Here is a 288,358-nt window from a genome sequence, read left to right on the forward strand (position 1 = left end):
ACTGTAGAGGGCAGAACAAGGTCAGAACTTCTTCAAAGCTCCATTCCCAGAGAACTGTCACCATATGATGTTTGGTGGTTCCCTGGAAGATCCCATTCACAAGGCTGTCTTTATTTGACCTGATTCAGAGCTCACTCAGGGTGAACAGCTTTTTGCCCACAGCTATGTGCTGAAGACAAATACAGCACAAATACAGGCACCTACGTAACACCCTGGATGCCTGAGGCAGTACATAATAGTTGGGGTAAACAAAAGGCTTGTTAACAAAAAAGCTCAAACTGAAAAGCTGGGAATGAGATGTCCACAGGGGTCTTTGAAAAGCTCTGACATATTACTGGGAAGGCCACTTGCATGCATAGAGCTATGAACGTGCCCAGTGCTACTCAAATGTTCAAGGAAAATCTGAGGCAGTCCTGTGCTTTTACTTCTGGCTAACCTTGAGGTTCTAGTCAAGCAGGAAGTGAAAATTAAGGCAGAGTTGTCAACTACTTGATTGAGTGTTGAAGGTGTGACCCAACACATACACAGAGCCTCATAGCAAAGACTGCAAGACACACTAAAGACTTCCATGGTAACGCACAATAAAGAATACAGGCTTCACAGAACTAGTTCAGGAAAGTCATTAAACGAACAAATGACAAAACAACAACAAGCAACAGCAACAACAAAAAGCCCTGGAGGAGAGAATCTGATTGCCAGAGTTGTCACATTAAATTATTTTATTATATTATTTAAAATATTAAAATAAAATATTAAAATAAAATAATTATATTATTTAAAGTACTTTTCAAAAAGAAAATATGAGACAAGCAAAGAAACAAGGAACTATGGACCATACACAGGACAAAAAGCAGTCAATAGAAACTAACCCGGAGGAAGTTTAGACATTGAACTTATTAGCTAAAAACTTTAAATTGGCTATTTGAAATATGTTCAAAGAAACAAGGGAATCTATATCTAAATAACTATATAAAATTATGAGAATAATATCTTACCAAATAGAGAATATGAATAAAGAGGTAGAAATTATAAAAAAGAAGTAAATAGTAATTCTGCATTTGAAAAGTACAAAAAATGAAATTAAGAATTCACTAGAGTGGCTCAATAGAAGATTTGAGTTGGCAGGGGAAAAAAATCCGTGAACTTGAATTTAGGTCAGCTGAGATTATCCAGTTTGAGCAACAATAAAGGAAAAAGAATTAAGAACAATGAACATAATCTCAGAGATCTGTTGAATACTGTTATGGGTTGAATTCAGTTTCCCAAAAGATATGTTGAAGTTCTAACCTCCGCTATCTGTCGAGGTTACCCTAAAATAGGGTCTTTGCTGATGTAATCAAGTTAAGGTCTAATGACTTGAGTTCATTAGAGTAGACCCTAATCCAATATGACTGTTGTCCTTACAAGGAAGAGAATTTTGGTCAAAAAGGCAGACACCTATAGAAGGAAGACAATGTAGATAAAAAGAAAACAGCCATATGATGACAGAGAGAGAGATTAAAGTGATCTATCAAGAAGACAGGCATGCCCAGGATTGCCATTGAACACCAGAAGCTAGAAGAAATGAGGAAAAATTATTTCCAAGATCATTCAGAGACAATAAGGCCCAGCCCACACTTTGGTTTAGAACTTCTAGCCTCCAAAAAATGTGAATGAGTAAGTTTCTGCTGTTTTCAGCCATCTTAGTTTGTAGTTTTTGATATTTTTTACAGTAATCTTAGAAAACTAATACAGACACCATAAAGTGTGACAACATGTACAAAAGGAGTCTCAAAAGGAGAAGATAGAAAGGAACAAAAAGAATATTTGTTGAAATAATGGCTAAAAATTCCCAAATTTGATGAAAACATTAATCTACATGTTCAAGAAACTCAATGAACTCCAAGGATAAACTCAAGGACGTCCACACCTAGAAATGTCATAATCAAATCATTCGAAGAAAAAGACAAAGAGAGAATCTTGAAAGCAGCAAGAATGGCATGACTTATCACAGACAACATATTCTCAATAAGATTAATGGCTGATCTCATCAGAATTCATGGAGGCCAGAAGGCGGTGAGTGGAATAGTATATTGAAAGTACTGAAAGAAGACTGTCAGCCAAGAACTTTATATCCAGCGCTACTGGCCTTCAAAAATGAAGGAGAAATTAAGACATTTCCAGATTTAAAAAAAAAAAAAAATGGGAAGAATTTCTCACTAGTGGTCCTGCCCTACAAGAAATACTGAAGAGAATCCTTTAGGCTGAAATGAAGAAATACCAGAGAGTAAGTAACTCACATCCACAAGATAATATAAACAGCACCAATAAAGGTAACCACGTTAAAGATGGTATAAATGCATTTTTTGTAACTCTTTTTCTCCTATCTGATTGAAAAGACAACTGCATAAAGTAATAGTTATAAATCTATGCTGATGGGCATTTTAATTGTATTGGGATTTAATTATTATGCTGATAACAGCACAAAGGAGGGGTGAGTGAATAGAGCAATATAGGAGCAAAGTTTTTGTGTACTATTGAAATTAACTTGGTATTAAGCCAAACTATATATTAAATATTTCAATTAAAAGGAAGAGACTTAAAGAGTGGACAAAAGCATTTTAATTTTTTTTCTTTTTCTTTTCTTTCTACTGGCTGGTCAGTACAGGGATCTGAACCCTTAATCTTGGTGTTATAACATCGTTCTCTAACCAACTGAGCCCCTAAGTGTGTTTCTTTTATGAGCACTAAACAGGTTCTGAAGAATGACCAGCGATAGAAATTCTGATCACCAGCTTCAACATTGAAACAAATGTCCAGCAGCTACACCTGACTATTTAGAAGGACAATGATCATTCAGATGCTAAAAATTGTAGCATGTTAATTAACCATTCCTAATTCAGGTGAAATTTGATGACACAGAAATTTCACATGCATTACCTTCTTGTGTAACATTACCAAGCAAGAAGTTCTTTCATCCCCTTCTTCAGTAAATCCGGCTGAAGTAGGGTTACTGAAGTAGTAACTCAACACAAACTAAAAAGTAGTAACCCAGACACAAACTTACCTGAAATGAAGATAACATTACCAATCACAACTCTAATTTACACTGCCTCCCATAATCATGTGAACAACATTAACTTGCCTACTCCCTGCGTTCATCTCCAGGTTGAATTATTTCAGCTCCACCTTTTGGTAGCATGCAAGAGATCCAAGTCCCCTGTATATGAGGTCACTACACAGAAAGCAGGTTAATGGGTTTTGGAAATACTGGTTTCAGGCTTTTCTGTCCTGCTGAATTTTCTTTTTAACTTTCTAGAGAAGCTTTAAGTTAGCCTTACACAATTTTTTGGGCCAGCACATCCTTGTCAGAGATAAGCTAGATTTGTAAAATGCCAAATATCTATTTGATCCAATGACATTTTGGTATTAGAATAAAACATGAAAATTGCCATTTTGATATGGTAAAATATCAAAACTTAGTACTTCCATTCAGTAAAGCTCATTTAACTTTGTATGACAAATTGATATCCTGTTCTCTTCAAACTTTTTTTTTTTGGTGGCTAGCTGGCATGAGGATCTGAACCCTTGACCTTGGTGTGACCAGCACCACACTCTCCCAAGTGAGCTAACTGGCCAGCCCTCACATGTGTTTTTTTTTTTTAGTGAATCCTCACGGCCTCCACTAAGTGAAAAACATAAAAACATAAAAAGATAAAAAGATATTTATACATTTTAATGTCACACTCAATATCAAGGTTTGCTTTGTCTCACAATGCAAGGCTTAGTAAAGGCCAGACACTGGATAGGAGTTTTCCTCGGTTTGGGATAAGCTACTTGCACTCATGATAAAGCCTTCTAGCTTCAACCAATTTTCACTTATTCGCCAAATTTTATCTAAGGCAGTGAACTCCACTATCTATTGAAAAAACACCTGAATCTAATCTAGTTTGAATCTAATCAGGGCAAAGAATTTTAGGCCATAAAGATAATCTTCAAGATCTAAAAAAACAAAAATTAAAAAAAAAAATCTGGCAGCACATAAAAATACAATACTATAAAGACAAAAATAAAAAAGAAAAGAAAAAACCCAACACTGTAAACAACTAGGGATCATTTAAGGAATGTAAGAAAATTTCAATAGTGTAAAGTTATTAATAAAATGAAGAGAAATTATATATCATTATTTTAATACATGTCAAAAAGGTAATTTATTAATCTTCATAGCTATTTGTCATAGAAACGGGGTGAAGTATGAATGCAAAGAAAGTTCTTTAAAATAACGAACAGTATATATCAGAAAATCATCAGCAAACATCACACTAAAATTTGAAACACTATTGAAGTAGCACCAAGATACAGATGTGTTTCTTATCATGGACATTATTCAAAAGTTTGCTGGCTGGTCTAGGCAACGAAAAAAAGAAAAAAAAAAAGAAGAAGTAATAAATATGGTAAAGAAAGAGACCAAATCATTCTTTACATTTACATATGATATGGAGTCAAAAGAAGCAAATAAAAACCTATTTAAAATTGGTAAGCTATTACCGGATACAAAAAAATACAAAAAATCTTTTCTTTTTTTATCATCAGCACAATAATCTATTGGAAAATATAAATTTGCAACCACAACCTTCAGTATTTAGAAAAAAACCCAATATTTAAAACCCAAGTGAAGAAAATTACTGAAGGATGTAAAAGATTTAAATATTTGTAGAGATGTTAGGTGTACTTGTAAGAGAATTCTGATTTTGTGTAAACGTATTTTTAAATCTATAGATTTAATGTAATTTCAATAAATACATCTCAAAATTATTTTTATTATTAGGGGTGTGTGGCAAATTCATACTAAATATTTATGGAAAGATAAGTGTGAAAACAGCCAAGAAAACAAAGCACAGAAGGCTCACTTCTCTGTCAATACTTACCGTAAAGCTACAGGAATGAATACAAAGGTGAAAAGAACGACCTGAGGAAAACCTGTATATGTGAAGGAACTGATTATCTGATAAAAGGGGCTTTTATAATTATTGGAAAAAGGGTGAAACGCTTAATGAACCAGAGTCTTAAACTGAGACCCATGGATGGGCTTACAAAGTTTCATAAAACCCCTGATACCTTATGCAAAACTTTACATGAGTGATGCATTTTTCTTGGGAGAGTTTTAAATGGTCTTAGAATCAGCTTGTCAATCTTAAAACAAAAACAAACAAACAAACAAACAAACCCCAAAACTTGCTTGGATTTTGATTGGGATTCTTTGAATCTATACTCCAGTTTGGAGACAACTTTCATCTTAATGGTCTTCCAGGCCATTTATTTGTGTCTTCTTTAATTTCTCTCAATAATCGTAATAGCATTGTGTACATATTTTGCATTCTACAAAATTCAAAGCCATTTATGGTAAAAATTCTCAGGACACTAGCATTGGAAGGATACTTCCTCAACATGGTGGAGAAAATCTAAAAAACGTCTAAAGCTAACATCACACTTAATGGTGAAACACTGGATGGCTCTACCTCTAAGATGCAGAACGAAGTCAGGATGTCCCCTCTCCTTACTACTGTTCAGTGTCGTACTGATGGTCCTGGTCAATAAAATAAGGAAAGAAACAGGAAAAAAGGGCATATGGATTCAAAAGGAAGAAGCTAAATTGTCTCTATTTGTAGATGACAATCTTATATAGAGAAAATCCTAAAGGCTCTAAACAAGGCTACTATTAGAACTAATAAGTGACTTCAGCAAGATTGCAGGGTACAAGATTAAGAAAGAAATCAATTGTATTTCTATGTATACTAAACACAAACCACTTGGGCCGAGCCCGTGGCGCACTCGGTAGAGTGCTGCGCTGGGAGCGCAGCGATGCTCCCGCCGCGGGTTCGGATCCTATATAGGAATGACCCGTGCACTCACTGGCTGAGTGCCGGTCACGAAAAAACGACAAAAAAAAAAAAAAAAAAAAAAAAAAAAAAACCACAAACCACTTGAAATTGACATTTAAAAATACTATTTACAAAAGTATCAAAAACCATTAAAGAGTTGGGATAAACCTAACAATACATGTGCAAACTTTTCTGAGGAATAATTTGCTTCCAATAAACTGCACCCATTTAAAGTGTACAATTTAGTGACTTTTGATAGTTTTATATGCCCATAAAACAATCACCACAATTAAAACATAAAATAGTCTCTCTCTCAGAAGATTCCTCATGCTTCTTTTTGGACCTTCTCTCCCTTCACCACCAACCTCTGATCTGCTTTTTTAGAACATTTACATTTAATGTGATTATCAATATAGTTGGGTTAAATATGACATCCTGCTATTTGTTTCATCTGCTCCTGATTCTTTCTTTCCTCTTTTTCCTGCTTAATTTTGGATTTACTGAGTAACTTATCTCACTCAGTAATTTATCTTACTAAGAAATTTATCTATTTCTATTTTTAATTTTTTGAAGAACCCCCATGCTGTTTTCCATAATGGCTGTACCAATTTACACTCCCACCAACAGTGTACAAGAGTTTCCTTTCCTTCACACCCTCACCAACACTTATCTTGTTGGGTTTTTAAAATATGTAATATCCATCCTAATAGGTGTGAGGTGATTTCTCACTGTGGTTTTCATTTGTGTTTCCCTGACTAGTGACGTTGAGCATCTTTTCATATACTTGTTGGTCATTTTTATGTCTTCTTTGGAAAAATGTCTCTTCAGGCCCTTTGCCCATTTTTAAATTGGATTATTTATGTTTTTTTTCTATTGAGTTTTTTTTTTTTCCTGAGTTCCTTATATTTTTGATTAACTCCTTTCTTTGTTTGGATTTACTAACAGGGTACTGGCCTTAAAAAATGAGTTTGGAAGTATTCTCTATACTTCTATTTTTTTTTTTTTAAAGATGATTGCTAAGGGGATATCAACTCTTGACTTGGTGTTGTCAGCACCACTCTCTCCCAAGTGAGCCACCGGCTGGCCCTTCTACTTCTATTTTTCAGAAGAGTGTGCAAATATTTTCTCCCAATCTGTAGGGTGCCTTTTTATTTTGTTAGTTATTTCCTTTGCTGTGCAGAAGCTTTTTAGTCTGATGAAGTTCCACTTCTTTATATTTGCTTTTGTGCCTGAGCTTTTGGTATGATATCCAAAAAAATCATTGCCAAAGCCATTGTCAAGGAACGTTTCCCCTATGTGTTCTTCTAGGATTTTTACAGTTTCGAGTCTTATGTTTAAGTGTTTAATTCATTTTAAATTGATTTTTGTATATGGTGGAAGATAAGGGTCCAATTTCAATCTCTTGCAAGTGGATATCCAGTTTTCCCAGCACCATTTCTTGAAAAAACTGTCTTTTCATCATCAATGGTCATGGCATCCTTGTGAAAAACCATTTGACCATACAAATGAGAGTTTATTTCTGGACTTTCTACTCTGTTCCATTAGTCTATATGTCTGTTTTTATGCCAGTACTATGCTGTTTTGATTATTATAGCTCAATAATAGAAGTTGAAATCAGAAAGTATGATGCCTCTAACTTCGTTCTTCTTTCTCAAGATTGCTTTAGTTATTTAAGGTCTTTAATGATTCCATACAAATTTTAGAGGTTTTTTTCTATTTCTGTGAAAAATGTCATTGGAATTTTTATAGGAAGTGCTTTGAATCTGTATATTGGATAATACAGACATTTTAACAATATTAACTCTTCCAACCCATAAACATGGGATATCTTTCCATTTATTTGTGTCTTCTCCAATTTCTTTCACCAGTGTTTTACAGTGTTCAGTGTACAGATCTTTCACCACACTGGTGGACTTTATTCCTAAGTATTTTAATCTTTTAGATGTTATTGCAAATGAGATTACTTTCTTGATTTCATTTTCAGATAGATCATTGTTGGTGTAAAAAAACACAACTGATCTTTTTGTGTATGTTGATTTTGCATTCTGCAACTGAATTAGTTCTAAGTTTTTTGGGGTTTTTAAAAAAATTTTTATAGTCTTTAGGGTTTTCTACAGAATAATTTTACTTCTTCCTTTCTGATGTGGATGCCTTTCATTTATTTATTTTTTTGTCTGATTGTTCTTCCTAGTGCTTCCAGTACTCTGTCGAATAGAACTGGCGAGAGTGAGCATCTTTGCCTTGTTTGGGATCTTAGAGGAAAACTTTCTATTTTTCCCCTTTGATTATGATGTTTGCTGTGAGCTTTTCATAAATGGCTTTATTGTGTCAAGGAAGTTTCCTTGTATACCTATTTTGTTGAGAGTCTTTATCATGAAAAGATGTTGAACTTTGTTAAATGCTTTTTCTGTATCTATTGGGATGACCATTGTGAATTTTATCTTTCATTCTGTTAATGTGGTATACCACACTGATTGATTTACATGTATTAAAACAACCTTGCATCTCAGGAACAAATCCTACTTGGTCATGGTGCATAATCTTTTTGATGTGTTTTAAAATTTAGTTTCCTAGTATTTTATTGAGGATTTCTGCATCTGTGTTCACCACAGATATTGGCCTGTAGTGTTCTGTTCTTGTGGTTTCTTTGTTTGGATTTACTAACAGGGTGCTGGCCTCATAAAATGAGTTTGGAAGTATTCCCTCTACTTCTATTTTTTAGAAGAGTTTAAAAGGATTAGTAATAATTATTCTTTGACTGTCTAGTAGAATCCAGCCATGAAAACCATCTGGTCCTGGGCTTTTTTGTTGTTGGCAGGGTTTTGGTTGCTACTTCAGTCACCTTGTGATTAGTCTGTTCAGGCTTTCTGTTTCTTCGAGATTCTGTCTTGCCAGGTTGTATGTTTCTGGGAATTTATCCATTTCTTCTAAGTTATCCAAGTTTGTGGCATATAATTGTTCATAATAGTCTCTTATGATCTTTTTTATTTCTGAAGCATCCACTGTAATGTCTCCTCTTTAGTTTCTGATTTTATTTTAGTCTTCTCTCTTTTTTCTTAGTCTAGCTAAGGATTTTTAAATTTTATTTTTTCAAAACCCAACAATTTTGTTGATTGTTACTATAGTTTTTCTATTCTCTATTTATTTCAGCACTGATCTTGATTATTTCTTTCCTTCTGCTAACTTTGGTTTAGTTTTTTTTTTTTTCCCTAATTCCCTGAGGTGTAAAGCTAAGTTGTTTGAAATCTTTCTTCTTTTTCTAATGCATGCATTTATAGCTATAAACTTCCCCTTAGTACTGCCTTTGCAGTATCCCAAAAGTTTTAGTAAGTTGTGTTTTCATTTGTCTCAAGAGTTTCAAAATTCCTTTTTTGGTTTCCTCTTTGACTCTGTTTATTCAAGAGTGTGTTATTTCATTCCCATGTATTGGTGAATTTTCCCATTTTCTGGCTGTTCATTTTACTTTTATTCCATTGTGGTAGGAAAAGATACCTGGTATGATTTTGATCTTCTTAAATTCGTTAAGATTTATTTTGTGACCTATTATGTGATCTACCCTGAAGAATGTTCCATGTGTGCCTGCAAATGTGTATTCTGCTTTTGATTTAAAAGTTCTATATATCTGTCAGGTCCATTTGGTCTATAGTGTTGTTCAAGTCCACTGTTTCTTTATTGATTTTCTGTCTAGATGTTCTAACCATCATTGAAAGTGGGGTATTGAAGTATTCTACTATCATTGTATTGCTGTCAATTTCTTTCTACAGATCTTCAATATTTGTTTTATATACTAAGGTGCTCTGATGTTGGGTGAATATATGACTGTTATATCTTCCTATTGAATCGACCCTTTTATTTTTGTGTAATGACCTTCTTTGTCTCTAAAGAGGTTTTTACTTAAAGTATACTTTGTTTGATGTAAGTATAGCTACTTCTGCTTTGTTTTGGTTGGTATTGCATGGAATATCTTTTTCCATCTCTTTACTTTCAGCCCATGTGTGTCCTTGGATCAAAAGGTTTCTTGTAGACAGCATACAGTTGGATCTTTGTTTTTAAAGTCTACTCAGCCACTTTTTATTTGGGGAGTTTAGTCTATTTATATTTTAAATAATTATTGACCTAGGGAAGGATTTACTGCTGCCATTTTGTTAACTGCTTTCTGTTTGTTTTGTAGTTTTTCTAATCCTCTTTTTTTCCCCTTGGTGTCTTCCTTTGTGTGTGTGTGTGTGTTTGTACTGATAGATTTTGATTCTTTCTCCTTTTCTTTCATGTAACTTCTATAGGTATTTTCCTTGTTACAAATAGGTTTACATAAAATATCTTATAACAGTCTATATTAAGGTAATAACAACTTTATTTGCATACAAGAACTTTCCACTTTTTCCTCACCTCCCCCCCACACCATATGCTATTGATGTCCTAATTTACATCTGTTAATATTAGATATCCAGTAACATAATTTAGTTATTAACACAATTTAGTTATTTTTAATACTTTTCTTTTAACTTTTATAGCAGAATTAAAAACAATTTACCTTCCACCTTTGCAGTAATATAGTATTTTTGTATATATATTTTACAGACATATAATTATATATAAAAATATTATATATTTCAAATTTTATAGTATTCTATTTTGTCTGTATGTTTACACTTACCAACATGTTTCCTACTGTATTATGCTCTTTTTTTCAGTTTTTTCTTTTATTGTGGTAACATACACATAACATAAAATTTACCATCTTAACTTACTTAATGTTAAGTATATAGTTCAATGTTATTAAATACATTCATAATGTTGTGGAACCATCATTACCATTCATCTCCAGAACTCTTTTTGTCTTGTAAAACTGAAACTCTGTACCCATTAAACAAAACTCCCCATTGCCTCCTTTTCTAGCCCCTGATAATCACCATTCCACTTTCTCTCTCTCTGATTTTGACTACTCTAAGCACCTTATATAAGTGGAATCATTGAGTATTTGTCTTTTTGTGTCTGGCTTATTCCACTTGGTATAATGTCGTCAAGGTTCACCCATGTTGCAGCATGTATCAGAATTTCCTTCATTTTTTAAGGCTGAATAATACTCCACTGTATGTACATATCACATTTTGTTCATCCATTGATGGGCGCTTGGGTTGCTTCCATCTTTTGGCTATTGCAAATAATGTTGCTATAAACATGGGTGTATACATATCTCTTCATGTCCCTGCTTTCAATTCTTTTGGGTATATACCCAGAAATGGAATTGCTAGATCATACAGCAATTTGAGGAAATACCAAACTGTTTTCCATAGTAGCTGCACCATTTTATATTTCCACCAATTTTCCACAAGGTTTCCAATTTTTCCATATCCTCACCAACCCATGTTATTTTTCTGTTTGTTTCGATAATAGCCATCTTAAAGGTTTTGAAGTAGTATCCTCATTGTGGTTTTTATTTCTATTTTCCTAATGATTAGTGATGTTGAGCATCTTATCATGTGCTTATCATCCCTCCTAGTTTATGTTATTGCCACAGACTGTATGTCTTTATGTATTGTAGGCCCACTAACATAGATTCATAATTATTGACATTTTATGCATTTATCTATTATATCTTATAGAAAAAAAGAAATGTACTAAACCAAAAGTATATACCATACCAAAGCATACCAAAAGTACAATGCTGGCTTTTTACTTACCTGTGTAGTTTCCTCTACCAGTGTTATTTTTTTCTTAGGGCTTCAAGTTTCTGCCTAGTGTCCTTTCATTTCAGTATGACCCTTTAGCATTTCTTTTATGATAGGCCTACTGGTAACAGACTCTCTCAGCTTCTCTTTATTTGTAAATGTCTTAATTTCTCCTTCAGTCCTGAAGTCTATTTTTGACAGATATGATTCTTGGTTGATAGTTTACTTTCTTTCAGAACATTAAATATGGCATCTTGTGGCTTTCATTGTTTCCAGTAGAAATCTGCTATTAATCTTGTTGAAGTTTCCTTATTACCCGATGAATCTCCTCTTTCTTGCTGCTTTCAAAATCTTTTGGCCAGTACAGGGATCAAACCCTGGACCCTGGTGTTACCAGCACTGTGCTCTAACAAACTGATCTAACTGGTCAGCTCTGCTTTCAAAATTCTTCATCTTTGGGTTTTGGTAGTTTGGTTATAGTGTATCTCAGGGTTTGTCTCTTAAGAGTTTATCCTGCTTTGAGTTCACTGAGCTTTTTGAACATGTGCATACCTTTCTCTCCTCTGATTTGGGAAATTTTCAGCCTTCATTTTTTCAAATATATTTTCTCCCCACTTTCTTCTTCTAGAACTCCAATTATTTAACTGGAAAAACACAATTTTCACTCTTCAGAGATTGCTGAATATTATCTTCCTTGCTAAGGGCTACAACCATTTGTTTGAATTTTCCACAATGTTTTTGTGAAGTGTGTATTCCCATTGTGTGTGGTTTCTGAAGTTTTTGTTCCATATGTCTATGGACAGCCAATGACATGACGACAGTTTCCTTAAATGTCTGACTCCCAAGAGAGGGTAAAAAAGCAAGAACTGTTTCTTAATCCACTGGAAGGGGCTTCAGCCCATGGGGGTTGAAACAATGAATGCCAGCCTCTGTTCCAGCACCTTAGTGATCAAAATCAGCAATCGTCAGTAGGAACCCACAACCCCAATATTTGGGAGATAAAGTTCTTATTACATACTCTGGCTCCAGAAAGCCACACTGGGAACATGGGCAGCTGTCCCCATAGCTGTCTGCCACAGGGATGGGGGATGGTAGCCACTATCATGTGAAAGCCTGAAATTTGCCAACATTTACCAGACTCTTCAAACTTTCTTTGGGATGCTGCAAGTGTTCCATGTAGGACCCAGAGTTTCAAAATAGTAACTCCAGTTTCTGCAAGCTAAATAGTTGTTTCAATGGAAGGATGAAGTCCTGAAATTTCCTACTCTGTCATCTTCTATGACATCACTCCCACAAGCCTCAATTTAGTTCTTTTTAAAAAGAAATACTTCATTACTGTCATTATTTTCTTGCTTTCCTCTACATCCATGGGCATATGGATGCCACTTAATATGTGTATTGTCATTTTTTCTGATTACATCATCTTTGTCATTTGAGTCTGTTTCAATTAAATGATTTTTCTCCTGCACATGGGTCATATTTCCCTGCTTCCTCCTATGTATCATGATTTTTGTGTGGCTGCTGGACAGACGATTAATTTTATGTTGTTGACTGGTATTTTCAAATGGACTTTATTTGGCAGGCAGAGTAACTTGTGTATTAGCTTGACCATTTTGCGGTTTAAATTCTTTTAGAATGAGTCTAGAGTAACCTTTACACCAGGACTTCTTTAGACTCACTTCTAAGGTTTGGCCCTTCTTGGGTCTCTACTGAACACACTGTATTTTCAAAGAGGTCTCTCCATGCTGCCTGAAGGAACTTAAATTATTCCTAGCCCTGTGGCCATCTCTGGGAATATTCATCTTACATCTTGGTAATGGTCTTACCTCAGAAGTATTTCTTGTCTGGCCTCCCGGGTTTACACCATATAAAAGATTGATATACAGTCTAAAACTCAAGGTGACTCCTATGTAAATTTCTTGAAATCTTCTCTGTAGTTTCCTCCTCTCTGGAACTTTGTCCCATGCCTTCTAACAGCCCTAATCCCCCCAAATTCTGATCTGTCTCCCCAGCTAGCATGATTACCAGACCTGTTTGGGTTTCGTACTCTTGCACCAGTCTGTAAATTATCTCCACACAGAAAACCTGGTTTATGGTAAGGTTCATGTCACTTATTCCTCTCCCCTCAGGGATTGTAGTCTTGTTTTACTTTCGTCCAATACTGTAAAAGTTGTTCCCCATATTTGGTCCAATTTTCTAGTTGTTTACACTGGAAGGATGATTCTGGATCCAGTTACCTCCTCATGGTCAGAAGCATAATTCCAAATAGCTTTTTTGTTTGTTTAAATAGAGCAAGTTGCAAAAACACAAAGGACCTAAAAAAGCAATTCACCGAAGTAAAAATGTGCACGGCCAATAAATACATTTAAAGATATATTCAACACCTGCCCTCCATATAAAAGAAAACATAAAAACATACAGAATGCTATGTAAAGGAGGACTGGGGAGTGGTGCATTAAAAAGCCAAGGAATGCCTAGGCTAGCAGAAGTTAGGAAGGAGACATGGAATTGATCTTTCCCTGGCACCCTCAGGAGGATGGCCTGCTGATACCTTGGACTTCTGTACTCCAAGGTGTGAGCTGTGAGACAATAAATTCCTGTACACCAAGGTCTGACTTGTGAGACAATAAATTGCTGTTGCAAGCCATCCAGTTTGTGGCACTTTGTTGTGGTAACCCTAGGAAATTAATACATGACAGGATGGTGAAGGTAGTAATGAACTGAGAAGAAAGAGGGAACTTTCTAGAGTAATGGTAATGTTCTTTAATACTTATTTAGGAGTTTGAATTACACAAATAAACCTATTTGTTAAAACTTACTGAATGGAAGACTTAACAATTGCTTATTTTACTGGTGAAAATTTTATGTCAAAAAAAGAGACGTAATTATTGGATACCAGTTAATGACACACATGATGAATTGTTTAGTGAAGTGTTCTGATGTTCAAATTATTTTGAAATGCATAAAAAAAAGGGGTTAGGAAGATGGTGATAGAGTTTGGATGTGTTATTCCCCCTAAACTCATGTGGAAATCTGATCCCCAATGTGACAGTGTTGGAAACTGATTGAGTCATGGGGGTGGATCTCTCATGAATGGATTCATGCTCTCCCTGGGGGAGGAGGGGTAGTGAGTGAGTTCTCGCTCTATTATTCCCATGAGAGCTGGTTGTTTAAAAGATCCTGACACCTCCTCTTTCTCTCTTGCTTCCTCTCACCATGTGATCTGTTTGTACCAGCCACTGCCCGCCGCTTTCCACCATGAGTAGAAGTGGCCTGATGCCTGTGCCAGATGCAGCTGTCCCAGAATCGTAAGCCAAATAAACCTCTGTTCTTTATAATTTACCCAGCCTCAGGTATTCTGGTATAGCAACACAAAATGGACTAATTTAGATCGACAAATATGTAATAAAGTAAAAATAGCAGGATGTTAATCGTAGAAACTAGGGAGTGAATATACAAATGTTCACAGTTTCTTTCAACTTTTCTCTATGTTTGAACATTTTCAAAATACAGTGTTGGGGTGAAAATCTATATACAGTTGACCTATATGTACAAGCATGAATGAATAGGAAACATACAAAGTAGTGTTAACTGTACACAGACTTCAAGAGCAAAAATTAAAAAACTGTCTACTTGTCTATCAACAGAGGAATTGTTACATAAATTACAGTAGAAGCTCACACATATCTGATGGGATCAGAACTAGTACTTGGTTAGTTAAATGAAAAATCATTCAAAGGAGGAATGAAAAGTTACATGCATTTTGTTTTAGTCTAAGAGATATAAATGTATATTTACTTGTGATTCTTTTTATGTAGGACGAAGTCTTTTTTCTTTGAGTTTGAGCCTGATTATAATCCTAGTCTTTTTTGCAAAAAAAAGAGACCACAAATGCATCATCTATTTTTCTGGTCAGTCTCTCATAATTGTTTTTTTTTTTTTTTTTTTTTGTCGTTTTTTCGTGACCGTCACTCAGCCAGTGAGTGCACCGGTCAGTCCTATATAGGATCCGAACCCGCGGCGGGAGCGTCGCTGCGCTCCCAGCGCAGCACTCTACCAAGTGCGCCACGGGCTCGGCCCTCTCATAATTGTTTTGCTCATACTTATTTTTACTAAATTAAAAAAGTTAATCCTTAACATTTTAATAACTTACCTTTATAGGGCTCTTGCAAAAGTCTAACCTTTCATGTCACTCTCATTTCATATATAATTAATTAAATGATATAAAGATACATTTGCATATATATGATAGCACATAAACACAACTAATTTAATAAGCTTACAGCTTAACAGGTGGAACTAGAAGAGCTCCAGCATAATTGAGAGCAGTCACCCAAGGCAAGGGGAGATCAACAGTAGAAAGCAGAGGCTGGTTCCAAGGTAGTGAGTTATCTCAATTGATGGTTCACTGTCAGTTACACATCGAACCGTTTTCTACTTTTTTCTCTCCCCCTTTACTGCACTTGACTAGTCTTTCAAAAAAAGAGAGAGAGCGAGCAGAGTGCCAGTCTACTGAATAGATTATTTAGATGGTGATTAAGGTGATTAAGAAAGCTTCAGTCACAGATGGAATGTTATTAGGAATTAGAGTAAAGCATTTTCAGGTATTCCCCAAACTCAAAAATCATTAAGATTGATACATTTGTTTATACAAGTATTAAAAACGTTTTCATATTCCTCCCCCAGCCCCTAAAAAGAATAAAAGATAAATAATACTCTAAGAAAAAAGGTTTTGCTATATATGACTGACAAATGACTAGTTTCTTTAATTTTTAACATCTCTTGATTAAATATTAAACAAACATATAAAAATGAGCAAAGGGTATCAATATATCATTTAGAGAAAAAGAAATACAAAAGACCAATAAAAATATGAAAAGCTACTTAACCTTACAGAAGAAATGAATGTCAAAATATTTCATCTATGAGATGAGCAAAGTAAATCGTTTGATAACAGTTCTAATGTGGGGAAACACATTCTCATTGTTTTGGTTGAAGCATAAACTGGTATAATTTACTCTGAAAACAATTAGACAATATATATTAATATCTAAAAATGAAGGAGCCCTATGACCTAGCAATCATACTGCTAGAAATTTACCCTATGCATATACCTGCAATGATTAACACAAATATTTGTATAAGGATGTTCACTGCAGCATTGTTTGCACAGCATAAATTGGAAACAATCTAAGTGTCCATAAAAATATTAAATTATGGTATATCCACATGATGGAGTATTAGAGGCAGTGATTAAAAAGAATGAGGTAGACCTGAATATGCTGATATGGAGATATTCCAAGATGAAAAAGCAAACTGCAGAATATTTTATACTATCCTGTAGGCATTAACAAAATGTGTATGTATACACAAATGCATGTACACATTTTTTTTCCCAGAAGAAAATACAAGGTATTGAACAGAGGTTGCCATTGGCTTGAGGGGGTTTTGCTTAGGAGTGGGGGAGGGGGCAGAGGCTGTCACAATTCATTTTGGACCTTCCTGATACTGTTAGAATTTTTATTATCATGTACGTAAGAACAGAGGCATGCATAATCATAAATGTTTACTTTTGCCTTCCTGCTTAATTTATTACCTTCTAAATATTTTCTTTCAGATGAAAAACGGCATACTTGACTATACTTGAGAAAGACGTGATGCAAGCTGATTTCAGACACAGAAAGAGAAGCTCTTTATTTTGATTGACAAGGTCTTACATCAGGATTACCGGAATAGAGGGGCTGGTGCTGGGAGAAGAGAGGAGTCAAGCAGTAGCCACAATGAAGGAGAAGCTTTCTCGTCATTCTTTAATCTTCTAAATCTCTTTAGTTCCCTATTCACCCCCTTCCCTCAAATACAGCCACTATGTGAGCCAGTAATTCTAGAAATAAATTTCATGCTTAGCATTCTCCCCATCCCTTCTAACTGATCAATCCATTAATGAATATAACCATTGTTAGAAAAGCTCAACAACAGTAAAACCCCCAAATAATCTTGAAAACACCTATACTTTAGATTACTAAAGCATATCTTTATTTTACAATTGAACGTTAAGAGTCACAGCTAGAGTTTTTTTTCACGTTTGTACCTGAACAACTATTTCTCAATCAAAATGAAATATGGCCAACAAAATAAATGTGTAATAGCATTTCATATAATATAAATCATTCTTTAAACAGTTTTGATGCAAACAGCACTTTTATCCTTTTTGCTGTTAGTATTTGTAGATTTTTTTAAACATAAATTAATGCAAGAATTCTAATTTTTCAGTGAAGTTAAGACAAATACACAAGGCCTTTCAAGCACACAGTAAGCTACAGTGACATAGTGATTTGAAATTTTCCAGTGTTGAACAAATTCAAGCTTACACATATTAAATAAACCTTTAGCTTCTTTGCCTCTTAACTATGAGAACAAACTATATGGGAAGAGATATTTTTTGTGAAATGGGGCAGGGGGAATTAGTCTAAAAAATTAAGAGGCTAATTCCATTTTGCCACTAGTTCACTGGATTCAAACATGAAATGGCCACAAAAATGTAAAATTATATTTTAATTAGGAAATAAACTAGACTTTTAACTAAGTGACGTTCCCCTTTCATATTTACATATAGCACCTGTTACAAGAAAAAAAAAGTCCCAAATCATCCTCTACACAGAAGAAATTATTTTAAAAACTACTTAAAAATATAATTGATGAGTATATAGTAAACTATCAGTCCTAAAATTAAGCCTACACTGTAGAAAATAAGGACTAGCTTTTCTTATTTGAAAAGATTACAACAAAGATTATAACTGCAATGTCCTGATGCTGAAGAACACTGGGTTGGACAGTTTTAATTTTTTTAAGCAGATATAGTCAACTGGCAGAAAATGAAAACAGCTTAATGTAAACAGTTGTGGCCTCCTAAATCCTGCCCCTGGACATGTATATAAAGTGTCAGGACTTTTGCCCTCTTAACTTTACTTGTGGTGCAGTATCTAAACAAAACAAATGGATTTCCAAGTTTTCATATAATGTACAAAAAATGCAAAGCAGACAGGATTATAGTAAACCAAGCTTGGTTGCTCACTCAGAGTCCAGTAACACAGTCAACTAGGTAGTCTTTATTATACTAAATAAATTACAGAAAAGTGGCAAAACTAAGATTACACAAGTTACCTCTTAAATATCAAATAAACTATCAGGAGATCATTGTAAAGCATTTAAACTTGGATCCAATCTAATGAACTCTAATTTTTTCCATATTTACAAAATTACTAGTATAGATTTTATTTTTAAATGTATAAATTAAAATTCAGTAGTCAGCATGAAATAAAGTGCTATTTGAAATTCAAGAGATCAATTTTAGCACTGAAATTTGTCCTACTCTACAGACTACAAGAATGAATGAATAATCTTGCCACCTCATTGAAAGATGGGAAAAGACTGGTGCCAGAGAATCCCAGAGTTGGGTTGAGATTTTCTCGCCCAGGAAGGCAAATAAGTGGAACGCTAAAATTCAGCTGTAGAAACTAAATAACTTCATTTAATAAAAGGCAAAATGGGCTCAGTTGTGACTAGAGAGGATGTGTGGAAACCACAAATCAGCACCTACTTGGGTCTAAGGGTGTGAGTAGGGCTATCTCCTCCTTTATGGCTTCCTGGTAATAATTTTATTTAGCAATAGGACATTTAGTTTAAGTTTATCACCAGTAATATTTGCTAAATTTTAGAAACTTCTGGGGTTGAGAGAGCCTGATACTAATGTTACAGCTGTGGCAAAAGTTAACAAAGGAAGATATCACCTTTTAGTTGCTTGGGGTATTTATTTTACAATGAGTCAAATTAATGATTTTTTAAAAGTTGGAGGTTTGGAAGTAAGAATCAAAATAATGAAGTCCCCATTGAGTCACTCACCTTAATGAGTGATAACTAATAAATACTATCTTTTAAAGAAGCTGTTGAACAAATTAATTGTGCTTACAGAAGTTTAAATGTAGGTTTTTTGTTCAGCTGAATTAATAAGCCTTTAAGTATATAAGACAGCACTGCTACAAGTCAGAGTTGGGTCCAGTGGAAACTGAGAATAAAAAAGGCAAAACCATTTATTGGGTAAGGGGCCTCTGCATATATTTACTGCAGTGAATCTTAGGCACAGTTTTCTGGTTTGACCAAAGCAACACTCTTACAATGATGTCCTTCACTTGTGACTGCCACAGTGACAAAGCCTGGGGACTTTCCTCCATGGTAAACACATGCAGCAGCAAGTTTACCCTCATACACAAACACCCTTCCACACTCCAGAGGTCCAGAATTCAATTATTTTATACTTAAAAACAGTATGTGTGAAATTTCTGGAAAATTTCTATTCTAGAGCCAAAGCAAAATGAAAAGAGTGTACATATTTGAAATATGGTTCAATAATGATTGCTCTTGTTCATAATGAAAATTACATTTTTTCTTCTAAACCTGCATTTCATATAATGAAGTGTAATACTCTTCCCTTTCTTCTTTTCAATCCCTTGCAAACTTTAAAAAAAAAACAAACAAATAGGATGTCTTTAGAATCAAGTCATAATTCTAATAACATCTGAAAGATACATTCATTTTCTTTACAGCATGAAAGACATACAAATATCATTTTATCCCTTTTAAACAATGAAATTAAAGAAGTTAATGGTTTCAACCTTGTGTCCATAGAAAAATATTTTCTGTATAATTTACACAACAATAGGAAAGTTCTACAGTGTTTAAATGAAACTTTTATGAGCTTAAACAAGGCTTTCAAACATTTTCATTTGTGCACTGGAAATTTTAAAAGGTTTCAGGAAGTGAAACCTTTTGAAATTTCCCCTAAAATTGTAGTCTTTAACTTGCAACATTGCTAATACCTGTCACTTTGCAAAGTTTTAAAAAAATTGGTTTACTTTATGTACTAAACCATGTCCAAACAACCCCAGCAGATAGTACTTCTGGTTGCCCATTTAGCTTGGATTACTAAAATAAAAATAACAATGACTACAGCAGTAGAAAAACATACAAATAAATAGCAGCAAATTTATATATGGAAACAAATAACTATTTGATGTCTACCCACAACAAATTCACCAAGATTGTAAAAAAAAAAAAGTCTGACTTCTGGCAGAAATAAGGATTGCTGTTTGTTTTTGATAACATTGAAAGACTTATTGTAGTAATTGCTACTAAGAATGAATGTCTATATATAATAAAAACATTGTTGATAATAGCTGCATACATGGTAAAATAGGATGAACCAAAACCATACAATTTAGAGATTTATTTCTTGAGCTCTTGATAAAATTGCTAAAATTATCTATTAGCCATTAGCCCTCAAAAATGTTTTAGGATTACGTAAATTCCTTTGTATCTATCTAATTCTCTAAGAATTTTATAAAATAGTTCTTTCAACTCATATTGTGATCATACTGAGACACCAATAAATCCTTGGCAACAGATCAGTAATTCTGATATTTGATAAATTAATCCAGTTGGTTTTAACAACACAGCTATTTCACTTAGAGAAAGCACCACAAAAAATGGTTCCAGCAATTGTAGTTGGACAGCTGAAGCAAATGTGGGAAGTAAGCAATATTAATACAAAGTATTTATTTTTCGGACATGGCAGCTTAGTAAAGCAGGCTGTGGCATAATTTATCTGTGTTTTGTCATATTATTGCGATGTTTATTCTAACAAATATTTACTATCATGCATTTACTACAAGTGACTTAAATGCACATTCACCTGAACTATAAAATTACTACAAAATAAAAGAGCTTGTAAACATATCCCACATGTGGTATAAATAATTTTTATGAATTCAAAACTACTTTGGCAATCTTACCATAAGAATATTTTGAATATTCAAAATACAGATATTAAACAGAATATTGTTAGAAATTCACATTTCCTTCTCTCTTCCTGATAAGATTATAAAACAAGTAAAGCTTTTAGTCTATTACATGTTCACATTATTTTGCTCATTTTAAGTGGACATAAATTTTAAATCTTATTTCTATGTTTTAAGCGCTTTTAAAAATTAGTCTTCTAATTGCAGTCCAGAATGTTTTTATACTGCATGTGTATCAGCCTAAATACTTTACAAAAGCTTATGTTCTGTCAGGGAAGCATGACTAGCAAACTGAGTCGGGGTCCTATTGGGATCACTTTTTAAAGTCTACTTATTTTTTAACTTAAGTGACACTTTCTAAGGTTGCTATAGTAATTAAGTGAAAACACTGCCTGAGTATGCTTCTTGAGCTGAAATAGACTAAAATTCACAAGAATTTCTGATGTTCGTATAAGTTATAATTTCCTGAAGTTCCAGCATAATATACAAAACATTAGATTGACAATTAGAAAACTTAAAGATTGCAGAAGACCAGACTCTGCTAGATCAATTACTGTTGCCGGACCTCTGTTTCCCTGCCTATGATAATTAGGGAAGTGGATACTGGATAAATCTTTCAAGTTCCTTTCAGCTCTCAAGTTAAGGTACTTCTAGTGGAGACAAGAGATTTTTGCTCAAATACCTGATTAGACCTGATCAGGCCTGCCAACAGAGGATAAATAACCCTGTAGTTAAAATAATCCTTCCTCCCTGTTTGTGGGCATTAGCCTTTGTAAGATACAAACATAAATAAATGCACTAAAGTGTGTGTGTGTGTGTGTATATATATATATTAGTACTTGAATCCTTGAAGCAACTGTTTTAATGGCTTCACATACATCTCTATATGTTTGAACTCAGTTTTCATATAATAAATGTTCTCTTAACTCTTTATCAAAATGATCAACTGTTTATTCCCTCCCCCCGCCCACCACTTGTCCTAGCAGGCCATACAAAAGAAATTATTTCTTAGCTGTTTGCTCTGCTTTGATTTCTAATGGATGTGTTAGTTTAACAAATACAACTAATTCTTGTGAATGTAAAGTCTATTCCAAAATATTCCTCATCCTATCTACACAGTGCTGACACAAATCAGATACTCAATAAAATATTTGAAATGAACACAGAAAAACCATCCTAAATCAGAAAGGGAAGGTTTCCACAAATACTTCCTAGCATTTACAAAAGCCCTTTGAGTCACCAATATTAATTTCCATTTGTCAGACTAAAAGACAAAATTGCTTTTTTGAGGGGTGGCTAGAGGAGCAAAAGAGTAGCTTAGGATATAAGAAATTCGGCATTTTTATCACACAATGTTATACTGACATGGATGGAGTCTAGAAATACTTGGTGTATGGAAGCTAGGATTATTTCTAGAAACCTATTTAGATTGACAAACAGGTTAAAAAATTCTTAGGTGTAATGAGTAAAGTCTTATCTGTTAGGTAAACAGGGAAGCATAATTAACATATTCATTTTAAGAAATTGTGAAGAACCATTTATTTTAAATTTAAGTAAGATCCAAATAAATATGCTCTTAAAAAGAGATCTTTTCTGTACATAAAAATACTGACAGAGATTAGCTCCCAGATGAAAAATTCATATATGAGAAATTTAAATGTAATTCTAAATTTCTAATGTGTTGTCATTTAAAGACAGGCATTAATGATTTAAAAAGACAGCAGTGCTCATTGCCAACACATTATTAGAGTTAACCTCAAAAGTAAATAAAGCCCTAAATGAAAGAACATGCCAACCATGACATTTGTCTACAAAATTTATGTCTACACAACTGTATCTTTTTGTCTATGGTTGTCATATTCTGTCCATACAGTTAAAACAAGCAGATTTTATTTTTTAATTCAGGTAAAAAACAACTGCCAAAACAGTTATTTAATATGTAGACCCCAACATGATTTTATTTTCCACTCTTTATCATGATGTCATATAGCAGCCTAAATTACATTTATCTGTTGGTAGAGAATGGAATGTTCAAATAAGACCATAGTTAATTTATACTGTACAGTCGTGACTGTAAAATCAGGAAATAGATAAGAGAATTTCTCTTTGACATAAAGGTTATGTTTACTTCTCTCTAAAAAAAACTTAAAATCTTTTAATATGATAATTGATTTGGTATCTTGCCTATCAATGTTTAGGACCTTAACTTCCTTAAATTTATTATTATGGATTTGAATATTTGAGATGACATAATTTAGATTATAATAAAGATTTTATTTGTTTACTTTTGGTGGCTGGCTGGTATTGGGATCCAAACCCATGACCTTGGTATTATAAGGCTGTGCTCTAACCAACTGAGATAACTGGCCAGCCCATAACAAAGATTTTAAAATGTACATTTTCCCTTCATACTAAATGGCATTCCAAAATATCTACCATTTGACTCTAAACTTTATCAACACTAAACAGCAATATTCAGAAACCATTAGGAAATAAATCTTTTTTAACCACAATCCATATAAAATAATTGTGTAAAATAACATTTGAATAGATGAGCAAATTTTCACTTATATTAAACTGGACAATTTTAAAGTTCTACCTATCTATAGACTTAAAAACAAAAAAACCTGAAGAGGAAATATATACACCCTTAATGGGAATCAGATCCTCCACCAGGCTGTACAATCCAAACTTTCCTTATTAACATGCTTATAACTTAATTAGTATTATAAACTGGGGTAATTTAATTATACATAAAAATGACAAGATAACCCTATTTAAGTTACTGAGGAATTATATTTAGAAATAAGTCAATAATGTTTCATTCCTTGTTTGAAGAATCCCAACCAACAGACCAGGGTGAACAAAGCTTGCTATGAACTGAAATGAGTGCTGAAGAGTAATAATTTAGTTATGAGTAGGAACAAGTCACAATTAATTGCTCTTACTTTAGCTTACAGTATTAATATGCTTAACTTTAATGTGCATGTTAGACACCACTTCTCAAGGAATAAAATAAATATAACATTTGGAGAATAAAGCATCTTTTTAAGTTGAGCTGCTAAACTGTAACCCCTGTTCCTCAGTAAAGGAATGTGCAGATTTTGAACAATTCCATAGCAGCAGAGCACGCACTCAGTAAAACACAAATTATCTTTGCTTCTTATGGCAAAATACAAGTATTGAGTAAGAAACAGAATTTCCTTACCCTTCTTTGACTGCATAACTCTCAATATAAGCTGTGTTTTAAAGTATGAACTTATTTAAAATGCATAAAAATGTAAGAATGTACAGTATACATACATACCTCCTAGTGGGGTCAAATGAGTGCCTTTTCATTAGACATACAAAGATGTCTCAAGGCACTTAAGGGGTTAAGACACAAAGCATGCATTCCTTTACATCAAGTATGTGAAATCACACGATTTGGAATAAGCCAACCTTATCATAAATATAAGTTACATTATTAAATCCAAGAAAATTTGTAGATTCATAGGTATTTATACTTTCTATAAGATGCTGGTAAATGGACAATGTGCAGCATTTCCTGGGAACAGCAAATTTCACCTTTCTTCTTCTGAACAGCAGATGTCTACAGGGGGTGTTTAGGGAAAGATGTGCTGCATCCATAGGCAGTGTATTGGCTAATATTGAGAATGATATTGCTAAAATTTTAAAAATAAAATCTGGTAATCAGTATAGTAAGTACATGAACCGCTGGAAAAGATCAGAGCTGACTCCTGATGTTTACTTCTTTTTGCTTTCAAGATACAGGTGTATAACAGAGATGATGAGCCTAGTTTATGGCAATTCTACCAAAAGGGGATTGCATGGCACCACCACAGAATTTCATAAATTACCCTGAACACACTGAGTTATTCACTATCTGTTCGGAGCAAAGCATGAAAAAATCTTCCAATACATGAGTTATAGATTTTGAAAGAGTGATATTTTTTTTTTTTAAACATAAAGTGCAACAGTGCTGAAGTTTTCAAAGTTTTTTTGAGTTCTTCATTTTTTTGTTAGATGCCATTTCCTGCGAGCAGTATTATGGCACAGTGAATATAATGGAAAGCAGTTTTCCAATGTATATCTCAGACCTTTTCCTTTCTTATTTATTTGATGATGTTGTTAAGGGTTTAACAAAGCCTTCTTCATAAACTTTCAGAATAGCTTCACACACAAATCTGTATTGACTCTGCAAAATATAAAAAACAGAATAGATTAGAAAAACCAGAAAACAAATGAACAAACAAACAAAAAAAATGACAAACATCTCACCTGGTTTGCTTATAAAAGAAATTCAAAGTAAAACTGCGCTGAGACACCGTTTTTCACCAATACACTGGCAAAAATAAAAAATGTGTGGCAGCATATTTTGTTGGCAAAACTCACTCATACATTGCTGGTAGGAATGTTAAATACTGCAATGCCTAGGAAGGGGAATTTGGCAGCATCTAACAAAATTACATTAATTTTCCTTTTGACCCAGCAATCCCACTTCTAGGAATCTATCCAAAAGACAAACTAGAAAAAGAAATTGAAAACACATTTCACAAATGAGGCTACTAATTTCCTGATTATTTACAATCATAAAAAAGGTAGAAACAATCCAAACTGCAGTCAGTAAGAATGAGCAATCTATGATACATGCTCACAATGGAATACTATCTAGTTGGGGGAAAAAGGAATAAAAGTGTATAGACTACTTTCGGATAATCCCAGGATGTTTTATAAAGTATAAAAAGCAAGGTAGTTAAAAATGTGTACAATATATTATCTTTATAAAAGAAAGGGGGGAAATACTAATGTCTATCTCAGTATATGTTAAAATAAAAAGCAAGGGAAGGATAAATCATTAAAAAATGGTTTCCTATAAAAAATGAAGAGAAAAGGTAGGAGGAGAGGAATAGAAACTAGATTTCATTAAATATACCTTCCTTCTTTTATAGATTTTACTTTGGAACCATGTAAATATAGCATATAATTACAAAATCAATTTCAAAAATCCCTAAAAATTGAAAATATCATGAAACAGATCAATGTATATATATATAGTTGATGGCATAATCACAGAGGGGAGCTATTTCAAGGGACTTTAAAAAGAGTAATTTGAGTGTATGAATATATCTCTTATAGGATATATCTGAAGGGCAAAAAGAACTGTGGAAAAATTGAAAATTCTTTCAGTAGCCATACTATTTATGGTGGTAGTGTTAGTGCTTTTATTCTGAAACTGTTATTTTGCAATGTAGGATTAAACAAATGAGTACTTGTGATATTCTAAGTCTTTCATTGCTGATATTGTAAAGAACCTGTAATCTTGTTAAAGAAGAAAGGAGATAAATATGTAAGATAAAAGAAGATAAGTAAAAACACTGTGGTCCTGAATTTATATTGGAAGAATCAACAGTAACTCATGATAAATGTATTTTCTTAGCTCTGGCAATTGAACATTTCTAGAAACAAATACTAACCCAACAGCAATAAAAACCCTTAGTGCTCAGATGGTGGTACCTAAAATCATTTCTCAGGAAAAAGAACCAGGACTTCTTGGAGAAACTACCGTTTCCAAATATGGGGCATGAAATGTACAAGCTAGACGTGTACAAGGAAGCTATTGAAGGTACTAGGACCTTATCAAAAGGACTCAGGAGCCAAGCATAATATACTCGCACTGGCCAAAAATAGGACTATTTGGGCATCATTAAGAAAAATAACTACAATGGGTTGAAACACATCAAATATGTTTAAATCCATGAATTCAAAATAATACTAAAACAAAAGTAAAATGTCACCAGTGGAGAAGCTAGTGAACCAACTCATTATACTGAAAACTTATAAATAAAGGAAAAAAGTCAAGTGTTTATCTTGCCTTTCCTATACACACCACACCACTGGTTAAGCAAACAGCATATGAGAAGTTTCTCTTTAAAGAAGTATCCCAGTCAATAAATGAAGACGGGATGATAGAATTAGAATATCATCATTCTGCAAATCCAATGAATTAATGACCCAAGCACTCTAACATCACAACAAAGGATCAGACATTATATGACTCTTGAAGAAAGAACACATCACCTAAGCTGATCAAATCTACAGATCCACTTACCACTCTTAGGAAATATAGATACTACCACCAAGAGGATGTAAATTAGCAAAATCCAGACTGTGTACAAGCAACCTGGTTTGTTCATCAAATAAATTGCAAGAAAAAAGACAAGAGATGGAAGAGGAAGCTTCTTTAGATTAAAAGAGATTTAGGAAACATATAAACCAATCAAGATGTGTAGACCATATACGAATCCTGATTTTAAACAAACTGTGAAAACAAAAACAAAATACAGACCTAAATAAACAGAAAGACAATCCTGTGTTCATAGTTTCAAAGATGTAATATCATTAATATGGCAATATTCCTAAATTGATCTACAGTCAACACAATCCCTACCAAAATTCTGGCTGCCTTCTTTAAAGGAAGGGCAAACTGATTCTAAAATTCAGATGGAAATGCAAGGGGTCTGGTCCCAAACAGCTAAAATAATCTTGAAAAAGAAGACCAGAGTTGGTGATTCACATTTCCTCACTTTAAATTTTGCAACAAAGCTACAGTAATCAAGACAGTATGGTACTAGCATAGGAATAGACATTGAAAGTCCAGAAATAAGCCCTTATATTTGTGGTAAACTGACTTTATAAGGGCCCTGAGATAATTCATAGGGAAAGAATAGTTCCTTTCAACAAATGGGGCTGGGATACTGGATATCCACATGCAAAAGAGTAAAGGTGGAACCCTATCTCAAACCATATATAAAAATTAACTCAAAATAGATCACAGTCCTAAATGTAAGAGCTAAAACTATAAAACTTGTACAAGAACACAGAGGAGTAAATCTTTGTGACCTTGGGTTAGGCAATAATTTCTTATATGACACCAGAAACATAAAAAATAAAGAAAAAACAGATAAACTTGACTCCAGCAAAATTAAGAACTTTAGTGCTTCAGATGATATAATCAAGAAAATAAAAAGACAGAATGGAAGAAAATATTTGCATATCATAGATCTAATAAAGGTCTTATATCCACAAAACATAAAGAACCCTTAAAACTCAACAATAAAATGACAACCCAATTAAAAAATGGGCAAAAATTTGAAGAGACAATTCTCCAAAGAAGATAGAGAAATAAAGAGCCAATTATCACCTGAAAATATGCTTGATATCATTAGTTATTAGGGAAATGTAAATGAAATTCACAGTGTGACATCACTTCATATCCAGAAGGATGGCTAAAATAAAAAAGACAATAGCAAGTGTTGAGAATGATGTGGAGAAAATGGAACCCTTATACACTGCTAGTACAATTGCAAAATGGTGCAGCCACTTTGGAAAACGTCTGGCAGTTCCTCAAAAGGTTGAACATAGAATTATCACAATACCAGCAACTACACTCCTACATTATACCCAAGACAAATGAAAACGTGTTCACACAAAAACGTACACGCAAATGGTCATGGAAGCATTACTCATTAATAGCCAAAAAATGGAAATAACCCAAATGTCCATCAACAAATGAATGGATGAATAAAATGTGGTACATCCACACCATAAAATATTATTCAGCAATAAAAAGAAATGAAGTACTAGTACATACTATAGTATAAATAAACCTTTAAATATTATGCTAATTAAAACAAGCCAAATGAAAAAGACCAAATTGTATGATTCCATTCATATGAAATGTCCAGAATAAACAAATCTATGGAGACAAAGTAGATTAGTGGCTGCCTAGGCTGGGGGTTGGGGAGAGATTAGGGAGGGTATGAGGGAAAATGGAAATAACTGTTAATGAATGTGGGACTTCTTTCTGGGGTGATGAAAATATTCTAAAATTAGGTAGTGATGGTTGTGAACCTCCGTGATACACTAAAAACCACTAAACTGTACACTTTAAAATGGTGAATATTATGGTATGTGAATTATATTTCAATATTGTTCTAAAATAAAAAGACAATCTTATGAAATTGTCTTTCATAAAAGAGAGTGGAAATTTGAATACGGGCTACCTGATAATATTAAGGAATTATTGTTAATTACATTTAGGTGTGATAATGGCCTAAAAGGAAGAACAATCTTCATCTTTTGAAGATATACAAATATGGCAAATGTTGGGTCTGAGTACTAGCATGATATTCATTACATTATAATGTCTACTTTTCTGTATATTTGAAATTTTCTGTAATTAAAAGCTAAAGGGCTGGCCAGTTAGCTTACTTGGTTACAGCATGGTGCTGATAACACCAAGGTCAATGGTTCAGATCTCTGTACTGGCCAGTCACCAAAAAAGAAAAAAGCTAAAAAAAAAAAATGGCGGGCACTTACTAGATCACATAGGTCAATTTGCTTCAAGTAAATGTATTGCCACTGACAATATCAACATTTCACAATAAATTAATACAAAAAATAATCTTAACACTAATTCTAAAATTCCATGATTCCTCTTTTGATTCCTGGAGCATAATTAAGAGTCAGCAGAGAATACAATAAATAAGTAGCCTAATTTCTATGATTTTTTTTGTTACTGTAATTTTTTTTTTTTTTTTTTAAAGATGACCGGTAAGGGGATCTTAACCCTTGACTTGGTGTTGTCAGCATCACGCTCTCGCAAGTGAGCTAACCACCCATCCCTATATAGGGATCCAAACCTGTGGCCTTGGTGGTATCAGCACCACACTCTCCCAAGTGAGCCATGGGCCGGCCCCTTTGTTATTGTAATTTTTAATTTAAAAAGTCTACTCTTAAAATGTTCTGAAAAGTTTAAGAATAAAGAGATATCTCAAGGTATACTCTGAATAAATCACTTAACAAAGGCAGCCATGATAGGGAGGAAGTAATTTTTTTTTTTTTTTTTTTTAAAGAAAGTTAATTTCACTACAGCTGTTTCACAAAAAGCAAGATCTCCAGGTCAGAGGTACTATCATTTTTAGCATTACACTTGACTAAATAATACAAAGCAGGTGTTATTATTATTTGTACAAATAATACAAATATTATACAAATAATAACAATACCTGTTTAAGCACTCAAGATTTAACATGCTAGGCAATTTGCATGTTGGTAAAACTTTTTCTGTGAAAGGCCAGGTATTAAATACTTTAGAATTTGCAGGCCATATGGTATCTGTGGCAACTGTTTTTTGTTTTGGTGGCTGGCCTGTATGGGGATCCGAACCCTTGACCTTGGTGATACAAAGCTGCATTCTGACCAACTGAGCTAACTGGCCAGTCCTCTATTGCAACTTAACTCTTGTTAAGAAGTATGAAACCAGCCACAGGCAATCCATAAACAAATGAGCAAGGCTGTGTTCTACTAAAACTTTATTTACAAAAATGAACGGCAGGCCAGATTTGGCTGGGAAGTAGTTTGCTGACTCCTGTGCTAAGGGTTATTAGCTCCTGACAAGGAATTAAAAAGAGAAAAATACGATTTAGAATACACATTGATAACAAAAATCATCACATTGAGAATACACACTTGTACATGAAGTACAGTACTTACAGGTGTTTGGATCATCATGGCTCGCTGATCTCTCATTGTTCTCACAATGTCTAGTGGATAAACTGGTTGATTGCATTCAATGAGACACATGGCTGTTTCCATAGTAATAAGAACTCCAGTTCTTCCAATTCCAGCACTAAAAGAGACAAATATGGGCAAGGTCTTACTGACACTATTCTGTTAAATTTCTTGTGGTTTTTGTGCAGAAAATTAAAGTATTGAAGTGTAATACAAAAGAACAATATTATAAAAGTAGCAAGTCAACTACAGAATATTTTGAAAGTAGAAAAAAAGGCACTCTTAACAGATTCATTTAATATAGATTAAATGGATTATATTCCTCAACCCCCACCATTGTTAGTAGGAAAAATATTATTTTAAAAGAGTTACATTTCAGGGTTTAAAATCTAAACAAGGTATAGAAGTTTATTGAAACACCCCCCCTTTAAAATGCAAAATAATAGTACTATAATAAATCATTAAGAAATACACAAAAGACAATAATATTTTACACTCTTAAATCAGTTTAAACAAAATTTAATTTTAATTAAACTTTACCACTGAGCCAGTCAAGAACAATTCTTTGAAGTATAATCTGTGCGTATGAATGAAATAGCTATCAGGGACCAGGGATATTAAATGGCCGAATGTGTTTTGCCATTCTTGCCATTTGCCTCTCAATATTTGGGCTACAATACGTCTGGATAATTTAAAAAATCTACTCTTAAAATGTTCTGAAAAGTTTAAGGATAAAGAGATATCTCAATATATCCACTGAATAAATCAGTTAACAAACGTGGCCATGATAGGGAGGGAATAATTTCTGTCTCCTAATCTCAGTGTCAATGGCGGTGAAGGTTGGAGTCATGGTATTTGGCTCTTAGAGGGTAGAAGGGGACCTGGGTTTGAAAGGAAGGAAGGTAGCCTGCCTCTGTTCACCTAGAGCTCTTGGAAGTGGTATATCCCATAATGGCATTTGGTAGGGCCTTTCCGAGAGAGCTGACAGTACTCAATGAATGTCCTAAAAGCGGCCACAGGCAAGGAAAGAGTACCTCGCTGGGAGGGAGGGAATCTAAATCTTAGGCTGCAACCTAATACTTATGCTATGTTCTGTATGTGTCCTCCAAAATTCTTATGTTGAAACATAATAGCCAATGTGATAGTATTAAGAGGTGATTAAGTCGCAAGGGCAGAGCCCTCATGGATGGGATTAGGGTTCTTATACAAGGACTTGAGGGAGTGGGTTCACCCCTTCTGTTCCTTCCAACACTTCTGCCATGTGAGGACACAGCATTTGCCTCCTATGGGGGATACAACAACAAGGCAACATCTTGGAAGCAGAGAGCAGCCCTTACCAGACACTGAACCTTGACCTTGAACTTCCAACTCCAAAACTCATAAATCTCTGTTCTTTATAGGTTACCCAGTCCCAAATATTTTGTTATAGTGCACAAATGGACTAAGACAACCTACAATATTGTATTTTTTTTTTTTTTTTTATTAAAAAGATGACTGGTAAGGGGATCTTAACCCTTGACTTGGTGCCGTCAGCACCACGCTCTCCCAAGTGAGCCAACTGGCCATCTCTATATAGGGATCCAAACCCGCGGCCCTGGTGTTATCAGCACCATATTCTCCCAAGTGAGCCACGGGCTGGCCCTACAATATTGTATTTCATCAAATCTAAGCTACCATTAATTGTAAAACACATTCCAATTTCAAACATGCTAAAATATGAAAAGGATGAGCTTCTAAGAATCAGTATAATAGGTATTACTATCTCTTTACAGATAAAGTTTCTGCCAATTATATGTTAGAACATATCCTTTGCCTTCTATCTTCACAGCACAGCTTTGAGTTCTAATGACCATAGTGACAATTATAAGGACAAAATAAAATAGTATTCCCTCTTAAAAATGACATATCTAGTCAGCTATTCATTCACAAAAGACAGGAAACAGTATACCTGCAATGAACAACAATAGGTTCCTCCTTGCCAGCTCTCTTATTTCGTACATGACAAACAAAATCCAGAAAGTCACTTGAATCATCAGGGACTCCATGGTCAGGCCAAGCTATGTACTGGATCTGAGTGACTTGGCGACTCTCATTTTTCTAAGTACAAGAGACAAATTATGCACCTTGAGTCAGGAATTATCTTTAAATTATCAATAAATTTTCATGTCATTTTAATTTTAGAAGGAAAGCAAAAGAAACTATTCCCCTCCCCCCCAAAAAGTAATGTGTAAACTCACTAAAACCCAAAATTTCAACCCAAAGACATCATTTTATAGTGACAGTTGTATCCATTTAACTACTGGCTACTTGTATTACTACTTTTTTAATAACTCAATTTCTGTATTTTCTTTTTTTTTAAAAGTATTTTTAAGATGATAATCAGGTAAACAGGTAGAAACAAATTAAGATTCAGAGAAAACACTTAAAGAAACTTAAAGAATTGTTAGGTGAGCAAAAATAAGGTAAAAAACATTTTCTCTGAACAAAATTGAGTTAATGCTAACACAACACAGATGAAATTATACAAATTAGAAAAATAAAATCTCACCACAAATGTAGATTATAAACTGGAGATCATAAAAACACAAAGTCAAATCAGGGATTACTTCTTTTTTTGGAGCCAATGATTGGTATAATGAAGAGAGTAACAGCATTGGATTTAGATACATCTTGGTTCAAATCTTGACTCTGCCAGATATGGCATTTAATATTTCAGAGCCTCATTTCCTTCAACTGAAAAATGAAGTAACATCTACATCTCAAAGGGACAGTCTTATGTTGAAAAAATTCCATGAGAGGACCTGTAAATCACCCAATCAGCTACTTGGCACCATATGCTCAATAACAGGTAGCTACAGTCCATTCAATACTATGAAATCTGGTTACTGCCATTTACGTTAAAGGGAGCTTCCAGAAAAGACCATAAAAGTAAAAAGTAATCAAGATTTGGGGTAGTGTCTGTATGTCCATCATTTGTCTATCCATGTGTGTATTTATTTATGGTAGCAAATTTGTTTTCCCAATTATATTTGGCTCAAACTTTAGAAACTAATTTGTATCTCAGCATAGTTTTGAGGTACTCAGAGTGTGTAAAGAAAAGTCATTACAGTATATAAAACTGCCATGGAAAATCTACAGGTGGAGTATAATAAAGAGACTATGCTGAAGATATTGTTTTATATAAACATACACAGGCTTTCTTCCATTACCTATTTGAGAAAATGAAGAACTATCTTATTGGCTTGGCCTGTTACATTAGAACTAACAGTATATGCCCCCAAACCCTAAATTCATTCTGATGGACTCTCTAGGCTGTAAGATTTAGAAATCTAATTCTAATTTTTACTTCCTCTAACTTTAGCTTCATTCAATGCCAGATTCCTTTTCTATAAATTAGCACAACTTCTGGCTCCTTCCCTTTTGGTCAATAAGACTCTGTCTCACTGGTCTCCTTTAAGCACACTCTTGGGATAGAAGTATAGTTCCCATTTCTAAAGGCTTAACCACTGATGACAGAGTGGGCCTTCATACTTCGTGCTGTTTGCTCTTCTCTAGCAGTTATTTCCTTCTTCTTTTAGTCTTCTTCAAAGCCAAAGGTGACTGGCATGGGAATATCTAGATGCAGGCACTGAAACTGAGGTTTATTGTCTCTAGCAACCTGACAGATTGGCAGCATGGTGCCCTATGCACACATCTTCCAATTGGGGTACCGAGCCATCATTTATTAAGCAGTTTCCATTTCTGGCTTTCTGCCTTTGAATTTGGAAGCCAAGGGGAGTGACCCGGGCAGAACTAAGAAAAGCTAGCAATTAAAAATCTATAATCAGTCTGCTGTCAGAAAGTCCAGCCTATGACCTTTTCTTCCTTAATACTTAGAGGACTGTGAAGTTGCTCTCCTGTATTCTTTTAAAAAAGGGAAATAATTTCATAGCTTTCAATCTTGTTTTTCTATTTCCACAGACACACCCAAATATTTCACTGATATTACTTTGATCAAGAATTTTTTATAATTAAACACAGCCTTGGTACAATTGTTATGAGTAGGCAAAGTAGTAATAATAGTATTATTTACCAAACTCTTTTTTCACTGACCATTCATCTTTAGGTGTAGAAACTGGAAATACACTTATTAGTCGATAGCAGTATACTCTTAATAAAACTCCAAAATATCCCATTGAAACAGACAAATAGTTCAGTAATTTTTATATTTCCTAGTAACCAGTATTCAGACTAAAAATATCTTCAGCTTTCAAATTCTTCACCGTGAACAAAACATTTCTAATGAATAGATATTCTGCTTTCCTACCTCTTGGTTAAATAGCGTCATCTTTCTGAAGATATAGGCAGTGTTTCCTTCTTCTGAGTGACAGGTGACTTGATAGCATCCATAGGATGAACTTCCTGTGGGTTCTGGCCAATACTGGTGACATTTAACCTGACACCAACAGAAATAAATAAATAAAATTATACACATATAAAAGCCAAGTTTTCCAATTTTTAAAATGTTTTAATTTTTTTTTTTTTTTAAAGATGACTGGTAAGGGGATCTTAACCCTTGGCTTGGTGTTGTCAGCACCAAGCTCAGCCAGTGAGCTAACCGGCCATCCCTATATAGGATCCGAACTCATGGCCTTGGTGTTATCAGTACCGCACTCTCTTGAGTGAGCCATGGGCGAGCCCCAAAATGTTTTAATTTTTAAGAACTTTCAAACTTAGAGAATAACTTAATAAACTCTCATATACTTTTCAGCTAGGTCTGCCAATTATTAACATTTTTTCATTGTCACTTTTTTCCTTTGTAATAATATGTAATCTGTTTAGTTATATTTTGATACTGCAAATATCCTGACTAAATTTTAAAGATTTTTTAACTGCTTTAATGTCATGTAATTCATATACCATATAACACACCCATTTAAAGTATACAGTTGTTTTTAGTATATTCACAGAGCTGCACAACCATCATCACAATCACTTCTAGAACATTTTCACTATACTGAAAAGAAACTCATTAATAATCACTATGACTCTCCTCTATCCTATCACTCTTCTCCCAACCCAGACCTTGGCAACCACTAATCTACTTTCTGTCCCTAAGGACTTGCCTATTCTGAAAATTTCATATAAGTAAAATCATACAACATGTGGTCTTTTTTGACTGACTTCTTTCACTTAGCATAATGTTTTGCAGGTTCATCCATGTGGGGGCATGTATCAGTATTTCATTCCCTTTTATTGACAAATAATATTCAACTGTATGAATGTAACACACTTTATTTGGTACATATGGGTTGTTCCTTTTTTTCTATTATGAATAATGCTGCTACAAATTTTTGTGTGGGCATATGTTTTTAACTCTCTTGGGTATACCTAGGAATGAAATTGCTGAGTTATTATGGTAACCGAGTTAAATGGTTACTACGTTTAACCATTTAAGGAACTGCTAGACAGTTTTCCAAAGCAGCTGCACTAAGTTCATAAATCCACCAGCAGTATTTTCTCCACATTATCACCAACACTTGTTATTATCCGTCCTTTCTGTTTTAGCCATTCTAATGGATATGAAAAGGTATGTCATTGTACTTTTGATTTGCAGTTCCCTGATAATTAATGATGTTGAGCATTTTTTCATGTGCTTATCAGCTATTTGTATATCTTCCTTGAGAGCTGTCTATTCAAATCCTTTGCCCATTTTTTTAACTGGGTTAATTGTCATTTTATTGTTGAGTTGTAAGAATTCTTTATGTACTCTACATAAAAGCTTCTTATCAGATCAGCGGTGTACTTTGGAAAAAGCCCAAGCAATGTGTGAATTCAACTGTGACTTACTCTGCCACGTTCAACTTGTGTGGTCAACATTACAACCATGGAGGAGCCTTGTTCCCAAGTCATCTGCCAAAAATCTGTACAAGTGTGTGGTAATGGCCCTTGACAAGCAATGTACTGATTTATAATGCTGGAAGAAGGAATTTCCATCTAAAAAAAAGAACATAAAATCTTTTACATTAATTACTTTAAACTATGATCAGGAATATAAAAAACATCCACTAACTGTTAAATTGAATGAAACTAATCCCAATACACTGCAGTCAATAAAACAAATCTTTATCAATAATTTCTTTTTTTTGGCAGCTGGCTGGTACAGGGATCAAATCCTGGCCCTTGGTGTTATCAGCACCATGCTCTAACCAGCTGAGCTAACCAGCCTGCCTACAATTTCTTAATTTTATCTTGGCAATGTCACATATTTATCTTTTAATTAGTAGAGCCTGGCCAGTCAGCTTAGTTGGCTACAGTGTAGTGTTATAAAACCAAGGTCAACAGTTTGGATCCCCATATTGGTCAGGTGCCAAACAAAAACAAAAACAAAAACAAAAACAAAAACAAAAACAAAAAACCCAAACAACCCAATTAGTAGAAACAGAAATTTAAATATTTTCCACAGCCCGGTGGTGACCACCGAGCCACTGCAGGAAGCTCCCTGGGCTCTCCCAAGATGGGGTAGTAGGGGGCTGAGGGCTTTTCCACACCCCTCTGACGTCTGCACCCTGCCCAGCAATGATCAAGCCACTGCTGGAAGCTCCCTGGTCTCCCTTGTGGGAATGCGGGGGGGCGGTGCCACAGTCCTCAATCCCACCCCTCCTCCTCCCTCCTTCTTCTATCCCATTTCTTTCTCTTTTCCCTTCTTCACCTCCCTCCCAACTGCTTCACAACAACATCCTAGAATGTAAAAGATAATATTAATAAAATTTCATTTTCTTTAAAAAAAAAAAAATTTTTTTCCCCAAAACATAATTATGGCTTTAAGTACAGTTCACAGAGAATCATGTCTCAGAGACAGAGACAGTAAAAAAAAAAATTCTGCCACTTGTTTTAGCTTGGATTTTACATATAAAATAACTTTAAAAGATATTAGAAGAATATTTTAAATTCATTATTTTCAGAAAGAAGTGAGATATTTGGGGAAGATGAGTCATCATCCTATTATATTTTGAGACTGAATTAAAAAAAAAATGATACATGCACACGGCAAATAAAATAACAAAGGGTGAATACAGAGAGAAGTCTCCCTCCTATCCCAGCCTCTAGTTTACACCCAGGAGGGCAATCTTTTTTCCTAGTTTCTAATATACCCTTTCAGAGCTATTTTAAACACAATGCAGAAATACCCACATAAAACATCTTCCCACTTTTCTATAACACTGTTTAAAAAATGGTATAATGTTCCGCATCTTATTTCTTTTCTTCACTTTATCTTTAAGATCATGACAGATTAGCACATAAAATTTCATTCTTTTTAATGGCTTTACTGTATAAATATACCATAATTTATTTAATACGCATTTAAGTTACTGCTAATTTATTTGCTTCTAGCAACAAGGCTGAACTGAACACTTTTGTAAACCTAACATTTTTGTGCAAATGTAGAAATATATTTGTATAGGCAACAGAAAGGAATGAGAATGCTGGATTAAAGCGTATGTGCATTTAAAATTTTGATTGATAGTGCCAAATTGCTCACCAGAAAGACTCTACCTATTAATACTTCTGCCAATAATATATGAGGAATGTCTATTCTCCTATCCTCTCATTAATATATCCATAATACCTTGTCCACAATTCTAAAACTTCCAAATCTCTGAAATGCAAGTTTTTTTGTTTTTTATTTTTGGTAAACTTGACCTGACCTGGGCTCATTTGATAGCAAAATCTGATCTGATGACCTAAGACTATTTATACTCTTTATCAGTCCCACTTAGTAGGAATATCTGTAGTTTGCTACCGACTACCAATATATTCATTGCAAGTGCTGGCTGGTTAGCTCAGTTGGTTAAAGTGTGGTGTTGTAATATCAAGGTCAAAGATATGGATCCCTGTACGGGCAGCCACCAAGGGAAAAAAAAAAAAAACTGATTATAGGGTACTTGTCCTATAGCCAGCAGGGGATGTTACTTATTATAGTACATGGTATATACACTGAATAATCTTTCAAAAACCCCAAAATTATGAATCCCAAAGCATACTTGACCCCCAAGGTTTCAGATAATACCACATACAAGTCTATATCCTTTATCTGGTATTATCAAATGTTTTGATCTTTTAATCTCAGAGGTGAAAAATACTAATCCCCTGCAGTTTTGATTTGTGCTTCTCTTTTTTGTCCTTATCAGAGGTACATACTAAAAGTAGCCAATCCTAGTCATCGATTCTATATTTGTGAATTCAACTACTTGCTATAATTTATTTGTAACCCCTAAACAGCTGCAGGGCTTTCCTGTAGACAGGCTCAGAACATTCATCCAATGTACACATTTCCAGCTAAGGTCAAATAAGACACTTTGTGTCTACTTCTTTTAGCTTTCATACTGTAAGCAAGTGGCCTTTTTGCATACTATGTAGTGCCACGCTTTTCACAGTTTTGTGTTTTTTGATGGTGATTTTGCTGTTTAAAATGGCATGCAAGTGTAGTGCTGAAGTGCTGTCCAGTGTTCCTAAGTACAAGAAGACTGTGATATGCCTCATGAAGAAAATATATGTGTTAGGTAAGCTTCCTTCAGGCATGAGTACAGTGCTGCTGGCTGTGAGTTCAATGTTAATCAATCAACAATATATATTAAATAAAGTGTCTTTAAACAGAAACAAGGTTATGTATTGATCAACTGATAAAAATGTGACTAGGGGATTGTGGGAACATGATCCTGTATTTTCCTTAGAAGCAACAATTCAGTACTAATTTATTTGCTAATTCAGTGCTCATGAAGAGGAACATAACCTCAAATAACGAGAATTGACTGTATTTACAAATAAAGTGATATATTTGGGTTTAAAAAATAATTTTTTGGGGGGTGGGTAGTGCTTAGATGAAATAAGACTGGCCATTTCTTGATATCTCTTGAAGCTTGGTAAGAGTACACTGGGGACTTTTCACATTGTTCTCTTTGCTTTTCTATAGATTTGGAAATGGCCATAAAATTTAAAATGCCGGGCCGACCCCATGGCGCAGTCGGGAGAGTGCAGCGCTGGGAGCGCAGCAGTGCTCCCGCCGCAGGTTTGGATCCTATATAAGGATGGCCGGTGCGCTCACTGGCTGAGCGCGGTGCGGCCGGTCACAAAAATGACAAAAAAATAAATAAATAAAAATAAATAAATAAAAAAATTTAAATGCCATTTGCATTTCCTTTTCTATGAATTGTCTTCGCATGTCCTTAGTCCATTATTTTCATTGACTGTCTTTATTTTTCTTATTCATTTATATTCAATTTTCAATCTTTGTATATTGAAGAAATAAGACTCTACTAATATTTTTAAAATTCAGTTTGTCATTTGATTTTAGTACATTTTAAGCATGCCAAAAATTAAAAATTTTACATTGTCAAATTCATCAATCTTTATAGCTTAGACATGTCTCTCAGCTTAGGAAAATCCTTCCCCTTTCTGGGATTTTAAGTAATTCTCACATATTTTCTTCAAGTACTTTCATGATTCCACTTTTTACATTTATATTTTGATATATTTAGAATATATGTTGACATCAAAAGCGAGTAGGTAAAGTATTTATAGATGAATGGTATCATTTACAGATCTGCTTCAAAACAATCTGAATGTGTGGGGGTATAGGTAAAACAAGACTGGCCATGAGTTGACAACTGCTGAAGCTAAGTGATGTGTATATTCATTTTACTTTTTGCTCTAATTTTGTACATTTGAAGTTTTCTATATTACAAAGTTAAGTAGTGTTCCTTTTTTCTCCTGGATGAGGGAAAACTAATCCTCCTTACAATGATATATTCTAGACAGATGACCCAACCCACTCACTGGGTAATCTGTTTTATTATCTCTAATAATTTAAAAATCCACCTCTAACATAAACAAAATTCCAGTATTTATTTCAGTTTGTTTCTGGATTGCATTATTCCACTTCTGTATCTGTACATCACATGCTAGTATCAAACTTTTCTTTCATATTGCTTTGATAATATTTCTCAATATGTGAAAGTTTTAATAGTCTATCAGGGTCAGGCTTTTAACAAAAAAGAATCTCAAAGTTTATAGTGGCTCCTATTTATTCCAAATGACAAGTGAGTAATAAAAATAAACTTACATTTATATAGTTTGCATTGATGTAGTCTTCATTACCTTTTAAAATGACCCGTGTAGCATCATCTGAAAAAATTGAAAAGAAACAATGTTTTAATAAAGTTATGTTAAAAAGATTAAACTTAACAGATATGGTAGATACTTACAAGGCGAAATATCTCTGTATCTATTTTTGGAAATGTTCTGAGGTAATTTGGCACAAGACATTGTCATTCCAGGTTTTTTCCGATATAGTTGCTAGAAAAAAAAAAAGTACGAGTCCAACAAGCCATCAATAATTTGTTTTGTTTTTCCGATTTGTTTCTATACTAACAGGAAACAGGTTTTTTTCTTTGAATACCTCAGCTGTACAGTGATGTACCTTAGGCTAGTAGAGTACTGAACCAGATTTGCAAAGCTGCATTCTTTAGTTTCTGACACAAATTATACATATTTTGGAAAAAGGTAAAAACAAGTGAAAACAATTTTGCTTACAGCAGAAGTACCTGAAGTTCTGAATAGCAAATCTGCAGAAAACATTTAGCTTTCATTTAGTTTGGAGATGTTTACAGAATATAAACTAAGAATTTAAAAAAAAGAAAAAAAAAAAAAAACCTGTCATATGCCCTAAATGTTTTATAGTTACAACACTTATCTAAGACGGCACTGACTGGGCTGTCTGTTAGCTCAGCTGGTCAGAGCACAGTGCTGATAACACCAAGGTCAAGAGTTCAGATCCCCATCCTTGCCAGCTGCTCCCACCCCCTGCAAAAAATATGACTGTGCTGACAAAAATTAGAAAGTTTAAATATCACAAGATATAAACTTCAAATATGTTATTTTCTTCAACTTAAGATTTTTAAGTCTGCAATAGCCTATCCTCATCTGCTCCCTTTCATAAAAACGGCTATTTAATTATAAGAAAAAATTTAGTTTGATGACATATGTATAAGATTTCCTTATCCCTCTTTTTCAAACAGTCACCTATTTATATATATAACCATAGCTAGTATTTGGGGAGCAATTTTATTTTGTTTTTTTAAAGGTTATATATCAATTTTATTTATTTATTTATTTAGGTGGCTGGCTGGTACAGAGAACCAAACCCTTGACCATGGTGTTACAAGGCTGTGCTCTAACCAACTGAGCTAGGCCAGCCCTGCGAGGCAATTTTAAAAACTTGCATCTTAGGACTCTTGTTATGTCAAAATTTTTCAGAATGCCATTTTAGTTTATAAATTACAATGAATAGTAAATAAGGCAGTTAAGAAACCATGAAACTAATTAGAAAATACAGGCACACACTTCTTCTACACAATGACATTACTTACATCAAATTGTGTCAGGACTGTTCCAGTGATAAGCCCCTCAGCTAGCTGGATCATTGATTCCCGCAGGGAATGGTCATCCTGATGAACATTATCTAGTGGGGCTTTCTCAGGAATGTACTGGAAGTCTGGTTCATTTTCCAGCTTTTCTTCCACTACATCATACACAGCTAAAATAAAACGGAACACAGCCATGAAAATCATTAAAATTCATTAAAACTCACGATAGAAACTTGCCAGATAGGCTCTTTAATTTTGTGTCAGAAAAGTAATTAATTTATGAAGAATTATACCCTATCTGAGTTTGATGCCATTGTGTGGGGACACAGAGTGGCTATGGAGTGAAAGGGTTTTGCTGTACCTTTGGGGGAAAGAAGGGTTCTTGGTCTATGGTTGAATGTCTATAACCTGAAGACACATTGAGAAAAAGAGGAGCTGCTAAGAAGCAGCTCTGAATAGCCCTGCCCTTAATCTGTGGGAACTAGGACAAGAGTACAAATAGAGGCCTATATACCATATGTCTAAATATAAAAAGTTACAAACAAATTAAACAGAATGCTAAACAAAATATACTCTATCCTCTTTCCTTGACATATCTACAAAATAAACTGGAAGACCAGATTTCAAATGAGAATTCTAAGCCAGAATTCATGATCATGGTAGCATGAGGACAGTCAGACCCTAGATCTTAGTCCTGTAGTCCATCCTACTTCTTTTCCCACTCTCAGTTATATTTTTCAACATGGGGGCCTATAAACATACACGTAAACATCCAAGCCCGCATGTAAGCTCTGGCTACATAACTTCCTCTGCAAACTGCTGCCCTTCAGCCACCCTGCTGCACTAGGAGAATGGACCTGTGAATAATGCCTAATGCCCACAAAAGCCTAGGAAGTGGGTTCAGGGCTATTTGGACAGAAACTGAGGGTTAAGAAAAGTGGTCTAGAAAAGGAAGGGAGGTTATAGGTAATGGACTGGCATGGCCCCTCAGTCCTGCAAAATCCTGACTCCACTGGGAAGGGACATGGTTGAATGAGAGCCAGAGCAAGGCCTTCTGAAATATGAAGCCAAGGTAGGCATCTTTTTCTCTTGCTCCTTCTCAGGTATGCATGCATTTTTAAAGGGAATTTTTTTTTTTTTAAATGAGGAAGACAAACTTCAGAGGAAACTGAAAAAGAAGAGCAGAGTGAGGTATGTTTGTATAAAGGATATAAAGAACATATAACTGTATCTTCAAGAGTATTTTATGACCCATCAAATTAAGGCATCAATATTATCTAACAACAAAAATTAATTGATCTGACGAAGAGCAGTATGAAAACACAGTAATACAGCACTGTCCAACAGAACTTTTTGTGATGATGAAAATGTTCCAATATGGAATCTACTAACTAAATATTCCAATATGAAATACTTGAAATGTGGCTAATGCAATTAAGGAAACAAAATTTTCATATAAATTAATTAAAATTTAAGAGTTGGCTGGTTAGCTCAGTTGGTTACAGCACAGCCTTATAACATCAGGGTCACAGGTTCAGATCCCGGTACAGGACAGATGCAAAAAAAAAAAAAAAAAATTAAATTTAAATAGCCACATGTGACTAGTGGTTACAAACCAAACAGAGCAATTCTAATGCCTCATGGTTCAAAAACAGTGGGGGATTTCTCTAATCACTGCTAAGGGACTGCAGGTGGGTGTGTAAAGAGAGGAAAGCTCTCAACAGATTTATATGGCCATTTAAACAAGATCCAAATTCCCCACTGCTTCCAGATGCAGGGGATGCCACAACCTTCTGTGAGGGGTAGGAAGGAAGGACTCTTGGGGAGATCTCCGTATGCCCTTCCAATTCCTGAGTAATATCAGTGGGAGTAAAAAGCCTAGGATTTTGTCACTCAGACAGGAAGAGTCCTATGGTTCCACATCCAGAATCTGAGGTTGAGGCTACATCAGGGGCCATTTGTGCATAGACATCACTGCCATGGTGTGGGTGGGGAACTGGAGGTGGGTGTACTCATTTCTGGACAGGGTTTCCAGAGCCAGAGAAAGATTTAGAAGTGGAAGGACCTGAGGGCTCTTTTTGGCCACTTGTGGGCTGCACACGCCCTTTGTTTTTTGGGATTAAGCTCTTGTTCTTGCTCTTAAACACTTTGCCGAGATCCAGCTTGTTCACAAAGGAGTCTGTCTGTTCCATGAGCAGGTTTGTGTTGTAAGTGATGGTTTATACATGCAGAACCATCGCCTGGCCTGTGGGGTAATGCTATAGCGGGTGAAGGCATACTGCCCCTTGGGCAGGCCCAGATGGGTGACAAGCAGACGGCAATGGGTGGTAAAGGCATCTGTGAGAAAATGCCAGTATAACACTCTGTCCAGGAACCAGATCTCAGTGTCTTGTGCTAATGCTGCTTTCCCACCTTTGTAGACAAGGCAAACAAAGCTTCCCATTCCCACTGGAGGAATCCAGCTCAAATATTACACTGCAAGTCAAAGTGAGGCTTCTCTGGTGGGTTCTCACTGGCTTTATGTGTATCGTCCTTCAGGTCTGCCAGAGTTGGTACATTAGGAAGTGAATACATGGCAGACTGGTTGAGCTGAGTCAGTTTTGAGATACTCTTAATTACCATACTGCCTACTGGAATGATGTGCTCATCTAGCTTCATACTCTGTCATGTGGAACCTGTTGATCATCAGGTAAAAGTTCTTCACATCTGCAGCCTTATAACATCAGGGACAAGGGTTTGGATCCCTGTACTGGCCAGCCGCCAAAAGAATGTTTTCACATCCTCAGGCATCACAGAGTCATTTTTCTGTTCCCACAAAGAAATCATATGACGTTCAGCAGTTATCTTTTCTACGATGGTATCACCTCTGTCACTCTAGGGGAAGATACCAGGCTGCATGCAGGTGATGCCCAGGGTCAGCTTCTCCAGGTGTGGTGGGGGTGACGTCTCATCCATGGCTCCCATCACCCATTTTGAGAGTAGCTGCGAGAGCAATGTGGGCCAGAGGAGGGCTGGACCCCATCTGGATCACAGCTGGACCCTGCCTGAGTGCTTCGGCCAAGTTCATGGAATGCCTGGAGCTGTAGTTCTTAGTGCCTGAGGGCACGGCGGGATCCGTTTGGAAGGTCTGGGCTAGTCCGACAGTAGCAGCTCCATGAGGCACTTGTTCCTGCAGCCCCAGCTGGCGTGCCACACCACACCTCCCAGACACACAGCCTTCCCTCTGCCCTGAACCCTTTGCCCGGCTGGGGCCAGCTGAGTAAGCCGAGAAAAATACATTTCTGACATGAAGAATGAAAAGACAAAAAGGTATGACTACATTTTGCCAAGAAGGATTAAGAATTAAAGGGGAAAAGATCAGAAAAAGAAAAGTATATTCTTGGAAAAGCAATTTATAATTTTAATTATATGTTATTTAAATAAAAATGAACATGATAGACCCACACTGAAATTGAATAAAGATCATGGTCCAGATTTTGACTATAAAACAATGTTAGAAAGATCTTTTGCAAGATGTAGGCCCTAGGAGGCTTCTTTTCCTAATTTAAAGTATAAATGAGGCAATTTGAAATTGCAAAAAGGCTACGTCTTTGCCGTCATATGGACTTCTGTTCATATTCTGGCTCTGTACCAGTCATGAATCTATGAGCAGGTAACCAATGTCTTGGTGCCAAAGTGTCTTCAACTATAAAATGGTGATAATTCATCTATCTTATTGGATGGCTGTGAGGATTAAATAAGAATATACAAAAGAGCCTAGGTGCTTTGAATAACTATTAGATATTATTAAAGTTTTTTATATCTATTAACAAGAGAAAATAGATAAATAAAACAGAATATTATTCTTGGTATAAAATTTAAGTAGCTTTATGTGACAGAAAATGCTTAGTAATGAATCACTTAAGTATCAGGTCTAAATGAACAAGTTCCTTGAAAAGTCAAAATAGAATGTTCTGCTGAAGTCCTTTTAATCTTCCTAGAAAGCCATTTTTAGACCATGAAAGGAGAAGTACACAAAGTACAGAAGATAAAATAAAAATGCCTGTTTGCACCTAAAGGTTAAAAAAGGGTTACTTATTTCTTTACTAATAAAAAGATTATTTATTAAAAAAAAAAGAAAACTTCCTGCAAAATTTTGCAGGATTGGGTGATAAGTCGAATTCTAATTACATTCTACTTTCCTATGGTGCATATTCAACAAGTAGTATCATGGCATTAACCAATAATTACTCTGTGGCTAAAACTATGATTAATAAAACTGTTCAGAACAAAGTCTAAAGAATATCTCTAATGCTGGGACAGAGGCAAATAGGAATTTTCCCTTAGAGGAGATTGATAGAGTGCTGAGAGTACTTGAAATAATGTCATATCAACACTGGATGAAGGCTCTGGGACTGTTAAACTGGATAAAGAGAGAGTAGGGTTTCTGGTAAATATTAGCTATTGTCAAAAAACTGAAGGAAGAGGGATTGAACTTATTCTGCATAGCACAAAGTGATAGAATTAGGAACAAAAGGACTGAAGAAAGATGGATTTTTAGTTCAATTAATAGTTCAAGCCATCCAAAAGAGGAATGTTCTGCTTCAGGAGCCATCAAGTGTTCCACATAGGTAGGATGTTCTTGAGGTTGTGGTAGAGGAAACTCAAGCACAATTAGCTAAAGAGCTAAAGCTTACAGTGTTTAAGGTTTCTCCAAACTTGGGACTCTGTGACTATGAATTAATAAGTAAGCTGTCCAGAGCAGAGGATGACATGAGTAGGAAAGTGGACATCATCAATTGAAAACAGGATTTAACAGTATAGACAAATTTTTTTTAAAAACTGCTTTATCTATAGCTTGTTATGGAGTTTTCTAAAAGTAGAACAGAGTTCCAAATTTACTCATTCTTTCGACAAGCATTTATTGAGTACTTGCTACTACTACTAGAGCAATTGGGGGAAGAGTAAGGCCATTTTAGCTAGAGTAGTCAGAAGAGAAAGCCTTTCTGAGGATGACTTTTAAGCAGAGATCTGAATGAAGTGAGAATACAAGTCATATCAAAATTTGGAAGAGTGTATTAGGCAGAGGGAACAGCAAAGACACAAACCCTAAAGAAGATTAGACTGTAACATTTGAGGAACAGCAAGAAAGCCAATATAGAATAGAGGAAAGTGAGCAAGGCTGAGTAGGAGGAGAGGGGGCCAAACATTTGGATTTTATTCTAACTAGGAATGGAAGCCATTGTACTTTGAGCAGGAAACTGACATGACTTATGTTTTAAAAAGCACACTCTGGCTGCTGCGTGCAGTACTAAATTATGACAAATATCTGGTGCTACATAGAGTACTTACCATTAGGTCGAACTAGAAGCACAAGTTCCCCAGAATGTCTCTCACAGCTAGCTTTAATAAACAGGACAACCTGATCATGGGTATGTTCTGCAATGTCCCGACCATTGATCAGTACAACTTGGTCCCCTTCATTCAATCGAGGGACACAGAGATCAGCCTGTAATGTAATGCAGACAAGCTCTCAGATTTACATGTGGTTTTCTCAAATTAAAGCACAGGAATTTATTTTTATAGACTCTATAGCAGTAAAACTACATATAGAAAAGCATTTATCCATTCATTCATCTATTTGAAAAAAAGCAGAAATCTAGCTTTCCCATGGATATACTATTTTTTTTCCTTCTTCAGTCAACTTTTTTTCCTGATGACCTATTATGTTCTTAGACATACAGATAAGGACTGACAATTTCAAGGTGCATACATACAGGCAGCCCTCGATTTGCACTGTCTGCATACATACAAACCTCAGTTACCATGGTTTAGTTAAATAACATCAGTCCCCCAACAACATGGTTCAAATTTTAGTCACCATGATGTATGAACTGTGAATAACTGCATAAATCACAAACTTTGTGGCTAGCTCTTCAGTCTTAAAATCACTACATAAATAACAGACACACATCATGATCACTGACCAATCACATCACTTCTTTTGAAGTCTGTTGGTGATTTGACAATGCACATCTGTTACTCAGTTCATGCACAGACAACAAAGCATGTAGTTGTGCTGCCTCCTTGTCTCCCAGTAATAAACCCATATAAAAATGGATAATCTAAAGAGGTAACTGACCAAAAAAGGTGAAAGTGTAGCAAAGAAACAATGAGTGATTGGGGCCGAGCCCGTGGCGCACTCGGTAGGGTGCTGCGCTGGGAGCGCAGTGACGCTCCTGCCACGGGTTCGGATCCTATATAGGAATGACCAGTGCACTCACTGGCTGAGTGCCAGTCACGAAAAAAAAAAAAAAAAAAAAAAGGGCCGAGCCCGTGGTGCACTTGGTAGAGTGCAGCGCTGGGAGCGCTGCGGCGCTGGGAGCGCTGCGACGCTCCCGCCGCGGGTTCGGATCCTATATAGAATTGGCCGGTGCACTCACTGGCTGAGTGCCGGTCACGAAAAGGCCAAAAAAAAAAAAAAAGAAAAAAGAAACAATGAGTGATTAATGTTATAAGTAAAATTCAAATTGAACATAAATAGAGTTAGAGAAAAAACAGGCAACCACAAAAATTTTGACTACTGCATTTGTGAACTCTAGATATGCACCCAAAGGAACTCTTGATAGTTCACGACATTGAAAGTTCTAAGGACAAAATGGATCCAAACTCAGCAAGGATTATGACAATTTACCAAGGTAAGAAAAGATGTTCACACTATATCATAAGTTACATGACAACTGCCTGTACAAAAAAATAAAACATGTTAATTCTCAATGCTTCTACTGTTTTAAATTACAGGATGCTAAATCAAATTAGCTTTACTATTTTTTCATTTCTATATACCTTTATAAGAGACAGTAAGAAAGATTTTAATGTTTTGACAAAAAGATATAAAGGTCAAAGAAACAACTGTAATTTTTCCCATTGATCATCAAGATTACTGTACAATTTCATCTTGCATGGTCATTTTTACAGTCTGTGTAAAGTGAGAAAGAACTGCCTGTACTTTACCCAGAAAACAAACCAGGAATTAAGGTAAAAGACACAAGAGAAATATAAATATGAACAGTGTGTTCTGGGAACACAGCAATGAAAACACATGAGTGTCAAGTTTGAAGAATGATAGGCCAAGTAGAGAAGGAAATGATGGAGCTGAATCTTACAAAAAAGGGAACTTCCTATAGCAAAGGAAGAAATGAAAGCACAACTACTCAAATTCATTTTAAACACAAAGTCAATAAAATCCAACAAGGTGTTGTCATTAGTGGAAAGAGTACTAGCCTACAAGCCAAATGCTTCCTCTACTGCTTCGAAAATGTGTGATCGTAGACACCTGAAGCTAAAAATGGAGCAGATATTTACTCTTACTATTTCATAGAGTTGTTGTGAAAATAAAAATAATTTAATCCAAAGCTTTAAAATATGGAATATTCAAATTTAATTTGTTCATTCTCTCTAGTTGCTTTCTTCTCTATTTCTGTAGTGAAGTCAATGACAGACATTCATATACTCCCTTTTTGCCTTAGCAGTGTGATGCTTTTGTGCACCAATTTGGTTCAAAGTTTTTGTAAATGTCTTTGAGATTCCTGAAGTGTGGTGAACTGGGAGCTAATGGTACTGGGAGATATGTAATGGGCCACGGCAGAAAAAGCAATCCTCTCACATTACTTTGTAGATAGTGTAGTTGGCCAGAAAAGAGGAGGTGGTCTATGTGTTAAAAAGGACAGTTATGAGTCTTTCTTACTGTATCCATCATCACTAAGGGAACTCTCTCATACTTAACCTGCCTTTGTCAGATGTGTTATAGAATTTTTTATTTGCATTTCATTATGATCTGGGAAGTCTAGATAAACTGTATGTTAAAATGAATTTTGTTGGAGCAAAAGCTATTGGTTAAAAGATAATCAGACAGGAAGAAAAATATGACTTTAATTGGGAATTATTGGGCCGAGCCCGTGGCGCACTCGGAAGAGTGTGGCGCTGGGAGCGCAGCGACGCTCCCACCGCGGGTTCGGATCCTATATAGGAATGGCCGGTGCGCTCACTGGCTGAGTGCCGGTCACGAAAAAGACAAAAAAAAAAAAAAAAAAAAAAATTGGGAATTATTTTATCCATTTCAGAAGGTACCCAATATAAAAAGTGACAAAAAATATTAGAAACCCTATCCCTCTCCCCCAATCATCTAAAATGTGGTTTCCAACTGAAAGACTGTAGTGATCACTAAATTAATAACATAAAAATGATAAATTCCTATTGCTTTACTTTGTTCTAATTCCTGAAAGCGGAATCATCAGGTGAAGAGATATATAATTGGTTAAAAAAAGTTTTAGTTTAAATTTTTGTTTTTAGCGGTTATAAAATCACAGTTTAAAGAGTTGACTAGGTCTGTAAGATTGTTAAGAAACTATTTGTCTTCCTCTCTACCATCTCCCTGTCTCTAGAGGCAAGTTCTTTCAACATTTCAGCTACATCCTTTTGTATTTACCTCTGTATCTCTAAATAACACCTCTCTTTTGTATTTCTTCACTATTTTAGACATTATCTATTAGCTTTCTACATCACAGATGAGAATTTGGGAATCTTTCATCTCCTCATCTGCAGTCCCAAACACATACATATTTCACATTAAATACATATTAAATAGATAATTTTGGATTATCTTCCCCATCTTTGTCCCCATCCTTTACATGCATAGTTTGTCTCCAGGAGTTATTTTATACATAATTTCTCTGGTCCCATGTTTCACCACAATTAATTTTTTCAAACAAGGACATGTGATCCAAGTTGGATCTATTAAGCGTTTAATTCCCAGGAGTTTATAATTTAGACTGAGGTTTAGTCACTCTGAGATTACTGAGTTGGTAATATATAAATCTGGAACTTATTAGTAATCATATCCTACCCATATGGACCAAGGATTAGAATAGTGGTAGGTAGCTATACAATTTCTATTTAGTGGAGATTTAGGAGTCACAATCTGATTTGAGTTGAGTGTGTGGTAGTGATGTTACAGCACTTGGCTTGAAGCTGCTACCAAATGCACTCTTTTTATTTAGACTGTATGTTTATCTGGAGTGGCTCAAGAGATGAAGCTGCATTAGTGCACAAACTGATTTGTCCTGAAAGAGAAGATTGAAATAATCACATAAAAACAAATAGAGATGAAAAGTGGTCTTGATGGTTTTTAAAGTTCCTTCCAGAGGTCTGACTGCATTCCTGCCATTGGGTTTTGTGCGACACCTGATACATTTTGTGTTTATGCTTATGCTTATGCCAGGAGTATTCCATGAGTACCCAGTTATTTGCAACCAACAAGGTCCTTAAAAACCAGAACCAAAACCACATATCACAATATCCTTGTTCAATCTCAACTGTGATTTTCAAGCCAATTTTGAGGTTACTGCAAAGCACCAAAAAAAAGCATAGCTGGCCTCTTTCTCTCAAGCTGCTGATTCATATCTTTCCTAGGACAGAGATACTTAAATAATAAAGGACACTTGAAGATCATTTAGGTAAGAAAAATGAAATTAAGCAGAGTAGGTAACAATATAAATGGAAATTTGAAAGCAATATTTGTTACACATAAGAGCAATAAAGTTAATGTACCCAGAATTAATTAAAAATTGTCCTATGGTGAGCAGAAAGTTCATGATTGTTGAAGCTGAATGATGACTAACAGGGGATTCCTCATAATGGGTACATACAATGTTTTCTTTATTTATGGACTGGCCAGTTAGTTCAGTTGGTTGAGTGTGGTGTTTTAAAACCAAGGTCAAGGGTTCAGATCCCCAGACTGGCCAGTTGCCAAAAAAAAAAAAAAAAAAAAAATTTTCTGTGTTTTTGTTCAGAATATTCATAATAAAGTTTAAAAAATTATCTTTATTGTATTTCCATTTAAAGTAAATGTTTTAAAGAGAAAGGCAAATGTAATGTACTTAAACTATTCTAAATAAAAAACTAAGAAAACTAACAGAACTACAGAACCATCCCTCTATGTTTTTTTGTTTTGTTTTGTTTGTTTGTTTTTTTATTTTTTTGTCTTTTTTTCGTGACCGGCACTCAGCCAGTGAGCGCACCGGCCATTCCTATATAGGATCCGAACCCGCGGTGGGAGCGTCGCTGCGCTCCCAGCGCCACACTCTTCCGAGTGTGCCACGGGCTCGGCCCTGTTTGTTTTTTAAAAGATGACCAGTAAGGGGATCTTGACCCTTAACTTGGTGTTGTCAGCACCACGCTCTCCCAAGTGAGCCATGGGCCGAACCTTATGTTTTGTATTTTTAAGGGGGTTATTTTGATAGAATCTGATAACACTTTTAAAGTATTGAAAAATCATAAATATCTTCTTTATAAAAACAAGGACTTTAAAAACTCTTAGAGACAGGAACAAATAAAAACTAACTTCTCAGCAATTTAAGAGATTTAGCCAACAACATTTGATACTTGATAAATCAAAAGAAATGATTAAATTTCTTCTCTTATTTAAACTAATAAAAAATCACTGACCGGTGCACTCACTGGCTGAGTGCCGGTCACGAAAAAAAAAAAAAAAACGACAAAAAAAAAAAAAAAAATAAAATAAACTAATAAAAAGTAATAAATAGGGCCGAGCCTGTGGCGCACTCGGGAGAGTGCGGTGCTGGGAGCGCAGCGATGCTCCCGCCTGCGGGTTCGGATCTTATATAGGAATGGCCGGTGCACTCACAATGGCTGAGTGCCGGTCCCGAAAAAGACAAAAAAAAAAAAGAAAGTAATGAATACATATTCTTGAGAACAGGATTTATTTGAAAAATTTAGATAACTCACAGGTGTTCCTGGTGCTACTCGGGATACGATTACAGGCATCTTCTGATCATATCCTCCCTTAAAAAGAGAGCAAGTCAAATATTACTCAAATATTACAAAAATAAGAACATCTTAATTTAAAAACTGAGTACAACATAAATTCTTGATTACCTTTACATTGAATCCAAACCTTCCATTTTCATCCGGTTTCATTCTGATTAGAACAAGATTATCATGTGGTATACCACCATTAGGCTTAAAAAGACAAAAATAACTTGTAATTTTCTTCATTTATAATTTGACCTTCAGATATGCATGAAGCATGCATTTTGTATGCTTATATTATCTACAGTATAAAAAGAATCACAATTCTAATAAAAATGCTAGTTCAGGAAAGTAAATTTCGTTGACTAACAGCTTGCAGTTACCCAAATTAGATATTATTCTCTCATGCCTTCTTGTCAGTACATGCTAGACTAAAAGTGCCAGGAACAACAGGGGCCATGTCTGTACTTATTAACCGCTATAGCTCTGGACCTGGCTCAAAGCTTGATGCCTAGCAAATGCTCATACACGGTACATGAATTCAAATGATACTTCTCTACTTGATATATGCGGTTTTTAAAAATGTCTTTATTGAGATATGATACCTACTGAAAGTGTATAATTCAATAATTTTTACTCTAGTCACAGAGTTGTAAAAAGATCACTGCTGTCTAATTTAAAAATATTTTCATCAGTGCCAAAAGAAATCTTGTATGCATTAGCAGTCACTCACCATTCTTCTACCTTCTAGTCTCCAAAGCACCAGTCAGCTACTTATCTACTTTCTGTCTCTACAGATCTGACTATTCTGGACATTTCACATACATGGAATCATTCAACACATGGCTATTTGTTACTAGCCTTCACTTAGTAATTCTATGCCTGCTCTTTGAAGGGAAGCATTTGGATAATTCTTATTTATATTTCAAGACGCATATCAGAGATGATCTCTTCTAATTAGTTACTCTTATATACTCTGTGAATTACCTATATCATTTCTAACAATAGAACTTTTCGTACTGCCCTCAAATTATCTTCCTACTTACTCTAGATCCCATCCTTTCTTCCATACTCAAGGACATTGCCAGCAATTCTGTACTCTAGTGCAGTATCTGTTTTCCCATCCTTCTGGGAAACACTCTCATTTCTCCCTTTTTAAAAAAGGAGTTCTCTTTAGATTTCACTTCATCATCCAGCTACTGTCCCATTTCTCTCCTTCCTCTTGGTGCTACACTTCTTGAAAGAGTTGTCCATATTTGCTATCTCTATTTCCTCTAATTCCATCTTCCTAGAGTCAAGTTTGTATCCCCACTACTCCACCAAAACGATTCTAATTAAGGACACCAAAGATTTTCACACTGCTAAATCCAGTGTTCAATTCTGTCTTCATCTTTTTCACCTGACTTACCAGTAGCATTTGACAAAGTTGGTCACACTCTCTTTCTTCACCCCAGCCAGTTGCCTAATTTTCCTTCTATCTTTCTGCATTTATCTTCTCAGTTTCTTTTGCTGGTTTCTTTCACCTCCCTCGTGTTTACCATTTGGAGGACCAAAGGCTCAGTTTCTGCAACCTCTACACAACTTCCTTTGTGATTTTTACTGTCTTGTGTGTGTGTTTTTTTTTTTTTGCGGCTGGCCGGTATGGGGATCTGAACTATTGACCTTGGTGCTACCAACACCAGGCTCTAACTCAGTGAGTGAACAGACCAGCCTTCTGTCTCATGGTTTTAAATACCATCAACATGCCATCAACTCAGTGTTATAACTGCAGCTCAGACCTCTACAGAATCACGTCTCCAACTGTTTTCACCTGCAAATGGATTCCTAATAGGCACCTCAAATTTAACATGTTCCAAACTGAGCTCCTAATATTCTACCCATACCTGGGCCATCTGTAGCCTTTCATATCTCAGTAAATGTCAACTTTATCCTTCTAGTTGCTTAGGCTGAAAACACTGGAGTTAATCCTTGATTTCTCCCTTTCTCTAGTACTCCACATCTGTCCATAAGCATATCACGTTAGTTCTACTTTAAAAATATATTCAGAATACAATTATATCTAATTCCTTCCACTGCCATCACCTTGGACAAACTACCATTACTTGCTTGGAATACTGCAATATCTCAACCAGTATCTCTACTTCTGCCCTGCTTTCAATCTATTTTAAACACAATAGCCAGAGTGATTCTGTTACAACTTAAGTGAGATCATGTTACTTCTCTTCTCAGATATGTCCATTTGCTTTCTATTTCACTCAGGGTTAAAAGATAAAATCCTTACAATGGAAGGCTTTTAGGATCTGGCTTTCTCCTTTACCTATCTCATCCACATTTGCACATTTTCCTCTAGCCACATTGATTCTCAAGGTGTTCCCTGACTATATCAGTCACAGTCCTGTCTTTGTACCTGCTATTCCCTTAGCTTACCTGCTCTTCTACTACGTATCTACATAGCTTATCACTAAGTTTATCCCTAGATCACAGTATTTAAAATTGCAACACTACTCCTGAAATTCCTAGTCCCCTTCCTGCTTTATTTTTCCTCCTTAGCATTTACACTAATACGCTATATATTTAAATTATTTACCATATTTACTATTTGTCTCCTCCTTATCCCCAGAACACAAGTCCCTTGAAGGCATGCATTTTTTTCTTTTCTATTTTATTCAGTTATATCCCCAGAGCCTATAACAATGCATGGCACATACAGGTATTGAATAATTTTTGAAGGAAAAAACAAACTAGATTGTACATTATGTAACAGCAGGGACCATGTCTTATATATCTTTGTATTCTCACTACCACCAAAGTGCCTAGCACACAGCATAAGTTTAATAACTATGAATCAATGAATGAATGCATGAATGAATGATATATAAGAACCACCACACAGCTAGCACCAGAGTTGTCATTCATTTTTGGCAAGAATTCTGATCTCTTTTTGATGTATCCATGGTAGTGGAGCAACAAGTGTGGGAGAATAGAATGGTGTTCTCTTGATTTCAATTCTAGATAATGTGAGGAGACTGTGGGTGAAGAAAGGAGAGGGCAATGAGTATAGTGGCCACTAGAGACTTCTGGCACTACATGTCAATCAATACTTGCTGTGGACCGTCCCTTCTCTGCATATTATTTCTTTCTCTTATTTCCCTTTAAGTTTCCTGAAACACACCCATATTTCTGTCTTCAGGAACTTCTTCAGGAGCAAAGTGTATCCTTAAAATTTACTGACAATCTCACTTCCGGTTTATTTACATCTACTTGAGAGAGCAATGAAAAATTCATAAACCAGGAGATTCTAACAACTTATCATTTTGTTGTAGTAAAAGAATGTTCTTTAAGGCAAAAGCACTAAAATAATTCTTAAATTATTTTGTAGAACAGAGAATGGTCATACAGTCCAAGAACATGCACTTAATTTCAAAAGGTTGATGAAAATGATAAAGAGTCTGTGCTAATAAGGAATTATATAGTAAAGTTAGTGGTAGTACAGGTATGTTTTGCCAAACTGAAATTAACATAAATTTGTCAAGAACTTAACTTCTAGAGCAATAAGAATTTTATAAATGATGACAAAATGGAACTCCACAACTGAGTTACACCATGGCACAGTTCATGACCACTAATATGATAAAAAAGAGAAAGTACTGTAATATAATTTACAACTAAAACATGCCACAGTGCAAAAGAAATTTCATTTAGGATTAAAAAAATTCAAGGAAAAGTGAGAATATTTGAAGAAGCTACTTACAGTAGGTTTTTCAGGGGAAGATGGAACATCAAATGTTTCACTAATATGGTTTTCCAGATCTTGCTGAGAATGTGAAGAATGAATTTGAGTCCAACTGTTTTTCTTAGACTGTTTGGGTGGTAAAGCTGGAGGTTGTCCATCTCCAGGGGTCTCCCTGGAGACAAGAAAAAAGAAAAATAATAAATATTTTGGAAATTGTCTTATAGAATTGTTTTCTTAAAAGTTAGGGTCAGATATTTAAAATGCCTTATAGGAGACAGGCTTTAAATACCATATTTATTTGCAAGTGCCATTTTTTAATGAAAACTTTCTTAACTTGGAAGTAGTAAATCTAATTTCCTACTTTATCAAATCTGTAAACACTTATATATTTGTTAATTTGCTCTAACAATGTACACATCTTTCTAAAAAATTTTTTTAAGTGGAGTCATGGGTAGTCACGGAATAAGGCAGATAAGGAGAACTCAGAATTGAAAACTGAGCTGTTCAACAGATAAAACACCTGGTACAGTCTAATGAACTTAAGTGACTGACCTACTCTATGTAGAAATAAAACATGATTCATGAGAGCAATGAACTCACTGATGTGACAAGGATTAAAAATCTGAGTGTTGAGATCATCACTGAAGAGACAACACTGTAGGAGACATTGTCAGAGTATATGACGTAAGGTGAAAAAGCAAAAGTCCAATCAGGAATTGATTAAAAGAGCTAAGTATGATAGGGGAAACTTCAAGTTAGAAACTGTAGCTTTTAAGAACAAGCATAATATGTGTAACAACATTAATTGTGAGTTTTCCACAAAGGCCAGAAGAGGGAACCAATGGTTCAACTTATGTCCTAGGAAGCATACATACATGGAAGTTGTGCAGTTTGTGAGAAAGTGAGAGAATAGGCAAGGGGAGGAAAATGGTTCTTGATAAGAGCTGTGACCATTATTGAGGTTACTATCTATCTCTGAGATGGCAGGAAGTCCTATGGAGAGGTCCTCTGGGGAAATAAAAGAATTACTGTCTCACTGCCTAAGGACAGGTAAGAGAGCTGCTGCATCAAGCCACATGTCTGCTGCTGTGGTATTCGGGCACAGATTTCACATAGTATCTACTCTTTTGTTGACTGACAACAGATATCTAGCACCCAAGCTGTAAGGTCCTGAGAAAGTAGAACTGTGTTAGATATATTATTGTTTAAAATATTCTTCATACCTCCGCCTTTTCCCAGACATCACACTTGGCCATATGACTTGCTTTGGCCAATGAAATGTAGGTAGAAAGTGGTTATGTGTCACTTTTGAAAGAAAGCTTTAAGAAAGAGCTCATGATTCATTATGCTTCTTTTTTTCCTTTGCCATAGACTAGCCAAATCCCAAACAGGGACTGTTGTCAGTCTGGGCCCTGGAACGAAGACAATGTGTAACAGAGCCACAGTTGACCCATGCTGTACGTATAATGTGAGGAAAAAATAACCTTGTTGTAAGTCACTGAAAGGCTCATTTGATATTGCAGCATAAGTTAGCCCAAGATAACTGATATACAGATCACTGCCAGAGTGATCTTTGGACACACATGTTCTCATTTGGTAGAGGAGGTGTGAACTTATTTAGAAGCTGGCTGCTAGATACCTGGTAGATATGGGTACTGAAGCTGAAAACACGATTAGTGTCAAGGAAGTCAGTTGGGATTAATAAATGATGTGATTGTATGGTCCTCCATGGAAATTTCTCCTAAGAGAGAATAGAGTCCTCCTGAAATTTTATAATCTGGTATAAAATATAACCACTACATAAGCAAGTAATGACCACTCAGCCTAGACATTGGTGTACTTCAGGACATGAATGCTCTAAATTCTGACAAGTCTATAACGACTGCATCAGAGCACACACCCTCTTTTTCAGCAAAAACTTCATTGAGATCTGCCTTAAGGGCCAGGGATTCCCCAAATAGTAGTTTTTATGCTACTTTAAACTGCCAAGAACCAAAACCTCTAAGGACCAATACATTCAAGTGTTGCTGGTTCACAGAAATGTTTCCATGAACTAGAATAAAACATGTTCCTCAAACATGGCCTACTACATGGGATTAGAGCAGATAAAGATGGATGTCCCTAGGCAGAACCTCACAGACGTGACATTCTAAAAAGCAGTTGATAAAGTCTCCAAAAGTTTACAAAAAACAGAGGTCACCGGAATCCACACATATTAATCAACAGGTCTCATGCTTTACTTAGGCCTAATTGTAACCCTTAAGGCAAGTTGATTAGAATTTTTTTTTCTGATTTTTCATAGTTATCATACCCAGAAAGCATTCAGCCTCAAAACTAACGACCTGTGGGAAAAGGTATACAGTTGAGATCAGATGGGAGTAGTTAGCAACTTTCCTTATTCTTGGTCCAACTAACAGTCTTAATATAGTGCTGAGTTTATAGCAGGACAAACTCAAGCCTGATCTGCAGTGGAATATCTAAATGAGCCAAAATTAGTGTGTATGAGCATAACAGTGGTAATCCTCAGTTACATGAAAAGGACAGCACTGATGTTACAGAACAATTTAGTAAAACTGCTGAATCTCCATTTTTGGAGTTAGCGCTTAGGCACATATAGTCAAAAAAGCTCAGAAGTCATTTTTATTGTGTACTTTGGATTAGAAATAATTGTGCTAGAACAGTGGTTGTAAATTTATGGCTTGTGGGCCAATTTTGGCCAACACACATTTGGACCATTCACTGTTTATAAAAACAATGTGAGTTAACTGACTACACTTAAAAAATTACATACAAATCTGGATTTTCAGAAAGAATAATCTGGAAACTCTGGAAAGAATACGCCTGCAATACCAGTTGTCAAACACCAGATAAAGACAAGTGGCAGCTGATGCCTTTATATAAGGCATGGGCACTTCAACTCACATAAATCCCCACCCAGTGTTACTTGCCAGACTCCAGTGAGTATTTGAGTATAACCTCTTCTTAAATTTTCAAAACAGACAGGAAGACAAAGATAGGAAGAAAGCCCACATATATAAGCTTGGGTTGGGATTTAAGCCAAATTCTAAAGAAAAGGTAAGAAGAATGGAGTTTAGGCTGAGACACAGTATAGGACAGTAAAACTTTATTTATTTATTTATTTATTTTTTTTTTTTTAAATTTTATTTTGTCGATATACATTGTAGCTGATTAATGCTCCCCATCACCAAAACCTCCCTCCCTTCTCCCTCCCCCCTCCCCCCCAACAATGTCCTTTCTGTTTGCTTGTTGTATCAACTTCAAATAATTGTTGTTGTTATATCTTCTTCCCCCCCCCCCCCCGGTTTGTGTGTGTGTGTGAATTTATATATTAATTTTTAGCTCCCTCCAATAAGTGAGAACATGTGGTATTTCTCTTTCTGTGCCTGACTTGTTTCACTTAATATAATTCTCTCAAGGTCCATCCATGTTGTTGCAAATGGCAGTATTTCATTCGTTTTTATAGCTGAGTAGTATTCCATTGTGTAGATGTACCACATTTTCCGTATCCACTCATCTGATGATGGGCATTTGGGCTGGTTCCAACTCTTGGCTATTGTAAAGAGTGCTGCGATGAACATTGGGGAACAGGTATACCTTCGACTTGATGATTTCCATTCCTCTGGGTATATTCCCAACAGTGGGATGGCTGGGTCGTATGGTAGATCTATTTGCAATTGTTTAAGGAACCTCCATACCATTTTCCATAGAGGCTGCACCATTTTGCAGTCCCACCAACAATGTATGAGAGTTCCTTTTTCTCCGCAGCCTCGCCAGCATTTATCGTTCATAGTCTTTTAGATTTTAGCCATCCTAACTGGGGTTAGATGGTATCTCAATGTGGTTTTGATTTGCATTTCCCGGATGCTGAGTGATGTTGAGCATTTTTTCATATGTCTGTTGGCCATTTGGATATCTTCCTTAGAGAAATGCCTACTTAGCTCTTTTGCCCATTTTTTAATTGGGTTGCTTGTTTTCTTCTTGTAAAGTTGTTTGAGTTCCTTATATATTCTGGATATTAATCCTTTGTCAGATGTATATTTTGCAAATATTTTCTCCCACTCTGTTGGTTGTCTTTTAACTCTTTTAATTGTTTCTTTTGCTGTGCAGAAGCTTTTTAGTTTGATATAATCCCATTTGTTTATTTTTCCTTTGGTTGCCCGTGCTTTTGGGGTCGTAGACAGTAAAACTTTAGATTTCAGGACAGGGGCTACCTACCTTCTCATTGTCTTATGTAACTTGCTTGTTGAAGTAACTTCTCAAAGAGTGCCACACAGGCTCTCCAGATGCCTGGTTACTCTAGGAAGTTAGGTTGGCCTGAGCAGCTCTTACAATCTAATTATGTGCTCTCTCAGTAATCCCAGTAACTGTTTCCCCCTTCTATGCTTCCAAACTCTACACACCCACAAACACACACACACATCTTTAAAAGTAATCAAGAATGTCAAAACAAACTCCTGAAATTCATATATTGGGCAAAGGTTATCAATTATGTTTTTAAAGACACACTCCAAAAATATTAACTCAATTTATTTTAACAAATAGCTTCCTCCTTTATGTCTAATGTAGAACTATCATATGCAATCAAATACTTAAAACAATTATCTAGGAAGTTGACTTTCATAGGTAAACCATGCATTATAATTAGAAGTTATAAAACATTAAAAATAATGTAATGAAATAGATCAATTCTTAAAAAAGATACTATGAGGGGTCTTCAAAAAGTTCATGGAAAGATTCATACTATCTTTTAATTCTATTTTCCATGAACTTTTGAAGTACACTTATATTTCCAGAAACACACACACACACACACACACACACACAAATCTGCAAAGTATAACAGAATATACTTGAGAGAATAACCAGGCAGCATAATAAAACACAGCAGAAATAATTATAGGAAAGAATCTATAATTTAAAGAGAAGGCCAGCATCTACTAACAAGTAGTTTAGAAGGGACTAGGGAAATAAAAACCAAAGAAAGAAGTAGGAACCAGGGCTGTGGCTGGAGACTAACAAATAGAAGCAATCATCTGGTTTAAAAATGGGAGATGGAAAAGATCTGTCATATGAACAGTTAGAAAGAAATGAAATCCTTAAGAGATTATTTTAGTTACTTACAAAAAAGAAAAACGAGCAAGATAAACCTTGAAAACTGTGAATTAAAAAAAAAAAAATGTTAAAGGCCAAATTGTACACACATACCCATCAAAGAAGCATAAAGTTTATTCTAATTTCAGACTAGAAAACAAAAACTATATCCTTGGTAGACACTAATACAAACTTGCCAAGAATGAGAGTTCTTTTTAAAACTCCTGTTTTCTAAGATACACGCCAGGAGATCATGTCTCATTTAACTACAATCACTAAGGTCATTCTAATCGTCACTAGACATTTAATCTGACTTATATTACACCAGACACAGATAAAATTCTGATTCAAAATTCAGTCTTCCTGACATTTTGACTAACTTATACTGATATTAAGAGTATTTCAAAGTAAACACCACTTCAAACTGATTACTAATTAATGCTCAAGGCAATTTAGAAAATGAACATTAACCTCTTGGGGATATGATTAATATATATGAAGGTACTTCAAAAAATCCATTAAAAAACTGTTAGGATGGCCTTGGCCACGCCCTGCCGACACGTGCAACCAGCCTAGCAATGACCACTGACCACTGAGCTGCTGCAGGAAGTGCCCTGGGCTCTCCCAAGCTGGGGCGGTATGGGGCCGAGGCCCTTGGCCACACACCTCCAACACCTGCAACCAGCCCAGCAATGACCACTGAGCTGCAACAAGGGCCCCGTATTCTCAAGCTGGGGTGGTGTGGGGTGAGTGCTTTTGCCACAGCCCCCTAACATCTGCGCCCAACCTGGCAATGACCAAGCCACCGCTAAAAGCCCCTTGGTCTCCCCTGTGGGAATGAAGGGGGTGCCACAGGCCTCATTCCCGCCCCTCCTCCTTCCTCATTCTTCAATCCCATTTCCTTCCCCTCTCCCCTCTCCTCCCAACTGCTCTGCAACATCATAGAATGTAAAAAAAATAATACTAATTTAAAAAAAACCCAGAATTAAAAGATAATACACATCTTTCCATGAACTTTTTGAAGAACTCCAGTGAGATCAGAATTGATGATATCATATTATTTTATCAGTAGGAATCTATTCCAGAATAAGGCTCTCAGACCAGAGATTCCTGGTTTCGACCAAACTCAAAGTCCCTGACTTTGACCTTAGCTCCCAAATGCAAATAACAGAGATGCTGCTTAGAGATGGATTGCAGCTATAGCAGCCCAGGGACCTACAATTAGTCCTGCTCTCACAAATACAGCTTCTAATATGGTGCATCCTCTGAATCCCTGTGGCTTGATATATCCTTCTATCCATACTTTCTTTGGTTCTTTTATTTCTTTGTCCTAGAACAATCTGGTATTTTCAGGATTCATTAATATATTGCTAGACCTGATCAACACTAGAAGAGAAATTAAGTAAAGCTGAATTTGTAGATGGAAGTCACCAGTGCCAGTAGATGAGAGGGTCAGAGGAAAGGCAAAGCTTTGAAGACTAAGCAAAAGGAATTGACCAAATACAGACAAAGCTGTGGGGATAAGACTAGAACGGGATAGTCTAGGAAAGAATGGCTCAGGGAAATGAATTTAACCCTTGAGGATATGAAGTATGCATAGAGTGTCTTGTGGATTAGGGACCTAAAAATAAAGTTGAGAATTCAGAGAATTCCTGACTATGTTCAACCAGGCACCCATACATCAAACATGCAGCTGAATAAATTATTGATAACATATTAAAAGCTGTCAGTATATATATATCCCCCCAAAATTAATGGAAAAAAGCTATATAATTTTTACATGCTTAGAGCAACCCTACTAGGCAGATACTATTATCACTTAGTTTTTAACAGGTGAGGAAATTATAGAGACAAAATAACTCATCAAAGGTCACATAATTAGAAGTGGTGGAACCAAGTTTTAAACCTAGTCTGAATCCAGAGCTTGTGTACTTACCACTCTGTTAAATAGTTGCAACTCAAAGAAAATAACTGCAAAAAGCAGGAGAAAAGTTATTTTAAATCAGAGGTCTCTAAACTTTTTGTAGCAGTGGAATCTTTTCTTCAAATGAAATGTTTCTCAGAAGCCAACTTACGGGATAGATAAAACCTAAGCACCTCTCCTTCCTGCCAGTATCTAGGCCTCAACAGAACTCCTAGGACTTATCAGAGAATATCCTGAATATGACTATTTTAAATCACCCCATTTTGATTATAAATGGTAATACTGCTATATTTTAAGTTCTAATAGAAATGACACATTTTAATAAACAGAAAGCAAGATCAGTAAAGATCAGGGCTTAAATATAGTAAACATGGATGTATTTATTGCATTTATTTATTTTTTTGATGACTAGCTGGTAAGTGGACCCCAGCCCTTGACTTTGGTGTTACCAGCAACTGTGCTATAACCAAGTGAGCCAACTGGCCAGCCCCATACTTACATAAATTAATAACATTTTTAATTTAATGGTTTTAATATATCTAAAACCACTAATTTGTCTAAAATGTTTGGGAGGGAGGGACAGCACCAGGGCTCAAAACATATACTGTATAAAATTTAGCCACATAAAAAATTTTATTTGCAAAGTGCCACCTGTGTTAACTTTTGGATGCTAAGAAAAAAGGGAGATGGGAAAATAATTCTAAAAGTATTCCAAATGCCCAACTTTCATATTAGACTTTTTCCCCACAAATAACAGACTTAATTTAAACTTTGACATTTTGGAAAATGTTAAGTGGAAAGCAAATAATGAAAACATTATGTTTAAGTGTACTTTGCTGGTAAGAGAGCAACACACTGTCACACGGTAGCAAAAGATTTGTTAGAACTGTCAATCAAGAACTGGGGAAAAAATTTCCTGACTTATATCAGTCCAGTAAACTTAAAATTTCCTCACGAATACTTCAACAGTAGCAGGAAAGTAGCATATTTTTCAGTCAAAGCAGTTCCCTGTTGCTTGCCTTTAGCAATTTGTATCCCAATAAAAAGTAAAAATAAAAATTTAACCACCCAATTCACATGCTCTGTAATTATTTTTGTAGAAACACCTGGGCTTCCCTGTCATGTATTAGTAGGAATATATTAGTATTTGTGATGTGAATTTATTACAACAAACATCTTTTAAGTATTTTAAAATTAATTCAGGGATACTGTTTATGTCATAAAATCACAAGCTAATAAAACAGTCTAATTTTTCTGTGGAGCATTTAAGGAAAAGAAGAAAATGGTAGACTATGGTCTCTGTTATCCCTAACTATAAATGATAACTTTATTTTAAACAGTATGAACACTCTGTATTCACTTCAAAAACAGAGAACTGGTGAGATGATTTTATCAATTAAAAAAAAAAGAATATATGAAAGACCTTAAAAAAAAGAGATCTATTCCACTATATGTTGAAATGCTCTGTGCTTAATCCAACATATTGTTTGAATTCTTTTCGCATTTGGCCAATGGTAAAACTAAACTCTATGGATTCCAAGCTGCAAAATATTTCTCTAAATTGCAAACTAAAAAACAAAAAAAACCCAAAAAAACCCCAGTCTTATCTGCAGTATAAAGTTCTCCTGGCTGGTTCACATAGGGAAGGCCTGAGTTTTTATTCTGTATATACGAACAAGTGCTGTGAATATGGCTTTCTCATCTATAAGATGGGTATTAGACATCTTTCCTACTTCATTGAGTTCTCCTGAATAGCAGTGAGATAATTTGTGTAAAAGCTGAGTGTAAGCAACTAATGTAAGTTATCATCATTAGGTCACCATTAAGCTTATCTTTTCAGAACTCTCATTTTTCAACTGGGTGAACTTCACCTGCAGTGTTATAGATTCAAAACTGAATACAAACACATACGCTTTATAAAATACATGTCCAAGGAGAAAGCTCCAAGCATTTTAAATTCTTGTGGTTGTGGGTGCTGCAGATTAGATGCCCTCCCAACTTCATTGAAGCTTAAATCCGCACTGTCACTGTTGGGGGTGGGAAATCCTATTATGGTAATTGAAAGATGAGGCCTTGAAGAGGTGATTAGATTGTAGGACCATGCTACAGTGCATGGATTAATAATGGTGGCCACGGGCATGGTTTGGAGGGCTTAACAAGAGAGTGAATGAGGAGGTTAGTTTCTCATTCCTGGGTCACTGTCACTACCACCAAGACCCTCACTAGATGTGTTCCCTGCACTGTGGACTTCCCAGTCTCCAAAACCACAAGCAATAAATTTCATTTTCTTTATAAATTACCCAGTTCCAAGTATTTTGTTACAAGCAACAGAAATGGACTAATACAGAAAGAGAGGAAGCAAAAACTCCTCATGATCCCAATCTACCCAGAACTTGCTTTTCCACTTCAGGTCAGGAAAGCAAAGCAAATGTATTTTGAAGGGGCAAGCAGTTTTTGCGGTCTGTGAATCTATAAAATTTACATGGGGAAACATTCAATTGTGTGTGTTTGTGTGTCTTTCTTTTAAAAAGTGCCCTTTAAGCTTCCGGTCAAGATGGCAGAATAGACAGTCCCTAGCAACACTCTCTCCCACACATCAACCAATTTACAACTATCAAAAAGCAGCAACAGCCAAGCTGGGGCCACTAGAGCTTAGGGGAAGAGGAGGAGAGGCCTACGGAGTGCATGAAGGCAGGAGAAGCCATGATGAGAGAAAGAAAGGATCACTCCCACCATTTCGAGCCTGGGCTGCTTCAAGGCTAGAGCAGGTGAACATATGGAGCAAGAGCTGGCAAAAGCTGCAGCTGTGCCCTTTGTATGAAGTTGATTGGAGGTGGCAGAGGAGACGAGGGCCTTAGCGGCCCCCAGGCCAGTAAGACCACTAACAGAGTTCTCATGGACCCACATAGGAGGAGCCCCAGACAACTCAAAAAAGGAGCTACTCAGATGCTGGTTAGTCACTGCAATGGATGAGTGCATGGCCCATCCCATGGGAAATGTTTGGACTACAGGCAGTGGGGGAGATGGTCTCACAGGGGGCACAGCATGGACAGCTGATCTGCCCTCAAATCAGCACAGGCCCATTCAGTGGAGACTGGTCAGGAATATAGAACTAAAAGGGGTGCAGTTTTCTGTAAAGACTCAGGCCCAGACTGAGCTTCCATACAACCCAGGTGTATCAGACCTCAGAAAATGCAAAAGTGATTATAACGTCAAAAATTAAATCCTGAACTACACAAAAAGCCTTCACCAGGGACTCAGTAGCAAAGAAGAAGTTTAGCTCAACCACAGGATTCAAGTGCTGGTACCTGCAGCAAGTTCCCTCATTTTAGAAGTAAGCAAAGGACAACAAATTAGTTCCAGTGCAGAGTTTAAGTGGTGGGAACAGTGAATAATCCAACACAGAACCGAAAGAAAAAACAAAATATTCACAGATCAGAGAAAAAGTTTGATATTAACCTTAAAGGTCTAACACCACCAAAGAACGCCTGTAAAACCTAGAAGGACTGGAAATCCCCTGGGCTCCCAAGCTGGGGAGGGCGGAGGGCCACAGGCCTCAGCCACAACCCCCCGACAACCACATCCAGCCCAACAACGACTACCAGGCCACTGGTGGAAGTGCCCTGGGCTCCCAGCGGGTGCAGTAGGAGGGCCAAGGGCCTTAGCCATGCCCCCTATGACATCCACAACCAGCCCAGCGACGACTAACAAGCTGCTGCAGGAAGCACCCCAGGCTTCTAAGCCAGGGTGGTGAGGGCCAAGGGACTCAGTCATGTCCCCCAGACATCCACAACCAGCCCAGTGGTGACCACTGAGCAGCCCCAGGAAGCACCTGAGCTGAGGCAGTGGTGGGGGGGCCAAGCAACCAGCCCAGCGATGACCACCAACCCACTACTGGTAGTGCCCTGGGCTCCCAAGTTGGGGTGGTGGGGGGCCGACAGCCTCAGCCACAACTCTCTGATATCTACATCCAGCCCAGCAATGACTGAGCCACCACCAGAAGCCCCCTGGTGTCCCTGCTGGAATGAGGGGGGTGCCATGCGCCTCGACCATGCCCCCCCTTCCTCCTCCTCCCATCTTATTTTCCTCCCCCTTCTGATCTCCCCTTCCCCCCAAATGCTCTGCAAGAACATCTTAGAATTAAAAAAATATATATATTAATAAAAATAAATAAATGCCCTTCAAAAAACATTAAGATAATGTGGTTAAACCTCAGGAGTTATACTGTTTTGTTTTGTAATAGTTATTTAGGCTTTTGAAATTCCTCCATATGGTTCATTTTTATGTGATCAGAGTGTGATTTTTAAATTAAACCAATTCATATATTTCAATCATGTCCTTAGTTACAATACTTTTTAAAGTTTCAGAATTAGAAAATACATGATTATCAAAAATAAACTAAAAAGTTTAGAATTATAATTTTTAAAGTAATAAAATATATTAAATTATCATCAATCCTATCTCTTGCCTATTTATTCCCCATAGGTGCCACTGTTCAGTGTGTATCTGTCCTACTCTTCAATTCTTTATAATGTATATTATAAAGACACAATCAAATGTTGCTCCAAGATATACATTATCAAGGCTAAACTTCTACCTGTCTTGATAGCTTACCCAGTCTTTCTTGGCTGGCCCTACAAGGACAACCATGGCTCACATATCTGGTCATGTTTTCCCAGAGTACTTATAACTGCTTTGCTGACCAATCCATCTCTCTTTCATCCATCACTCTCAAATACATCCTTTCTTTAACTCTGAATACATTCACTATATCTTATATCCCTTTCTCTTCGACAATTAATGAATTGTCTTACCTATCTTCTAAGTAGTTTACTTTTTTCCCAATTCTCTAGCCATGTTTTTACTTGCATATGAGTTGTGTGTATTACATAAGCCAATAAATTGAGATATTGCATATTAATATAAGTGTGAAGATTCTGCACTAAACTGATGGAGTATAAATACTGAATGAAAAAGCTGAATTTATGTATCAATCAATATGTAATATGAGGTAAGAAGAGATTTTAGAAATCATGTGTGCATGCTTTCTATGACTTGTTTTCAGTGTGAGGTCATCTTACTCAGTTCTCCCTTGTTATTTAATTTTCCCAACACGGTCTATTCATCCTTATGGATCCCTTCCTCAAAAAATATTAAGAAAGCTCTACCTCTTACTACCCTATACTCTCAGACAACAGTACTAAATTATCTGCAGGAATATTTAAGTGTATGCACTAAAAATTGAAGAACAGTTTGAGTCAACAAAATACATAGTGGCTGGGTTGGTGGGGGAGAGCCAACAAGAACTCTCAGGGACAAATAAGCACATTTACAAATATATAAATTTTTAAAAATTGCATAAGTAACATCTTGTATAAAATATCCTAACTTCTCTGATTATTTCAAATGAAGAAATTTGGGGTATCTGAAAATACATTATCAAGAAGTAAAATGAAAAGAGGCCTTACGGTGATGATTCCAGAATGATGCTATTAGCTTGTGTTGATGATGGAGATCTCTGATTCACAAATACTTCACTTGGGGAAGTGTGAACCACATGGTCTACCAAATGACCAACTGACGATGGTCGTAACCGGGTTCCCTCTTGTGTGAATGCAGAATTTCGACTAAATGAAGACAGAAAAAACTGAATGAAAATATGCTTTAATTCAATTTTGCCCATTTTCTTAATTATATGACCACATCAGAATGTGAGTGTGTGTTTTGAAGACTAACCATGTGGACTAAGTCTCTGATAAAGACAGTATGATGGAAACAAAAAAGAACACAGAATGAGAAGTCAGAGATATGAGCTGTAGTCAACAATCTGCCACGAGGATTTTACCCATTCAGTCATCTATTATCTTTAACTACTTTAATGTTTCAAGGTTTTAGTCACTATAATTTCGTCTTATTCAGCATTTATAAAAAAAAAAGAAGTTAGAATAATTTAAAAATATCTTCTAGTATGAATTATTTTTTAATCCTTGTAAATGTTTTCATTTATGAAACTTTAAGTCCTAAAAGTAAATAATGAATGCCATATTTCGATCTTTATAAGTCACATAAATTATTAGTCATTACAATTATTAATTACAGTAGTAATATTTGAGCATATATTTTGTGCTAGACATTGTTCTAAGCAATTTAAATATATCACTTCATTTAAGTCTCATAACAATATTATAAGATGCTATTATTATAAATATAATTTTGTAGATGGGGAAAATGAGAGAGATTTATTAACTTGCACAAGATTCAAAGTACAGTGATTCCAATGTTCATGCTTTTCACCATCACACTGTACTCTCTCTTTAGAACCAAAAAAAAAAAAACCTTTTTCAGATGATATCTAGAATTGTTTCATTAACCTGAAAACTTAATCACAGCTACTGTTAATTAATTATTTGAATCATCTGGTTTAAATTTTGTGTTTCTATATTTCACTATAATTATAATTACTTAGTAGTGCTGGTAACAAATGGAGAAATGGCTGACTGCAAAAGGGTGCAGAAAAAGAAGGTTCTGAATTTTCTTCAAATAAGCTGGTGAGCCACTAAATATATGCAATATTTTATTAAAAAAAAAAAAGATTAAGCAATCTGCAATTAGCAAGACAGAAACTACTGAGTCCATTTTTTCTACAAGCAAAGAAGACACCTAGGTATTAAAGTTCTGTTAACCAAACTGTTTATGTACATATTGTACTTCCAATATGGTAGAAATTTATTCTTTGACAACACCCATCAGCGACGTAACTTTTAGAATTTAGTGCAAATTTATTCAACATTCCTGTGCATAAAATATTTCCAAAGGAAGACTTCTTCAAACATTAATTTCCATACTAAAATTAAAAGAACCTTTTGGGTTAACAAAGCATGTTAATATGCCGACACACTTTTGTTTACCATTATCTTAATTACATACATATATGAGTATTACATATAACACATTTGATAATATTATAAAATTAAGATAATCAAAATCTTTGGCTAGTATAAATTTATTATCTTCACCCAAACAGCTTTTGTGAGAAATGCTACACTGAAGGACATACACAATAAGTGCTGAATCACACAGTGCTTCTTAGGACAGATATAGCTAAGCTTGTTGGGGCTGGTGTTAAAAAGTGGTAGAGCTATGGTTGGAGTGGGGGTTTAAGTAACAGAATCACAATCACCTGGAAAGTATGTTCAAATAATATATGTTCCCCTAGAAATTCTGTTGGTAATCCACATGGAAAAAGATTATGTCAACAACAACCATATGAGAGATGGTTAGATAACAGATCTCGATTTATTGGCTAGGGACCCTTACTGTGAAAGTCAATTGTTGAGGAAAGTGAGGGTCTTTATTCAACGCTCTACTCTCTTATTCCCCAAGGCTATTCCATGACACTTCTACAATGAGCAGCAGGCAAAGAGGGAATAATGCTGCTCTGGAGCAAAAGAAAAAAAAAAAATCAGGTTTGATCAAAAGCGTAAAATTTTTACATATTTTGATCTTCAGGTAATGGAAATATATAACCAATAATTTAGAAATTAGCAAAATGAACACTTAATGTTGGTCAGTACTTACTGATTAGGAGTTCCAGGTGGAGACCGTGATGGGAGGCTTTGTGTTTCTAACCTGTCATCAGATGCTGAATTTCTGCTTACTATTTCCCAATCCATTAATTTCCTTACCAAGGGCTTACTTGGGGACCTGCAGAAAAAATTTCAATAATATGCAAAAAGATTTATTTTTATATCCCAAACTATGAATAAAATCTTAGAATTTGTTTTAATAGATCATATATAGATGAGTCAACATAAACAGTTTACTTATAAAAAATTAATGCATTTAGAGGTTATTTACCAAATAATTTCCTAAGAAAGTACATTTGCTTTATATGAAGAAGGAAGGAAAGACAGGCTAGAAAGAGTAGGATAGAGAAAAAAAGAGAAGAAACAGGAAAAGGAAGGAGAAAGGGAAAAAATGAGGCAACAGTTTGCTACCAAACGTTTTTTCAGATGTTATAAATATTATAGACATTGCCTATTTCTATTCCAGAGTATCTGAAACTCTAGCTTATCTTGGGATGAATTAAACAATTCCTAGCGTATTATCTTCTGAATGTCTTTAAATCTAAATCCTGATCCTCTGCCTCAGCAAAGACAGGACAAAAATGATAATTATACATGTAACATTTTATTTATAATTTTTTCTTTTTTACATATAGTAGGCCATTGAATTCTTTTTTTCTTTTCTTTTTACAGAAACATTTTGGAAGGTTAAAAATTCTACCTTGTGGCGTAGAATGGAAGGATGTACACTTTATTACCTATCTATATATTGTCACCTATCACATTGATAAAGATGAGAACTAAACAATCTTTTAAGAAAAAGATGTTGATATTGATTTATGCAGTTCAAAAGATATCATCTATTCGGAGATCAGAAGTCCTTACAATTTTAAGAATGTTAACGAGTCTTTTTATATGCAAATTGAGACACTGGCCAAAATTCACTGAACATATATGACATCTATTTAAATGCCTAGTTTTCTGACATGCAGAATTAATATGGAGGCTAATACAATGAATTAAACTACTTATATAAAATATATCATCTTATAAACAATAGTTTTGTACTTCAATAATAAATTCACTGAAGCACATAAAAATTATGTACATTCCTTTCCATTACATTTCAATGAAAAACAAAACAGATGCTGTTATGCTACTTCAAAAACCAGATCATAAAAATTTGGATAGAAACATCTATTTGTGCAAAATAAAAAACCAAGACTATTTCAGTTACAGTTCATTGGACTCATAGGACTTCATTATGAATTTGGATTTACTTACACATTTTCCAGTCATAAAAAAGAACTGCACTTAGCACTGTGTTTACTTTTTAGCTTATCAGGATTTTTTAAAAGTTGGCCATCATTTTTTCCCTCTCATCATGTACTAAGTATGCACTTTTGTATGGGCAAAAAAAATTATCTAGCAAGGCACAAAGCAAAAGTAATATTAAGTTATCCAATTACGTTGAAACAATGAGATCATTACGAATCAAAATTCTAATGTTATTAAGTTTGCAATTGCACTGTCAGCCTAGAATTTCCTTTCCAATATCTTAAACATGTAAAAAGAAATTGACTGGACTAAAAAGCATGGTAACACTGACCAAAGAGTACTCAATAAACTGTTATGTACATAGTAGGGAGCATTAAAATAATGATGAGTAGAGACACTGAATCCTTCCATTAGACAAATCACTAAAGTTTCTTTATCTAAACATCTAAACTGACTAATACCTACGATCCTCAGGTCCCTCTCTGCCTCCTGAATTTTATGGTTTACTAGTACCTAAATTTTCATTACAACATTTTAGCTTATTAATTTTACTAAACTATAAATAACTTAATTATGAATCTAAACCACCCAAGTGTCCTATCATTTCAGGAATTCATATCACAGCCAAACCCTTTTTGGTTTGGCCTAATGGCATCTCCTTAACTTAAAAACTAAAAGAGATGTAATGTTATCAGTTAAAAAAAAAGACACTGACTCAGATTTCAAAGTAAGCATGAACATTTCCCATTATCAGGAGACTAAATTACAGGGATTTTTTTTTTTAACTTGAAGACAACTCAGGATACCATTAGTCCAACACCCTCATACAGTATTGTAAATATTCTTATCAGTCACAACCAAGTGAAAAGAAAGTATATTATCTCATGCATTTGGTTTTAAAAATAAAGATTATTAACTTATTTAAGCTCTTCTATTAATGTTAATTCTTAATATTAATAAACTATTCTTTCCTCATATATTAGACTGTAAAATGTAAGCTACAAGAGAATTTAATAACTATAGTCAGGAGAACTACCTTCATTTTCTGAGAGAGGGAAAAAGTCATTTGAAGGAAAAAAAAATCCAGCATACTTACCTAGTATAAAGCGTGAGAAGACTTTACTGTTAATGGACTAAACATGGTTGAAAATGCTATAAATTTAAAACTAAATTTCAGGTATTTTATTTTATTAACAGTTTTAACCTCAGAGACCCACCCCCTCAAGCTTGCTGTCTATGTTTCCTGTTGAGCGTGGAAATTTCAGAGAAAAAAATACCACACTGCATCACTGTGTTTGCTATGTGGTAAACTTATTTTCTGACCATGGCACCTTATTTTTCTGTTGTATGAGAACACTGTTTTGCTCTCTTCTTTGATATATATGGCAACTGAAAAAGTGTGAAAGCAATTCAAAGAGTCAATTATTAGAAAAAGAAAAAATAATAACATTTAATTACTGCTAAAACAAATCTTATCATATAAAAAGTTTAAGCAGACACCTTTTCTATTTATACTGCCAACTAAGATTCCAAGAAAGACAAAAACTCTAGAATTTTCTAATAATTTAAAAATTAACTTAATAATTGTTAAAGACATTAAGTGAATTTTGATAGACAAGCATCAGGTCATCATGAAAAGATTCTGATATATTGGCAAAACAATCCCAGAAAAGCTTTAGTCTTTTGGAGACAGAGGGATCATTAAAACAGCTCAGTACTATTAAAACCTTGTCCCAGCTGATGACTCATTATTTCAAGGAGGACTCATAGAATTCCAACAAAACAAAGGAACAGGAGAGTTATTTCAGGCTTATCTTATTAGAATTTTAGCTCTACTATTCATTGAATAATGCATTTTTAAAAAATAAAATAACCTGTTAACTTCGTATTTTAATAATGGATACAAAACATACAATTAAGATGCAGGTATAACTCTGCATATTTCTAAAATCAGAAATGATAAAAACATTAAAACATAATGCTTCTAAAGAAACCATTTGAATGTAATATTAACCTTAATATATAAATACGCTTATTATTTGGTACTCATATTGGGACATCATACTACAGTACAACTAGTAATCAAATCACATGTTCTATATTTTTTATAAATATCAAGCAAAGAAAAAAGTTAAGCTTATTGTTAGTAAAGGAATAAAAAAGGTATAAGGATATTGTTATGGTATAGTCATAACACTAAAAATCAGAAAAATATTTTGATTTTAACAAGTACTGAAAATGAGTGTTGCAAATAAGTTATAGTACTAAGAACTAGAACAAATACATTCTAAATTAAAACAACAAAGTTGACAGGAAGTAAACTATTTCTTAATACCAATTGAAAGAAAAACAATTTCATATTAACATTTTACTGTACATTTCATAGTTGTATAGGGCTTTAGTACTTTTTCTTCTTCTTTTTTCTTTTAGAACTTTCTAACTGGAAATTATGGTATCTAAGACTGTATAAGGAAGGATTTTGGATAATTTCAATAGTCACATCTACTGGGGTAGGGATCTCTGTGTTCTCACTTTCTTTTTTCTCTCTTTCAAAATACAAGTAACCAAGTCACTAATGTGGTACCAAGATTTATATTTAATAGAGAAAAAGACATTTCCCTTAGAAATCTAAAATTAAGATAAAATAAATGGATTTCAAAGCTTTTTTGAACAAATGCTGAAATAATTTCATCATTCAAATTTAAGTAAACTTATCACAGCAAAATCTATAGCCCTGACTAGCTGAATCCTTCCCACATCAAGGCATTTTCATTGACTGTTTTCCTGTTTGGGGTGTATTATTCATTGACAAATCAGGATGAAGGTAACCCCAGAATGAAGGGAAAAAAAATGCATGTAAAATTTATACATTTATTTGTTGGCAGATGGCCGGTAAGTAAATTTTATTATTCAAATACACTAAAAACATGTTTCAATAATATTTTGTTTCAAATGTCCTTACTTCAAGGATCTCATAGCATTATTTCAGGAAACATTACTGCGATAGCCTCAGATAGTCTTAGCAATAATAACTACTCTGGAGGCAGTGACATGGCAGGGTAGAGGGAGGAATCCTAAATTTAAATCTACAGTTTATGATAAAAAGAATTTAACTGTTTAAAGTTTTATTGCCATTATAAATGAGCAGATTTTTCAACATCAAAGAAAATACGCATAACATGTTAAGTGATAAAATCAAGCAACAAAAAGTATGAAACAACTTTGAAACTAATATACACATACATATAAGTATCTCTGTGAGTATATGCACAGGAAAATCTTGAATAGTAAATACCAAAAAATACTTTAAATGATTGTTTCGGGATGAGAGTTTTCCTTACGTTATTTGACTCTGTTGGCATTTTAAAAGACAAGGAGATATTACTTAACATTGCTAGAAAAAAAGAGCAATTTTCACTTTTGGAGGGAAGAAAAACAGAAACACAAACTCCTTTGACTCAGAAACACAAAGTAGGAAGGTCTTTTGAATAAAGACCAAGAGCAAAATTTAAACAAAGTAAAACCAAAAGCAAAATTCTCTAGTTCTCTTTATTAAAACTTTTGTCTCCAGAAGTAGATGCCAAGCACATAACTCTTTAATTGAAGGACTTACACTCCCTAAGTCATTTTCACTGAAAACCAACTGTCTCTAACACACCTCTATTCAATTGATCAACTTCTGCTAGTTCTACCTACAAAATGTTTCTCAAATTTGTTCCTTATTCTCCATTCCATCACCAATGTTTTAGTTCAGGCCTTTATCATCGTCACTTGGATTAATGCAATTAACCATCTAATTGGTCTCTGGATACCCAGCCTTTACATACTAATCCATTCTCTATTTTTGCTTATAAACTATTTTCTAAAATATAAATCTGATCATGTAGTTTCACGTGTTAAAAAGCAAACTGACTACAACAGACCCTAAAATAATGAAGCCAATAAATGGCATACAAACAAAAAAGCAACTTATCTGTTTCTTAACAGTATGATTTAAATAAATATGGAAATGTGTTGGTTAACATATGACATGTGATTTTATTTCCCAAAAATGTTTAAAAAAAGGACACCAAACTCCCAGCAAAATGTTATATTGATAATATAATACTGGATTCAGCCTATTCAGAGCTACGATGCTTGGTATATGATTAATGCTCACATTTTAAAAAAGAATCAATAAACTAGACAAACTAGTTTATCACTCCCTCAACGTAATTTATTATTTAACTAAAAAAGGATCATGTGATAATTCTGTAATCATATTTAGAAAATGGATTTTTAGTAATTTTAATCCTTTTAAAAAAATTTAGACACTGAAACAGAATTGGCTTACCTTGCAAATACCCTGTCTTTATTTGCCTTTTCTTTGCCATACTGAACTGACTGGACTTCAGTTCTCCCACTGAAATACACAAATATACACAATAGAATCTTAAAGAGAACACAAGATAAAGTGACAATACACAACATGATTATACTACAATTTCATAAGAGACAAGACATTTCTAGCAGAGAAAAGGAAGCAGAGAATAAGGAAAGACTGGACTATATTCTAGTTATACTTGGACAGATGAAAGTTAATTATAGTTCTTTCAATAACGAACAAAGATATGTTCCACAGACACTTCAGTTTTGGATACTTAACTCTGAGAGTGAGTATAAGAGAAATAATTTTGTGTGATAAGAATTCCTTCTGTTATGCCCTGGAAAGGCACTCTCTCCAGAGGCAGAGATAGGTTGCCATGCCCCCACTCAACCCCTCCAGCCCCACCTGAGATTCAGCTACTGTCTCCTCCACTACTCTAATGAAGGAGCTGAAACATGGGGCCAAACTGGGCAGACTTGCCCGTTGCAGCGAGGAGGAGGCCTGTTAGTGGGAGAGGGTTTGGATTCGTGTTGAGGATAAATTGCTCTCTTTGGGCAAGCTTTTCTCCACCCCCCCCCCTTTATTTTGTGGTGCTGGCCAGTATAGGGCTACACTCTAACCAACTGAGCTAACCGGCCAGCCATAGCTTTTCTTCCTTGTCTACTGCTAGTGATCACAGACATGAAGACTAGTTACATCCTTAACTCCCGCCATGTCCAGACACAGCGTAACTCTACATTTTTGTATACAGATAGGAACATTATATATTTTTGTATATAAGGACAAAAATATGGTGGGGAATGGACATTATGGGATCTGTTTTGAAGCTCATTTGTCTGGTAAGCACAAAGTTTATACATGGGAACTGATATTCCTCCGTCGTACACTAGTATGTTCAGACTAACTTTGCTAAAAGCTTGGTTCTCAGAGAATTTATTACTTGAGGCATCCCACTGCTTAAGTGTGAATGAACATAAATTTCTAGCATAACAAATAAAACCATTTACAAATGTAGACATTTAATGAATATAAAAGCTACTAAATATAGGTTTCCAAAGTTAAGCAAGCAATTTTAAGACCATCTTCCATAGACAACTATAAATAAATGTGAACTGAATGGCATGCTTGTGAAGTTTTAATGGAAAAATGAGAAACATTACCATAATTTTTTAATGTCTATAAGTTGAAGTTTCCTAAGAAAATATATTTTCTCCAAGAAGGAGCTAACAAATTAAGGTTCACCACTGTTTGCATTTCCACATTAGAATGATTTTAATCCCCTGGATATATTGAACAGAGATAAGAATATACGTATGAGGAGGCTGGTGGGCAAAGTAATAAATCTCTGATATTCCCAGTTCTATTTCTCAGTCAAAATAATATTTCAACATTCTAAGAATGACAATAGTTCCAGTATTCCCAACCACTGTTTATTATGAGGGGGAAAAAAGTTTATTTAGTGCATACCCATTAGGGATAGGACTGTGTCCAGCTTAACATTTGTCATACTGCCATGTCTACCTCATTTACAAAGCTATTAATCATTTTGATGACTAAAAAGTACCTTGGATATGTTTTTTAAGTTCTTAAGGACTACAAGCACAAAACTTAATCAATGTTAACTTAATGTGAACTGAACTGTCATAGGTGCCAATCATATCTTGTGCCCTGCTATGTTTTGCAGGGAGCTGCGAGTCAACAAACTCCATTTCCTAGATTCCTTTGCCACTTGGCTTTCTGTTAGTTTCTGCTTTTAGAAGGCACTGGTGGGACATCAGAAAGTGGAGAAAGGAAGAGCAGGAAACTGGCAGATGCTGACAGTTGCTTTAACAGTCATGGAGATAGGGCATAGTGAGAAACAGCATCTTGCAGTTTCCATCTCTGATTAAAGCAGCCCTTCTCTGATAGATCCACAATTGACTGTGATAGTGGCTCTAACACTGTAGTAGCAGGTCTAGGCTTGTCAGCTCCAGCCCAGAAGTGACACAAGCTTCTGATCCGTAAGCATTACCTCTTCTTCTGTTTGCTTCTCCATAACCTTTTTTTCTCCCTTTTGCTTTCCCAGCCTTTCCAACATCTTTGCAACCAATTCCCTCAATTAAATTGCTTTTGTTTGAAAAGTCAAAAGGGCTTTCTGTTTCCCTGACAGAACCCTGACTGATACATTAATTTTCCAATGAAGAAGATTCAAATGGGACATTATTACACAAAAGTCTGGATTAACAAGTTGAATTTCATAATAAAGAGGTGGCAATTTAGAAAGTTAATGGCAGAAAGGTTCATATTTTATATTGTTCATAACACAAGGGTACTCCAAAATGTTTGTGGGAAAATGGAATTAAAAGATAGTAGCAATCTTTCCACGAACTTTTTTGAAAATAATGATTCAAATACTTCTCCCCATTAGTCACTTGTTTCCTTTAAAAAAAAAAATTATTTATTTTACTTTGTCAAAGTTTATATCAGATTTATCCTATTCTGTAGTCATAATTCTCACAGTTGTCAAGGACTAGTTCCATATTTAAAGAATTAAATCTTCATTCTCAGTGCTTTTACCAGGATTCTTCTTGAGTTATTTTATCTTTTTGTTGGCTTAAACTTACTATTAAATTGATGTTTTTTAAGAAGAGTTCAGAGATGTTATATTCCCTGAGGTTTTGCATATTGGATAATGTCTGTTGACTTTAGACTTGAACAGTAACCTGGCTAAGTTTAATATTTTTCGGTCAGGTTTTCTTTAGGACTTGCTAGAGGGTAGCCCACAACCTATATAAGTCTGAAGAAAAGTTTTATTTGGCACACACATCACTTAAAAATATTTAATCCACATTGGTAAACCACTAGTAAGACTGATCAGGCAAAAAACAAAGACGACCCAAGTTACCAATATCAGGAATGAGAGAAGTGACATTGCCACAAATTTTGGAGATACTAAAAAGATAATGGTGTATATTATAAACTTCATACCAATAAGTTTAACAACTCACATAAAATAGATAAATTCATTGAAAGACACAAACTACCAAAATTTGCCCAGGAAGACAGAAAAAACCTGAACTGCATTATCTATTAAAGAATTTGAATGTGTTGTTCAAAACCTCCTACAAATAACAAATTCCTTCCTCCAATGGATTAATTGGTAAGTTCTATTAAATGTTTAAAAGTGAAATAATACCATTACTATTCAAACTCTTCCAGAAAATTGAAATTTCCCAACTCATTCAATGAGGCTAGTATTACTCTGACACCAAAACCTGAAAATGATATTATAAGAAAACTACAGAGCAATATCCTTCATGAGCATACATGCAAAACCTCTAAACAAAATCTTAGCAAATATAAAAAATATATATATTTGATACACAAAAATATATTTTATACAATATATAAAAAGGATATCATGACCAGGTGGAGTTTATCCCAGAAATGGAATTTATCCCAGGTTGGTTTAACACTTTAAACTCAATGTAATTCATCATATTAACAAAGTAAAAAGAAAAACCATACAATCATCTCAATAGCTGCAGAGAAAGCACTGGACAAAAACCAATATCCAATCCTAATAAAAACTTCTAGCAAATGAGAAATAGAGGGAACTTCCTCAACATGCATGGTATAGGGCATCTAAGAAAAGCCTATGACCAACGTCATACTTAATAGTGAAAGACTGCATGCTTTCCCCTTAAATGAGGAACAAGACAAGGATGTCTGCTCTCACCACTTGTATTTGACAGTGTACTGGAGGCTCTAGCTGGAGCAAAAAGGAAAGAAAAAGATATAAAAAAGCATTAGATCAGAAAGAGAAAAGTAAAACTGTCTTTACCCTCCAGGTAGAAAATCTGTTAGAAGCTATAAAAAAAGCTCCTAGAATAAGAGAGTTTAGCAAAGTTTCAGGAAATAAGATCAATATTAAAAAATTGATTGCATTTCTATGTAATGGTAATGAATAATCTGAAATTAAAATTTAAAAATACCATTTGTAGTACAATCAAAAAATATGAAATACTAGGGCTGACCAGCCAGCTGCCAATAAATAAATAGGTAGATAGATACACACATACATAGAAGAGCAAAGGTGCAGGACTAACACTACTGAACTTTAAGACATATTTTAAAGTTCAAATAGGACCAAAGAAATATGGACAACTCATTTTCAACAAACGTATGAAGAAACCAGTGGTTATCCATATGCAAAAAATTGAACTCCAGTCCATACTTCACACGCTGTGCAAAAATTTCATCCAAATGGATCCTGTGACCTTGGATTAGGCAAAGATTTCTTAAACACATCAACGAAAGGAAGACCCATAAAAGAACAAATTGGTAAAGTGAATTTCATCAAAATTCAAAACTTGTGCTCTTTGGAAGATACTGGTAAATAATGAAAAGATAATGGCAAGCACTAATGAGGATGTGATGGAGCTGGAATTCTCATATATTGCTGGTGAGTAATAAATGGTACAACTTCTTCGAAAATACATTTGGCAAACTTTTCTCACAAAGCTCAACATACATCTACCATATGATATGGCCATTCTTCTCCCAGGTATTTACCAAAGAAAAATTAAAACAAATGTCTATATAAAGACTTCCACATGGAGGTTCATAGCAGATTTATTTATAATAGCCTAAACCCAGAAACAACCCAAATATAGGAAACAACCCACTTGGTATCTATCATCAAATGAATGAATAAACAAATTATGGTATATCTATATAATGGAATACTCTACCATAAAAAGAAATGAACTATCAGTACAATATGTATGAATCTCAAAATAATTATGCCAAGTAAAAGTGGCCAGACTAAAAAGAATACAGTACTTCATGTATGTTTCAATTTATATAAAATCCTAGAAAATGAAAACCAATTTTATAGAGACAGAGAGCAGAACAGTGATTGTCTGAGGATGAACAGTGGGAGAAAGGGGTTACAGAGAGGCATGAGGGAGCTTTTTGGGGTGATAAATATGCTTGCTATTTTGATTGTGGTGATGGATGCATGGAAGCATCAAATTTTAAACTTTAAATGTGGTAGTTTATTGTATGTCAATTATACCTCAATGAAGTTGTTAAAAATTTTTATTCAACTTTGAAAAATGTACAGATTCCATTTAATAGTACATAATCTCAGTTCTGTTTAAAACATGTAAAATCTGCCTATATGAGGTCAATCTTCCTCCCATGGGCAATAATCCTGAATGGCAGGTATTGCTCCCTTCACAACCAATTTTTTTTCTTTTAATCAGACTGTTCTTGAGCTTGCTTTTATTAATATCTATGATAGAATTTTACTTTTGTTTCAGTGATGATTTTCTCACAAACTGGTTTTTCTTCAAGTGTTTTTTGTATTTGTAGTCATCATGTTTAGATTTTGTTTGACGTGGTATGGTTTGAGTAACTTCCTTGATTTTTTACTCATCTGAGACCTGTGTGAATTATAAAGGCTGGTTACTACATTCTATTCATTTCTCTGTAGCCTAAATGAAATGGGGTGTGTGTGTGTGTGTTTGTGTCATATGTGCAAGAACAAAGGGAAGGAAAAAAGGGTTCTACTAGAGGGTAAAGGTAATCCTTGTATAACTGCCTGGTGGTCAGTTAGGAATTTGGAATTACATTTATTGATGGAATGCCCTTAGGGTTTGTACTGTTCACGCATTTCACTAGAGCCTTAGAATTTTCTTCTGTTACGGCTGAGATTTAGTATCAGTAAGAAAGGCTGTTTGTTTTTAACTTGACTTTCATCACTGATCTGATACTGTCTCCCTGTTCATTTACCTTTAAATTTGTAAGTACCTACTGTCACCTTTTCTCAGTACTGTTTTTAGGAAGGTGAGAAAGAAGTTAAACATGACATCAAGCCACTTAGGAATCTACTGTGCCTTTTTTTGGTCAAAATTTTCCCAATTCTTTTTAATTGCTACTACTTAACTTTTGTGCTACTTTTCACTTTTTCTTGGGATGAGGGGGCATGTGTTTTTAATGATATATCCTGTACTAAGCTTTACACTGTTTTGTTTACTGAGATTACAAATTGGGCATTTATAAATGTTTGAGGTTTACAATATAAATATTTTCTGGGCAAATATAAGCATTTTTCTTATGAACATATGAATTAATCTAACACTTAATGGTCAAGGATTTTATTTATTGAAGATGGAAAACCTCATTTTGTGAAGCAGAAGCAAACAAAAATATTTGTTTTACTAGAAGATCATGTATAACTTTTTCTACAAGATACTTACCAGGTTCGACTTGAAAACTAACTTTCATAGGACTTTTAAGAATTTCATCAGTAAAACTAACCAGAGCTTCCTCAAATTTAGTTATCCCCCCAAGAATGTTACTTTCAGGAAAAAATAAAAGCTGTAAGAATAAATAAGACGATTTTAGGAAAATGGATCAGCGGTTACTGTTTAATGACTAAATCTTTTTTTTTTTTTCTTTCTGCGGCTTGGCCAGCAGGGATCCAAGCTGTTGACCTTGGTGTTATAATACCACTCTAACCAAGTGAGCTAATCGGGCAGCACTAAACATGATTTTGCCTAGTGGCTGTTTTAAACTCTTTACAACCAAGGGTTTGACAAGTCAAAACTATGCAAAATCTTTTTTTTTTTTTTTTTTAATCAAAAACCAATTGATTATACAGGGTTTATTTCAGAACTCTCAATTCTATCCCATTGATCTGTACATCTCTCTTTATGCCAGTATCACACAGTCTTGATTACTACAGCTTTGTAGTAAGTTTTTTTGTTTGTTTGTTTGGTTTTTTGTGTGTGTGTCGTTTTCGTGACCGGTACTCAGCCAGTGAGTGCACCGGTCATTCCTATATAGGATCCGAACCCGCGGCGGGAGCGTCGCCGCGCTCCCAGCGCCACACGCTACCGAGTGCGCCACGGGCTCGGCCCAAAAACTATGCAAAATCTTGATTAAAAACACAAGTCCAAAGTAATTGCATACTCATGCAGAAGACACTGTGTACTTTTCTCTTTTTTTTGGTGCTGGCCGGTAGGGGGATTTGAACCCATGACCTTAGTGTTATAATGCTGCGCTCTAATCAACTGACACCTTGGTTTCTACAAATAAAATAAATGTGTCTTAGAATAAAGAAAAATTTTCATGTAAATATTTAATAAATACACAATGAAAATTACAATGTATCTAAGTTGTAAATAAGTAAATGTGATAAATTTATTTTAGAAAATAATGACCTGGAATATAGTCAACAGAATGAATCTCTTGAACCTGGTGTACATCACAAAAATCTATAACTTTTTACTGATATAGATAGAGAGGCTGTTTCCATGTGGATTTTGATTCAGTAGGTGTGTATGAATAATAAAGATTCTATGGCTCCATAAACTAAAACTTTATTTTAAAGAGAGGGAAAAATCCTGCAAAAAAGCCTTAATACAGAAGCAATACTTACCAGTACCGGTATTTTGAACCTAATGTAAAATAATGTGCAAAAAAATTCTTTTGAGGTGGAAGTGGTCTGTCCAAACGGAAGAATGTGTGATGTTCTACACATGCTTTCCACAAATTTTTACATGCTCTGTAATTCACCATATTAAATCCCAATAATGTTTCTCTAGATTCATGCTGTAATAAATGACAAAATATAGAAAACAGCAGAAAATATCAGAATATATTGCTTCATTTAACATACTTTTGACAGATAAATTATTTTAGCCTTGTAAACACTAATCCCTCTAGTTCTTTTTTGCTTATCCAATAAAAAGGTAGTAAAATAAATGAAAAGATTTGTAAAATGTGGACCTCATTCAGTAATATTACAATTTTTAGAAATTGTTACCTTAGATCATAGTTAAAAATAAGTTTAAAAATTTGATACATGGCTGTTTTCAAAACTTATTAGCTATGATTCTGTTTCAAAATATAATTCTAGCCTATGAATTAAACTTTAGGATATATTGTACCTAATAAAATATCTCTAATTTTGTAAATCTGTCTAGATTATAAATAAATAAGAATATTCAGCACCTCTAAACAGTATTATAAAATTCAAAATTTAAACTAATTAGCACTAGAATAATTTCTTCAACTTTCTGGAAAAGTTTTTCAAGAAATTACTAGATAATTTCATTGAAGTAAACCATATATAGCAAAGTGCATATCCTGTAAGTGTACAACTTTATTTTCACACAATGAATGCAAACATTTAACCTCTATTCAGATCAAGAAACTGATCATTAGTACCACACCTCACAAGTAACCTTTGTCTCCCCTTTCTTCCAGATTACCTCCCCAAAGGTAGTCTGACTTTTATCACCATGCTTGTTTTGGAACTTTACTGTATATGCATGGAATCACACGTGTCTTTAGGTCTGGCTTCTTTTATTCAACATTATGTTTCTGATATCCATCCATATAGTTGTAAAGTAGTAATCCAGTTATTTTCATTTTCATAGTATTCTACTGTAATGAATACATAATTTACTTATCTACTTTACTGTAGATAGATATTTAATGTTTCCAGCTTGGGATATAAGAATAATGCTGGTATTCATATTCCTGTATGTTGTCTGGTGTACCAATATGTGCATTTCTGTTGTTGAGTCATAAGATATGCATATGTTAGGCTTTAGTAGATAATGCCCAACTGTTGTCCAAAATGGTTAGATAAATATACACCTACTCCCACCTCTGAAGTGTATGTTCCACATACTCACCAACCACTGGTTTATCAGTCTTTTTCCTTTAACTGTTCTGGTAGGTATGTAGAGAGCTGTGGATTGATTTAATTGTTTCACCCAAAGTCCATATATTAGAAGCTTAATTCCCACTGTAACTCTTGAGGGTGGGAAATCCTATTATGGTAACTTAAAGGTGGAGTCTTGACAAGGTGATTAAATTGATGCTTTAATGGTAGTCATGAGTGTGGTTCTGAGGGCTTTAAAAGGAGAGCACACGAGGAGCTTTTTCTCTCTGCTCCGCCATTTTCTGCCATGTGAGACCCCTGCACTTCTGTAAAGCTACCACCAATAAGACTCTCACCAGATATGTTCCCTGGCCTTTGGACTGCCCAGCCCCTGAAACAGTAAGCAATACATTTCATTTCCTTATAACTTACCCAGTTCCAGATATTTTGTTATAAGCAACAGAAATGGACTAATATAGAAAACTGGTAACAGAGAATTTGTTGATTATAACAAATACTTGAAAATATGGAAGTGGCTTTGGAACTGGGTGTTGAGGAGAGGCTGGAAGAATTTGAAGCAGGCTAGAAAAAGCCTAGATGCTGGTGGGAGTTTAGAAGACAAGAAAACCTGGGAAAGTTTGGAACTTCTTAGAGACCAGTTAAATGGTGCTGAGCAAAATGTTGATAGAAAAATGGACAGGAAAGGCCATTCTGAGAAGATATCGGATGTAAATGATCAGGGACTTATTGGAAATTGGGGCAAAGATCACCATTGCTGTGAATTGGCAAGGAACTTGGCTGCATTCTTTTCATGCCAAAAGTTTTATGGAATGTGGAACTTAAAGGTGCTGAACCAGGGTACTTACTGGGCAGAAGAAATTTCTAAGCAGAACATCAAGGAAGCTGCATGGCTACTTGCAACAGCCTACGCTGAGTTATGGCAGCAAAGGCATGACAGAAAGCCAGAATTTAAAAGGGAAGCAGAATGCAAAGATTTGGAAAACTTGCAGCCTAGCCATGTGGTACAGAAGCAAAGAGCATTTTCAGGAGAAAAACGCAATGATGCTAAGAGGATCAGAACAAAAGAAAGGGATTATGAAGAGAAGGAGAAAAAGGCCATCAAGGCATTGCAGAAAGCTCTGGGGCCACCTCTTCCACTGCAAGCCCATAGGACTAGGGAGACAGAATGGTCTCAGGGAACAAGACTGAGGCGCCCTACATAGGCTCACTGCCCAGGGCCAGGGACTTCCTATTACGTTTCATTTATCTATCTATTTATTTATCTTTCCTCATATCAATACCATGCTACCTCAATTACTAAAGCCATCTCATGAAGCTGCTTCCAGCACCAGCATCCCAGCTACTTTGGCTGCCCCAGTCATGGCTAAATTGGCCCCAGGTGTGGCTGGACCCATAGCTTTGGAGATTATAAGCCGAAAGTGTTGGTGGCGTCCATGTGATGTCAGGTCTGCAGATTCACAGAATGCCACAGCTGTAAAGGCTTTGGAGAATTTCAAAGGATGTATGGAAAAGTCTAGGGGCCCCTGAAGAGATCTGTCACAGGGATGGAGTCACCACAGACAGCCTTCTCTAGAGCAATGCCAAGTGGAAAAGATAGGTCAAAGTTGCAGCAGAAAAACTTCACCAGTGCCATGCCTAGGGGAGCCATGAGTGCAGGACTGCCATAGAGACCCCAGAATTATAGAGCTACCAGCATGCAATGCCAGCCTGCAAGAGCCAAAGCAACACCTGCAACAAGGAAAGTCATAGGAGCAGAGCCGGCGGAGGACTTGGGGACCCAACCCCCACACCAGTGTGCAGAGGACATCAAACGTGGAGTCAAGGTACATGATTCACCAGCTTTGAGATTTAATGCCTGCCCTGCTGGGCTTCGGACTTGTTTGGCACCTGCTACCCCTTTCATTTTGCCTATTTCTCCCTTTTGGAATGGGAATATGTACCCTATGCTTGTCCCAGCACTCTATCTTGGGAGTAGATAACTTATATTGATTTCACTGATGGGACTTTGAACTTTGGGCTTTTGAGTTGAATCAAGTTAAGACTTTGAAAATTAAATGAATGTATTTACATGTGAAAAGGCATGAGTTTTGGGGGCTAGGGACAGAATGTAGTGGATTGAACTATGTCCCCCCAAAACTCATTGAAGCTTGAATTGTGTTCCCCAAGTTTTATGTATTGAAAACTTAGCCCCCACTGAGACTGTCAATTTAATCACCTCTTCAAGGCCCCACCTTTCAATGACCATAATAGGATTTCCCACCTTCAACATTTACGGTAGGAATTAAGCCTCTAATATATGGACTTTGGGGGACACAATTCAATCAGTCCACACAGTATTCTGCCCCTGGCTCCCAGAGTTCATGTCTTTCTCACAGGTGAATACATTCATTCCACCCCCAAAGTCCTGTATGTGAAATCAAAACAAGTTATCTACTTCCAAGATACAATGGTGGGACAAACATAGAGGACGTAATGCTGTTCAAAAAGGGAGAAATAGGCGAAAAGAAAGGGGTAGCAGGTCCCAAACAAGTCCGAAACCCAGCAGGGCAGGCATTAAATCTCAAAGCTGGTGAATCATGTACCTTGATTCCATGTTCGATGTCCTCTACATGCTGGTGTGGAGGTTGGGTCTCAAGTCCTCAGGCAGCTCTGCTTCTATGGCTTTTATGGCCTCAGGTGATGCTTCAGCTCTCCCAGGCTGGTGTTCCACTCTGGTAGTTCCACAGTTCTGGGGTCTCCATGGAGGTCCCGCTCTCATGGCTCCACTAAGCATGGCACTGTTGGGGTATTTCTGCTGAAACTCTGACCCCACGTGTCCACTCAGCATTGCCCTAGTGGAGGCCGTCTGTGATGACTCTGCCCCCACGATAGATCTCTTCCTGGGCCCCCAGTCTTTTCCATTTATCCTTTGAAATTGGGGTGGAGGTTCCCAAATCTTCTCAGCTCTGATATTCTGCGAGCCAGTAGACCTCACACCGCATGGATGTTGCCAAGGCTTCCAGCTTGAATTTTCCAAAGCTGCACATCCAGCCACACCTGGGGTCAATTTACCCACAGCTGGAGCAGTGTAAGCAGCTGGAGCAGCCTAAGCAGCTGGGGTGCTGGTGCTGGAAGCAGCTTCCTCAGGTGGCCCTGAGCAGCAAGCCCATGGAGGGTGTCTTGGGCCTGTTCCCCAAGACTATTCTGTCTCCCTAGGCCTTTGGGCCTGAAATGGAAGGATTGGCCTCAGAGGCTTCTGCAATGCCTTCAGGGAGTTTTCCCCCTTCTCTTCATAATCCCTTTCCTTTGTGTTAATCTTCTTAGTACCACTGAATTTTCCTTCTGAAAATGCTCTCTGCTTCTCTACCACATGGCCAGGCTGCAAACTTTCCAAATCTTTACACTCGGCTTCCCTTTTAAATTCCAGCTTTATGTCATGCCTTTGCCGCCATAACTCAGCATACGCTGTTGCAAGTAGCCATGCAGCTTCCTTAATGCTTTGCTGCTTAGAAATTTCTTCTGCCAGATACTCTGGTTCACAACTCTTAAGTTCCAACTTCCACAAAGTACTAGGGCATGGACACAATGCAGCCAAATTCCTTGCCAGTTCACAGTAAGGGTGATCTTTGCCCCAGTTTCCAATAAACTTCTTATTTCTACCTGAGACCTCCTTAGAATGGTCTTTATAGTCCATATTTCTATCAGTATTCTGCTTACCAGCATGTAACCAGTCTCTAAGACATTCCAAACGTTCCCTCATCTTTTTGTCTTCTTCTGGGTCCTTCAAACTCCTCCAACCTCTCCTTGATAGCCAGTTCCAAAGCTGTTTCCACATTTTCAAGTATCTGTTATAAGCAACACCTCACTTTTGGTACCAATTTTCTGTATTAGTCCATTTTTGTTGCTTATAACAAAATACCTCAAAGTGGGTAATTTATAAAGAAAACAAAATTTATCAAACTGAGTGATTTATAAAGAAAAACGACATTTATTGCTTACAGTTTCTGAGGGGATGAGAAGTCCAAAGTCCATCTGGTGGTAGAAACAGTGAACCAGAGGTCTCATTTTGCAAGACAGTGGAAGTAGAGAGAGCAGAGAGAAAGGCAGACTTTCCTCTTCTTTTAAAGCCCTCACAACCACACCCTGACCACCATTTTAATCCATTCACTACTACATGGTCCTACAATCCAACCACCTTTTCAAGGCCCCACTTTTTGATGACCATAACAAGATTCCCCATCCTTTTAACAGTCTCAGTGGGGGCTAAGTTTCCAATATATAAAACTTGGGGAACACAATTCAAGCTTCAATGAGTTTTGGGGGGACATAATTCAATCCACTACAGTTGCATATACAACCAAGGACTTTGTGTGTGTGTGTGTGTGTGTGTGTGTGTGTATTATATACATATTTTGTGACACTCCACTTTCTTAATGATGTCTTTTGATGAATAGAGTTGCTAATTTTAAAACAGTCCAAATTATCAATCTTTTCTTTTAAGGTTAAGGTTTCCTTCTATGTCCTGTTAAAGAAATCTTTGCCCATCAAAAGGTCATGAAGATATCATCCATGACTAAATCACAGTAAAATGTCCATGTATAAATAATGAACTATCATGTTAGAAGGTAATATGCTTAAAAAATTGCTTCTTTATCGCCAGAAAATTAATTCTTAATTATGGATACCAGTTGTTTTATATGCACTAACATACATGCAGTGTACCTGTTGTTACATACACCATAAACAATATGCAAAATGACAGAGAATGTCTCACAGTGAGTATGAGGCAGTAATGCTTCTCAGTGTCAGCAACATATAAGATGCATATATATTTCCCCTTTATTGATACCTCGCATACTTTTCAAAAAGTCTGTATGTGATTTTGACATTATACCAATTACATATGGAATATAACAAAAATTTTTCCCACACAATTTGTAAACAATGGACACAAAATATTGTACTGAGAGATAAGTACATTCTATGAAGTTTGGATAGGAAAAACAAAGAAATGTTTTAGAGAAAAAACATTAATAAGGATACTGTTTTTAATCAATTGTTAGTTGACTTTGGTTGCTGTTATTACTTGCAGGTAAACACATTCCTAACTGGTACAGTATCTTAGAGAATGAGTGTGAGTATGAAATGATATGAAGACAGTTGATATATTACCAGGCACATAAGTTTTCCATTAATGTTAAATATTATAACTATTATCATTATTACTAATAACACTAGTACTATGATAGGAGGCAAATTAGAAAAATTGAATTCTACAGTGCCATCTACAATTATTTAAAGTAAAATACTTTATTTGTTCTCTAGTTTCCAGATAAGATTAATTATATCTAAACATTTATTCAAAATGTACAAAAATGTCCTATTAGCAGCATTAGAAATAATATCTCCAACTTGTAAATAGTAAAATTTTCCACTAACAGAAGAATGAATAACTAATTTAAGATATATTAATTCAGTGGAATACACACACAAATGTTATAAACTAAGTGCTGATGTCAGAGGTGTGCTAATGCCAGAGTAGTGCTGAAATAAGTATAGTGCTGATGTCAGAATAGTGGTGATTTCAGAGTTGTGCCATTGTCAGAACAGAGCTGATTTCTGAATATTTCTGATCAGAATGTTGATGACTTCATATGTTGCTATATGCAGCAACATGGATGAACCTCACAAAGAGAAAGAAGGCAGACATAAAAGAAAATATACTGTATGATTTCATTTTTTAAAACTCAAAAATAACCAAACTAATTCAATGTAATACAAATGAGAATAATGTTTACCTTTTGGGAGGGTTACTGACTGAAAGTGGGCATCAGCTCCATTAGTAACATCAGCTACTGGGGTGCTAATGCTATTCTACAAATTTACCTATGAGGTGCTGATATGAATACGTTCACTTTATCAAGGTGTATATTTTATTTTGTGAACATAATAGATAAACTATAGTCACTTACTAGATCAATATTCTCTGATAAAATGCAGTTGAGTCAAATACAATTTAAGGTTTCAACTACATTTTACATAGCCATCTTGACATGTGCATTAATTTGCCAAGATTTTGAAGAAATAACGTAAATCAAAGTACAAAGTTAGTTTAATTTGATGAAACAGATAAAATTATTTATAAGATGAAATTGTTTCCATGTACTTTCCATGACAACTCAATTTGTACATAATATATAAAACGGCTATTACCACTCCAACAGAGGGAGGACAAGTGTTGCAAGTTTATGAAATAGGAACCAAACTAAACAAACAGCTCCCCTAAAGTGAAATGAGGTTTATATGAAAGGAAGTCCTGTAAATTTAGTAGAAAAAAGAAAAAGGATACCTAAAATGCTTGGTTATTACCCTCATCAATGAACCTTGGAGACTGATAATGAACAATTGAGGTCAGTTTCTAAGTTCAAGTAGCAGCAGAATGGATGTCTAGAAGAACTTTAAATCTGAACCACAGACACATTGGAGAAACAAGTACACCTTGTCATGAAAAGTGAATTGATTACCTGCGTAGGCAGTTATCAAAAGTATAAATTGCACTTTCACTTGTATTTAATAGAAAAGTTCTTTCATGAATGATTAGGGATTTCTTTAAAAACTTCATTTACATCAATAATTATTAGACCAATACTCACCAATTCTTTTCTAAGTTGAATAAAAAACTGTTTGCACTTAAAAGATATTTTTACTATCTTCAACCTGGACAAAAGAGAATAATTGGAGTATTTAAAATATTAAATATCGAGGGTTCAGATCCCCATACTGGCTAGCTGCCAAAAAAAACACAAAAAACATTAAGTTAAATAAAGATCAAAACATTAATGAAGAAAATAATTACAAAATAATCTTTTAAGTGTGTATTTAGTAACACCTAACCATTTTATCATATATACATATACACAGTACACAAAGAATATAAAGTTTTTGGTGCTTCACGGAAAAATAATTACAAACTATGTGCTCAGTTGAAGAAAATTTTGTTAGAATACCTACTGCAAACCATACCTTTCTCAATTCTAAATCTACAGAAATATTTAATAATGCATGTCACAAATTAAAATTTCAAGAAATATCAATAACATAGCTATTTACTCTTAAAACTATAAGCAATACTTGAGAAAAAAATATAAAATTTCAGTTTTACACCATGGCCCTAAAACCATTTTTTAACTCTAAAAAGCATACTTTTTAAATTTTACTTTTCTACATTGACTTTCCTATAATATGCAACCCATATAATGCTATCAGAGTTCTCAAAGCTTTAATAGTATGATGAATACGAGGCAAATCAATTTTTCTCCATACTATACCCATGTAATAAGTTAACACCTAGATTTTTTTTTTAACTTTAAGATCTAAGGGTCATGAGGCCAAAGAGATTTGATTTTACTTGGTAAAACTTGCCATGGGATCCTGTCCTAATCTTCTAAGTAAATATTGGCATGGTAATTCTAAGTTTTTAAAAATTTTTAAATTTTTAAAAATTATTATTATTATTTTTTTTACATTCTATGATGTTGCAGAGCAGTTGGGAGTGAGAGGGAGAGGGGAAAGGTAGAAGGAAATGTGATGGAAGAAGGAGGGGCGGGATTGAGGTCTGTGGCACCCCTCACATTCCCACAGGGGAGAGCAGGAGGCTTCCAGCAGTGGTCTGGTCATTGCTGGGCTGGGTGCAGATATCAGGGTGCTGTGGCAAAAGCCCCTGCCCACCATCCCAGCTCGGGAACCCAGGGCCCTTCTTGCGCGGCTTTGGTGGTTGTCATTCGGCTGGTTGTACATGTTGGTGGGGCATGGCTGAGGCCCAAGGCCCCCCACTGTGCCAACTTGGAAGAGCCTGGGGCACTTCCTGCGGCAGATCAGTGGTCATCAGTGGGCTGGTTGCGTGTGTCAGGGGGGTGTGGCCGAGACCCTCAGCCCCCCACTACCCTGGCTCAGGACAGCCTGGGGTGCTTCCTCCAGCAGCTCGGTGGTCGTCTCTGGGCTGATAGCAGGTGTGGGGGGGCACGGCCAAGGCCCTTAACCCCCTACTGCCCCGGCTCGGGCAGTGGTTGTCACCGGGCAGGTCACAGGTGTCGGGAGGGACGTGGCCAAGGCCCCCTACTGCCCTTGCTTGGGAGAGCCCAGGGCCCTTCTTGCAGTGGCTTGGTGGTCATTGCTGGGGTGGTTGCGCTTGTCGAGAGAGTGTGGTTGAGGCCCAAGGCCCCCATTCTCAGGACTGGCTGTGGGTGTCGGGGTCATGGCCCTTCCCCCTTTCTGGCTTGGTAGCCCAGGGGACTTCCAGTCCTTCTAGGTGTTATAGGTATTCTTTGGTGAAATGAGACCTTTATTAGTTAATATCAGACTAGGTCTCTGGTTGTGGGTACTTTTTTCTTTCAGCTCTGTGTTGGATTATTTGCTGTTCCCACCACTTAAACTCTGCGCTGCAACTAATCTGTTGTCCTTTGTTTGCTCCTAATGGTTATAAAGTATTTTGGGGGGGTAATGACAATGATTCAAAATTAGATAACAGTGATGTTGCACTCTGTAAATATACTAAAAACCCTTGAATTGTACACTGTAATAGGTGAATTTATGGTATATAAATTACACTAATAAAGTTGTTTAAAAAATCCAGTTTAATAATCTATGCCTTTCAAATTGAAGGTTCCACATATTTACAATTTTAGTAATAAATGACATATTTGGGTTTACCTAATTTGCCATTTGTCCAAATAATCATTTTCTATTGCTTTAGTGGTTACCCTTGACATTGAGTATTTATTTTCCTCCCTTATTTTTAATCATCTTCTTATGTATAATTGACATGCAACAAATTACACATGTTAAAGTGTACAATTTATTAAGCTTGACTTATCAAACGATCATCACAATCAACATAGTGAACATATCTATCACTCCTAAATGATTCCTCCTGCCACTCTATAATCTGGCTCTAGAACCCCACAACACCAACCCTCCCCCAACCCAGGTAATGACTGAGCAACTTTTTGTCACTATAGATTAGTTTGCATTTTCTAGAATTTATATAGATGGAACCACACAATACATATGCTTCTTCACCTGTCTTCTTTGATTCAGCTTAACTACTTATAAGAGATTCATCCACATTGTTGTATTTTTCACTATTTTTTTTCTCTCTCTTGCTGAGGAGTATTCCATTCTATGGATATACCACAATATGAATGGATATATCCACCATGATATATCCATGGATATATCACCTCATGATGGATGTTTTAAGTTGTTTCTAGTTTTAAACTATTACCTATAAAGCCACTATGAACGTTTGTGTGCAAGTCTTTATACAGACATTTGATTTAATTTATCTTGGTTAAACACTAGGAGTAAAATGGCTAGGTCACATGGTAGGTATATGTTTAACTTGGTAAGAAACTACAAAGATTCTCAAACTGGTTGGAGCACTGTACTTATTAATATAGTCATTCTATCTTCTTATGCTTACTATTTGCATGATTTCTCATCCCTTCATTTTCAGCCAATTTACATATGCACCCTTACATGCAAATAAAACACTTTTTCTTCTTTCTTTCCAATCTATTTCCCTTATATTTCTTTTTCCTGTCTTAAAACATTGGTTAGAACCTCCTGTACAAAGCTGAAGAGAAGTGAGAGTAAGCGTATTTGTTCCTGTTCTGTTCCTGACCTTACATAAAAAGCATTGATACCCTCACCATTTTTTATAACGTTAGCAGTAGATTATCTGTAGATGCTCTTAATAAGAATGGGAAAGTATCTTTTTATTTAGAGTTAACTAAGTTTTTATTTTTTATCATGAATAAATGTTCAATTTTGTCAAATCCTTTTACTGTATCTACTGAAATGATCATGTTTTTCTTCTATTATAATAATAAGTTTAATTATACTGATTGATTTTCAGATGTTAAAGCAACCTTATATTCCTGGAATAACTGCCACTTGGTCATGATGAATTATCATTTTTATATAAGGGGTCTTCAAGAAGTTCATAGAAGGATTTGTATTATCTTTTGATTCCATCTTTCCATGAACTTTTTGAGGTACCCTCATATTGTTGAATTCAATTTGCTAAAGTTTTGGTAAGAATTTTTGTATCTCTTTTTGCATCTATTTCTTTCTCACGAGTAACTATAGTTCTCTTTTTGTGTAAGGTCTTAGTCTAGTTTTAGAATGAGGGCAATAATTAGTTACAATGTGTTCTTCCTTTATTTTCTAAACGAGCTTATATAGGATTGGTATTACTTCTACCTTAAATGTTTGATAGAATGCACAAGTGAAGCAATCTGGACCTGGAATTCTAATGATAAGAAGGTTCTGAACTACAAATTCTATTTTTTAAACCTATACAGGACTACTAATGTCTTTTATTTCTTCTCAGGACACTCCTCTTTATTTCTGTCTTTCAAGGAATTTGCCCATTTAATCTATATTGTAGAATTTATTCATGATATTCAAGTATACAAGTGTACATAAATTTATTTTATTATGTTTTTAATGTGTACAGGATCTGTAGTGATGCACCACCTTTCACTCCTGATATTGGCTGTCTTCTCTCAATCAGTGCAGCTACAAACTTTTATTAACTTTTCTCTATTTTGCGTTCATTTTATATTTCATTGATTTTCTTCCTTCTATTACTTTGGGTTCAAACTGTTCTTATTTTTCTAATTTCTTAAGAAGGGAACTTGAGATAATTGATTTTTAGATTTTTTTCCCCTAATATAAACATTTGAAGCTATAAAATTCTCTCAAAACACTACTTCAGCTGCATCCCCTAAATTTTGATGTTGTATTTTTCATTTTTGTTCTGTTAAAAATATTTTCTACTTTGCCCTGTGGTTTTTTTTTTTTTTTCTTTCACCAATGGTTTATTTAGAAGTGTTCTTTAATTAACAAATACTTGGAGTTATGTTATTGATAACACATTTTCTTTAATTAACAAATATTCTAGTTGTTATTGATTTCTAACTTAATTTCATTGTGGTTGTATAGTATACTTTGCATGAGTTGACTCTTTCAAAAATTTATTGAGGCTTGTTTTATGGCTCAGCATATGGCCTCCCCTAATAAATAAGCCACATGCACTTGAATCTACTGTTTGTGTACTATTCTATAAATACCAAAAAGTCACGATAGTTAATAGTGTTAAAACATTTCAGCTGACTTTTAAAATTGTCAACTTTTTCTATTGATTGCTGAGAAAGGTGCTCAAATCTCCAACTAAGATTGTGCAATTGTCTATATCTCTTTTATTTTTTGCTTCATGTATTTTGAAGGTCTGTTGTTTGGTATATACATATAACTGTTTTTTTTTTTTTTTCCCTGGTTTATGAGCCATACTTTCCTTTTTCTTAGAATGCCTTGTAATTTTTTTGTTGGAAACTGAACATTTTATATATTATAGTAACTCTGAGTACTGGTACCCCGACCCCCTATTCTTATTTACTTTTTTGTTCAGTGACTGGCTGGATTATTTTAATAAACTCCATTCCTCCCCTCTACTCCCTGTCCCCAGTGTTAAGCTTTGGATGTTCTTTCAGGGAGGCACACACAGCTTTGGCTATGCCCACAGCAATCCTGGATGACAGTAGTAACAGTCACCACATTCTACCCATAACCACACCCAGCTGTTAAACTCCCATAATTTCCAAAAGATTGCTTTATTGATTTCCACAGTGCCCTGGGGCACAAAGTCCTTTAGAAACTAAATCAACCAAATTGTGGCTCCTTTAAAAAAAAAAATTGCTGAGGGAGGTCTTTGATATTTGTTCTGATCCTAGGAGGGCCCCTCCCTGTTGTCTGATTCTCTAGTCTCTCACACTGGTGTGCCTACAGTCTTTATATTTTGTATACCAGTCCTTTTCAGATTTTTCTTTTTTGTGGTTGGCTGGTATAGGGGATCCAAACCCTTGACCTTGGTGTAATAACACCATGCTCTAACCAACTGAGCTAACAGGCCAGCCCCAGATTTCTGTTTTTCAAGTATTTTCTGCCAGTCTGTGGCTTTCCATTCATTTTTTTTAACAGTGTCTTTTGCACAAACCAGAAGTTTTTAATTCTACTGAAGTCTAATTTAGCAACATTTTCTTCCATAAATCATGCCTTTGATATTGTATCTAAAAAGTAATTGCTAAACAGAAAGTTATTTGGATTTTTTTCCTGTTATCTTCTAGAAGTTTTGCATTTAGATCTATGATCCATTTTGAGTTAATTTTTGTGAAAAATGTAAAGTTTGTGTCTTGATTCAATTTTTCTGCATGTGGATATCCAGTTGTTCTAGCCCCATTTGTTGAAAAGACTAGCCTTTCTCGATTGAATTGACTTTTCTCTTTTGTCAGATTAGTTAAATATATTGCAGGGATCTATTTCTGAGCTCTCTATTTCTGTTCCACCGATATTTTCTATTCTTTGCCAAAACCATACTTTTTAGATCACTGTAGTTTTGTAGTAATTCCTGAAATCAGGTAATATCAGTCCCTTGACTTTGTTCTTCTTCAGTATTGTACTGGCTATTCTGAGTCTCTGCCTTTTCACATAAACTTCAAAATCAGTTTGGCAACTGTTAGTGAGAGTGGATGGACATCCTTGCCTTGTTACTGATCTTAATGGGAAATCATCTAGATTCTCATCACTAATTATGATGCTAGCTGTATGTGGATAGATGTACTTCATCAAGTTCAGAAATTCTCCTCTACTCCTAGTTTGCTCAGAGTTTTCACTGTGGATGGGTGTTGGATTTTGTTAAATATTTTTGCTACATCAACTGGTACGATCTTATGATTTTTCTTCTTTAGCCTGTTGACATGATCAATTCTATTAATTGATTTTTGAATATTGTACCAGCATTGCATACCTGAAGTAAATTTAACTTGGCCATGGTCCACAATTCTTTTTATACATTGGTAAATTAGATTTGCTAATATTTATTGAGGATTTTACATCTATATTCATAACAGATATTGGTCTGTCATTTTTTCTTATGTAACAACTTGTTTGCTTTTAGTATTAGGGTAAAGCTTGCCCCATACTTTGAGTAAGGAAGTGTTCCCTCTGCTTCTATTTTCTGGAGGAAATTAGAAAGAACTGGTATCATTCCTTCCTTAAATATTTGGTAGAATTCACTAGTGAAACCATCTGGGACTGGAGCTTTCTGCTTTGAAAGTCCCTTAATTGTTGCTTCAATTTCATTAATAGATATAGGCCTATTCAGATGATTTATTTCTCCTTATGTGAGTTCTGGTAGATTATTTCTTTCAGGGAATTTGTCTATTTCATCTAACTTATCATATGTGTGGGCACAGAGTTGTTCATAGTATCCCTTTACTACCCATTTAATGTCCCTGGAATCAGAAATGATAGTCTTTCATTTCTGTTATTAGTAATTTGTATCTTCTCACTTTTGTTCTTGGTTAGGCTGGCTAAAGCTTTATCAATTTTATTCATATTTTCAAAGAATCATTTTATTGGTTTTGTTGACTTAGCATTTCCTGTTTTCAATTTCATTAATTTCTGCTGTAGATTTTACATCTTTTCTTTTGCTTCCTTTGTATTTAATTCAGTCTTCTTTTTCTATGTCCCTAAGAGAAGCTTAGATTATTAATTTTACACCTTTCTTCTTTTCTAATATATTCATTCAATGCTATAAATTTCTTTGTAAGAACTTCTTTTCCTGCATCCCACAAATTTTGATATTGTTTCATCTAGTTCAAATTATTTTTAAATTTCTCTTTAGAATTTTCCTTTGACCTGTGTATTATTCAGAACATTGTTTAACCTCCAAATATTTAGGAATTTTCAAGTTATTTTTCTGTTATTGATTTCTAAATTAATTCTATTGTAATCTCCAAACAAATTTTGTATGATTTCTATTCTTTTAAAAATTTTAAGGTGTGTTTTATGGCCCAGAATGTGCTCTATTTTGATGAATGTTCCATGTAAACTTAAGATGAATGTGTATTCTAGTATTGTCTGTAAATGCCAATTCGATAAGACTGATTCATGGTGCTGTTCAATTCAAGTATATCTTTATTGTTTGTCTAACTGCTGGATCTGCCAATTACTGAGAGAAGAAAGTGGAAGTCTCTACAATAGTAAATTTGTCCATTTTTCCTAGTAGTTCTATCAGTTTTTGCCTCATACAATTTGATGCTTGATTGCTTTTGTTTTCTGTGCTGGCCAGGAAGAGGATCCAAACCCTTGACCTTGGTGTTTGATGCTCTATTGTTAGGTATATACACAGTAAAAATTGTTATGACCACCCTTAATCATATGTGGTGCCCCTCTTTATCCCTGATAATTTTCCTAGCTCTAAAGTCTGCCTTTTCTCAAATAAATATAACCATTTCAACTTTCCCTTGATTAATTACTGTTAGCACAGTCTTTCTCCATACATTTACTTTTAATCTACCTGTGTCTTTATATTTATAGTCGGTTTATGGAGAAAACATATATTTGGGTCTTACTTTTTATCTGTTCTGATAGACTGTCTTTTATTTGGAATATTTGGACCATTCACCTATAAAGTGATTAGTGACATAGGTGAATTAATATGTATCATATATGTAACTTTTCGATTTGTTTCTCTTTGTTCTTTGTCTTCCACTCTTTTTCTGACTTCTGTGGTTTTAACTGAACATTTTATATGATTCCATTTTCTATTCTCTTGGTAGATCAACTGTACTTCTTAAAAAATTATTTTTAGTGGTTGCTCTAGAATTTGCAATATACATTCGCACCTAATCTAACCCACTTTCAAATCACACTATCCTATTTCATGGGTACTGCATGCACCGTATAATATAATCTCCAATTCTTCCCCCCCATCCCTTTGAACATTGTGGTCATTCATTTTATTTATCCAATATATTGTTGCTATTATTATTTCAAACAAACTGTTATCTGTTAGGTCAATTAAAAATTTTTTTAAAGTTTTTATTTTAACCTACACTTATTCTTTCTGTCTTTATGTAGATTCAGATTTCTATTTTATATTATTTTCCTTTTCTCTTCATAATTTCTTTTAACATTTCTTACAAGTCAGGTCTGCTGACAACAAATTCCCTTAATTTTTGTTTGTCTGAGGAAGTCTTTTTTTTTTTTTTGGCGGCTGGTGGCAAGGGGGTCTGAACCCTTTACCTTGGAGTTATCAATGCCATGCTCTAACCAAACAAGTGAACTAACTGTTATAACAAGTTATAACACCATCCTCTAACCAACTGAGGTATCTTTCACTTTTGAAGGATAACTTTATTAGATACAAAGTTCTAGGTTGGTGAATTTTTTTTCTTTCAACATTTAAAAATATTTCATTCCATCATCTTCTAGCCTGCATGGTTTCTGAAGAGAAGTCCAGTATAAATCCTATCCTTGTGCCTCTGCAGGGAAGGTGTTTTTTACATTTTATTTCTTTCAAGATTCCATCTTTGATTTTCTGCAGTGTGAATATGATATGCGTAGTTGTAGCTTTTTCTGGTTTTTAACCTGGTTGTTGTTCCGTGAACTTCCTGAATTTGTAGTTTGATGGCTATCAGTAATTTTGGAAAATTATCAGCCACTATTTCTTTAAATATTTCTTAGGTTCATTTCTCTCTTTATTCTCCTTCTGGTATTCCCATTACATGACATAAATATTCCTTTTTAAAAATTATTTTTTCTCTTTGCCTTTCAATTTGGTAAGTTTCTATCGACCAGTCTTCAAGCTCACTGACTCTTGGCTGTGCACTATCTACTGATGAGACTATCAATGCCATTATTCATTTCTGTTGCAATATGTTTTTGATTTCTAGCATTACTGTTTGATCCTTTTGTAGGGTTTCCATCTATGCTTACATCACACATCTGTATTAGTTTTCTGTCACTGATAACAGAATATCTGAAACTGGGTAATTTATAAAGCAATGAAAAATTTTCTTGCAGTTTTGGAAGTCCAATGTCCAGGGAACATATCTGGTGAGGGACTTCTTCCTGGTGAGGATTCTCTACACAGTCCCATGGTGACCTAGGTTTTCACATGGAAGGGTGTATTTATTTTTTTACATGCTCATGTCCTCTCTTTATAAAGCCACCAGTCCACACCCATGATAATCCATTAAACCATTAACCCATTACTCCATGAATGGATTAATCCACTCATGAGAGCATAGTTCTCAAGATCTAATCACCTCTTAAAGGTCCCATCTTTCAAATACCATATTGGGGACTAAGTTCCAACATGACCCTGGGGGGACATTACAACCACAGCACTATCTGTTTTGCATGTTGTATAGTTTTTCCATTGGAGCCCTTAGCATATTAATCAGTCCTATTATGATAATTCCAAAATTGCTGCCATATCTGTCTGGTTCTGATGCTTGCTTTATTTCTTCAAATTGTATTTTTTGCCTTCCAGTATGCCTTGTAATTTTTTGTTGAATTCTAGACAGGATATACTGGGTAAAAGGAAATGGGGTAAATATGGCTTTGGTATAAGAATTTATATTTGCCTGACAAAGTGTGAAGTTATATTTACTATTTGTTGTAAACAAACTGTCCATGTCAGAGGTTACAATTTCCTCTAGTATCCTTTTTTTTGTCTCCCCTGTTGTCTTACAGTTTATCTAGAGGCTCCTTAAATAGTCTGAGCCTTGAAGTTATTTTGGTTGTATTTTCCTATTATTATATAGGAGCCCTGTTGATGTGGCAGCAAGGCGTGGGGTGGGAGGAATGATTCCTTAATCCTATGATTAGGTATCACTGTTTTAGTGGTCTATGCCCCTTAGCTATGACCTTCAGTGCTTCTAAGTTCACCTTTTCCTTAGGTGAGACAGGAGGGTCTGAATTGGGTATTTCCCTTCTCCCATTTTGGTTAGGCTTTGATACACCTCATGTTGGTTAGGTGCTGGTAAAATGGTTTTCCCTAAGGCAAGCCTTTGCTAAGAACAGAAAGCTCTAAGCATCCCTCAAATGCTTACCTTTCCCTTCCTGACAAAGCATGAGTGGGTCTTTCTCCCATCTTCATTCTGAGAATCTGGTGGGTGGGGCAGCTGGTGGTAAAACTCATGAAAGCTTGGGGGCTTTCCTAAGGCTGAGCCCGCAGAAGTTTTTCTCTCTCAATCTAGTCCAAGCTCAGTATTCAGCAATTAGTGATTACTCTTTAAGAATTTCTCTCAGTTCCTGGCTCTAGCAGCAGTTTCTAATCCTGATCATTCTCTGTATTCATCTCTCTCTCCAGTTTTCAAATAAGCAGTTTGCCCAGTGTCCTCAGTTCTCTGAGGAATTTAAGAAGAGTTATTGATTTTCTGCTTTTTTCTAATTGTGAGTATAAGAGTGACAACGTCCAAGCTTTACATGTCAAAATGGGAACTGGAACTCTCTCATCCCCTTTTCATTGTCTTAAAGATGTCTTTTGATGTACATTAATTTTGATGAAGTATGTCTATTTTATAGAGTCCAAGTATCTTCAGATTCACCATCCAATGTTTTTTAAAATATGTACTTGAGCTGGATAATTTACAGATAACCATACATGGAAAGATATGAGGGAGCATATTTATTATATGGTATGGTACTCTTTCTACATGTAGCTCTAATTTTGAGAGAAAAGGTAAATGAAAAACCTGTGCTCTGGAATCAAAAGACCTGGGTTTAAAGATCTGCTTCATACTTATCAGTTACCTAGCATTAGGTCACTCAATTTGTCTTGTGTTTCTCCTTCCTTATTTGTAAAAACAATGCTAATAATATCAGACTTGCAGGGTTCTAAGCTACAAATACAATGCATTAAAATTCGTGATCCATTTTTTTTACTATCAATTCTACAACTTCCACTTTTATTCTAAACTCTTCATTCATGCAGAAATTTGGCAATCCCACCATTTAATTTTTGGCCTGAATATCTTATTTTAATTATTAATGAGTTAAAAGTAGCTGAAATGTACATGATACCACATTATGACTGTAATCATTATCAGTTCACATAAAGTGATTTTGTTTTTCTTTTTTTCCTTTTTAAAGATGACCAGGAAGGGGATCTTGACCCTTGATTTGGTGTTGTCAGCACCACGCTCACCCAATGAGCTAATCAGCCATCCCTACATGGGATCCGAACCCATGGCCTTGGTGTTATCAGCACCACACTCTCCAGAGTGAGCCACGGGCCAGCCCACACATAAAGTGATTTTTATGGTTTCCCAAAGTAGACAAAAAGTACTTTGCTAAAATATAAATTTAAAGGCAATGGCAATTCTATGAACACTAATTTGAATAAAGGAATAAAGGTGATGAGGTTGATATGGTTTTTATCCACATACAGTACTTAGAAGAAGTATGTTGCCTTTGTGAAAATAAGTCCATACTTTAAGAACTAAAATAAACCACATATTTGATGATTATCAAAAAATCTATTGATTTTCCTTGGCCTTACATCATGGCTACCTGTGACCTATTTACAAATATTTTCCTAATGTTGTAGTATAAATTGCTATGAGTAGTTAGGACCAGAAGAAATCCTTATGTTCGATGATAGATTAAGTAGGTTTAGCAACTTTAAATCCCATGTATTTAGTTTAATTCTTGAAAATAAAAATTTTAAATGCATACTGCATGTTATTTTCCAATCAATACCTTAGACACTCACATCTTTTTTCTTTTAGTAACCTGATTTGTATAAGAACTTCGAAATAATGTATTCTATTTGTCAATATTGAATGAGCTCCAAGCATATTCATCTATGGATACCAACTCATTGCAATACAGAATGTGTTAAGATTGGTCACAATCTGAATTCAACTTCTCTTTCAAGCAACATCTTCCTAAATTCTTGTTTCCTTGTTTCTCCCATCAATCAAAGCAATCAAAGGAGAAAGCAAACCAAATATCCCATCATTTTATGAACTTGCCATGTTCTTTCTTACAATTAGTACTCTGCAAATGCTTGGTACTTCTATCTTGAACGCCCTGGTCCTTCACAAACTGCCCCATTCTACTTTTTCCTTTCAACAGAGGAAATTTCTATTCAACTTTAAAAAACCACCTTAAATACTCTCTAGAGAGATTGTATCCTTTTTTGTTTCCACAGCAATTTGTCAGTAAATCTTCTAGAATCCTTATTTTATAATAATAATAAAGCCAAAAAATATACATTGTAGAATTTTTAAAATACAGAAAATTTTAATTATCACTGCACTGCTATTTTAACCCACATCATCTGAAAATAATTTGTTTGATTTTGACACTTATATTAAATATAAATTAAAATAAAATTAACTATTTAAAATTTTTTCCTTTATTAAAGTCAGAAATGTCTTAAAATTGGAAATACACATTCACCATTACAAAAATTCACAATGATAATCTTCTCTGAAGGATTTAGTTACAAAATTTTCTTATTGTGCTTTATAATAATTTTTTGTGTTACATCTGTACTTATAGGCAGAGACCATGTCTTCAATTGTTTTATATTCTCCAATGAATATACCACAATTTGAATTGTATAGGAAAGTTAAAAGATGTGAGATGAAACATTAAATGATCTTTAGTTTTACCAGCTTTACAGATAAATAATTTACATATATAATAAAATTTACCAATTTTAGGTGAACAATTCAATGAGTTTTGACAAATGTATTTAGTTGTGTAACCACCACCCACAATAATCATCATATATTTTCATCATCCCAAAAAGTTCCTTTGGTGTCCCTGTGTAGTTAATGGTCTCCTCCCATTTTCAGGCTATGGGAACCAATTACCTTTTGTCTCTATAATTTGTATTTTCTACAAAACCATATAAATAGAAACAAACAGTATATGTAGTCTTTAGTGCCTGATCTTACACTCAGTATAATGCTTTAAGGGTAGGATCACCCATATACTTTATTATATCAATAACTCACTTTTCAATGTTGAGTGGAATTCCATTCTGTGAATATACCATAATTTTTTTATCCTTTCTATTGATAGACATTTGAATTTGTTTTGTGTTACTATGAATATTAGAGTACACATCTTTATATGAACTTCGGTTTTCTGGGTAAATATCTAAGACTAGAATTGCTATATTAAATGGTAAATCCATGTTAAACTTTAAAGAAACTTGCCAAACTCTTTCCTAAAGGTGGTGTATGAGATTTCTAGGTGGCCCACTTCCTTGCCATCACTTAGTATTATTTTTTTAAATGGAGCTATTCTACTTGGTGTAGACAAATAGCTTGCTGTATTTTTAATGGGATTTTCATCAATGACAGAAAATCTTTTCACGTGCTTATTTACCATTTGTATATTTGTATATTTCATGTGCTTATTTGCCATTTGTATATTTTCTTTGGTGGAAGTGTCTGTTAAAATATTCTTTTTAATCAGTTTAACTTCTTATTCTTTATGTACACTAGATTCAAGTCCTTTATCAGATATAAATTTTAAAAAAGACTGTATCTTGCCTATTAAGAGTGATTTTTGAAGAACTTTTTATAATATTTTTTTAAATTTTGGCAGCTGGCCAGTGCAGGGATCTGAACCCTTGATCTTTGTGTTATAACAACACTGTGCTCTAACCAACTGAGATAACCAGCCAGCCCTGAAGAACTTAATTTTGATGAAGGCCTTTTTGTAAATTCTTTATTGTACAGTTCACATTTTTGTGATCTATCTAGGAAATTTATCTTGATTTTTTTAGTAAAATTTTTTTGGCTTTTAAAAATATCTGCTTCTGTTAACTATTACATTTTGGCTAACGTGTTGTTCAAGTGACTAATTACAAAAATCTATTAAATAAAGATCACATATATTGAAAAATCAGGACCAAATCTTTTAGGAAGTATAAAAAAGAAATAGATGAATATATTTCTTTTGTATTTATTTCTTCCCCAAAAGAAAATCACTGTATTAAAAAAACAAACAAGGGCCGGCCTGTGGTTCACTCGGGAGAGTGCGGTGCTAATAACACCAAGGCCATGGGTTAGGATCCCTACATAGGGATGGCCGGTTCGTGAGCGTGGTCCTGACAACACTAAGACAAGGGTTAAGATCCCCTTGCCAGTCATCTTTAAAAACAAAACAAAACAAAAAAACCCCCCCAAAACCCCCAAATACATCAAACACACACACACAAAATGGTAGATATACATGAAGTATGATCAAAGTGATCACTTACAATTTTCAAGTTATCCCCTTAAAAGGAAGTGGAACATACCATCTTTCCTTTTTCCTATTCTAGAATAAAGTGATGGTAGTGAGCTATCCTGGACAATGAGGACAAGGACAACATTTTAGGGATAGGAAAACAATAAGACAAAAAATAACATTAGTTTTAAATCCCATGGATTGTCTTTTCATTCTGTTGATTGTTTCCTTTGCTCTGCAGAAGCTCTTTAGTTTGATATAATCACATTTGTTTATATTTTCTTTCGGTGCCCATGCTTTTGGGGTCTCATTCATAAAGTTTTTGCCCAGTTCTGCATGCTAAAGTGTTTCCCCTATTTTCTTCTAGGGGTTTTATAGTTTCAGGTCTTATTTTTAAATCTTTAATCCATTTTGAGTTGATGGTATATGGAGAGAGGTATGGGTCTAGTTTCATTCTTCTATATATGGATACCTAGTTTTCCCAGCCCCATTTATTGAAAAGGCCGTCCTTTCCCCAATGTATGTCTTGGTGCCTTTGTCAAAGATCGATTTGCTGTAAGTATGTGGATTGATTTCTGGGTTCTCTGTTCTTTTCCAATGTTCCATGTGTCTGTTTTTATGCCAGTACCATGCTGTTTTGGTTACTATAGTTTTGAAGTATAATTTGAAGTCAGGTAGTGTAAAGCCTCCAGCTTTATTTTTTTTACTCAGGATTGCTTTGGTATTCAGGGTCTTTTGTTGTTTCATATGAATATTAGGATTGTTATTTCTATTTCTGTGAAGAATGTCATTGGTATTTTGATGGAGATTGCATTGAATCTGTAGATTGCTTTGGGTAGCATGGACATAAAAGACAACCTACAGAATGGGAGAAAATATTTGCAAACTATGCATCTGACAAGGAATTAATATCCAAAATATACAAGGAACTCAAACAACAGTAAAAAAAAAAACAACCTATTTAAAAACTTGGCAAAGAAGCTGAATAGACAGTTCTCAAAAGACATACAAATGGCCAACAGGTACATGAAAAAATGCTCAATATCACTAATCGTCAGGGAAATGCAAATCAAAACCACATTGAGACACCATCTCACCCCAATTAGACTGCTATTATCAAAAAGACAGAGAATGACAAATCCTGGCAAGTATGTGGAAACGGGAGAATGCTTCTACACAGTCGTCAATTAGTATAGCTTTTATGGAAAACAGTATGGAGGTTTCCCAAACAACTACAGATAGATCTACTATACGATCCAGTAATCCCACTACTGGGTATATACCCAAAGGAATGGACATCATCATGTCGAAGGGAAACCTGGACTCCTGTATTTATCAAAACTCTATTTACAATAGCCAAGATATGGATGGATGGAAGGAGAGAAGGAGAGAAGGGGAGAGAGAGAGAGAGAGAGAGAGAGAGAGAGAGAGAGAGAGAGAGAACGAACAAACACAATAATATGGTGTAGCTTCAGAAGGAGAGAATAGAACTGTGGTTATCAGAGGGGGCAGGAGTGAGAGGGTATTTAGGGAGAAATTGGTTAATGGACACAAAGAAAGAATACATTCTGTAATGACTGATATGCCAACTGTCCTGATTTGATCATCACATACTGTACACAAATATTGATAGTCAACTTTGTACCCCACAACTATGTACAATCAATTATGTTTCAATAAAAATAAATAAATAAATAAACAAACCCCATGGATCCACCATATTTTCTTGTAAGAATTTAAATTACTGTAACATTGGGTCTTTGTTGCAGTAGCCTTGCCTATGATAGCAGCTAATAAACTAGCATTCCACTGAATGCATTTAAGTGACATGCTATACAAAGGTACTTCAAAAAGTTCATGGAAAAATGAAATTAAAGGATAATACAAATCTTTCCATGAACTGCTTGAAGACCCCTTGTACTTACAGCACTTAGCATGGTAGAAGACACTGTAAACATTTTAATATTATTACTATAGTACATATTTAGAGATTCTCTAAGAGAAAAATTCGTAAGTAATAAACTTTTTAATAAGCAATTTTGAAATTAAAAATTATTTTGGTATCTTCTGGTAGGTTCCAAGTAAGTGGGATAAAGCATTTGTTGTATCACATGAGTAAATTGACATCATTAAAAGATGAACAGTCACTTTCTTTAATATAAATTATTATATTTGGTAATATCGTGGTAAAAGCAAAAGTACTGATGAAAGTTCTTACCATGGAAAGGTATTCATTCGTACTCTATTCTTATAAATGAGAATTCCTCCTGACATCACTCCAATCATAATTTCATTGTTACTTTGATCCTTCAAAAAAATAAAATAAAAACATGACAAATCTAAAATAATAGGCTTTAATTGTTAGACAGATATTTTAAAAACAGGATTTTTTTTTTAACACAACATTTCATTTTTAAAGGTAGCACAGAATTATGTATTTACAACCCAAATGGTAACTGTTGGCTCATAAAAATAAAGGACAAACTTCAAACCAAACATAAATGTTGCATTATAAAAATTCAATTATCTAAAGCAAAAACAATGTCAGGATTTCCCATAATTTATGTCTGGGGCTGATTCTTTGGGGTAGAAAGCTAGAATCCAGAAATTAAAAGTTCTTTTCCTTTTGCAGAATGATGAGTTAGTATCCATCCTTCCATTTCGAAAACTATCAAGATCCAATTACTGAGTAAATATGGTGCTAGGTTTGCAAAAATGAATAAAACACGGAGGAGTTCCGAGTTTGGTGAAGGGAAACATGTAATAAAACTATTTACAATACAATGAAAAATCCTATAACTAACATAATGCATTAGAAACATCATGAGGGTATAGAATGAAGATCAATTCTTGGAGAGTTTGGAGGACCCCAGAGAAGAAAATGTGAATTGTGTGTCAAAAATGAGGGAGAGTTTTCATACTAGCTGACCCAATTTGAACAGTTAACCTGCATTCCTGAGAGAATAAAGAGAATTAAAGCACATTTTTAAGATGCTAATCAACCTTGAAACAGTTTTGCTTCTTTACTTGAAACACTATAGGCAACCTAATATAGCAAGCATGCTTTTTACCTTTTATCATTGTTTAGTTCAGAAGATAGAACTAATTAATAAAAACATAAACAAGATTTTTTTTTTGACCAGTAAGGGGATTGCAACCCTTGGCACCACGCTCAGCCAGTGAGCACACAGGCCATCCCCACATAGGATCCGAACCCACGGCCTTGGTGCTACCAGCACCGCACTCTCCCGAGTAAGCCACGGGGCTGGCCCTAAACAAGATTTTATAATTGTCTCCCTAGAACAAATCTTTTAAAATGTAGTTTCAATAATTACAAATGAAATAAAATCTTATTAAATCCATATGTCAGGTAGGATAATACACAAGTGGTCAAATGCAACAGTGTATGAAGGTACTTCAAAAAGTTCATGGAAAAATGTGATTAAAAGACAATGTGAATCTTTCTATAAACTTTTTGAAGAACCCTCGTATATGAATTTGTCTGCCTGCTCTCTTTTGTTTGGCAATAACCAGCACTACTATACACTATTATTATGTCATTTTTTAAAGGACATTAATTAAAAGTTTGGATCAAGATGGTAGACTAAGCCTAAAAGATGGAAGACAAAGTATAGGCTGCTATCACAACCTTATAAAACATCAGAGAAAATATGTGAAAAGAGAAAGAATCTGTAATACTTGAAAACAATCTACAACACTTGAAGAAATTTTATCAATGGACCAGACATTTTGAGGAATCCTTAAAGACAAAGTGGGTAAGATCAGATTTACAGAGATAGCAATTAAAAGAAACCCCACAGCCTAAACTATGAACAAAAGAGACTGCTCTATGTGGAGGAAGAAACAGAAACAAAGTCAACAGATACAAGTTCAGAGATGATGGATAAAAGAAATAAATAAAGGGGGTTCTAGCTGGTCTCCCGGCCAAAAAAAAAAGAAAAAAGGAAATTAAGAGGGCCCTCAAACTACTGTCAGGATGATCAGGTAGGGAGCAGCTAAGGCAATTAGTTCCTACCAATCTCACAGTCCTACTCTGACTGGACAGGGCTATAGCAAATAGAAGTGTGTGCAGCCTGTAAAATAGCAACAGTGGATACTAGGGACAGGGAATTAGAATGAGTGATCCCCAGAAGGGACTGATGGAGAACCCCAAACTGAAACAGGCAAACTATAGATAGGCACACTGTACCTGGCTACATATTCTATCCCTCCTCCACCATCACTACGGCAGGCTACAGTAAAGAAAACAGCATCCACAAGTAAGTGAACTAGGAATCACAAATACAAAAGGAAGTACACAACCAAGGATCACCAAGCATTTGATCAGAACTATTATTATTACCGAAAGAGATATACCAAACTCAGCAAACAGATAAATCAATCAAGATGCTATGTTGGTAGAAAAACAAACATGTTTAGAGATATGTAGGGACTCAAGTTCTTAAAATTATAGATATCTAGACTGATGTAACAGTTCTCAAGGTGGTGTCAGAGGTGAGCAAGATAAAACAATAGAGTATTATGTCTTTGCTGTGGATTAAATGCCCCCCCCCAATTCACTGAAGCTTGACCCTCACTGTAACAGTGTTAAGAGGACGGGAAATCTGTTTATAGTATTTCAAAGGCGGGGCCTTAAAGAGGTGATTAAATTGCCAGGACTATGCTCTTGTCAATGGATAAATCCATTCATGGAGTAATGGGTTAATGGTTTACTGGGTAACAATGGATATAAACTGGTGTCTTTACAAGGTGAGCACATGAAAGAGCTCTTGCTTATGCTATTCTTGGCATGTGATACCCTGGTTGCCATGGGGAGCCTGTAGAGAGTTCTCACCAAGAAGCCCCTCATCAGATGTGCCCCCTGGACCACGGACTTCCCAGCCTCCCAAACTGTAAGAAATAAATTTAATTTCTTCATAAATTACCCAGTTTCAAGTATTGTTACAAGCAACAAAAAACAGACTAATACAGTCCTTCATGGACTCAAATGCTAATAATTCCAATGTCTACAAAAATGTACTTTAACCACCTTAATTTAAAATACCTTACTTTGTTTTTCTTCATATAACTTATTACTATCCAATATTATACTATAAATTTACTTGTGTACTGTTTTTTTCCCATCTTCTTCACCCATCTACCTAAGTAACAGTAAGTACAGCATTTGTTTTGTCAACTGTTGGGTTCTTAGGTGTAGAACAGTACTCATTTATTGAATGAATGGCTGTCTATCATCTGTATGAAAATGTCTTACCTGTTTAGCTTGGCATCACAGGCCTTTAAACAACCATCCCACTCCATTTTATCTCCTTCATCTAAATAGTAAAAATCTTCTACTCTACTTAGACTTGTTTCATGATGTACTCTGTGTACCCATAATTCCATGTACTTTATTTTAATGGAATTTTAATTTTTATTTAAGCTTATAAAAAATATAGCTAGAAATATGTTCCTGAACTCTAAAAGCATTTTTGACTGACTTAACCACAAATATGTCCTTGCAAAATTCACCACCTGCCCAGGTTCAAAATCTGCCTATTTCCCAATGGAATCTACCATTGGTGTTCTATTTAGCAAATATATATCTGAGTGAAGAAGTGATTGATATTCAAGGGCACCGAGGTGTGGGGGCAGCTGGCTTGGGCAGACTTAGATACTGTCCATGGCTTTGAACTCGCTGAGGGCCTGCACGGGATTCATGTGCTTCTCCTGAGATGCTCGTTTAATCTTGGTCTGTTTCTCCTGTTTCTCTCCCTTCATCAAGGGCTTTTGTCCGGCACCTTCTTCTTCCAGGACACGGCAGGAAGGTTGAGGGAAGCCATGCCCAGAGGCTTTTGGTATTCAGCGGAGGCTACGTAGGACGCCTTCACTGTTGATGGAGTTTGGATGTGTTGTCCCCTCCAAAACTCATGTGGAAATTTGATCCCCAATGTGGCGGTATTGGAAACTGATTGAGTCATAGGGGTGGATCTCTCATGAATGGATTAATGCTCTGGGGGGGAGTAATGAGTGAGTTCTCGCTCTATTAGCTCCAGCAAGAGCTTGTTTTTATAGGACCCTGGCACCTCCTCTCTCTCTCTCTTGCTTCCTCTCTCGCCATGTGATCTGCTCGTACCCGCCAGCTGCCTGCCGCTTTTCCACCATGAGTGGAAGCAGCCTGAGGCCCGTGCCATATGCAGCTGTCCCAGAATCGTAAGCCAGATAAACCTCTTTGCCTTATAAATTATTCAGTTCTGTTACAGCAACACAAAATGGACTAAAACAACTGTGCACCACGGTGTTCAAGTTTTTGGCTCCCTGGATCAGGGACATGGCGCTGTCCACCCCGGAGACAACGAGCTCTCCACCCAGGTTCTGTACCTCAACCTTGACTTTGCTGCAGATGTCGAGCTGGTGGCAGTAGGGGGCAAAGTGCTGCAGGTAGGCCAGCAGGTCCTGCTTCCAGGCCGACTCTGGGCAACAGTCTGCAATGGTACAGCCAAGCTTATCCATCCCGGATCCTGCCTCAGCAATTTTCCTGGCAGCACTGATCATATCTGATGTATTTTTTAGCGGTCCTTTACTTCAAGTGAAGTCAGTCATCTCCACCATAATCATGCACATGTGCTTCGCCAGCATGATGATGTTATTGCCACTATCATCCCTCTTGGACACTTCAGAATCCAGCTTGCTCTTTTCTTCCTGAAAGCTGGCCACCTATTCTGCAATCTTCGTTTTTTGCTCCTAGGGAGGCTGAGCCATCATCTCCTGGGCACTCTGGCTGGCTATCAGCTGATCACCTTCAGTCTCAACACTTGTCCTACTTAGACATTGAATTCTTCCATCTCAAAGCCAGAGTCATCCAACTCCTCAGGGGTCCTTATCATCAACACTGCTTTCCTGATGTACTGGATGCTATTGTGCACCAGGTAGGAAGCACTGATAAATTTGTTCTCATCCATGGACTGGACCGGGTCTGAGCTGAGGGATTCCACAGCCACTTCTACTTGCTAAGTAAAACGTGACATAACTGTTGGAGAGCAGCTTGGTGGCTTCTAGAACCTCCTCTGTGTAGACTCCTGGCTTATAGTTGTCCATCTCTGAGGTGACTACGTGAATGACCTGGGCTGCCCGGCCTCATACTACACCAGCTGTGCAGTCCAGCCCATCCACATCCTTCTCTTGGACAGCAATGACATATTTGTTCACATCTTCCAAAATGTGATTCTCTGAGACAGCCAAGAAGTCATTAATGGAAGTAATGTCATCGACAGCATCTGTGAGAACACAGACTTGTTTTTCCCACTGTTCTTTAAGAAGATCCATGTTCTCTTGGGCCAGTTTCCTCTGTGGTTTTGCTGCTAAAGCCAATGCAGCATTGATAACCTGAGGACAGAGGGCTTCTAACTGACTTACAAACATTCAAAGAAGCTTTATGCTTTCTTCATTGTTTCAGAAAGAATGCTGAACCACACCCAACTGGACCCAAGGCGAGGGCCCTGACCAAACTATTCTATTTTCCCAACACACTGCTATAAAAGTTTCTAAATGCTTACACTTTATTTATTTAATACTTTCTGTGTTTATCTTGTCACAGACCAATAACAAACAGTTCATGGATCAACACCAATATACTTTGAGCATCAATAAACCATGATAACATTTCACATTCCTCTGCAGAGTTTAGTCCTCAATTAAGTATTTCTTAATTGATTTCTGATAGTAATATTATGCTTATGCTTAGCCAGTCACACTACTTGAGAATAAGTTTGATATAGTCTCAGACTATAAAGACTTGTGATGAGTTTTAACTACACAGTTACCTTTGGAACTAAGATTAAATAATTACAAGGGAGACATTATAATACGCAGCAACTACATAATTTAACAATGTAAATTCAGAGCAACCATAAAAAATGAGAAGAAAATATTTTTAAAAACATTTTAAAAAATTTAATTGTTTCAGTAACCACCGATGTGGTAATATTAAAGTAATTGTTTTAATCGTAATGTTGAAACAGAGTAAGGCTAGGCCTTTGAAGCAAACTGACTCCATTTACTCTGTAGAGGACACTGTTACTTTTCCACTCCTCAGTCATGAGACCCCCAGGGCAAATGATTACCCCACAGCCAGCTGTGATAAAAGAGAATGAGATAGGAGAAGAAACAGATATTCACTGAGTTGCAAAACCCCTCCCCAAGGCTTGTTTACTGTAACTGTAAAAATTAAGTTACAGATTAACTTTAAGGCCCTTTTAGGAATTCCTGCGTGGCACAAAGCTTCAAGGTGACTGCTACAATGAGCTTCCTGGGGTGACAATGATGAACACCACCGCCATCTTGGACCTACTGAGCATGCACCCATGATGCAACCAGGTAGAACAGAATGGACCACCTCCAGTGATGCTGGCCTGTACCTCTTTACTCTGTCCCCTATAAAAGACCCTGAACAGCTCCCCTTGGGGGGCTAGCTTTACTGTAGCTACCCTCCTTATGCATAAGTCTATCTCCTCTTTTATCTGCCTCTTTTGCTTTACTGCTGGGTACATGACTTTGGAATCCAAGAACCTAATTTAATCAGTGGTGAAAACTGGAAAGCTTTTGGGCACGAGAGAAGACTCCAGCTGCAAGAGGCAAGTGGCCACTGGGACTATTTTGCTCCCATGTCTCTGCTGCTGGTAAGTCTCTCCTGGAGTCCCCGGCCTAGATTTTGACAAGGCAATGCTTTATTCTCCTTCTACTCTCCTTTTTCTCCCCTTTTCTTCCTCTTTAAAAGTGACTGCATGACAACTACAGCTTAAACTCCTCTCGACCTGTGAGAAGCATGACCTCTGGCGGGCAATGGCTTGCCCTGACAGGTAACTAGCAGACATGGGAAGGCCAGTCCTATACCATGAAGATCTTGCTTGAGCAGGTTCCCCGACAGGGAATTCATGAGAGTGACGGAGATTCACTCCCACACCACGCAGTGACTGGAAGTCCAGAAGCCACTAAAATTCTCTTTACTTTTCTCTGATTTTTTGAGCTCTTTCCTGCTGTTTTGGTTGGACTGTATCCGCTACTATGTAGGTGCACCCTGGAGGGCTTCTGGCTATGCTTTTTTTCTCTGATTTAAATCTAGTTGGTACTTTTCTTCTTTGTGCCAACAACAGTGGGGACAATTGCTTTTATCAATTACTGTGTCAGTGAAATAGGTTGGCCCTGCAGATTGGGACTAGGATAAACTGGACCCTACTGCTCCTCTTTTCTCTTTGTTTGCTTGGTTAGACATTTAGTTGAGTACAGATAATCTGAATAAAACTTCCAATCCTCGCATCAACTTTTGGACTTTCAAGTCGTTTGTTTAGTGTGAGAGCAAGCCGAGCCTGGTCTGCTGGTAACAATGTGGGATAAAGTAAATGAATAATTATGGGATATGTGAATTCCAGAAACCCTTGAGTTCTCTAAGAACCAAAATACTCTGTGTATCTCAATATAGATATGTACAAATATAGATCCTACTCTGTACACTTAGAAACAATGAACAATCAACCCAATAGAAATAAGAATCTTTAGCACACAGACTGAGATTCTAAAATATCATTTTCCATTAAAGGAAATCAGCAATTCTTGGAGAAATGGCTGACTGTTTAATCTACAAGTTCATATTCATTATCTTGAAAATGAGATAGGGTGACCCCCACTTTCATAACATATGCAATTCACTTCTGTGAAACTGCTTGCTGTGTGACAAGGTAGATTGATTAAGTTTAAATAGTGTTTGAATTGCTTAAAAAATGTTGTTTGAAAATCCCCCTCAGCTCTTCAGCCCCTTGATAGAAGTTAAAAGCAAAATATTAGCCTGCACTTAGAGAAGTTTGAATTTTGTTTGCTGTTCCCCACCCAAGCTGCCCCTGAGTGATTAACTGGCTTGTTTCAGCTTCCGTTACCAGCTTCCGCTGGGCCTCCCCAAACCCCCTCCTCATGTCAGGAGGGGATGTGTGTCTGTGTATGACTATATGATAACTATAAGTGTGTGACTATTTGATAATTTTAACTTTGTGACTAATGTAAAAATGTGCCTTTTAAAAAATCTCTAAACTTCAAGTCAGGGCTACTCTCTTCTGAGACTTTCTTGGAGAGATAGTCGCCGGCCAATAAAGACCCCCTTTTAAATTCTCAATTGGATATTCTGGTTCCTTTTCCGTGTGGCAGCCTCACAACATTTGGAGGCCCCGGTGAGTTTTCCTGTTGCTCACTTAAAGGAATAAGAAAAACCAATGCTCCAGATGAGGAGCAACGCAATGAGCCTCCCTGGGGGAGCTCCCCTCCCGGGGTAAGGGTTAATCTCGCTGCGGATTAAATTTTTCAATTGGCATTGGGGTTTTTGTTGACTTACTGCTTTGTGTCCTGGCCAGTATTCTGCGTCGTGGACCTCCGGAGGTAAGCTTAGTAGGATTGTGTGAGAGATAGGATTGGTAAGCTTGGTAGGCTTAAAAGCTTATGTGAGAGGTAAGCTTTGTAAGCTTTTGAGATCTCACGTGGTGTGGTAACAGAGCTCTGATGTAGGACTGTGTGGAAGGCTGGACGCGGCATGAACTTCCCAAGTCCAGGGACCCCCGAGATGTCGCCTTGGTCCCAGTAATGGTTTAGAGTACAAGTGTTGAATGTGGCCACTGTCTCTGTCTTTTGTGTATTGCCGGTTGAGTGTATGTCACTAACTGTGGGTAAGACTTCTCCCAATAGGTCTAGGAGATAATCTCAATCCAGCATTTCCTTACCCTTCGTTGTCTCCCGTTTGCCTTTACAGGACATGTTAAGTGTCTACCACTCTGTGTCTCTGACCTTTATTGTGTTGCTCATCTTAACACTAACTATAGGATTAGTGTCTGTAGCCCCAAAGGATTGCACCAATGTAGAAAAGTTTTTCTTAGCACTCCTGTACCTTCTATCTGTATGGTGTTTCCTAGCACTTTTGTTGAGCCAGTACTCCTTTTAGATCGAGGCACCCTGCTCTAGGAGTAAAGATATTTTGTGTGCTGATCAGTAAAATGGGCAAGAGCAACCCCTTTACAGGAGAAAACAAATAGGCAGAAAGAGAAAATTCTGGTTGCTAAACCCATCCCTCCAACAGGTTCTGCCACGCTGCCTGCACCTGCTGTCCTGCAGGCAACTTCCAAAGATCTCATCGACCTCTCCCCCCACCTCCCGTTTCTTCCAGCGTGCCTCCACCCCATCACCTCTCTCCTGACTCCACTGAACTTTTTAGCCCTCCTCATACTTGGAGTGGCACCACTTACCTGCTTGACTCTGCCCCCACCTTTTCTAGTCTTTCACCTGCACCACTGCTCCTCCTGCACCAAGCCCCCCTCCCACCAGGAACCCTGCAGGACCAGGCACCATTCATGGTGTACGTCCCGTTCTCTACTAGTGACCTATGTAACTGGAAAAATCAAAATTCCTCTTTTTCTGAGAAACCCCAAGATCTCATGTCCCTCTTGGAGACTGTGTTCTTTACCCATCAGCCCACCTGGGATGACTGTCAACTCCTCCAGACCCTCTTCACTTCAGAGGAACGTGAGCACATCCGCCGGGAGGCTCCAAAGACCATCATTGGTGTAGATGGCTGAACCTCTGATGACCCAGTTTGCCTTGACCATGTGTTTCCCCTTAGTCGACCCAGTTGGGACCCCAACACAGACCAAGATAAGGAGGCTCTCGTTCAGTATCGCCAGATTCTCCTTAGAGGGCTCTGTGCTGCTGCCCGGAGGCCCACAAATCTTTCAAAGGTGAGCGAAACAATCCAAGAGCTAAATGAGTCCCCTGCCGCTTTTCTGGAATGCCTCATGGAAGCTTATAGGGTCTACACTCCTGTGGACCCCGAGGTTCCAGAAAACAGGTGGGCGATTAACATTGCCTTGGTCACCCAGTCAGCCCCAGACATTAAAAAAGAAACTTCAGAGACAGGAAGGATTTGAAGGGAAATTGCTATCTGAGCTAGTTAAAATAGCTCAAAGGGTATATAATGCCAGAGATAGCCCAGAAGAGAGACAAGCAAAGAAGGAAGTTCGTGAGTCTTTGGGAGCTGTAGGTTATTGCTGCCTCTGGATATCTGGGTTTGCTGAAATAGCCAAGCCCCTATACCCTAGTACAGGGGGAAAACATACTTCCCTACTGTAGACTAAGGTTGAGCAAAAGGCTTTTGATAATCTGAAACAAGTGCTCATCACAGCACCTGCCCTAGCCCTGCCAGATGTAAATAAGCCCTTCACCCTGTTTGTCGCTGAAAAACAAGGCATAGCCAAAGGAGTGCTCACCCAGGCCCTAGGGCCATGGAAGAGGCCTGTGGCCTATCTCTCCAAAAGGCTAGACTATGTGGCAGCCGGATGGCCCACTTGTCTCTGTGCCATAGCGGCAGCTACCCTGCTAGTGAAGGAGGCTGACAAGCTGATATTCAATAGGGCAGGATATAAGCCTGGTGGCACCTCACTTGGTGCTAACTCTTTTAAAGAGCACTCCTGAGCGCTGGCTCGCCAAGGCCTGCATCACTCAATATCAAGCCTTGCTCTTGGATCAACCTTGAATAAAGTTTCTTAAGACTACAGCTTTGAATCCAACAACTCTCCTCCCGGATAATGACCCAGAGGAGCCTCTCCGTGACTGCCTTGAAACCATAGAAACCCTCCAAGGACTCCGACCTGACCTCACAGATGTGCCCTGGATGGAACCTGATGAGGTGATGCTCACAGACGGAAGCAGCTTCATCGCCGACAGGGTCAGGTATGCCAGGGCAGCTGTAGTGACGCTGGAATGGGTCATTTGGGCACAAGCTCTAGACCAAGGCACTTCTGCTTAAAAAGCTGAACTTATAGCCTTAACACAGGCTTTAATACATGGAAAAGACAAAACTGTCAATATATATACTGACAGTAAATATGCCTTTGCTACAGCCCATGTACAAGGGGCTCTTTAAAAGAAAAGAGGATTAATGACATCAGGAGAAAAGGACATTTAAAAAAAAAAAAAAAACAAGGAAGAAATTTTGGCTGTCCTGGAAGCTATCTGGTATCCTAAAAAGGTAGCCATCATACATTGCTGAGGACACCAAAAAGGTGACTCAATTGAAGCCCAAGGAAATGCCCTTGCTGATCAAGCAGCAAAGGAAGCCACATTAAAACTAGTGGGGTCAACAAAGTCCATGGTGGTCATACTGGCACCACAATTGCCACCAGCCCCACACTATACAAAAGAAGAAATCATTCATGCAAAGGCACTGGGCACCTCAGATAATGATGCAGGATGGAAAGTTTTGCCAGATCAAAGGATCTACCTACCCAAAGCTCTAAGTAGACTATTAATAAAACAGCTTCACCAGGGGACACACCTTGGAGCAACTAAGCTAATGGAATTGTTGCAGAAAAATTATGTTCATAATTTGGATAAACCAACAAAAGACTTTGTGAGACACTGTGAGGCCTGCACCCAAATAAACCCAGGACAAAAATCTGAGGTACCTGCACAAACCAGAGCATGAGGATCCAGTCCCAGAGAACATTGGGAAATTGACTTCACTGAGGTAAAACCTGGACAATATGGGTATACAGCTATCTCTTGGTATTTGTAGACACCTTTTCGAGTTGGGTAGAGGCTTTTCCTACAAAGTCTGAAACTGCTCAGATAACACTTAAAAATTTATTAAAGGAGATTGTTCCCAGATTTGGCCTGCCTATATCCTCGGGGTCTGACAATGGTCTGGCTTTTACAGCCCAAATTTCTCAATTATTAACAAAAGCATTAAAGATAGATTGGAAGTTACACTATATTTATAGGTCACAGAGTTCAGGACAGGTAGAACAGATAAATAGAACCTTAAAAGAAACTCTTACTAAACTAAAACTAGAGACTGGTGAAAACTGGGTGAGTCTCCTTCCTTTTGCCCTAGTAAGGGCCAGATGTACCCCCCATGTAAAAAAAAAATCACTCTTTATGAAATAATGTTTGGAAGGCCCTCCCCCTTTGGTACCATGTCTCAGGGATCAAAAACTTGCTGAAATCACTAATCACACTTATTTCAGTCTCTCCAAGCCCTTCAACAGGTGCTGGGCCAAATTCATCATTTGGTTTGAGAAGCCCACCTGCTCACGAAAAACCTGATGCCACATTCGCACCAGCCAGGCGACCTCATCTAGGTTGCAGGAAAGAGCTATTGGATACATCACACCCAACTCAAATGGGCCTCCAAACCGGACTCATCAGACCTAGAATGACTCCAGGAAAAATGGACAGTCCAGCACTCACCAGAAGACCTGCTAAAGATAAGACTCTTTCGCTTGCCCCCTTGATTGTATTAATTGTCTTTCACTATGTAATGCCTGTATTGGGGAACCCATATCAGCCTAGAAATTATACTTGGGAGTTAAGGGCTACTAACATGGGAAAACAAAATCTTCAAAAATTTAGCCACCAAATAAATATAAACCTAGGGAAATTAAAAAAAATCTGTCAATAAACTAAAAAAATCCCTAAACTCTTTAGCCAAGGTGGTCCTACAAAACAGGTGAGGTCTAGACTTGCTCTTCCTTAAAGAAGGGGGATTATGTGTAACCCTCAGCGAAGCTTGCTGTTTCTATACCAACCATTCAGGTGTCATTAGGAACAGCCTTGCCTTAGTCAAAAAATACATTAAAAAGTCATATAATAACAACAAAAATGGGTATAAAAGCTTCTTCTTTTGGTCTCCTTGGTTAACGACTTTAATAACAGCAGTTTCAGGCCCTCTAGTCCTTTTCCTCCTCCTAGTCACTATTGGACCTTGCCTGGTTTCCTGCCTCATTAGTTACATCTGAGAATGGGTATAGTCAATTAAGCTCCTTGTCCTACATACCAGGTATAATAAATTAAGTACTGAAGAATCAATGATTTGATTCCTTCCTAAAGAGGAGTTGGAAATGAGATAGGGTGACCCCCACTTTCATAACATATGCAATTCACTTCTGTGAAACTGCTTGCTGTATGACAAGGTAGATTAAGTTTAAATTGTGTTTGAATTGCTTAAAAAATGTTATTGTTTAAAAATCCCCCTCAGCTCTTTAGCCCCCTTAATAGAAGTTAAAAGCTACATATTAGCCTGATGTAGAGAAGTTTGAATTTTGTTTGCTGTTCCCCACCCAAGTTGCCCCTGAGCGATTAACTGGCTTGTTTCAGCTTCTGTTATCAGCTTGCGCTAGGCCTCCCCAAACCCCCTCCTCACACGAAGAGGGTATGTGTGTATGTGAGTGACTATTTGATAACTACAAATGTGTGACTATTTGATAATTTTAACTGTGTGTCTAATGTAAAAATGTGCCTTTTAAAAAACCCTCTGAACTTCAAGTCAGGGCTGCTCTCTTCTGAGACTTTCTTGGAGATACAGTCGCTGGCTGGCCAATAAAGACCCCCTTTTAAATTCTCAATTCAGTATTCTGCTTCCTTTTCCATGCAGCAGCCTCACAGGTTAAAATAAAAGTAAAGGATCAAAACATATTTTCCATCCTATTCCTGTACAAACTATAACACTGGGTAACCAAATAATAAAAGAAGGGAAGTGACTCCTTATAATATTCTTCCAATGAATAAATAAAACCAAAAAGATAGAATTAGGAAATCTTTATTTTACAGCCTCCAACAAATTAATGGATCTAAGCACTAAGCATAAATGGTGCTAGTGTGAAAAAACCCAGCAAAAACCAAGCATTATGCACCTCCTGAAAAAAAGAACATAATAAAGAGCATCTTTACTTATAAATCTTTATTTTTAAATCTGATCACGCCTCTGAATCAAGCTGCCAATCTGCAGGAAATACAAAGCAGCAGAACATGTTAATTGCATCATGAATATGTGATCAGCAAAATCCAGACTATAAGAAACTACAGGCGAAATGGCCCAGTTCTTTAACAGGTAAATTTTAAGGAAGAATAAAGAAAGCGGGGATAACCTATAGATTAAAGGGATTTAAAATATCTAGGTAAGAAACAAAAAAACAACAAAACAGCAAGACCAAGGTATTGTATGAAGGAAGGCACACTTACGTGATAAAAACCATAAAAAAACCTCAGCTATGTAGGAAGGAGCTGTTGCTAGGAGAGAGCATCTGGAGTAGCTAGCAAAATTCTACTGCTTGCCCTGGGTGGTAGTTACAAGGCATGTTCACCTTACAATAATTCACTAAGAGATACATACCTATATCTGTGTTTTATTTCACAATAGCAGGTTTAAAAATAGCAATATAAAAAGGATGAGATTTAGGATGAACATGAACAGATGTTCTAATATTTTCTACCCATACCTAATTGTTTATTTCACTTTCCCCTATGAGGTACAGACCCCCTCCCTTTCTTTCCACTGGAGAATACTACTTTATACACAAATTAATTACCTAAGGCTACTTAAATATCCTGACCGCTCTACTGTCACATGATAAGAGTAGCATAAACTTGAACCCACTAAATTTTATGGTAGTGGGGATAGGAACAACATTAATTTTAAGTGGTATAGAATAGCTGTTAAAATAATTTTCTTAATTATTTGTAATTATAAAATAATTTCAAAACAATACACAAATATCATGTAAGAAGTCAAAGATGACCCTTCACTTTCCCCACCTCTCTTTCCATCACTCCCAGAGATAACCACTTATTAACACTTTGGTGTACATTCTTTTATATCTTTGTTTATACAAAAACTTTAATACCTCTAAAAATATTTTGAAGGATAGTTTCAGAAATGAGATAAAAAGTGATCAAAGATTATATTTCTATTAATATTTGCCCTCCAAAAGGTTTATACCAATTTATATTTCAATAATGTATCAGAGTGTCCACTTTCTCACACTCTGACCAGTAATGGATATTTTTAATCTTTTGAATTTTTGCTTATCTGAAAAAATTGGTATCTCATTGTTCACTGTTATATTTTAGATTATTAGGGACAAAAAACAATTACATAATATTCTCCTGTGAAATGTTTATTACAACCATTTTCCTATATTTCTAATTTCAAGATTTAAACAATTATTTCTTTGTGGGAAGTCTTTATAAAATATGAATTTTAAAAATTTTTCTGTAATATATATATTTTTTTACGGCTGGCTGCTACAGAGAACTGAACCCTTGACACTGGTGTTATAACACTGCACTCTAACCAACTGAGCTAATCAGCCAGCCCTGTAGTATATGTTGAAATTATTTTCTCTTTTACCTTTTAGCTTTATTTTCTTTTCCCATGTATCATTAGTTTAAATTTTTCATATCTGTATATTTTTAATGTAGTTAGGCATAAAGGCATTAGGCTTATACATTCACTAACTACTAAAAAAAAATGTTTGTGGGGGCTGTTCAGTTAGTTCAGTTGGTTAGAGCATGGTGCTGATAACACCAAGGTCCAGGGTTTGATCCCCGTACTGGCTAGCTGCTAAAAAAAAAAAAAAAAAAGTGTGCCTTACATAGACCTACGAAAACAAATTACTCAGTGAAAATGAAACAAGTAATGATGCTTTCATAAAGATGCTAGATAAAAAATAAAATAATGCTATACCTACATAGGTCATGATGAGTGAAAGCACACAGCAGAATTATGGAAAATCATTGTGTGATTTGAATACTCTAGGGTTACATTTATGAAGTCATTCTGACAGAAGAGATTCTTTTCTCTGTTCCAAGAGATTATATTTTAAATTATTTGATTATTCTAGCCAATCTGTCAAAAAGTCTTCAAATACATGCAGGTTAAAAATGAGGATTTGGAAAGGAGCTATATAAACTGGTTGTTAAATACAGAAATAGGTATCATATGGGCAAGATATTTAACTTTGCTATGTCATTTTCATCATCTGTAAAGTGGAAACAATAATACTCCTATCTCCCAGGGCTGTAATAAAGCCCTAGGAAGGGTATCCAGCACTTAGTAAATGCTATACAGGTGTTTTCTGTTATTATTGTGTCCTGTACAGCAAAACCCTTCAAAATTATTCTCCTTGCTGTCTTTTTTGAATACTCACTAATTAGCCTCTGGCCATCACTACACCTTCAAAACTGCTCTTAAATCAGAGGGGACTTCTACTTTCCTAATTCAGTTCTCTGTCCTCATTTTACTTGAACTATAAGCATCATCTGATGTAGTAGACCACTTGTGATTCACTTGGCTTCAAAGGCACACACATTTGTGTCTTTCTATCAGAGAAAGGATTTCTTTCTATCTAAATGACTGTTCCTTCTTAGTCTTCCTTTGTAGTTCTGCCTCATCTCTCCAACTTCTAAACTTAAGTCTTCCAGCTTTGAGGGCCTCTTTTGTTCAATATCTACTAGATTTGCTCTCTCAATGCTCTCATCTGATGGTTTTAAATATTATCTATAAGATGACAATCCCCAAATGTGATCTCTAGTCCAGACCTTTCCTCTGAACTCCAGGTCCATATACTGAATTGCCCACCCTCCTCATTTGTATTTGTAAGTCATCTCAAATTTAATATGTCCCAAGACTAATTCTTAACCCACCCTCCTAACCTGCTTCTGTCTGGTCTTCTCCAACTTAGTGAAAATTCAGGCCCAAAACTTTGTAATCATTCCTGAATCCTTTTCCTCTCACACCCCACAGCCAGTACATACGTGAAAGCGGTCACTTCCACATTCAAAATAGTATATTCAGAATCTATTACTTTTCACCACTCCACTGCTACAATCACTATTATCTCTCACCTGGGTAAGATCACTGATACAGTCTCTTAATGGGTCTCTTCCCTTAGTGTCTTATGGTATACTCTCAAAACAGTAGCTATTGTTATTTTTTAAAGATTTAAATTACAACATGTTTTTTATCTCCTCTAAACTCTCTAATGGCCTTGCTTAGAACAAACAGCCAAAGTTCTTAAAATGTCTTAGCCCTGGACTGCTTTGACCTCATCTCCTGATACTCTCCTTTCCTTGTTCACACTACACGAGTTATGGTGGTCTCTTTCCTGTTACTTGAACTGCTACATGCACTATTTCATGGCCTTTCATTGCTGTCTTCTGCTCAGAATGAGCATGCCCCCAGATGTTTACATGGCTCCTTCAGGTCTGTTTACCTTCTCAGTGAGGCCTTCCCTTACATCCCAGTGTTGGTTGTCTCAGTTCTCTTTCTCAGCTTAATTTTTCTCCATAGCATCTATCAGTATCTGCCATATTACCTATCTAATTAATCCTTTAAAAGATTGGAGTACAATATGCACATTGTTAAAAAGCACAAATCTTAAATGTCCAACTCAAAATTTTACACACATGCGCACACACACTTATATAAACTTCTATATAACCATGACAAACCAATATATAGAACATTTTCAAAAACTCAGAAGGCTCCCTCATGAGCCTCCCAGCTAGTAACACTCCTCTAGTGAGACTATTCTGACTTATATCCACGTAAATTGGTATTTTGCCTATTACTGGACTTTACTTTCATGGAATCACACGCTATGTATTCTGATATACTCAAAATTGCTTGTTTATAGTCTGATCTTGCCCACCAGAATATAAGCTTCAAGTGTGTTGGATTTTATCTACTTTACTCACTGCTGTATCCACGATGTCTATTAATGGGACTTGGAACACAGTAGGTGCTCAATAAATATTCATTGAATGAATGAATAATTGAAATAGCATCAGTAAGCTTTCCTTTTCTTGAAATTTTGAAGGGTAAAAGTTATCTTTCAGTAGAATTATCTTCATCACTATTACAAATACCTATGGAAATAAGATATTCACAATTAAGCCTAAAACTTGTTAGAATGGTTTTAGGGTTAATTTAGAACATTATATACCTACCTAAAAATCTAAAGCCAAGTATTCTGTGATTACATTTACATTTAGATAACTAGGAAACAAAGTTTCATAGGCAAACGCAGTTAATATTATACAAACCTTCTTATATAAGAGAGAACAAATTTGAGGATCCACAGAACTTAAATCTCTCATAGCTCCATTATGTTCTTGTATTCTATTTTTGCAATATAATAAAGTCACTGACTGACTTATTTTCTAGTAAAGATGAGAGTTACTCTAGTAAAGAAGATAGTGAGCCATCAAACCATTCATTTAACAAATAAGATACTTTAATCAGGCCAGCAATTACTCCTGAGATAATGCCTTTTCCCTTTTAAGAGATTGGAAATTCTTTACAAAAAATTAAATTTAGCTCCCATAATGTTCCTTGGTATTAACTTAATATCTTCAAAATATTTTATATCTTTCAGATTACTTTGACATCCATTATTTTAATAGATTTTAACGACAAACTTAGACGTAACTAATTGTCCTTCTTTCTTGGTGAGTGTTCTCAGAACAAAGTAAAGAGAGTGTTGGTTAGAAACAATGAAATATTTGACCCATAGTTTATTTAGAAACATATTTCTTAATGTCTAAATATTTAGAGGATTTGTAAAGTTATCTTTTTGTTATTGTTTTTAGTTTAACTGCACTGTGGTCAGAAATTATATTCTGTTTTAGCTCGGTTGGTTAGAGCACAATGTTATGACACCCAGGTCAAGGGTTTGGATCCCCATATTGGCCAGCCACCAAAAAAAAAAAAAAAAAAAAAAAAATTATATTCTGTGTGTTTGAAAAGAATGTGTAATCTGAAGTTGTTAGGTATACTTTTAGTATTCTATATAGATCAACTAAGTCAAACTTGTTGACTGTACAAGGGTACTTCAAAAAGTTCATGAAAAGATTTGCATTATCTTTCAATTCCACTTTTCCACAAACTTTCTGGGGTACCCTCACATTGTTAAAATCTTCTATATCTTGCTGATTTTCTGACTACCTGTTCTATCTGTGTATTAGAATCTACTACTTTCTTTTGCTTTTTGAAAGACATTGTTAATAGAATAAAAGGGAACACTAAAGACTGGGATAAAATAATTGCAAATCACGTATCCAACAAAAAACTTGTGTCTATAATATATAAAGAGCTCTCAAAACTCAACAGTGAATAAAGGAACAACCAAATTAAAAATAGGCAAAACAGAGAATAATCAAAGAAGATATGACACTCAACAATACCAGTCATTAGGGAAATGCTATGACAAAATAAAACACACCTATTAAAAAAGCTTAAAAAGAAACAAAAGTGACAATAACATGTGCTGGAAAGAATGTGGAACAATTGGAGCTTGCCAACATCAGTGGTACAACAAAGTCTGGCAGTTTTGCATAAAGTTAAACATACACTTACCATATGACCCAGCAATCCCATTCTGGGGGATTTATCCTAGGGAATAAAAACTTCAATTCACACAAAAACCTGTGCATGAATGTTTGTAGTAGCGTTATTAATTAAACAACAACAAACCACCACTACAAAACTGGAAAAAACTCAGATGTCCTTCAAAGGATAAGTGGATAAGCAAACCATGGTACATCCACACAATGGAAAACTACTTAGCAATAAAAAGAAATGAACTACTGAAACAAAGAATAACTTGGATAAATCTCCAATGCATTGTTGTAAGTGAAAGAAGCCCATCTGAAAAGGTTACATTCTATAGAATTCCATTTATAAGACATTTTGGAAAACAGAAAACCACAGCATCAGAGAATAGATTGATGGTTGCCAGGAATTACGGGTGAGGGGAAGGTTTGACTACCAAGATGCAGCGTAAGCATGGGTTTTTTGAGGTGATGACATTGCTCTGTATTCTGACTGTGGTAGTGTTTACATGAATCCACACCTGTGTTAAAACTCACAGAACTGAACACCATATTCCTCTGCTCCCACCCCATGAAAATTTTTTTTCCTTTCTTTTTTATCTTGAAGTTGCCACTCATTTTTTACCTTTCTACAATTCCCTATTCCCTTATCGTATAATCTTTTAGCCATACTAAATGTTTTCATTTTTTCAAACATGCCACATTCTTAATTTCAGGTTTTCATTCATGCTGACAGCTCTATGGTAAAAATCATTCTCTTGGCTAATTCTTGTTCATTCTTCTGGCTTCGGTAATATATCATTTCTTCTAAGAAACTTTCCCTACCCTACCTTCTGTTCCTAGAAGTTCCTGCCATATGATCCCATAGCATTCTGCACTTTTCCCTTCATATCCTCACATATTTAATCGTTGATATATGTTCCATTTCTTTCTTCTCCACTATCCTGTGAGCTCCATGAGGGCAGGGATAATTAATGTTTTGTTCACTAAGTAATCCTTGGTGCCAATGGTGTGCAAGGCACATAAGAGATCCACCACAATGAATGCTCTAACACTTATTTGTTATCAACCTATACTCTGAGGGAAGAGATAAAATATCATACCTTGCTTTTCAAAATAAAATATTATTCAGATACACTTTTGCTTTTGATATTCAATTAAAACTTAAGTTTTCTTTTTGTATCCTTCCTCATCTACCTTTTGTCTTTTTGTTCTTGATGCTACAAAATTTCCCTTCATGTTCACTGCACATTTGCACATTCTCTTCTCAGTATCCACATACAAGAAAAACACCCTTCCTTGGTCTTTCTTTTTTTTTTTTACAAAATATGTTTCTAAATAACTTTGACCATTTAAAACTTATTTAAAATTTAAATTCCTTTAATCTGGTACTCTACATTTAGGGCTTTCTGAAAAATAGTTTTATAATCTAATAATTTAAACAAACAAACAAAAAAAACTACCTTAAATCAACAAATAACAATATGGTTAATTATGTATGAGATCTATACTTGCCATTTAAATAAAAAAAGAAAGTCTAATACTCTGTATTTCATTGACAGCAATTCCTTCAGATATAACTGAAAATTGCTAAAAACTAAAATGACTGATTTTGGTGGTCTTTTTATTTATTTTTATTTATTTATTTATTTTTTTGGGTCATTTTCGTGACCGGCACTCAGCCAGTGAGTGCACCGGTCATTCCTATATAGGATCCAAACCCGTGGCGGGAGCGTCGCCGCGCTCCCAGCGCCACTCTACCAAGCGCGGCGCGGGCTCGGCCCGGTCTTTTTATTTTTAACCATAGTTTAATTCACATATTTAAAGTCCCATCAGTTTTAAACTTTATTATAATAAAAACCAAAATCTATGCACAAATACTGACCACTATGTTACATTTGGAAGAATCGTGTTCAAAAGTAATAGGCTCAAAATAGGAAAGTAGAATAAAAGGACATATTTTAAAGAAAGCAAAAAGTTCAAAAGAGACTTACCCATACATTTAAAATGAAATCAGACAAACTTATTTCCAAGCCACAAACACTCAGAATTACAATATATGAACACTTGAGAAAAGCAAGTCATTAGTTTTTCAAAAAGACTGACATAGCTTTGTGAAAAAAGCATTAAAGCTCCTTTCCCAGAACATGGTCAGGTGAGGCCCTAAGGGATAAAACCATTAAAAGTAATAGAATTTTGAGTACCTAAACAACTGTCTGTTTATCATTGTGTGTCTGTGTATTAAAATAAGTTCAAAACAATTAGATAAGAAAAATCTTCGCTCTTAAATCCCTTTCAGACCTATATCCTGATTAGGCTCAACAATCTGTCCCAAGAGAATATAAACCCTATCTCCAACTCAATGATTATCTGTAACTCCACTTTTTACTGGTTATGGAGAATAACTGTAGTCCAGATACTTATAAAGAATATAACCTCTTCATAAAGAAATCATGAGAAGAAATATAGGTGAAGAGGCACACAAATAGGAGGGTACTTCAAAAAGTTTGTGAAAAAGTAGAATTAAAAGATAATATGGATCATTCCATGAACTTTTTGAAGTACCCTCATATGCTTATGGCAAGAGGGTAACAGTCTTCTGAAGGCAGCAAAGTTTGACACAAGGAAAAAGAAGTTATAGAGTATTATACAGGAAAAGCCAGTGATTATAAATTTCATTTTAATAAAGGGATGGAGGGAGATAAAAGTAAAATATATATTAATATGCTTCATTTTGTATTTTACATATAAAAATTTATAATGATGAAACTAAACGACAAAAATAAAATAAGTGCAGTAATACAGGCCTCAGTAACATGAGAACATTTTTTAAAATCATGATTACCATGAAAGTATAGAAAAAACTACTTCCCCTATAACTTAACCTTTATTTTGTAAAATAATACTCTAAAGATACAATCTCTTAAGGTCTGTAAAAATTATTTTTATCACATAAAACACCACCTTGAAGAAAAATAACATGAAGAATCTACTTTAACTATCCTTTTCATCAGGTATTAAATGTCAAATTATTATGAAAATGCTTATATGCAGAGAAAATTTTCAGTGTGATTATGTTGGCAGCAATCACAAGTTGTTCCATTTGTTACCTAATACTATCAAGGTATTAAAAAAATTTTATACTGAGAAATGGAGCCTAACTCCATAACATCAAAATAAGTTTTCTTCACTTACCCTTGCATAGTGGAATTCAACTCCATAGAGTTCTAAGGTACGTGCTGTGTTTAGGTAATTAAATTCTGCTTCTGCAGGAGATAAGCCTCTGTAAAGACAGCATTAGGTTAAAAATTAGATCAATCACAACTACAGTCAAATTAGAAAAAGGCTGTTTATCTGGAAAAATTTGGGCAATTTCATTCAATTGTCTACAAAACACCTTGCAGAACTGCTCCTCTTAGTTCTGCATACTAACATCTAACTTATCTCGAGGACATGTGCTCGGTAACCCAAATTATTATTTTCTGAAATATTTTCTTATTTTCCAGAAATACAAGAATACAGCAAGTTTTAAAAGTCCCTAATTATTCTTATAACTTTAACAAAGCCACTCACTTATAGATATAACTTTAAAGCAGTATTTGTCAAAATTTGGTTCACATACAATATTTGCATTTAAATCACACAGGGTGCTTTTGAAACACGCAGATTCTAAGGCAACCTACAGAGCAGTGCTTCTGAGTGTGGTGAACAGACAGGTGTTGATTCACAAGTACAGAAATTGAGAGTGTCAGAGACTTTTATAGCAATCTGGAAGAGTAATTTTATGTCCATTGAATCTAACAGTAAAAAAATGAGATGTGTTTTTTTATGCCTTTATTTCTCCGTTATTTCTCTGTTATTTTCATTTTCATTATATTTTTCAAAATATATTATAAATAATATGACAGATTAGAAAAACTGGTTTCAGAAATACTGTTCTATACAGTGTGATGAAGAAGGGATGATGTCCAAACTGTTTATATTTAACAAGTATCCCAAGTGATTCTTATGAACACAAGTTTGAAAACCACTGCTCTAAATGCAGATTTAAAAATAGGTTTACTATTTCATATACAGTTCGAACAACCTTAGTTATTTGATAGTATCAGACTACAGCAGAGCAAAAACAGCAAATTACAAAAGCAAAGATATCAACCTTTCATTCACTAATAATACTAGAAAAAGTAGCCAACAGCCTGCCAATGCATGATCATAACAAATGTGACTCAAAAAAAGCAGATATACTTCCCTTTTCTACAAAATTCCATTAAGTTAACTACTACTCCCCCCAGTTAAATTGTATGATTCTATATTTTTCTTTGTTTAAAGATGTGATGAATCAGTTCTTTAAAACAAATAGAAATATACAATAAACACCTTGTTAAATGTACAAACTTTTTCCTTGTAGAAGAGACATTTCATTATCAGTAAATTTTTAAAAGCTGGTTTATCTTCAAACCCTTCATTCAGATATGCTACATGCAGAACTTTCATCATAAATGGGATTTACTTTTGGACCAAAATAGTCCTCTTACCACATTAAGCCAGTCTATTAAAATTCTCAGTCATTAGTCTCTTTCAGATCAGGGGTCAGCAAACTTTTTACTGGAATGGGCTAGACAGTAAATATTTTAGGCTTTCAGACCACATGGTCTCTGTGGCAACTACTTAACTCTGCCATTGTCTGAAAGCACCCACAGACAACATATAAACAAGTGAGGTATCTGTGTTCTGATAAGTGTTTACACGGATACTGAATTTCATAAAATTTCAAATGCCACATGTTCTTCTGAATTTTTCAACCATTTTAAACATATGAACCATTGTGAGCCCATGGGCCATACAAAAATAGGAAGTGAGCTGTAATCTGCTATCCTATTTTAGATACATGGTCCATGACCTTACCGAATGAAAGTAAGTTTTCTTAATAATAAGAGCCAATATTTCTTCAGTGCCTAACATGTGCTAGGCACAATTCTGGAAGCTTTGTGTATTAAAACTTACAGTAATTCCACAGATAGATAATTTTATTATCCTGAATTTACATATAAGGAAACAGAGAAGCAAAGACATAAAGCAAAGCAGTCTCACCAGAATTTCAAACAAGGCAGTCTGGCTCTTTGGTTCAGACTCTCAGCCAATATGCAATACTGCCTTAATTCCTCCATGAGTATTCTAAACTGCATGTTAAAGCAGAACTGAATTCTCAACTGATAAACAATATTACTTTCTATTCAAAGCAACAAATCCCTTCTTGAAAAAAATTATGTCACAGAAAATTAGACTCGAAAAATCAAAGTTGAATATTGTTATGAATGAAAAAAGTGCTACTCATTTTAAAGAAATACTTTTTATTAATTTAGTATTACACGAAGTTCCTTTTCTTCTCTTGGCTCATTACCAAACAGAATTGACTCCTTTCATATACTTAAAAACTGAGAAAGAATTCCTAAGTACAGTTGTCTGTATATTGTGAATATATTATTAATATTCTAAATTCCTTCTTAAATAACTGACTTTATGTAACAGTAAATACATTTCTACACACAGCTTTATGGTTCTTAGCAGAAGCGAAAAAAAGCCTCATATATTCTATGAAATAAGCAATGATTATTTTTAATTTTGATCACCTGCATTTTTTTACAATAGTCATATTATTTTACATAATAGTAACTGTTCTATATTAAGTAATTACAATAATCAAATTAGAAACAATTTGAAACATTTCTCTAGAAAGAATGCCACTAAGAAGTTTACCAAATAAGTAGAAAACTAAATAAATCCTTACATGTGTTGCTGATGTAATTTTGCAATTTCTTTTTCAAAATCTTGAGGTTGATTAGGAATGAAAGAATAATCTGAGAGGTAGCCTGGCAAGTTCTCCAACTGATTGTAGTCTCCAAGTTCAGCTAATAATTGAAGGAAAATATTCACACTTTAATAAACAAAATATTCAATTATTATAGCCAAATTGGCAATGTCATTAATTCCATTATATATTTCTTGTAGTAAAATATTTATACATTTCTAAACAAGTTGTAACAATTCACTTAACATTCTTCCAGGGCTCAAATGATTTCTAACAAATTTTTTTCAAAACTCCAAGTAACTGCTAACTAACTGGATGTTTCATAACATTTCCTCTGCAGTCACTATTTTCTGTACAGTAACATGTCTAAAGAACTCCCACATTAAGGCAATGTGCTATCAACACAGACCACAAAATCTTACGCTATTTGACCTAAAAGTGGGCTGATACTTACACTGGACAGCAAATGAAGCTAAAAGGGCAGCAGTACTATAAGGACAGGGCAATCTAATAAAACAAAACAAAATACATAACCCAAGGTTAAACATAATAATTTTAAAACTGCTGTAATTTATGTTATACTATTCGCACTTGAAGTTTCTATGTGACTTAACTGCAACTGTTAAGAAATGAACTTATCTGATGAATGAAATTTATATTACATGTAAATGTTTCCGATAATTTTTTGCAATGATCACGAAATACTTAAGTAATACAGAAAAGTATTTTTAAAGTCCATTACAAAAAATTTAAAATAGCCCACCTTCCAGTCAGAATGTCTTGTTTAATTTGCAAAAAATACTGGTACCTTAAAAAAAAGAAAAAAGACATAGCATTTACTGAAATGATAACAATTTTGGGCCTAAGAAACTATATGCTTATATTAATAAAACTAAAGTATTTAAATATTTGCTTTTATAATCTATATATTTGTACATGTAAAGATACTTTTAAAATAAGCTTTCATAAATTCACAAATTCAAATCTTTAAAATTTTTTAACATATGAAATTCTGTTCTTTGAATGTCCTGTTTCCACTAGCTTCCATTATAAAACTCATCAAGATTTTTAAGAGTTACAGGACCAGGGGAGAAGATTAGGGCCGTATGCAGAAAGTAGGACTGGGAAGCGTATAATACTTGGTAAGAAACATGGGAAAGCTGACAGTAGCAATGCACTAGAGTCCAATTAAAGAAAATTATTCTTTCTGTTGAGATAGGAAACCAGATGCAAGGACAGGCCTATGTGTTGATCATTTTAGTATTAGGCAGCAGGAAGCTGCTCACTGTAGAAAAACACCTATTTACCTCCAATTGAGTTAAGAAAGGTCTCTTTGATCAGAAAAAAAAATAAAATAAAAAGTTCCTTTCCCTCGTATTGCTCTACCATTATTAGAACTGTCAAGTACCTGATTTCCTTTAAAACCAACAAAAACATACATATCCTCTAACAAGACTGCTGAAGTTGCTTACAATATGGCATTGTACTTCTGTTCCTAGTATAAGCCTTCACTCACAGATTTATCAATGCTTAGGAAAAGTCACCTGTGCTGTATGTTGGCAGAAGACCAAATTTTGTGGTTTTAAATATTTAAACGGGAAATAAGACTTTTATTTCACCCAACTAAAAAAATATACCTATTCCAGGAGTCAAAAGTCATTAAGATTCCAGTTTGGCTGATTAAAGTCATTAAAAAGCTCCATGACAATATTCAAATTACCAATGAATGTAACTAAGGTTTTCAGAGAATCAGATATTCACTATAAAAAAACAAACAAAAAACCAAACTCAACAAAACCAAAAAAAAAAAAAAAAACCCACCAAAACCCTCCTCAAACCTCCAAAACCTGATACAAATGTCCTGGCTTCATATATTAATGAAGTATATAGAGGCTAGCCCGTGGCTCACTTGGGAGAGTGTGGTCAGTCATCTTTTTTTTTTTTTAAAGAAAAAAAAAGTGTGTGTGTGTGTGTGTGTGTGTGTGTGTGTGTGTGTGTGTGTGTGTGTGTGTGTGTGTGTGTGTGTGTGTGTGTGTGTGTGTGTGTGTGTGTGTGTGTGTGTGTGTGTGTGTGTGTGTGTGTGTGTGTGTGTGTGTGTGTGTGTGTGTGTGTGTGTGTGTGTGTGTGTGTGTGTGTGTGTGTGTGTGTGTTGCTAATAATGAAATATATAAACTCCCAGTGAGGCTTAATGCATTATTGCAATATTATAAATATTACCTACTTAATCCAAGATAGTGTATTTTAATTAGGCCTACTTGTTTTCAAAATTAGAAGTTAAAGGTTCCTGGTGGGAAAGAATCTTATTACAGTTTGGATTTAAAGGTCATGAATATATTTGACGTAATATAAATCCTACACAAATAATACCAATACTTGCCCAATTTTACTTACATACTCATTTAACCAAGAAGTAAGGATTGTTAGAGTAGAAACCAGAATTCAAGTCCTAAACTGAACTAGCCTGTGATCTTGGGCAAATTACTTAAAATATGGCTGAGCCTTACTTTCTACATTTGTAAAGTGGATGTAATATCACTTGCCTGGTATATGCATCTCAGGAACTGAAAAAATCTAATTCTAATGATGTTAGCACCTCCTAATACTAAATTATGTCTAACCTGATGGAAGCTCTTTGACTCCATTCTTTTCTTCCACTAATTCAAAATGGAATCTCAAGGTAAGAAGGTACAGTAGATTTCCTGTTTTGTGGAGTCTAATCTAGTCCTGAAAATTTAGCAGCTGTGGCTGAGGATGTCTTGTTATTGATCATGACCATATTATTAAGGCTACCCAAGCATTAAAGTTTTAAAAGAATATTTCCTAACCATGGCTACTTATTAGAATCATTTAGGGAGCTGGTACATGCGATACTCAGATCCTATTAAATCGGAATATTCCAGGGGTGTGACCAAGGTTTAAAGCTCCTCCAAGAGATTCTAATTTGTATTCAGGGTAGAGAATCATTGATGTACACTACAGTAATGAAATAAAAACTAGCTATTTACCCCATTTTTACCAAACAGCATCAGTTACAAGATTCCATAAAACTCCAGTATAAAGGGTTTTTGAAATAAAGCATTATTTCTGATGAAAACAAAGATAATCTTCTACACTGATGGATTGAGCACAAGTTAATTCCTCCATTACTATTAAACTTGATTTCACTTTCTTCTACTTTAGGAAGTTATTTTGACTTAATTATCAGTGACACATTTTTTCCTTGATTATGCATTCAACACAGGCTATAAAAGAATCGACACATTCAAACTCCATTCAGAAATTCAAAGACTATGCTTCGAGTGAAGTAAATTATGAACATGGCTATAATTGATACTATTTTAATTGCTTACATTAACAAAGTTTTTCATAAACATTAAACACACTAGAAATCTAATTTTAAATTACTGGCATTTTAATTACAAATATTTCTTACACATTTTAAAATCTGATTATAGAAAACATATACTACAGAATAATTTTTTACTTGATTTCAAGTTATCACATGTACCAGGAAATAATAAAATGCATTTAAATTGCTTTATAATTCATAATTTTCATTAGTTCAGAGCAATTTCCTTGCAGTTCATGCAAAATTAGGGAAAGTTTTATTAGACTGATAATTTAAGATAAAAAATCTTGTTATTTTAATTATTCAACAACACCTGACTGATTAAGGGTTACAATATTAAACTAAAGTGTATTCACATAACACCACTTTGCTTTTCAAGATAAATTAGTTTGGGTTCTATTATTAATTGCAAACATTAGGACTGCCTAATCCAGGGTGTATATTATAAATATATATTATAATTTCCCATTCTAAAACCAGTAATATTCAGCCCCCCCACGCCCTACCCCAACAAACACACAGAAAAGGACTCTCAAGAATATCAATCTAATTTTTCTGACTTGGTCTACTATTAAAAATGCTATTTTTACAAACACTGCAGCTGCAGCTAACTAAATATCTTTAATTTATTCTTTTGTTTCTCCACTTCAACATAATATTCTAAATGATAACCACTAAACTGAAGTCTAACATCCTGTCTATAGGTAGCTTTAGGTATGGACTTTTTATTTGGCACCTGTCTTTTGGAGTAATTCTGAATACAGCTGCTGACCTATACTATAAGAGAATTTTACACAAGATATAATATACTAATTTTTTCTTCTTCTTTTTTTTTAAGTAATTGCTAATTCTATCTTTCAAGCAACACACAGAGTTATCTTTTTGATTGTTAAATAATGACAGTTACCACGCTGTCAGTTATTTCTCTTTATTTCTACCTTAAACATTTCACCTAACATTAAACATTTCACCTAACATTCAAGAATATTAACAAAATGCTCATCTGGATCATTCTTGTGTACACTTTTTCAAGCAGAAGTGACAACAAAATTAGTAACAAAAACTCAGACTTAAAATGGGCAGTAAAGTGGGCATAAAGGCCTGAACATGGTAATGTACCCCCTGCAACATCCTTTATAAAGTCCATTATACTTTCTTTAGAACCAAAGATTAAAAATATGAAGGGGAAAAAAGGTACCTATTGACGTTATTTCTGCACATGATAATAAATGCTATGTTCTTCTCAATGAAATAAATACGTAGAATATGGTTTCACTAAAAATAAAATAAGTAAATAAACCAGGGAAAATTCGCACTATGCAGCATCCCTTGGATACAATTTCAGCATTATCTGATTATCTCAATTACAGCAGTGCTTCTTAACTACTGTTCACAAGTAGAAAAATGCAATATTTATATGGCTCAGGAGACTGCTTAAGACTAGACAGGGCAGCCCTGAGGTTCTAATCCCCTAAAGCCCTCCCAGTCACCCAAAAGGGGAGGAAATAGTTACCATGGAACATCTACAACTTATTCTGTGCACTAGTTGGGAAGCTCAGAATTACAGCATGGTCACGGAGTACCCAAGGAGAACTGGTTCCAGGACCTCCCTCGGATACCAAAATCAGCAGATGCTGAAGTCTGATATAAAATGGCATGTAACCAATGCACAACCGCCCATATAATTTAAATCATCTCTAGAGTACTTATAATACCTCATACAATGTAAATTGTATGTAAATAGTTGTACTGTTAAGAAATAATGACAAGAAAAATGTCTTTACATGTTCAGTACAGATGCATTTAAAAAAATGAATCCATGGATGTAGAACCCATGGATATGGAGGGCCAACTGTAATGTATGTATTTTTGCCTAATTAATTTCATAATAGAGTTTTGACAACATTTTCAAGAAAAATATGCTCCATAAACCCACCTTGTATATTCTTCTTGTAACTTGTTGGGGTCACTTACAAAAAATTTGACTCTGAAGTTCAAACTGTAAGGAGATCCTCCTAGAAGTAATAAAAGCAGTTCTAATTAATCAGATTATATTAACTGCTTATCTTTATAAAGCATACTTGTAAAACATCAAGTAAATATGTATGCTCACTCTTTAGCTGCTTCCTTATTGGTTTGTTTGGATCCAGCCACCTCTGAAAAATAAATAAATAAGACTGATTTATTTTTTCCTTGAGGAACTAATATAACGATTCTTGCAGATCTGTTCCATCTGAAGATCAATGCTAAAACATGCATTTCTGAAAAGGCCTAGGTAGAAAAAAATCATTAAATTATAGGCAATATTGTTCATATAAAATATAACAAAATTATGCTATATATTACTGAATGCATTGTGGTAGCTTTAAGATTTTGACTTGAATTTCCCATCAAGTTATATGAGCACTTCAAAAAATTAATGGAAGGATTCTTTTCTTTCTTTCTACAAACTCTTTGAAATACCCTTGTGCAATGTGTAATTGCTGTTTTGAAAGTAAATATGCTCAATAATTACAGCAATCTGAAGTGATTTCTGTTAATTCAACTATATTTTATAACAGTCTCACAAGTTTTTCAAATTCTCTTCACATTTCATTAAAAAAAGGCTGGGCTATAATTTAAGCTCTCATTCAGACAAAATTTTAACTACAGAACTTGAAAATCAATTCTTAAGAGAAATTTTATAACTTCTACCCTATTCTTTAAAAAATAAACCCCCTCCCCACTCCCCTCAAAACCTTGTCAATTCTTAAGAGATAATGTCTACTTCTGGGAAGGACTGCTTTTTCACGTGTGAGAATTTTAAGCACCCTCCATACTGCTGAATGCCGGGTAGGCTCTATTTCTGGAAAATTATAAGTGAATTCAGAAAATATTTCAACTGCCAACATGTTTCAGTTAAAAAAAAAAATTAAAGAACCCAAAGTGAGGTACTAGATGTGGTGGTACATTCAAAGTAATACACAAATATAAGCTTATGTACCATTATTTTTAGCCCTAACTCCTACCACCTAAGTTTGATTCCACACAGAACACATAGATTTTTATAACAAATGCTTGAGAGTAGTCCATGAATCTTTCCTCTCCATTACTGACAACATCCAATACACCAAATCCAGCTGATTCTACCTTCAAACTATGCCTAGAATGTATTCATCTACTCTGCTACCATCCTTATCTCTGGTCCAGGCTTTGGCCACAGCTTCTTAAATGCTCTCCCAGTTTTTTTCTTACCATCTCTCTCTTCATCTTCCATCAGAAGCTAAAGTAGTCTTTTAAACATAAACCTGATAATGTCACTCCATTGTTTAACACCTTGATAACTTCTCAGTGCAAGGCCCAAATTCTTTACTATGGCTTGAATGGTCCCTTCTTACCTCTTCCACCTTGACTTACTAAGTTGAAGCCATAATGGCCTCTTTTCTGTTTCTCAAAGCTGTGATCTTAGGGAATCTCAATTTCAAGCTTCCCTTTCAGAGAATGTCCCTTAACCTAGTTTTCCTATGGCTAGCTCCTCTTCATTACCTTTAAGTCTCAGTTTAACTTCTACCTTCTCAGAAAGGCCTTTATTGACTACCCTACCAAAAGTATACCACACGGCTCTCATTTACTCAGTTTTTTTCTATAAACAAGCAAGGAACATTAAATTCTTCATAATATTTTCTCAATTATAGTATGTTTAACCTTTTTATTGCCTGTCTCCTTCATTAGATTATAAACTCCATGAGGTCAGGGATAAACCTGTTTTACTCAATACTGGATAGTCAGCACCTAGCACGGAGCTTGGCATAAAAAATGTATTAAAAATATTTATTTAAGGACTGACTAAACTTGCTAAATGACTCAACAGTTGGGGGTGGGGAGTATCTGTTCCTTTGTCAATACCTGGTTTTCAGCTCTATTTAACACATTTGTTTCCCCTATTTTTCCACCCATTAATTCATCTTCCCACCCAACTATTAGTCTAGTGATTTTGTTCTTCATATTTTCTAATTAAAATCATGAATTACATTCACTTTAATGACTGTCTAAAATCAAAATCTGGCACCAATTAATCGATCCAAAGCCTGCCTTCCTCATTCAGTTCCCCTTCAAAATATTCTGATATAAGAAATACAAACACATTTACATACACAAATAGATATGTGAAGCTGACAGCATAAAAGAAGTGCAATGGTAGGCACTGAGAAACTTAATAGTCCACATCAGTGATGTCAGTGAAACAGGACTTACGTTCTTGGCTTAAGCAATGAAAATGGAGCAATGCTATATAACAAGCACTACTGGATAGTAATGATGGCATTCATAGTAAAAATCTATCATTAAGTTGAAAGAAAAACAAACTAGGAAAAAAGATAACATATAAAGGAGTTCTATATACCAATTAGAAAAAGACCAACACTAATAGAAAAATAGGCAGTGGATAAGAATAGAAGTCTACAGTTAAGGAAATATAGACGGCAATGAAGTATATGAAAAGAGATTCGATATTTATTATAATTAGAGATATACAAAAGTAACCTACATTAGGTTATTATTTTTCAACAATAACATTGGCAAAGACTAAAACCTTTGATGACATACCACAATAGCAAGAATGAGAAAAAAGGCACCCTCATACATAGCTTGTGAGAGCATAAATTGCACCATCTCAGTGGAGGACAGTTTGGCAGTATATATCAAAATATAAAATGCATATGCCCATAGACCCAGCATTATTTTTTACATAGCATTTTTTATTGAGATATATTTTACACACCACAAAACTCACCATCTAAAAATATATGATTCAGTGTACTTTAGTATATTTACTATGTTGTACCATCATCACCACTAATTCCAGAATATTTCCATCATCCCCAAAAGAAATCCTGTACCTATTAGCAGTCAGTCTCAATGCTCCCCTCCCCATATCCCTTGCCAACTACTAAGATACCTGTGTCTCTGGATTTGCTGATTTTGGACATTTCATATGAATGGAATCATATAATACATGGCCTTTTGTGTTTGTTTTCACTTAGTATAATGTTTTCAAGGTTCATCCATGTTGTAGCATTTACTAGTATTTCATTCCTTCTTATGACTGACATTTGTTTTGTTTCTACCATTTGGTTATTATGAATAATACTGCTATGAACATTCATGTACAAGTTTTTGTGTAAACATGTTTTTAATTCTCTTGTGTATATGCTTAGGAGTGGTACTGTTGGATCTTTGTAACTATTTAATTTTGAGGCTCTACCAAGTTTATATCCATAGTGACTGTATCTTTTCATACCCCCACGGTTAATGTATTAGGGTTCCAATTTCTTAACCTCCTCATTAACACTAGCTTTTAAAAATTACAGCCACTCTAATGAGTATGCAGTGGTATATCATTCCATTTACTGCTGAATAATATTCCATTATATACCAGTTTCTCATTCTTTTCCCTTGGAAGAACTCCTTGTTTATTCTACACACTGATTAATTTCAGCAAACTTTTTTATCTACATAAATGTAGTAATGAAATTTCCCATGTGCCTTAATATAAGCTCAATTTCTAGTCATAGATATTTGGGGAAAAATGTAGACTTTGTGACTGATTAAATGTGATAGTTGTGTTATTAAAATATTATATATGCTTGTATTATTTTTATTTGCTGCATTCAATAATGTTCAAAGCATTAAATCTTCCATGGCATCTACTCTATCCTAACTAATGAGCTTTTTTTATTGTAACAATTATATTTTTAGATTCCAAAATCTTTCATTGTTTCCTTTGCATGGATGCAATATCCTGTAATTGTGCCAATGTAAATTATGGAGTCCTTTTCTTTTGTTTATATTAATATTTATTGAGCACTTACTATGTTCCAAGCACTGTGCTATGCAATTTACATGTAAACACTGATGTCATCTCCTTATTAACCACAAGATTGGCACTATTATTTCTATCTTTACAGACTGCTCTGTTTCCGCCAGTGTAAAATCTTTGTTTTGCTCACTTGGGTGCATCTCTTTCATAGTATTAACTTTCTCAAATGTTGAAGTCTATTTTGTTGAGTAGTACAAAAATATGTAATTCTCCGTAAGACTGTTTGTAAATATTTTATATGTCTGCCTGCTTGTAAAGAGACAGGATACACAGCTAGACTCCAAGAGTTGGTGAGGGATAGACAGACAGTGCTGCCAGTAGGTTTTGACAGTCACCTGGGTAAAGGGGCTTTCCTCATTCAAGTGGGTGTTACCCGCCAACTGGGGTCACTGGCTTACTTCTCTAATTCAACCAGCCACACTTGGTGGTAGACACTGCTAATTGCTCACCACATGGCCCACAAGTAGGAACTGGGTTGACCCAGCTGGCTGTGTGTATAGCAGTACATCTCCTCCCAAACAATCCCATTAGTCTCGACAAGTTCCCTCCCTGCTCATCACTGAATTTGGCACACCCCTGGAATCATTCTATTATTTAGAATGATAGAATTATTATTATATTAGTGTGGCAAATCACTTCATTTCACACTATCTTGATTTTCTCATCTATAAAATGATGATAATATATACTTCATAGTGCCATAGGCTTAAACTTGATAATAAAATTATAATACTTAGGGCACAGCAAGTATTTAACATATGTTAGCAATGTATACTCAGTTTGCCATCTTGCTAAAGAGCATTTACATCTGCTTTTTAAAATAAGATGCTTAAATATTTTTTAAAGACATTAAGTACAAGATTTCAAGATGGTTCTGTAAACTCGCCTTTGAAACGATCCATGAAACAATGATAGATACACATATAAGGTAAATGAAACAAGAAATTTAGAGAGTTAGGGAACCAGAAGCAGGATAGGTTCCTGAAACTGGATGGCAAGGATAGTCTTTCCTCTGCTTACTGGTGAAAAGAGGCTGTTGCTGCATAGGGCTTATAGGAGCTGCATGCTAGAGAAACTCTTATTAACCTATGTGTTCTTAGATGTAAAGTGAGTCTGATGTTGACTATATAATTGGATCCTGTTATTTTGTTTGTTTGTTTTCCCCTTTCTGCCAATCTATGTCTTTTGACTGGGGAATTTAATCCACTTGGATTTAAATGACTGACAGGGAAGCAACATGTTTTTGGGATTTGCTGTTTGTTTTCTTGTGTCATAGCTCTTTTGCCCTCAATGAAAATGGAGCAATGCTATATAACAAGCACTACTGGATAGTAATGATGGCATTCATAGTAAAAATCTATCATTAAGTTGAAAGAAAAACAAACTAGGAAAAAAGATAACATATAAAGGAGTTCTATATACCAATTAGAAAAAGACCAACACTAATAGAAAAATAGGCAGTGGATAAGAATAGAAGTCTACAGTTAAGGAAATATAGATAAGATGCCTTCCTTTATGTTCAGCTGATTTTTGTCGTGATACATTTTGATTCCCTTATTTCCTTTTATGTATTTTCTATAGATATTGTTTATATTCCTTTTTGTTACCATGGGGATTACATATAGCATCCTAAAGCTATGACAATCCATATTAATTTCATTATATTATTCCAACTTCCATTGCATATAAAACTCTACTCTTTAACAGCTCTATCCCCCACTCTATTACAGATGCCAAAAATTACATCATTAAATACTGTGTATGCTTTAACATAGATTTCATAACTGTTCGGTATGCATTTGTCTTTTAAATCTTGTAGAAAATAAAAAGTTACAAACCAAAATTACAGTAACATTTTCATAACTGTTCATGTATTTACTTTTACTGGAGAGCTTTATATTTTTGTACGGCTTTGACTTACTGTCTAACATCTTTTCACTTCATCTTAAAGCACTACCTCTAGCATTTGTTTTAGGGCAGGTCTAGTGGTAATGAACTCCCTCAGGTTTTATCTGTCTGAGAAAATCTTAATTTCTCTGTCATTTTTGAAGGACTATTTTTCCAGATATAGAATTTTCAGTTGACAGTGTTTTTCTTTCAGCACTGCCTTCTGGCCTTCAAGGTTTCCACTAAGAAATCTGCTGATTATTTTACTGAGGATCCCTTGTACATGACAAGTTATTTTTCTCTTGCTGCCTTCAAGATTCTCTTTGTCTTTCAACAGTTGTTATCCTAGTTAGAGTTTGGTGAGCTTCTTGTATTTGTACATCCATATTGATCCTCAAATTTGGGAAGTTTTTGGTCATTATTTCTTCAAATAATCTCTCTGTCCCTTCTTTCCTCCTTCTGGAACCCACATAATGTGTACATTGATCTGCTTGATGGTGTCCTATAGATAATTTAGGCCCTGTTCACTTATTTCATTCTTTTCTCTGTTCAATCCTCAAAGTTGATCATTTCAAATGACCTGCCTTCAAGCTGTCTCTTTCTTCTGCTTGTTTGAATCTGCTGTTGAAACCCTCTCTAGTGAATTTTTCACTTGTTATTGTATTTTTCAGCTCTAGAATTTTCTGTTCAATTTTCTATACATTTGTGTTTATATTCCAAATATCTCTGTTGATATTCACATTTAGTCAACAAATTGTTTCCTTGATTTCCTTCATTTTTTTTGTCTGTACTTTCCTTTAGATTTTTGAGCATACTGAAGACAGTTGTTTAAGCATATTTAAGCCTGATGCATGTGTTTCTTCAAGGGCTGTTTCTGGAGATTTTTGTTCCTTTGAATGGGCCATGTTTCCTTATTATTTGTATTCCTTGTGATATTTTGTTGAAAATTGGGCATCTGAAAAAAAGGGCCACATCTCATAGTTTTTGTAGACTGGTATGAAAGACCTTCACTAATTAAATTAGCAAGCCCCTGAGCCTTGAGATCAACCCAGCATGAAGGTTTAAAATCTTCTTATATCTTTTCTGGGTGGGTGGGTGGGTGTGGGTGTGTGCGCGTGTGCACGTGTGTGCGTGCATGTGTGTTTTTAACACTCTATTCCCCCAGCTGATTTTATTTTATTTTTCAATATTTATTATTACTATTTTTTTATTGAAACATAATTGAGCCCAGCTGCTTTAAAAAGTCTTAATTTCCCAAAGAGTCTCACCAGCTTCTTCTCAAGTCCTTAGATGTTCTATTTTGTGTTCCTCTACCTGGAGTATCTTGCCCCCAGATGTCCATAGATCTGCAGTATTCATCCATTTTTCATGCACCATGGCACCTGCTACTCCCTTCTGTGCTTCCAGTCTGATATCCAAACTATGCTGTTGTTTCCTGTCTGAGCTCCGAGTCAGGTTAAGACTGAACGCAGTCCCTTGGGCAGCCAACAAACAGGCCAGATGACCGCAAACAAGTTCCTCTCTGCTTCTTCCATCCCAAGGGAGGGAAACAAGAATTGGACCACTGACCATGCCATGTACTCTGAGGAAGAGATAGGGCAAAGAAGAGTAAAACACTACAAAATTTCCTACCATTTTGAATGTGGCTTTTTCTTGACTGAGCATTTGCTTAGTTGCTGTAGATCTCTGACTGGTTTCCAGAACTACAAAATTATTTTAGTTAATCTATAGTTGTTTGTTTGATGTTTCCATGGGGGAAGAAGGACCTGGGTCTTCCTGGTCCACCATCTTGCTAGTGATGTTTCACTTCTCAAGCTGGATTCTTTTTTTAAAAATATTTTTGATACTTTTTTGTATATTTGAAATGTTTTAAAATAAAGTTTGGGTGTGGCAGAGTTATAAATAACAAAGAATACTTTATACTTGTTTGAAGACTTCACCTTAAGGGAAAACAAAGCAAAAAAGGAAAATAAAAAGGACTTTATGATAATAAGGGGTATTATTTTGAGTCAATCTCCATAAGAAGCAAGAAACACTGAGATAATGAGTGATTTTGTTTCAAAGTCTCAAAACACACAAAACTTCTTAATATACCACCAAAGACTATAGCTATCAAAGAAATAGGTCTTTCTTGAAATTCATCTAAAGCACCAAAGCAGCAAGTGAGAGTGCATTTCAACTTCTCAGATAAAATAAGTTAGATATGATATAAGAAGATAAATTAAGGCCAAAGATCATTTCACCTCTTATTTTACATGTGTGTATGTGCATCTGAAAAATCTCAAAGGAATAATTTGACTTTCCTTGTGGTAAAGAGCATACTATAACCCAATAACTGCAGAAAGCTAAAGCTTACTGACTTACAGAAGTACTCAACTAGTACTTCATTTCGGAGCCACTGTTCCACTATGTACAATATCACTGTGCATATTGTAAAAAATATTTTTTTCTCTATCATAAGAAGGTGAAGAACTAGGAAGAAACTAAATGTGGAAATCCTATCAATTGCAAATTTTAAAAAATTTGCAGGATATAAAAAGCTTATTTTTAATTTACCAAAGCCCCCAAATAATCCACTATCCTATGGGAAAATAAATCATCAAATGACAGTCTTTCTCTTTACTAATGATGTTCTAACTGGTAATATCTGACCTATTCCTTATAACATTGTCTTAAATTAATACTAAAAGGTTATTTTTATTACAGTGAAGAAAATAAACTATTTTTTAAAATATCAAACTTTATATACACATCACACAAATATGGAGAGAGAGAAAAGAGAAAGGTTGGGAGAGAGGGAGGGGAAGAGGGAGACAGACAGAATATAAAACAAATATACTTAACAAGATGTATATGCACAAAACTAAAGAACAAATACCAATGATGATAATGGAATATCAAATAGGGAACAAACTGTGGAAATAAAGGTATTGCTTTAAAAATATTTTTTAGGAAGCTTATTTAATTTAACCCCAAATTATTTAGGGTTCCTATTGTAAATAGCCTTACTTAAAAAAAAAACAAAAAAAACCACATGATTTACTTAAATCTATAGCCATATATTTATCTCTTTCTTCACCTCTCTCAGTATCACTTTTGAGACTGGCTAGCTTACACTGTTTTCCATGGTGTTAAGTTTGAAATGTACGTTTTTTCCTTAACCCATTCATTATTTGAAGTCTATTGTATATGAGGCACTGTGCCAGGTATTGGGATGATACAAAGATCAAAATTTGGTCCCCCGCCTCAAGAATTTGTAAGTTATAAAACATATAATCTCAAAAAAGCATCACCACTGCTATAGGGAGACAAGATAAAGAGGTAAAATGTAAATGAGTGTTGGTGGTGGTCCAAGGCTTTAGAAGAGGAAGTCACTTTTACTTTGAATCTTAAAAAATGTGAAGGTAGAGAGAGGAAGGATGAAGGATGAGGGGTAAAAGATTAGGAGTAAGCGGTAAGAGATGTGGTTTAAGGTGGAGGTAAGACATTTCAGGAAGAGAATACATTTATGTACAAGATAGCACAGATCAAGGGATTGTATACCCTATCTGTAAAATGTTCCATTCTCTCTCCATTTTTAGAAACCTTTAGTAGTAATGCTTACCATTCATTACTCATCTTAATTGTAGCTATACACATTGTGATATTAACCTTTTGCTTTTTCTTGTTTATAAATCAGGTTAGAAACTTGAGGAGAATGTTTTAAACAACTTTTGATTCCCTATGACTTGAGCATCTCCCACATAAAGGAATTCTAGAGAGTCAACAATAGGTTCAGTAACACAGTAGAAAGAAAAGGTGTGAAAAATTTAAATATGATCTCAACTTCACTCTTCACTATGCTACCCTGGGTAGATTTAAAAAATGCTGGAGAACTAGTGGGGCCTGATAAATCTGTCTGAACACTTTCCTACTACAGCTACCCCTTTCACCTCTCAAAAGTCTCTCTTCATTTGTAAAATCAGGTGACCAAACCAAATGGGTAGTTGTGAATGATGGTCAGTAAGTATCAGACTCACATAGGGAAATTTTCCTAAAATGCTTAGGTCTAAATAGACCATCAATCTATAGATATGAGGTGTCAGCAATTTTTTTGTTTCCCAAGAAATTTAAAAGTATAGCCAAGTTTGGATGAATGATCATTTAGCCTTTTGTTTTCTATATTAGTTAGTATGAAAATACCTGAAAACAATATCAATGTAAAATATTCAATTAAAACATAAAAGTCCTTCATCATGGCTATCCCAGTCCTACTCTTCCTTCCGCAGAGGTAACTCCTGTTCACATATCAGTAAGCATGCCTTCTAATGCTGTGGACACATGAACACATGATATAAAACTTATATTGTGTGTATATGTGTGAGTATACATAAATACATTTCATGGGTATGATTTATTTTATTTCATTTTAATTTTATTATTTTAAACTTTACTCATTTTGTTTAATTATTTACTTAACAATGTGTTTTGGGGTTTTCCCATGTCAGCTCAAATATTTCAACCTTTTTAACAGATGCATAGTTTGCCTACATGTGGGTGACATACTTTATTCAACTATTCTCTTATGAATATTTCAGTTTCTTCCAATACTAACTCCTATTATAAATGATGCTGCAAGATTAATTCTTGCATACAGAAAATTAAAAATTTTGAGATATGCTGTCTCTGTCTTCCAAAAAGACTATTTCACTTTTTTACACTTACACCAAGTATCTGAGAACATACTTTCCCCTGAGTCTTTGCCAGAAACAGGTATTGTGAATCTTTACATTTTTGCTAATCTAGTATGCAAAGAGTACTACCTCATTGTAATTTTATTTGGCTTATCTCTCTGACTTACTAATAAGGCTGAACATTTATGTTTGTCATTAACACTATTCTTCTGTTCATGCCATCTCCCCATTTTTCTATTGGGTTATCTGACTTTTACTTACTATTTATAGAAGCTCTTTAACATATTCTAGATTTTAATAATTTGTTATATATGTGGCAATTCACTCCAGTTGGTAGCATGTCTTTTATCCTTCTTTAAAGTATCTCTCATTGTATATTATAAATGTTACGTAATAAAATCTATCAGCATTTCCTTTATAAATGCATGAACTGTTTTGTTCCTTAGGACAGTCATAACAAGCAAATATTATAGAAAAATTTTTCCAAATTTTTATCTAACATTTTTATACTGTTGTTTTAAACTTAAATCATTGAAATTTACTTTTGTATATGGTATCAATTAGGAATCCAAATGTGTTTTTTTTCCACGCTTTAACCAATTTTTCCAATACCTTTACTGATTTGAATGCCACCATTACAATAAACTATGTTTTCATATAGATAAAAATTTATTATTGGGCTGTTTCTTCTACTCCATTGGTTTATGTCCATAATAATATCACATTATTTTAAGTACTATATCATCATATTTTTTATATCTGTTAGGGCAAGATGTTTGTTTATATTTTATGTATCTATTTTTATCCAGATTCTCTTCCAGATGAACTTGAGGATCATATTATCATGTCTACCCACTCACCCCCCCAAAATTCAGTTCAGATTCTAACTAGCAATTGCACTGAATTTACCAATGAGATCAGAAGTAGCACTGAGATCTTTATAACACTGAATCTTTCTCATCATGAATATGGTATATGTCTTAAGTCTACCTTCTGTTGCTTTTAACAGAAGACCTGAAACTGGGTGGTTTATAAAGAAACAGAATTTATTTCTTACAGTTTTAGAAGCTGGGAAGTCCAAGGTCAAGGGGGCATATCTGGTGACGGCCTTCTTCCTGGTGGCAACTCTCTGCAGAGTCCCAAGGAGGCACAGGGCCTCACAAGGCAAAAGGGAAAGAGGGTGTCCACATGCTCTCTTCCTCTCCTTATAAATTCATTAACACATTAATTAATAATCCTGATAACCCATTAATTCATTAACCCATTAATCCATGAATAGATTAATCCGCTCATGAGGGTATAAACCTCACAATCCAATTACCTCTTAAAGGCCTCACCTTTCAAATACCATATTGGGGATTAAGCTTCAACATGAACTTTTTTAAAATTTTTAAGCATAATTGATTATACATATTTGTGGGGTACAGAGTTGAATACCAATACCTGTGTCCAATGTGTGATGATCAAATCAGGATAATTAATATGAACTTTGGAAGAGACAAACATGCAAACCACAGCAGCATGACTCCATTTATTATGACTATTATGTCTTCCTCTAAAGTTTTATATTTTCTTCATATAGCTCTTGACACTCATGCTTAAGTTTATTTAAAAAAAACCCAAAACTTAATTGCTATTTTCTTGGAGTATATCTCCATTTAGGAAATAAATATCTCTTAAATATCTCCATTTAAGAAAGAGACTGATATTTGTTTGTTGAGCTTTAAGTCTTACTAGTTATAATAGTTTTCCAAATGATTCATTTGAACTTTCAAGGCAGATAATTATATCGCTGAGAAAAATATTAGCTCTCCTACCCCCAACCACTCCCCAACACACAAGCAGCTTTATTCCAGGGGAACTGTATCTGCTGCCCTCTGTTCAACTAGAGAAGGGGAAGAAATATGAGGCTAAGTAGCCTAGTTGCCTCAAATACTCAGTTATAACTTTGATAATTTTACTACATTACCCTGAAAACTGTCTCACCTCTAAAGGATTACTCCCGTAATGCTTTTTTTTTTTTTTTTTTTTTTTTTTTTTTTGGTGGATTTTCCTCTGGTTTGATTCTCTTACCAATATTTGGTCTTAGAAGTACTTAAAATTGCTTGTCTGCTAACGGCATTCATTTTTATTCTGCATGTGTGTGTGTGTGTGTGTGTGTGTGTGCGCACGCTACTTGAAATTGGAAAGCCACCAAAAGCAGGCAGAAACAGAAGCAAAGCCTACTCTTCTAAAACAGAAAAACTACAATGGGTGAGATTTATATATTTGCATTTTCGTGCCTAAGGGCAAACTCAAATTCTGTATAAGGCAGGGGGCAGTGTTACTGACTTGAGATGTCAGAGGACAGAGTTCAGGACAGGCAGATACCCAGAAAATTGAGGAGAAAATCCTCAAAGGGAGAATTCAGTAGAGAGGATTAGCTCCAAAATCTGCACATACAAGCCACTTCACCTCTGGCTGACAGTTAAACTACACATGCAGAGGAAGACTCCAGAGTCCCAAGAAAAAGAGGCAATTGGAACCTTAAAGAAGTGAGTGAAGACACTGCTCCCCAAAAGGGAAACAGAATATGGGCTGTGGGACCAGCTGGGTTAACTGCACCCATTTTCAATACACAGTTTAAGTTGTGACAAATATATACAGCCAGGTAACCACCACCATCATAAACAAGGTATTCCTATCACCCTAAAACGTTCCTTGTGCCCATGTGTAATCAATCACCCAACCCCCAGGCAACCACTGATCTGCTTACAAGCACTATAATGTCAGTTTTACCTGTTTACAATTTAATATAAATGAAATCATATAGTGTTCTACTTTATAGATATACAGCAATTACTTTTCACCCATTTGCTTATTGGTGGACATTAAGGTTAATTCATATTTTGGCTATGATGAATAAAGCTACTATGAACATTTATGTATAAGGTTTTATATGACATGTTTTTATCTCTCCTAAATAAATACCTAAAAGTGGGATTGCTGGGTGGTATACATTAAATCTGTTTAATTTTACAAGAAACTGATAAACTATTTTCGAAAGTGGTTGTATCACTTATCAGTTGTTCCACATTCTTGCCAACACTTGGTATTGAAAGAATTTTTAATTTTAACTATTCTAGTTCGATGTGTAGTGACATTTCATTGTGGTTATACTTTTCATTTCCTTCATGTTTCTATTACTATTTAGTAGATATCCTTTATCGTAGTGAAGAGGTTCCTTTCTGTTCTAAGTTTGTTGAGTTTTCCTTATGAATGGATGTTGAATTTTATTTTACGTAAATTATGCCTCAATCACATTGATATAGGAAAAGAACCCTACAGCTAACAGCATACTTAATGGTGAAACACTGAATACTTTCTTCCTAAGATAGGGAACAAGACAAAGTAGTCTGCTCTGCTCCTGTCCCTTCTATTCATCATTGTCCTGGTGGTCTCAGCCAGCACAATAATGAATTGAAAAAAAGAATAAAGACTGGAAAAGAAGTACAACTGCCCCTATTCACAAATGACATGATTATTTACAAAGAAAAATCCTAAGGAATAAATGACAAAAAACGACTAGAAGTAATGTGTAGTTAACAAAGTCTCAGGACACAAGATTAATACTCATATACAATCTATTGCATATCCTGGGGTTTATCCCAGGAATATGAGGTTGGTTTTGAAAATCAATGTAATTTACCATATATCTACAAAATAATCTACGTAAAAATCCTATGGAATTTACAAGAAGCTACTAAAAATAATAAGTGAGTTTAGGAAGGTCACAAAATACTAAATTAATATACAAAATCAACTGTATTTCTATATGCCAGCAATAAATTATTGAAAACTGAAAAAGAAAACCAATAATACCATTTGCATGGTTTTCCTATCTACCAGGTTGCCCAAAACAAAATTTGAAGTATTAACCTTGATTTCTCCCTTTCCCTTATTAACTCACTCTACCTTATGTTGACTTTATCTCGTAATTATCTCTAGCATTCATCCATTTTTCTTCATCCCCTACAGACAATCATTATTTTTCCTAGTAACTTCATTATTTCAACAATCTCCCAACTGTCGCTGCTTTGCAATTCTATTAGTCACTGACTACACTGTAACCAGAGTGTTATATCTTAAATACAAGTCTCATGTTAGTTATATAAATAAATCCTTTGGTAGGTATGATCTTATCATGGTTTAAAAGGCACTTCTCATGAGCTCATGTACTGCTTGAACTTCAGCTTTTACCCTTCTTCTCTTCTTGCTCTATATTCCAGCTTTCAGTTCCTCAAATGCAGAATTCCTGTCTTTTCACTCTGAATCTTTGCATATGCTGCTGCTGCTTTCTGAAACACTTCTCTGTATCTCAGGTCTCCTTGTCTTTTCCTCCAAAAAAGCAATAGGGTTAGAAGAGACCAAAATAAAAAAAATAATACGTAGCAGGTTACCAAAGAAATTTATGCAATAGGTAATAAGAGCTTGAATTAAGATATTACAGTAGAAACAGATAAAACGAATATAAGAAAGAAATATTGACATATGTGAAATAAAAGCAAGCATTTTAGCAACTATGTTGTACTTAAACATAGCTTGTTGAAATAATGGTCATCTTCTATGTGACTTTTCTGTATTTCCTCAAATCTGATTAAATAAATAATTTGAGAACTCTGAGTTAAGTAAAAGAAATCTTCAAAGGATAAATCAAAATACTCAAATGAATTATGTCATACTTTAGTAGTCTTAACAGTCTACTGGGTTATGGCAGTGAACTTGGACCAGCAGCATTAGCATTACTTGGGAACTTGTCTGAAAGGCAAATTCGAGTTCCACACTAGACTTTCTGATTCAGAAACTATAGGCACAGGGCCCAGAAATCTGGATTTTAAGAAGCCTTCCATCTGATTCTCATGCAAGCTTAAGTTTGAAAACCACAGTGTTAGACAATATGGCAACAGGACTAAACCAGTAAAATATCATAACCATGATACAAACTATGAGAAGAATGAACTTGCAGAAAGATCAAGACAATAGCAATCAATAATCTACCCTTTGTTCTATTGAAAGCACTGTAATTCATTTTAGGGGGAAAAATAAGTGTATGTACAGCAATATTATAATATCAAGGCTCTGGAAAATGGCATGCTGATAAGGGCCAATAAGGAATAGGCACCTTTAACTGCATACAAAATTTTTAAATTATGCATAATGAATTATAACAATGTTATTCATTATTTTCCGCACCCATTCACCATACATTTACTGAATACTAGTATTATACAAGACATTGTGCTAAAAGCTAACACTGTGATAATTAGGTTTTAAATTAAAATATGAGAAATTTTGAAAAGTCAAAGATTTTCTCTAAGTAATTTTGTTTGTTGCATTGGAATTAATTACCAAGGAGGATTCTACAGAAGAGGATACTCAGTTATGATTCTATATGTTTTATTTATGAGACAAAACCAAAAAGATAGGTGTCTTTTTAGTTTATCAATTATAAGCTCAATTAAATTAATTTCATTGCCTATGTGTCTAAGGCAATATTAGTTCTGATCCTCTAAAACTTCTATAAAACATATATATATACACACACACACATAACATATATATATATATACACACACACACATATATATAACATAGTTAAGCTTTAAAATTAAAAAACCCTGAACTAAAGATAGATGAGAATTCTGTTAGAATCTTACTCAATTCCTTCCGACTACTGATGATAACTTTGTTGCATGGTTACCTCCTTTCCTAAATATGTTCTTTTTGCGGGGGTAAATCCTGTGCATCTATGTCATCATCTTTGTATGGCAGAGAGCACAGGCTTGGGAGTCAGATCTGAGTTCAAATCCTTTCTCTGCTACTTAACTGATCTGTCATTAAACAAATTAGTTACTTTTGTAAGCACCAGTTTTTAATCTTTAAAAGGATTTTAATGATACTTTCATCATAAGTATATTATGAAAATTAAATATTATATGCAAAACATTTAGTTGATTTATAGGTCCACAATAGATGTTTCATAAATGTTACTCCCTTTCTTCTTTCTCTTCTGAAGAATGGTATCCTCTTCCTTCAGTCCATTAATTATCCTCAAAGCCTGAATATAATTTCACATTGATAACTAGAAATGGGACACTACTTAACAAGATTTGTGATCTTTTTTTTAATTAAAAATTTTTAATTGAAACGTAATTGATAATAAATATTTGTGGGATACGCAGTTGACTATCAATACTTGTGTACAATATGTGATATCCTGATATCAAATCAGGATAATTAGCATATTCATCATTATAATACATAATCATTCCTTGTGTCCATTAACCAATTTCTCGCTGATCCCCCTCTACCTCTCCCTTTCCCACCTCTAATAATAAATACAGTTCTGTTCTCTTCTGAAAGTTCAACATATTACTGTGATTGTTGTTTCTTTCTTTCAAGATTGTGTTCTTAAAGGTCCTTCTTTGGACACATTTTGGCATCTTATAGATTCTTCTGAATAAATACTGAAATTGCAGTGCAGTGGAGTAGACTGGCATGAGGGGTTAGGCGACCCAGGTTCTAGTTCCATTAATGCCAGGAAGTAGCTCAAACTTTACCTCCTTGCATGAAAAATAAAGGTGTTAGACTAGATTAGATCATTTCTAAAGCCTCTTTTGTGTCTGTAAAATCCTATCATTCCAACTTTTCTGGAAGAATTATTTTGGATCATAAGCAAAAACTTTGGATCCTTGGGCATGGGAATATAACTCATTTGAGAAGAAATGTTCAAGATAGAAAACACAAAGTAAGAAAAAGTAGGAGAAAGCAAAAACATCAACCTAGATCAAAATACCTCTCCTTCCTCACATGCATCTGGTATAAGTACAAATGTCTCATATACAAATTTATGTGATAGAATTTTTATCTCTTGTAATATATGTATGATCTCCATATTAGTCCTTCTGGAATACTTTTATAAGAACAATGGTTTTCATACTCATGGCAGTGAGTATGGTGGTGACTAGCTGGTCTCTTCCTCTTTTAGTTGTCTTGTCACTTCTCCAATCAATCTAAAGCCAGGCCTATTGCTAGAGGATCTGACCTATGAGGGTCAGCAAGATAATCTAAGAATTAACTGGTTTTTTTCTTCCAGTGCTGCACAAAGTGAGGTGTAGCAAACATCTTCTAGGTATTTGCTTGGCTCAGAATTTACCTTCTGGGAAAGGTTGCATTACTGACATTTCTACTCTTTTCCATTTTTACATGGGTTTATTTATCAAAAAATAATAGTATAACTCTAGGCCCTTGGAGAAGCTCAAGTCATCTGGTAAAGGCATCAAAGTATGAGGAAAGTTTTAATATTAGTTCAGTATAAAAGCATTTATTTTCACTGAGACTAGCTGGTCTTTGGTTTGTTTTTATCCACATCATCCTCATATTTTTCCTTGGATGGTTTGTAATATAAGAAAAAGCAAATGATGCAAAGAAAAAAAGTAGTAGTAATTTACATTTCATATTTACTTCCCACTAACTTTTCATTCAGAGAACTAGGATCCCAACCCTGAGAGAGAGAAACCCCTACGTTTCTCATAAACGTTATGTGCATTTTCTACAGTCATTCTGTTAATATAGCCTTATAAATGGATTTCTGAAACACTGATCCAGAGAACCATTTTTTCAGCCTCATAATTTTCCTAAACTTAACAAAACATTTCCTTCAAAATGGACATTCTCTTACACTAATCAAAAGGATATCAAATTTTTTTGTAAAAGTCCCTCACGGTATAACCATATAAATTTAAAAAGAATTCAATCTGAATTTGCTAGTACACCCTCCATTTAGGTTCATACTAAGTTACACTTCTTTAGTGCATTTTATATTGCTTAATTATCAAAGTAAATCTTTCTATTATCTATCACATGCTATCTTCTATTTCTATGATGTGATCTTTTCAATTAAAAATATCATGATTCTAATTACTGAAGAATAAGTAAAAATACAAGGAACTTAACATTAAAAAATTGTGCAGCTCTGAAATTCAATCTCTATCCATTTGGGAAGGAGGGTCCTTTTGAATACTCGTATTTGAAGAACTTATACTGAACAAATTAAGAATTTTGGTTAGAAATATCTCTCCATGAATACCACACACACACAAAAATTCACTTTAGTGTAGACTAATTTACACGTCTCAAGATATTTTAAACTTTATGCCCAGTTTTCCCTAAGTCAAGAAGCAGGAATTAGATTTATTTTTCAGTTTTCTGAGACAATTAATGAAACTGGTACTAGATTTATAGGCTAACATAACAATTATGAAAACCTTAAAGGCAATAACTTTGACAGATTAAAACATCAAAAAAACAGTGAACAAAGGCAAAAGAATTACTCAATTCAAATAAAAAAATTCATTAAATTAGTGCACATTATAAATCAGAAAGGATTTTATATTATGAACAGAGAGAAAAACTAAAATGAAAATTAAAGGCAACAGCTTAAACTTACCGGATTATCTGTGGAATCATCAGCCAACTGTAAGCCAAAATAGTCTCGCTCAGTCAAATCAAGATGCTTGTAGACTATATCCAATAGAACTTGCCCCTGATCATGTTTCTGGAAGAAAAATAAAATCAACTTTAATAGGCTACACACTTCACACTTATTAAACTGGTCAACTTTTTTGTCCTCTTCTATTAAATTGGCAACTGTTGATACAACAATGACTTGGTTGAGAATAAAGACTTCAGATGTGACATAGTACTTTTGAAAAACAATCTGACCTTATGCAAACTGGTTCAAGGAGGATATAATAAACATGAAGATATAAAAATACCTTTGATTGAAACTTCTGCTTTCAGGCTATTACCATGGTATTTTTGTTATTTCATATTGTTGCCACATTAATTCACGTATACAACCATATCATTATTCTTATACCTTTTATTCTTATATTTAAATTATGACTGGAATGGAAAGTGTAATATTTGACTGAACACAACTTAAAATATATCTTTGTTTAAAAAAAATAATGCCACAAAAAAGAGAAACTCTTAAAGATGGTAAAAATTATTTGTAGCAAATTTGAAAAAGGATTAATATTTTCTTTACAAAAATACTCAGAGAACTTTAGGAAAAATACCTCACTTTAACGTCATACCAATTCTATCATGTAGGCATTATTTCTTATACCCCTGTTTTAGTAAAAGTAACTGTAACTTCCCCAAATTCCACAGCTACTAAATTGTGGTACAAAACATATGTTAGCTAATTACCCCCAAATAAATATAACTAATGAGTAAAAACAGAGAATCAACATGTTCAGTAATAAAGAAATAAAAATGGGAAATTATGACATGCCATGAGCAATCAATAATCCAAAAAATAAAATCCAATGATTAAGATAAAAAAATACTTATTGCTGATAACATGGTAGATAGACATAACCTGTTAGGAAAGCAATTTGGAGATATTAAATAAGAGCATAATAGTATCAACTATTTCCGGCATCCTAACATGAGTAGCAAACAAAAGCCAATATTGGGGGAAATAACTGTACTTACCAATATATTCATTGCCATATTACTTATAAAAGATATGTATTAGAAAAACATGGTAATAAGTATTTTTACCACTAATTTTTCTTCTCATTAGCTACAGCAGTTTGGAAGCTTCCAACTACAAGTCATAATCCAAACTCAGAGCTGAAATAATAAGGACATATTCTTTATATATAATGGAAAGTACAGAGGCACAATAGATTCCAGAGACAGCTAATTCAGCACATGAGAGACATAACCAAGGATCAGGTTTCTTTCTGTTTCTCTCATCTGCATTCCAAGTACTATCTGTATTTGTGCACCTTTAGCAATATGGCCACAGCAATTCCAAGATTCATACCCATATATGACAGTGTTCAGAAGAACAACCTTCCTTGTAAAGTTACCTTACAAAGAGCTTCCCTTCACATCTTATTTACCAGAACTGGGTCAAATGGCTGTTTGCAAAATTCATCAACGATAGGAAGTATGTGCTTCAAACAGTGCTTCTCAAAATTGTCTGTATTCAAATCAATTGCAGATATTTTTTATACTGATGCAATCCACCTCCCTCACCCTTCTCCCATTCTGATTAAATTGGTCTAGGAAGGAGACCAAGCTTTAGTCTTTTTAAAAAGTTACTTCGGTACGTCTAACATACTGTTCTAAAGACAAGACTTATCTCTTGCTATACCACCAGTTAAATGCAACTAAAAACCCTGGACATACTAAAACATAAAAATTTTCAAAACTCTGAAAGATGGAAAGAAGGCAGCTTCCTGACTATAGAACTTCTTGAGTTTTCTTTCCTTTTCTTTTCATTGGGTGAAAACCACATAACACAAAATTAACCATTTTAAAGTATGCAATTCAGTGGCACTTAGCATATTCACAATGTTGTACAACTGTCACCTCTATCTACATCCAAAACATTTTCATCACACCAGAATACCACTCCCATTAAGTAGTCTCCATTCTCCCCTCCCTCATGCCCTGACAACCACTGATCTGCTTTCTGTCTTTAAGGATTTACCTATTTTGGATATCTCATTTAAATAGAACCACATGATATATGACCTTGTGTGTCAGGCTTCTTACACAGTTAGTATGTTTTCAAGGTTCATCCATGTTGTAGCATGTATCAGTACTTCATTCCCTTTTAAGGCTGAATAATATTCCATTGTATAGATATACTACATTTTGTTTATCAGTTGATGAACATTTGGGTTGTTTCTACCTTTTGGCTATTATGAATAATGTTGTCATGAACACTGGCATGTAAGTATCTGTTTGTGTCTCTGTTTTAAATTTTTTCGAATATATACATAGAAGAGGAATTGATGCATAATATGGCAATTCTATATTTAACTTCTTGAAGAACCACTAAACTCCTTTCCACAGCAGCTGCATCATTTTACATCCCCACTAGAAACGCACAGGGGTTACAGTTTCTCCATGCCAAAATTTATTATTTTCTGTTCTTTTAACTAAAGTCATACCACTGGGTGTGAAGTAGTACTTCATTGTGGTTTTGATTTGCATTTCCATAATTACTAATGAGGCTGAGAATCTTTTCATGAGTGCTGGCCATTTGTATATCTTTGGAGAAATGTCTAATCAAGTCCTTTGCCCATTTTTTATTGGGTTGTTAGAATTCTTTATATATTCTAGACACTAGTAACTTACCAGATGTATGATTTGCAAATATTTTCTCTCATTCTGTAGGCTGTCTTTTCATTTTGTTCATAGCATCCATTGATGCACAAAAGTTTTTAAACAAAGCTCAATTTTTTTTCTTTTATTGCTTATGCTTTTGGTGACACACCTAAGAATTATAGTTTTAGCTTCTATATGTAGATCTTTCATCCTTTTTGAGTTTATTTTTGTATATGGTAGGTATATACTTAGATAGGGGTGCAACATCATTCTTTTGCATGTGGATATCCAGTTGTCTGAGCACATTTTCTTGAAGAAACTATTCTTTCCTCATTGAATGCTCCTGGCTACTTTGTTGAAAATCAATTGACCATGTATGTAGGGGTTTATTTCTGACCTTTATATCTTGGGTTTTCTTTTCACCTCCCATATACCATAAACTGGGTACTGAAAAATTCTGTAACCCAGAAATGCCAATAAAAATGAGTCCAGAGAAAGCCTGTTTTCTCTAGGAAAAGGACCAGAAAAAGGGTCCTTTCAAGATAGCTTGCAAGATAGAAACCTTATTGACGATACCAAACCCGATGGAAAAAACTGAGCCCTTCTCTAGTCGCACCCATGGAAATCAAGTGGGGAACCTGCAGTCCCATGTGCCACCTGGTGGTAACAGGCAGCAAGTGGAAAGCCTGCTCTTCTAGCCCCTTCCAAACAAGTACCAAATAGTGCATAATGTCTCCTTCAGAGTGGTGTTAAGCAGAAGCAGAGAACATAGTCTGAACTTCCAGTTTGGTCTGCTGGTATCAGGCAGTGCTCAGCTTCCCATAATGGGAAAAACTGTCTTATCAGAAGCTGAGGGGGACGTCTGGACTTCTACCACTACCACCACACAGCTCTAGCAAGTGGCATCTCCCAAACAGAAAAGAGGAGAAGGATTTGGGAGAGGAGGTAGATGGAAAAAGCAACTGTTAAACCTTGAAATGAAATCCTGGGCAAACATCCTCAATAAACTACACCTGAAACTGACCAACATTAGAAGGGCAAAAGTTATAAGAACTTAACTCCAATGTGAAATACATGCATAATTTTCAGACAGATCTCTGGATGACACCCCCCACACACATTCCCCCCCACAAAAGAAGAAGACTAGAATAACACTGAAAAGTTAAGAAAACCAAATTGTTATTAGAACCACAAACCACAAAAGTAGGACAGGAGCTGTATGCTACGAGGGTGACTCTGCTACAAGAAGATTAAATATGATCCAAAGTAATGCCCCAAATGTCCAACATTCTATCAAAAATCACTCATCATACCAAGAGCTAGAAACATTTCAACTAGAATGAGAAAAGACAATATGTCAACATTGAGATGACTCAGATGTTGGAATTATCTGCCAAAATTTAAAAGGAGCCATCAAAGAAATGCTTCAGTGAACCATTTATTATGAAGGCAGTTAAAAAGAAAATTGGAAAAAAATTGGGTATTTCAGCAAAGAAATAGAATGAAAATTATATAACTGAAAAATACAGAAACAAATAAAGATTTACTGGATGGGATCAATACAAGAATGAAGATGAGAAAGAAAAGAATCAATGAACTTGAAGACAGATCAACAGAAAATACCCAATATGAACAATACTGAGAAAACAGAGTGGGGAAAAAAAAGACCAGACCCTCAGAGACTTTAGGGACAAGAAAAAACAATGTAACATTCATTTTGCTAGAGTCTCTAAAAGAGAAAAGAATTTTAGGATGATAAAATATTTGAGGAGTATTAGCTGAAACTTTTACAAATTTGGCAAAAGCAAAATCACAAATAAGTGAATACCAAACAAAATGAATTCAAACAAATCTACCCTAAGACACATCAAAATCAAAATACTGAAATCTAAACACAAAGTAAAAATTATGAAAGAAACTAGAAAACAAAAATGAGACATTATCTACAAGCAATGACAATTCAAATAAAAAGATTTCTCATTTGAAACCATAAAGGCCAGAAGGAAGTGTAAGACATTTCCCAAGTGCTGAAAGAAGAGAACTGTCAATCCAGAATTTTATATCAAGAGAAAATATTCTATAGGAATGAAGGGTAAATAATGACATTCTCACAAAATGAAATACTTAAGGAAATTTATCAACAACAGACCATCCCTAAAAGAATGCCTGAAGGAAATTCTCCAACTAGAAAGAAAATAAAATCAACAAACTCAGCACAACAGAAAAGAAGAAAGAGCAATGGAATGGGAGAGATGGTGGTAAATATAAAAGCCTATCCTCCTCTTCAGGATAAAATTATACTTGATGGTTAAAGCAAAAATTGTAACTGTCTGATGTGCTGCTTGATGTATACAGAGAAAATACTTGAAAAAACTGTATTATATTGGGGGAAGACAATGCAAGTATAATTGTATCATAAAGGGGCAAGGTAAAGGTCCCTAAAGGTAGATACAGCTTCTGTATTTCACTCAAAGTAATAAAATGTCATTACAAATATACTATACACATTTATAAATGTAAATTATAACACCAAAAGCAACTACCAAAAAAGCTATCCAAAGAGATACTCTCAGACACTATAATAAATGAAAATGGAGTTCCAGAAAATGTTCACATACTCTACAAGAAAGGCAGAAAAAAGAAAACAAAAATGAAAAGCAGAACAAATAAGTAAACAAGTAATAAAGTAATAAAATGGCACAAAACAAGTAATAAAATGGCAAACTAAAGCTCTAATATATCAATAATTACATTAAAATAAATAGAGTAAATACACCAATTAAAAGACAGGGTGGCAGAGTAGGGGGGAAATGACTGTAAGAAACTCATTTCAAATATGATGATATATGTAAGCTGAAAGCAAAGAGATGAAAAAAGATATATCATGCAAACATAATTTTAAAAAGTAGCTGTGAGAGCAATAATTTTTACCAGGGACAAAGACACACATTACATAATGATCGTGAACAAAAGAACACAGTTGGAAAAAATATGAAACAAAATTAATAGAAATGGAAACAAATTAATAGAAACGGAAGAAAAATTAGGAAAAAAATAAAGGCAAAAATATAACGAGGGATGTCAACACCTCTCTCTCAGCAACTGGTAGAATTATTTAACAGAAAATCATCAAGAATATAGAAGAACTCAACAATATATCAACTAACTGGATCTAACTGACATTTCTAATATACTCTACTCAGTAACAGCAGAATATACTTCTTTTCAAGCATCCATGGGAAATTCACAACACAGACTATATCCTGAGTCATAAAACAAACCTTACCAAATTAAAAATAACTGAAATCATATAGTACGACCATAATGATATCAAAAGAGAAAACAATAAGAGAAAGATAAAAGAAAAAATTGGAAATTAAACACCAATTTCTAAAGAAATCAAAAGACAAAGAGGAGTCAGGGAAATAAGAAACACTCTGAAGTGAAAGAACACTCATATCAAAATTTGTGGGACGCAGCAAAAGCAGTGCTGAGAGGAAAATGTATAGACCTAAATGTTTACATTAGAAAAAGGAAAGATCTCAAATCAACAATCTAAGATCCTAAAGAAAAATTTTAAAAAAGAGTAAAATAAACTAAAGGAAGGGAATAGTACTGGTAAAAGCACAAATGTATGTATTTGAGAACAAAAAAAAAAAAAAAAAAAGACAATATCAGTGAAACAAACACCTTGTTCTTTGAAAGATCAATGAAACTGACAAATCTCTAACAAGACTAACAAAGAAAAAGAGAGGAGACACGGATCACCAATCATAGAATTGAAACAGAGGATTTATCACTACACTCTCCAAAAACATTTACAAGATGACAGAATGGGAGAAACAAATCACACATAAATCTGATAATTTGGATAAAACAGACTACTTCCTCAGAAAGCAAAAGACTACTAAACTTTACTCAATATAAACAGATCATTTGACTGTTCTGCCACATAATTATGAGAGTACTTCAAAAAGTTTATGGACAAATGGAATTAAAAGATAATACATATTCTCCCACAAACTTTTTGAAGACTCTTGTATTAAAAAATGGAAATAGCTTCTAAAAAACCTCCCAGTAAATGATATCTCCTAGGTCTAATGATTTCACTGAAGAAGTCTATAAAATATTTAAATGAGAATTAAGAACAATTCTACTCAATCTTCCTCCAGAAAGAGTAGAGGATGGAATACTTCCCAACTCACTCTGTGAAACCAATATTAGCCTGATACCAAAACCAGACAAATACAGTACAAAAGAGAAAATGACAGACCAATACCACTCATTAACATATATGCAAAAATCCTCAACAAAACATTAGCAAATAAGACTAAGCAATATTCTGGAAGGATTATACATTTATGACCACATGATATTTTCCAGAGATGTAAGAGTAGTTCAATGCTCAAAAATCAATCAAGTGATGATGTCCAGAAAGGAGATCCATGGACCTGCACCCAAGTGAAACAACTATTACTGGTCAAAATTATAAAACAAAAACAAAAAACAAGAATTTAGTCTAGGAATTTTCCGAAGAGCATACAACAAATGAAACAGCATTTACTCAAGAAAATCTACTAAATCGCAGTAACAACAAGAGTCTGTGGCACTTGAGCCACAACCCACTCCATCTCTCTTCCTCCCAAGCCAATGCTATGGAAGCTCCACTCTCGGCCAGTGTTAACAGGAAGATGGGAATCCCTCTTACCCCAGGATCCTATTCAAGGGATAAAAGAGAGGCAAGCCACCAGCATTTCTCATGCTTCCAATCAACATGTTACATCTCAGGGTGGTGTGGCAAAGAAGTCAAAGGCAACCTTCCTCAACCCAACACTCACTCCAAGGGCAAGATTCCTGAGTGTTACAGCAACACAAAACGGACTAAAACAGAAAAGAGGGGTGAGGTACATAGTGTGACCCATGATAAGGTGCCAGGGTCTTTTTAAGCAACGAGCTCTCGCGGGAACTAATAGAGCGAGAACTCACTCATTAATCCCCCCTCCCGCAGGGAGAGCATTAATCCATTCACGAGGGATCCGCCCTCATGACTCAATCAGTTTCCAACACTGCCACATTGGAGATCAAATTTCCACATGAGTTTTGGAGGGGATAACACATCCAAACTCCATCACTTAGTCACAAAAAGTCAAAATTACTGAGCCCCAATTGCCCTTGCCTCAGCTCACTAATAGGGCAGAAGTTCCATGCCGAAAGGCAAGCCAAGTATACCAGAAGATACTGCCCCTACCCAATGCCCTGCTTATAAAGCAGGAGTGTCACTCCAAAATTAGTGGGCCTCTGTCCCCACCCCAGCTCCAGAGCAGTAGTAGAGAAGCTGTGTTAAAGAGTGAGACAGGACACAAGAACACAGCATTATGAAGCTCTACCCAAAGGAATTGACTTTATTTGGAACAGTGTGTTGAGAAATCCAAGCCTAAGAGTGCTCTTGAAAATAAGGGATATTTTAGTGGTAAACAATTAAGAGGAGGCTGGTAACTCCATGATAGCAACAAGCTACACTATATATAGTCAGCTAGTTTACCAAAGAGAACCAGCGAAAAACAGAGTAAGAGCCCTCCAGGGGTAAGAACAAACCTCAAAATTGGTCTCAAAAACTGTCCCTGCATAGGAGCACATTTAACTGGATCAAGACTGTGGAGTAAATTATTCCCAACTTATGCACTGATGAAAACAATATGGCAATCAGCCAACAATTATTGGAGCCTAACAACTGGGTGTGAAACTGACAGAGGTGGTTAAGAGAGAAATCAGGAAAGGAGCCAAAGCAAGCCCTAACAAACCACTGTCATACGATGGTTACTTGTGCGTGCACCCAAGGCTGTGTACTCTTTAAAAAAATATTTTTTAATGAAACATAATTGATTATACATATTTGTGGAGTACAAAGTTGAATACTTGTGTACAATACGTGATGATCACATCAAAATAATTAGTATACCCATCTTTACAAAATGTAATCATTCTTTGTGACCCTTAACCAATCTCTCCCTATCCCCTCCCATCGCCAACCCCTAATAACCACAAGTCTGTTATCTCATTTTAAAAGTTCAACATATTATCATGATTGTTTCTCTCCCCCTCTGTATTAGCTCCCACTTATAAGTAAGGATATGCGGTATTTCTTTCTGTTTCTGGCTTATTTCACTTAACATAATTTTCTCTAAGTTCATGCACGTTGCTGCAAATGGCAGAATTCCATTCTTTTTTATGGCAGAGTAGTATTCCATTCTGTATATATACCACGCTTTCCTTATCCAGTCATCTGTTGATGGACATTTTGGTTGGATCCAACTCTTGGCTATTGTAAACAGAGCTGCGATAAACATGGGAATACAAGTATCCCTTCAACATGAGGACTTGCATTGCTTATGGTATATACCCAGTAATGGGACTGCTGGATCATATGACAATTCTATCTGTAGCTGTCTGAGAAAGCTGTACTGCTTTCCATAATGGCTGCACTAATTTACAGTCCCACCAACCGTGTAGGAGGGCTCCCCTTTCTCCGCATCCTTTGCCAGCATTTGTTATTCACTGTCTTTTTGATAATAGCCAGTCTAACTATCCAGCTCCTTTGCCCATTTTTAAATCAGGCTACTTGTTTTGTTTTTTTTTTACTGTTGAGTTCCTTGTGTATTCTGGATATCAACCCCTTTCAGATGTATAGCTTGCAAATATTTTCTCCCATTCTTTAGGTTGTCTTATCACTCTGTTGATTGTTTCCTTTGCTGTGCAGAAGCTTTTTTGTTTGATATAATCCCATTTGTTTATTTTGTTGTTGTTGCTGTCTGTGCTTTCAGGGTCTTATTCATAAAGCCTTTGCCTAGTCCTACATCCTGAAGTTTTTCTCCCATGTTTTCTGCTAGGAGTTTTATAGTTTCAGGCCTTATATCCATTTTGAGTTGATTTTCGTATATCAGGAGAGGTACAGGTCTTGTTCCACTCTTCTACATGTGGATATCCAGTTTTCTCAGCACCATTTATTGAAGACACTGTCCTTTCCCCAGTGTTATGTTCTTGATGCCTTTGTTGAAGATCAATTTGCTGTTAAGTACATGGGATTGACTTCTGGGTTCTCTATTCTTTTCCCTTGGTTCATGTGGCTGTTTTTATGCCAGTACCATGCTGTTGGTTACTATAGCTTTGTAGAATTGAAGATAATTGGTATTAATTCTTAAAGGTTTGGTAGAATTCAGCAGTGAAGCCATCGGTCCTGGGCTTTTCATTGTTGGGAAACTGTTGGTTACTGCTTCAATCTCATTGCTCACTATTGGTCTGTTCAGGTTTTCCATTTCTTCTTGGTTTAGTCTTGGTAGTTTGTATGTGTCCCAAAATTGATCCATTTCCTCCGGGTTTTCAAACTGATTGACATATAGCTGTTTATAATAGTCTCTAATGATTCTTTGTATTTCTGTGGTACCAGTTGTGATGTTTCCTTTTTCATTTCTGATTTCTGTCATTTGGGTCTTCCTACTTCTTTTCTTAGTCTAGCTAATGGTTTGTCTATTTTGCTTATCTTCTCAAAAAAACTTTTTGTTCTATTCATCTTTTGTATCATTTTCTGGGTTGCTATTTCATTTAGTTCTGCTCTGATCTTAATTATTTCTTTCCATCAACTAATTTTGGAATTGGATTGTTCTTTCTTGTTTTCTAGTTCTTTGAGGTGTAAAATGTTAGGTTGTTTATTTGAAGTCTTTCTACTCTTGATGTAAGCATTTATTGCAATAAACTTCCTTCTTAGTACTGCTTATGCAGTATCCCACAGGTTTTGGTGTGATGTGTCTTCATTATCATTAGTTTCAATAAATTTTTTGATTTCCTGTTTAATTTCTTCTTCAGCCCATAGGTTGTTCAGAAGCATGTTGTTTAATTTATATGTATTTGTATACTTTTCTGAAGTTTCACTTGTTATTATTTATAGTTTCAATCTGTTGTGGTCTGAAAAGATACGTGAAATTTAACAAATTTAACAAAATTTCAAAAATTTAAAATTTAAAATTTAACAAATTTTTAAAAATTTGTTCAGACTTGATTTATGACCTAACATGTGGTCTATCCTGTAAAATGTTCCATGTGTTGATAAGAAGGTATATTCTGAAGTTGTATATGTAATGTTTTGTAGATGGATGCCAAATCCAATTGACTAAAGTGTAGTTTAAGTCCTGTGTTTCTCTGTTGATTTGTTGCCTAGATGATCTATCCAACATTTAGAGAGGGGTATTGAAGTCTCCAACTATTACTGTACTAGGGTCTATGTCTCTCTTTAGATCTAATGGTGTTTGCTTTATATACCTAGGTGCTCTGATGCTGGGTATGTATATATTTATGATTGTTATATCTTCTTGCTGGATATATCCCTTTATCATTATATAATGACCTCCTTTATCTCTTTTTATGGTCTTTGGTTTAAAGTATTTTGTCTGATAGAATAGCTACTCCTGCTTGTTTTCAGTTTCAATTTGTATGGCATATCTTTCCATTCCTTCACTACTAGTCTGTGTGAATCTTTACAGGTGAGGTGAGTTTCTTGTAGGTAGTATTTAGTTGGGTCTAGTTTTTTTTAAAATTCAATAAGCCACTCTATGTCTTTTGACTAGGGAATCCAATCCATTTACATTTAGGGTTATTATTGAAAGGTCCTGTCTTACTCCTGACATTTCACTGGTTTTCATTTGGTTGTTTTACATATCTTTTGTCCCTTTCTTTCCCTTTTATTGTTTGTCTTCAGTGTTTGTTGGTTTTTGAGGTGGTCTTTCTCTTTCTTGATTTTGTATCTGCTCTACCAGTGGATTTTATTCTTTATTGTATATTCATGGTGGTGATTGTCATTTTTTGGATTTCAGATGCAGGACTTCCTTGAGGATTTCTTGTAGGGCTGGTCATGTGGTGATGAACTTCCACAGTTTTTGTTTGTTTAAGAAATACACTATTTCTCCTTCATTTCTGAAGGATAGCGAAGGCTGTACACTCTTGAGAAGCAACAGTAGAGGCTTCATACTGTGAGGGAAACAAGACTCTACTAAAATAGTTCAGTAAAATCACTGAAAAAAATACAAAAGCAAGCAAGAACATTGACATGCCTTGGAAGGAAAGATCAGACTAGCTACAATATATGTATTATCTAAAATGTCTAGTTTACAGAAAAACATATAAGACCAGCAAAGAAAGAGAAAAGTGTAAACTTAAGTGAGGAAAAATCACAGGTTACGGGAACTGACTGTGAGAGGACCTACATGTCTGATTAAATAATCCTACAAAGCAGCCATTGTAAATATGTTTGCAGAAACAGAAAACCACGCTTAAAAAATAATGAACTGTATGATGACAATATCTCAAATATAGGATACAAAGAGATAGAAATTATAAAGCAAAAACAAATGGTTTTTAAGAGAAAAAACTGAAAAGAAAAATGTACTACAGGAGCTGAACAGTAAATCTGTACTGAAGAAAAAAAAATCAGCAAACTTGGAAGCAGATCAATGGATTATGCAATCCTAAGAATACAGAGAAAAAAGAACAAAGAAAATTAACAGAGCCTTAGGGAAATGTAGGACAGCATTAAGCACACCAGTGCATGTGTAATGACAATACTAGGAGGGGAGGAAAGAGAAAGGAGCAGAAAAATTTATTCAAAGAAATATGGGTGTAAACTTCTCAAATTTGGTGACAAACACTAATCTATCCATGCAAAAAGCTCTATGAATTCCAGGTACAATAAATGCAAAGAGATCCACACCAAAAAACATTACAGCAAAATACTGAAAACAAAGAATATCTTGAAAGCAGCAAAGGAAAAATGACTCTTCATGTAAAAGGAAACCCCAGTTAAATGAATAGCTCATTTGTGGTAAGAAACAACAGAAGCTAGGAGGCAGTTAGATGACATATTCAAAGCACCAAAAAAGACAAAAATGCCAACCAAGGATCTTGTACCCAGAACATTTTTCAAAAATGAAGAAGAATATATTCCCATATAAACAAATACCAAGAGACGTTGTCAGCAGACCCACCTTAGAAGAAATACTAAAGGAAGTTCTCCAGGGCTGAAAGCAAGGGACCTCCCCAGATAGTAATATGAATCCAAAAAATGAAAACCCCCAAAAATCAAGTATAGGTAAACATATAACCATAAAAAGATGCACACACATCTTGTTTCCTTTTTAACTGATTTAAAAAGCAACTGCATAAAACAATATGTATATACAGTCATCCCTTGGTGTCCATGGGGAACTGGCTCCAGGACAGCCAGTGTATACCAAAATCCATGAACACTCAAGTCCTGCAGCTGGCCTTGAGGAACACACAGATGTGAAAAGTCAGCCCTTTGTATATGCAGGTTCCATATCCCACAAATACTTATTTTCATTCCACATATGTTTGAAAAAATTATACATATAAGTGGACCCACACAGTTCAAACCCACGTTGTTCACAGGTCAACTGTAATTTTATTGGTGGGCTAACATATAGAAATGTTATATATTTGACAATAATAACACAAAAGAGTGGGGTGGATATCAAAGCTGTATTGGCCAATGTAAATGATACCATATGGTAATTTGAATCCACAAGAAAAAATAAAAAGTACCAGAAATGATAAATATGAGGCTAATACATCAAATTCTATATATGTATACTTGCTCTCCTATCACCTTCTTTAATAGATATAAAATAACATAAAGTAATAATTACAAAATAGATTTTGGGGTTTGTAATTATATAGATATAATAAATATAAGGATAACAGCACAAAATGGGGAAAGAGGTGAGCTTTATAGAGTAATATTTCTGTATCTCACTGTAATTAAATTAGTATAAGCCTGAAGTTTTTTTTTTTGGCAGCTGGCTGGTACAGGGATTTGAACCCTTGACTTTGGTATTATCAACACTATGCTGTAAACAACTGAGCCAACTGGCCAGCCAAGTCTGAAGTATTCTGATAAGTTAAGATGCATCTGATAAGTCCTATAACACCAGAAAGAAACTAAAAAATATGTTTTAAAATATGATTAAAAATGAAATAAAATAAAAACAACAACAAAAAAGAAAAAAATGTCATTAAAGGCATTCAAATATTACACACACAAAATGCACTTAATGCAAAAGAAAGCAGTAAAGGAGGAAAAGAGGAACAAAAAAGTCATGCATTATACAAAAAAAGTACAATGATACAAACATAAATCCAACTACATCAATAACAACATTAACTGACATAACAACACCAACAAAAAATAAAAAGGCAGAGACATCAAACCGTAAAAAAATAAGATACAGCTATATGCTGCCAACAGAAGACACACTTTACATTCAAAGATACAAATACAATGAAAGTTAAAGGATGAAAGAAATATATCATACAACTATCTATAACCATAAAAAAGCTGGAATGGTTATACTAAAATCACACAAAATAGATTTTAAAACAAAAATGTTACTAGAGAAAAACAGTGACATTTCATAATAAAGTGTTGTTCCATCAGGAGATATAACCATTATAAAACTATACATTACCTGAAAACAAAGCCTCTATATACACAAAGCAAAAACTGGCAGAATTGAAAGGAGAAATAAACAATTCGACAATAATAGTTGGAGACTTCCATACTCAACTTTCAATAATGTATAAACAATAAGGCAGAGATAAATAAAGAAAGAAGAACTGAACGACGCCACAAACTAATGAAACCTGACAGGTCAGATGGAACACTCCATCCAACATAACAGAATGTACATTATTCTCAAGTGCATATAGAATATTCTCCAGAAAAGTATATGCTAGGCCATAAAATAAGCCTCAATAAATTTTAAATAACTGAAATCATACACAACACATTCTCCAACAACAAATGGAAAGAAATTAGAAATCAGTAACAGAAAAGAAATTGGGGAAATTCACAAATATGTGGATATTAAATACCACACTCCTAAATAACCAATAAGTCAAAGAAGAAATCACAAGGTAAACTAAGAAATACTTTGAGATGAATGAAAATGAAGATACAACAAACTACAACTGAGGGGATGCAGCTAAATCAGAGGAAAATTTATAGCTGTAAATGACTATAGTTAAAAAAAAAAAAGAGAGAACACATATAAAGAACTGTATCTTTTACCTTAAGACACTGAAAAAAGAACCTAAATCTAAAGCAGAAAGAAGGAAAATATTAGAACAGAAATATATAAAACAGAGGATTATGAAACAGTAGAAAAAAAATCAACAAAACTGAAAGTTTTTTTTTTTTTAAGACTAGCAAAATTGATAAACCTTTAGGTAGACTGAGCAAGAAAAAAGAATAAAGACTCAAACTATTAAAAATCAGGAATAAAAGAAGGCACACTAATACTGAACAACAAAAAAGCTTTTAATGGAATATTATGAGCAAATGCATGACAACTTAGATGAAATGGACAAATTCCCAGAAACACAGAAACTACTGAAACTAAGTCAACAAAATTGTATACTTAGTCAACTAAGTATACAAAATTGTGAAACTTAATGCCACTGAATTGTATACTCAGAAATGGTCAAAATGGTAAAAACTTTGTTATGTATTATTTTACCACACTAAAATTTTTTTTTAAGATTTAAGAAAATGGGCAAAAGATTTGAACATAAGTAAAAAAGGACCAAAAAGGTTATGTCATAGATGATCATGACATTAATCAAGAAGAAACAAAGAATAAAGTTTGATGAGGAGATGACAATTAACTGTTTTGGGATATGCTAAATGTGAAATATTATTCTGGTTACCTATTGCTGCCTAACACCCCACATAAAAACTGCATTAAAACGATAACAATAATTTATTTTACTAAGAAATTTGGGGTTTCGCTGGGCTCAAGTAGGTAGGTCTCACTCAGTGAATCTCATGTGGCTGCAGTAATATGGTAGCTGCGACAGAAATTACCTCGGAGTCATCTTCACTTATATGTCTGATATCTAGTCTGGGAAGACAAATGGCTGGGGCTCCTCAACTATCTTTCTCTCTCTGTGTTCTCTCCATATGGTCTTTCCACATGGTCTCCACACAGTGGCCTCAGAAGACTTCTTACACAGCAACTAAAATTCACTCCCAGAGCACCAGCAGAAGCTGAATGATCTTTTCTAACCTAGTCTGGAAAGTCATGCAACATCTCTTTCAATAGATTCTATTGTACAGGTGGTCACAAAGGTCCACCAAGGTTCAAGTGTAGGGAATACAGACTCCACATCTTGGTAAGAAATATTTCAAAGATTTAAACGTGGACATGTTTTAAAACCACCATAAATACCTTTAGAATCTTTAGCAGACACCGAGTTCGAGTTGTGGAAAGATACCAGGTTTGAAGATAATAGATTTGACAATCTTCAGCAACCAGGAAAAAATGACAGTGAAAGACACAAAAAATAGTGGTAAATCCTCAAGGAGCACTAATATGTAAGGAATAGATAAAGTCAATCCAAAATGTGATCAGAGAGATAAGAGATGAGAGCTTTCCTTGAAATAGGAGAGGTAACAGTTCTAAAAGCTACTAGAGATCAAACAAAATGAGCATTGATAAACTAATGAATTCCTTAAGTAGATGATAATCACTGAGGAAGCAGTTTCAGTAGAAGAAAGAAGATTGAGGCAAGATTGCAGTAATACTAGATGCTTGATTACAAAGTGGGTAAGGTAACTCTTGCTATATTCCCCTAAAAACATGTAAAATAGAAATGGGGTGAGGGACTTCAAAAATACAAGGGTATTCCACAAAGCCTGTGGAAAAATAGAATCAAAAAATAATATGAATCATTCCAAAAACTTTTTGAAGACCCTTGTAAAAACTTGATTTTAATGCAAATATAAGGATGTGATTTTAAATTTCACTGCAAACAACTATCCACTTTTGTTGTTAAGGAAAAAGAATTAACAACTTACTATTTAAAAATGTTTAAACCTTCTGTTAAATGTTATGGATTGAACAAGTGTACTTTTACTCCTTCCTGAAAGGAGTAAATTTGAGAGGAAAATGAAAAAAGATATTAAAAACATAAAAACCATAAGAAAAATGAAAGGAGAGGACATCAGCTAAAGACATATTAACACATTCTGGAAGATGGAAAGCAGAGCTAAATATCAAATGTAGAAAGGAACACCAACAAGAAGCAAGTCAAATACACAGAAAGGCTCAGACATTAGAGGCGCAAGTATCAGAAAAGGCAAGATAAAGCATGAGGACAAAAATAGGAAGGCACGTGGTTGAAAATCCATGTAGGGAATACTTATGTCCCTCAATTCTCAATCCCATCTATAAGAGCTAGATAATGACATCTCCCTTGAAGTAGCCCAAGATAAACTAACATGGCTTCAACTCTAGGGACACTAAGTATAGTGGAAGAGGGGTAAAGAGGGTCATATTGGTAACTGATAGCTTTCATGAACAATCTACGTGAACTTTCAAAAGAAGAGAAAACATCCTTAAGAGGTCTAGAAACAAACAAATTTTTAAAAAAGTCTAGAAACAATACGTCATGTATAAATAATAAGGAATTGGAATGGTATCAGACTCCTCAACAGCAACATTAGTAGAAGAATACAATACTTTCAGAATTTTGAGATTACTTCTAATCTAAAATTCTCCACCCAAACTAACAACTAAATCTAAGGGTAAAACTTAGACATTTTTAGATACATAGGATATAAAGAAAATTTACCTTCCATACACCTTTTTATGAGAAATCTCTTGGAGCATGTGCTCTACCAAATCAAGGGAATATACTAAAAAAGAGGAAGAGATGGTGGTCTGGTTTGAATGTATGTCCGTCCCAAGATTCCTATGTTGGAACTTCCTAAGATATTAAAAGGTGGGGCCCTTTAGGGAAGTGATTAAGTCATGAGGGCTCCGTCCTCACCAATAAGATGAATGCCCTTATAAAAGAGCTCAAGGGAACTAGTTAACCCCTTCCATCTCTTCAGCCATTGAGGACACAGCAACAAGGCACCATCATTGAAGCAGAGACCAAGCCCTCACAAGACCCAAACCTGCTCGCACCTTGACTTTGGATTTCCCAGCCTTCATAACTGCGAGCAACAAATGTGTAATGTTTATAAATTACCCAGTCTAAGGTATTTTGTTACAGTGGCAGGAATGAACCAAGACAAGTAGCAAACAGAAAATTCTAATACCTGAGAGAAATGAAAGGAATTCCCTAGATGATGGCAATGCGCGAGTCTAGCTGTGCACTAACCGTACAGAGGAACCAGTTCAAAACTTAAAGCACCTCAAAAAGTTCTTGGACAGATTTTTCTAAAAAGATGAATTTGGTAGAATATCTGATGTGAATAATATATTAAGAGGGGATTCAGAAAATTATTGAAGAATTTGGGGATAATTAATGAAATATACATGAAACTAATCAGAAAAGAAAAAGAGAGTGGAGAGCAAATTAACAACTCTAGGAAAACAAAAAACATTTCACACAAAAGGAAAAAATTATGATGTGCTTTGTGGCTCAGCTGTGAATAGCATTTATATATACATAAAAATGTACACACAGAATACTAATATAAACACATTGTATAAATCAATTATATTGGTGAAATGAAAAGTGGGAGTTAGGGGTAAAAGAGAACTAAATTCTCATATTTCTTAATGGGAAACCGATAATGTCTAAAACTGAAAAATTAAGTAGTAGCAAAACACACACACAGCATGCAAAAGATATACAGGTAAATTCCAAAAGAATATTCTAAAAGAATTAAACTGGCTGTTTCTAGGGAAATGCAATGTGGGAAGGGACAGAGACAGCCAATATTTTGTAATATATCTTGTAACACAGGAAGAACTATTTGACTCTTTAAATATATATATATATATATATATAAAATTTGAAAAGACAAAAACTAAAAATCTACAGAAAAAAAACTAAGCATATCCAAAAAAAGAAGGCAATAAATAATTCTAAGAAGAGCAAAATATAATCATAGTATACTCCTTGGTTTAGTAGTGCTTAGTAGTAAATTATCTGCATAATTCGAAAAACTAAACAATTACATTGATTAAAGTAGAAATGGCTAACTGCCTACTCCATATCTATTTTCTCTTATTTCTTTAAAATAAAATGCCAATATTATTTGGGGTCACAATGAGAATATCTAAAATACCAGCCTTGCACCCCAAATGAAGGCATGTGGCTAAATTCTGGCCAGTAAGATGTAACTAGAAGCCATGAGGCAGAACCTTTAGGAAGACTCCTCAAGCCTGAGCAAGAAAACTGGCATTTGTCCTTTTTGTTTCTCCATCCTCCTTTACCACCTGCCTGAAAACTTACATGACTGCTAGAGCTCAAAAAGTTTTCTTGGGAGAGATGACATTCATCAAGATGGTGGAATAGATGGTCCACAGCATCACTCTCTCTCACAACTAATCAATTTACAACTATTAAAAAGCAAAGACTACCAACTGGGACTGCTGCAGCTCAAGGGAAGAGGAGAAGAGACCAGCAGAGTTCACAAAGGCAGGAAAAGCTGGGGTGAGAGGAAGAGGGGACCACTCTGTCATTTTGAGCCCTGGCTGCTTCAGGGATGGACCTATGAGGAGTGACTGGAGAAAGCTGTAGCACATACAGCAGAAGCTGGCAAAAGCCAAAGGTGAGCCCTATGTGTGAAGTTGCTTAAAGTCTACAGGAGAGAAGAGGGCCTTGACCAGCCCTCAGGCCACTGACACCACTCATAGGTTCCTGAGGATCTGTGTAGAAGCAAGGAGTCAGGGCCGACCAAAGAAAGGAACCATCCAGAGGCCAGTGAGTCATCATGAGGGACCCGTGCACAGCCTGGCCCCCATGGTAATCATTTGGAGTGGGGGTGAGGGTAAGGATGGCTTGCCAGGGGAACATTGGGGTGCAGTGTGGGCAGCTCATTTGCCTCCCCATAGGCATAGGGCCACTCAGTGGAGACTGGTCAGGGTGATAGAACTGCAGAGGGTAGAGTTTGTTGAAAAGACTCAGTCCCAGGCCAGAATTTCCACACAGCCCAGGTATATCTGAACTCACAAGACCCGGAAGGGATTAAAAGGCCAATAATTAAAATCTGAACCACAAGAAAAGCCTTCCTCAGAGAAACAGCAGGAAAGATACAATTCAGCTCAACCACAGAGCTCAAGTTCTGGTCCCCACATGATGCCCCTAATTTTGGAATTAACCAAAGGATAACAAATTAATTCCAATGCAGATGTTAAGTGATGGCAGTAGATAATAATCCAACACAGAACTGGGAAAAAAAAAATCATGGCCCAGAGACAAAGCTCTGATATTAACCAGTTGAGGTCTAACACCACCAAAGAACACATATAAAATCTACAAGATGTAGCAGTCTCCTCAAATGATCAGGCATTGATGTAAAGACACACAAATCAAAAAAGAACAGAGAAATACACCACCACTAAAGGAAACAAACAAAACACCAGCAATAAACCAAGAGGAACAGCAGATTTGTGAAATGTCTGACAGAGAATTCAAGCAAATACAAATAGAAAATTAAATGATATCTAGAAAACAATCCAGGAGCACAACAAAAAAACTGAAAAAGGAATTTAATCAATATTTTTTTAAAAATAGAAATTCTAGAAATAAAGAATACATTATCTGAACTGAAACACTTAATAGAAAACTCTTAACAGCAGACTTCATCAAACAGAGGGAAGAATCAGTGAGCTTGAAGATAGAACATGTGAAATTATCAAGTTAGAGGAACAAAAAGAAAAAAGAATAAGAAAAAAATGAAACAGAAATACAGCAAATATGAGAGTCCCTCAAGTGAAATAAGTTCTGCATAACTAGCACACTGGAAGGAGACAAAAAAGGAAGAGATATAGAAAGCACATTCAAGAAAATAATGGCTGAAAATTTCCCAAGTATGGAGAAAGATGACAACATCCAGGTAAAGAAAACTCAGAAGTTGCTGACCAAATTCAATCTAAGGAGGGACACCTGAGACATATTATAATCAAATTATCAAAAATCAAACACAAAAAAAGAACACAGAAAGCAGGAAGAGAAAAGAAACGTATAACTTTCAACAAAGACCCAATATATCTCTCAGTGGATCTCTCAGTAGACACCCTACCAGCCTTCAGAGAATGGGATGATAAATTCAAAGTGCTGAAGGAAAAAGACTGTCATCCAAGAATTCTATATCCAGCAAAACTAACCTTGAAATATGAAGGAGAAATAGTCTTCCCCCAAAAAACAAAAGTTAAGGGAATTCATCAACACTAGACCTACGTTACAAGAAATGCTAATGGGACTTTTTCAGCCTAAGAGAAGATGATGCTAAAGAGTAGCAAGAAAAGATTTGAAGGTACATAAATCATCAGTAAAGTTCACAGACAACCTCAGAATACTCTGATGTCGTAATACTCTGATGTCAACCGCTCACATCCTTAGTATGAAGACTAAAGGACAAACCTAACAAGGCAATAACATATGGCACAACCATATAAGAGACAAGAAATATTAAAAGATGTAACTTGAAACAACAAAAAGTGGGGGGGAATGACACCAAAGCATAGAATTGGCTTTGTTTTTTTTTCTTTTTTCTGAGATATCAAAGTTAAGTTGTTTTAGTCTAAAATAATCTGTTATAACTATAACATGGTTTTTGTAAGCCTCATGGTAACTGTAACACAAAAGCCTATAAGAGACATACCAAACATAAATAATGAGAAATCAAAATACACTGCTAGAGAAACCACTTAATCATAAAGGAAGACAGTAAGATCGAAAAAAGGAAAAAAGGATCAATAAAACAACCAGGAAAAAAAAAGGAAAATGGCAGTAACAAGTCCCTATATATCAATAATGACTCTAAATGCAAATGGATTAAATGCCCCAATTAAAAGACAGAGTGTTCCAATGGATTATAAAACAAGATCTAACAATACGCTGCCTACAAGAAACTCACTTTAGAAGAAGTAAAGAATATCTACTAAAGAAGTAAAGACTTTCTAGAGAAGTCACACACTATCTATAAAGACACACACTATCTGAAAGTGAAGGGATAGAAAAAGATATTTCATACAAATGGAAACCAAAAAAGAGCAGGAGTAGCTATACTTAGATAAAACAGACTTCAAGCCAAGGAAAGTGAAAAAAGATAAGGCAGATCATGATATGTAACGGCTCTAAATATATGCACCAAACTTACAAAAAGCAATTACTCTTAGGCCTAACAGGAGGAATAGACTCCAACACAATAGTTTGGGACTTTAATACCCCACTTTTAGCAAAGGACAGATCAGCCAGACAGAAAATTAACCAGGAAACATCAGAATTAATATCTATTCTAGGCTGACTAGATCTACATAGAATATTTCATCCAACAGCAACAGAATACACATTCTTCTCAGCAGCACATGGAATATTCTCTAGAATAGACCATTTATGTTGGGTCACAAAACAAAAGTCTCAACAAACACTTAAAAATCAGAAATCATATTGGCTAACTTGTTCGGCCCCAATGGATTAAAACTAGAAATTAACAACAAAAGGAACATTAGAAAATGTATAAAAACATGGAAATTAAACAACATGCTCCTAAGCAGTGAATGGGTCAAAGAAGAAATCAAAAAGGAAATTTAAAAATTCCTGGAGACAAATGAAAATTAATACACAATATAGCAGAACCTATGGGATGCAGCAAAAGCAATTGTAAGAGGAAATTTTATAGCAGTAAGTGCCTACATCAAAAAAAAAAAAAAAAAAAAAAGACTTCAAATAAGCAACCTAACTTACATCTCAAAGAACAAGAAAAATAAGAACAAAACAAATCCCAAACCAGTAGGAGAGAAATAACAAACATCGTGGCAGAAGTAAATGAATTAGAGATTTAAAAAACAATACAAAAGATCAATGAAACAGAGTTGGTTTTCAAACAGATTAACAAAATCAATAAAGCTTTAGCTAGACTAACAAAGGAAAAAAGAGAGAAGACTCAAATAATATCAGAAACAAAAGAAGAGACATTACAATGATACCACAGAAATACAAGATCATAAGAGACTACAACAAACAATTATATGTGAACAAAATGGAAAACCTAGAACAAATGGATAAATTCCTGAGCACACATAATTTGCCAGTGTTGAATCATAAACAACCAGAAAACCTAAACAGACCAATAATGAGTGATAAGATTGAAGCAGTAATAAAGTCTCCAGACAAAGAAAACCCAGAACCAGATGGCTTTACTGCAGAATTATACCAAACATTTAAAGAGGAACTAATACCAATTCTTCTCAAACTCTTCCAAGAAATGGAAGAGGAGGGAATACTTCCAAACTCATTCTATAAGGTCAAAATTATCCTCATATGAAAACCAGAGAAAGATACAACAAGAAAACTACAAACCAAAATCCCTAATGAACATAGATGTGAAAATCCTCAACAAAATACTAGCCAACAGAATCCAACAACACATTAAAAAGATCATTCACCATGATCAAGCAGGTTTCATCCCAGAGATGCAAGGTTGGTCCAACATACACAAATCTATAAATGTGACATATTACACCCACAGAATGAAGTGAAAAACAAAATGATCACTTCAATAGGTGCAGAAAAAGCACCTGATAAGATCCAACACCCCTTCATGATAAAAACACTCAACAAAATAGGTATAGAAGGAATGTACCTCAACACAATAAAGGCCACATACATGACAAACCCACAGGTAATATAAAGAATGGACAAAAATTGGAGGCTTTTCCTCTAAGATTAAGAACAAGACAAAAATGCCCATTTTCCCAACTTATTTAACACAGTACTGGAAGTTCGAGCCAGCACAATAAGGAAAGAGAAAACAATAAAGGGCATTCAAATTGGAAAGGAAGAAGTCAAACTATCCCTATTGTAGGTGACACAATCCTATACAAGGAAAACCTCAAAGACTCCACTAAAAATTGCTAAATTAATAAATGAATTCAGTATAGTGGCAGGAAACAAAATCAATACACAAAAATCAATAGTCTTCCTACACTCCAATACTGAAATAGCTAAGACCCTGTACAGCTAAAGCAATCTTGAACAAAAAGAACCAAGTTGGAGGCATCGCATTTCCTGACTTCAAAATATACTGTAAAGCTATACCAACTCAAAGAGCATGGTACTCGCATAAAAACAGACGAATTAACCAATGGAATAGAACAGGGAGTCCCAAAAAAATGCACTTACAGCCAACTGATTTTTGACAAAGGTGCAAAGAATATACAGCGGGGAAAGGAGAGCCTCTTCAATAAATGGTGCTGGGAAAACTGAATATCCACATGCAGAAGACTGAAACTAGAGCCCTATCTCTCACCATACAGAAAAGTCAACTCAAAATAGATTAAATATCTAAATTTAAGATAAAAAACTATGAAACTACTAGAAGAAGACATAGAGGAAATGCTACACAACATAGAAGTAGGCAGTGCTTTTTTGAGCAAGACTACAAAGGCCCAGGCAGCTAAAGCAAAAATACACAAAGGGACTACATCATCCTACAAAGCTTCTGCACAAAAAGAGACACTATCAACAAAGTGAAGAAACAAGCTACCGAATGAGAGAAAGTGTTTACCAAGTACATATCAGATGAGGGGCTAATATTCACAATACACAAGGATCTTAGACAATTCAACATCAAAAGAACAAATAACCCAATTAAAAAATGCGCAAAGGACCTGAAAGAAATTTATTTCTCAAAAGAAGACATACAAATGGCCAAAAAGCACATGAAAAAATGCTCAACATCACTAATCAGAATTGCAAATTAAAACCACGAGATATCATTTCATTCCACTTAGAATGACTTCAATCAACAAGACAAAAAATAACAAAACTAGCAAAGATGCGGAGAAAAAGGAACTCTCCTACATTGCTGGTGGGAGTACAGCCACTGTGGAAAACAGTATGGAGGTTCCTCTGAGAACTAAAAATAGATCTACCCTACGACCCAACTATCACTCCTGGGTTATATACCCAAAGGAAATGAAATCAATATATCAAAAAGACACCTGCACTCCCATGTTCACTGTAGCACTATTCACAATAGCCAAGAGATGGAATCAACCTAAATGTCTGTCAATGGATGAATGGGTAAAAAAAACCAAACAAACTGGGATATATATACACAATGAGATACTACTCAGCTATTTAAAAAAAAAAAAAAAAGATATCATTTGAAGCAACATGTATGGAACTGGAAAATATCATGTTAGGTAAAGTAAGTCAGGCACAGAAAGACAAATACCACACGATATCACTCTTATGTGAAACCTAAAAAAAAAAAAGTGATTCTTATACAAGTAGAGAGTAGAATATTGTTTACCAAAGGCAGCGGAGGTGAGGGTGGGAGTGGAGGGGTGGAGGAAGAGGGTGGACTAATGGGTACAAAACTATGGTATCTACCCTAACTGAATCATCGTGCAGTATATGCATGTATTGAAAAAAACACTGTCCCCCACAAATATGTATAAATAAATGTTAAAATAAATAAATACAACGGGAAAAATTTTTCAAAAAGACAGAAAAAAAAATTTAAGCTTAATTAAGAAACTGGTAAATAAAGAGGATTAATATATTACTTAAAGATTTCAAAGTATAGAAGTACCCAGGTAATATAGCAGGAAGCAGATGAAGTGTCATCCTGGAGACTTGGAAATGAGAAATGAGGAATTCTAGTTTGAGTATGGACTACTATTAGGTACTATTATTTTCATAATGTTGACTTTTAGGTTGTGAAACTGGTACTATAGTAAATTAGGAGATTCTCAGGATGCTAAAATACTTAAGAGAGAATTCTACCACTTATTTGCAGAAGATTCAGGAAAAAACAGCACATAGAAAGAAAGAAAGGTAAAGCAAATGTGAGAAATATTAACACCAGGTCAATACAGGTAAAGGATATGATATAGTGTGGATATGTTGCCCCCCATCCCCAGCTCATGTTGAAATCTGATCCCCAATGTGGCACTGTTGGGAAGTGTTTGTGTCACGGGGTGAATCTCTCATGAATAGATTAATGCCCTCCCTGGGGGTGGGGGTTAGTGAATGAGTTCTCGCTCTGTTAGTTCCTGTGAGAGCTGGCTGTTTAAAGAAACTGGCAACTCCCCCCTCTCTCTCTTTTGCTTCCTCTTGCCATGTGATCAATCTCCTTGTACCCACTGGCAGCCCTACCATTTTCTGCCATGACTAGAAGCAGCCTGAGGCCAGCACCAGATACAGCTGTCCTAGAATCCTAAGACAAATAAACCTTTTATCTTTATGAATTACACAGTCTCAGGTATTTTGTTATAACAACACAAAAACAGACTAATACAGTGTATGTGGGTTTTCATTTTACTGTTCCTTCACCCTTTCTATAGGCTTGAAATTTTTAAAATAAAAGGGGAAAATGCATCCTTGCATGAATCAAGACATGTATAAGAATGTTTAAAGCAGTATTGTTTGTAAAAGCCCAAAGTGGAAACAAACCAAATATAAACCAATAGTAAATTGGACAAATAGATGGATAAGTAAATTGTGGCATATTCATTAAAAAGGGTACTATACAGCAATGAAAACGAACTAACTACTGTTAACACACCACATGGGTGAAACTCACAGATAACAATGAGCAAATGAAGCTAGACACAAATAGAATGAACGAATAGTTGTTGAATAAATATTTCAGACAATACTCAGATAAGATCAAGGCTGTCATTTATCTTTGTTTAGCAAAAGTTTTATTCACTGACAGTACACGTAAGATTACAATGGAAATGTATAAATTATTTAGGAGAACAAATTCCTTTTAGATACCCTCAAGCACGTTTATATAAATCACCCACATACTACTGATCTGCTCTACTAATCACAATGCACTGTTGGTATGTCACAGTGTCCAGTAAGCAACACTTTTTAAAGGACCCAGTGAATGTGCACCTACTATGAACTTGCATCTAAAAGACTTTAACTGAATGAGATCTTTCAAACTGTACAACTTAACAATTCTAGTTTTAAAACATATCTAAATTCAGACTTATAAACAGAGATTTTTTTTTTTTAAAAGACATAAAATACTTACATTAACTTTGAAAGCTTGTACAGTGTTATCCAGAAGAAGGATGTTGCAAACCACCTCAGTATGCTGTCTGTCTCGGGCCAGTTCTGATGCTCGTACATTGTAGGTTCTGCCAGCAGGCAATCGGAAACGTGAGGTCATTACTGTGCATACAAGGTCTAAGTTTAAAAAATACAAAATGTGCTAAATAAAAGAACAGTGGAAGATACAACATAGTTTAAAAGACAAAGTTATGTTTAATTAAAACTCAGGTAGAAAACAGTTACAAAAACTACAGAACTGAAATTAAAAAATAGACAAATCCATAATTACACTAGAGAAGTCAATCCCCTTTCCTCAATAATTGATACAACTAGATAAAGAAATTAGCAAGAATATAGGAGAATTTCACAATAACACAAACAGGATTTAATGAACATTTGTAGAACACTCTACCACCAACAACAAAATACACATTATTATGCACTGATAAGTCCACTGAACATTTACCAAGAGAAACCATATCCTGGGCTACAATACAAATCTAACATATTTAAAGAAGTGAAATTATGCAAAGTGTGTTCTCTGAGAACAATGGAATCAAACTGGAAATCAAAAACAGAAAGAGATTTCCTGATGGAAAATCTCCAAACACATGAAAACTAAACAACAGCTTCCAATAATCTATAGGACAAGGAGGAAATTTCAAGGGAAATCAAAAGATACACCAAATTGAATAAAACTGAAAATATGACATATCAAAATTTGGGAGACACAGCTAAAGCAGTGCTGACAGGGAAATTTATAGTACAGAAAATAGAAAATGTCTCAAATCAAATCAATATTCTAAACTCCCTCCTCAAGAACCTAGACAAAGAAGAGCCAAATGAACAACAGAAGGAAGAAAATAACAAAGAACAGAAGTCAATGAAATTAAAGACAAAAAGGGAGAAAATCAAAGGAGAAAAAAGCTAGTTATTTGAAATGATCAATAAGCCCGATCAACCTCTAGCAAGACTAACAAAGAAAGAGAGAAAAGAAAAATTACTATCATTAGGAATGAAACAGAGGATACCACCCAGACCCTATAGACATCAAAATGGCAATACTACAAACAACTTACACATAAATTTGACACATTAAATGTACCAATTCCTCAAAAGGCACAAACTACCAGAATTCAACCACTATGAAATAGATCATTTAAACAGCCCTGTAACTATATAAAAATTTGAATTTATAATTTTAAAACTCCCCCAATAGAATCTTCAGACCCAAAACATTTAAGGAAAAATCAACACAACTCTACACAACTTCTTCCAGAAAGCAGAAGAGGAGGGAACACTTCTCAACTCATTTTATGTGGCCAGTATTATCCTTACGGAAAAACACAAAGACACAAAAAAGAAAACTACAAATAATATCCCTAACAAAAATCCTTAACAAAATATAAGGAACTAGAATTGAGCAATATACCAAAAGAACTGTATATCATAACCAAGCAGGTTTTATTTCAGAGATGCAGCAAAGCTCATTCAATAACACAACAATCAATTAATGTAATCCACCATATGAACAGACTAAGAAAGAAAAATCACATAATCTTTCAATCAATACAGAAAAGCATTTGACAAAATTGACCACCCATTCATGAGAAAAATTCTTAGAAAACTAGAAATAAAGGGGACCTTCCTCAACATGATAAAGAGCATCTACAAAATAATCTACAGCTAACATCATACTTAATGACTAAAGCCTGAATGCTTTCCCCCTAAAATCAGGAACAGGTCCAGGAAGGACGTCTGCTCTCACCATTCTTATTCAACATAATGTTGGAAGTCCTACCCAGTGCCAATAAGGTTAAAAAGAAAAGAAAAGAAAAAGGAACATAGGAAGAAATAAAACTCTTCCTATTCACAGATGACATGTGTCTATGTCATCTGTGACACAGAAAATCCCAAGGAAAATCCTAACGAATCTACAAAACCACTCCTAGAAGTAATAAGCGAGTTCAGCAAGGTAGCAGGATACATCAACATACAAAAAGCAATTGAAGTCATATCCATACATGCTGGAAATAAGTATGTTGAATCAAATTTAAAATATAATAATATTTGCTACTGCTAAACAAAAAATCAAATACTTAAATGTAAATCTAACAAAACATGTACAGAAATTCTATGCCAAAAACTACAAAATGCTTATGAAAAAAATCAAAGAATATTTAAATAAATGGAGAGACATAACTGTGTTCATGAATTGGAACACTCAACATAGTAAAGAGGTTAGTTCTCTCCAAATTGATATACAGGTAATTTCTTTCAAAATCCTATAAAGTTTTTTTTTGTAGACATGGATATTATTCTAAACTTTATATGGAAAGACAAAAGAATCAGAACAGCAAAAACAATTTTGATAGTGGGAGTCACTCCCAAATTATATGATTTACTATACAGCTACAGTAATCAAGACTATGTGGTTATGACAGAGGAAGAGACAGTGGAACACAACAGTGTTCACATACAAGTGTAGCCAACTAATTGTTAACAAAGATACAAAACAATTCAAAGGAGAAAGGATGATATTTTTAACAATATACAAAGCAATTCAAAGGAGAAAGGATGGTATTTTCAACAAATGATGTTGAAATAATTATATACTGAATAAAAAATGAACCTCAACCTAAACCTCACACCTTACACACAAAATTGCTCACTGAATCAGATTTATTATTTTTTTTATTTTTATTTTTTTAAATTTTATTTTGTCGATATACATTTTGGCTGATTATTGCTCCCCATCACCAAAACCTCCCTCCCTTCTCCCTCCCCAATCCCCCAACAATGTCCTTTCTGTTTGCTTGTCGTATCAACTTCAAGTAATTGTGGTTGTTATATCTTCTCCCCCCCCCCCCGGTTTTGTGTGTGTGTGTGTGTGTGTGTGTGTGTGTGTGTGTGTGTGTGTGTGTGTGTGAATTTATATATTAATTTTTAGCTCCCACCAATAAGTGAGAACTTGTGGTATTTCTCTTTCTGTGCCTGACTTGTTTCACTTAATATAATTCTCTCAAGGTCCATCCATGTTGTTGCAAATGGCAGTATTTCATTCGTTTTTATAGCTGAGTAGTATTCCATTGTGTAGATGTACCACATTTTCCGTATCCACTCATCTGATGATGGACATTTGGGCTGGTTCCAACTCTTGGCTATTGTAAAGAGTGCTGCGATGAACATTGGGGAACAGGTATACCTTCGACTTGATGATTTCCATTCCTCTGGGTATATTCCCAACAGTGGGATAGCTGGGTCGTATGGTAGATCTATCTGCAATTGTTTGAGGAACCTCTATACCATTTTCCATAGAGGCTGCACCATTTTGCAGTCCCACCAACAATGTATGAGAGTTCCTTTTTCTCCGCAACCTCACCAACATTTATCGTTCATAGTCTTTTGGATTTTAGCCATCCTAACTGGGGTTAGATGGTATCTCAGTGTGGTTCTGATTTGCATTTCCCGGATGCTGAGTGATGTTGAGCATTTTTTCATAGGTCTGTTGGCCATTTGTATATCTTCCTTAGAGAATGCCTACTTAGCTCTTTTGCCCATTTTTTAATTGGGTTGCTTGTTTTCTTCTTGTAAAGTTGTTTGAGTTCCTTATATATTCTGGATATTAATCTTTTGTCAGATGTATATTTTGCAAATATTTTCTCCCACTCTGTTGGTTGTCTTTTAACTCTGTTAATTGTTTCTTTTGCTGTGCAGAAGCTTTCTGGTTTGATATAATCCCATCTGTTTATTTTGCCTTTGGTTGCCCGTGCTTTTGGGGTCATATTCATGAAGTCTGTGTCCAGTCCTATTTCCTGAAGTGTTTCTCCTATGTTTTCTTTAAGAAGTTTTATTGTTTCAGGGTGTATATTTAAATCCTTAATCCATTTTGAGTTGATTTTAGTATACGGTGAGAGGTATGGATCTAGTTTCATTCTCCTGCATATCGATATCCAGTTATCCCAGCACCATTTGCTGAAGAGGCAGTCCCTTCCCCAGTGAATAGGCTTGGTGCCTTTGTCAAAGATCAGATGGCAGTAAGTGTGTGGGTTGATTTCTGGATTCTCTATTCTATTTCATTGGTCAGTGTGTCTGTTTTTATGCCAGTACCATACTGTTTTGGTTATTATAGCTCTGTAGTATAGCTTAAAGTCAGGTAGTGTTATGCCTCCAGCTTTATTTTTTTTGCTCAGCATTGCTTTGGCTATGCGTGGTCTTTTATTGTTCCATATAAATGTCTGGATAGTTTTTTCCATTTCTGAGAAAAATGTCTTTGGAATTTTGATGGGGATTGCATTGAATTTGTATATCACTTTGGGTAGTATGGACATTTTCACTATGTTGATTCTTCCAATCCAAGAGCATGGGATATCTTTCCATCTTCTTGTATCCTCTCTAATTTCTCTCAGCAGTGGTTTGTAGTTCTCATTAAAGAGATTTTTCACCTCCTTGGTTAACTCAATTCCTAAGCATTTTATTTTTTTGGTGGCTATTGTAAATGGGCAGGCTTTCTTGATTTCTCGTTCTGCATGTTCACTATTGGAGAAAAGAAATGCTACTGATTTTTGTGTGTTGATTTTGTATCCTGCTACTGTGCTGAAATCATTTATCAATTCCAAGAGTTTTTTTGTAGAGGTTTTAGGCTGTTCGATATATAGGATCATGTCATCTGCAAACAGGGACAGTTTGACTTCATCTTTTCCAATCTGGATGCCCTTTATTTCCTTCTCTTCTCTGATTGCTCTGGCTAGTACTTCCAACACTATGTTGAATAGGAGTGGTGAGGGTGGGCATCCTTGTCTAGTTTCTGTTCTTAAAGGAAAAGCTTTCAGCTTTTCCCCATTCAGGATGATATTGGCAGTGGGTTTGTCATATATGGCTTTAATTATGTTGAGATACTTTCCCTCTATACCTAACTTATAGAGGGTCTTTGTCATGAATGAGTGCTGAACTTTATCAAATGCTTTTTCAGCATCTATAGAGATGATCATATGGTCCTTGTGTTTGAGTTTATTAATATGGTGTATCACATTTATTGATTTGCGTATGTTGAACCAACCTTGCATCCCTGGGATGAATCCCACTTGATCGTGATGAATAATTTTTCGTATGTGTTGCTGTATTCTGTTTGCTAGTATTTTAGTGAGGATTTTTGCATCTATATTCATCAAGGATATCGGCCTGTAGTTTTCTTTTTTGGTTATATCTTTACCTGGTTTTGGTATCAGGATGATGTTTGCTTCATAGAATGAGTTTGGGAGATTTGCGTCCGTTTCAATCTTTTGGAATAGTTTGTAAAGAATTGGTGTCAATTCCTCTTTGAATGTTTGGTAAAATTCTGCTGTGAATCCATCTGGTCCTGGGCTTTTCTTTGTTGGGAGCCTTCTGATAACAGCTTCAATCTCCTTTATTGTTATTGTTCTGTTCAAATTTTCCACGTCTTCATGGTTCAGTTTTGGGAGCTTGTGTGTGTCCAGAAATTTATCCATTTCCTCCAGATTTTCAAATTTGTTGGCGTATAGTTGTTTATAGAAGTCTCGAATGATTCCTTGTATTTCAGATGAATCAGTTGTAATATCGCCTTTTTCATTTCTAATTTTGGTTATTTGAGTCTTCTCTCTTCTTTTTTTTGTTAGCCATGCTAATGGTTTGTCAATTTTATTTATCTTTTCAAAAAACCAACTTTTTGATTCGTTGATCTTTTGAATTGTTTTTTGGTTTTCAATTTCATTCAGTTCTGCTCTGATCTTAATGATTTCTTTCCGTCTGCTAACTTTAGGTCTGGATTGTTCTTCTTTTTCTAGTTCTTTAAGGTGAAGTGTTAGGTTGTTCACTTGCCATCTTTCCATTCTTCTGAAGTGAGCGTTTAATGCAATAAATTTCCCCCTCAATACTGCTTTTGCAGTATCCCACAGGTTTTGGTATGATGTATCATTGTTTTCATTAGTTTCAATAAACTTTTTGATTTCCTGCTTGATTTCTTCTTGGACCCATATGTCATTAAGTAGAATGCTGTTTAATTTCCATGTGTTTGTGTAGTTTCCAGAGTTTCATTTGTTATTAATTTCTAGTTTTAATCCATTGTGGTCTGAGAAGATACATGGGATAATTCCAATTTTTTTGAATTTATTGAGACTTGATTTGTGACCTAATATGTGATCTATCCTGGAGAATGATCCATGTGCTGATGAGAAGAATGAATATTCTGAGGTTGTTGGGTGGAATGTTCTGTAGATATCTGCCAATTCCAATTGGTCTAGAGTCTTGTTTAGATCTTGTGTTTCTCTACTGATTCTTTGCCTAGATGATCTGTCTAATATTGACAGTGGGGTGTTCAGGTCCCCTGCTATTATGGTATTAGTGTCTATTTCCTTCTTTAGGTCTAATAGAGTTTGTTTTATAAATCTGGCTGCTCCAACATTGGGTGCATACATATTTATGATTGTTATGTCTTCTTGATGGATCAGTCCTTTTATCATTAAGTAGTGTCCCTCATTGTCTCTTTTTATGGTTTTTAGTTTCATTGAATCAGATTTAAATGTAAAGCCTAAAACTGTAAGACTTTTAGAAGAAAATATACGAAAAAATCTTCAGGACCTAGGTTTGATAAGTGTTCTCAGATGTGACACCAAAAGCATAATCCATAAAAGAAAAAAAAAATTGACAAATTGGATATTTCATAAAAATTTGAACCTTCTGCTGTAGAAAAGACATTTAGAGGATGAAAACACAAGCTACAGACTGAACAAATGTTTACAAACTACTTATCTGACAAAGAGCTAGTATTGAGAATTTATAATGAACTCTCGAAACTCAAAAGTAAAAAAAAAAAAAAAAATCAAATAATCCAACTAAAAAATAGGCCAAAGAAGACACAAACAGACATTTCACCAAATAGGATATTCAGATGGCAATGAGGCACATGAAAGGATGCTCAATATCATTAGCCATTAGGGAAATGCAAATCAAGACTACGCGAAGATATCACCATACACCTATTTAAACAGCCAAAACCAAGAATAGTGGTGTTTTGATGAAGATGTAGTGAAACTGGAACTCCCTGACAAAATCCTGAAATAAGCATAAACAATTCAAATATACTAGTATAAATGTGGGAAAAAATGTTAATAATAACTGCATCTTCTTAGAATTAAAAGAATATTGAGAACAAATGATTATTTAAAGCAATCTAAAGGAACGAAATAATTATGCATCTTTCCATTAATAAGGTTTTATCTCCCTTTCTCCCAAGAGAATACCATATTGACTCATAATTTTTTTTTTCTATTTTATCTTCTATACATAACTTAAAAAAATGAAGAAAGCTCTGTATCAAATTACTTTCATGGACTTCTGATCAAGATGGTGGAACAGACAGAGCCCAGTGTCATCCTCTGCCACAATCAACCAATTTACAACTATTAAAATGCAACGAGTGCCAAGCTGGGGCCACTAGAGCTCAGGGGAAGAGGTGGAGAGACCTACAGAGCCCCATGAAGGCAGGAGAGCTGAGATGAGAGAAAGAAGAAACAGCTCCAACCATCTGGAGTCCTGACCACTTCAAGGCTGGCCCTGGTGAGCACACGGAGCAAGAGCTGGCAAAAGCTGCTGCCCTGCCCTTTGTATGAAGTTGCTTGGAGGCTGCAGGGGAGAAGAGGGCGTTGGTGGTCCTCAGGCCAGCAAGACCACTAACAGGGTTCCCATGGACCCACACAGGAGCGAGGGGCCACAGACAACTGAAAAAAGAAGCCACTCAGAGGCTGGTGAGTCACTGCAAGGGACCAACACATAGCCCATCCCACGGGAAGTGTTTGGAATGCAAGGGGGAGGTGCGGAGATGGGCTCACAGGGGGAACATTGGGGCACAGCATCGACAGCTGATCTGCCTTCCAGTCAGCACAGGACCACTAAGTGGAGACTTGTCAGGAATATAGAAGCACAGGGGTGCAGTTTGCTGAAAAGACTCAGGCCCAGACCAGAGTTTCCACTTAACACAGGTGTACTGGACCTCTCAAAACCTGGAAGTGCTTACCAGGTCAACAATTAAAGCCTTCTCCAAAGACTCAGCAGCAGAGCAGCAATTTAGCTCTACCACAGGGCTCAAGTGCTGGTCCCCGCAGAAGTTCCTCCATTTTAGAAGTAAACAGAGGAAAACAAATTAGTTGCAGTGTGGAGTTTAAGTGCTGGGAATAGTGAATAATCCAACACAGAACTGAAAGAAAAAACAAATACCCACAGATCAGAGACAAAGTTTGATCTTAACCAGTAAAGGTTTGACACCACTGAAGAACACCTATAAAACCTAAAAAGATGGGAAGCCCCTTGGCACCCAAGCTGGGGTTGGGGGAGGGCTGAGGGCCTCAACTATGTCCCCCCCACATCCGCATCCAGCCCAGCAATGACCAACATGCTGCCACCAGAAGTACCCCAGTGTCCTGAGCCGGGGCAGTGGGGGGGTGGGATGGGGGCTGAGGGCCTCAGCCACGCCCCCTGATGTACACATTTATACCAGTGATAACCACTGAGCTGCCACCAGAAGCGCCCCAGGATCTCAGGGTAGGGGGGGGTCCAAGGGCCTCAGCCATATCCCTATAAAGTTCACATCCAGCCAAGCCATGACTGAGCCACTACTGGAAGCCTCCTGCCAGAATGAAGGGGGTGCTATGGGTCTCAACCACACTCCCCTTCCTTCTACCCTGTCCCCCTCTCCTTTCCCCTCTTGTCCTCCCCCAACTACTCTGCAACATCTTAGAATGTAAAATAATAACAATACATAAATTTTAAATAAATAGATGAGATGCTAAAAAAAATTACTTTCATATTGGCTGAGGGACAAATTTTTATATTGAAAACTAGACCATGGGTGGGGGGAGGGTTGGTAAACCATTTTTCTGAACGGTCTTTCTCTTAACCAGCAAATAACTACATTAAAAGCATTATCAACTCCTGATTGGATTTCACGAAGTGAGGAGACAGGAAAAGAGAAAACCAGGACTTGAGCTCACCCACCTAGTTACCTCTAGCCTCTTTTCCTTCTCTTCTCTTTTTCCTGTGTCTCCTGGGCCAATGTTTCAGGATTAGAAACCCCATCATACTCTTTCAATTCCACAAAGTGGATTCTGGGGTGAAAGAAGTGTCTAGATTGGGCAAACTGTTTAGATAGGTGAGACTCCAATAAGTGTGATTATCTCAAATTCAATAACAGAGGCAGCAGACATAGAGCCAGATGCAAAGGCAAATTTTTATCACTTTCAGACTCAAGTGTAATAGCCAAATTACCGTGTCTAGTACATTCCCTTCTAAATGGACAAGTTTAAAACTAAAAATGTAGTTGCTATTACTCATATGACATATTTCTAAGGATTCTTAACAAGGTTTATCATTAAATTAAAGATTTAAAGAATGTTCTCCTACTAATTTGTTTGATAATTTTGGATTTATTTGATAATTTGTCAATAAAATATTTCCAAATACCAAAGAAACAGTTATTACTGCAATAACCACTCTTCCCATTTTATTACTTTTCTATGTTTCACTTATAAATGCTAAGAGACAAAAATTAGAATCAGTAGTTTGAGCTCTGCAACTACAATCTCTATAGACCAAAAGGGGAACATTAAGTCAGCCTAGTTTCCAATTATCTGAAGCTGAAAAACAACATGAAAATACTTCTAAAAAACCACACCAACCATAACAACTATGGAAGAAGATTTATGAGTAGAGAATTCAATTCTATATTTGTACAGAATGTATAAATTCCCAAAACTAAATAATAAGAAAACAAACAACGCAGTTTAAAAATAGGCAAAAGATTTGAACAGTTACTTCAACAAAGAAGATAGATGGCAGATAACCACACAAAAAGATGCTCAACATCATTAGACATTAGGCACATGAAAATTAAAACCATAACGAGACATCCCTATATACCTATCAGAATAGCTAAAATAAAAGAGTACTTGTACCAACACCAAATGCTAGCAAGGATCTGGAGGAAAAAGATCTCTCATTCACTGCTAGTGGGGTATATAAAATGTAACAATGATGCTGGAAAACAGTTTTGCACTTTCTTACAAAATTGAACATACTCCTACTTTATGAGCTATCTATTTCATTCCTACGTTACAAATGTATATGCCCACATAAAGACTTGTACATGAATGTTCAAGCAGCTTTGTTATAGCCCAAAACTGGGAACAAAACAAATGTCTATTAACAGGTGAATGGCTTTATTCATATGTGGTATACATTTATTCGCTTGTGATATATTAATAAAATGGAATATTATTAGCTAATAAAATAGAACTATTTATATAAAAACAACATAGACAAATCTCAAAATAGTTGCAATAAGACAAAAAAGCCAGACCAAGAAAAAGAGTATATACTGTATGATTCCATTTATACAAAATTCTAAAAAATACAGACTAAGGTATGGTGTCAGACAGTAGATCATCAGTTCCCTGGGGACAAGAGTGGAGTGGGGAGGCATGGGGAAAAGGATTACATTAAGGCACAAGAAATCTTTCCAGAGAAATAGATATGTTCATTATTTTGATTGTGGTGGTACTTTCCTGAGTGTATACATATGACAAAACATCAAATTCTACACTTGAAGTATATACCCTTTACTGTATGCCATTTTACCTCAATAAAGCTTTTAAAAAACCTATACAGTCAAACCACTTAATAAGCAAAACATACATAGAATTTTTATTTTTGGTTCATCATCTCATTGTTATTATCAAGATTCAGTTTAACATAAAGCATATTTTGGCCATTTTCCCTCATTATGTTAATGAAATATGGCTAATTTCTTTTACTGATAGTAAATGATGTAAGTGCAAATTAAAAATTGTAATATTCACTTTTAACCTTATACACCATGACAGTTCAGATACAGAGACTGTTCCATAAACTATAACCATAAAACCTATTATTAAAGAAAGAAAGGAAATAATCAGTTGTGTGTAAGGTCTAGTTCATTTCTCTCTGCCTCACTTGCTTCATCTACAAAATGGACAAACAATAACAGCACCCACCTCAAAGGGTTATTGTAAGGACCATGATATAACACAGGTGCTGCTCTAAGCTGAAATATAAAGTAACTAATCTTCAAGTGATCAATTTACTCCCAAAGAGTAATTTATATACTGATATTAAATTGTTCTACGCATTCTGCCCCAAGTATTAAAAAAAGCCACTTTTTTTGTTTGTAATTTAGAAATCCTTCCAAAATAAAAGGGCATAGTTTAAAAATGACATCTCAATTTTCATAATCATAAATCAAAAATCTTCTATTACTGTCATCAGAAATCATGTTTGCAGAAATAGAATGTCATTGAAAATAAAATACATTTGTATAAACGAAGCAACTAAAGGAAATGGCTAAGTAAAAATTAACTTGGAAACAAGCTTCCTGGTTCTTACAGTGCCAGTTTCTAGAAAAGGTTAACATTTTTATGTTAATATTACATAAACATTAACATCAATCCTAGTTACACTACTTACTAATTACCCTACATAAAATGTTCTTCCAATTAAGACAGCATTGAGCTGGGTTCAAATTGACATTCAGAGCATGGAATAATCTCAGGTATCAATCACTTGAAAATAATTAAATTTAACAACGTTTTGTTAGATTCAAATCTTTTAATTTCCATAAATCTGATATTTTTCTTTTTTTTAAGTTTTTTTATTTTTTATTTTTATTTTACTTTATTTTATTTTTTAATTTTATTTTGTCGATATACATTGTAGCTGATTATTGCTCCCCATCACCAAAACCTCCCTCCCCTCTCCCTCCCCCCCTCCCCCCCAACAATGTCCTTTCTGTTTGCTTGTCGTATCAACCTCAAACAACTGCGGTTGTTATATCTTCTTCCCCCCCCCGTTTGTGTGTGTGTGTGTGTGTGTGTGTGTGTGTGTGTGAATTTATATATTAATTTTTAGCTCCCTCCAATAAGTGAGAACATGTGGTATTTCTCTTTCTGTGCCTGACTTGTTTCACTTAATATAATTCTCTCAAGGTCCATCCATGTTGTTGCAAATGGCAGTATTTCATTCGTTTTTATAGCTGAGTAGTATTCCATTGTGTAGATGTACCACATTTTCCATATCCACTCATCTGATGATGGGCATTTGGGCTGGTTCCAACTCTTGGCTACTGTAAAGAGTGCTGCGATGAACATTGGGGAACAGGTATACCTTCGACTTGATGATTTCCATTCCTCTGGGTATATTCCCAACAGTGGGATGGCTGGGTCGTATGGTAGATCTATTTGCAATTGTTTAAGGAACCTCCATACCATTTTCCATAGAGGCTGCACCATTTTGCAGTCCCACCAACAATGTATGAGAGTTCCTTTTTCTCCGCAGCCTCGCCAGCATTTATCGTTCATAGTCTTTTGGATTTTAGCCATCCTAACTGGGGTTAGATGGTATCTCAATGTGGTTTTGATTTGCATTTCCCGGATGCTGAGTGATGTTGAGCATTTTTTCATATGTCTGTTGGCCATCTGGATATCTTCCTTAGAGAAATGCCTACTTAGCTCTTTTGCCCATTTTTTAATTGGGTTGCTTGTTTTCTTCTTGTAAAGTTGTTTGAGTTCCTTATATATTCTGGATATTAATCCTTTGTCAGATGTATATTTTGCAAATATTTTCTCCCACTCTGTTGGTTGTCTTTTAACTCTTTTAATTGTTTCTTTTGCTGTGCAGAAGCTTTTTAGTTTGATATAATCCCATTTGTTTATTTTTCCTTTGGTTGCCCGTGCTTTTGGGGTCGTATTCATGAAGTCTGTGCCCAGTCCTATTTCCTGAAGTGTTTCTCCTATGTTTTAAGAAGTTTTATTGTCTCAGGGTGTATATTTAAATCTGATATTTTTAAATAGAAAAATATTTAACCACATTTAAAAGGTAACTTTCTGGTCTTATGCAATTTAGGATGGTTCCCAGCTTATGATGGTTTGACAATAATTTTTCAACCTTATGATGGTGTAAAAACAACATGCATTCAGTAAAACAGTACTTTGTGCGGTCACATAACCATTCTGCCTTTCACTTTTGGTACAGCATTACATAAATTACATGAGATAGCCAACACTTCATTATAATATAGGCTTTGGGTTAGATGATTTTGCCCAACTGTAGGCTAATGTAAGTTTTATGAGCACACTTCACGTAGGCTAGGCTAAGCTATGATGTTTGGTAGGTTGGGTGTATTAAACGAATTTTCAACTTAGGAATTTTGAACTTATAATGAGTTTATCATAATGTGATTTCATTGCAAGTCGAGGAACATCCAGTTTCAAAAGAAGAAAAGATGGAGGAAGCACTTCCTCCATAAAAGTAAAAAGAACACTGGCAAATTGTCAAAATTGACTTCTTCAAAACTCTGGAAAATAACAAAAGGACGATAATACTCTGAAGATGATTCAAGATAAACTACTGAATCTCAGTAAGAATAATGAGCTTTGCATTTTAACTAAATTTATTCCCATCCTCTTCTCCCCAGCAATGTGATGGCTCTGAAAATCAACAATCATGGTAGCTATGAAAACAGGCAGCCTAGCAGCCACTGGATGGGAATGACAGGGTGTGCAGCTCCCCCAAAAACCTCATTTCTTAAGAACTGTCATTATTTGATCATTTTATCAGCTACCTGGAAACTCCCACTTGCACAGCGTGCTTTTACTTTAGTTGACTCAAAACTTGCTTAGTGCAAACGGCCTTTTATATATACCCATATTCACAGCTGCATTATTCACAATAATCAAAAGGTAGAAGCAAACCAAATGCCCATTGAAAGGATAAGCAAAATGTGATATATATACAATGGAATATTATTCACCCTTAAAAAGGAAGGAAATTCTGACACGTGCTACAATGCAGATGAAACTTGAGACATTATACTAAGTAAAATACGCCAGTCACAAAATGACAAATACCGTATGATTTCACTTATATGAGGTACCTAGTGTATTCAAAACCAGAGACAAAAAAGTAGAATGAAAAATGGGGAGTGTTATTTAATGGGTACAGAACTTCAGTCTTTAAAGATGAAAAGAATTCAGGAGATGGAGGGCGGTGATAATTCCACAAGAATGTGAATGTACCTAATACCACTGAACTATACACTTAAAAATGGTTAAGATGGTAAATTTTATTTTATGTGTATTTTACCATAATTAAAAGTAATTCTTTTAAAAATGCCATTATATGAAGTGGTGATCTAAGTTTCTACAGTCAACAAATGTTCTTTTAGAGGTGTGTCAAGCAATTAATTAGTGGAAATATATTTTTGAATTTTGTGAAACTTGTGGTATTAGTCAGCTTTTCATTATTTGTGATTTCTACTCATTCTAAATAAAATACGTTCAATTAGAGTTCTTCCTCCATCATCTTTTAAAGAATATGTATCTATTTTCAAAACCCAGGGCAAAATTTGAGAAGTAAAGAAAAAAGTAATAGAAGACCAACAAAGGGAAAAACAAAAATCTTAAATTTTCTTATGAACTCATGTCAGTAGAAGTTTAGTAACAAAGGGTGAAAATTAAAACAAGCCAAAATAAACTTAGATTCTACTTAATATGTCATATTCGTTCCAAATACAAGTTTATTTTGTAAGAAAAGCATAAAAATTTCAAAAATTTAATAATGCACTGCCCCAAGGGGCCAGCATGCTATTTTTTTTTTTTTTAAAAGATGACCGGTAAGGGGATCTTAACCCTTGACTTGGTGTTGTCAGCATCACGCTCACCCAGTGAGCTAACTGGCCATCCCTATATGCGATCTAAACATGAGGCCTTGGTGTTAACAGCACCACACCCTCCCGAGTGAGCCATGGGCCGGCCCCTGCATGCTATTTTTAATTCTTCAATACCTAAAATGTCTAATATTAGTCTTCAACACCAGTAATTTCCTCTGCTTATCATGTACACTAGGCTTTAAAACTAGAGGTAGTAATCACGAACACTGTTTCAGGAGCTTATACACAATGATCTCAACCTATTTTTACATATGGTGTGTAAAGAGATATTAACTTTACTTCCACACAGGTTTACAGAGGTTACATAACCCCCTCAATGTCACACTGCTAGAAAGTGCAAGACCTAGTGTACCAGACACGAGGGCATGCAAACATTCTACCACACTTCAAAGATTCATTTGTTTATTTAGTCAAATATTTATTAAACATCCACTATATTCTGGGAACTATGCCAAGCACTATGGATCTACTAGAGCTACGTACATATTAGCTGAGGCAGCAGAGCGTATTTGAAAAACAATTAGGAATTTTTAATTTGCTACACAAATGTTGGACAATACTACTTCTCCTAGTAATATTACTATTAGTAGTAACAATATATCGATCTTAAATATTAATAAGAATCCCACTTAAGCATTAAAGTCTATCAACTGTAATTTTCCTTTATAAGACTGTAAATACCTTAAAGGTGGAAGTCGTGTACCTTTGTATTTCTCTTAGAATTTAGGACATGGATTTGTACTCAATAGTACTCAAAAACTATATGTTAATTACATGAGGGTACTTCAAAACGTCCGTGGAAAAATGGAATGAAAAGATAATAAACCACGGCCACAGAGACCTCATCCAGTGTTGTCTACTCCAGCTGAGGTGCTGCACAGCACCCCAGAGCCCCAGTGACCTCCCCCCAGGGTTGGCTACTTCAGCTGAGATGCTGCAGAGCACCACAATGCTTCTCCCAAGATTTCATGTTCCTACTCATTTCCCTGATAACCCTACCCACTTTAGCAAAGGAACAGCCAATTGACACAGCACTTCCACTGGAAATCCAGAGACCTGATGGCATCCCAGCAACACCATCCAGGATCACACACCTCAGCTGAGGAATCACTGAGTACACCAGTGCATCTCCCAGGGGCTTCAGGTCCTGCCTGCAACCCTAAGAACTGTGCCCAGTGTCACCCACTTCAGCAAGGAACTGCTGAGTACCCCCAACACCTATGCCATGGAAGCACTCACAGACAACACCAAAACTGAATACAGTCAAAGAAATAACAAAGACTACAATACTGTACTCATCCAGAACCAAATCTAAAACACCCTATACAACTGGCACTACAGAACACATCTACAGTAAAGAATCTCTACCTTTGCAATTATCAGAAATGGCTGCTACATTAGAAGCCCAGACATCAACATATAGGTAAAAGAAACATGAAACAAGGAAACATGACACCTCACAGAAATACGAAAATTCTCAAGTAGCAGAATCCAAGGAAAAGGAAATCTATTAAATGCCTGAGAGGGGATTCAAAATAATAACCTGAAGGAAACTCAGTGAGCTGAAAGAGAATGGAGATAGAAAACACAATGAAATCAGAAAAACAATTCATCACTTGCAGGAGAAATTCAAAGAGATAGCTATCATTTAAAAAGAACCAAGGAGGGCCGAGCCCGTGGCGCACTCGGTAGAGTGCAGCACTGGGAGCGCTGCGACGCTCCCGCCGCGGGTTCGGATCCTATATAGAAATGACCGGTGCGCTCACTGGCTGAGTGCCGGTCACGAAAAAGACAAAAAATAAAAAAAAAATAAAAAGAACCAAGGAGAAATCTTGGAACTAAAGAATTCTTTACATGAAATAAAAAATATAACTGAGAGCTTAAACAACAGGCTTGATCAAGCACAAGAAAGAATTTTTGAACTTGAAGACATGTCTTTTAAAATAACCAAGTTGCGCAAAAAAAATAAATAAATAAAAAAGAAAAGAAAAAGAATAAACATAAAAAGAAGAAAGCCTATCAGATTTATGGGAGAGCTTTAAGTGTAAAAACATCCATATTATAGGTCTTCCAGAAGGGTAAGAGAAAGGAAAAGGCATCAAAAACCTACTTAACAAAATAATAGCTGAAAATGTCCCCAGTATTAGGAGAGACATGGATGTCCAGATCCATTTAATCTGAAAAGGTTCTCTCTGAGACACACTGTAGTTGACTTTTCAAAACACAAAGAGAGAATTCTAAAAACAAGAGAAAAGCATCAAGTCACACATAAAGGAATCCCCATCAGACTACCAGCAGATTTTTCAGCAGAAACCTTGCAGGCTAGGACACTGTATGATATATTCAAAGTGCTGAAATAAAAAACTGCCAGCCAAGAATACTATACCCAGCAAAACTATCCTTCAGAAATGAAGGAGAAATAGTGTCTTTCCTAAACAGAAAAAACCTGAGAGAATTCATCACAACTAGACAGGCCCTACAAGAAATCCTTAAGGGAATCCTACATCTGGAAGCAAAAGGACGATAACAAGCATCATGATAACACGTGAAAGAATAAAATTCACTGCTAGAGCAGACACACAAGTGAAAGAAAGAAATTATATCTTATCTATACAGAAAACCACCAAACGGAAAAACAATAGAAAAGAAAAAATAAAAAGGGAATAAAAGATATATAAAACAATGTTAAAACAACAAAATAAAGTGATACTTGCACTCTCATGTTGATCGCAGTTCTATTTATAATAGTCAAGATATGGAACCAACCTAAATGTCCACTGACAGACAAATGAATAAGTAAAATGTGGTGTATATATACACCATGGAATACTACTCTGCCTTTAAAAACAATGAAATTCTGCCATTCACAGCAAAATGGATGAGCTTAGAGAAAATTAGGTTGAGTGAATTAGCCAGGTACAGAGGGAAAAATACTGCATGTTCTCACTCTTAAGTAGGAGCTAAGAAAGAAAGAAAGAAAGACCACAGTGGTGTGTTGGACTTGCAGAAGGAGAGAGCATACCTAGGGTAGTGGAATGAAGTGGGGGAGGAAGAAGGGGAGGGAGGTCAGGGATTAACTGGATGTGGGACACGGGGAACAACTGCAACTTGTGGTAATAGGCATGCTAATAGTATTGATCTGGCCATCACATCTTGGGCACAAGTGACAGTCAGCTTTGTACCCCATGAATATGCCTAACCGTTAATAAAAAAAAGTCAGGAGTAAGGGAGCACCTTTCAATAACAACCTTGAATGTAAATGGATTAAATTCCCCATTTAAAAGATACAGACTGGCTGAATGGAGTAAAAAATAGAACTCAACTATATGCTGCCTATAAGAAACTCACTTCACCTATAAAGACACACATAGAATAAAAGTGAAAAAATGGAAAAAAGATACTCCATACAAAAAGAACCAAAAATGAGCAGAGGTAGCTATACTTATATCATTTAAAATAAATTTAAACCAAAAACCACAAAGAGAAAGGCAGTATATAATGAAAAATGATCGATCCAGCAAGAGGATATAATAATTGTAGATATCTATGCACCCAACATCGGAGCACCCATATATATAAAGGGAGAGATAGACACAAGCACAATGAGAGGTGGGGACTTCAATACCCTCTTTCAGCACTGGAAGGATCATCCAGACAGAATATCAACAAAAATACACTGGATTTAAACTGCACTATAGACCAAATGGACCTAAGAGACATTTACAGATTATTTCACCCAACAATAGCAGAATATGAATTTTTCTCCTCAGCACACAGATCATTCTCCATGTTATGTTAGGCCACATATCAAATCTCAACAATTTTTTAAAACTTGAAACCATTATCAAGTATCTTTTCACACCACAATGCAATAAAACTACAAATTGATGAGAGAAACTTTGGAAACTGTACAAATACATAGAAATTAAACAACATGCTCCTAAACGAACAATGGGTCAAGGAAGAAATTAAGCAGGAAATCACAAAATTCACTGAAAGAAAGAAAATATAACATAACATACCAAAATCTATGAGATACTACAGAAGCAGTACTAAGAGGAAGTTTATTGCAATAAGTGCTTACTTCAAGAAAGTAGAAACATTACAAATAAACAACTTCACACCTCAAGGAACTAGAAGAGCAAGAACAATCCAGTCCCAAAACTAGCAGAAAAAAAATAATACAGATCAAAGTAGAAATAAATGAAAGAGATGAAAGAAAAAAAAAACAATAAAAACACACACTAGATCAATGAAACCAAAAGTTAGTTTTTTGAAAAGATAAACAAAACTGACTATTTAGCTAAACTAAGAAAAAGAGAGAAGAGGAACTGAGGGTAGCACCCCCATCCAGAAGCAGACAAGGAGTATGCCCGGGGTCCTACGCAGGAGGCAAGGGCAGCCCCCTCCACCAGGAAGCAGGCAAGGAGCATACCTGGGTTCCTAAGCAGTGGCCAAGGGCAGCTCCACTGCCCAGAAGCAAGCAAGGAGCATGCCGAAGGTCTTAGGCAGGAGCCAAGGGCAGCACCCACTGCCCAGAAGCATGCATGGAGCACACTGAAAACACCAGTTCTGTGTGGGTGGCCCACCACAGCCACCACCACAGCCATAGCTGACACAAAAATGTCTCGACACCACAGCAGTAGCCACAGCCACCATGCAGGCAGCCCACCAGACACTCAATTGCACTGACAAAGGAGAGTTGCCAGTGGAGACTGGAAAAAGAAGGGGACATCTCTCTCCTCAAAGTCCACTCCAGAGTAACAGAAGAAGCAACTGCTCTACCTAGATGACTAGACATCAACGTAGAGATACTAGAAATACAGAAACCCAAGAAAATATGACACTACCAAAAGAATACAGTAATTCTCAAATACCAGACCCTACAGAGCAGGAAACTCTTGAAATGACTGAAAAGGAATTCCAAGCAATAATCTTAAGGATACTCACTGGGAGGAAGACTCAGTTAGACAACATAATGAAACAAGAAAAAAAATCCAGGACATGAAAGAGGAAATTTACAAAGGAATTAATACCTTAAAAAACAATGTAGCAGAACTCATGGAACTGAAAGATTCGCTCAATGAAATAAAAACCATGACCAAGAGCTTAAGCAGCAGGCTCGAACAAGCAGAAGAAAGAATTTCTCATCCTGAAGATATTCTTTTCAAAATAACCCAAGCAGACAAAAAAAAGGAAAAAATAATTTTAAAAAATGAAGAAAATCTGAGAGAGCTAACTGAAAACCCTAAGTGCACAAACATTCAAATCATGGGTGTTCCAGAAGGAGAGGAGAAAGGAAAAAGCAAGGAAAACCTATTCAATGAAATAATAATGGAAAACTTCCCAGGTATAGGGAGAGACCTTAAGATCCAGAGGCTCAAAAATCTTCACACAGATTCAACCCAAAAAGTTCCTCTCCAAGACACATTATAGTCAAATTGGCAAAGCTCAAAGACAAAAAGAGAATTTTAAAAGAAGCAAGAGAAAAGCATCAAGTCACCTCTAAAGGAGCCCCCATCAGACCAACAGCAGACTTCTCAACAGACTCTACAGGCCGGGAGAAAATGGAATGATATATTCAAAATAACTGAAAGAAAAAAACTGCCAGCCAAGAATACTATACCCAGCAAGGCTGTCCTTCAGAAATGAGGGATAAATAGTATCTTGTCCAGACAGACAAAAACTGCAGGAGTTCACCACTACATGACCAGCCCTCCAAGAAATTTTCAAGGGAGTCCTGAATCTGTTTATCTGTAAAACAATAATCACTATCAGGAATACACAAGAAAGAACAAAACTCACTGGTAGAACAAAAATGCAAACGAGAAATAGAAACTGATACCACAGAAATACAAGGAATCATTAGAGAGCATTATGAACAACATACAACAACAAATTGGAAAACCTAGAGAAAATGGATAAATTTCTGGACACACAAAACCTACCAAGGCCGAACCAAAAAGAAATAGAAAACCTGAACAAACCAATAAAGAGTAACAAGACTAAAACAGTAATCTCCCAACAAAGAAAAGCTCAGGACTGGATGCCTTCACTGCTGAATTCTATCACACTTTTCAATAAGAATTAATGCTGAGTCTTCTCAAACTATCCCCCCAAAATTGAAGCAGAGGGTATTCTTCCCAATACATTCTACAAGGCCAGCATCACCCTGATAACAAAATCACACAAGGACACAACAGAAAATGTAAACTACAGGCCAATATCCCTGATGAACATAGATGCAAAAATTCTCAACAAAATACTAGCAATCAGAATTCAGCAGCACATCAAAAAGATTATACACTATGATCAAGCAAGACTCATCCCAGGGATATAAAGATCATTTGATATATGCAAACCAATAAATGTGATACACCAAATCAACAAAATGATCATCTCAATAGATGCAGAAAAAACCATATGATCATCTCAGTAGATGCAACAAAAGCATTTGATAAAATTCAACATCGCTTCATGATTAAAAACTCTCAACAAAGTAGGTACAGTAGCACTGTAAACACAATAAAGGCCATATATGATACACCCACAGCTAACATACTGAACAAGGAAAAGTTGAAAGCATTTCCTCTCAGAACAGGAACAAGATAAAGATGTCCATTTCTACCACTTGTACTTAACACAGTACTGGAAACTCTACCCAGAGCAATTAGGCAAGAGAAAGATATAAAGTGCATCCAAATCGGAAAAGAGGAAGTCAAATTGTCCCTATTTGCAGACAACATGATCTTATATATAAAAATGACTAAAGCCTCCACCAAAAAAACTTTTAGAACTGATCAATAAATTCAGTAAAGTTGCAGGATACAAAATCAACACTCAAAAATCAATAGCATTTCTGTATACCAAGAACAAACTACATGAAAAATAAATCAAGAAAGCAATCCCATTTACAAAGCTACCAAAGAAACAAAATACCTAGGAATAAATTTTCTCTATAATGAAAACTATAAAACACTGATGAAAGAAATTAAAGAGGACACAAAACAGTGGAAAGACATTACATATTCACAGATTGGAAAAATAAATATTGTGAAAATGATTGTACTACCTAACATGGGTTCAATGTGCTCTCAAAACTCACTGAAGCTTGATCCCAATTATAACAGTTAAGAGGGTAGGAAATCAGACTATGGCAGTGTTGAAAGGTGGGGCCTTTAAGAGGTGATTGGATCGTGATGACCATCACCTTGTAATAGATTAATCCACTCATGAAGTAATGAGTTAATGGTTTAGAGAGATGACATGAGAGTGGCAATCATGGCTTTATAAGGAGAGTAAGTGAGCACATTAAGGAGCTGTTGCCATCCTTGTCATGTGATTGCCTGTGTCATCACAGGACTCGAGAGAGTTCTCACCAAGAAGGCCCTAGCTGAATGCACCTCCTGGACTATGGACTTCCCAGCTTCCAAAACTGCAAGAAATAGTTTTCATTTCTTTACAAATTACCCAGTTTCAGGTATTCTGTGATAAGCAACAGAAAACAGACTAATACACCACCCAAAGTGATCTACAGATTCAATGCAATCTCTATCAAAATACCAATGAATTCTTCACACCAATAGAAAAAAAATCCTAAAATTCATACGAAATCATAAAAGATCCTGAATAGCCAAACCAGTCCTGAGCAAAAAGAACAAAGCTGAAGGCATCACATACCTGACTTCAAAATATACTACAAAGCTACAGTAATCAAAACAGCATGGTAATGGCATAAAAACAAACACATGGAACAGTGGAACAGAATAGAGAACCCAAGGGCATCCTCCTCCAAGGAGATTTATTTGTTATACACATTAGGGATATTTAAGTCTAATAGTTCTTGGTATTTTAGGGTGGTGGCAACACATTTTTCATTTATAAATTTTACTTCTAAATTAAAAACCACCAGGCACTCCTGTAGAAAAAAAAAAAAAAAAGAATAGAGAACCCAGAAATAAATTCATGTATCTACAGTGAACTAATTAAAAATTTTTCTTTTTGTTTTGGCAGCTGGGCAGTAAGGGGATCCAAACCTTTGGATCAGCACCATGCTTTAACCAAGTGAGCTAACTGGCCAGCCCTTGCCAACTGATTTTTGAAAAAGGTGCCAAGAACATACATTGGGGAAAGGACAGCCTCTTCAATAAATGCTGCTGGGAAAACTGGATATCCATATGCAGAAGAAAGAAACTATGCTCTCATCATATACCAAAATCAAGTCAAAATGGATCAAAGACTTAAATGTAAGACCTGAAACTATAAAACTACTAGAAGAAAACACAGGGGAAACACTCAAAGACATTGGTCTGGACAAAAACTTTATGGAGAAACTTCTGAAATATGGGCAACAAAAGAAAAAATAGACATGAGATTACATCAAAAAGCTTCTGCACAGCAAACGAAACAATCAATAGAGCAAAGGGCAATCAGCAGAATGAGAGAAAATATTTGCAAGCTATTCATGTGACAAGGAATAAGTATCCAGAATATGAAAGGAACTTAAACAACTCAACAGCAAAACAACAAATAATTCAAATAAAAAACGGGCAAATGACCGGAAAAGACTTTTCTTAAGACATACAAATGTCAAACATATAAATGAAAAAAAGGCAACAGACTATCAGGGAAATGCAAATCAAAACCACAATAAGACATCATCTCATCCCAGTAAGAATGGCTATTATCAAAAAGATAAAAAATAACAAATGCTGGCAAGGATGCAGAGAAAAGGGACCTGTTACATGCTGCTGGTGGGAATGTATATTAGTAAAGCCATTATGGAAAATAGTATGGAGGGTTCCTCAAAAAACTAAAAATAGAACTACCATATGATCCAATGATTCCACTGGTGGGTATTTGCCCGAAGGAAAGGAAAGTAGCATATGAAAGAAATATGTGCACACCCATGTTTACTGCAGCACTATTCACAATAGTCAAGATATGGAATCAGCCTAGGTGTCTATTGGCAGATGAATGGATAAAGAAAATGTGGGATATATACATGATGGAATCCTATTCAGCCATGAAAAAGAATGAAATCCTGTCATTTGCAGCAACATGGATGAGCCTGGAAGACATTATGTTAAGTGAAATAAGTCAGGCACAGAAAGATAAATACCTCATGTTCTCACTCATAAGTGGGAGCTAATGCAAAAACAAAAACTGGAGCTTTTAAAAGTAGAAGGTAGAATTGTGGTTATGAGAGGCTGGGAAGGTGGGGGAGGAGGGATAGAGAGAGGTTGGTTAATGGATACAACAATGCAGCTACAAAGGAAAAATAAGTTCTAGTGGTGTACAGTAGTGCTGGGCATCTATAATTAACAATAATTTACTGTATGTTCTCACATGGCTAGAAGAGAGGAGCTCAAATGTTCTCATCACAATGCTAAATTTTTGTGATGATGAATATGCTAATTGCCCAGATATGATCATCACACATTGTATTTTTGTATCTAAATATAACTCTGTATCCCATAAATACATACAATCAATACATGTCAAGTAAAAAATACAAAATTTTTTTAAAAAGATAATATGAACCTTTCCATGAACTTTTCGAAGTACCCCTTCATACAGAAGCATCAATATCACTTGGGCCTCTCTTTCTCTCGGTGTCCTTCCCCAACTGGGTTTTTAGAACACTAGCAGCCAGGTTTACTGATCAAGCAGGATATTGGTAGGCCCTTTGGGGAAACTAACCACAAGCCCAAGATAAGACTTGTAAACCTTAAAGCCTGCAGGCCAACAACAGAACCACCAAACAAGCACACACTCATGTACCACAAGTTTTCTATCAGCCTTTTGGTGTCTCTTACACCATTGTATCATATTATGTCTACTACATAAAGGTATAATAAGGTATCCCCCAAATGTATAAGAGTTAAACTATATGTAAGTACCCATTAGAATGTCATTTAGGACTAGGTCAGTGGTGCTTCTCAAGCTATCTGTGGTGAAGGGCCACTTGTTTTTATTTTCAACCTATCACAGACCTTGACAGATTGCATTTTCCAAAACTGGCAGCAACAATACTGTATTAGTCCGTTTGTGTTGCTATAACAGAAATACCTGAGACTGGGTAATTTATAAAGAACAGAGGTTTATTTAGCTTACAGTTCTGGGACAGCTACATCTGGCATGGGCCTCAGGCTGCTTCTACACATGGTGGAAAGTGTCAGGCAGCTGGCGGGTATGAGTAGATCACATGGTGAGAGGAAGCAAGAGAGAAAGCAGAGGTGCCAAGATCTTTTAAACAACCAGCTCTTGCGAGAACTAATAGAGTGAGAACTCACTCACTACCACTCTTCCCCCAGAGAGAACATTAATCCATTCATGAGGGATCCACCCCCATGACTCAAACAGCTTCAAACACTGTCACACTGGGGATCAGATTTCCACATGAGTTTTGGGGGGACAATGCATCCAAACTCAAAATACTTCTAGAATTTTGCCACTATACCAAAAGGTGGATGGAGTCTATGTCCCCTCCACCATGAATTTGGGCAGACTTTTGTGGTTGCCTCGGACAATAAGAGTACAGCAGAAGTGACCAAGTTAATTTTGAGGCTAGGTCATAAAAGAATATAAAACTTTCACCTGAGCTTGTCAGCAACTTCTGAGGAAGCCCAAGCCACATGTGGAAAGGAGCTGAGGTTCCCAGCCCTCAGCCATGGTGGAGTCACAGCAGCCAGACAGCACCAACTTGCTGCTATGTGAGTGAGCCAACTTCCGTCAAGCCACCCCAGCTGACTCTTCATGGAAAAGAAACAAGTCTTCCCTACCAAGCCCTGCCCAAACTACAGATTCATGAACAAAATAAATGACTGTTATTGTTTTAAGCCGCTAAATTTTGGGATGGTTTGTTACACAGCTGTAGGTAACTAGAACATAAACCAATACAGTACTTCTGTAAACACAATAGCAGTGACTAAAAAATAAAAATTTAGAAGACATACAAAATACAAGCGCCAATTTTTTATTATTAGAAAAATTTCTGCAAACTCTCTGTCAATTGTTATAAAAGTTTCTAAATACTTACTCTCAGTTACTGTACTTATTTTCTCACAGGCCATGTACTGCCAGTCCACAGACAATCTTTTAGGTAACACTGTTCTAAGTTATACTAAGGGAGGAGAAGCATAATCTGACTAGAGTGGTATTAAAATATCTACAAATATGGCAAGGAAAGAAAAGTGCTCAACTAAGCAAGTATTTTTAAAACTTTGCAATCCATTACACCAAATTACTCCACTTGAGAGTAAAGGTATCCTGATTAAACACCATGTAGATGGATGGATCAGTCTATCCAAATGGGAGCCATTATACTACAGGACCCTACATACCTATGTCTTCTGTACTTTGATTTAATGTACACCATGAAAGCTTCTCTCTCATTCTTTCTCTCTCTGTCTCCCCTCTTCCTCTTTTTCTCCCTCTCCGTCTCTCCTCTGTCTCTCTTTCACACACAGATACACACAAAAAGTGAATACAGCAAAATTGTAACACCTTTTGATTCTTGGTGGTACATACACAAGTGTTCATTGCATGCATCATTCTTTTAATTTTTCTGAGTTTAAAAGTTTTCATAATAAAGGTGAGAAAATAATTAAAATTAAAAAATAAAAATTTCATAAAATGGGCATGGGTGGACTACACTAATTATCTATGGAACCCAAAATACAAAGTATATATACATGGTATATTTTAAAACACTACTATGCCATTAATTTGACCTGAAATTAGCATATTACCAATTAATAAAGCATTCGTATGCCTAATAGTTACATAGTTTATAAGGATGACCTATATTGGTGCTTCTCTTATCAATAAGTGTGCATCAGAATCACTTGAGGAGCTTTTGAAAAAATGTAGATTTTTGGAGCCCAACTCCAAATTCTGAAAAAAAGTAATACTTTCAACAAGTTCCACAAGTGATATCAATGTGGGTACCACTGCTCTACATTAGTGTTTCTTAAAGTGTGAACCATAGACCAATGTAGAGCAGAGGTTCCCAACTAGGGGAGACTTTGTCCTCTAGGGAACATCTGGCAATGTCTGGAGACATTTTGGTTGTCACAAATGGGCAGGGAGTGCTACTGACATCTAGTGGGTAGAGGCCAGAGACGCTACTAAGCATTACACACTGTGTGCTTGTCCAGCACAACAAAGAATTATCTGGTCCAAAATGTCAAGTGTCGAAGTTGAGAAATTCTGACCTAGGTAGTCCTGTATCAAATTATAAAAGGAAACTTACTGATGTCTTTTTTACTCAATATTGTAAAGCTAAGTGGAAGAATATGGAAAGGATGAGGAAATCCAACTGACACTACTAGAAACTTTGACTTATGTTGCTTTTTTGTTTTTTTTAAATGGCATAGATATTTCTCTCATCAAGAATTAGAGGGTCTATGTCATCTCTCTTGAATCTGGGGGGCTATCAGAGAGCTTGAGACGTCTGCTGTGACCAACAGATTACAGTAGATGTGATGCTATATTACTTCTGGGACTACATCAGAAGAGGTCTTTAGCTTCTATATGGATCTCTTGGAACATTCCTATACTTCCTCCAGAACCCAGCTAAAATGCTGTAAGAAGCCCAAGCTGTACAGAGAGACCATACATAAGTGCTCTGATCAACAGTCCCAGTTGAGACCATCCTCCAGTCATCAGACATATGAGTAAGCAATCTTGGAAGGAGATCTTCCAGCCCTAAGTGTTCCAACTCCAACCATTCCTAGCTGGGCAAACAGATGTTGTGTGGCAGAAAAGAGCCATCATTCCTGTGCCCTGTCTAAATTCCTCACTTACAGAGTCTATAAATAATAAAACAGTGGTTGGTTTATGCTAAGTGTTGGCATGGTATGTTATACAGAAATAATAACTGGAACATCTTATATTCTGTAATTTAATTCATAAAAGAAAACAATAACAGTTCACTATTTTAATTCCCTCAGAAGGATTAAGTGGCTTGCCTAAGGTTATGCCAGCAAAAATATCACAGTAGCACTTGAATCCAGATCTGTCTAATCTCAAAGATGAAACTATTTCCACATCCTAATGATTTCTATTTCTTCATGCTGAAATTATTGATTGTTACTTTCAAAGTCAACCATGAAAGAAGCTAAATTAATTGAAGAAGAGACACCACTATTTGTGAGGTTTGCAAATCTTCAATCTGATCCGTTGCACTCTTCCTACTGTTTCCTCAGTCTCTACCTCAACTTTCCACCAAGAAAGTTTGAAGGGAAAAAGAAGTCACAACCACATACACTAAGATGTGTGTCACAGAAAGTGCAAGAGAGAATAACTCACTGCTTATATGTGTTGGTGATATTAATAGAAAAAGGATTATAGGTGGACTGAGAATCAATATCAGAATTTTGTTGTTGTATGTTGTTTAGCACAGCCTATTCTTTCTAACCTCTCCCAATAGCTTCCTAAGTGAAGTTCCCAAGTCAATGCCCAAATGGAAAAATGTCCTTACTGCAAAAATGAATGAATGCAACTGAGTGCAAATGAATGAGCAAAGCAGCAAAAATAGGGCACCTATTCAGCCAATTATTAAACTCTCAAAATACGACTTGGGAACTTCACTTAGGAAGCTACTGGGAGAGGTCAGAAAGAATAGGCTGTGCTAAACAAAATAAAACAACAAAATTCTTTTTTTTTTTTTTTTTTTTTTTTTTTAATTTTATTTTGTCGATATACATTGTAGCTGATTATTGCTCCCCATCACCAAAACCTCCCTCCCTTCTCCCTCCCCCCTCCCCCCCAACAATGTCCTTTCTGTTTGCTTGTTGTATCAACTTCAAATAATTGTTGTTGTTATATCTTCTTCCCCCCCCCCCGGTTTGTGTGTGTGTGTGTGTATGTGTGTGTGTGTGAATTTATATATTAATTTTTAGCTCCCTCCAATAAGTGAGAACATGTGGTATTTCTCTTTCTGTGCCTGACTTGTTTCACTTAATATAATTCTCTCAAGGTCCATCCATGTTGTTGCAAATGGCAGTATTTCATTCGTTTTTATAGCTGAGTAGTATTCCATTGTGTAGATGTACCACATTTTCCGTATCCACTCATCTGATGATGGGCATTTGGGCTGGTTCCAACTCTTGGCTATTGTAAAGAGTGCTGCGATGAACATTGGGGAACAGGTATACCTTCGACTTGATGATTTCCATTCCTCTGGGTATATTCCCAGCAGTGGGATGGCTGGGTCGTATGGTAGATCTATTTGCAATTGTTTAAGGAACCTCCATACCATTTTCCATAGAGGCTGCACCATTTTGCAGTCCCACCAACAATGTATGAGAGTTCCTTTTTCTCCGCAGCCTCGCCAGCATTTATCGTTCATAGTCTTTTGGATTTTAGCCATCCTAACTGGGGTTAGATGGTATCTCAATGTGGTTTTTATTTGCATTTCCCGGATGCTGAGTGATGTTGAGCATCTTTTCATATGTCTGTTGGCCATTTGGATATCTTCCTTAGAGAAATGCCTACTTAGCTCTTTTGCCCATTTTTTAATTGGGTTGCTTGTTTTCTTCTTGTAAAGTTGTTTGAGTTCCTTATATATTCTGGATATTAATCCTTTGTCAGATGTATATTTTGCAAATATTTTCTCCCACTCTGTTGGTTGTCTTTTAACTCTTTTAATTGTTTCTTTTGCTGTGCAGAAGCTTTTTAGTTTGATATAATCCCATTTGTTTATTTTTCCTTTGGTTGCCCGTGCTTTTGGGGTCGTATTCATGAAGTCTGTGCCCAGTCCTATTTCCTGAAGTGTTTCCCCTATGTTTTCTTTAAGAAGTTTTATTGTCTCAGGGTGTATATTTAAATCCTTAATCCATTTTGAGTTGATTTTAGTATACGGTGAGAGGTATGGATCTAGTTTCATTCTCCTGCATATCGATATCCAGTTTTCCCAGCACCACTTGCTGAAGAGGCAGTCCCTTCCCCAGTGAATAGGCTTGGTGCCTTTGTCAAAGATCAGATGGCAGTAAGTGTGTGGGTTGATTTCTGGATTCTCTATTCTATTCCATTGGTCAGTGTGTCTGTTTTTATGCCAGTACCATACTGTTTTGGTTATTATAGCTTTGTAGTATAGCTTAAAGTCAGGTAGTGTTATGCCTCCAGCTTTATTTTTTTTGCTGAGCATTGCTTTGGCTATTCGTGGTCTTTTATTGTTCCATATAAATGTCTGAATAGTTTTTTCCATTTCTGAGAAAAATGTCTTTGGAATTTTGATGGGGATTGCATTGAATTTGTATATCACTTTGGGTAGTATGGACATTTTCACTATGTTGATTCTTCCAATCCAAGAGCATGGAATATCTTTCCATCTTCTTGTATCCTCTCTAATTTCTCTCAGCAGTGGTTTGTAGTTCTCATTATAGAGATTTTTCACCTCCTTGGTTAACTCAATTCCTAAGTATTTTATTTTTTTGGTGGCTATTGTAAATGGGCAGGCTTTCTTGATTTCTCCTTCTGCATGTTCACTATTGGAGAAAAGAAATGCTACTGATTTTTGTGTGTTGATTTTGTATCCTGCTACTGTGCTGAAATCATTTATCAATTCCAACAGTTTTTTTGTAGAGGTTTTAGGCTGTTCGATATATAGGATCATGTCATCTGCAAACAGGGACAGTTTGACTTCATCTTTTCCAATCTGGATGCCCTTTATTTCCTTCTCTTCTCTGATTGCTCTGGCTAGTACTTCCAACACTATGTTGAATAGGAGTGGTGAGAGTGGGCATCCTTGTCTAGTGCCTGTTCTTAAAGGAAAAGCTTTCAGCTTTTCCCCATTCAGGATGATATTGGCAGTGGGTTTGGCATATATGGCTTTAATTATGTTGAGATACTTTCCCTCTATACCTAACTTATAGAGGGTCTTTGTCATGAATGAGTGCTGAACTTTATCAAATGCTTTTTCAGCGTCTATAGAGATGATCATATGGTCCTTGTGTTTGAGTTTATTAATATGGTGTATCACATTTATTGATTTGCGTATGTTGAACCAACCTTGCATCCCTGGGATGAATCCCACTTGATCGTGATGAATAATTTTTCGTATGTGTTGCTGTATTCTGTTTGCTAGTATTTTAGTGAGGATTTTTGCATCTATATTCATCAAGGATATCGGCCTGTAGTTTTCTTTTTTGGTTATATCTTTACCTGGTTTTGGTATCAGGATGATGTTTGCTTCATAGAATGAGTTTGGGAGATTTGCGTCCGTTTCAATCTTTTGGAATAGTTTGTAAAGAATCGGTGTCAATTCCTCTTTGAATGTTTGGTAAAATTCTGCTGTGAATCCATCTGGTCCTGGGCTTTTCTTTGTTGGGAGCCTTCTGATAACAGCTTCAATCTCCTTTATTGTTATTGGTCTGTTCAAATTTTCTACGTCTTCACGGTTCAGTTTTGGGAGCTTGTGTGTGTCCAGAAATTTATCCATTTCCTCCAGATTTTCAAATTTGTTGGCATATTGTTGTTTATAGTAGTCTCGAATGATTCCTTGTATTTCAGATGAATCAGTTGTAATATCGCCTTTTTCATTTCTAATTTTTGTTATTTGAGTCTTCTCTCTTCTTTTTTTTGTTAGCCAAGCTAATGGTTTGTCAATTTTATTTATCTTTTCAAAAAACCAACTTTTTGATTCGTTGATCTTTTGAATTGTTTTTTGGTTTTCAATTTCATTCAGTTCTGCTCTGATCTTAATGATTTCTTTCCGTCTGCTAACTTTAGGATTGGATTGTTCTTGTTTTTCTAGTTCTTTAAGGTGAAGTGTTAGGTTGTTCACTTGCCATCTTTCCATTCTTCTGAAGTGAGCATTTAATGCAATAAATTTTCCCCTCAATACTGCTTTTGCAGTATCCCACAGGTTTTGGTATGATGTATCATTGTTTTCATTAGTTTCAATAAACTTTTTGATTTCCTGCTTGATTTCTTCTTGGACCCATATGTCATTAAGTAGAATGCTGTTTAATTTCCATGTGTTTGTATAGTTTCCAGAGTTTTGTTTGTTATTAATTTCTAGTTTTAATCCATTGTGGTCTGAGAAGATACATGGGATAATTGCAATTTTTTTGAATTTATTGAGACTTGATTTGTGACCTAATATGTGATCTATCCTGGAGAATGATCCATGTGCTGATGAGAAGAATGAATATTCTGAGGTTGTTGGGTGGAATGTTCTGTAGATATCTGCCAATTCCAATTGGTCTAGAGTCTTGTTTAGATCTTGTGTTTCTCTACTGATTCTTTGCCTAGATGATCTGTCTAATATTGACAGTGGAGTGTTCAGGTCCCCTGCTATTATGGTATTAGTGTCTATTTCCTTCTTTAGGTCTAACAGAGTTTGTTTTATAAATCTGGCTGCTCCAACATTGGGTGCGTACATATTTATGATTGTTATGTCTTCTTGATGGATCAGTCCTTTTATCATTAAGTAGTGTCCCTCATTGTCTCTTTTTATGGTTTTTAGTTTAAAGTCTATTTTGTCAGATATAAGAATAGCCACTCCAGCTCGTTTTTCTTTTCTGTTTGCATGGTAAATCTTTTTCCATCCTTTCACTCTTAGTCTGTGTGAATCTTTATGGGTGAGGTGGGTCTCTTGTAGGCAGCATATAGTTGGGTCCTGCTTTTTGATCCAGTCAGCCAGTCTGTGTCTTTTAATTGGGGAATTTAAGCCTTTAACATTAAGAGTTGTTATTGAAAGGTGTTGATTTATTCCTAGCATTTTATTGGTTGTTTGGTTGTCTTAGGTGTCTTTTGTTCCTTGCTTTCTGATTTACTGTTTGGTTTCTTTGTTTGTTGGTTCCTTAGGTTGTAGATAGTGTTTTTGTTAGCTTGTTTTCTCTTCATGAATGCCATTTTTATTGTACTAGCGGGTTTTGATTTTTCTTGGGTTTTTATGGCAGTGGTAGTTATTTTTCAGGAACCAAACCCAGTACTCCCTTCAGGATTTCTTGTAAGGGTGGTCTTGTGGTAGTGAACTCCCGCAGTTTTTGTTTGTCTGAGAAATATACTATTTGCCCCTCATTTCGGAAGGATAGCCTTGCAGGGTAGAGTATTCTTGGCTGGCAATCTTTGTCTTTTAGTATTTTGAAAATATCATCCCATTCCTTTCTAGCTTTTAGGGTTTGTGATGAAAAGTCTGATGTTAACCTGATTGGGGCTCCCTTATAGGTGATTTGACGCTTCTCTCTTGCAGCTTTTAAGATTCTCTCTTTGTCTCTGAGTTTTGCCAATTTGACTATGACATGTCTTGGAGAAGGCCTTTTTGGGTTGAATACGTTTGGAGATCGTTGAGCTTCCTGGATCTGAAGATCAGTGATTTTTCCTATACCTGGGAAGTTTTCTGCCACTATTTTGTTGAATATGTTTTCAATGGAATCTCCATTTTCCTCCCCTTCTGGAATACCCATGACTCGGATATTTGAGCGCTTGAGGTTGTCTGATATCTCTCTCAGATTTTCTTCCATGTCCTTGATTCTTTTCTCTTTCTTTTTGTCTGCTTGTGTTATTTCAAACAGCCCATCTTCAAGTTCAGAGGTTCTCTCTTCAACTTCGACAAGCCTGCTGGTTAAACTCTCCGTTGTGTTTTTTATTTCGCTGAATAATTTCTTCAGTTCAGCAAGTTCTGCTACATTTTTTTTCAGGAAATTGATTTCCTTGTATATTTCCTCTTTCAGATCCTGTATACTTTTCCTCATTTCATCATGATGTCTAGCTGAGTTTTCTTGTATCTCATTCAGTTTCCTTAGAATTATCACTCGAAATTCCTTGTCAGTTATTTCAAGGGCTTCTTGTTCTATAGGATCTAGAGTATGAGATTTATTAACTTTTGGTGGTGTACTTTCTTGATTTTTTGTATTTCTGGTGTCTTTTTCTTGGTGTTTATTCATTGTGGCAGGGGGTTTCACAGTCCACCGGTTTAAGACTAATGACTAACTAGGATGTTGCTGTGGTTGCCAATTTGGTATGGCTCCTGCCGTGACTGCTCAGTTGGCCTCTAGTGTCTTGTGTGTGTGGTTGCCTCGGGTCTTGGGCTTCTCCGGGGAGCCACCTTTCTGGTCAGCTTGTACTCTGCTGGGCTGGTGGATCACGTACCACAGGGTGTGTGATCTCTGTTGAGCTTTCACTTTCTGTACAGGACTTCTCCCCGTTCCGTGTGCTCTGGCCCAGGCTGTTAGATCGTGCAGTGGCGACCCCACCGGGTGTGTGGTTCCTGTCGAGTCTCCGCCTCCCTGGCCGCACGTCTCCCCCCTCTGTGCACACTGTGCTGGGCTGGGGCGTGTGTTCTGCACCCCTCGTCTATCAGCTGGGCCTTCAAGACCCTGCTCAGCACCGCCTCGCCCAGGAAGTCCACCAGGTTTCTGCTAGGCACAGACGACCGGTCTCTCTGGGTGCCTTTGTAGCACTGTGTAGATCTTTTTCGGGTCTTGTTCACCTTTGTATCCCCCCGGTATAAACCGAGTCTAGTGCCCGCCTGCAGCCTGCTCTCCGGCAGGTTCAAGCGGACCTGGGAACTCTCCTACCACACTATTCCCAACCAGAAATTCGTTAGGCTTTTTTCCAAACTGGTGGTCGCAGAGATGGTATCTGCCTCCCAGTAACAGGAAGTTTACCGGGGCGGAGTCCAGGGTGTGGTGGAGTGACAGTCGGCCCGCCCGTACTTCCTAGCCCTCCCAAAACTGGTCGGGACGCCCCACACCCACAGCCCTGCCAGAGAACCGCGGAGGGAGTGGGAGAGGAGGTCGGCCCGCAGGGCCCGGAAAGCCCCGCGCCAGGCCAAGCAAATGGGCTCAGTGATGGCCGAGCAGGGCGGAGCTGCCCGCACCTGGGAAAATGGAGGCAGCACCGGGGCAATGAGTGGCCTGGTGGTGCAGGCGGAAGCCGCGTGGGCATCCACCCCCCCGAACAGAGCTGTGCCAGGGATCACTCACAGTGCTGTGCCAGGTCGGGCGCTCGCTCTGTCTCTGGTTTGTTGCCTTCCGTGTTCTCGGCGCTGCCGCCTCGGGCTGTTCAGTCGCGGCGCCGCTCGGGCGCTCCCAGGAATCTTCTTTAATGCCGGCCTGAAACCTCGAATCCTGAATAGGGCAGCTGGCCGCCTTCTTCAGCGCGGCCCCGGTCTCCGGGATCCTGGCTGCATCCACAGCAGCCCTAGCGCCGTGTTCCCTGTTTCAAGACTCACTTTTGCAGCTAAGAATCAGTTCTTTTCCTGCTCCACACTTCAAAGCTGTTGCCTGTAAATGAGGCAGCCTCTCCTGCCGGGGGCAAAGTGGCGTTGAGCCCCCACGACCGGCCAGCAGCAGCAGTCCTCCCTTAAGACATGGCCAGAGGAAGGTCCACAAGTTTCCCGGCTGCCTGAGGCCCAGTGGCCACCTTTTCCACCTCAGCTACTCCGCGCCAGCCGCCGCAGCCGCCGCCATCTTGAAACCCTCAAACAACAAAATTCTGATATTGATTCTCAGTCCACCTATAATCCTTGAAAGAAGCCATAAACAACATGTAAACAACTGAGTGTGGCTGTGTTCCAATAAAACTTCATGGATCCTGAAATTTGAATTTCATATAACTTTCATGGGTCATGAAATATTTTTCTTTTGATTTTTTTCCAACCATTTAACAATGTAGAAAGCATTCTTAGTTCACAGGCCATATAAAAACAGGTGGTGGTCATATATGACCCACGAGCCACAGTTTGCTGACCCCTGCTCTTGACTATATAACTAGAGCAGAATATATCCTGAGGATAAATCAAGAGAAATGTAAAACAACTTTGAACTTTACTTAGTAAGTTTTCTGTTGATAGTAGTCTTGATGGAGCATTCTGGAACTATTTTGTGTGTATTATATGATGGAACAGATGAATAAATAATACTGTTGGGAACCAGAAGTCTTACCTCTTATTCCGGGATTTTTACCTCTTGTTTCCAGGCTATAGGAAACAAGAGGTAAAATATAGCATAGGGGCTGGCCAGTCAGCTCAGTTGGTTAGAGCTGGTGCTAATAACACAAAGGTCCAGGTTTTGATCCCTGTACTGGCCAGCCACCAAGAAAAAAAAAAAAGAAAAGATATGGCATAGAAGATTGTTGTAGTATTGGATTGAAATTAAAGGTATTGATATGACCTCATTTTTCTTAAAAAGTATATGCGTTATCTCTGTCCACTAATAGAACCTAGAAGTAAAAATACTCTAATACAACTGAACATACCTAATCCTCTATACACTATTCTTCACTAAAAGAAATCAGGACTCTGGAAGAAATGACTGATTCCAGCTGGGGCAACGAAAATATAAAATGAGGTTAAATATCTTGTGTCAGTAAGGAAATCACCAAAGTCTAATGAGGATGAATCAAAAAAACATAACAGGCAGTTTAAAGGGACTCCTACCAGCCAAATACGACACAACATGAGTTCCAACATAAACAATAACAGTAGATTATAATACTCTGAGTAAAATAAGAATCTATAGGTCCGACCTGATGCTAAATTTTTTTTTTTAAGTGAGGGAGAGGAATAACTCTTCTTCGTGAGTAATGTCAAATGATAAATATGGAAGGAATAACAAGGAGTAGAAAATTGCCATTTTACAATTACCATAACTAATTCAGCCAAGACTCATCAGTGAATGCTAAAATCATTAGGTGAAAGTTTGCTGGGAAATAAAATACACAATCTGAAAAGTATCACCCCACAGATTAATTATTAATAATAAAGAGGAAAAGGAATCTTTACAATGGAGAAATCTATCAGATCCTGCCCTTAACCCAATGATCGAATTTAATATCACCAAAACTGATGTCATAGGCACTATGATGTCAGACACTGAGAACACAACGTCTACATAGTATTCTTGTCAAAAATGTTTAACCTGAATCTAATGATGAAAAAAATAAGATTAAAACAATCAGACAAAGCTAAACTGAGGAACATTTTACCAAACACCTTACCTGGATTCTTCAAAATTGTGAGGAGAAGGCTGGCCCGTTAGCTCACTTGGTTAGAGCATGGTGCTGATAACAGGAAGGTTCAGGGTTCTGATCCCCACACCAGCCAGCTGCTCCCCCCACCCCCCCCCAAATTTTATTTTGAAAAAATAAATTGTGAGGAGGAGAAGGATATGTAGAAGCAGCCTGGGGAAGTGTTGTAGATTAAAAAAGATATAACCAAATACAATGTACTGCTTTATCCAATCATAGATCAGAAAAAATAAGGTAAAAAGGACTTCTTTGGACAATGGGAGAAATATGAATAAGGACTGTATTTTAGATAAGTATTGTGTCAATGCAAAATTTCCTGAGTGTGATCTTGTGGTTATATAGGAGAATGTGTTTGTTCCTAGAAGATGCATGTTCGCATGTGGGTTAAGTGTTATGATCATGATGTCTACAATCTCAAACAGGTTAAAGATTTAAAAAGTATATTCAGAGAGAGAAAGATAAAGCAAAGTAGCAATTGGTGATCTATGTGAAAGATATATGGATTTTCAACACATAATTCTTGCTACTTTTCCATAGGTGTGAAATTTTTCAAAATAAAAAGTCGAAGAAACAGAAAAAAAAACTTTTCAAATTGTTTTTAACCCTTAATAAAAGCATTCATAATAAAACCATTATTATCCAATATCATCAAGCAACTAGCCACTAAAAAGTTTTCTGAATAGCTGACAATCCTCTATATTTATCATCTTAAGTTGAATGTTCTTAAAAAAACCCACCTGGTTTGCTATAATCTTAATTTATTATATAATGCTTTAAATGTAAATATAAATTAAAATGCTGGTAGTATAAGGTACTGGACTAACTTAGCTTGCTTTTATACTATACAATAAAGGCTCCCTCAAGCCTTCTGACTTGAACTTTGCAATAAAAAACAGAATGGGCCAGACTCCCTTAGGACAGTGCTACCGAAATTATGAGCTATTAAAAACTTATACCCTGTAGGAGGACAAAAAAGAAAAAATCAAATGTAATGCAATAGTTTTACTCTAAAATTTTTCTCTCTATACTTACATATAACAAACACATGTATATAGTAGTCATTATGCAACATCTTAAATAAGAAGCTTCTTGTTTAAGAAATGGTATGCTACAACATAAAAGTATCCCAGGTAATTGTGCAAAATCAATTGCCTGAGATATGAATGCATAGCACTAGACCTGCACATTGATTTAATGATGTACAGACAGTATTTTCCAAATGTCCTTTGTATGTCCTCTACTCAACTGTTACTGACTTGCTAAGAATGCTGAATTACTATGTTAAAATAGATTTGATATTCATTAACTGTATACTAAATATAGGAACCTAATTTATACCATTTCTTACATCAAATTTACCTGAGGCTTTTCCTTTTTTTTTGCAACTTATTTTAATCTTTTACAACTCATTATATCCTATTACACATTATAGCATTTAATGTACTCTGTGTGTGTGCACGTGCACGAGAGAAACCCAGACCTACACAGAACTCCCTAAATCTGTACCTTCAATGTACCTGTTTATTCATGTAAACGTGTGAACAGCTCCTAGTTGCTAGACACTGTACTAGATGTTGGAGATACAAATATACATACAAATCTCTGTCCTCAAGGAGCTCACAGTCTAGTTGGGGAAACAAACTAAATAATTCAGTGAAACAATATACTAGAAAACATAAAAACTGTTTTAGTGAGTCAAAGATGACTCTTTCTCCCATCTGTAGCTCATTACCTAAGCACTAGAAATAACTTCAGCAGCCAGCTAGTTCTTTTTCTTCTCTCCCTCCCCATTTTCTAAATTTCTTTTTAGTCTCCCCTATATGAGATTCAAACAATAAAGCCAGTCTTTCATAAATACCACCAGTCAATGAGAATATTCTTTCTTATTCTTGTCTAAAAAGAGCTGGCCTTATAGTGTATCATCTTTCTGGCTTTGTTGCTCCTTTTTTTCTCTAGCAGAAACTGTTTTCTTATTAGTTATAGGTTTAGTGTAGCATTTTTTTAAAGGGGGGAAAAAAAAGAATGCTGACCTCTACAGTTTTTAATCCTTCCTTACAGCAACTGTTTTATACAAGCAGAGTTTTCTTTGTAACCAAATACAAACAGAGTTTATAGCCCGGTTCAATGAAGTGTTTCAATCTTCAGGTTGAGACTTACTATGAAATCAACTCAGTGGGTCAAAACCAGTATTTTTGTGTGTGTGTGTGTGACAATATAATAGAATACAGTAGAAGTTATCAAGAGCATAACCGCATCATGATGTAAAATCTTATCTCTTAATGTGGGGTAAATTCTAAATAGTGGGAAAGCCACTGACTTTTTATGTACCCATAATACAATCCAGCCCTATTTTCTCATATGTTTTCATAAGTTTTTGTCTGTTGAAAGGAACTGATTATCAATGTTTCACAAATAAAGTTAGGTTAAAAAAAGAGAAGGAGCTCTGCAAAGGGGCCAAAATTATGAAAAACAAACTAGTAGTATGCATGGTAATTAATACTGCTTAATAGTTAATTAAGACTGTGGGTCCAGGAATCAGACTGTTTTAAGGTTAAAATTCTTACTACCTATATGAGCTAAGCTTTTTTATGCCTCAGTTTCCTCATCTATAAAAATGAGATGTTATGAAGATTAAATGCTATAACACACGAGAAGTCCTTAGCCCAGTGTCTGACACCTAAAAGTATCTAATAAGCATTAGCCATTATCATCATCATCATTATCGGGTACTACCTTTCTAAATATTAAAAACTGACTTTAGGAAAAAATTTGGAAGTACATGTTATGTTTTTATTAAAATTCTCTAGTTAAACCAGAATTAAACAGAGTGTTTATTACTAAAAGCCTCAAATCAAGTATCTATATGTTCGTTAGACAATTAAATAAATGTCCCTCTTCACTTTCCCCTAACCCTACCCATGTTCAACATACCAAGTGAGTGCCTCATAATGTGTCAGAGAGAAGCAACACGAATATATCAACTAACAAAACGAGTTAAAAGTCCCTGCCCTCATGAGGCTTCCATTCTAATGAGGAAAGAAAAAAATTATGTAGTATGTTGTAAAGTGGTAAGCAGCAAAGGAGAATGGGGCATGTGGGAGTAGGGATGCAATTTTAAATAGGGTACACAGAAAAAGTGTGGCTGAGAAATTCATTTTTGAGCAGAGACTTGAAAGGAAGTGATAGAGTAAGCCATGGGGACACTCCACCTGCTTGCAACACTTGGGAGAAAGGTGTTCGAGGCAGAGGGAAGAACAAACACAAAGACCTGAAGTAGTAGCATGTCTGCCAGTGCCAGGAACAACAAGAAAGTCAATGTGCCTTAAGAAAAATGAACAAGGAGAGTGCTCAGAGATGGGGTCAGAGAGAGAGCAGGTCCGCAGATCAGGTAGGACATTCTTGGCCATGGCAAAAACTTTAGCTTTTACTTTAAGAAGGACCAGAAGCCATTTAAGGACTTTGAGCAAAGGAGCAAGTTCATCTCCTTTACATTATAAGTAGACGTGTTTTCAACTTGCTTCATAATCTATTGATATCCTAGACACACAAAAACTTAGAGTATGTCCCAAGCATGTTACCCCAAACCAGTTAATATATGCAATATTTTAAATTGATAACAAAACCCATTAAGACTAGCAGATAAATGAACAAAGATCTTGAAGAATGTATGCAAGAAAAAATTAAATTAATAAATAAGCACAAAAAAAGTTCAACAACATTATCACAAGAAAGAGCTAAAAAATATAGTACTATTTATCACCCATTGAAAGGGAAGATAGTGGTTCAGGTTTACAATCCCATATCTGAAACCTTGTTCTAAACACTTTTGGAAGTGTTTTGAATTTCAGAATATTTGGAATATAGAGAGATGGTATAGCACAAATACCTTATATTAAGTAACATTCTTGGTTGGTTCTAGGGCAGCACCCTATATTCAACAGTATTGCTATTTAAAATTTCTTTAGAGAACCCAAAGAATATACACTGTAAATGAAATAAAGACTAAACAGCCTCACATCAATTTAGGTCAAGTAGGACTGCCAAATTAGTTACGAAAACTTGGTTTTTTAGATATTTGAGGATTTCAAATTGCCTATCAGTAACTGTTAACCAATACAATTCTTTTTGTAAACAATTATACTAACACAGATAAAAAATCATAAAAATAGCTAGATGCAAGGTGGGTCACAGTATCAGAATCACCTGGGAAAACTTTTCTAAATCACAAGGCTCTTCCCAGTGAAGATGCCCCATTTCCCTAGTAGCTTCTGTAGTAAGCCACTGTAACTGATTACAATATGTCCTGGGTTGGAAAAGGTAAAATAAGTTGGAAGTATAAATAAACCAAGTATAGTGATTTTCTTATTCCAATGCAAATAAAACAATTTGAAAATCCTTGGAGTTTGTAATGATATTTTGCTTCCATGCAATAAGAAATACCTAAAAGAGAAACAAAAAAAAAAAAGGACCTTAAAAACTGCTATTTCTCAAATACTGTTAATCCATTTGGAAAATTCCTTCATTTTATTTCACAGGCAGATGGAGAGAATAAAAAATTCTGATCAGATGCATATGTCTGATCACTCTGGCTACCATGTTGGGGAGATTAAAAGGGCAAAATTAATGACAGAATGCACTTTAAGGAGACTACTGCAAAAGTCTGGACAAGATATAATAGGCTTTTAACAATTCACATCAAGAAAATTTTAAATCATCCCAAATAATTTCAGAAGTTTTGCCCAAGCTTCACATTGACAAACTGAAGCTCAAGTGGTAATAGGGCTACAACAGGAAAAATTATGGAAGAAAAGGAAACTCAATAGTGATGATGAGAGGCAATCCAGACCGGCAGTTAGAAAATGATATGCAGAGCTTATAGTAGCAGGCAATAGCAGTGATCCAGGCAAAGATCCTTAGCATTGTGGAAGTCAGGTAAGCAGGTAGTATCCCAGCAATCAGGAAAAACACAACAGGGAAACATGGCAGTAGGCAACATGTCTAATTTTGTGGCTCTTGATGTAAGGCTTATAGCAGATAGTAGAGAGCTCCAGGTACAAGACTGCAGTTCAGGAATTCAAATAGAACATTATAACACAGAAAACCAGGACAGCAGTAGAACACATACAGATTCTGGACTCAAACCTACTTTTAAAACCTAAATCTGCCATTTTCTAGCTGTGAAAGTCTGGACAACACAGCTTTTTGAGGCTCAACCTTCTCATCTATAAAAATAGGGGATATGGACCCCCTTCCCACAACCAGCCACAACAAGCCAGTGCCTCGGGGCCCACCCAGGGACCCGAGGAATGGAGAAGGGGATCAGACCCCACTCCCACAACCAGGCACACCATGCCAGTGCCTCAGGGCCTACCTGGGGACCAGAGGTGTGGAGCCAGGGACTGGACTCCCCTCCCACATCATGCCAGCACCTCGGGGCCCACCTCGGGACCTGAGGCATGGATCCAGGGACCAGACACTCTCCACAACCAGGCACACCGACAACAAGGAGCTTGCCAAAAATATCACCTCCATGTGGGTGGCCCACCATAGCACCACAATAACCATGGCTGCTGCGAAAGCGGCTAGATGCCACAACCACCGCGCAGATGGTCCGCCAGCCACTGGATTGCACTGACACAAGGAGAGTCACCAGCAGAGATAAAGAAAAGATGATGTCTCTCTCAACAAAGCCCATTTCAGAATGACAGAAGAAGCATCTGCCCTATGATAAATATTGGGGGACCTGATCACACCTCTCAGCATTGGACGGATCATCTAGGCAACAAATCAACAGAGTAACCATTATTCCTTAAGAAGGAGAGAAGAAATCTAGGGCAATTAGAGGGGGGAGCGGAAGAGAAATGGGGAGAGACTGGACAAGGGGCATAAAGAATAATTATGATTTGTAACAATATATATGCTAGTAATATTGATTTGAACAAGATATCTCAATGTTGAACCCCCAAAATAGATTTTGATTCAATAAAAATTTTTAAAAATCATAATAAAATAAAATGGGTTTCCTTATATTAAAAAAAAAAAAGGGGGTGGATAATACCACCTACTCCACAGGGTTACTGAGAGAATTAAATGAGATAACATATTTAAAAACACCCAGTAGAGTTCAACAATATTAGTTTCATCCTTTTCTTTTTCTTCCATTTTTCATCTAAGCTACTGAAATGAGGAAGGTGGGGTCTTTGGCTTGGCCACAAAGCTTGAAAGGTTAATCCAACTAGGCATTAGAGGACTTTAGGTACAGAAAAGCAGGTCATTAAATGCAAAATGCCTCATGGGAGCACGAGTTTATAAAGAAAGAGGTGAAAGTAATTGAGTTATATAAGTAAAAGGGCCTAAAAACTGAAGTAAATTAAAAGTTTAAATAATTAGAATTAGTTACTTTAATAGTATATACACATATTAGAACATGTTGCTCTGGTTTAAAAAAAAAAGAAAAAGAATAAAGGGCATCAAATCAAATGATCTCCAAGGTAAATTTTAAGTGAAAAACGATGGTATAAGACATTAACATAGTAAGCTATCTTCTACATAGAAAGGGAGGGGGAAAACAGTAATCTATATTTCTATGTGTTTCTATTTGCATAAAAACTGTAGAATACATAAAAAAAAAACATGGTTACCTACAGAGAGCAGGGAAGGGAAGGACAGACAAAGATAGAGTGGTATCAAGACTTCTCAATATACATCTTCTTATATTATTTTGAAATTTTAACCAAGAAGCCCTATTACCAACTCAAAAAAGAAAATATTTAAATAAATTTTAAAAATAATTGAGAAGCCTGACAGTTCTGATAATATATACTGCTACACTTATTAACTATGATTTATCTGTACATATTTTAGCTGTATATATAGTTAACTGTATCTATCCATCTATACCATTTTAAGCTGTATACTAGATTTCAAGTTTCTCTGAAGAAAGGACAATAATCTCCTTGAGGATAAAGATCATGTCTTATCAGTTCTGTATCACCATTGCCAAGCATAGTGCCGGATACCTAGCTGATGCTCAAACAATACCTCAAACTGACTCTGGATTGGCTAAATGCTTTCCATTTGAAATCACCTCCAATTCTGGACATAATTTTTAATTGTATTGCTGGTGACTTGTCTATATACAAGAATATACTGAGAACCCATGTTTTTATAAAAATGAGCAAGAGAAGCTCTTAACATTTAATTGTATAACAAAAAGGCAAGATATAAACTTTAATAATAATAAAATAAGATTAACAATGACCCTTGGACTACTCCAAACACCTATCATAAGATGACAACCATTGGAAATGAAGGCAGGTAGCTATCCCAGATTTATCTACCAAAGTTCATTCGGGGCTTTTTTTTTTTTTTTACAGTGTTGCTATATAATTTTACTTACCCATCTTTCAAATAACCTCTATAGTTTCCTTCCCTTAATTCCAACAAATGTTAAGGTGTATGTGACCTTAAGAAAAAAACAACAGAAAGATAGAAAGATATTTCCTTTTTTTTAAAAAAAGATGACCGATAAGGAGATCCTAACCCTTGACCTGGTGGTGTCAGCCCCACGCTCTCCCAAGTGAGCTAACCAGCCATCCCTATATAGGGATCTGAATCCATGGCCTTGGTGTTATCAACACCACACTTTCCCAAGTGAGCCACGGACTGGTCCCCCAAAAAAGATATTGTCTTGATGCTGACTCCTATTCCTCCATGACCCAAGAGACCTTCCTTCTTCCCTTTATGGCCAAATTTTCTTGAAAAGTTGTCTAGTCTATATTCATTGTATGGCTAATTTCCTCAACTCAGTTTCTTATCACACCCCTCTACTATAACTCTTCTGCTAAAGCAACAAACCACAAACTGGTATACCTCAGAAGAACCTCAGCAGCATTTCAACATATTTCCCATGCTACCATCTCCATACTCCCCAATCCACACTTTTAAGGCTCTGTAAGGTCTGAGATGAGACCTGGGGAATTTATATCTTTAATCAGTATCTCAATGATTCTGATATAGGTGCTCTGCCTGAACACACTTGAAAACCAACTAGCTAAAGTTATCAATAACTTTCCAACAGTCAGATTCAAAGCACTTTTGGTCTTCTCTCTTTCTCTCAGCAGCATCTGACATTTTCCTGAAATTCTCTACTTCATTGTCTTCTACCACATAACCAGACTCTCTTCTCTCATCACCATTCAGTCTTCTTCACTGCCTTCTTCATTTCTAAAAGCCCTTCATCTTTCAATGATGGTGGTTAGGAGCTTGCCAGTGACCCTTTTCCTTTACACACACTTCATAAGCACTGACAATCACACCCCATTGCTTCAGCTACCACCTATACAACCTAAATCCTGCCATTTTGTATTCCAAGCTATTTTTACACAGGTAGTCAGAAGCTATGCAGTACAAGAGGAAAAAAAGATGCTTCAGCATTAGACAACTCTGAATTCAAATTATCTGTTCTACTATTTACACAGTTAACATGCCCATGATTCCAAAGCAGGGACAGGAAAGTAAAAGATGAGTTTGAAATATTTTGTTGTGCCAGAAAGCAAGGAAATACAACAAGGATGGGGCATGTCAAGAAGACACAGGAGCCAACTTGAAGCAGTTCCCACTAGCTAAATCTGGGACAATTTGAGCATCAAAATAAAATAAAAAATGATAGTAACTAATACAAACCACTAAACAGGAACAGAAATCCATGTGTATATATTGATATAAATAAATAACTGTATGGAGAAGAAGGAAAAAATCTTCTTTCAGTAGAAAACCAACTAGTAAGTGTAGGGGGCAACCTTCATAGTGGTGGTTGATTCAGGCAGGAGTCATCAGCAGACCCAAAGGCAGTGGTTAAAGATTTGATGAGAAATACTGGCACAGTCTTGGATATCTTTCCACATAAGAGTTATCAATTACAAAAGGAAAAATGATGACTTTACAGTAGAGAAACCCAGCAGACATGAACTCAACAAGGTATTCATAGTTAAACATCACTAGTGGTGAGACAATACCATATGTTTCCTAATGATGCACTAAGAATAGCACAACATCATTTCTATGACATTCCTGCCAACAATGCACTCAGTCTGCACACGAGCAACTGCTGGATGGGCTTAAGTTGAGGGACATGTACAAAATAAAAGGACCGTACTCTTTAAAATTGTCAAGGTCATAAAAGATAGAAATATTGAGGAACTGTTCCAAATTGAAAGAGACTAACAAGACGTTAAATAAATAAATGCGACCTGAATTGAACCCTGGACCAAAAAAGGAAGAGATACTCTATTGGAATATTTGTAAAAACTAGATTGGCATCTAGGGGTCCAAAGGTAGTTTTATATGGATACTCATTTCCTGATTTGGTGGTTAGGTAGGAGACTGTCCATGTTTTGGTAAAAATACACTAGACTATTTAGTGGTGATGGGCATCATGCCTACAACTCACTCTCAAATGGTTCAGAAGAAGTCTAATGAAATTAGAAATGGTGCATTATCCTGATATGGGGAAATAGGGATGAAAACGAAGGGTCAGAAAAGAGAAATTAGGTAGTTTCACTGAAACTTGAGAATCCAATTATATACAAAAGAAAGAGGAAAAGGGTCAAAGACAATGCCAAGGTTATCTCTTGGGGCATCTGGAAGGGAAGGCCTTACTGAGTCCACTATAGTGAGCCAGTCACAACAAGATGTTCCAGGCTCATCTTGTGTACACACACAGAGAATATAGGTAGTACAATGTAAATTATTGGTGAAAGGGGATTCAGGAGCTCTTTGTACTTTTCTTGAAATTATTTCAAAATGTTAATTAAAAAAACTCAAATAGGAACTCATGACAACCTTTGTGCCTAGTAAAATACCTGGCTCACTGAAGATGCTCAATAAAAGTTATTTGGCCTTCCCTTCCCAAAGAAGGGAAGTTGCCAAAGAAAATATCTTAGCATCATGTTCAATTCTTTTCCTCTATCCACCATATCCAAAAGGACTCTCAGTTCTAGTGAAACTATCTAATCAGTTTTCAATTCTTATCTCACATACTTATCTCCAGGTCCCCATTTCCAGCTCTTATCTTCCCTTACCTGGACCACTACAACATCATCCTAACTGGTCTCTCTGCATCATTTCTAACCTTGTACTATCCTTACTACTTGCATCATTATCTAGAAGTCAGGAGTTATTTTTCAAAACCTACATCTTAATCTTATCATTCCCTTGTTTGGATACCTATAATTGTTCCATAATAGTAATGCTAATTTCCCAAAAGGCAGACTAAATGCATGTTTAGGGCACCAGAAATAAAACAGCACCCCAATTCTCTCTCTCTCTCTCTCTCTCTCTCTCTCTCACACACACACACACACACCAATGAAGAAATACAGGGGGCAGAGAAAGGGGAGGAAAAGGGGGACTCTGACTTGACTTTCTTTATGGTTACTCTAGGATATGGTATTAGTTTTATTTCTGATTACACAGTAGGGATGCCAAGGGTGAGCAGGTACCATAAACTTTCCAACATTTAGAGCCTTGAAAATGGTGCTTTTCCCAACCCTTTCCCAACTTGGCAACAATGAAAATAATTTTTTTAGCACACTGGGATAAACCAAGACTACTTGGAAAGCCAGAAGAAACCATGCTAGGGGCTCCAATAGGCCCAGGTCCCATAAGCTGAAGGGTATCTTGCTCTTTGGCGCACAAGCAAACCACACATGGCACACCACTGGGAAACTCTACCCTAAAGCACTTAATATGGCCCCACTCATTTCCCAAACACAAGGACCCTCACAAGGCTTCGTCTTCCATTGCAGTCAACAAACAGGCACACGGATTCACACACAGGAACAGACACCCTCATCCACCCACAGAGAGATACACAGCAAGACAACTTGCATTTCTCCAAACACACTATGCACCCTTTCATACTTCTGACTTTTTGTAAATGCTGTTCTCTCTATCCAGATCAATTCCTACTCATCCTTTAAGACCATGCTCAAATGCCACTTCTCATTTCCTCCAGATCTTATTAAACTGTCACTCTGAATTATAACTGTTTGTTGACATATGTCACCACCCTAGAACTTCAGCTCAAAGACAAGAATCATGTCTTATTTACCTTTATTACCAGTGTTCCCACTATAATAGATATTCAAATGTTTAATTAACACATAAAGGAATGTTCACTACATCATTCACCAAACCTAAATTTTCAAAATACATTAATTAAAACAATAAGGTATAATCAAATTAACACTTTTTTCCAAAACAAGAACATCTACTGTAGGTACTTGTATTAGTCCATTTTCGGTTGCTTATAACAGAATACCTGGAACTGGGTAATTTACAAAGAAATGAGTTTTATTTCTTACAGTTTTGGAGGCTGGGAAGTCCACAGTCCAGGAGGCACATCTGGTGAGGGCCTTCTTCTTGGTGGTGACTGTCCACAGCCGTGCAGGGTGTCACAAGGCAAGAGAAATGAGCTGAGCAAGAAAGCTAACCTCTCTTGCTGTCCTTTTAAGAACCACATCCATGACAACCCATTAAATCATCAACCATTGCTCCACAAATGGATCAAACCATTCAGGAGGGCACAGTCCTCCAGGATCCAATCACCTCTTAAAAACCACACCTTCCACCACCACACTGATAGTTAAGTTCCAACATGAGCTTGGGGGGACATTCAAACCACAGCAGTACTTTTGTAATAAAGATTTGGCACAGAAATATTCATTCATAACACTGAACCATTATCCCAATCCTAGGGTTTTAGACTGAGGAAATAAACAAAATAGTGTTTAACAAAAGGTAAATGACTAATCAGTTATGATAAATCACCTGAATGTTTAAGTAATCCTTTAAATTATATTTATAAAGATAAAAATGGGAAAATAGAAAACAAAATACCAATTACCTTTATTGATCATCTCTGCTATTTAAAGCACAGTGCTAAGGGCCAGCCCCTGGCTCACTTGGGAGAGTGTGGTGCTGATAGCACCCAGGCCACAGATTCGAATCCCTATATAGGGATGGCCGGTTGGCTCACTTGGGAGAGCGTGGTGCTGACAACACCAAGATCCCCTTTCCGGTCATCTTTAAAACAAACAAACAAACAAACAAACAAACAAAAGCACAGTGCTAGAGGCTTTATATATACTATCTTAATCCTCACAACAATTCAAGGCCAACTGGGTGAGAGGCTATATAATTTGCCAGGCTTTTGAGACCAGATCTCAAACCAGATCTCACTCGAAAGTCTGTAATTTTTTCCCTACATTGCATGTCCTCCACTATACAATGTTTCCAATATATTAAACTCAAAAGTCGATCTCTACCACACAACTTTATAAGAAAAAAAATATGGACAACTACCCAGAAGGAAATAAAAATATCCTTTTAGCATGGCAATTAAAAGCAAATGCTGTCACAGTTTATTTTATTTAAAAAACATTACCATTTTTTAAAAATTAGAAACTTTTAAAAACAGTATTGAACAACGGACTAAGCTCATAAAATAAAAGAAAATAAAAGAGAAAGAATCCCTATTTTTAATTTTTTTACATTTTCATTAAGGAAACAGAATAGGTAACAAAAACTTAAGAAGCAGGAAAAAAAAAAAAAAAACTTAAGAAAGATGTACTAAACTATATCTAAACAAGATATATTAACCCCAGGGTACTTATTACCAGGATTTAAAGCCAGATCATTTTGACTGGATTAAACAGTTATTATTCCAGAAAAAGGTGAATTTTGAGGAGGGCATAAAGAGGAGGCACATGGACTAGAGAGAGTTAAGCACGTTTGAACTGACGGAACAAGGGGGGAGGAGAAAACAAGAATGCTTTCTTTTTAAGCAAGAACGAGAACCAGGGTTAGTGAGATGAAGTTGGTGGAAAGTCTTCAAGGCCAAGTAGATAAGTTTGGAATTAATCTGATAAGCACCAGGGAACTGCTATACTTTTATTTATTTCTTTTTTTGCAGCTGGCCAGTACAGGGATAGAACCCTAGACCTTGGTGTTATCAGCACCATGCTCTAACCAACTGAGCTAACTGGCCAGCTCTGCTTATTCTTAAACAGGAAGGTGGCATGCTGAAACATGGTCTTTAAATATTTAAACTGTGTTCCAACATAAAGTACCACCTTGGGTTTCACAATATTTTCACCAAACAATTGGGGGTGGCAGTGGGGGGGCGGAATAATCCATTAGCTTTTAGGTGTGCTTTATACATATTCTTCTCAACAAGAGAAACTGACTAAACAAAAATCCTTACTTATGTAAGGCGTTAGCATATTGAGGAGGGGGTCCTTTTCAGATATAATGCTTATGAATACTAAATACCACTATTCATTTTAATAAGAATCATAAAACTCTAGAGAAAAAAGGGACCATTCGGACAATCTTTTAGCAGCAACCCCTTCATTTTCACAACAGATTAAACTGAGGTTCAAGAACTAAATAACTTACCTCATGTCATACATAAACCACTGGAAGATTAAATACTAGAACTCACATTTTCTAGGCAGCAAGATCTAAGGCTGTGCTGTCCAATATTGTAGCTGCTAGCCACATCTAGCTATCAATATAAGTTGAATGAAATTAAATACAAAATCAGTTTCTCAGACACACTAACCACATTTCAAGTGCTCCACAGCCACACATGGCTAATGACTACCATATCTAACATGGCAAAAAAAGAATATTTCTATCATATTTGTCAATTATATCTCAATAAAGCTGGAGGGAGGGAAATATTTCCATCATTGCAGAAAGTTTAATTGAACAGCACTGATCTAAAGAATAAGCTTTAGAGTCAGACAAACCTGTTTTGCATTCCACTTACTAGAAGTATGACTCTGGACAAGCTATTTAATTTCCCTTAGTTTCTATTTTTGGGGGTGGGGTGGGGTGTCAGGATATTAATACCCACCTCAAAAAGTGTACTTGATTAAGAGCAATAACATGAAAAGCCCGTTGTACACTGTCTGGCACTTAGCAGACAATAACTATTAATGCTCTTCCCTCTTGAATCCTTTTTTCTTTCTTCTACTCTATATAACCTCCTTGATAAAAGATACAAACACAATAACCCACCCAAATTAATATCTTTCCCTCAAGATAGTCCACAGTATGTAATTTTTGTTCTTTTCTTACTAATTTCTTCAAATACTTGCACCTCTCTTCCAGTGTTTCTACTTAGGAATAATAAAATGAAGAATGAACATGAGGGAAAATGCTTCTAATGAAATGAAAGAGGATGTCATAAATTTCCCTTCCTTTTTTCCCCATCTCATTTTATATTTGACTATACTGACTAATCATGCAAAGGACATGAAATAAATTATGCTTTTCCTAGACAACTTTACTTCCACACCAATAAAGAAGATTCTACAGTACTTCTACATTATATTCCTTCTCATCATCTGTACTACTAATTGAATATTAAGTGAATAACAGCACCTCCCTCCTACAGTACTTTCCTGGCAAACAAGAAAAAGAATTTCCAAAATTCTCAACCAATCTTCAAGGCTTTACAGCTTATTCTAGTAAGCTAGCAAATTTAACAAAGCTGGCCTATAAAAAACATATAAAAAACTTCATAACATGAAATAACAACCCCCCACCCCAAATTCAACTCAGTTTGTAGCCGGTGAATTTCTATCAATAATTAAACTTTATTTCGGAGGAGCAATTCATATTTAGCCACATTAAGTCACACAGACTTGTCATTCCTAGTGAATTCGCTGATTCTGCATTCCTAATAACTAACACAAAGAATTCAAGCAGAACTTTTAAGATTTCGACATATTTCTAAAATGCTTTCTAGTTTAAAAGTAACCATATTAACTCTCAGATGTGGTAAAAGTACTCTCAATAACAGTGCCGCCTTGAAATTATCTGGTAGTCTCTTACCTTTTTCCTTAAAGATAATTTGCTCAAAAACATGACCACTGACACCCCTTTTAAAGTTTAGAAGTCATAAATAAACTAAACAGATAACAATATACATTGTACTGTCACTTTACAACTCAAATTAATTATGTTTACTGGATAAAACTAAAACATTTACAATATACAAATGACATTTAATAACAGACTATGTGTGTCACATAAGTAACAAAAATCTGAAAAAAGTTTTTATTAATATCTCACACAAATTTATTACTATCCCACTTTACACATTAAAAGAAAGTTAGACATCTACGTCTGAACTGATGAAATCTAATTTGTGAGATTCAATAATTTTTTAAAAGTCCTTCAATAATAATGAAGTGTGCATCGGTCACAGTAGAATAGTTCAAATGAGTTTTCCTGAGGCTGCATTCTACGTACATCCGACCCAGAAAGTATTTTTAGCAAGTGTGTTCAATCAATGCTGGTTTTATACCCAGCCTAAATTAGAAATTGGGTGTCATAAATTTAAAGTAACATTGTTATTAGGGACATTTTAAAAAGATAACTCAATTAGAACATAAGAAAAAAACACAAGTTTGAGACAATTCAATATCCACAGCCCAGAAGCTAAGACATTAGAAAACAGGCAATAAGAAAATCCATTACTACTTTTGAGGAATCTGTGATTTTCCAGTTTACTAATCTTTAACCTACTCGATTAATATTTTAAAAAACTACAAAACAGTGATGCCTCCTTGTGTTTTAAGAATCTCTTGCCAAACATTTAAAACAGATTAGCCTAATCACAAATACACCCATCTAAAAAAAGGCCATGTTTCTCTTATAAATCACTCAAGATCATGATATTATGAGACCATGCACAGGTTTCAACACAAATGTAACGAAGATACGTGCGCCATTAAAAAAAAAAAAAAAAAAAAAAAGGGAGAGACATTAAAAAATAGCTTTTGTGGTAACTGGAGCATAAATTTATTTTGACAAAAAATGGTGGTGTGCCCAAAATGATCACACTCTTTTATTATGAGTTAATAAAAGGATACTGTACAATACAAAAACTTTCGCTTACAAAAAAAGTTTTCTTTTTCTTTAAAAGAGAGTTGAATTTATATTCATCAGATTCAAGATTTAACTGCTATATATCAAGCTCTATTCCATTGAGAACACTTTGGGCTCGGAACAATAATTTATTTTAAGGTCATTCCTCCCCCCACCAAACAAAAATCTTTTTCCTCTGGCATGTTAAAGTTCAGAAAACTAGGATTTAAAAAATGCCCTTACTTTTACTGCTCCACAGTATTCTTTCTAGTCAAATTGTCTTTTACAAGCCGGATACATTGGCTTTTTGTTTTTATCTTTCTCCATAAATGTGTTTTAAATGTGGCCAATGAGCTGTACATACTGTTTCAACTGGGCCCAAGACCTGGTCACGTAACCTTAATATTACTTAAATCTCTTATTCAAAAAGCTGCTAGTATATTGCATATATGTGACAGGTTCTTCTAGAACAAGCGCTTTGAAAAATCCTGCAAATCGTACTTGTACATACTGATGTCACTATATGATGCAAGCCCAGACATAAAGTCTCCCATTCTAAGTTTCACGGAAACATCCACACATATACCTGTGCAACTGTAAACTATTTCATTTTAAGGAAGCCCTGGGGTATGTATCGTTACGTCTATTTAGCTACATCTCAACTTTTTGGGGGGGGTGGGGTGGGGGGCACAACTACAGATTCCTAAATACAGATATATTCTGGTAGAATAATGAGGCTTAAAACTTAAATGGTAGGGATGGTCCGCTCATGCAACACGCAAGAAGAGCTCATAAGAGACAATTAAAAAAAAAAAAATTCTACCAGCAATTGCCAACTCAGAAGATTCTAAAGCCTTACCTAGAGTGCAGGTACCATGGAACATTCCATCTCTGCACCTATTCCATCCCCTGTCCCTTCGCTCACTCACAACGGAGATTCCAACTACATCCCCGAGAGCTCCGAGAGCACAGGTCCCAGAAAGAAAGGTGAAAAGGCGTCATCCTTCCCCTTCTTTTTAGATAAACCTTGTACCTCCAGCTTGCCCTACCTGGCTCACCTCCCACGAACCACACACGCCCCAGGTAACCTAACAACGTGCAGGGCCGAGAGGCCGGCGGGGACCTGAGCGCCTCTTACCTTCGTAGCACAGCCGCGTCCTTTCGGCTGGAGAAAGGAAGCCTCGAGGCCCGGGGCGCCGGGGAGAAGTGCGTCCGCCGCGCCGCTCCGGGGGGCTCCCTCAGCGCCCCCCGAGCAGCCACCGCCGCAGCGGCCGCGCCACGGCCCGGAGCCGCCAGCACCACCTCATACTGCGGGGCTGCCGCGGGCCGGCGCCGCCGGGGAGGCGGCAGGGAAGCGGGCAGCAGGCGCCCTCTCACACCTCCCTGCGGGGATGAGATAATCCACACCCCCCAAAAGTGCCGTGGGGGGAGGGGGGCTCAGGCGGGGGGCCTGGCCCCAAACCTCCGACCCTTCGGCCAAAGCCAAGTCTCTTCGCTCCCCGGCTCAGGCCCAGCGTCAGCCCTGGGGACCCAGGAGTTCCTGAGAGAACAATGTGGGGGGGGCCGCGAGCAGCGGAAAAGCGCGCAGCGCGGCGTGAGCGGGCGGGCAATCCTGGGCAGCGTTTGTGTGTGAGAGTGCAAGAGGAGCTCAGTCACCCCCCTGCCTCTCCTCCTCTCCTTCCTCCTCCTCCCTCTCCTCCTCCTGCCTCAAGCTCAAGCACACCCCGTCTCCCAGGCCGCAGCATAGCAACCGAACATGGCGGCTGCGCAGGCTCTGCCAGTCAGCGGCCAGGAGCGGCGGCGGCAGCCACAGGAAACGATCTCGCGAGAGGCGAGGCCAAACCCTCTCCCGGCTAGCGCCGGGAGGAGAGGTTGCACCAGCCGGAGCACCGAGGGAGGGACACGCAGGTGCGAGAAAGGCCGGGCTTGGGAAGGTTGGGGAGGGCGGGCTGGAAGGAGAAGGCGGGCCGCTGTCGCCCCGCCCCATTGTCGCGCCGCGATTGGTTGCTTGAATGAGACCCCTGCAGGACCTACTGGCTTGAGGGACCGCACGGAGGAACAAGAAACCTAAGTGTTTAAGGGGGAAACCGGACTTCCTGACTCCAGGTCAACGCTAATAGAGGATATAGGTTTTGGGGTGCAGTGTTGAATCATGTCCTTGCCAAAATATGGGCTCTAAAATAAAGACTAAACAAACAACGTTCATACTGGATGCCTTCTGTGTGCCAGGAACAGTGTCCTTTTTAAAACTGAATTAATTCATTCGAATAACAAATGCGAATGTGGTGTTATCTGGCCAGGATTATTAGCCGAGTGCATTCTAATATTTTATCGGTGAAACAAATTTATTGGTGATAGGACAGATATCTATGGGCTGGGTGATCTCAGCTGAAATGGGGGAAGGAGGAATTTGGGGGTCGTCACACTCCCATTTTGCCTCATTTTTGTCAGTGCCCTTTCCTGTCGCCAGTCGCCTTCTTGCTCTTCTTTGCTTCTAGCTTCAGCACCCTGTGAGAGCCCTGCCTTTCTGAAAACGTTCTTTGAAAAGTCACTTTCCCTCCAAGTGGACAAAATGGCTATGTACCAATCAGGGAAATTCGTACAAATCTGTAAGAGACAGAAATTTCTATGGACTCTTCCTCGCACCCCGCCCCTAGTTTTTCCATTTGCAAAAGATAATTTGTCTATCCATATTTTTCTGCTTTACTTCTTCGACTTATTTTTCTTCCCAGATCTCTATTGTAGCCAGTGCTCACTCATCCTTCTGTAAATAAACGTCCCTGTCTCTAGCTGTCAGCCGTTGATCATGCTGTTGCCTGTACTAAAATACTCTTCACTTCATCTCAACCTATCGACATTCAGTCATCCTGCAACCAAAGATCAGATGGGACTTACACCAGGAATAAGAAGTAATTTCTTCCTCCTTTGACATTGATAGCTCTAGGTATATTCTTCCCTTTGGTTCTCATCACAAGGTACATTTTATTATCCAATACTTAGCCCTGTGTAGGTCTTAGCATTACTACCTGGTCTTATTAACACGGCTACTGGAGGAGAGGGACCTTGTCTTGGTCATCTTTGTATCCCGTATAATGCCTGATGACACTGCCTGGTCAAAAAAAAGGTTGTTGAAAGAATGAAATGCTTGAATCTCTAGGATTTCAGGAAAGTACTTGAAACAGAGCAGGCTCTTCCTCAGTTTTCAAATCTGGTAGTTTGCTCTGTCTCTGGATGATACATCTGGTCTAAATTGTCCTTTTGTTGCCCTGTAGAGCCTTGTAACTAGTCCCCCACAAATATTCCTGTCTTCAGACCCTCCCTCTCCAGCCCATTCCCTCCACTCTCATCCATAAACCACTGTGACCTCTAGAAAATATAAATCTGACCTATAACTGGAGTCTCAACATTGGTGGGGGACATCTTTGTTTTGGGAAACTCCAAAAGATGAGCCCTAAAAGGTAAGCCTCATATCCACCTACTATTGTTTAAGAAAACTGTAAATCTACTTTTTAAAAAAATGACATATATTGCAATACCACTTTAAAGTATACAATTCAGTGCTTTTTACTATATTCACCCATTTACTATATGTACCCATTAGTACAAGATTCCCTTCTTCCCCCTGCTCCTAACAACCACTGATCTACTTTCTGTCTCTATGGATTTGCCTACTCTGGACATTTCATGTAAATAGATAGTCTAAATAGATAGTCTTCTGTGTCTGGTGTAAAACCAGTCACAAAATTCCTGAATGGAACTTCCTTTGTGGAAGTCGCCAGGATGGGCCCTTTGTAGTCACCAATACCTAACCATTATTCCTACAGAAATCTGAGTTCACCTTAAATCTACCAACCTGCAGCCTTGGAAAGAGAGGAATAAATAATTGTCCTTTAAAAAAAGGAGCTTTAGGCTGTGCCCTATTCCCACATGGGTCCACTGAAGACTGAACTGGAAAAAAACATGGCTGGCCGGTTAGCTCAGTTGGTTAGAGCATAGTGCTAGTAACACCAAGGTCCAGGGTTTGATCCCTGTATCAGCCAGCGCCTAGCACCCCCCCCCCCGAAAAAAAAAGAATTGGGAAATAATAATGTTTCTCGATCTTTAATGTGTATACAGATCACCTGGGGATCTTGTTAAAGTACAGTTCTAATTCATTACATCTGGATTGGGGCCTAAGACTGCATTTCCAACAAGCTCCCTGATCCTTGGACCAGGATCAGGCTCCCTGATTCTTGGAGTAGCAAGGATGTAGAGCATTGTTTCTTAAACTAGAGTTTAAGAAAATATATGTGAATTTTTTGCTCTTATTTAAATTATGTTCTTTTAAAAATTAATATATTCTAATGCCAATTCTGGATCATTTGATGACCACCTTGTAACCAAATGCTGCACTTGATTTTGTATTTGGTACCAACTATAACATTGATTTTCTTGGGCTAATGGGAAAAGTACAGAATACTTCTTGTGAAAACGACAGCATTTTGACTAAGTGAAGGTCAAGCATCTTCATGGCACACTGTATAAAAGTTTAACAGAAATTCAAATACAGAAGAATGTAGGCTAATTAAGTCAGCTATAAGCATGCCAAACAAAAAAGCCTGTGCCGTAGCAGTAAGTTCCATATTCTCATCTCAAGGGACAATTTAATTTCAACAAAACATCATTCACCACGTTATATACATAATATTAATTGAATTTTAAACGTTGTGAATTTAATTTCTAAAATTGTTTTAGTTTCACAGATGTAGAAACCTGTGAGAATAAGGAATTTATACCTAATCTAATGTTTACACATAACTAAGAAACAGAATTAAAATAATTTTGCAGTTGGGAGTTAGAAAGATTTTTTTTTTTTTTTTCACTTAAAGGTGGCCTCAGACATTGGTAGATATTGACAGACACTGCTATTGACTGTAATGTTTTTCTTGTCTGCAGCCTGCCCTTGGCTCTGCATTAGGAGAGTAAGAGCAAGGGTTGCGTCCACACTTGAGGGGTGTTGGCAGGCAAGGACTAGCCTTTTTGCACTGTGTGGGTGATGGTAGGACCTCTCCTAACCTTGGGTAGCTACAGCCAGGAGGGAAAAGGTATTTGTTCTAGCCTGTGCAACCAAACCAGGCTGCCTGGGTCTTGGCAGTGACCCCACGCAGCGGCAGTGGAGGAGAAGCTTTGACTATGCACTATAGCTGACTCACGAGCACCCCTCCATCAGTAACTTGGCAGAACCCTTTTGGAAGAAATGAGTAACCCTGGGGTCAGTGGGTATATCTGGGAGAACCCCAAGGGAAAGTTGGACTCTACTTGCTAGGTAGAGCTCAGAGTGGTATAAATTTTAACATTAAGAAACGCATGGGGCCAGCCCATGGCTCACTTGGGAGAGTGTGGTGTTGATAACACCAAGGCCACAGGTTTGGATCCCTTTATAGGGATGGCCGGGTAGCTCACTTGGGAGAGCATAGTGCTGACAAACACCAAGTCAAGGGTTAAGACCTCCTTACTGGTCGTCTTTTAGAAAACAACAACAATAACAAAAACCTCATGACTAGAAGTGACTTAATTATGTTGCCTAAGCTGGTAAGGTGGGGCATACAAGGTACACAGGCTTTCAAACAAATGAGAGTCCTAACTGGGTCTCGGACATAAGACCTTAGTTTTTTCTGTCAGCTTTCGCTGGACAATTGAGGGAACTTTATCTTTTTACTTGTCTGGAATCTTCATGCATAATTTAAAGCAAAACAAAACAAAACAGGCAAATCTGAAGAATTTAAACTTAAAGAAGTGTCATGCATTTTTCCAGTAAACTCAGAATTCTGTTGCTTGGGCTTCCTTTAATCACAGAGCTACTTTAAATATACTTTTTAAAAAAAACTTTTATTTTTTTAAAAAACCAGATAGCATGTACTTCTGAGATGATTGGCCCAGATTTGGCTCTCTCCCTCTTTACTTGCCAACAATTCTTTCTTTTTCTTTCTTTTTTGCTGAGTAGCAGCAGAAGACCCAAGTTAGCAATCCTGAGATCAAGAACTACACAGAAAATGTAAAATTTTAAAACTCCAGGACTTCCTCGTGCTCCCAGATCCACTCCCCAAAGGTAAGCACTATTAAAAGTTCTTGTGTACACTTCCAGAATTTTCTCTGCATATATAAGCTAAGTGTATATCTCTTTTACCTACACAAGAGATCATACTATATTTCACTTATAAATGTATATGGAATCATTCCCTAACAGACATACACATATATGTCATTCTTTCTAAGGGCTATACCATAATATATTTAACCTTCTCAATTTATAGGCATTTAGGCTGTTTCTAGTTCTTTGCTGTTACAAACAATCTCTAAAGAACATTTCATCATAAAGTTTTGTATAACTGAAAATGCATTACTGTGTTGATGTGTATGGGTGTGTTTAGTTTTGAATAAGGTTGCCAAATTGACTACCAATTGCACCTACTATGTGTGAGAGCTACTATTATCCACCTCTTCCTTATTGTTTCCAGGTTTTGTATTTTCCCTCAATCAAAAAAAAAAAAAATCCATATTTTTTGTTAGTACTTTTAGTTGTTTTTTGTAAAAATACTAAAATCTATAATCTGGAAAGAATTCTGGTGTAAGGGGATACAGACCCAGCTTTATTTTTTTATGGCTATCCAGTTGTCCCAATACTACTTTCTCAAAGTTTTTTTTTTTTTTAATTTGGGAATTTTTTACTTTATTCCATTGAGTTATCTGTTCCATCTCTGTATTAATTTCTTGTTGCTGCTGTAAAAAATTACTACAACTTTAGTGGCTTAAAACAACACAGGTTTATTGTGTTATAGTTCTGGACATCAGAAGTCCAAAATGGATCAACAGGCTGTGCTCCTTGGAGAGGCTCTAGGAGACAGTCTTTCTTTGCCTTTTCCAGCTTCTAAAGGTCACCTGCATTCCTTGGCTCATGGCCCCTTCCTCCATCTTTAAACCTAGCAGCATAGTATTCTTCAAATCTCTTTCTCTTTCATCATCTTCTCTGCCTTCTCTGATCCTCTTGCCTCCCTTTTACAAGAATCCTTGTGATTGCATTGGATCCACCCATTTAACCCAGGATAATATCCCCATCTCAAAATCTTTAACATAGTCCCATCTGCAAAATCCCTTTGCCATGCAAGGTAACATTCACAGATTCTGTGGATTAGGGTATTTTTGGAGACTGTTATTCTGTGTATCACAGTCTCTTAACACCAAGCTTTTTTAGCTATTAGAATGTATAATAAGTTTTAATATCTCAAAGAGTTAATTCTTCCTCATGACTTCTTTTCCCAAGATGAACATGTTTTTAATTAAATGAACTTAAAATATGTAAGCCCAAATTGTGACTGACCATTAAATTACATCGACAGTGTATATAGTGTGTTTTTAGTCTAGGATCTACATATTATCTGAAAAAAATTACCTGTAGATATACGTAAATATAATGTGTATATATAAGTATATTGTTAGGACACTGATTATGCATATTGTAAACTACTTAATCTGTAGTAAGTCTTCTTAATTTAAACGTTAATGCAAATTAGTCCTCAGCATTCTCATTCATTTAAAAAGCATGTGTTGCTCACTTACTATTTGCTAGGCACTGGGAATACGGGTAAGAGGTAGCCCTTGCCCTCAAGGCAAGTATTTTTCATTCTTAGAATTGTGACTTAGTGTGTTGTGAAATCGATTTGGTGCATAAAGGACCAACATTTTGAAAAAAAGAAACGAACTAGAACAGACAAAAAAATATCAAAGTACATGGCATAACATGAAAATAAGCATTGTACTGTGAAACTTTAACTGTGGTATTATGTTTGTGTATGTAGGTCGTGATATAAAATGTCTTTCTTTCTCACTTTGGGTGTGGTGGCCAAAAGAGTCTGAGAGCTTCTAGTCTGAAGGAAGAATAAGTAAACAAAACAAATTAGAATGAGGAGTGCTTTTATAGATTAAACTACAAACTCCATGAGGACAGAACCATAATGTTTCACTCACCATTATTTCATTACAGCCTAAACTATGTCTGATACAGAATCAGCCCTCAGTTATTATCTTCAAATAAATGAATAATTGGGGTGGGCCTAGGGAGCTAGGGAAAACAGTAGGAGATCAAATAATTAGCACATTCTGTGCCTTACATTTTGCATGGCTTCCATTGGAGTTGTGGACAGTGGGGACAAGGTCTGGAGAGGAAAATGATCTAATGTAGAATTGAAGGCTGGGTAGAGCCCATGAGAGGGAACCCTAAGGGATCTTGAGTGACATCTAGTGGATTATTTGACCAACTGGGAGACACCAGCCTTAGAAATCTCTTAGGTGAAATATTATTGGGTATGCTGTTTGCTTTGAGAGAGAAAGATGGACTCCATCCCTGCATAGTGTATAATTGTGACTTTATTTGTAGGTGCATAGGGTAGGTTTTTTGGTCTATGCTCTTTATAGTGTTGGGTTTGTCCATAGGAATTTTATCATCAGATAGGAAAATCTTTATTAATGTTCATGACTTTGCAGCGTGTTACTCAGCACTTGGTACAGCATTGTCAAGTGTGCATCAGGTGTGTAATAAACACCTACTGTTGGCTGGCTGACATGTTTTAATCATTCATTCAATCTGTGGTCATTGATTGCATACCACCCACATTAAGTATTTCCATCCCTGGCTGCACATTAGAAACACCAAGGAAGTTTTAAATAAACACAGAAACCCTTGCCCCACCCTAATCCCACCTCCATTCTCATTTAATTGGTCAGGATGGAGCTGAGGTTTTTTTCTATAGATACAGATAAAGATAGATTTTTTTTTTCAAGCTCTCAAGATGATTCTACTGTGCAGCAAGATTGAGAGCTATACTTTCCATTTGGATGGACACTAAACGTCATATGGCATCAGTATAAAACAGGGATCCTGCCCTCTAGATCAGTACATTTCAAACTATCTGAGGTGAGCCAATCCATCATGAACCAATAATTTTTTCAGTATAAACAAAAACAAATTACTATAAAATGAAGTGAAAAGACAAAGACACAATAAAATACAAGCCCCAATTTTTTATTATTCAACAGAAATTAATTACTTTGTCAAATTTCTCTAGCAGGTTCTAACTGCTTACTTTCAATTTCTGTGTTTATCTCATTGTGAGCTGGTAACAAACTGCAGTGTGACACTTTGAATCACGTTGCTATGGGTTACATTCTAGATGGAGATGGGTGCAAGGAGAAGGCAGAGAAGATGCAATACATACAAGTGACAATATTAGCAGAACACACAGGTTGTGCTTGTAGCATTTAAAGAGGAGACCCGCTGACCCCTCTGTAGAGAAGATATAGGAAAATGGTCAGGGCTCTCTTCGATGTTTAGAATCTTGCCGATTGATGTATTTGATGTAAATTATAACTGTGCATGTGCACCCAGGTGTTCCTGGGTTGTCTGACTCGCATCCAGGTGTCCAGGGTTATGGACTTAAGTATAAAGGACGAGTGGCTCTGATTCACAGTGCTCTTCTGCACCCTGGATGCCCCCAGGGGGCCATGGGAAGACTGCTACTGCTGCTGGAGGCTGTTGCTGCAAGTTGTTGCTGCCTAGGCCCCTGGGACCCCCGGGAGGGGACTGCCACTGCTGCTGGAGGCTGCTGCTGCTGCTGCTGAGGACTGAGCTCGTGTCATCTGCCAATGGCCTCTGGGATCTTTCCCAATTACCTAGCTTGTGGACCTACGTGTGAGGGGTCTGGTGACCCAACCAGACATATGAGGGGTCTGTGACCCAGCCTGGCATGTGAGGGGTCTGTGACCCAGTCTGTACAATGGGTTTGAAGGGTCTGTGGGCCCTAGCCATAGCAATACAATTGGCTGCGTTGGCAGGATTATGACAGTAGCCCTAGCGATACACCCTCAGACAGTGCCTCCCAGGCAGCAGAACCCCAGGGGACCAGCAGGGCCCGGGGCCTGGCCCTTGGTTTTACAGAGCCCAAACTTTGATCTTATTAGAACATACATTGATCTGGCACTTGGTACTGTCTGTATGCTAAAATTTTAAAAATAAATCATTTATAAAGCAAAGGTCACTCTCTTTTAAAGGAAATACTCTTTTCCAGGGACCAGACACTGATGTTTGCTATAACGACAGCCTCTTTTCAGTATGAAAGTCCCCAGGCATGAGAAGGATATTCAGGGAACAGAATGCAGATCTTTGCCTGCCCCACAATAGAGCACCCTTCTCTAGTGAAGACAATACTCATGCCCACCCAATGTGTATATCTCTCCCTTGGACAGCTTAATAAGCGTGAACAGACTTTGACAGCCTGTCATACTTCTAGGGTTTTTCCTTCTGTTCATCACTACCTCAAGCAGCCAGGTTCAATGTATTGGCTTCAGTTACTCCTTTTTCTGGTTTTAAATCACTTCTGAGTGTATCCCAAATTACCTTGATTGGACTTGAGTGATCCTCAGGATTTTATCATCAATAAATTTGTCAACTATTCCCAGCAATGATTTGGACCACAGATGACTCAGCCATCATAAGCTGATCACTATGTCTCACCTTTTTATATGCAGTCTTTTCCTTCTGCCTGTAAAGCCCTGCCTTCCCTTTCCTTGACGAACTCCTACTCACCTTTTGAATTTCCACTCTCATGTTGGCTCCTCCCAGAAGCCTACCTCCCATCACCCAAGGCTCAACTCTCTGTTTTCTAACAAAGCACATAGCACAGGGTGCTGCAATATACCAGTTTCTTCTCTTCTCTTTAGTTGACTTCTAAGCTTCTTAGAACAGTGATCCTAGCTTTTGTTTACTCTTGTGTAACATGGGAGCCCCACATCTGAGAGAGCACTCGCATAGTGTTTACCTATCCGAAGAAATCACCCAGAGGTCCAGCAGGTAGACATTGGTTTATTAAACTTATAAGAGGCACCAATGGCAGCTGGTCGGTAAGAAGTCCTTGTGGCCATAGAGTATATACAGCAGTTTTATAGTCAACAGATCAAAGTAAGAATGTAAATCACTTTCACGTGCAGGCCCTCAACCAACTAATATAAATCATTTTCATGTTCTTAGTGTCCTGCTTCTTCCAGCATCTTATTTATCTAAAGGGGACGTGCCTTTCCTTGTGCAAACACCTTGGCCAGGGGCAGCCCTGCCCCCCACAGGGAGGAGGGAAGAGGGGAATAGGCTATATCCAGCACCTACCCTACATCCCACCCCTATGTGTGACTATTCCACCCTCACAATCTTCATGTCACGTTAGTCTTCCATGTGTCTCCTAGGGTGGAGTACCGAGTCGCACACTGCATTCACAAATACAGTACACTCGCAGCCACATCCATTCAGTCTAATTTACTGATTGCATTGTCCATGGCAGGTCCTATATGGCAGGTAGCAGGAACTCCAAATAGACCCAGCAGGCTGAGTGGTCTATGTATTCAGACGAGGGTCACAACCCACTGAAGATAGGTGTTCCCTGAGGTCATTATAGGGATGATAAGATGTTTAACAGGTATCACACAAGCAACAATTTTATCCTGAGACTATACGCACTAATGAGAGGCTTCCCTGGCTTAGCATACCAAGTTCTATTAGTCCCAAGGGGTGTCTTATCTGTGATGGGGGCGGGAGTGGTGGGAGGGAGGGGTGCCAAAAACTGCATAGGGGAATAATAATAGTCCCTTTCCGCATAATCTGGTCTGTAAGGTTGTGACATTTCACAGTATTTGGCCATTGTCCTAGTACTGGGGGAGGATCTCTAACCCCCTTTCTATTCCTTCATCCCAGGGAGATAACAGGGAGCACAGCGTGGTTCATTTTGAACTTCCCAGGGCCAATGGAGCGTACTCACTCCAGGTACTATGTCTTGAGGGACTGGCAACAAGTTGTTTTCACTCCCCCACTGAGGTCTTAGTGAAGTCTCTAGAGTCTTAATTTGCAGTCTTATAGCTGCTGTCCAAGGCTGCATCAATTTGTCCAGCAGGGAAGGGTGTCCATATCTGGGCCTCCCATTCACTGTCCACAGGGCTTCTGCTAACCTCATTGTCCACCCCTGCACGGTGTGCTGTTCCACCTTCAAGGCTTACTTAAGCATTCCATTGTCTCTTTTGACAAGGCCTGCTCAGTTGGATTATAGGGAAGATGAGACTTCCAAGTGATGTTTTGGGCATTGGCCCATTTTTGTACTTCTTGTCCAGCATGTTTTGTTTTGTTCTATAACCATGCAGCCACATTTTTGGCAGGGACTTCCTCCAGCCATCTCAGATGGGCCAGGGCATTGACCTGGTCTGCCCAATGGGTTGTACCTGGATATATGGTACACAGTCACTGATTTATGTTGGTTGGTAGTATATATATCTTGACACATGTCCTGACCCCACAGGGGCTCATTTATGATTAACCAGTCCTGTTTTTTCCACTGGGGCAGCCACCATCTGAGACTCTTAAAAACTGCCCAACTGTCCATACGGATGGTTACTGAGCCTTTCTCTTCAGCTATTACCATCCATACTGCTCGCATGGGAAGTCAAGCTTTCCCCTGTCATTGCTGTAACCCCCAAGCATAGCCCTCCTGAGGAATATTTACATCCAATTCACAGGATAGTACTGGATTTAGAACACCCAGTGCTTGCACTATCTACTGCTTTTGCAGAACTGAACGCGGCTTGGCACTCAGAAGTCCAATCCCATTGTGCTCCCTTTTTAACTAGCTTGTATAAGGGCCTCACTGTTAGAGCTAAGTGGGAAATGAACACCCTCTAGTATCCTAAACAATCCCAGAAGTTCCTGTAATTGTTTAACAGTAGTCAGCCCAGGGTATGCCTGAATCTTATCTATTATTGCAGGGGTCATTACTTTTGTTTTACCCCACCAGATATCACCCAAGAATTTGACAAATAACTCAGGTCCCTGGGCCTCGGTTTGGTTTACAACCCATCCCCCCTTTTGTAGGTGAGTTATAAGAGACAGCATGGCCTCTTCTAAGCCTGTAAGAGAATCAGAGGTTAACATAATGTCATCACTATAGTAGAATAGTCTCACCGATAGAGGCACTGTCCATTCTTCCAAATCTTTGGCGACTATTCCATTACAGATGGTAGGACTCTGCAGGTAGCCCGTCAGCAAAACCACAATTATCCAGTGGCGTCCTTCCCACATGAAGGTGAATTGGTCTTAACTATCTGGATGGATATCAATGCTAAAGAAAGCATTAGCCAAATCTAATACAGCATGATATGTCCCCAATTGAGTCCCTAATTTATCCATATCAGTAATATTAGGTACAACTGCATGTAAAGGAGGAATTACCTTATTTAGTTCCCTACAGTCATCATTCTCCAGGTGCCATCTGATTTCTGGATGGGCCACACCCAGGAGTTATATGGACTACGGGCTGGGCATATTGTTTTCATCTTGGCTAATTCCATTATAGATTCCCAATTTCTTGTGACTCCCTGGTGACCGATATTGCTTAGTTGCCACTATTTGCTGGGGTGGCAGCAGTTGCATTGGGCTTTACCTCTCTGTACCTCTTTTGCAACCCTACTTCAGAGGCAAAACTCCCCCATACTAGCATTCAAACACAAATCTTACAGTATGTCAATCCAAAGTATATATTCCTGGATTGGGGACATATGCACAGTGTGTTGCCTGGGTGGAGCTGACCCATCCTTAAAGTTAACTTCACTTTTCTTAATTTAATGGATCACCCACCATACCCATCTGTAGCAGTAAACAGCCCCTCAAATTTTGATGGATTCTTGTAATATCAATGTACATTCAGATCCTATATCTACCAAGGCAACCACCCTTTGTATGTTCCATGGAGACCAGTATATAGTGAGCTCAACGTAGGGCCTCCGGTAAACAAGACAGCCCACATTTCCTCCGTTCCTTGGCCCACTCCTAGGCTTGGGACCAAGGGAACATGAAAGCTGTCTCAACTCCCTCTGGATAAGCACTTGATTCCCCCTGAGGTGGACTGAAGAGGCCTCCCATAAAAGGCAGCTTCTTGAGGTCCTTCAGCTGCGGCTCTGCCTGCCCTGCCCATGAAAGGGTCCATTCCCTTACCAACCAAGCCTCTAGCCATTTTTCCAGCAGGGGCTGGAATCGTTTTTCTTTGGGCAGCTGTTGCGACAACCTAAGCAATGCCGTGTTTGACTGCCTATCCATTCCTTGTGGGTTGACCCCTGCCTTAGCTCCACCCACAGCTGCTTTCGAGCAACCTTCACTGGCTCCTTCTGACTTTCCTTTTCTTTAATGTCTTTAGTCAGTTTAGCTCTTAGGGCTTTTATCTCTTTAGCATGAACAGACCATTCAGAGTCCTGTCTATTCTTCAAATTTTCTATTTCATGCTGAAAATCTAGTCTCATTTTCTCTGTTTGCATTTTTAACTCAGAAAATTCAGTCCAACTGACACACTGTTGTATCCTTTGTCAACTTGTGTTAAACAAGCCTCTCTTTCTAGCCTTAACTCTTCCTTCAACCTTTGTCCGTGGCTCTGCGACTCAGTTTCCTTCTTGGTCACTGACCTGAGCCCACAGAGGAGCAGCCATGCCATCATGGCAGCTACAGCCTTGTATTCCTTTTTCTTCTGAATACCTCCTCTTTACTTGACTGCTTCTGATACCTGTAGGAGTCCTGTCAGCATTTTTGGGGTGTCCTCATACTCACATGGTGGTTCTTGGCTATCTACCAAGCTGGTGACAGCAGACCACATTGAACCAGTCGCCCACCCAGGTTATTTCCCCCTGCGACATTTGTCTTTGGCTCTGTGGCTCAGTTTCTTTCTCAGTTGCTTACCTGAGCCTCCGCTTTGTCCTTGGCTATGTGTAGGGTTAGGCAATAGCTACACTAATTGTATGGCTAGGCATTTCATAACTAAAGCCAAAATGTTTTATTATTTTAGTTATACTAAGTTTTCCATTTGTATTGTAAGGGCTAGGGCTCAAACCCTTCAAACCCATTGTACAGACTGGGTCACCAGACCCCTCACACACAGGTCCATAAGCTAGGTAATGGGGAAAGGTCCCAGGGCCATTGGCAGATGACACGATCTCAGTCCTCAGCAGCAGCAGCAGCCTCCAGCAGCAGTAGCGGGCTCTCCGTGGCCCTCCCGGGGGCATCCCTGGGTCAGGGGGGCCTGTGGATCAGAGCCACTCGTCCTTTATACTTAAGTCCGTAACCCAGGACACCTGGGTGCACAAACGCAATTACATTAGTCAATAGCCAAGGAACACCTGGGTGCATGTGCATATTTACATCAAATGCTTGGCAAGATTCTGAACATCTGAGGGGCCCTGACCATTTTCCTATATTTTCCCCACCTTCTGCAACTTAATTTCCTTCTTGGTCGCTAACCTGAGGCCCCTCTGTCACTCTCACACCTGTTTCAATGGTGGGTCTCTCCAGAACAGCCTGCTGACTACACCAGTTGTATCACAGGAGCCCCAGATCTAAGAGGGCACTTGTGTAGTGTTTACCTGTTCCACAGAAATCACCCAGAGGTCCAATAGGTAGAGACACTGGTTTATTAAACTTAGGAGAGGCACAGATGGTGGCTGGTCAGTAAGAAGTCCGTGCTGCCATGGGGTACATACAGCAATTTTATAGTCAACAGATCAAAGTAAGAATGTAAATCACACTCATGTGCAGGCGCTCAACCAACTAATATAAATCATTTACATGTACTTAGTGTCCTGCTTCTTCTAGCATCCTATTTATCTAAAGGGGATGTGCCTTTCCTTGGGTAACTGCCTTGATCAGGGACAGCCCCACCCCCCCAAGGAGGAAGTAGGGAATGCTGGTGTACAAAAAGGGGGGGAATAGGGCTATGTTCAGCATCTATCCTACACTCTTGGGTCCCCAAAAACCATGCATAGTAGAGCCGCTCCCAAATGTTTGGTGAAATTAACTGATTTTCTAGTTCCACTGTCAAAGTGTGATCTTGTGGCAAGGGTCGGTAAGAGAGAGGGCTAACTTCTAATCTGATGAAGCCTGGTGGTGGTGGTGGTGTTTCTTCAAAGTCAAACTGAGGAGTATGAGCATTAACTGGCAGGCAATGAAGGTGTGTAAGAAGGGGAGTAAGATGATAAAGTCAGTGCTTTAAGACAAATTAATTTCATGGGATTGAGGAAGGAGAGATTAGATTAGGGCAGAGGTTGAACCAGTTAAAACAGCGAGTAACTCATGAAGGGCACAAGAACCACCTGAGATGCCACATCAGCCCTGGCTCTTACCCTGCCTTCCACTGCCCAATCCTGATGTGTCACCCACACCCTTCCCAGGTCCCATCCCTGGTTAATAGTCACTGCCATGGGAACCTTGGTGCAGAGGGGAGTCTGTCCTGTGCCTGAGGTGCAGGGTAAGGAAATTCAAAAGTCCATTGCAATCATCTAGATTTGAGGTGCCACAGACCTGATGTGTTATCATTACATATTTAACCAGTTTAAATAATGGTCTCAGTTTTATATATGAACTCTTGCTGGAGGTAAAGCAAAACTAATGGATTATAACAAATGGTTATCTTAAAAGCTCATTACCAGTCATCTGACTAAAGTTTGCATTAATTTCTAGTAAGGGCTGCTAGCCCTCCTGTTTATTGTATTAAAGTGATCTTTCACTGAATGTTTGATAAATCAACACAGTATTCTACCATAGCCTAATACTTTTCATTGGAAAAACTATACTATTTAAATTATTTTGTAGGAATTCAGTAAATTGTACAATTTTTTTTCTTCTTTAATCTGAACATCCAGGAATACATTAAAACAAAAATTAAGGTTGTGCTTTGCTCTCTTTAGGTTGAACTTTCTCAGAATTAAAACAACAACAACAACAACAACAACAAAAAAGTTACCCATCACGGGTGAGACAAAATGTTTCTTTAACCAAAATTAGTCAATGACAAAGTCTTGTAACTGCCAATTCAGGTTTTCCATTTCTAGTTCCTAACTTCTTTAGAATCTCCTAATACCAATACTTGCTCTGAGGATGATCAAAGTCACAAGATTTAGAACATTCTACTTCCTATATGTGCATTAGGTTTCAGGAAAAGAGAGAGAGAGAGGTGGTGGGGAGGGCAAGGCTTACTTTTTGAGGGGCATCACCCTTTTTTACTAATGACAGTCTGATGAATGGACCAGTCCAAACTTCCTGAAATACAGAGTCAGGTGTCCCCTGGTGTGCGAAAAAGATACTGTAGTAAATAGGAAATCACATATAAAGGAAAATTTTAATTAGTGGAACTTGAAAGTTCAGATGAGTCATAAAGTTTAATCCAATAAGAATTTTTTTATTTTTATTTATTTTATTTATTTATTTTTTAAAAAAGATGACCGGTAAGGGGATCTCAACCCTTGGCTTGGTGTTGTCAGCACCACGCTCAGCCAGTGAGCAAACCGGCCATCCCTATATAGGATCCGAACCCGTGGCCTTGGTGTTATCAGCACCGCACTCTACCGAGTGAGCCACGGGCCGGCCCCAATAAGAATTTATAGGCTGTTAAAATCAAATATAGAATTAAGTGAGGGAATTTGGAAATGGGCAAAAGAAATGCAGAATATTTGATAAATCAGTCTCAGAGAATATCACTTTCCTTTATTGCTCCTACTTCTATTTTCTTTGTTTTTAGATTCTTGCTAATCTTGGAAAGGCATCAGTGGTGACAGCCTGTGTCTGATGTGGGAAGCAGGGCGCAAAGAAAAGTTCTTAGTCCGTTGTCTATTCACAATGATTCACTTCTTGGGAATTGAGGAAAACTTATTCTAAAAGCCAGGTTGGGGGTGGGGATGGGGGTAGAACAAGTATACTCATGGGCTAGAAATAACTTACAGAATCAGTAGTTACCAGTTTTCTTACAGAGCCAGGTTAAGGATGTGAGAGTCACTGCAGTGATACATACTTGCTGAAGGTGACACACATCCTTGGACAAATGCACACTTAAATTAAGGATGCTGAGATGAGTTGCTGAGTCCTCAACCCCAGGACTTCAAAAAAGATTCTGGCAGAACAATTTCAATGCCCAACAACAGGGAATAGGCTAATTTAGTTATGGTTCGTCCATACACACATAGAATATTATTCAAGCATTAACAATTATCTTTATAAATAAGTTTTACTTACATGGAAAAATGCTTATTATGTAGTATTAATTGAAAAAACAAGATGCAAAGTTATTATAGTAAGATGAGATTGCTTAAAAATGACATGCATAGGGAGGGATAAACAGGTGGAGCACAAGGGATTTGTAGAGCAGAGAGGCTATACAGTATGATACTGTAATGGTGAATACATGACATTATACATTTGTCAAAACTCATAAAACGTACAACACAAAGAGTGAAATCTAATGCAAGCTTGGACTTAATAATGTATCATATCAGCTCATTGATTGTAACAAATGTACCACACTAATGCTTGAGGTTAATAATAGGGGAAACTGTGGGTGGGAGCGGTGGGAAGAGAGGGTATACAGGAACTCCTTGTACTTTCTACTCAATTTTTCTGTAAACCTAAAACCGCTCTAGAAAATAAAGTCTACTAATTCTAAAAATACATATAGAAAAAAGACCAGAGGGAAATACAACAAAATGTCAAACTGTGTTGTCCTCTGACATAGTGATAGCCTCAGTTCCTCACCATGTGGAACTCTCCATAGTGCTGCTTGAGAGTCCTCACAACACGAGGGCTGTCTTCCTCCAGAGGGAGTGATCCTAGAGACGGCAAGGCAGGAGCTTCTATGATTTCTTACAGCCTAACCTCAGAAATCACTCACCTTCATTTCTACAATATGCCATTCATTACACGAGTCAGCCCATTCAATGTAGGAGGGAAATACACAAGGGTGTAAATACCAAAAGGCAAGGATTGAAGACCAACTTGCAGGCTGGTTACCACATATATGAATATAAGTATGTCTATATATGTTTATGTGTCTGTGTGTGTATTTCTTTCCCAGCTGAAGCATTACCCTAGTGTACCTGCATGCACGTTCTTGTCTTGTTCATTCTATTTAAGCAACTCCTGTCTCTCAACTCCTTTTGGTGCCTAACACTTGGTCTTAGCAAACTTTCTTTCCTTCCTTCCTTCCCTCCTCCCTTCCTTTCTTTAAGAGATATTTATTGTGTACCTATTAAGTGACAGTGAACCACCTCTGCCCACACCTCTGAATCTTCATGCTTTCCTACTCCTTGCTCTCTTTATGGTCCCCAATGCCAGACCCTGTGCACCTGGTCAGCTCAGCCTTCACAAGGGTGTCTAAAGCTTTCACCTCTGGGTCTCCCTATTCTCAGATGCTTCTCCATTTCCCCCCACCCCCAGCTCTGGTCCCTATCAAACCCTCCTCCCCATGGCAAAATCCCACCCCCATCTGTGCTTGCCCTTGGAGTACTGGGAAAGCGTAGGCTAGCTGCAGATTCCTTGCAATGCTTATGCATCAGTCCTCCTGTCCCAGTTAAGAGGCAGCTGAGACTGAGTGTGGTGCTCAGTGTCACATGTAGGAAATCACAGAAAAATGCACCCAGAACAGCTAAAGAGGGACCAATTAACTTCCGGAAAATCCAACATAGTCCAAAGAGCCTAAAATTTTATTCTGAGTTTTCATTTTTCTTATAACTATAAACCTCCAAAGTTAAATAAAAACAGCTTGGATAGCTTACCAGAGTCATTAGTAATATACCGCTAATAAATACACAGTCTGTAAGGCACTTAGGGGCTCACAAAGGGAACAGCTGAGATGTACAGGTCAGCCTCAGCCCCCTTCTCAGCCCAGCAGGAGTATCCTAAGAGAACTAATGCATAGGCAGAGAGGAAGCAAAAATGAACAAAAGAATCCAAGAGACTGTGAGATGGGCCCCTCAGCACTTGGCAGAAAAGCTAAAATACAGTGCCTTATTCAAGGAGGGGTTCGTTTCCCTCTCCTGTGATTGAGGGAAGCAGGCAGTCCTGAGCTGGCAAGGTGGCTCTGCTCTCTGAAGAGATCAGGGACCCAGGCTCTTTCCAGCTACCTGCTGTGTTGTTCTAGGGTGTGGCTCTCGTCTTCGTGGTCTAAATTGGTGATCAGAGAGCTCTAGCACATCTGTATTCCAGGCAGCCACTGGAGGAAGTGGAAAAGACAAGGTCATGAAGGCAGGTGCACACGGCTTGAAGGAGGCTTCCTGAAGCTGGTACACATCACTTCATCACTGGCAGAGGCTTAGTCATGTGGCCACACTGGATGCAAGGGAGCCTGGGAAGTGTGGTCTTTATTCCAGGGCTGCCATTCTCCCAGCTGAAATGTGGGGCTTCTTTACTTCTATTATGGAGAGAGAAGGGAGACTGGGAACTGGGAGACATGTAGCAGCATCTGCCATGGTGGAGAATGACAGATTGCCTGTAATCCAGACTTCAGGCCCCTCTCCTTCCAGTATATCTCCATCTCACTCTCGAGTGTAGTATTTCCACTCAGTGTTACAACTGACACAAAGTGTTCAAGTGGTGATCCATTTTTAGTGTATTGCATTTTGATTCTATTAATATGTTTAAAAGTATGTCACATATAAGGCAAATATCTCCATTGATGGCTACTCCCAAGCTTGAGTCACATATAAGGCAAATATCTCCATTGATGGCTACTCCCAAGCTTGAGCCCTCCCTTTCTGGCAAGACCTGACTACTGTTAGTTTGGTGTGTGTTCTGCCAACTCTTTTTCTGTCAGGAATGCCTTGAAGAGCTGCTGCTAGCATCAGGATGTCTGCCATCTCCTTAGAAGGGGCTCTACACCCTTGCCTAGTGTTCAAAGACAGTTATATAAACTGCCAGACAACATTCCCCCACACCTGCTCTCAGCTGCCTTCTCCCAACCCTTCCGGTCTCCATCAAATATTCACGTGACCCCACCACCACCACCACCAACTCAGAGCTCTGGATCAGTTGCTCTGGTTGAAGCAGTTTTTTACCTTAGTTTCATTTCTCTTCTTGGATTGGGTCTTGTACCAGGTGACCGTCAGGATAACACATGAGCCAACCCGGTCTTAACCTGTGTTCTGAGCCTCCTTGTCCACCTGGACAAACTGTGCTGTCCTCAGTATGGTCAGTGTCTGCATCATAGCAACAGTAATTGAGTGCTTGCTATGTGCCGGGCACTACTCTCTGCACTTTAAAAGTCTTAACTCCTTTGCTTATGTCAGCTGCACAGATAATAAGCACAGCCTTGCTAACAATGCCAGGCTCTGGTCCTGTCTTGGAAATGCTGATTCTTTGGAAGGATGTTGGGCTTTGGAGTACAGCAAACTTATTTGTTTTAGTTCTTGGGCAAATTACTCTACCTCTAAATGGATTATTGACACCTGCAAAATGTGGGGAACATTAAAAGAGATAACATGTGGAAAGCACCTAGCTTAGTGCCTGGCACATAGTATTATCAACTAATGGTCTAACTTCCTTACGCAGATAAAATGTAATTCAACTGTGTTGGATGGTTCTGTCTGATGCATGACCAACCAGTTGCAAAGTGCCTGGGGTGAGGAGGAGCTGCCCTTCCACGTGCTCTCCCTTCAACTGGCAGTTTACTTGCTACTACAATTGGATCTTTGCCCTAAGTTTTTTCTTTTTTCTTTTTTCCTTTTCCCCAAATAAGATGCCCTTAGCTTTTAATTTTCTTTTTCTTTTGGTGCTTTAAGATATTACTGATTTAAGTATGTTGTGGTAGTAAATTGAGAATTTTTCCAAGTCTGTTTTGGACTTGCAACATTTGGAACTATCCTACATATCAGAATCTTTCTATATATGAATGTTTTGTATGCTTAGGTAAAAAAGAAGGGGAGGAAAGATTTTACAGAATCACAGATGTAGTCTTAGTGGGAAAAGAGCAGGAGAAGCATCAACCAAAAGAGGAGAGAATTGGAACTATATGTTTATTTGGTTTATAGGGAAGAGGTAGCATGTATCACCAAAAAGTGTGATAACTGTAAGGCATGTCTTGTGCATGTGTGTGTGTGCGGTTGTTATAAGTATACGAGAATGCACACATTCTAATTAGTACCGTCCTCCAACTTAGTCATATTGGGAAGCTATATGTATTTCTAACAACTTGACTATTTCTTAAATACTTTCAACCCCAAGCCTATTTCATCTCTACCATTCAGGTTTCTGTATGGGACCATGCTGATATCTGTCATTTGTAGGTGCTCTCTACCCCAACCCCCATTCTAAACCAATTCTGGTTGAAGCAGGAGGTAAACTAGGACCTCTAACCCCACCAGCATTTGGCTTAATTGAGTGTTTTCTCTGTGCCAGGCACCATGCCAGGATCTGGGTTTGCAGAGATGAATATAACATGGTCCCTACCCTAAAGGAGTTTGTGGATGAGAGAAGGAGTGATCTAAAGGCCTATATACTTATTCTCCCTCTCTTTACAAGGGGTAAACTTTCCAGGTGTTCATGGAGGGGAGACCAAGTAGTGAGACCTGTTTGTATTGACATAAAGCACACACTACAGTTCCTGCAATACACCTTTCAAGTTGTCCTTGAGCACCTTTGATTGTTGACAAATTGGCTAAAATCCAAGCCAAGAAGAACTAGGTAAATACTGTGAGTGTGGAGCACTTTGCTGTAGATAAAAGTCAAGTTTACCTAAATGGGTAGCTACAAGTGCCCTTGTCTGGAAATTCCTACAAAATGAGGGCAATGTGAAATGGCAATTTTGAAAAGAGCAAAAATGTCAGTGTCTTTGAAGCAATTTTCAAACTCTTTAATTTACAGAACAATAGATTTAATTTTGGCTTGAATTACATTGGTATAATGACATCAAAGCAATTTGTTCCTGGATCAGTGGAGAAAATGCACCTTCAAAGTATCAAGAGGTTGTTGTTTTTTGTGGTGGAAGACATCCTATTGGCTTTATACTAACATTCTAGAAATTAGTCCCCTCCCATATAATTTGTAACAATTTTATTAGGAACTCCAAATGTATTTTCTGGTTCACATAGCTAAAATAAGTAGGTTAATTTAAATGATCACCAGTCAGGAAGAGGCAGGGACCATAGTGGTTAAAAGCACAGTTTCTGGCATTACCCTGCCAGGATTCAAATTCCCTTCTGCCATTCACTATCTATGTGATCTTTGACAAGCTATTCAAGCCCTCCATGCTTGTTTCTTCATCCATAAAATGGCAATAATAATACCTACCTCATAGAATTGTTTTGAAGATCAAATGAACTAACAAACATAAAGCACCTAGAACCATCCTGGCACTGAGGAAGATGTGCTCTATAAGTAGTAGCTGTTATCATTGATTGGACCCTTACTATGTGCTGTGCCTGTTATATACTTGCATAGCACTGAATGTACACCTCCCAATAATCCTCTGAGCAAGTATTAGCCTTCCCATTTTGCATGTAAGGAAACTTTAATTTAGGGGTTTCAGCAATTCAACTCAGACACACAGTGTTGGAGACTGAAGCTTAGCCTGCCGTTCTACATCATTACATATTGACCTCCCAGATTCGAGGTGTAGAAATCAGAGTGCTATACAAATGCAAGCAACTCAGGTTGTTGAAGGTAAAACAATGTGATGTCATGTCATGCTCTGTCCGGACAGCATGGAGAGAGCAAAAGCCAAGAAGGGAAAGGACGGGAATAAGGCTGGGAGATGGGCTGCCTTTATGTTTGAATCCATGACCTTTGTGTTGGCAGCAGAGAAGAGCCATAAGAGACTTTTAAGGAGGGAAGAAGTGATCATCTGCATATTTTATACAGACCACTATGATGATGGCGGAGCATAGGCTGGGGGTAGAGTAAGTGGAAAGGTGGGGAGGCCAGTTTCAGACCCTTGTATAACCCAGATGGTTTTAAGTATTTGAGCCCAGGTGGAAATGGTGGATGTAAAAGAGAACAGAAATACTTGAGATACTAAGTAGAAACAATATGACTCAATCCATTTTTTACATCATGTTTCTGGCTTGGCCAGATGGGTGGATGGGTGGTGGTGCCAGTCACCAAGTTCAGGAGGCACAAGATAAGAGGGAGTAGGGTTGAAAGAGAGGATGATGAGCCCATTTTAGAAGAAATTGAACTTGAAGTGCCTGTGAGATTCTACAGAGAACCATCCAAAAGTCAATTAAACACACATGTGGGTAGAAAAGTGTGTAAAGGATTTGGGAACTTAATATTCATTCATGACCTTTGCCAGAGAGTTTCAAGGAAGAAATGGGGGTGGCAGCCAGATGTTGGGGAGCTGAAGAAGGAGTGGGAAGTAGAGACTGTGAATGAAGTCAGGGCAGAAGGAGCTCAGCCAAGTAAGGAAAGAGAGAAATAGAGAGGGGAGAACAGGATTGACAGGGAGCTTTGGTTAGAACATAGTCCCTAATAATACTATGCCATGGGATTCGAGTCTCCATAAAGGTCAATTAATATTCTCTTTTTAAAAAAATCATAGTTAATAAACCCTAAACGCAATGCAACCATTTGGTAAATGAATAGTCCATGCTTCACTAGCTCCCCCAGGATTTTAGAGCATCTGGAAAGGTTGTGGTAGCTCTGTCAGTGGCCTACTGAACAGCCATTGTCCCCTCCTTGCTAACAGAGTCCAGTTTTGCTGGTGTGGCAATCTGCCCAGCACCACAGTATAAGATGTGATTGTTCTAAGACAAAACAATGCTGTTACTCTGCCAGCAACTGGTCTAGGGGTGTGCATGTGAACCAGTCCTAGCTAATGGGATGTTGGAGGAAGTTTGCTGAAGGCTTCTAGAAAAGATTCCTCCCTCTTCCTTACAGGAAGGTGAAGAGAAAGCCCCTTTTCACCCTTTCTTTTCCATTCTGTTGAGGACATAAAAATAATTGTAAAGAAGTCCAACAAAGTTCTAACTTAACCAACAATGATTCCTTTGATGCATTCTTAGAAAAATCAAATTTCAAATTTCAGTCAATGATGGATCACCTATATGACGGTGGTCCCATGAGATTATAATGGCTGTACTCCATAGCCTAGGTGTGCAATAGGCTAGACCATGTAGGCCTGTGTAAGTACACTTGGTCTAAGACCAAGATATGTTGTGATGTTCACACAGCAACAAAATTGCTCCATGATGCATTTCTCAGAATGTATCCCCATTGTTAGTGACTCATGACTGTATTTCAAAACAAGTTTTTATGTGCTCTTGCTTTGCAGGTATCCTAAGAAGACTGTTATGTAGGTTATTAGACAATCTAAAACTGACCTTGAACAAATTAGTTAACTTGCGTGAGCCTCAGTTTCCTCATTGATAACTGGAGGGGCGAGAATAGCTACTAGATGGGCCTGTTGTGAGAACTGAGACAGCATGTGCAAAGTACCTAGCATGTAAGTGACAGTGCCTGGCACCTGTCTGCATGTTGGTTCTTTGCACACACTCACCCTCCACCTTACATCTTTACTAGGAGAGATGAGAAAATGGGCAGAGTCATGGGTAAATTACTGATAGCCAGTCCACTTTCCAGGGGACCCTATGAGACCTGGATGCCTCCCTCCAGAGCTCCAGGCCATCCATTGGCTGCAAGATCCATGGTAGTTTCCTTCTGATTCAGCTACAGTCTGGTGACTTGGGCACTTCTCCTGTGGCCTGCCTGGCTGACCACATTCCCAAGACGCTTCCGAACTGTTAGCCTATTGAGCCCACAGACACAATGTCCAGGCCTTGTGCCCCCTCTCTGCACTCGGGCCTGGGGCAGCCCAGTTTCTCCAGCCCTTGCCAGCCTGTTCCCAGCTGCTGGCCCTGCCCACTGCCCAGGAGAATTGTCCTGGGCCTCACCCTGGGCCTGTGTTACAGCAGGTGACAGGAAGCCAGTCTTACTCTCTGACTAATAAGCCACAAAATAAATTGTGTGGCCTGAAGGTAACATCAACCTAATCCATACCCTTAGTTACTTCGCTGCCCCTTGGGGGAATGAGGACGGTGTCTCTGTCTGTATGTATGTCTCTGGATGGTGTCTGTGGTCTTTCATTCTCAGCTTAGAAGGACAGTGCTGAGTAATGAGAATGTGTACTGGAAATACAACGATGCGAATCCCAGCTTCAGCACTTTATTTTGGTGTTGAATTACTTAATTTGAGCAAGCTATTTAACCTTTTAAATCATAATAAAATGATAATAACGGTTCCTAACATTTGTATTAGCAGGGGATTGATAATTCCTCTGCTAAGCACTTTACAATGTTTTATCTCAATCCTCTCTATTACCCCATGAGGGAGGTTTCATTGTTCTCTCCATTTTAAGGAGGAGGAGCTCGAGACACAGAGAGTTAGGTAACTTGCCCAAAGTCACAACTAGCAGGTAGAGGAACTAGAGTTGCTTGACTCTGGAGCCCAGACTCCCTGTGACTCAACTTCCTTATCTGTGAAAGATGGACAATAAAAGCGACTTCACAGAACTGATCAGGAATAAGAAACATAACTTCTATAAGGCCCCTACTAGGTGATCAGCAATTTTAGTTCCCTCCTGCTGTCTTCTAAAGAAATCAACACACATCATTAGGACAGTGGCTTTCAGTAAGGATTTGTCTCCAAGAAAGAACTGATTTGCAATGGGAATTGCAGTTGATGCTTTGGGGAGTCCATCAGCCCTTGTGAGAGACTTCTTGCAGATGTCAGTCCCTTTTCAACCCAGTACACGATGTAGAGACACCAGCACTGCTGTTGAGAACTATGTCTGTCAGAAACACACTTACTCTGAGAGCACACCCATTATTACTGGGGTCAGGACACAGACTGTTTAGCCGGCTCTATGGGGAGGACGGGAATTTGGATACCAGTCTTGTATGATGTTCCTCAGAGCTGAGTCAAGTGTATAATTTAGAACCATACACACAAATTACTTTTTTGAGAAAGACTCAAAATTACTGAAATGAAACTTCTTTCTTTCCAAAATATGAGAGCAAAGTGCTCCCAGACCCACCCACACTCTCAGTTTTCCCTACCCTCTCTTAAAATCATTTAGAAGTTTGTGGTTTTTTCCTCCCTTCCCTCATTCATGTCTTTCCTGGCACTGTTGAAAATAGCATACTTTGGAGTGGGATTTTTTTCCTTTCTCTTTTGGCCTGTGTAAGTGGTTTATGGGTTTATTTCATTCCAGATGTTTCTCCCCAACCTGCCTTTTGAAAGAAACCCAGAATTATTTTTAAACATAATTTAAAGGCTTCCAAACAAAACAAATATCCTAATTGCTTGTGGGTACAAGTCTGTTCTTGGTGGTGGAGAGAACAGAGATCATGGAGCCAACAGGGCTGGCTCTGGGGACAAGTGAGGTCTCAGAGGCTTGCAGTGTTGGCCTGCCCCACCTTCCCTTCTCTCTCTTTTCTTCACTTCTTGGGCATCAGCCCCAGGGCCCCCTGGGCTGCCTACTTGAGTAACCTACTTCTGTCCCATAAAACACCCTGCTTAATTCTTCTGCTGAATATTGTCAGCATCCTTTTCACCCAGGGGCTAATCCAGTAGAGTGATTCATGTTAAGATAACACCACGACATACCTCCCCTCCTAGTTAATACGTTATCAGAGACCCTCAGTGCCTCAACTCAGTGGTTCTCAATTCTGGCGCACATTAGAATCACCCGAAGAACACATTAAGATATAGATTTCCAAGCCCCACCAACCCCAGATCTGGGGGCTAATGCTCTGTAAACTGGATTTTTTAAAAAAATTAGTTTCTTTTTTTAATGATAAGGTAACTCGTGCTCATAGTTTTCATTATTGTTGTTAATATAAACTTACAGAGATGTTTTAACTGAAAAGCAAAAAATCTCCATCTCTTCCCTCCTCCATGTCCCAAACCCACCTCTCAGGAGCAAACACTGTTAACAGTTTCTTGTGTCTCTTTTCAGATGTTGTACGTGTATTTTGCTAAATTATGTTTATTTTTTACATACACATGATCAAATTATCAAACTTACTTTTTGCATTCCCAACAAACCTTAGAGAACTTTCCACATTACTACAAAATGAGTGATCTCATTCTCCTAAGATTTGCATTGCTTTGCAGTGTGAATGGGCCTTGACTCTCTGGTTGACTACAAAGCTCAGGCCACTGGGGAGGTCCTTCTGTTGAGGTGCCTCCTCCACGGGAGGAAAGCTGGTCAGTGCTCTTTAGCGTTAACTCAAACTTCCACAGCCTCTTAAGAAAATGCATTTTGGGGAAGGGAAGCTTTTCCCTAGATTGTACTCAGAGTGATTGCCTGCTTGTGTGAAAATCCCTCAGTAGAGGCCTTAGGTCTTCTGTTTAATTTCTTCAGCATTCCTTCTCCTTAATCTGAATGACTGTCTATAAGATAGCACCATAGCACCATAACATTAAGATAAAATCATCACGTATCAATCCTCTTAGGTAATACATTTAAGAAAGCCCATGTAAAAGGCAGACATACACTTTAGAGAACTTCAGGTACACCCTAGCTCTGAAATGCTTTATTCATTTGACTATGGGGCTCAGGAACATTCATTGGGAGGTCATGTTTACCTGGATGGTTCCTCAGTAGAAACATAGGAAAGAGTGGGCACATCTCAGAGGGACAGTTTTGAGAATGAATCTGTGACTTCACAAAGACAAGACTGGAGTAAGTATGCAATTTGATTTCTTAAACTAATATCTAGTTTCCCACTTGTGTAAGAGGGGTTCTTCTCTGACTTTTTGGATTATTTTTATACCCTTTTCTCATGTGGCAAGGGGAGAGAAAGCATCCCTCTAGTCCTGGCTCTGTCACTGCATAGTCTTTTCATCTATGAAATGAGGTGAGTAAGTTAGATAATTTTTTTTTTTTTTTTTTTAAAAGATGACCGGTAAGGGGATCTTAACCCTTGACTCGGTGTTGTCAGCACCACGCTCAGCCAGTGAGCGAACCGGCCATCCGTACATGGGATCCAAACCCGGGGCCTTGGCGCCATCAGCACCGCACTCTACCGAGTGAGCCACGGGCCGGCCCAAGTTAGATAATTTTTAAGGCCTTCCTGGCTTTAAAATTCTAGGTCCCATGACTTTGACCATCCACAAACCACACAGGATTTTTTTTTTTTTTTTAAATCACAACTGAAATTAGTTCTTTGGAAAACAGGTAGTGAAATCCCATTACCCAGCTGGGTGCTTCCTATTTAAGCTGTTGTTTTCCTGCCTTGCATAACTCTTTTCCTTTCAAACCTTTCTGAGAGTGTGTAGATTTAGAGCATCTGACCTTGATGGTTTACGCTTGCTTTCTTCCACAATTGCTACCACCCTGTCACTTATCTCACTAGGATATTGTCCAGTTTGATACATTGTAATAATCACGTTTTACATGTATATAAGCTTTAACAGTGCACCAAGAGTGGTATTTTAGAAAACACAAGGGTCTTTCAGGAAGCGGTACGTGGGTTTGAATTCTGCCTAGTATTAGCTGGGGATTTGGTTGCAAACAGAAACTGTTTCTGGTTAAGTTAAGCAGAGAAGGAATTTACGTGAGGATCAGTGGGTAACTCATAGAATTATGGGGCAGATGGGAGGCCCTGGCTGGGGCAGCTCGCAAAGGAGGCAAGGCACGGTCAAGAGGCTGCTGTGGGAGTTGCCAACCTCGGAGGGCACTCATCTCTGCACTTCATGGCCACCTCATATAATTCCTAACTGACCTTCTGCCTTGGTTTGTCTCCCTAAAGAATCAAAGTTTTAAGTAACCAGAGAGTGGGAAGAGGGACTATCTTCCCCTTTGGTTTGGTTTCCATAGTGAGTGGTGGAACTTTTTCCCCACTTGTCTTGATGTTCCTCCGAAATAAGAAGTATATCCACAGTTGGGCAACCATATGCAGAGAAAAAGACCCTTGATTCTTATCTTGCATCATATACAAAAATTAACTCAAGTTGGACCATAGACGTAAATATAAATTGAAAACTACACTATTTCTAAAAGAAAACATAGAATAAGTATATTCAGATGCTAAGTGGCCAAAATGACAAATGCCCACCACATGGTTCCATCACCTACTACTACTAGCTGTGTGACCTTGGTCAAATGAGGAAGAGGACAATCCCCATCTCTTGAGGTAGTTGTGTAGATTCAGAGGAAACATGCATAAAACCCTCAGCCCAGGCTCCTGCCCTCTGTGCAGGGATGTTCTCCTGAGCCTAACCTGAAGCTTGGACATTCCTGGATTGCTGAGCATGTCCCAGCCTCCATGTGTCTATCCACATAGGGTAGGGGGCAGGGAGGGTCTAAGAAGGGACAAATCATTTTGATGCCTTGGTTTCTGCAGCTTTGAGAGGCCTGAGATTCAGCCTCTTCGGGGGATATGGGTAGCTGTAGGAGGGCCTTCTCAGACAGTGAGCTGACAGAGAAGATTGTGTGTGGGTTCTCCTGAGACACCCCTAGGACTCTGAAAAATATCTCTGGTGAAACTTATATGGAGGAGTGTTGGAGGCCCTGTGTCAGCAGGCAGGAGACACAGGCTGGTGACATCTATTAATGTGGATTCATTTGTCCCTCTGGCTGCTGGGCCTGAGCAAATTTGGGATGCACATACATCCTCTCATTGGATTCTCCTTATACCACTTTAAGGTCAGCAGAACAAGTACAAATAGGCTCACTTTTTCCCCCATGGGAAGAAACTGAGGCTAAAGAACTAAAAGAAACTTGCTGAAAGTCACTCAGCTCAGGCCGTGGGGCTTGCTTTCCTGACCCTGAGCCTAACATCCTTCCCACCATCCGACACTCTTTCCTTTCTTGGTACCTCCATTATTAGAACACCTGCATATTCTCAGCTAACAATGGACGACATAAATAAACACACGGTCATTTCCCCACATTTCCGCACAGGTCACTGCAGATGGCAGAGCCCTTTCTCTGAATGCACGGCATGAAAAGGCATTTCACAGAGTAGAAAGAGAGCTTCAGAATTAATCATCATGAACAGCGGAAACTGGCTTTGCAGGGGATGAATTGGACTTCAGGGAAGATGGGCAGCCCAAGCGTACTGTCAGGAGACCCCTAGTGATGGAAAATCAGGGCTGCCATTCCAGGGCCTGGGTGGAGGGCTTCTGCTGTGTCAGAGAACAGGTGTTAGGACCCGGTCACCCAGGGTGAGCACCGTCTGCTGTTGACCCCTGCAGAGACTGGACTGAAGCTCAGAATGCATTATTAGCAGGCCAGGATCCTGCCCTGGACCTGAGGCCAAGGGCAAAGTCGGGAGAGAAGCAGGTGGCTACATGTAAGACTGGTCTGGGATTGTCTATGTATTTACTGAGCCAAGGAGGAAGAGCCAAAATAGACACTAGAAGAATGAAGAGGTCAGAGGTCATGAGAGTCAGGCTCTTGTATCAGACTGGAAGGCTGTAGTAGAATTGGGGGGCAGGGGCAGTGTCAGTAGCCAGTAGGGATAAGGATTAAGAGGAAGAGCCCGTCCCATAGGACTCCTGTGCCTAGCAGAGGGTAGGGAATCAATGACTCTTTGTCGAAGTAGTTGCTTTAATAGTTCAGCAGCCAAGGACAGTCTTTTGAGGGTAGGGGTGGCTCCTAAAAGGAACTGCCATAGGCAGGATGGGGCAGGAAGGTCTATGAGGCCAAGCCCATCTGGGACCCCTCAAACTCCATTGTCCAGGCTTCTCTGCCTCCAAGCCCAAGCGGCTGCCACTGTTTTTTGCTCTGTCATTAGGAAGAATCAGGCCCCCATGAAATACCTAAATCCCCTAAGTACCTAAGGATGCAGATACCTTAGCGAGCCTTCATTTGTCTGCCAAAAAGGGAGAAGTAGGCATCTGTCTAATTTTTAATTCACAGTCTAGAGAAGAACATGTTTTAAATGAAGAGAGAGAGGAGAGAGAAAGGAAGAAAGTAAAATTACTTGCTCAATTACTCAGAAAACAAGCAGGTTGAACCTTAATTGATTTATTTAGACATTAACCTTTAGTAAACATATGCATATGTACAAAGACTGTGTACATTTAGTAACTTTACACAAATGTTTACAGCTCATGGGAGCTGATGACTGTTTTGTCACAATGACATGTTCAGTTTGAAGTCCAGGCAACTCTGTTTATCTGGTGTGTGACCTTGGTGACCTGGTCCCAGGGTCCCTCCCAGTCCTTTCTGGGTAAGTACACAGAAGCAGACCAAAGCTGTCCAACTCTCTGACCTCTGGTGGGTACTTGGGCTCTTTGCTAGCCCTCAGGGATGTCCTCTTGGCTCACTGGCCACAGTTTCCTTTAGCTCCCAACTTTTCTTGCTTTCTTAGTCTCAGTGTCATGCTATACCATAGGATCCTGTGAAGAGAGTTGACCTAAGCTCCCTTTTCTTCCCTGTTTCCTTCCTTTCTCTGCTTTGGTCTGAATGTTTGTCCCCTCCAAAGCTCATGTGGAAGCTTGTTTCCCAATGTGACAGTGTTGAGTGGTAGAGCTTTTGGGAGGTGATTGGATCATGAGGGCTGTGACCTCATGAATAGATTAATTCATAGGTTAATGAATTGGTGGGTTAATGGATGAGTGGGTTATCACAGGAGGGGCACTGCTGGCTTTATAAAGAGTGCAAGTTAATATGAGGTCAGCCCTCTTGCCATGTGATACTCTGTGCCATGCTGGGGCTCTTCAGAGAGTGCCTGCCAATAAGAAGGCCCTCACCAGATGGGCCCCCTGGACTTTGGACTTCCCAGCCTCCAAAACTGTAGGAAATAAATTTTGTTTCTTTTTAAAGTACCCAGTTTCAGATGTTCTGTTATAAGTGACAGAAGACTGACTAATACATCCTCTTTCCATGTTAAATGAGATCCCTTCCCACTCTAACTGCTCCATGGGCCTGATGCATGTAGCCACAGAGACATTTGGGCAGGGGTCTCTCTGAAACCACTGAGGCAGGCATGTGATAATTCCACATGCTATGTCCGTACAGCTTTTCTCTTACAAGAAGAGTCAAGGTAGCTTTCTGGATGAAGTTAGAAAGTCAAATGAGGGCCGAGCCCGTGGCGCACTCAGGAGAGTGCAGCGCTGGGAGCGCGGCGACACTCCCGCCGCGGGTTCGGATCCTATATAGGAATGGCCGGTGCACTCCCTGGCTGAGTGCCAGTCACGGAAAAAGACAAAAAAAAAAAAAAAGAAGAAAGTCAAATGAGCCAGACAGGGAGTCATGACGAAAAAAAGGCAAGACAGAAAACAGGTAGTCAAAGACCAACTTGCTGTCCGAGGGCATACCCATTAGACTAAGGGCTGTCTGCAAAGTAGATTTTTCATCCTGTTCTCAGTACAAGCAACTCATTGTTCTCAGAAAATAGCAGCTGCTTCTGGGGAGTGTTCAGCATTAGGGTGTGACAACCTAGGGAAGCCAGTTTTCAGCAGAAGGCACAAAGCCTTCCTCTGACAAAAAGGGGGGAGTCATTCTGGGCAGAGTATTAGCTTTCTATTGCTGCCGTAACAAGTCACTACAAATTTAGCGGATTCAAACAACACAACTTATTATCATACAGTTCTGTAGGTCAGACATGGGTCTCACATGGCCACAGGGTATGTTCCTTTCTGGAGCTCCCTTAGCTCCTTCCTGGAGACCTCTCCCTGGTCCTTGTTCATAGCCCCTTATATCCCAGAACCAGCAAAAGGGCTCTGTTTCACGCTGCTATCTCTCTGACCTTTCTTTTGATGTCACATCTCTCCCTCTGACCACAGCTGGGGACAGCTCTCTACTTTTAAGGACTTGTGTGACTACATTGGTTGGGTCTACATGGATAACACAATAATCTCTGCATTTCAAAGTCCTTAACTTAAGCCTATCTGCAAAATTTCTTTTGCCATGTAAGGTCACATATTCACAGGTTCTGGGGATTAGGACGTGGACATCTTTAGGGGGCCACTTCTGCCTCCCAGAGTCAGGTTAAGCTATGTGATTTGCTGATCCTCCTCTAGATGTTACACTGAGACAATAAACCTTTATCAGGTGACTCATGCCACCTGTGCATGTCGGGAGACACAGAGTCGTGTGAACTGCAGCAAGTCAGTGCCAGCTGGGCATTGTGCAAAGCAAGACTTAAATGGGTCTGTCACAGGCATGTTGCGGTCAAGCCATCAAATGTACTGAGTAATTAATGTTCACATGGTTTTGTGAAATGCAATTATGTAGGCTAGCTCATAAAGCCTTTTTACAAGATCTGACACAAATGGAGCACACTCGGCTTGCTTTTCCTGTTCTAGCTTTTTCACGCATAGTCAGGACCCTTCTGGAACTTCATCTACTGCCAACTCCCCTACCCGCTTCCACCAGTGTGGCTTGGTCTCTCTTAGCCTCTGACCTACTGGCTGAACCCACAAAGGCAATGTCAACTGGCCCTGAACTCTTCCTCTGCTTTCACACTTGCTTTTCCTTTGGCCTACAATGCCCAGCCTTGTCCACCTCCCCTGAGGGCCTAGAAACTCCTCCTATATAACCTTCTAGCCCCTCTCTGCTCAGAGTGCATCTGAGGACATCACCTGAGAGCTATGGGAAATGCAGAATCTCAGTTCCCACCCCAGACCTACTGAAGCCAAATCTGCTTTTTAACATGATCTCCAGGGACTCATAAGCACTTTAAGATTTGAGCAGCGCTGGCTGAGCCTTCTGGGTTGGCTCCTCTTCTGTGAAGCCCTTCCCGACTGCTCCCAGACCCAGCTAAATAAGCTCTTCTTCCTGTTCCCCTCGCGCCCCGTTTGGACTTCTTTCACAACATAAAAGTATAACTGGATGTTAAAAGGGACTTTTCCTGTTGCTTAGAAATTTCAGCAGAGGCCTCAAAGACAGAACAAAATAGGTGCCAGGAAGCCCCACGTCCACACGAAATGCTGAGACCCTACGCAGGGCAAGCTCAGAGAATGTAAAACTTCCTCTATCAGCCCCTCACCCACCTCCAGCCTGTGAACAGGAGTCAGGGAGGGTTTCTTTGGAAAGAGTAACTGAGGACTTTGTGTTCCCACCACCCCCATTGCCCTTCCTTGGGGGAGAGGAGGGCTTCAAGGGAGCTTTTCTTCTGCCTTTAAGTGTTTGGGGAAACTCGAGGACAGGTCTCGAGAAGTCAGGGCTGCACTGGGCCAAGGATGTCCTGCCCCAGAGGGCACTGTGGTGAAGGTGCATGGTTAATGGGGACCAGATGTGGGTCATGAGGTGGGGAGACCACCTGGAGCCTCCTTGAAGGAGAGCCGCACACCAAGAAAGCTGCCTGGAGGAGCAAAGGGACCCAGCAGAGAGTTGACCTGCTGGAAAACTACTGGAACCCCTCCCCACAACATACATACAGCTTCATAATGAAAGTTGTAGTTGGGATAGGGTTGATTTAACAAATAAAAATACAAGACACCCATTTAAATTTGAAATTCAGATAAACAATAGATACGTATGTATAAGTTTTAGTGTAAGTATGTCTCATGCAATATTTGGGACATACTTATATTAAGAAATTATCCGTTATTTATCTGAAATTCAAATTTAGTTGGGTATTCTGTATTTTATCTGGCAATCCTAAGTTGGGAGCTTCGTAGCAGAAATTCTAGTGCCTTCTCCAAGAAACCCACAGAAGCACCCCAAAGAAAAGTTTAGCTATTGAATCCCAATGTCCAGTCACAACTGAAGCAGTCAAATAAGATTCTTTCTGCTCTTTCATCCTGTCCCTCCCCCTTGTGCCCCATCTTCACCCCACATCAGTAACCCTGGCTAGTGAATGGCAGGTGAAAGAAGAGATTGCACAGGAGGAGATGACCACATCCGCACCCTTTCCATCATTTCAGGCTTCTGAGCTAGAGGAGGCAGATGCTCTATTTTTAAATGAAATTGAACATTTTGGTTATGACCTGGACCAGACATACAACCACTGTTCTTGTGACTTAAAGGGACCTGTGATACCTGCCTAAGACGTCATGTCCGGCTGAGTAAGAAGCTAACCCACAGAGTTGCTTTGCAGTCATGTCCTATGAAGTGGCACTGGTTCACAAACTGCTTGTTTGCATATCTGTCTCTCTCACTAGTGTCTGATCATTCATCCGTGTTCCCAGTTGGTTGCAAATGTAGCAGACACTCAATAAATATATGAGTGTTGAATGTTGAAAGCTTCAGTCAATCAATCCATGTTTTCCCCTACAGGATCTATGAAGAGAGAATTTTTCTGGCATTGTGTAAGCTTTCCCAGAGGTACTTTAGCTGTATGAAGCCTTCTTGTTACAAAACATGGCAGATACAATGATGGAGAGAAGCTGAGCTGGACTTGGAATCTTCTCTAACAACCTTTGCAGGCACTTGACATTCGCAACAGTGCAGATCTAGGTTTTTGGAAACCTGGTGCTTACACAAATTGGGGTCCTTTCTAAGAAAAAAACTCCATCAAATTATGAACACAAAATTAGGCATAAATGTGAATATTAACTTAGGAGAAATCATAACAAATTCCAAAATTTTAAAAGCTGACAAATACCACATACATCACAAAGTCCAGAAAAATAACATAATATTTATGTTGGTTACCTTGAACACATTGCTTAATATGCTTTTTCTACATTTATTGGCTTTTTTTTTTTCCTACGTGTTTTGGTCAATGTCCTGGAGTAGTGGCCTCTTACGAATTCATTTTACCCTTGTTGATGTCAGTATTTTGTGGTCAAATCACCAAAATTAGAAATCTTTTTGCAATATATTCATATGATTCACTCTTCTTAATTAAATTGGGTTATTCAAACAACTTACTTATGCTCTAAATTTATCCTTCTCTTAATGAAGTGCTGCTTTTGATATGATCTGATTTTTATAATCTTTCTCTCTTCTCTTGTCATTTTTATTATTTATATTTTCTTAGCTATGCTGATTCTTTTCCTCAACTTCGTGCTTTTGTCCATCAGATTATTTAGCTTCTGTTGTGATAGAACAAGAGAGTTTTTTACATTTTGAAACTCTTTCAGTCTTTTATCTTTCAGTTTTTGTCTGAGGCTTCCAATGGGATGCTTCCTTTTTAACACACCTGAATTTTGTATAATTGACAATTCTGAAATAAAGGCATTCTCAAGAGCAGTTTGAGTGCATTTAAAAATTGCTGAAATGTAGAGTTACATATTGCATAATTGAATTACTCTTTTGCCATACAGACTGCTCTATTGGTGAGTATGCATAGCGACTTTGTTACCCTGCAATATTTTTTTTCCTCCCTCCCACCCCCATACCTGTGGCATTTTGGTGCAGTTTCATCAGGAACCACCATTCTTTATCAGAGCAGGAGGATCAGATACTGTAAGGGTGAACTGTTCCATTGGGACAATAAATCTGTGGAAGACACCACATGAGCAGTGGAATATCCTTTCTTTGTTGAGAACAGTAGACAAGCTATACTAAATGAACAAATATCCAATTTCCAAATCAAGTCTTGAAGTGAATTTGTTGAAAAGCAGTTTGTTAATATATATTGCAAGCCTTAAAATATTTATAAAAAATATTCACATACACCTATAACTTTGACCTCATAATTTGACTGGGAAATTAATCTTTGAAAAAAGTTCCTGAAAATGAAAAAAAAAAAAGTATTATGCACAGAGATGTAAATATATATTTCTTTAAAAAAAATTTGGAATAAGCTGCTCTATCAGTAAAGGATTGGTTATCTAAATCAGGAAACATCAACTTGATGGGTATTATTACTATTGAAGTTTATAGAAGGCTTGTTATATGGTACAAAATGATTTTTATATAATGTTAAGCAAAACAAAAGCAAGATACAAAATTATATACACATTTTGATCTCAGCTAAACTGTAATAATACCTATGCTCAGAAAAATCCTGAAATATACCTTATTTTTAAATGTACACTCTCTGTATATGTGCACTATACATATCATGAACATCTTCCCATGTCAATAGATATAAATCTGTGATATCATTTTTAATAGTTGAATGGCATTTCACTGTATGCATGAACCAAAATTTACTGATCTACTATTTTAAGACATTCAGATAGCTTCTAATCTTTCTGTTTTAAGTGCACTACAATGAATGATCTTGCACATTAATCTTTAGCCAGTTCTCTAATTATTTCCTCGGGATAAGTTCCTAGAAGTGAAATTGCTGTGTCAAAGGCATTTTTAGGGCTTTTGAAACTTATTGCTAAATGACCTTCCAAAGAGACTATAAATTTACACTCCCACCCACAGCGTATGAGTGTATGGCCTTTCTCTGGTGCCCTCGCCAACACCAACTCATCAGTTTGCTTTAAAATTAATAAAATAACTTTAGAAAATATGCCTGCAATAAATTTGAAACTTATTAAAGTTTTTATCACACAACTTTTGGATAATAAAATTGTGGGCACTTTTAATGTGCCCACCAGCTGGCTATAATGACGTGGATAGCAGCTAACATCTATTGTGAAGTTACCGTCTCAGACAATGTGTTACATGAGTTAACACTTGTAACCCTCCAGATGATTCTAGGACGTAGGTACCATGATCAATCCATTTCCCATGTGAAGAAATTAAGGCACAGAGGTGCTAAATAAGCTGCTGAGATAACACAGTCCAAGATAATAAGGGGATGAGCTAAGATTTCCACAACCTACAACAACCTGTATAGTTTCTCTGTTGAGAGTCCCTGCTGAGATGTTCTTAAGCGCCCAGTAGGACCTTTCAATTCAAGATTCACTACCACACTGGAAATTCCTCTAGTTCATATTTGAGGATGAGTCTCAGTTTAAGTAGAAGCCCCAAAGAGAACCGTTTAGAAAATGCCAAGAATCTACATCCTAGCGTGAGGTAGACCACCTATGCAGGACCTGCTAAGATAGTGTAAGCCTGGCCTGCCAGTTCTAGCCCACCAGTCACCCTGAGCGGCAGAGTTGTGAGATAAGAGTTACTTGCAAGAGAGTTGTGTAGTATGACATGCCCACCCCTTCTTGGGTCAGGTAAATGACTCCTCCTGGTTGCCTGGGACTGTCCTGGCTTTTGCCCTGGAAATCTTATATCCTGGGAAACTCCTCAGTCTTGGGCAAACTGGGATGGCTGGACATCATATTGTTGGGGGAAGCTTCTGGTGTTTTTCCCTCACCACCAGAATAAGCGTGAGGGGCATGGAGGGTCCACTTTGGAGCCATCGGCCTGGGAAGGCACTAACTCTTCTGCATCAGACCCCCTGCTGGGTCTCACTGCTGTGCTCTCCTTCCCCCGTCCCTTCTCCCTCTGGGCCTGGCCTTGGATGCTCTGACACCCAGCTAGTGAGTATGGGAGCTGAGAATGGGGCCAAGAGAGAGAAGAAACCAGCAACAAAGACTCCCACTCCTCTCCATGCCTCTTCTAAGCCTGAAGCCTGTGGGAGGAGGGTGCCAAAGCTTAAAATTTAACATAATGTAGTTTGATTATTATACTGGCTTGGACATTTTAACAACTGAAATGAGACTTGAAAGGGCCCAGAAACACTGTGGGAGCTGCCAGGGAGGTCCCCTGGGGCTGGGGAAGAATGATCACAGAGGGCAGTGGGAAGACACAAGCTGCTCATGATTGCATGCTGCTGAGTGCAGCCCTTTCTACATGGGTTGCATGAAATAGCCACTGTGGGTGCACCCAGGGCCTCACCACCTCCTCTCAGCCAGCAGGAGTGGAACCACAGCTGCTGCCATTTCTACTGCCTAACGGGCAGGGGTGGGGTCTAAGAACCCAGGGTCCCCTCACTGCCCCTTCCTCCACCCCAGATTCCACCTAAAGGAGCATCCCAGCTCTCTAGACTGCCAGAGCTCATCCTTCTCCTCCCCCAAGCAGCTACAATAATAATAATAAATGACAGCTTGTTGATATATGCAAGACACTGTAATAGGTCCTTTATATACACTTCTTTTGTCCTTGTAACTTACCTGTGAGGTGTTATTGTTATTCTCATTTTTCAGAGGCTCAGAGAGGTTAAGGAACTTGTCCAGCAATTAAGCAGCAGAGGTGACTGGAAACTAGCTCTGTCTCCATCCAAAGCCTGTGCTCAGTTCATGGACTGCATTGCTTCTTAGCTCCCCATCGGGCACCAGGGAGGGACATCTTTTTGCTGGGACCTTGGTAGGCCAACTGTGTTTCCACTGTTCCCACTTGAAACTTGGAATGTGTTTCTTCATGGAAACAATATGATGAAGGGTTGCTTTGACTCCACAGTGGTTACTTACTGGTGAAGTTGGTCTTTATGACCTGGCCTGGGTTCTAACCACACTTGATCATGTGATTTCCCAGGGAGAAAACACATCCTGGGTTCTAAATAGCACATTCCAAACACACTGTTAGGACACAGCTTATTTGTGAATGAGGAATGTCTTCCTGTAAACTATCTTATTCTGTATGACAAGAAAAATAAACTGGGCTCTATCATTATGCTATTTGGGTTGTTGGTTTAAATTACATAGAAGAAGTGGGGCTGCTGCATGGTTTGTCCCTCTGCAAGGCCATCATCTATTTAAATTATTAAATATCTTACAAGAATTTGTGAATAAGTATATGGTACTGAAAAAGTACATAGTGAGTGGATTAGGAATCAGGTAATTTGGGTCTGGTCCTGCCCTTGCCCTTAACCAGCGAATGGCCTTGAGTGAGTCACTTTACCATTCTGGGCATCTGCTTCTCAATCTGTAAAACAGAGGGGTGACTCTAGAGAATTCCCAAGTTTCCTTCGAGTTCTCAGATTCTATGAAATACAAACAGCCTGAGGTACAGAATTACAAATGAGAGACCCTGCTCGGAAATTGTTTCTTTCTTTTACTTCCCTTTATAATTAAAAAAAAAACCTCTCAGTAGTGGTGTTCTCCTTGAGCTGTGGCAGAAGAAAAAAAAGAGAAAGTCAGGTTCTTTTGGGTTAAATGGAGCATTTAATGATGGATAAGCAAAAAGATGCATGATGGGCCTTTTTCTCATGTTGGATGTTTGGCCAATCGATCAGCAGATCCTGGCATCCAAGTGACAACCTGTATTGAAAAGGGCAGAACTTGGCTCTCCTGCCCTCCCAGCTGTAAGAGCTTGAAAGGGAAGCTATGGAGGGAATGGCTTTCATTTCCCCCTGAACACTGGGAGAACGTTCAGCTTAGAACGTTTGCCAACTGTGTAATGCGGGTTCACCTCAAAAAGAAGCCTTTTTCCTTGGACATCTTTCAGGCCGCAGTGTGCCCCTTGGCACCCCCCACCCCTTTGGAACAAAGCCTGATGTGAAGTCTGGGTGCTACTCAGACCAGCCTATGAAAGAATTCATTTAATAATGGTGGAAGGGCCTAGATACGTCTTCAACGGTGTTTTTTAAAGTTAAAATTTGATTTGTGTGCTTTCTGTTTTTGCCCCATCTCTTTCCACAAAGATGGCTTACAGCAAAGACACAACAAAATGATGCTGGGAAAACAACAACAAAAATAGGTAGAGAACCAGGCCTAAGAAAAATAGGAACAGAAAATCAAGATTAGATAAAAGAAGAGCACAGATGTGTAGACTAGGAAGGCCAAATAGTTGCTGTAGCTGAAATTCAAATTTAGCTAACTAAAATTCTCCTAGTGTCAAAGCAAGAATGGGCTACACAGTTAGTTGCATAATTCTTAGTGTTAGAGAGAAGGAAAGGGTTCCAGTTTCTCAGAGGAATGCTCTCTTGTTCATTTGTTTAATAATTAGCTATTAAATGCTCACCATGTGCCAGGTAATCAAAGATGAAAGGGCTGCATTCAGCCCGCAGGAATGCAGTGTCTAGGGGAGACTGGGTGAAGGAATTGTATTTGTGCATCTACTACATGTCAGACACTATGTATTTAATAATGCACTTGCTACATGTCAGACACTATGCATTTTTGTTTAATCCTCATAAACACTCATGTCAAGTAGGCATTGTTATCTCCTTTTTACAAATAAAACAGACTTTGAGTCTGTTCCTACAGTTGGTAAGTATCAAAGTTAGGACTCAAATCAAGGCCATTCTCCTTATTACATGGCTCTACACTGTGGGTGGTCTCCCTAACTTCCATTGTTTATCCCCCCTTCCTATTCTAATGGAAACTCAACTTTGTTTAATTATTTACCACTCCTCAAAATAGCTTATGTGGGCCAAGGGACAATGACCCCATTTCTAACTCTTGGGGGCAGCACAGGAAGATTGTTTACTCTAAGCCAATCACAGTAGTCCCCTGTGCTTGCCAGGGGACTGGTTTAAGAATCTGGGCTTAAACCAATCAATATGTGACATTCTCCTGGTGACAGTCTTAGGTCTAGGATGACAAGCGGACACAATAAGATCAAAGGAAAAATAATCTTTTCATGTTTTGGGGAAAAGTTTTTCTCTCTTTCTTGCTAGAATAAATAAGTAGGTATTCCGCTGCTGGTGGCCTTTTTGTGACTCTAGGGGAAGATGACTTTTTTGATACCAATTCTTCTGACACCAGCTGATGTACTGCAGTACAATTCCCCAGATACAAATACAAATCCCACCTGGAATTAGTGAAGGCTCCATGCATTAAAGGGCATGGTTCCCTATAAGACGGCCCCTCTCTAGATGTCAGCCACAAGTGGGATCCCAGGCCATCTCATTTTTGACCAACTGGGTACAAATCTGAGAGCTTCCCACAATGCCCTGCAGGTTCAATAATTCATTATAATGGCTCAAGAATTTGGGAAAGCCTATACTTTTTACAGTTTTATTATAAAGTTGTATTAGTCCATTTGTGTTGCTTATAACTGAATACATGGAACTGGGCAATTCATAAAGAAAATGAAATTTATTGCTTACAGTTTCTGAGGCTAGGAAGTCCAAAGTCCATGTGGTGGTGGCATCAGTGACCCAGGGGTCTCAAATTGCAAGATGGCAGAAGCAGAGAGAGAGTAGAGAGAGAGAGAAAGACAGACTCTCCTCTTCTTTTAAAGCCCTCAGAACCATGCCCCTAACCACCATTTTTAATCCATTCACTATGGCATGGTCCTATAATCCAATCACTTCTTCAAGGCTCCACCTTTCAATTACTGTAATGGATTTCCCACCTTGTTAACAGTCACAGTGGGGGCTAAGTTTCTAATACATAAAACCCGGGTGACACAATTCAAGCTTCAGTGAGTTTTGGGGGGATGTAATTCAATCCACTACAAAAGGATATAAACCAGGAACATAGGGCAAGGTCTGGGAGGGCCCTGAATGCAGAGCTTCTAGGCCTTCTCCCTGGGGAATTGGGATGCATCCCTCTCACAGCACACCAATGTGTTCATAACCAGGAAGCTCCACTGAACTTTGACATCCAGAGGTTTTATTAGGGTTTCATTACATAGGCATGATTGGTTGAATATTGGCCACATGATTGAATCTTCAGCTCTCCTCCCCTCCCTGGAGGTAGGGCTGGCTCAAAACCCCAACCCTCTGTTTACATGGTTGGTCTTTCTGGTGACCAGCCCTCATCCTGAGCCATCTCAGCATAAACTCGGGTGTTGTCCACAAGGCTCATGAATAACAAAGACATTCCTATCCCTTGGGAAATTCCAAGGATTTTAGAAGCCCTGTGCTAAGAATCTGGGACAAGACCAGACAAATTCTTCATTATACAATACTGACCTACTGACAAACCTGAAGGTCATGGAGGAAAATATTGATAGAACAGGAGAGAAACAAAGCTGGAGTCTTGATCAACCTGAACCAGTAGTCCATCCTACTTTGTATTCTCTGAAGTATGAGGTAGTACCTTTCCTCATTATTTAATCCAGTTTGATTTGGGTTTCTGTCACTTGGAGCTAATTGATCTTATATTTATTATTACTCTTTGAACTGTAAGAAACAGAAAACCCAACCAAACTAACTTAAACAATAAGAACTTTATTATTCCATGAAATGAAAAGTCTGAATGTACAACAGTTCTTGAGCTTTCATTTTTTATGCAGGGCTGGAACAAGGCAAGACCAGGGAGGCACTTGCCTTGGGCACAAAATTTCAGGGGATACAAAAAATTTAGTGATCAAGATAAGTAGCATTTAATGCAATATTTTTGTAAATGCAAAAATTTTACAATGAGCAAAATATCAAAATTTTAAATAAAGACAGGACCAGTATTACTGATTTTTCTTTTTGCCTCAGGTTTCAATTTTGCTCAGCATGGCACTGTTACTAACCCTGTCTTTAACTGACATTCTGATATTTTGTGCATTGTGGGTTTTTTCCATTAATTTTCTTCTCCTTTTTAATAAGATGAAGAAAATTAATGGAAAAAACCTCCTCCCCACCCTGAGATGAAGGCAATCTAAGCATTAATTTTATTTTTAAAAATATTATTTATCTTGATTACTGAGATTTTTGACACCCTCTTAAAATTTGTGCCCTAGGTGAGTGCCTCCCTCACCTCGCCCTCAACACACTCTGTTTCACTCTTCCATGCTCAGAATGTTGACTTTAGACCTCAGCTATCTCCCCTCATGGTTCTAGGGTGACTGCCACAATTCCAGGAACAACAATATCCAACGGAAACAAATCTTTTTCATCAACAAGGAAAACTTTCCCAGAAGCTTCCAGCAGACTTTCCTCACTGGCCAGAATTGTACTACATGCCCATGTCTAAAGCAGTTGCTGATAAGGGCAGTGGAACACCCATGTTTGGCTTAAAGCAGTCAAGGTCTGAGCCTGGGGAGGGTGTCATCTTCCCTGAACACACGACCTCGTGGAGGCTGGACACATGATTAAACTCAGGACTTTACTTATACCAAAGAATGCATACCATATACATTTCAAAAACAAGCCACACTGGTCTATGGTGTTAGAACTCAAGAGTGTTGTCACCTTTGGGGAGGTGGATGAGGGTAATGATTGGAAGGGGACATGAGGGCAGCTTCTGGGATTCAAATAATGCTCTGTTTCTTAGTCTGGATTGTGGTCACATGGGTGTATTTACCATCAAGCTGTATGCATATGATTTGTGTATGTGTCTGTGTGTTATTTTATATACACCCTTGCTACAAAGTATAGTCCATTGCCCAGCAGCATCAGCCTCACCCAGGAGTTTGTTAGAAATACAGAATCTCATGTCCCACCACCTACTGAATCAGAAACCACATTTTAACAATATTGCCAGGTGACACACTCACATATTAGAGTTTGAGAAAAACAGTATTATACTTCAATTTTAAAAACTACCCTTAATAGAAAATAGCAGGGCTTCGCCAGCAATAAGAAGGTGGGGAGAACAGGAGCAGTGCTGATTCTCAAGCTAAATTATAGCACTTTGTGTTAGTAGGCTATATGTGAAACCCTTTCTATTCTCCACAGGGTTTACAAAGTAGATCACTTACCAATCCCTATTCAGTGGCAACTTTTTCTCCTGCTCTCTTCCTCCCTTTGCCTGTTCTTCATTTCCTTCCTTTCCTCTTTGGAATCTGTTTTCCTGTACCACTTCAGGTGCTCACGCAGCACCTGAGGGCTCAAGACATGCTGGATGCTGACCTGCTAGTGTGGCAAGCACATTATGGACAGGGGAGGGAGATGGCAATTTTCTCTGAATCGTGACTTTCCTTTTTTTGAAAGTAGCAAAGATGTGTCCAGAGACTTCAGGGAAATGGTAACAAAATCTTACCCTAATTGAGAAAGAGTGGATGCCAAAGGCCCCACTGGCCGGTCCCATTGCCTGAAACCAAGCATTCACCCACCTCAGCGGGAGCCATCCGATTGAAGACAGAGCCCTTGCTCTTGCTTAGAGAGCTCAGCCCAGGGCTGGTGGAGAAAGGGAGAATCCACAAAGGCGGGGTGTGTTGCAACTCACGTGGCTAAATCTTTCACCCATACAAATGGGGGAAAACAATTTAAAACGTACATCAGCCTAACAGTAATTCTAGAAATACTGTGTGGTAAGAAATACCGGTTCTGTAAGAATATATGGTTTGCCAGAAGGAATATAAACTGGTATTCGAAATTGCAGAAACTGAGCCCTCTTAGGACTGCACGCATCATTCCTTTTGCTCTGATTTAAGATAAAAACTCTGCTTCTGATTCTTGCCTACAATTTGAGCTCTCTCGGACCCCCATTCGGGCCCACACCTGTGGGTGCTGATGAGCCCCTGGCAAGAGCAGAAGATAGTAGCTCAGACGGGTGGACCAGCAGGCAGGAGTAGGGAAAGAGGCTTCTATTAATATGTGTCAGGCACATCCTCCTTTTAAAGTCTCAGGTCAGGGACAAAGGTTGGCAATGGGGGAACTGAGAGAGGTCCAAGGGAGCTGTGGCCTCGTGACCAGAAAAAGGCTTATCCACCACCTTGGTGCCTGTGTAAAAGCTTCTGAATAACCCGTGCCTTCATCAGGGAGATGTCGGAGCAGTCACCCATCACTGTGAGGAGGGCTGGCTTCCTGGGGAGTAGCCTGCTCAGTCACACAGGGCCCCACACTCAGAAGAGCCCTGTCGCTGTCTCAAAATTTCTTCATAATTTTACACAAGGGGTCCTACATTTTTAGTTTGCACTGGGCTACACAAATTATGTAGCTGGACCTGACTATGAGAACGGCCAGCAAGGGGAGATGGCTTTCGCCTCCTCTCCACCCCGAGGCCTGGTGCCCCCGAAGAGTCAGATCCAACTTGTCCTGTGTCTTCTGCCCACAGAACTACCCTTTCCCCCGGCTCACTGCTTCGTGCCTTCTGTGTCTTGCTTTCAATCCTTTCTATCTCTAGGTATTAGTTTTCTATTGCTGCTGTAACTACCACAGACTTATTGGCTTAAATAGCACAAATTTATTGTCTTATGGTTCTATAGGTTAAGAGTTGCATGTGGGTCTCACTGGGCTAAAATCGAAGAATCTTTTAGAGGCTCTGAGGGGAGAATCTGTTTCCTTTCTTATTCTAGCTTCTAGAGGCCACCCACATTGCTTGGTTCACGGCTCTTTCCTCCATTGTCAAAGCCAGCAAGGCAGGTCGGGTCCTTCTCACACATGGCACCCCCAGCTTCCCCTGCTGCCTCCCTCTTCCACTCGCAAAGGCCCTTGTGATTCCATCGAGCCCGCTTGCCCGATCTCTCTATCTGAAGGTCAACCTTAAGATAAACCTTAGTCCCATCTTCAGCCTTAATCCCCTTCTCCATGCAACCTGATATACTCACAGGTTTTGGGCATTAGGATGGGCACATCTTTGCTGGGGGGCGGGGGTGGGAGTCACTTTTCTGCCTAAAACAGCTTATCTTTTTCCTTCTTTCCCCAATTTGGTGTCCCAGCTTATTTTGTCCCTTGGCTTTTCTCTTTTCTTCATCTTCGTTTTTTTTTTTTTTAGCTCTTTCATGTTAACCATAAAGAGAAACTGATGGTAAAAGGAAGGAGAGTAAAAAAGGGGGCAAGAGAGGCAAAGAAAGAGGTAAATATGTTTATAACCTCTTGATTTATGATTTTACATTTCAAAACTCTCTTACCCACCTCTACCTATGTTTAGTACTACTATGCCTTATACTCTTGAAAGCAACAAAAAATATAAAGTTTGAATAAAGAATTACTTAGGAGAAAGTGGTGGTAGGAATTATATCCATTGAGCAGATACAACAATTGGGGCCCTAGAAAAAGGCCTTAAAAGGAGACTGGAGAGAGGTGTCTGAATAACCGCATGTCTCTCTTTGACTGCTCATTGTGAAATCTGTGCCCTGGACTGGACTAATTGCCCACTTTCCACTTAAATTTCCCTAGGAAGTCTTTGTTCCATTCCTCTCTCTCAGGTCAGGACCTCCCTCCCTTTGGAGGGTGTTAGGAGCTTGGAGTACATGTGAATTTGCCCTGTGCGTTCCTTACACCCATTTCTCCCCTGGCTGGGGTTCGAGCATTGCAAACATGAGCTCTCGGCAGATTGCTAAGAGGATGCTGGCGTGGAAAGTGCTGCCAGCTGGTCTCGTACCCACATCTTTTCAGTAAATTTCTCTCAAGCATATGTACACACATAAATACGCCTTCTGTTGAAGGCAATGAAATAATCTGTCACCATGCGGGCTGGAGAAAATGTGCAGAACCATGAAACTGAAGCAGTGCTTTCGAGTCTAGGTCCAGTTTCTCATGGAGAAGAGACCTTGCTGTCACCATCACTGAGTAATGCGGCACTCGAAGATGCAGAAGGTCAGAGTGGCCCCTGGAAGTTTAATTCCGAGCATGGAAGTCCCAGTGGAACATGCTAATCTCCATTGTTGGGTCCTGGAAGAGGTTTCCCTGTCCACCCTGGTGAGGAGACTCCCCAGTCAGCCCTGTCACAAGTCCCTGTCTTGCTTTCTTCACAGCACAGATCACTCTCAGAGATTAGCTTATTGATTTGCTTACGTGTTGCCCATCTCCCTGCAGGAATGTAAGCCCCACGACCTGTCTTGTTCATTGATGCATCCCCACACCTGGGACTTAGATGCTCAGTTCACTCTGTCACACACCTGAGGGTGGGTAAAGTGTTCTTTGTTCTCACTACTCCTGCCAGTGAGGCCACCCTACCCCTCACCCTACCCCTCAGCCTCAAGGGTGGCTACCTGACCCACACTACTGGTCTATTTCTCCCTCTTGGGAGTCTAACCTAAGACACAGGGAAAGGCTTTGCCAGTTAGAGGTCACCCTGCAGGAGACCTGGGGTCAGCCAAGTCCTGGGAGCAGATACTAGAAGACAGCGGAGGAAGCTGGATCCTGCTGGGGTCAGGGAGACAGCAAGGAGGGAGCCGAGATTCTGCCTTCTGAGGGGCTTAGCCCAGTGGGAGACAGCAAGCAACAGACCACTAACGACCAGTGCAAGGGTCAGCTCTGGGCTGCTGGGGACACAGAGGAGCAAACCACTCATTCCCTCTAGGGTCAGTCTGGGAATCCTTCCAGAGAGGGGACTAGAGCTGAAACTTGAAGAGTGAGTGGGAGTTTGCCAGGAGCAAGGGGATTAAAGTCAAGTGAACAGTGTTCAAAACCCATCAGTGCTGCTGTGTAAGATGCCCTCCCTGAGAGAGCCTCGGCTTCCTCCTTTATGGAAGAGTGAGAAGAGCTCCATGCTCTGGGCTTGTAGGATTCACAGCAATGGGCGCTCAAGTGCCTGGCTCCCAGCACTCGGGTGCAGGTAGCTCTCAGTCCAGGTGTAGGGGTGGCACATGCTTCTTGTCTGCCCTCCGCCCTCCATTCCCTCCCTATGGCCTTGTTTGGGTTTAAATCCCCCTCCTGGCCAGGGCTTGCACCGCAACTCTTGCCCGTGCCAACTACATGGTTAAGTCCCATGTGCCACAGCCTGGGCTCTACCTGGACCCCTACCCAGTGTGACCCCTGACCAGTGGCCCGGGTTGCCCCCTGCCTATGTTTTTGCCTTTATGACCCAGGTCGTAGCAGCCCCCTGGGGCCTGCAGTGACTGAGCACAACTGCTGGCATGGCCTGCCAGCTCCGCCTGCCCTGTGGCCACCCCACCCTTTGCCATGCCACATCCAAGCCCCTAGCTTGGCTGGGCCTGAAGCAGTGAACGCTCAAGTGGCATCCCACCATAATGTCTCCAGCATCCAGGTTCTGCTGCTTTGGGGAGGTCACCCATGCTTAGTCCCCCTCCCCACCACCTTCCTTCTTCCCTGTACTTCTCTCAGGGCTCTGGAAGGAAGATTCATGAGCTCATGTCTCAGAAATGCTTTGAAGATGAGAAACACTGAGCATTTTCCGAACAGCCCTCAATTTACTTTTTCAGTATTCTCTCTGGGTTGTCAAGCCTTTGTAGTTATTTTTATAAATAGCAATCGCTGGCTGCTTCCATTTTTACCCAGGAAAACTCCACCTCGGGCTGGAACTGACTACCGTCCTGCACCAGATGAGCCATGAGGCTGGATTTGCCCCTCTTTCTCCTGACTAACCCCTTCTTGGCACATCCCTACAACTACTGCAGGTCCCACCTCCACTGTCTCTTGTTTGCTTCCAATGCCACCCATCTCCCTGTTGCCAAGCCACTCAACTGTCCCAATTGTCTCCTCTCTTCACACAAAGCCCAAGTTCTCCAACATGGCACAGAAGACCCTCCGTGATGTGGCCAGCGCTCACCTGTGCAGCCACATACCCTGCCTTGTCCCACTACAGCTGAGCTCAGACATCCTGAACGACCTGCTGTTTCCTAAGCACCAGCCTAGGTCATGCCTCCAGGCCAGGAAGGACACCAGGTCTAGAAAATGGAGACTGAGTCTGGTGGTGTGCCTGCTCCAGTGTGGAAGGGAGAGCAGGCCCCTTAACTGATTCATGTGTATTTTTTTAATAAAATATTTATTTATTTATTTATTATTTTAAAGATGATCAGTAAGGGGGATCCCAACCCTTGACTTGGTGTTTCCAGCACCACACTCTCCCAAGTAAACAAACCAGCCATCCCTATATAGGGATCCTAACCTGTGGCCTTGGTGTTACCAGCACCACGCTCTCCCAAGTGAACCACGGGCCGGCCCTGAATAAAATATTTAAATCATACAAAAATGTGTAGGGAATGATATAATGAATCACCAGGCTTAAGAAATGAAATGTCACCTTTATATCTAGGGACCTCTTTTTTTTCCTCTCCAATTCTCCCCACCAGAAAAAAAAAAAGTCATTATCTTAAATTCGGTGCCTGGTATTTCCAGGAAAGTCTTTGTGGTTTGGTTATATACGTATATGTACTTAAATGATATATAGTATTGTTTTGTGTGTTTTTAGACTGTATAAATGCTGACTTACTATGTATATCCTTATGAGATTTACTCACTGATGTTTTATCACAAGCTAACCTTGCTTTCTTGCTAAGGCCAAATAATCCTTCTATCGTAGTCTTAACATGTCAACCAGTGGTATGCCAGGGAGGAGAGTGGTGGCAGCAGTCTAG

General features: G+C 37.0%; 1 protein-coding gene and 2 pseudogenes across 3 annotated transcripts; all 3 read right to left on the reverse strand.

Moving 5' to 3' along the window:
• Positions 1–25,315: 25,315 nt before the first annotated feature.
• PTPN4 (protein tyrosine phosphatase non-receptor type 4) lies at positions 25,316–239,380 on the reverse strand. 3 transcript variants are annotated; one of them, XM_063092261.1, is made up of 27 exons: positions 238,807–239,380; positions 184,950–185,104; positions 158,181–158,288; positions 139,389–139,431; positions 139,212–139,290; positions 134,690–134,734; positions 134,381–134,433; positions 133,906–134,026; positions 131,313–131,400; positions 109,138–109,226; positions 92,465–92,528; positions 84,579–84,751; positions 77,117–77,185; positions 71,519–71,644; positions 69,409–69,567; positions 56,923–57,076; positions 53,298–53,381; positions 53,148–53,204; positions 47,694–47,850; positions 42,366–42,532; positions 41,202–41,292; positions 41,060–41,121; positions 36,787–36,933; positions 35,264–35,392; positions 32,906–33,054; positions 30,940–31,075; positions 25,316–25,579 (listed from the first exon to the last, which is right to left on the reverse strand). In XM_063092261.1, exons 2-27 carry the CDS (start codon positions 185,085–185,087, stop codon positions 25,493–25,495), a joined length of 2,775 nt encoding a protein of 924 aa, XP_062948331.1. In that variant the 5' UTR covers positions 185,088–185,104; positions 238,807–239,380; the 3' UTR covers positions 25,316–25,492. The 3 variants fall into 3 exon arrangements, with proteins under 3 accessions (XP_062948331.1, XP_062948336.1, XP_062948344.1); XM_063092266.1 differs by lacking the exon at positions 238,807–239,380 and adding an exon at positions 237,912–237,992; XM_063092274.1 differs by lacking the exon at positions 134,690–134,734.
• Positions 44,375–45,317, reverse strand: LOC134374082 (tubulin polyglutamylase complex subunit 2-like; annotated as a pseudogene).
• On the reverse strand, positions 112,590–114,365 carry LOC134374093 (catenin alpha-1-like; annotated as a pseudogene).
• Positions 239,381–288,358: the final 48,978 nt, after the last annotated feature.

The sequence above is a fragment of the Cynocephalus volans genome, chromosome 1 (assembly GCF_027409185.1).
Source record: "Cynocephalus volans isolate mCynVol1 chromosome 1, mCynVol1.pri, whole genome shotgun sequence".
Lineage (NCBI taxonomy): Eukaryota > Metazoa > Chordata > Mammalia > Dermoptera > Cynocephalidae > Cynocephalus > Cynocephalus volans.

Excerpts from the sequence above, each read along its gene's own strand:
- PTPN4 (XM_063092261.1), bottom strand. The coding sequence starts at position 185,087 with ATGACCTCACGTTTCCGATTGCCTGCTGGCAGAACCTACAATGTACGA. Across the intron at positions 92,529-109,137 it reads CGAATGAATACCTTTCCATG|GTTGAAGATAGTAAAAATAT; the intron begins GTAAGAACTTTC and ends TCTTTTGTCCAG. Across the intron at positions 53,382-56,922 it reads CTTCCCCTGAAAAACCTACT|CCTAATGGTGGTATACCACA; the intron begins GTAAGTAGCTTC and ends TGTCTTTTTAAG.